The 218573-nt window shown below is 44.0% G+C and overlaps 8 protein-coding genes across 26 annotated transcripts; 3 read left to right on the top strand and 5 right to left on the bottom strand.

The window, feature by feature from the left end:
* Positions 1 to 11765: 11765 nt before the first annotated feature.
* LOC110522942 (hypermethylated in cancer 2 protein) lies at positions 11766 to 24229 on the bottom strand. The gene is made up of 3 exons (XM_036977509.2): positions 24126 to 24229; positions 18557 to 18785; positions 11766 to 18336 (listed from the first exon to the last, which is right to left on the bottom strand). The coding sequence occupies exons 2-3, from the start codon at positions 18773 to 18775 to the stop codon at positions 16894 to 16896; spliced, it is 1662 nt and encodes a 553-aa protein (XP_036833404.2). The 5' UTR covers positions 18776 to 18785; positions 24126 to 24229; the 3' UTR covers positions 11766 to 16893.
* Positions 24230 to 30230: 6001 nt separating this feature from the next.
* LOC110523824 (ubiquitin-conjugating enzyme E2 L3) lies at positions 30231 to 33664 on the top strand. The gene is made up of 4 exons (XM_036977508.2): positions 30231 to 30367; positions 32154 to 32249; positions 32422 to 32608; positions 32926 to 33664. The coding sequence occupies exons 1-4, from the start codon at positions 30341 to 30343 to the stop codon at positions 33078 to 33080; spliced, it is 465 nt and encodes a 154-aa protein (XP_036833403.1). The 5' UTR covers positions 30231 to 30340; the 3' UTR covers positions 33081 to 33664.
* Positions 33665 to 35901: 2237 nt separating this feature from the next.
* Positions 35902 to 42547, bottom strand: LOC110523823 (creatine kinase U-type, mitochondrial). Of its 3 annotated transcripts, none has more exons than XM_021602876.3 (10): positions 42293 to 42547; positions 39820 to 40000; positions 38797 to 38995; positions 38621 to 38716; positions 38276 to 38497; positions 37266 to 37351; positions 37022 to 37145; positions 36782 to 36916; positions 36533 to 36658; positions 35902 to 36409 (listed from the first exon to the last, which is right to left on the bottom strand). In XM_021602876.3, the coding sequence occupies exons 2-10, from the start codon at positions 39966 to 39968 to the stop codon at positions 36293 to 36295; spliced, it is 1254 nt and encodes a 417-aa protein (XP_021458551.1). In that variant the 5' UTR covers positions 39969 to 40000; positions 42293 to 42547; the 3' UTR covers positions 35902 to 36292. The 3 variants fall into 3 exon arrangements, with proteins under 3 accessions (XP_021458551.1, XP_090090963.1, XP_090090962.1); XM_090234837.1 differs by lacking the exon at positions 37266 to 37351 and adding an exon at positions 37657 to 37742 and having other exon boundaries at positions 42293 to 42520; XM_090234836.1 differs by having other exon boundaries at positions 38276 to 38716; positions 42293 to 42484.
* A 207-nt stretch (positions 42548 to 42754) lies between these two features.
* On the bottom strand, positions 42755 to 113548 carry LOC110522941 (ras-specific guanine nucleotide-releasing factor 2). 3 transcript variants are annotated; one of them, XM_090234834.1, is made up of 26 exons: positions 112775 to 113548; positions 64313 to 64419; positions 63359 to 63506; positions 61823 to 62166; positions 61626 to 61705; positions 61338 to 61531; positions 61088 to 61197; positions 60363 to 60481; positions 60006 to 60169; positions 53610 to 53676; positions 53366 to 53502; positions 53103 to 53185; positions 52719 to 52967; positions 52305 to 52397; positions 51517 to 52061; positions 51174 to 51401; positions 50854 to 50960; positions 50305 to 50417; positions 50061 to 50121; positions 46981 to 47007; positions 46245 to 46348; positions 46054 to 46138; positions 45603 to 45880; positions 44933 to 45050; positions 44740 to 44808; positions 42755 to 44643 (listed from the first exon to the last, which is right to left on the bottom strand). In XM_090234834.1, the coding sequence occupies exons 1-26, from the start codon at positions 113051 to 113053 to the stop codon at positions 44548 to 44550; spliced, it is 4005 nt and encodes a 1334-aa protein (XP_090090960.1). In that variant the 5' UTR covers positions 113054 to 113548; the 3' UTR covers positions 42755 to 44547. The 3 variants fall into 3 exon arrangements, with proteins under 3 accessions (XP_090090960.1, XP_036833401.1, XP_036833402.1); XM_036977506.2 differs by lacking the exon at positions 46981 to 47007; XM_036977507.2 differs by lacking the exons at positions 46981 to 47007; positions 52305 to 52397.
* Positions 113549 to 129630: 16082 nt separating this feature from the next.
* Positions 129631 to 164072, top strand: LOC110523821 (exportin-7). 12 transcript variants are annotated; one of them, XM_090234828.1, is made up of 30 exons: positions 129768 to 129836; positions 132134 to 132288; positions 135522 to 135668; positions 135813 to 135906; positions 135993 to 136074; positions 136161 to 136245; positions 136355 to 136420; positions 137339 to 137443; positions 137568 to 137733; positions 137822 to 137895; positions 137975 to 138094; positions 138466 to 138612; positions 138785 to 138957; positions 139031 to 139224; positions 139345 to 139450; positions 141135 to 141270; positions 144895 to 144968; positions 145045 to 145128; positions 145220 to 145280; positions 145381 to 145489; positions 145580 to 145775; positions 145982 to 146089; positions 153323 to 153405; positions 153523 to 153737; positions 153861 to 153999; positions 157360 to 157424; positions 157531 to 157623; positions 159929 to 160033; positions 162425 to 162552; positions 162637 to 164072. In XM_090234828.1, exons 9-30 carry the CDS (start codon positions 137619 to 137621, stop codon positions 162728 to 162730), a joined length of 2619 nt encoding a protein of 872 aa, XP_090090954.1. In that variant the 5' UTR covers positions 129768 to 129836; positions 132134 to 132288; positions 135522 to 135668; positions 135813 to 135906; positions 135993 to 136074; positions 136161 to 136245; positions 136355 to 136420; positions 137339 to 137443; positions 137568 to 137618; the 3' UTR covers positions 162731 to 164072. The 12 variants fall into 12 exon arrangements, with proteins under 12 accessions (XP_090090952.1, XP_090090951.1, XP_090090950.1 ...); XM_090234827.1 differs by having other exon boundaries at positions 129782 to 129836; positions 132170 to 132288; XM_090234831.1 differs by having other exon boundaries at positions 129782 to 129836; positions 132170 to 132288; positions 136352 to 136420.
* Positions 164073 to 164179: 107 nt separating this feature from the next.
* On the bottom strand, positions 164180 to 168730 carry LOC110523822 (protein PBDC1). The gene is made up of 6 exons (XM_021602875.3): positions 168066 to 168730; positions 167698 to 167763; positions 167443 to 167502; positions 166388 to 166528; positions 166181 to 166292; positions 164180 to 166043 (listed from the first exon to the last, which is right to left on the bottom strand). Exons 1-6 carry the CDS (start codon positions 168093 to 168095, stop codon positions 165952 to 165954), a joined length of 501 nt encoding a protein of 166 aa, XP_021458550.2. The 5' UTR covers positions 168096 to 168730; the 3' UTR covers positions 164180 to 165951.
* Positions 168731 to 179936: 11206 nt separating this feature from the next.
* dmtn (dematin actin binding protein) lies at positions 179937 to 189545 on the top strand. Of its 2 annotated transcripts, XM_036977503.2 has the most exons (16): positions 179937 to 180213; positions 183563 to 183608; positions 183689 to 183766; positions 183977 to 184048; positions 184322 to 184402; positions 184500 to 184544; positions 184703 to 184799; positions 184997 to 185041; positions 185142 to 185276; positions 185403 to 185506; positions 185765 to 185885; positions 185961 to 186001; positions 186089 to 186134; positions 186646 to 186713; positions 186843 to 186923; positions 188762 to 189545. In XM_036977503.2, the coding sequence occupies exons 2-16, from the start codon at positions 183600 to 183602 to the stop codon at positions 188873 to 188875; spliced, it is 1137 nt and encodes a 378-aa protein (XP_036833398.1). In that variant the 5' UTR covers positions 179937 to 180213; positions 183563 to 183599; the 3' UTR covers positions 188876 to 189545. The 2 variants fall into 2 exon arrangements, with proteins under 2 accessions (XP_036833398.1, XP_036833399.1); XM_036977504.2 differs by lacking the exon at positions 186089 to 186134 and having other exon boundaries at positions 179951 to 180213; positions 186648 to 186713.
* Positions 189546 to 189612: 67 nt separating this feature from the next.
* ppp3ccb (protein phosphatase 3, catalytic subunit, gamma isozyme, b) lies at positions 189613 to 218329 on the bottom strand. Of its 3 annotated transcripts, none has more exons than XM_021602865.3 (13): positions 217514 to 218329; positions 212366 to 212563; positions 212169 to 212293; positions 210852 to 210963; positions 210579 to 210724; positions 210195 to 210412; positions 209994 to 210088; positions 209739 to 209864; positions 209555 to 209632; positions 197891 to 197975; positions 196499 to 196596; positions 194634 to 194660; positions 189613 to 191187 (listed from the first exon to the last, which is right to left on the bottom strand). In XM_021602865.3, exons 1-13 carry the CDS (start codon positions 217572 to 217574, stop codon positions 191021 to 191023), a joined length of 1536 nt encoding a protein of 511 aa, XP_021458540.1. In that variant the 5' UTR covers positions 217575 to 218329; the 3' UTR covers positions 189613 to 191020. The 3 variants fall into 3 exon arrangements, with proteins under 3 accessions (XP_021458540.1, XP_021458541.1, XP_021458542.1); XM_021602866.3 differs by having other exon boundaries at positions 189613 to 191178; positions 217514 to 218169; XM_021602867.3 differs by lacking the exon at positions 194634 to 194660 and having other exon boundaries at positions 217514 to 218169.
* Between the last annotated feature and the right edge of the window lie 244 nt (positions 218330 to 218573).

Raw genomic sequence — 218573 nt, 5'->3', positions numbered from 1 at the left:
ACTATTGGTTACCAAGGCCTACCGTGCCTTCCTGCCCCATGCGGCTCTAAATCAGACCTTTCTGCCCCACGTGCTGATCTGTGTGGGGGTAAGGTGGGTGAATTAGATTAAACGGCATGTAGTCTCGAAGAATCAGTTGGTTGATCTCAGATCCACCAGATTACTGCCTGCCACAAGCATCTTAGGTGGCCAGTAATAAACTAAAACTAAGAGCATTGTATGTGGTACAAATCATTCCCTAAATTCTAGACCTCAGCTGAATCTGGTAATGAATGGTGTGGCTGTTGAACAAGTTGAGGAGACTAAATTACTTGGTGTTACCTTAGATTGTAAACCGTCATGGTCAAGACCTATAGATTCAATGGTTGTAAAGATGGGGAGAGGTCTGTCTAATAAAGAGATGCTCTGCTTTTTTGACACCACACTCCACAAATCAAGTCCTGCAGGCTGTAGTTCTATCTGATCTTGATTATTGTCCAGTCATAAGGTCAAGTGCTGCAAAGAAAGACCTAGTTAAGCTGCAGCTGGCCCAGAACAGTCTCTCTTGGCTAAGAGTTGAGGAAAGACTGACTGTGTCACTTCTTGGAAATTCCAAATTGTTTGCATAGTCAACTTACACCAGACATGCCACCAGGGGTCTTTTCATAGTCCCCAGGTCCAGAACAAATTCAAGGAAACGTACAGTATTATACAAAGCAGTGAGTGCATGGAACTCCCATCTTTATATAGCACAAGTGAACAGAAAGCCTAGATTAAAAAACAAAGCAAGTCTTTCCCCCATGTGACCTACTTGTGTGTATGTACTGACATGTATGTAACTGATAGATGCACATACACACACACTACACGTTAATCTTTTTATTATAAAGTATTTTGTCCGTAATGTATTTTTCGTTGGACCCCAGTAAGACTAGCTGACGCCATTGGTGTCGACTAATGGGGATCCTAATAAATCAAATCTTCGACCTGAGAGAGGGCAAGGCTAATGACCAATTAACCCGCTTGGTTCTTTATCTCCCGGGATAATAGGCTCTTGTTATGACAGACCTCAACCCAGGACCGGCGTTATGGGCAGGCCTTAGGGGCCATGGCCCGCCCTGACATTTACTCATTCAAATAAAATATCGAAATACAGATACTTTATTTGGAGGAGACTCGTGCCGACCAAAATACACATCAATCTCAGATAAAGCATCTGAACGAGCGAAACAACGCCCATCTGTCTCAGTGTGTGTACATGGGCTACATATAGTAAAACAGAGGGGTGCTGTTTCGCTTGCTCGGATGCTTTCTTTGGGAGATAGTTTAAGCCACTTGCTATACAGAGATGTGGTGCTGCTGTCCTGCGGAGGAATGGTGCAGAATATCACGGAGCTGGTAAAAATATAGATGGCAAATGTAATGAATGATTTAATTGCAACTAAAATTCCATGAAAACGATAGAATGCTAAAGTCATTAAATATGTAAGCTATAGCAGCCTATACATATGTAAATAGTGGTTTCTTCCCTTTCCCTCTCTGGCGGTGGTGGGAATAACTAAAGGCGTGTTCTGAGTACCGTCTGTTGGACGCTTGACCACTTCAAGCAGGACAAATCCGATGAAACAAGAAACGCCAAAGACAGACAATTCTACCAGGAGTTTCTAAAACGGCTGTTCTCCAAACAGTTCGTTATGGACTTGGGGTTGGGACTCGTGACCCGCCCTTCTGTACACCTCTATTACGTATGCAAATAAACTGATCCACCGCATGAACCTTATCGTCACACCAATGAAATGTAGGATCCAAATTCACCGCCTGTCTGCCAAATAACACGGACCCCCTATTGCGCAGTGGAATCCGGAACGATATGTCAAGTTGCTGTCCAGTGCCATAATTCAAAGGGCGCTCAAATCGCTTAAAATAACCCTCACCATTCTGTTTTCTACGCCTAATAGTTCTACTAATCACTTATTATTATTACAAATATAAGAGTATCACTTCTCACAATGGTGTTGGTTTAGTAAAGTTAGATCAAAGCTGAATTATATATATTTTACATAAAATAACTGAATATAATAGCATATGCTGTAGCATGGTAATCCTAAAATATGTTACACCAAAACCACATCCTCGGTCATTTCTTATCTGAAGCTCAATAGCAAAAAAAAAAGACAAAACTCAACAGCGCTCGACACTAGGCAGGATATATGCTTTCACATATCCTGCCTATGTGGTTTTGGTGCCAGAGAGAGAGAAGGGGAAGAAACCACTATTTACCTATGTATAGGCGGCTATAGCTTACATATTTAGTTACTTTATCATTCTATCGTTTTCATGGAATTTTAGTTGCAATTCAATCATTCATTACATTTCCCATCAATATTTAATAGATAGTTTAAGCCACTTGCTATACAGAGATGTAGTGCTGCTGTCCTGCGGAGGAATGGTGCAGAATATCACCGAGCTGGTAAAAAAAAAAAAACGGAGAAAAAAAACGGAGCTGGTAAAAATATTGAAGAAAAGCTAATGGTTTGTTAACACCATTTGCTTTAATTCGGTCACGAAACAGTAATTCAAGCAGATCTAAATGTATATTCCCATTAAACTGATTGAGATCAAATTTCTGGCATGCAGTTTGGACATTGCACCTCTAAAACGTGAGGAATTGTCATTTACAATTGACTGGGATGATGGCCTATTTTGAAATGAGGTATTTAACCTTGGTGTTTGGGGGTATTAAAAATATAACATAGTTTTGAGACATATGTGTGAGCATAGGCAGACAATGGCAATAGGAGGAAATATGTTATGCATAGGCCTATTCTAGAATGATATTCGATAGTCTGTCAGTACAAACGTTGAGAAATGACATAATTTTTCTATACTTTTTTACATTGTGCTCTCTGACCTAAAAAAAAATAACACTACACCACTGGAATCTAGTAAAGTTTGGTGGGTGCACAGTGCACAGTTCGGATGTTGGTATTATTTTGTTTGGAGGAACATGGGAAGGTAACATAATAATTTTTGTTTGACAATCCAATGAGAACATGACTGGCTGGGTTCTTTGTTACAGTTAAATTATGTCTTTACTCACAACATTTTTTTTTTTAAATGGTGCACTTGCACAATTCCGTGAATAAAACGTGCCCCACACCCCCATGGAAATGCCCACCCAACTGATTTGTTCTGACACTGACCCTGCCTCAACCCTTTAAACATGGCAAAGCTTGGCTCAGTGTCCCTATTCCCGAAACATCCCACTGGGCACAGATATCAATTCAATTTCTATTCCACAATGGTTCAACATAATCTCATTGGTGGAAACAGCATTGATTCAACCAGTGTGTGCTCAGTGGGATTGTTCTAGGCATTCTTTAAATCTGAGGTGTTACTGTATAAATGAACATGCACAATGTAATCATGTAGGTCAAAGTGTGTAAAATAGGCAAGTTAAAAGCACTGAATGTGTGTCCCTTATCTTACCGACAGACAAAGCGCTATGAATGGACCAGTGGCTCACAAATCAGGGCCTTGATGAGCTCAGAAACTGGAACAAGGTACGATGTGTAATGAAAAGCGTTTTATGGGGGGAAGAAATGTTCTTTGGGACCATCAGGCAACGCCCTAAAACGTCTTTAGGAGTGTCCCCGGAACAAGCCGGGGACCTAGACAAAAACTTACAGGGGACCATGACATGACCCTGTTTTCAACATCCTAGGAGACATGGAATGTTCTTGCAATGTTCCCATGAAAGGTGTCTAGAACATGAATATCTTATATTCTGAGAACATGGCAACCATGATTACAGCCCCCCCTCACCTCTCTGATTCAGGAGACACATTTTGGTTGAATGCATTCAGTTGTGCAACTGACTAGGTATCCCCTTTCCCTTTCCATAAAACTGGACACTCAAACACCAGGGGAACATTACGGGTAACATCACAAAAATGTTCTCTCTCCCTAGAATTGTTAGCTGGGATGGGTGGTCTAGAGGCTTGGTATGAACAGCCAACAAAGTAGACATACACACACATGTCCTGTAAATCAGGTGTGCTAGTTCTAGACTAAATCCATCACGTGGAATGGCTGGGGGGTACTCAAGTAGAGGTTAAGACTCCCAGTCTTCCGGATAGGGATTAAATTAAACCTCTCAGTATGAGATCAGTGGGTTGGGTCCAGGGCACTGAAGGCAGGGCCTCCTGTTCTACCTCTAAACCTATACTCTCTCTACCAGTCAGCTTATCAGAGAAGATTACTTCCCGCTGGGCACACCACGTAATTTCAACGTGGATAGTTGGATAACGTTTGGTTGAGACGTTGGTCAATAAGATTACCACCTATATTGGTTAAATTTACAATTTGTTATCACGATGCTTTCAAATATCTAAAACAGGGGTTCCCAAACTTTTTCGGCCCGCGAACCCATTTTGATGTAAAAAGAAATGTGCGATCACAAAAAAAAAAAAAAAGTGGTGTACTCAACAGCCAATGTTGACTTTTTTAAATTGGTGCTCTGAGGGTCTATCACAAATCAGTCTGACAGTACTTTGACCCGTATTTCAAGCTGAAGGAAGTATGGTTTGTATTACTTAAATTGACTGAAAGACATTGGGAAGTTCAGAAGATCATCATGCAATAATTTTGTTTGTTTTCCCAGTCTAATGTACATTCAATTGGTGAGAGAGACTCAAATATCACATTCCTTTGTACATATCCACTGTATACATGAATTGCAGCAAAGTTGGTTCCTGTTTCAGTCACGTCTTTGGAAGCCTCTGCCCAAATCCCCAACAACCCGGATGTTCTGGTTTTCAGGGGAAATGGAAAGAGAGCCTGTGACACGACTTCCGCTTTTGGACGTTAACAAAGGCGTCATCTTTTTTATTCAAGTCAAGACTAGTATGTAGAGGATCTAGTTTCAGGTGGTTATTTTACTCTGGCAACATTAGGTTAAGTCTCTGCTCACGTTCAGGTGGGTCAAACAAAAACACACAACTGACAGGCGATGGCTGCAGGGTGAAGTTGGTGACGAGCAACTGACAGGGCCTCCCACAGTGCAGGCGATGGCTGCAGGGTGAAGTTGGTGACGAGCAACTGACAGAGCCTCCCACAGTGCAGGCGATGGCTGCAGGGTGAAGTTGGTGACGAGCAACTGACAGAGCCTCCCACAGTGCAGGCGATGGCTGCAGGGTGAAGTTGGTGACGAGTAACTGCAGAAACTTGCAGTCGACTGTAGTCAAAACGATGTGACCTTTGATCACAATGTAGGCGCTAGTCAGACAATTTTTATCCTCATAATGCAACACACTTTGAAAGGTTGTGACTAACAATGGTCACTGACTTGACAAAAGTGATCCACTCGAACACGCTCAAGATCTCCACAGATCTGCAATGACCCATGCATTCTGTCTTGAACACAGCATGCTTTACATGACTACACAGGAAGACATTTATAGTTTTAGGAACTTCAAAATGTGGCCATGGATGGGTTTCTCATTTTAATGTTGAATGTTACATGAGTTTGTAAGATAGCCTTAACTTTTGTAATATAGTAAACAGCCTAAAGTTATGTTAATTTGTGTTTGGTTGACAACGCAAACAAATATCAACATTTTGTTTCAAATATGTTTATTGTAAAGCAATGGTATTCATGTATACAGTTGGACAGTATGTTTTGAGAGTTTCTTTAAATATTAACATTTAAAGGAGATGTACAGTATCTACTGCTTGGATAGTTAAATCTGAGACACTGGCTTAATCCCATTCTTTAAAGGCCCAGTACAGTCAAAAACTAGATTTTTGCGTGTTTTATATATATATATTCACACTATGAGGTTGGCCCTTTAACTTTTATTTTTGGTTGGGTTGGAGACATGAATCCAACATACTGTATAATTTGTCAACTTGTCGACAAGTTAATAGGCTATTTATTGTATTTCGAAAGTGATATTGAATTGTATTTGGTTGTCAACACAAACCAAATGTCAACATTTGAAGGAGATTTATCTTCTGCTTGGATAGTTCCATCTGTGCCATTGACTTAGTCTGGCTTTAATTCTAGTTTGTCTACCAATTAATAATTGATCTCAACCTCAACCAAAAAAAAATCTAAGTTAAAGAATAGGACTAAATCAAATCAAAACAAATGTTAGATAAAGTTTGATTTGATCCTATACTTTAACTTAGATTTTTGGTTGTGGTGGAGATGTGAATTCAAAATGTCAACTATTAATGTGTAGACAAACTGGAATTAAAGCCAGTGGCACAGTTGGAACTATCAAGGATAGAGCGCGATGAGCAGAGTAAAGCCCCCTCAGCCAAACCCTCCCCTAACCCGGACGACGCCCTATGGGACTCCCAGCCACAGCTGGTAATGACATAGCCTGGGATCGAACCCAAGGCTGTAGTGACGAAGCAACACTACGATGCATTGCCTTAGACTGCTGCGGGAGGCACTCAACTGCGGGAGGCACTCAACATATAATTTTCATATCAGATATATCAACTGAAATAGACTATTCACCAACCGCTCAGTTGCCCAAGGTTAATTCTGGCTAGATCTAAAGTTACAGGTGGAATTAGCAAAATTAGGCCTACCAATTCAAAGTCAGCCTACTTCTCGATACACAACAGAGAGGAAGACATAGCTAAACTGTTGTTTTTCTATTAAACTCAATACTGCTATTGTTTTTAATTTCATAAAGCATCTTGTGTTTCTTAACCAGGCAAAGGGTAGCTAAGGGACAGATCAAAATGTACTGGGGGGAGGTACTGGTTCAACTCAAGGTGCCTTGGGAGTGTGCAAAGCTGCCAAGAGTGTGCAAAACTGTCATCAAGGCAAACTACTTTGAAGTAGTTTGGAAGAATCTCAAATACAAAATATATTTTGATTTGTTTAACACTTCTTTGGTTACTACATGATTCCATATGTGTTATATCAGAGTTTTGATGTCCTCACTATTATTCTACAATGTAGAACATTGTAAAAATAAAGAAAAACCCTGGAATGAGTAGGTATGTCCAAACTTTTGACTGGTACTGTATGTGTTATAGCTTTACACCCCTGCTATATTGTGGATAAAGAGTTACCTGTCTAACAGAACACAGAGGGTGTTCTTTAATGGAAGCCTCTCCAACAAAATCCAGGTAGAATCAGGAATTCCCTAGGGCAGCTGTCTAGGCCTCTTACATTTTTCAATCTTTACTAACAATATTCCACTGGCTTTAAGTAAAGCCAGTGTATCTATGTATGCAGATGACTCAACACTACACACGTCAGTTACCACAGCGACTGAAATGACAGCAACACTTAACAAAGAGCTGCAGTTAGTTTCAGAATGGATGGCAAGGAATAAATTAGTCCTAAATATTAAAAAAACTAAAAGCATGGTATTTGGGACAAATCTTTCAATAAACTCAACTAAATCTTGTAATAAATAATGTGGAAATTGAGCAAGTTGAGGAGACTAAACTGCTTGGAGTAGCCCTGGATTGTAAACTGTCATGGTCAAAACATATTGATACAGCAGTAGTGAGGATGGGGAAAGGTCTTTCTATAATTAAGCGCTGCCCTGCATTCTTAACAGCACAATCAACAAGGCAGGTCCTACAGGCCCAAGTTTTGTCGCACCTGGTCTACTGTTCAGTCGTTTAGTCAGGTGCCACAAAGAGGGACTTAGGAAAATCGCAATTGGCTCAGAACAGAGCAGCACGACTTGCCCTTGGATGTACACGGAGAGCTAACATTAATAATATGCATGTCAATCTCTCCTGGCTCAAAGTGGAGGAGTGATTGACTTCATCACTACCTGTATTTGTGAGAGGTTGACAGGTTCAACATTGACATGTTGAATGCACCAAGCTGTCTGTTTGAACCACTGGCACACAGCTCGGACACCATACATACCCCACAAGACATGCCACTAGAGGTCTCTTCACAGTCCCAAAGTCCAGGACAAACTGTGGGAGGTGCACAATTGTCTTGTCTTGTTTTAGTCAACTGAAATGGAAACTAATTTTCGTTTAGTTATGTATTTTCTGGGTCTATTTACTCACTTATAGTCCAGTCAATTGCCACTGAAAAATGACGAATATTTTAGCCACAATTTTTGTTGACGAAATAAACAGTGGCCCGATTTCGTCTTTGCTTTGGTCACTAAGAGCCCTGTTGGTTTGACAGTTAAGCTTGTTTCTGAGCTACTTAAAGTAAGGCGTTTAAGGATCTTATGTAAAAGTAATGACCGCTCACTCTATAGTCGTGGGCACAAAGACATGTGTGTGTTGTGTTGGGGAGGGGGGTCTCCGAACATCACAGCTGGCCCTGGGGACTTAAAGGACCTCTGCCACACACCCCCCCCCCCCTCAGTACCCAGGCCCACCACTAAAGGACAAAGGGGGTTGGTCGAGTCGGGCATCTGGGGTTAGGGTGGATGGAAGCCTCAGAAGGCAACAAAAGGATGGAGACAGAAACAGAAGGATGGAGAGAGCAGTGGACGAAAACTCATAGCATCTGCTGCTTTCTTGCTCTGTATGCTAATGGTTTGTGGATGATATGTAGACAAAGTCATGCCCATTGTCAACTAGATGTGATTGTTTGATTGCCTACGGGCTTAGCTAGGATCACATCCCATCTCTAGAACACACATAAAAAAATGAACAATGAGCTCTGTTATTTAATCGGCCTTAATCGTGGTGACCTGATGAGATGACTGGCAGAGAGAGATTAGACTTTGTCGACAGGAGTAGACAATCAAAACACGCATTGGGATCTGACTGTGATTAGATTTTCTTGACCAACTTCAGAGTTAGTCAAAGACACATCTTGTAAGGACATCCTTGAAGTGTAAACGAGTCCAGACAACGATGCGTATGAATTTGACCAACGTCATGTTTGTCCAGCCCTCTCAAAAAAAATGACACTGGCCAGTTGAATTAGAAACCAAGTGCCTACTTGCACTGTGGTCAGTTGCCAAAGCCCAATACCGTGTCCAGCTCTTAATAAAATTGGCATTTATAGAAATAAATATATTTATGAAGAAATATCATCCCGAATGAGAGAAAATGGGTTCTCCGGTTCCCACGTCCGATGCCAGCTCAAAATCGAATATTTGGAAACATTGCAGGCTATAGAAAGGCCAAGGACTGCAATAGCAGAATTTAGACTGAACTACAAATGTACTGGGGATGCATGGGATGGACTGCAGTGTATGGCAAATTATAATGTGCTGCAACCTGGTGTCAGAGCATGTCGTATTATTTTGTACGTAAAATCAGAAACAACATTTAGTATAATATGTTTCATATAGTATGTATTAGTTTGTGGATGTCCATCGCCCATTTGGTAGTTAATGTTACGAATTACAATTCATATTATATGTTACATATTTGAAAAACTTACTATATGTTACGAATTAGCAAAATGTACAATATGTTACCAATTTGCTAAACTTATATGTTATGATTTCTTGCTAGGTAGCTAACGTTAGCTAGCTGGCGAATGTCAGGTAAGCTAGGGGTTAGGGTAAGGGTTAGCTAACATGCTAAGTTGTTGCAAAGTAGATACAAAGTTGTAGTAGTAGTTGAAAAGTTGCTAATTAGCTCAAATGCTAAAGTTGTCTTTGATGAGATTTGAACTCATTACCTTTGGGCTGCTAGATGTTCACGTTATATGTCCACCCCTCCAACCCGACCAACCACCCACCCTATTTTCATTTTTTGCCTTAAGTAACCATCTGTCTTATGTAGCCATACCAAACTTAACATATCACATTAAAAGAGTGTCTGGATTTACATTTACTATGTTGCGTCTACTCTATGAGACCAATCTGTAAAACTAGACTACTTGCAGATGTACCATTAACCATTTGTTTAGGCTACACCTTGTTCAGTCATAATAGATATAGCCTATGTAGCTAATGAGGTAACAACCTGGGGAAAAACAAAGAAAAATAAATCAATTATAAAAATTAAAAAAATACAACCTGGGGCGGGTTCAGCAGGACACAACGTTTTGGAACGTTCAGATAGAAATATGCTAGGTAGAACAAACATGCCTCTCTGACATGTTGAATAAGGAACATCTGCTCTATTCATGGTATTTCCATCTGCAACGTTCAGAACATTTTGCAACTGAACATGGCACTGGTAACATTACCAGTAGTCTATATGGCACAGAAAGAAAGAAAAAGGGATAGCAAACAATTTATTGACTAAATTTCTCTTGCCACTACACTATATCTGACTATGTAAATCCTTTTATTTTAAGTTAATGGAAACCCAGTGACTCAGGCTTGAGCACTTTGACCAGGACTCGAGCACTGGGACTCTGGGACATTGGTGACTCTGCCTTGGACTCGAGCACAGTGGACTTGGGACTCGATTCGGACTCAAGGTTTAGTAACTAGACGACATCACTGGACAAAACAGTCATTAGCCCCTGTTCTGCTTTTGGACACAAATGTGACTGTGGAACAGTGATAACAATGGCAAGGACGCGACCTAGTGATGGAGGTGCAACCCATACTACTTACCAATACTTTGCGGCACCATCTAATGATTGTGCTACTCTCGCTCTTTCTGCACTTTTGTGTGTATTGTGCAATATCTATGTATGCTGATAAGGAATTTACATGGCCAGATTACATTTATATATTCTTATATATGTTTGTCATAGTTCTGCTGTTGGGAAGAAATGAGGAGGTTATGCAGAAAAATGTGTTGGTAGGACAAGGTTATGTATGTTTGGAAGTCAGTGATTTATGTTTACTAAAGGTTAATGAAGCAATACAAATGTGATGTGACGAAAATAAGACTAAAATAAAAGGGCATTTAGTGGACTAAAATGGCCCACTGTTTGTGTCATTTTGACAATAACTAAACTAAATCATAATTCAAATAACAAAAATGTGACTAAGACTTCATATTTTAGTCAAAATTACTAAGAATAGACTAAATCAACAACAACAAAAAATGAGTGCCAAAATGAACACTGGCTCGGGCAGGCCTTAACTGCTCATTTCTGGAATCAGCAACACCAGTCCACCTTCAACCTGCCCCTCCAAAATGCAAATCCCTTCAGGTCCACCCTCAGATTGAAACGCATCTAATTATGTATCCCTGCCTGCTGCCATATTTGGGCGCGGTGGCCATGAAAGGAGGACATAGGGAGGGAGGAGGGAGGGGGTTGAATAAAAATGCAGTCTATTGTGTTGGACCTTGACCCCTTTAAGGGTCAACTGGCATGTGACACCAGGAGGGGAGGGGCTTTACATGGGCCTCACATTATCAACCGCTCCGCTCCCCCAGGGGCTAGCGTGTGTGTTTAAGTGTGTTGGGGGAGTAAGTGGGGTGTACAGGTTACCACATACACAGACAAACACAGGCAGGCTATGACCAAAAGGACTGCTGTACTTCCCACTGAAAATGTCTAATGAAGCTTTGGAGTGTACAACTATCTTCAGACCAATTCTCACCGTTGTGATAACTGAACTAGGAAGGGGGGGGGGGGGGGGCAGAGAGAGAGACAGAAGGAGTCAGTCTGTTGAAGGATTGAAGGAAAGCCTATTTGACTTGGGCACAATAGACCGTCCTACAGATGGTAGACGTTGCCCCATGCCCCTCCCCACACACGACTCTTCAACCATGCCCAAGTGGAACAGCCCCCCCCTCCCGAGTCTGAACCCATCCCCTCCCCCTCTCTTTCCTCACCCCCATAATATCCACCAGTGACCAGTGAACCCCCCCGACACACCACACAAAAAAACAAAAGAATCATTCAGTTCTTTCTAATCAAGTTTAATTAAAATATTGTTATTAGATTACATTCCCATATCTGTACATTAAGACTGTAGGTTGACCAGTGGATTCTGAATCATGTGACGGTGCAGTGTGTGAGCCACACGGATAAAGAAACTCCTGAACACAAACTGAGGAATTAAAACAACTTTGGAGTTGTCTGCAAGCATGTTCAATTAAGACAGAAAATATAATTGAGCAAATATTTTGTAGAACAGAGAAACTCGTTCTACAAAAACAGACATAAGTAAATGAATACATAGATGCAGCTTTGACATGGTTTTAGCCCAGTAGTCTTAGGAATTACATTGCTTTTGGGTGGATTCATTCGTGGCTTGGTTTGGATTTGTAGTGGCAATGTGTGACTACTACGTACATCTTAAAGCTGCCATAGACACCTTTGGTTTTCTGATAGAGATTAAACAAGAAGCATCTCTGTACTAGTAACAATACCAGCCTTCAACAGAAGTTGCTTTGGAAAAAAAACAATGCTTTCTGTAGGGTACAATACATAGTGTCTACCACGAGTTGGGGTTCCCATTCCAATGGATAAACTAGCATATAAAACAGATGACATGACAATAAACACAGATCACATTCTCAAAAAACAAAACAAAACAGCACAGGAAACAATGCAGCACAGTAAAAACATGTCATCTTTGTATTCTTCTTCCTTTGGGATAAAAGTGGTATAAAACACGTCAAAACGCCTCAGGAGCAGTACATTAAATCCCCCCCGCCTCCAGTGTCTTGGGCTCGGAGCTTGATGTGGTTTATGGCTATTTTAATGTTTTAAAAAGGGACATTTCACCAAAGATATCATACTATGGCACTCTCACAATGTAGTCATCAAGTTGTTTGGGGTTAACTTAGCCCAAAAACCTGCCAACCTTGAAGAATCTTTACGAGTTACACTTCAGCGAGACAGCGACGCCCCTGGACCCCACGACGGCTCGTGTGCGACACCACGCTCAGATCCGAGACAAATGTACCTTTTTTTTTTTGCCTGATAATGACGTTGGCAGAAGACTGCCTCAGTACGAATGGTAGGCTATAGACTCATCGGTGCTTGGTTTTGGCTAAGAAGTTTAATTTACAAACCAGGGATCTCCCTAGAATTTTCTGACAAGGAGGTGTTAATGTAGGCCTAAAGTCAGGTAAGGGGGAGGTGACCCCATCTGAAAGTTGGAGCGTTTAGCTTTTTTGAAAAACTGCAATTTTCTGAAACTTAGAAAATGTAATTATATCAATACAATGTCGCCAACGCAGTAGTTGATCCTGACTGAATTTTGAGTGGTTCTCAATGACTTTGTAACATTTATAATAGGTTAAATTTAGGGGTAATGATTATTCTATTAGCTGTCATTATATGGATAGTATAGTGAAAATGTAAGTTGGCGTCTTAGGTTTTTTATGGGGGGGTGGGCGACAAATTCTGAATAGGCCTAGTTCAATTAATAGATGCAATATAGTAGACCTAGTCTACTGTAAATTGAATAATCATGGAACACCTGAACAAGGCCTATATATTTTTTAAATGTAACCTTTATTTAACAAGGCAAGTCAGTTAAGAACAAATTCTTATTTACAATGAACAGTGGGTTAACTGTCTTGTTCAGGGGGGTTAAGTGTGGGTTAACTGCCTTGTTCAGGGGCAGAACGACTGATTTTTACCTTGTCAGCTCGGGGATTCGATCCAGCAACCTTTCGGTTACTGGCACAACGCTCGAACCACTAGGCTACCTGCCGCCCCTATACGAGCTTGTTTCAGATCTCCATCCATGACTTAATTAATCAATCTTCCTTCTCAGTTCAGGTCTACCATTCATTCAATATGCCTTGTCGTCATTGGTGAACTGACTAGGAGGCTATTATCACACCATTAGCAGCCGAGGACAGATCAAGAACTGATGAATTAACGTAGTCCTAAATCTTTGAAAGTACCAAAAGAAACTGAAGTATTAGCAGAACAGCTTGCTTTGCCATGTCTGTTTTAATCCACGCTGCGACACACACTGAATGAACTAAACTAGCGCAACACCGCACGTTTCCTTGCTAGTCAATCCGCTCGCGTTCAGCAGCAGAAACGCTGACGGTGCAGCTATTTAACATATTTATTTTCTGGATGAGCAGTAACAAAGTAGCAAAGCCCATGACTATCATCCACTGAGTTATCATAAAGAGGCTTAAAACAGGATCCAACTAATAAATACATTCGTGAATAATCAATAGACATCAACACTAAGTTTCTGCAAACAACTTCCTAAACAGAGGGACAGCAACAGACAAAATAGAACAATCTCATTAGATAAAGGGTTTGTTGACCAAATGCATGCTGATATAACATTCAAGAGCTAAAATAGTAAAATTGATATTTCATCACGCAGTTATTTGAAAGAAGATAATCACCACCCTCTCCCTGTAAAAAAATCTCTTGTGTTTATGCTTTCCCGCACAGACATTTGACGGTGCAGACTGTTTGACAACACAACGAACACTCCCTGAAGATACGAGTCAGAAGTATCCCTGTCACAGCTCAAACATGTTGCTCTCGGCTCTCTTTCATTTGAGTTGTCGACATATTACATTCTAAATGCCTCAACCAAAACAACCAGAGAGAGTGTTGATATGGACTGTATAGATGCCAGACCCTGACAGCAATGGTTCCTGAGTTGAGGAGTAATATACATGTTTCTGGTGTAAAAAATGACTTTCTTTCAACAATTGAGCGATAAACATGGAGGAAAGAGGATTTAAATACTAGTCCAAAACGGAGTCATACAACAGTCTTAGATTTTTGGTCTGAAATGACATGTAAATGTAGTCCTCCTGAGGACAGAGTAAAGATAATGCAAGACCATAAAGTGAGGTTGGTCCAATCAACATTGGTAATTCCAACCACATGGCTGTTTGTGTGGAACTAGGAGTGGACTATACCGCAGACATAATAACATGGGTACAACTTCACTTTGACATTGAAAGACTTTGGTTGTTAAGTTTGTTGGTTTTGTATTAGTTTTCTTTGGATTTCAATATACAATCTCGTAGCAGTTTCAGCTCTGTCATACACTAGTAATACACTGTCCAGAAAGCTATGCTCTCCTCACAGCATTAAAGACATGCTCTGGAACTTTGGCTAAGTGTTTTTTTAAATCTCCAGCTTTGGGCTGGAAGTGTCAATATGTAGTTCATACATGCATAATCTATGAGCAGAAATACTATTTTACCTCAATTTGCCACGAAATCCCTAGTTTGAAAGCGACTGTTTTTCTGGAAACTGTGCTGTGCCATTTTCCCTACATTTTCTCCCCTGTGGGCCAGCCCGCTTGCAATTCGAGTTCTAGCCAATGAGCTTCAGTCCCTCGCCATTTGAGTGACAGCTAGCAAGATGCACACACAGCAGAGCAAGAGAGCAATGACGTGGTGAACATATCTGCACATACAATGACGTAGTAAGCATTTTTCAGGGACCACTTTTGGCTGGTGAGCATGACTTTTAGAACTACTAGCTAAAAAGTATACAAAAGTACCGGAGAATCTCTTTAAGAGATAGGAGGAACTTGTTGAAAACCAAAAGCAAACGTAATACAGGGATACTGGCCACCTGTCTCAGTAGACCAGCCCTTTAAAGAAAAAAACCCGCTACACACAAAACACAACAGTACCACCAGAGTATGATGCCTCACAGAAAATATCCCCACCCCTCCCAGGCCCAAAGTAGAAATACCCAGTTTAAACATTCACAAAAGCGCAGCAATAAGTTCTCAAAACATTTAACCCCCCCAAGTTTGGCTTTTTCAAGACTTCACATACAATACAAACCCTGACCTGTAAACCAACAGTAAAGTAAACATCATTGCGTTAAGAATACCCCTGATCAATTTCTAATAACGGCAAGTTTCAAACAGGCTGTGTATGTGGAGGTGAAAATGTATTATTATATACAGAGGATAGGATGACTAACCTGTTCCATCTAGCTGGAGAGCATACTATTACTACTGACTGTTAGCCAGTCATGCCTGGGGTCCAGTATGTGTCTTATAATGAGGTAGTAGAGGCATTGAGGTCACACATTGACCAGCGAGAGACAGCTACAGCAGCCTGGAGGCACAGAACTGACACCCTGGGAGGACTAGTTTAGTTGGATGCTAAAAGCTATCATCAAAACACGTTTGAGCCACCTGGGATGGGAAGGAGTCTTTGGCAGATGGCGAGGTGTGGTGTGTTGACCCTGAGATGGCCAGTATATCTGGCTGGCTGGCTGGCTATGTGGATTTTATGATGGGTTCTGAGGGTGACGTAATGGTTGGTATTAGTAAGATGGGGTTCTGAGGGTGACGTAATGGTTGGTATTAGTAAGATGAGGTTCTGAGGGTGACGTAATGGTTGGTATTAGTAAGATGGGGTTCTGAGGGTGACGTAATGGTTGGTATTAGTAAGATGGGGTTCTGAGGGTGACGTAATGGTTGGTATTAGTAAGATGAGGTTCTGAGGGTGACGTAATGGTTGGTATTAGTAAGATGGGGTTCTGAGGGTGATGCAATGGTTGGTATTAGTAAAATGGGGTTGAGGCAAGTCAGAGGAACAGTCGTCATGGGTGAGGCTATGGGTGATGGTTGTTCAGTTGTTGAGGTACAGGTGATGGTTGTTATGAGGTATGGGTGATGGTTGTTATGAGGTATGGGTGATGGTTGTTATGAGGTATGGGTGATGGTTGTTATGAAGTATGGGTGATGGTTGTTATGAGGTTGAGGTATGGGTGATGGTTGTTATGAGGTTGAGGTATGGGTGATGGTTGTTATGAGGTTGAGGTATGGGTGAAGGTTGTTATGAGGTTGAGGTATGGGTGAAGGTTGATTTGAGGTATGGGTGATGGTTGTTAAGAGGTTGAGATAAAGTAAAGGAGCAGAGTTACTCAGGAGGAGTGGTTATAAAGGTGGGGTCATTCCTTTCAAGGTGAGTTTCTAAAGTTGAGGTAGAACCCAGGTGTGTTTACAAGGGTGAGGAGGTACAATGGGTAACAGCAACACCAGATAGCATCTGAAGATGAGGCAGACAGCCTAATAGAGCCCAGATAGCTGTGGTCCAGCTGCAGTAACCATGGTGAAGTGTCCTCTATGAGGGCGAGGTGTGCATCTTTAGATGGCTGAGGAGGTTGCGTTGCTGGGTGAACTTTCCGCCACACAGCTGGCACTCGTAGGGCTTCTCCCCCGAGTGGACCCGCATGTGCTCGGCGAGACGGTACTGGCGTGTGAAGCGCATGCCGCACTCCTCGCAGGCGAAGGGCTTGAGGCCCAGGTGGCTCCTCATGTGGCGGGTCATGGTGCCTCGCTGGGTGAACAACTTGCCACAGATGTTACAGGGGAACGGCCGGTTCAGCCAATGGCTCTTCTCGTGTTCCCGTAGCGACACCGCGTCCTTGCAGGTCTTACTGCAGACTGTGCAACGATGCCGAGGTTCGTCAGCGCCAGGCTCCACCCCCCGTGATGCATAGATGTCAGGGTCTTCGTCCTTCAGGTATCCACCACCCTCCTCTTCTTCCTCCTCTTCTTCGAGGTAGATTTCATCCTGGGTGTGTGTGTCGACGTGGGCGTTAAGCTGCTCGGAGCTGGGGAAGCCTTTCCCACAGGGGATGCAGACGTACAGATTGTCCCCCACACCTGGCTCAAACCCTGGCTGGGGCTGACGGTAGATATAGTTGGTGTTCCCATTTCTCTTACCTCCAGCTCCTCCTCCTCCTCCCTCACTCCCACTGTGCCCACTTTCTTCACTCTGGTCCTGGCCATTCTCCTCTCCATCCACCTCCCCATCCTCCAGCTCTGGGGTCACTCTATCCCCTCTGACCAGCTTTTCGTGCCCTGGGGCCCCTGGTTTCTTTACTAGGCCCTTGTGCAGTGCCTTGCCCGTCTCTCCCAGGTTGGTGGCCTCTCTGTGGGGTCGGGGTCTCTTGCAAGGGGCCCTAGGCAAGAGGTCTGTGGAGGTATTTGGAAGCTGCCTCTGGTTCTCCCTAGGCTCTGCCGTGGTGGGAGGAGTGGGAGAAACAGATGAGGAGTGGGGGGAGGAGCTTTGGGGGAGACTGCTGGGGGACACTTCCTCTGTGGCGGTGCTTCCTGATGGACTCCTCTTGGACAGGTCCAGTCCTAGAGCCAGCCCATTAACCCTACTTCCTCCAGAGGGGCTGAGGGAAGCACACCGCGAGCCCGAAATAAACACCTCCTCCTCGGAGAGATCCTCTCTCAGCCTCCCCTCCTGGCCCCATCTCTGGTTCCTCAGGTTGCCCTTCCTGGACCCTGAGTGGTTGTTATGGTGGCTGGGGGTTGCTCTGAGGGGGGTGGAGGAGAGGCGGAGGGGGCCAGGGGTGTGTCCATTGGGGGTTGGGGAGGTGGTCAACTTGTTGGAGCTGGAGGGGGTCTGTCCATTGTTTTTGAGCTTCCTCCGACAGAGAGCAGCTAGTTCTGTCAGCTGGAGGTAGGAGGCGGCGGTCAGGAGGGACGAGACACTGTGGTCACTGACAGAGTCAGAACTGGACAGACGACCTGTATAGATGAAGTCCAATACCTAGAGGAGAGGGGGGGGGGGGGGGGGTAGCGAGTGAAATATTTACATTGTTCCAATGAGCAATTTGTTTCACAGCAAGTTGATATCAGAATACAGATAAAACAGCTGAGCTTTCAACTATTGATGTGGAATCTAAATTGATGAATGACAGAGTCCAACGCAAATATATCTGTGTATATGTGGCTACGGTCAGTGCGATGCTGCCTGTCAGGTGACCCACCTGTCTGAAGACTGAGGGGCTGACCATCTCAGTGTCCAGGTTGATCAGGTTATCGTGGGGGACCAGCGACTTGAAGTAGACGCTGCTGGCCGCCAGGACGTTCTTATGGGCGCGGAACAGCGCATTCTCCACCACGATGATGACATCACACAGGTACCCTTTGGCTCGCTGCTGGTTGAGCTGCAGCAACAGCTGCTTGAAATGGTTTTGCTGCTCCATCTCACACACACTTTGGTTAACAAACATTGGAGGGAGGAGGAAATAGGGAGAGGTCAGTTACTCCGTTCTGAGAACTCAAAGAATCCAACCACTGATATTCCTAGAGAAATTTAAAGTCCTGCAGGCCCAAATGTGTTCCTGAAATTCTTGCAATGCCCAGGATCGCCCACAAATGGCCACATACTTAACACCTCTCTGCTCTCCCTACAACCATCGCGGTGGTTTCTTCACATTAGACCAAACAACATACTAGCAAGCGGAGAAGGATAAGCGCATTGTAGCTCCTCTGGCAGCATTAGATTCTGAGGAATGAGATCTATCAGTCTGTTCATTATCAAAGCATACAGCCATACATGCACATGCCAGCGTACCTACACCATGATGTGGGCCAAAAGTTCCATCCCACCAGAACAGACTGAAATTCACAGTATTTCAGGGGCATTATTTTCACAATTTCAGAGTGCTATTTTGACCTCATAGTGTGGAAATGTATTTTTTTTAAACAGGAAATAACTGCACTGGCCTTTTAATGAATCATAAACCAAATTATCAGTAAAAACACTATAACTAACATAGGTTCAAAGAAGTGAAGGCAGACCTTCCTCCCTCCTCACGCGGGATAAACTATCATAAAGATGTGGGTTTTTGGTAACAGATTGACAAGACACGAGGCAATATTTCTTAAACTTACAGAAGGAAAATAATTTCTGGAAACCTAAACATTAATATTAGTTGGCAGGGGTCTTGACTTCAACATTATTGTGTTTTGATGTACTGGTAATACCTTCTAAGAATTTTTCTGCTAGATGTTTTCTAAGACGCCTTTTCCATGGGTTTGGCCAGAAATCACAGCCTTAATAACACATTTTTAGCATGGACATACATACATACATACACACACACATATATATATATATATATATATATATATATATATAAATAAATAAACACACACATACATACACACTACTGTTCAAAAGTTTGGGGTCACTTAGAAATGTCCTTGTTTTTGAAATAAAAGCACATTTTCTGTCCATTAAAATAACATAACATTGATCAGAAATACAGTGTAGACATTGTTGATGTTGTAAATGACTATTGTAGCTGGAAACGGCTGATTTTTTAAAATGGAATATCTACATAGGCCCATTATCAGCAACCATCACTACTGTGTTCCAATGGCACGTTGTGTTAACTAATCCAAGTTTATCATTTTAAAAGGCTAATTGATCATTAGAAAACCTTTTTGCAATTACGTTAGCACAGCTGAAAACTGTTGTTCTGATTAAAGAAGCAATAAAACTAGCCTTCTTTAGACTAGTTGAGTATCTGGAGCATCAGCATTCGTGGGTTTGATTACAGGCTCAAAATGGCCAGAAACAAAGAACTTCCTTCTGAAACTCGTCAGTCTATTCTTGTTCAGAGAAATGATGGCTATTCCATGCAAGAAATTGCCAAGAAACTGAAGATCTCGTACAACGCTGTGTACTACTCCCTTCACAGAACAGCGCAAACTGTCTCTAACCAGAATAGAAAGAGGAGTGGGAGGCCCCCGTGCACAACTGAGCAAGAGGACAAGTACATTTGAGTGTCTAGTTTGAGAAACAGGCACCTCACAAGTCCTCAAATGGCAGCTTCATTAAATAGTACCCGCAAAATACCAGTCTCAACGTCAACAGTGAAGAGGCGACTACACGATGCTGGCCTTCTAGGCAGAGTTCCTCTGTCCAGTGTCTGTTATTTTGCCCATCTTAATCTTTTCTTTTTATTGGCCAGTCTGAGATACGCCTTTTTCTTTGCAACTCTGCCTAGAAGGCCAGCATCCCGGAGTCGCCTCTTCACTGTTGACGTTGAGACTGGTATTTTGCGGGTACTATTTAATGAAGCTGCCAGTGTGTTATTAGTGTGTTGCAAAGGGAAGTGCAGCCAACACCTTGAAAATGAAGATTAAGAATACATTTAATGAGGAACAACGTCTTTCTCCCACCTTGTGGACAAAAAAACTGCTAATAATCATGTTTATTAAATAGACGTGTACACTTAAAATGTACAACATTTTGGATGCATTATTATAGTCATCCACTTCATCACATATGCGTTATTTGACACTAGCACCAGTAGGAGATTGTTTTTCTAATAAAAAAAAAAAGGATGTTGTGTATGGGACGCGAACCTACACAAAAAGTATCAGAGCATACTGTCTTAGCAGGGGACACTACCTGTACCAACTAAATTGAAGTGATCTGAAGGGATGGATCCATTCTATTTCTATGATTGAAATGCCACCCACCCTCATTTTCAATTGGATTGGACCATTTTACAGTAGTTCTAATGAAGGTACTGAGCTTCGGCAAAACGTAAGACCGAACTACTCTTCAGTTCTGATCCTCCATCTCCACCAATCTGTTGCCCTACATCTGTACAAGTGGCAGCACCACAGGGGTAATTTTTGCTTTTAAACCAGGGAGATACAAAGTTAGAAATAGTACTACTGATAACAACACATCCCATCTGTCTTGCCATACATCGATGCAGTATCACACAACCCACGCCCCCCACCCACTTCCTAAAATACACACTAGGGAAAAAAGAAACGTTTGGGTAATCTGTTTATCTAACGACTGCACAACACACCGATGGTGATAAGATGCTGAGGGTCCTTTTATGGACCTTACAGGCCCCTTCTGCCCCCCTCCTCCCCTGCCTGCTCAAAAACAACCTCATCGCTTCAAAAGAGAGAACCATAGACTTATATAAACAGGCTGTAACCACAGTCTGGAGGAAAGAGAACAGAGAGCAGGCCATATAACCAGGTGGTCTGGTTCGGAGGGCGCCTGACCTACAGCATCAATGAGTTTGCCCTGCTAGCTTCTGATCAGCATGCCTATTTAAGAAGACTACTACATTTCAATGTAGGTTCAGTTAACCTACATTGTTCTGTAACTGTTCTAGTCTTGTGTTCTGGTTTGGCCTGTGTTCGAGCCTAGCCTGTGTCTGTTCTAACCTGTTTTCTGTTATTTCCTGTGTTGTGTTAGCCTGTGTCCTGTTCATTTGTCCAGTGTTTCATCTTGACTTCCTGGCAGAGATCACTGTCTCACACACACACACACATATGGTCATTTAGCTGGGTTTTAGGCATGTTAGAGCAAAAGCAGCGTGGCCCTCTGGTAAAAACCTGTAGAATATTGATAATCTGAGCCGGCCCACTTTATATACTCTCCTTAATGCTCGTTAACTCAAATACACTGTTTTCTACAGGAGATTTGTTTAGACCTGAAGTCACCCACCCTTGTCCCAGAAAACTACCAGGGGTCTAATCCTAATCAGTACCAAACCCAATCGATTCAACCTAACCTGAGGTTAGTCTCATTGAGATAAAAATCTATTTTGCAAAAGAGACCTGGTCTAAGATAGCAGCAGGGTCAACGTTTAATTGCTGGGCTAAAACCCAGCACACACACACACACACACACACACACACACACACACACACACACACTAGAGGTAGAGAGAGGTATTTGAAGTGAGCAAGACAATGTGAGCATACATTGTTGACATTTTCTAAATATGACCAGCCTCTGATCGTCAAACTTCCTCGGTGTTAATGTTGACAGAGTTTATTATAACCAGAAACTGACGTTCTGGTTCATAGTGGTTCGTGTCATGTTAATGTTATGTTCCACTCCACCTTCGGGCCACCTGGTGAGTGAGAAGGGAGGGGGCTTGATTGCATTAATCACCGATACCTGAAATGAGACTGCCACAGTAAGTACAGCACATGGGGGATATGTGAAACTTACTCTGTCCTCAGCCTGTATCCCCACTTGCGCCAGCGAATAACTCGCTTTTTGTCCTTTACATACAAAGTGGCGTTACCAATAACCTTCCTACCAGAGTGCCAATACGGAGTAGAGTTGGCCTGAGCAGATCAGGTCACAGATTAGCGAGAACCCTGTTAGCCACAGAGTTATTAACCTGGCTCAAAACGATGTCCCCAGTGTGACTCTTACTGAGCCAGGTTCACACAGTGTTCCCGGAAAGGCCACCCCAAGGTTAGTCCATCACGCATGATCCCTCCTAACTAGCTAACTTAATTATTACTAAACACATGCGAACTCCTAACATAATTAGGTGTAAGAATCGTTTTATACATAGATTTTCCAGATATTACGGGAAGGGAACTTTGTTTCGTCCATGTTTGTGTTCATTCGGTTAAACCAAAAAAAAGGATAGTAGGTTTTTACAGCCACAATCCTGAGTTTGTGTTTCAGACAAACAGCATCCCTACCTACTTGGTATAAAACTGAGGGATGTGGCTGAGGAAATGTAACCACTAAAACTCAAAGCCCAAGCATAAAATTGATTTAATATCACCGTTTTAAACATATTCCCAGACATTGTTTGTTTACAGACTGAAATGGCAACAAAACAAACATTGGAGTAAAATAACCGTAGGCCTATTTTGTGTTAGGATAGGGTAAGACAGTTGTACTACCTGATGTAAACAACCATGATGCTTTATGATATATTTTTCAGGAATCAAATCATTAGGACGAATTGAAATTGTGGCAGATATCAGAAAATGAATTTGAAAAATCACAATAAACAAATGAATAACAAAATCCCCATAACCATGTTTTTATTTGAGCTATTTACACTATTTTGTGTTAATTCTGATGAATTTTGGTCTAACCTACGCAGTAAAACGTCAAATCATTAGTATTGTTTATAATGTTGCGAAAGCCTGACGTTCCTCACATATTGGAGAAACATTTAAATTCACTGCAGTATCCATCATCACACAAGCGATTGTAAAACCAGTGTTTCTATCCCATGATTTAAAATATCTGATTCAATGACACACAGTTGAGAAAGAAATAAGAGGGGGAAAAAAAACATTAAATGGGCGATACTCGTCTACCACAAAAGAGATAATGGTCTACGCGCTGAAGGGGTAGGGCGAAGGAAGGAATCCAACAATGCCTTTTATTCAATTAACCTACATTGCTGCGCCTGCCCTGCATCAGATTTCAGTTCATATTTTTGTTTATTATAAGTTTATTATATCATAAAGTTATTTATCTTATTCCAAAGATGTGAAAAATAAACCGAAGGCAGCAATCCATGGGTTAAAAGGAGTGCAGGTATTGAGGTGGTTGCCAAGCTGGTAATACTAGCTCTGACTTTGGCTACACACTGGGAGACCCCTCTGGGCATATGCTACGAGCCAAATGTTAGGTGTTTCTGGTATTTCTTCAAACAACGTAATGCAAACTCATTGAACACGACTACACAGACCAAGTTGCACCACAAAACATGCGAGGAACTGAAAAAAATTATATAGATTTACCTTAATTCATCGATGATCGCGTTTTTAATTTACCATCCTCTCTCCTACCTCACTACCCTCGGTTCGCACTCCCCCACTACTATTCTGCTAGCAGTACTGGCGATGACGTCACTTTTCTATGGTAATGAGGAAACCTTCAAAATAAACGCCTGAATTTCAAAATATTGGAAGGTGGATAACTCCACACCAGGGATTGGCAGCTTTGATGGGGGGTGGGGCCCACAAAAAAACGGAACTCATCATGTGGGGCCGCAGTGGCTCGTGGGTCTGCATACCGTGGGTCAGTTCTATAACTAATTTCATGCAATTCTGCACATTTTGCCATAGGGTGGATGGAAATGTTTGCAGTTTTTTATATAATAACTCATGATCAGTAATTGGACAATGCTAACTACAAGTTTAGATAGCTGGCCAATAGACTAATTTACCAATCCCAAAATATTTTGGCTGACATGGGCCAATTGAGTGACCACTAATGGACAACCAAATTTTGAAATTGCACAGTAAATTGAGACCCCTTCTGGTCTGGGGACCAACAAAAGGGGGGCATGGGCCGCCAGTGGCCTACCCCTGCTTAACACTGTTTGTCAATTTCAGTTTATGTGAGAAAATAAGCATTGAATAGTGTAGGGCCCCCATACTCAACTGGCAGACAGGATCTGGACCCATAACGGGGTCAATACGGACAGGCTTCAATCCCTGGTATCATATAAACACACATAAGACATGGAACAATGTGTTGAATTGCAGGAAATTCGCTTAAAACAGAAGAAGAAGAAAAACTGCTGCATGCAAAATGTATAGAATTAGCTTTAAAAATGCACAATTTTCTCTCCGAGAAACAAGAGGCGTGTGAGTGGGGGTTTGTTACTATGTTATCCAGTCGGACCTTTGCCACCTAAAACATTTGTGTGACTAAGACCTTCTCAAATAGCCATTGAATACCCCTGGTATAGGGAATCATTCTACCAATCTAAATCGCTGTGAAATATATTTTCAATAACAACAAATATTATGTTTAGGCTCAGCTGTTTGAAACTGGGTGGACCAAAACTGCTGTTCGAAGCTGGTGGAACAAAACCGAAAGTAACTTTTGTACAAGCTCTATAAACCCTATTTTTTGTTATTGAAAATATATTTTCGATTGTGATTTAGATGATACAATGATCCCCTACATTATTCAGTGCTTGTTTTGTCACATAAACGAAAATTGAGCGAACAGTGTAAATTTTAGCAACCAGGAAATGACAGGGCGATTTCCACTAGATAACCCAGCCACAAAGTCAGAACAGCTTTGCCAGAATGACAACAGATACCGCTCCAGTCGGAGAAATCAAGAGCAATATCACAGCCAATCACAACACTGGCGGGTGAAACACTATCGTTCACTGGTTGGTTATGAATATGATTGGTTTGTTTATGATTCCTGGCAATGTCAATAGTTTGTATGTATGCTTGTTTGCATGTAACTATTCCTCTTTTGTTTGTTGATATTTGTTTGTAAATAAAACAACAATAAAAATACAATGAAAAAAAAGAAGATACGAAAAAAATGTGTCGGTTGCTTAGCAACAAAACCCAACATTCAAAACACCTCAAAACAATAGATGGTATCATGAACAAGCTGAAAGGAGCCAAATAAGATTTCCCACATGGCAGTTTCTTGTCATTCTTGCTAGCAATCTGGCCATCCAGAGTCACAACAACATGCTGACTTCTGCAACATAGAAGCGCGCACATAATTGTCATGGCGTGGTCAGCTACATATACATAGAGAAATAATAATGGCGTCTTTTTGTAGGCACTAACTCCGCCATGGTTCGTCGGACGAAGCCTATGAGGAAAAATAATAGAATTTCTGTAGGGTTTTTGGATAAACACTGAAAATATGGTATGTGGTAAACACAGGCTTAGGAGGTCTTGTACGTTTTGTTCTATGAGTTCATATTCAACAGTTTACGGCACTTTGTGAATTTTGAAGAATTTTTGTAATAATAAAAAACAAATCACACATAAAGGCTTTATGATTAATAAAAGTTATGTTAACTGACTGCTATTATCTCATAGAACAAAACGTATAAGATCTCCTAAGCCTGTGTTAACCTCAGACCTTGTTTTCACGTTTATTCCAAAACCCTATTCTTTCCCCGTTCATTTTTCCCATGGGGATGGCTGAACAAACCAGAGGTAACTTATTTCCGGGTTTTAGGACTAGAAATTGGAGAGCTCTATTAGCGCCAGATATATTATGGCCATTTTCTGAAATTACAATGCAAAAATAAAAAATAATTCCTATGTGTAGCACCTTTAAAAGTGAAACATTGTTTTTGAGGTACTACAGGCAGACTGCAAGGCATGTGTTAACCCTCGCTTTACCAAACTAAATGCTAGGTTGGAAGTAATGTGTGAGTTGAAATAAATACAAGCGGTGATTCGGACAGCAAAATTAAAGTTATTATTTTCAGATGGAACTGTTAGCAGGCATAGGTGACGGCCAATACAGCGCGGCTTGGAACGCTACTTGTCCAATCAATCAATCAATCAATCAATCAAATGTATTTATAAAGCCCTTTTTAAATCAGCTTCACGCTAAAAAGATGTTCTCCAATCAGCATCCAGGAGCCAAACAACCAGTTTTACAATACATTTGAATCCATTTCGATTTTTATTGTGCTTATAAGAATTGCACGAAGGAATTGTAAGACCACTATTGAAAAATACAATGTTCAGGCTAGTATGTTGACAATGTTGGGCTTATAGTGAGAAAAAAAAACGTGCCGATATAAAAGTGGGGTTGGGAGTACTCCGTCGGTTCTGTAGAATCTATATATTGTGTAATTTCATACGGCACTAAATAATATGGAGTGTTGCTGGCCTTTTACCACACCCATTCCATAGGCCACAATCAGAGGTGGGTAGTAACGCCCTACAAGTAAGTCTTTACATGTACTTAAGTAATTTTTGGAGGAACTAGTACTTGTTTAGTTACTTTCTGTGGGCTGTACTCTTACTCAATTAACTTACTTTTTACTTAGTTACATTTTATCAAATCACTTTAGTTGCATACATTTATATTATTATATCGTTGCTGTCAGATAACCTCATCTCTCAAAATGTTTAATGATTTTCATTCACTATTCAAAATAGATTGTCATCAAGTCTTAAGTCCATTGGCTCTCGACGTGAAGCGCTCCTCTTCACTCCTGCGGATATTTTTTTTGTCAGTTCTTAGCCAGACGCGATCAGAGTTAAGTTGCACTATAATTACCTTCTTCTTTTGTAATATTATATATTTCTGGAGTAAGATAAGTATTTTTCTGATATTCTGCTGTTGAAATGGTTTTGATGGCAAGTGGAAATGAAACGACTAAGTAGCTAGATAGTTAACTCCGTATCTGACAGAATGTTTAAAGGGATTCTTTACTCCCCCAGTGTCAGAGGAACTTGTGGATACCAATTTTATATCTGCGTGCAGTTTGAAAAAAGATGCTAACTAGCGTTACCCCTGGACTTCCAGTCATTGCGCTATCTGCTAGCATGCTGTGGGACTAGCAGATACCCATCGACCCCCAGTCATTGCCTTAATGTTGGTTAGCATTGATTGGCTCGCAAAACGACCTCTAACTTCCTTCATACTGGACATAGAGAATTGCCAAAATATATTTATATTTTATTACGTGTATTTCTTTACATATACATGTAGCCTACACACTAGCTTTCAACATACTAGTATTGGTGTAAACTTTCTAAAGAAATGCTGTTATAAATATAAAAGTATGGCAAATTATCCATACATCTTTTTTAAAAGATTGTTGCCATGCTGTAAAAAACAGTTATATTGCACTAGAGTGCAAAAAAATGACATTCACAAAGATTAGCATTTATTTGCAGGGGGACTCTTATTTTGACAAAAATACATCTGTGATTGTGCTGCCAGCATAATTTCCTGCAGACAGGTGAATGGTAATGGGAACCCTAACCCCTTGACCCAAATTTAAATAAAAGCAAACTGAAAGGGGAGGGAAGAGAAAAGCCTCTCCTTAGCCCTGCCAGACCAGCTGCTGATGCACAGAAGTGCCCAAGGGAAAAAGTTTTGTGTGTCAGTTTAACCTGAATAACCAGGATACAAGCTGGATAAATTGACCAGAAACGACAAAGATAACAACTGCCTCTGCCACACTGTATGTATGGGCCCCTGCCCCCTGGCATTGTACGAACTGAAATATCCTTTGCTTGAAACAGGCTCCTTGAGGGTGCTTGACTTGGGCAGGAGCTCACCGGAGCTGAGTCTTGGCACCTCAAATGTTCTACTGCTTGAGCTCCTGTTCCTCTTGATAGAATATTAGCTCAAAAGTATTGTGGAGCTCCTGCACCTAAATGTAAACAGTACCGACACCTATTTCAGTCCAAGTCAAGCACAGCTCCTTGATGAGATAAAGCACTGGTGAATAAAGGGTGTGGTGCAGGCTGATTATAGGTTACATCAGTGTTTCCCAACCAGGGGTACTAGGGGGTACTTGAGAAGACTCATGAGACCATAGGTTTACTGGTCAAATGCGCATGAGGGGGAACTTCAGGGGTACTCTGGGCAGAGCAAAATGTACTTGGTGGTACATTAACTGAAAAAGGTTGGGAACCACTGGGTTACATAATGTCTCTGTCAGAGAATGGACTTCAATTCTTTCATGTCTTACAGCTTGCTGACATGAAGGCTCAGTATTATTTCATCCCTTGACGTGTCTTATTGATTATGACTGTGCCAATAATGATTACGTTGCCAATATTTGATTGTCAATATGACATTTCGTGTGAGATAAAAAGAGCACCCAAATTAGTGGACCTCTTAAATATACATTTTAAAGAAACATTTTGACAAGAAATTGACAGGGTTAATAAATCATGGAAAAGTTGTGGTTTAAAAGCCATTGTTAATAAATGCATTCTGATTATGAGTTCACCTGTAATGCTTATACAAGTGACAAGGAGCAGAAAGATAAATAAATTAGACGACTCATTGTAACTAATGGACACCTCTCTCCATCTATCCGTATGAAGAGTGGGTCACAGGAAGACGAGGTGAAAAGAGGAGACGTGCCACTTAATCTTTAAATACTGTCACGTACTGTGTGTGTGTGTGTGTGTTACTTTCTAAATGTAATCCATAACATGAGAAGGATTTATCAAGAAAAACTTCCCGCGTCTCTGTTAGTTACTTGTTACCTGTCCAAAATCGTAATTAGTAACATAACTTTTGGATTACCCAAACTCAGTAACATAATCTGATTACTTTCATCAGATAGAGCAGATGGAGCCAACATGAACTTGCACCTTTTTCCAATGCTGAATTGAATGTCATTGATAAAACGGAAAGGTGTCATAATGTATTTTCTTCTGCAAAAATACCTTTCTGAATTTAAAAGTAATCCAAGAAGTAATCATCTAGTTTTTCAAAAGTGTCTGTAATCTGATACAATAGTTTTGCTGGTAACATAACTCATTACAGTAAACAAAAATTGCAATCAGATTAGATTTAACTGATTACATGTGTGTGCTCTCTAGAGGCTGCAAGAGATTCTACATGGACTAGTATTCCCTCTAGAGGACACAGTATACACTTTTACAACATCTACTTCAGTTTAAATCTGCCAAGCAACTTTTAGGTATTGAACCTACAGTATACCATATCATGGTAGTAGGCTATTCAATAGCTATAAAGCAAAAGTTAGATTATTTGTACACCTTATGTTGTGCCTGGTGCATAAACAAATTATTTGAAAAATAAACTCCAGCACACTGGTATTCTTGTAGCTTCAGAATGTGTTATTGATTAAGCTCACCAGGGAGCATGGCATTGAAACCATTGTAACGTATTTTGTAACATGATCTTATCTTTTTATTTCAACATCAACCTGCTACCAGTGTGTTTTCAGATGTTATATTGCCTCAGATTAATACATTTTTACTATTTCAATCAAGTGAGAAATAGTGGCCCATGTTTAGGATTATCCCAAAATAGCCTAAATAAATGGACGAATACTCTCATTTGACAAAATGACTTCCGGATAAATATACTAAAATCAAAGTAGCCGTGCACTCCAAGTACAGTGTTGTTTTTCATTTTGAAAGAGTGCGTGCGTACATACTGTACAGATGAGACAGTAAGAGCCAACATTTGGATATCGCTGTGTATTCTGGGTACAGACAGTAATTCCACGATGGCGGCGAGCAGGAGGCTGCACAAGGTATATTTCCTGATCAATCCAATTAGGATTTTCTCTTGTTAGGTTAAAGAAAGTAAAACATTCGGACTCCCAAATCTCAGATAAAATTAAATGTGTCGTTAAATGTGTTTGTTTTTTTAGCCCCACAGTGTCAGAAACCCCATGAAACTCGGTAGGCGGAAAATGACGTTAGTATGCTAAGCTAACCAGCTAGCAGTTGTTTTTTGGTCATGTTAGCACCGGCATATTAATAGGCTAGATTCGAATTAAACGTTTTGTTCATCTAAATTGATTAACAAGGTTAACCATGTGTCATCATAAATTAAGATTCAATTCAGTATTGTGTCATCAGTTGGGTGATAATCGCGCTTCAACATTTTTGATCTTCGGCACAGAAAAACTTTAGCTAGCTACGTATTGTAGCTAGCTTAATACTAATGTAGCAGGGAGTTAATTGTGCTAGCTAGCTACGCACCACAGTTACATAGGTCGTTAGCAGTGTGGTTCTTTGCGCTAGCTAGCGAGTTAGCAATTCGGGTTGGTGTTACCTAGCAAGTTTATTTTCTCAATGTGAAACCGAGGCGAGGAAGCTGACCAGCTAACGTTAACCCGATGTATATACAATCTTGCTAACGTTATGATTTAGCTACCGGTAAACAGCCAAACCCACTTCCTGTGATTTGGTTTCTTAGTTTTGAATTGTTTTGAGTAGTCGAGTGAATCGAAAGTGAAATTGAGCATGCGGCTGCCAAGTAACGTTAAGCTAGCTAGTTAATTTAGTTTAATTTCATTCATTCAATCTCAATATTCGAGGTAACACCGGGTTTAAATCATGTTCTCAACACTGTGTAACAACCCGGCCTTATCATAATTGGCATTTATCTTTTCCCTTGCATTTGTCAGCCACCATTTGACCCAGCCTAGGATAAGTACTCATAGTAAACAGTCCCCATCAAGTCAACAAGAATAAATACAATGTTTTGAACTCCACACATCTTAGTTTGACAGTCGTTTGCATTGTAATCCTGTAGCAGTGGTCTTATCCAGAGCAACATAGAATAAGGCTACATTTGCGCTCTGATTTGATAATACATGAAATCAGGAAGCTGTGCACATGTTTAATTCTAATGTGTATGGGTGTGTTAACTGTAAGGCCCTTGTCACTATAACAATACCCCCAATCTCATGATTTCCAGTGAAAGGTGGGATTTATGAATCAGTCCTCTGGTGTGGCAGAAGGCAGTGTTCTGTAGTGAGATCAGTGTGAGAATGCACTGGATCACTTCCTGGTTGAGAAGGGGTGTGGCTGCTTGGTTCCAGGGATGAGACTAACGGTTGATATGTTAACATGTTAATCCCTAGTACTTTTAGTCATCCAGTCTTTTATTTGTATGACTTTTTATTTTTGTATATTTTTTTTTAAATTTAATTTTCACTGAAATTTAAGGGCAAATTAGGGTTAAGTGCCTTGTCGGCTAGGGTATTCAAACGAGCAACCTTTCGGTTACAGGCCCAATGCCCTAACCGCTAGGCTACCTGCCACCCTGTGTGAGTAGTTCTGTATGTCGCCCCGTTTGTTTATAGTTCTGTATGTCACCCTGTGTGTTTGTCTGTAGTCATTCTGTTGTTTTTGACCTATAGGACACAGGTTGTTTAGTGGTTACTAGGACTCAGCCAACACTGAAACAACATGTTTTATCAGTTCTTTATCTCTTGTTTGATAAAAACCTTTCTGCTTCCTGTAATGGTTATGATTAACTAACTGTACAGGGGAACTTGCTCATGATGTATTCACCCTCTTTTTCAGGAACTTGATGAAATCCGCAAGTCTGGAATGAAAAATTTTCGTAACATTCAAGTGGATGAATCAAATATTTTGACTTGGCAAGGCCTCATTGTTCCAGTAAGTCACTATTTACTACTCTTGTCTCCGGACAGACATGAACATGACCAGAATAACAAGGAGGATCAAGGCACTCTCCGCGATATTGCAATTCCTTTGTTGCTGTGGCATGTTCAGTAGGACATCAGCTCACCTTTTAACCAAACATTATTGTCTCTCTCCCCTCTAAAAGGACAACCCTCCATACGATAAAGGTGCTTTCAGAATTGAGATCATCTTCCCAGCAGAGTACCCCTTCAAGCCCCCCAAGATCACATTCAAGACCAAGATCTACCACCCCAACATCGACGAGAAGGGACAGGTGTGTCTGCCTGTGATCAGCGCAGAGAACTGGAAACCAGCCACTAAAACTGACCAAGGTACGGCGGAAAGACGCACGCACGCACACTCAGACAAAGACAATAGACAGGTGTTTCTTCTCATAACTTTTTAAGTAGTAGTTATTATTGAAGTTCTTTGTAATTTCTCATTGAAATGCCGCCTGAACCCTAACCCTCCAGTCTCCTCTCCCTCGGAGGTTCCTGTCTATTTGGCTGGAGAGGTTTCCATCCTGCAACCTCTACGTGGTTATGGATTTCAATGTCTTTCTCATCTGTTTCATCTGGTCTACATGACGTCATCCTCCATTTTTACATAATTCTTAGTCTCCTCTTTTGTTCTGCTTGTCTCCCTGCAGTGATCCAGTCCCTGATTGCGCTGGTCAACGACCCCCAGCCAGAGCATCCTCTCAGGGCAGACCTAGCAGAGGAATACTCTAAGGACCGTAAAAAATTCTTTAAGAACGCAGAAGAGTTTACAAAGAAACATGGAGAAAAACGACCTGTGGACTGAGAACGCAAACGTGTGACTCCCTCTTCCTATTCCCCCCCCGGCCTCCTATCTACTCCCCCCTCTCCCCCCCCCCCCCCCCCCCCCCTACACCCCTCTCTGCTCTTACCCAATCTCCTGAAAATGCCCCCACACACGTACACACATCCTTCTAGCCCCCCTCCTCCTGGGGCGATATATCTCAGCTCCACTTCTCCCTGGCAACAGGACTGTGTCGTGAATCAGGCAAGTTGGTCACCTCTGGGTGTCAGCTTGTGGCTGTTACTAACTTTCTACTGATTTCTTAAATTATAAAAATGCCGGAATTGGGCCCAAGAGAGCAGCTTGTTAAAGAGGGAACAAAACAAATACAACGGAAAGAAAGATCTAGATGGAAATGTTATGCTCAATTTGTACACAGAAGTGCTGGTGCAGACCTCTGTATAAAGATGATCAAGTGTTTTGAAAGCTATTTGGTAAATGCTCAACTTGTGGTCTGATTGTTAACCCTTTTCATCTCACTCCTTCCCCTCACTAAAATATGTAACAGAAAAAAATCAACCCCAAAAGCAACAAAATGATAAAAAAAAAAACACTTAAAGCATCAAGGTTCAGGTGTGGCGAAATGTTTATTTTATATTTCTTTCTTTTTTTTTGCCTATGTTGCACTTTACTCTGTGGAACTAGATTTTAAGTTTACCATAAAACTTCAGTTTGTCACCAATTCAATGGTCCAGATGTTATAAAAGGGAAAAAAAAATGTTTGACTGAACTTGCTTTTGTTTCTTTGAGAGGTTACGATGAAATGTTTTGTTCATATGTTGTATACTTAGCAGACGGTTTGACCATGTGACAGGAAGTACTGCTCTTCATGCCATTGCTCACTGGCCTCTTCAAGGTTCTGACTAGAGGGAGTACAGCTATGACCGGAAGTTACTCTCTCTTTTGTTCTAGCGGGTTAGGAGATTTAGGTCAAGAAATAACGTTTCTGACACCCCATTCCCATTGAAACTGCTCGGTGCCAATGAAATGCAAACATTAGTGTATTGAGACCAGTGTGTCACTTTTCACCACTAGAGGGCAATACTTCTCTACAATAGAAATTGACTCCATATCCGAAGGTCTCTGGTCTTATGCTGTGGCCTGTGGACAGTCTACCATAGACGGTATATGGTCTCTACCCATATATAAACTGTGAAGTCTACCATTAAATTATAAATAATCAGTGTGTCCAAAGAGATCGGTCTGAGCAAAACACTGTGCACTAATCTTGATCACAGATCACTGATAGTTGAGGTGCAAAATGATTTGTAGATCAGTGATTCTGCACAGGGCCTTGCCCAGACCGATTACCTCAAACATGTATGAACTCTTGTTGTATTGGATTGTCTCTGCAGTACGGACTCCGTTTCCCATGGTCCTCAACACCTCTCGAATAGGCCAATAGGTGTTGGAGCGTCGGTGAGGTAACTGCTCGCTCCTGCTGCTAACAATGACCTGTGACTGAGGACATGGTTATGGGAAATACATTTATTACAGGCAGTACCACACTGTTATACTGATGTAATCTTATATAGCTTGACCATTGGGTGGGTTATGTGAATTGTCCAAATGGAAATTCAAGTCTTAGTAGAGCTTAGTGGCTGTTCTGATAATATTTTCATTGGGTAATCTAGATCCCAGGCTACAATGTCATATAGCTGTACTGAACATAAGCAAAGCATAGTGGGGTCGGCCGGCCTCAAAATGAAGACGTTGCATGTAGCCTAAACTGTTGCTCGTCTGAATCATACCACATCTCCCATGAGACGGACCTACAACCCTCCTCTCTCAAACTTCTAGTGTCTCATTTTTGGCATTACACAGAAGTCTAGTGGTCAGCACGTAGACCACTGCTAAAAATACACAGACCAGATTCAGTTTCCTCTCTAACACATACCCTCTCACACCTACACACACACACTCAAACACAAACCCACTGGCCCCTGCCCTCTCAGTCACGCTATGTCCAGCAGGCCCTCTGGTCTTTTCCCACGTGCAATAAATATGTACACTTAATGCCTTCTGTTTCTTTGGTCCCCTGGCCCTGCTCATACTAACCCTCTTTAGTGTGTAAGTACAGCAGGCAGCGATTAGCTGATTAGCTCCACGTCACTAAGCTGCTCCAAGAAGCCCAATTACCCTCCCTGTACTATACAGACGAACAGAACCAACCCTTTAAGACAGACAGACGTTTTGGCACTGATGATGCTTCCATTCTTGTCTGGGAGTCAGAGCCCTCAGCGCTTACTTCCAAATCCACGACAATGTTGGGGTTTTGTATTTTAGCTAATTGAGAATAACCCGGATGAAGAAAGGTTAAATGAGAGACATCTGTGTGAATTCTGCTGGTAGTTTTCCGTTGATGGAATTGGGCTTCTGCCATGCTTCTTCCTGTCTGTTCCTCTCACTGACCTCTAGAAGTGCTTAACTCAGTGTTCAACACTGTTACTGCAGTAAACCTATTATGGCAGATCAGCTGCTGGGAGACGGATACGCCGGCGCGACTAGAACTGTAAATATTTTACATTTAGTACTTTAGCACTTCTCCAGAGTGACTTCCGCCTCACGCCAGACTTCCATCCGTAACACAGCCATGTACAGTCACCTTCACAGGAAGTGAATCATCTATTACACAGCCATTGCACATGAAAAGTCCAATGACATGTATGGGCACGTTATGGAAAGTCCAAGTCAGTGGTTAATTGCTAAGGTGTTTAAACTCTTAGTGAGGTAGTGAAGTTAGCAGGAGGAGAAAAGGCACACACTGTAATATCGCCTTGGAAAGCGAGCCGAGAACGAGTCGTTTTGTGGATCAGAAATCAGATGTTTTATTAAGGATCAGATTAGGATCAGATTATGATACCCCCAACCCCAGCCTTAACCACAAGGGGAATACACCAACACCTGTACCTGGACTAGTGGAAATGTAACCTTTATTTAACGAGGCAAGTCAGTTAAGAACAAATTCTTATTTACAATGACGGCCTACCGGGGAACAGTGGGTTAACTGCCTTGTTCAGGGGGCAGAACGACAGATGTTTACCTTGTCAGAAAGACATACTACTGCTACTTTACTCCAAACCGCTCAGTTTGGTCACGAGTGGATGGATCGGGCCTCCTCACTGGCGCCTCACTTCCTGCTCTCCCTAACCGCAGAGCAGGTCACTTCCTCTCAGAGGTGGGGCTCAGGTGTTTCACTTCCTGAACTGGACGATGGGGGCGGGGATCTTGATGTCCTGGCCCCTTTCCAGCCTCTTCTCACAGTCGATCAGATAGTTGACTCCATCAACCAGCAACTGGACCAGCTCCACCTATATACACACACACGGATACACAGTTATTAGCAGTCGAGGTGGGGTGATTTTCTTTTATCTCTGGCCCAGATTATGGTTTCATTCGGTCATTCAGTCTCAGAATATCGGTTCTAGTTTTACCTCAGATTTTCCCAGACGGTCGTTGTTGGAGATGTCGAAGGTGTCTCCAGTTGTGGCCGTGTCAACTCCGCCTGTCCCTCTCTTCTGCAGACGCATGTTGTCCAGGATCTTACCGAAGCGGGGGTCCTGCAGGGTAAGTACAGAACTTTAATCAATGCTCTGTCTTGGGAAGGAGGGGGTCAATGCACAGGGACACTTCAAGTAAAAACATTAGGGAAGAGAGAGAGAGAGAGAGAGAGAGAGTGTTACCTTGCTGAGTTTGGGCAGTCTGACGTGCACTCCAGCCCTGAGTCCAGTGCCCAGGTTGGAGGGGCAGGTGAGGATGTAACCCAGGTGCTCGTTCCACATGAACTCCCAGCCTCTCTCCTGGATCAGCTTCTCCACCTAGAGGATGGAAGGACACGTGAGGTATTCTATACTGTATACTGTGGGTTCACATTCACGCCCCAAAAAAATCACTAAACCACTAAGACGTAACATGTAAAGTACCTGTTGGAGTCCTCTGCAGAACCTCTCGAACACTCTCTTCATGTTTCCTCCCTTCTCCATGGAGATGACCCTAGTGTGGTCCTCCTCATTGACCCAGATCAGGAAGGTCTTCTCATTGTTGTGCCTGGAAGAAAGAACACATTCCTAAGAATTTGTTGATTGCACTGATTATGTCAACGTCTATGATCACAGAACACACATGCTGGTTAGAGGCTTCTGCTAGTAAGAGCCTTGTAAACCCTACCAGAGACCCCTGCCGTCGGGCCAATCACGGGCCATGAAGGCACACGTCAACAAGGGGGAGACAGGCTTGTCAAACAGGAAGTGGTCCTACGGGGGAGAGGAGGGAGGAGGTGGAGGAGGAGAAGGTAGTGGTCAAGGAAAGGGAAGTCAGGGTTACAACTACATAGAGGTAATTCTACTTTGGGGAGGAGGAAGAGGAGTTGAGAGGAAGAAACCTTCCCCAAAGACCTCTAATGCTATGGGAACATGGTTTTGCTTTCTACTCCTTTGGTCTCACCAGATTCCCCTATTCACAGATAGTACTATCTCTACAGCTATTATAATACAAGATAGTCTTACGGGCTTTTAAATCTACAGGGACAGGGTCCGGCTCTCTACTGCTCTGGTCTTACCAGATGCCCCTGGCATCAGGCCAGTCACGGGCCATGAAGGCAGAGGTCAGCAGAGGAGAGATGGGCTTGTCGAACAGGAAGTGCTCCTGAGGCAACGTGAGGGTGAGAGGGCAAAGGTCAATGAGACTGAGGGTTGGAGGTGAACACTAGTCTCTCCCAAATCCCAAAAGGATTGCCTCTATTTTCAATCCTTATCATAGCCGTTAGGCTTAAAAAGCAACATGATGCCACCCCAATGTGTCTAGACAGAGTGGATTAACTTGGTAACTAAAAACTCTGCAAAACTTCCCTGAAATAATTGGATGGGCTACCAATGGGGAATGACGATAAATTAGTGCAATCGAGAACCATGTCTTCAGAAGAGTCGGGCCAGATAAAACTGATGTGACAATGCTGTCACTACAGATTAGGTTCCTGTGGCACTGTTTCAGTCTTCACAACAGTCCCTGCCATTAACATGGTAATACAAACAGGCAATATCACGGATAAGAGGAATCCTGTATGCAGTCAGGTTACAGAGAAAACACGTAGTCATGTACTTTTTGGACGCAGACACAGACCAATGGGAAAGGAGAGGGGGGATACAGAGATCGATAGCAGTCCTTTGTGAGTGCCTCACATCAATAAGCTGCTGCTGCTCCTTCTCCGTCATGTCTCCCAGGCTGTAGTAGCGCCCGGACAGGTCACCCTTCAGGCCGGCCAGGGCCTGCACGGTCACACGCTCCACCTCGCGGCGCTCCGAGCGGGAGCAGCACGGGGGCAGGCTCAGACCGCGGATACTACGGCCTGTGCGCACGCGAGACGACAGAACGTACTTCTCATCGAAAACACCGTTAGTGATCTGAGGAGGGAACGGGACAGTTATTGTGCATACATCTGAGGACAATGAACAATACTGTGTGTGTGTGTGTGTGTGTGTGTGTGTGTGTGTGTGTGTGTGTGTGTGAGTGTGTGAGTGAGTTACTTTGGATGCGTCCAGATCAGTGGGGTGTTTCATTGTCTTGGGGTCGTAGCCGTTGTGTCGGTCTTTAATGACGGGGTCAAAGAGGTCGGCGAACACCTGGAGAGGACGGGATGGACTGTTAACAGATCTCCTTCAGATTGATCGAAAGATGCACACAGGCAACCTCCACCACGTACCTTGTAGCTCTCCTCGTCCCCAGCCACCATGCCGACAGTCTTGATGAAGGGGTGGCCCGGGTTGTCCACTCCGGTCTGGATGCACTGGTCCAGGGTCCAGTTGTTAGGCGTCACCTGGTCTCTCAGCTTGCCGTAGATAGCAGGGGTCAGAGCGTGCGCCATGCAGTTGTTGTGCCTCCTCAGGTCAGGGAAGTCAGCGCTGGGGATGATGGGAGAAGTAGTTTTCATTCAAACCATAGAGATGAAAAGATCGAAAGGTGTGCATTATGAAGGACATTTCAAATAGAGTGTTATTATGGACACCGTCCTGGCCAAGAGGACAGCTGTTTTGGATGTGATGTGGATTAAAAACATTTTTTTACAGGTACATATTGATTGATTGATTGACTGGTCGCTTGATTGATTGAGACAAGCAGAGGAAGTTGTTTTAGAGTGTTGGTGATGTGTCTAATCTGTGGCTCAAGGCTTAGTTCCTGATCTTGTGTGTGCGTGCGTGTGTGCGTGCGTGTGTGCGTGTGTGTGTGCGTGCTTGCGTGTGTGTGTGTGTGTATACGTGTGTGTGTGTGTGTATGTGTACGTGTGTGTGTGTGTGTGTGTATATACGTGTGTATGTGTACGTGTGTGTATGTGTACGTGTGTACGTGTGTGTATATACGTGTGTATGTGTATGTGTATACGTGCGTGTGTGTATGTGTACGTGTGTGTGTGTGTGTGTGTGTGTACGTGTACGTGTGTGTGTGTGTATGTGTCTACTATATGTGGATGTAAGAAAGGGCAGAGGATGTATCTACTAAGCGTCTTAGGTTTCATTCCCTGTCCCACCCCTCTACCTTTGACTTACATTTCCGACTGACTGCAAACTGGGTGTCAGATTCAGGTTTCTTCCCATTCAACAGGTGCAGCTATCCCAGGCCCAACTCATGTGCTCCAAATTATTTCTCCAACCTCTGTAGGTCGTCTGTATATGGCCAAGGTTTTTGTAGTCCACAGGCCATTAGAGGCCATGTTGTTTTGTAGTCCTACCTGGGTGGGTAGAGCTTCCTCCTCTCTTCAGCGGAAAGGATGTTGCTGTCAGTCATCAGGTAGCAGGTTGCCATGGTGCCTGCTCCCAGGCTGGCCAACAGCGTGGCCGTGTTACGGCTGGACATCATTCTAGTGAAGGAGAACGCCATCTTGGACGGTTCAAAGGTCAGAATCAGGTCAACTGGGGGTGGGAGAGAGACACAAGGTATAAGTTACACATTTAAAAGGCTGTACTTCCTAAAAATTCTTAAATATGTGTTTATTTATGCATTGGTTTCTTGTTGTGTATGTATAACTGTCGTTGTCTTCTTAAGAGCAGTACACTTCCTTCCTTTAACCTTTCGGCCTGTCTGACGGTCTTTTTCTGTTGTAGCAAGCTTCACGATGCAGAGTCAGACAGCCACCCTCTTCACCCTTTGACCTCTACATTTTGTCCATCGAATACAGACTGTGGATGATGCAGGTCAAGCAGACTCCATGTCCTCAGTTGAGTTACAATGTGCTTCCGGTTTGTTGATTGTACTGCATTCAATCGTATCATATTAAGTACTTTAAAAAAGTTCATAAAGTTTGTGCAGGTCGTCGATAACAAGCTTACAGTATGAGAGGGGAGTCTCAGCAGATGGCTGATTAAGCTCAGTCTGCTGATTTGGCCTCACAGGACGGCCTCTTAACTATCCCAAAATGGCTGACGCAAAACGGCCACCACCATCAAGGGGGAGGAGGTAGGAGGAAGTTGCCTCTGTACACCAATCGTAGGTCACCAAGATAAAACAAACTTTAGTGTAGCCCGTGAGCAAGGTATTCCTTTCCATATGTCCTGTGGCTAAAATCTAAAGGTGAAAGGTCGTTCTCACCCCCTTGTCCTTCACTTCAGCACAGAGGAGAGAAAGAGGGAGAAATAGAGAGACAGAGAGATGGGAGAAAGAGAGAGACACAGAGAGAGACAGAGATACAGAAAGAGGGAAAGCAGCCTTAAAACAGAGAGGTCCATATAGATCTGTAGAGGTCTAGTCACTAAAAGAACAGAAGCAGGGATTGACTTCCTGTTTCATGAATCCTTCTACACACCTATTACATCATTGTCTGCAGTCGTCAGGTGACAACGTTCCATGTGATTGTTCTTCATTAAGAATACAGTAACGACTTGGAGGAAGAATACAATTCGGTTTGATCGCCAGATCGTCAGTTAGCTGCAAAAGCTGACAATGCACCCGCTCTACTCTACGATCCATATCAACGAAGCCCAACGTGCATCTCAGTGTCTGAACGTAAGGTCTCTGGGTCAACTCAACACTATTGACCTCAAAGTCGTGGCTGTGTTTACCCCCCGAGTTAAGTACACCAGACCAGAACAAAGTAGGTGGCTGAGGGGTTTGAGAGGATGAGGCAGCCTGAGAGGAGGAGGCAGTCTGAGAGGATGAGGAAGCCTGAGAGGAGGAGGCAGTCAGCGCTGAAAGACATGTTTATTTATATAGAAATCTAGAGGAGAGAAACCGTGCCAAACGGGTCTAATGCCATGACCGCTCTTTCAGGAATCAAAACACCGCAGGCCACGTGTTCTGTCCTGCTCTGACATTCCGAACCGGTCACAGCCTCTCATTACAGGACACAGGCCAAGACAAGGACACGGGGAGTGAGTGAGTGAGTGTGAGTGTGAGTGTGAGAGTGAGTGTGAGAGTGAGTGTGAGAGTGAGAGTGAGAGAGAGAGAGAAATGGATACAGAGATGGAGGAAGCGTAAGGGGGCCGAAGCTCTGATAGGAAACGCCAGTGAATCAGTGATAAGGTTATGTCATAAATGGCGAGCAGCTGGTATGACAGGCCTGTATGGTGGTTTAAATGCCTTGGAGTCACAGTGGTAATAAAAGCCTTAAAGCCAGGATTACACTAGAACCAGCTCTGAAACCACAGATCTAGGATCAGTTTACCATCAGGGGGAGAAACGTTAAAACTGACCTTAGATCAGTGTCGGGGAGCAATTTCATGCTACTAGCCATACGGAGAGGAGTGTTAAACCCCTGGTGATGGAGTTAACAGACACAATACTACTTCTCTGTAAAGCTCTCGAAAGGATGCATTATCTCAAGTCGTGAAGCAGCTCATGACCGTTATGACAGCTAATAATGTGCTTAAGGAACTGATGCTCTGCTGTCCTTCAGAACGTCAGACGAGACCATGTAGACCAGTCTACGTTCCCTACGCCAAAAGGCTCCTGCTCTGTCCATCAATGTCATGTCAATATAGCAATTATAGTGACAACTATCAGCCAAATCTCATAAAGATACGCATAAGGAAACTTGAACTAATAACCTGTAGGTGGAAGGGAGATGTTAACAACTTCTTGGCTGCATCTAGAACTTTTAAAATGTATACATTTAAAACAGCCTGTTATTATCCCCCCTTGTCTGAATGAGAGATAGAGGAGAGCTACAGAGAGAGGGAACACAGAATGAAAGATAGAGGGTACAGTACCTGTTTCACTGCTGGTTTCCCTCCCTGCTAAAGATTTCTCTTTCAGGAGTCTATTTCTCTTTCTGATCCCACACTCTACCCACTAACACGTGACTAGGACCTGTGCTTTAGGCCAATTAAAATGTCTGAATTTACGCTGTGGGCCAATGGGTATGTAAGAAGCTGTGCTGCTGACCAATCAAATGTATTTCTGGTGCAACACCTTGGATGGTCCTGGCTCGGCTGCCCGTATTGACCTTGATCTGTACTAGACGCAAAGACCCCTCCCCTCTCCAAACATAGATATCGTCTCACTCGCTCTCTCTCTCCCCCCCGCCCTCTCTCCCCTCTCTCTCTCCCCCCCTCTCTCTCTCTACCCCTCCCCTCTCTCTCTCTCTCCCCCCTCCCCTCCCCCTCTTCCCCCCCCCCCCCCCCCCCCCCCAGCTCTTGACTGTTGAGATGAATATCAACTTACTATAGAAGTGGCATTAACAACTTTGATTTTATTTACAAGCCAGGGGTGTAAATCTGTACATTCTCTAAGGAAGTGCATGGAACAATACAGAGGTAAAACAGCAGGTTTTATAACAAAGTACATGGTCAGGTATAAAAGCAGGACCGTAGATACTATCAGGATGTGAGAAAGATTCCTGCCATTCAGGACCGTAGAAAACGGAAGCAGTCTGGAAAAAGCAGTTATCTGAAGAACAACACTGTAAGGAAAGAGAAACGTGCTCTACCGCTTAACCGATCCAAAAGCTCCAAGAAGTTACAAATCTGTTGACATACTTTACAAATCAATAGCGCAAGATTTCCAAAAAATACTGTTTAACAAGTGATCAGATAAAAACCGAACAAATACTAATAAATGAACGCATCCAGAGACAAGCTACAACATTGAGAAATATTCAGACAAAAGTCAACTTTAACGACCGTTTGGGTCAAGTCCCTTTACTGGAATGTCGTCATTCGCAAAACAGACATGTTACACTTGATTGAACAACATTTCTGAAACTGCAATTTGGGTCAGGACTGGTAAAGGTAAAGCCGTACATGTATATTCTCTTATACACTGTCTGGCTCTGGGGAGAATTAGCTACAGTATATTAGATTGTGCAAAATTACACGGTTGAGAAAAGTGGCTCCTCATATGCGTTTACATGTTCTTCAAATGTTTCTTGTAACAAATAACAGTTGAAAACCTTCACACAGAGAACCCACGGGGCACACACTGGTTGAATCAATGTTGTTTCCACCTCATTTCACCTTGAACCAATGTGGAATAGATGTCAGTGTCCAGTGTGAATACAATAATAGACAGAAGTAGAACAATGTTTAAAATGCTTAATACATAAGTAAGTAAATAAACATGCTAAATGACAGGATGTAAAGTCCATGCTTACATCATCAGTGTGTGTCAACAGGAACAAGGAACCAATCAAGTAATTGTTCAACAGACACAGATAGACTCGATTGGACCCAAGTGACAAGTTCATCTTCTGGTTAACAAATAGGTTTTTATATTTTGGCTAGGCCTTCTATAAATCAATAAATTCACCTTATTAGGGTATAATAAATATGCGATAGGCTATGCAGAGCTGTGGTCGGGTCCATTCGGCTCCACTCTAGTCTATCAGCTGTAGTTAAATAGACTGGAGACCCGATGACAATCAGACAGGACACGACCCGGACCCGAGGGAAAATATTGAATTTTGAACCCGGTCGGGTCTCGGGTATTCGGGTTCGGGTGGACCCATGAAGATGTCTTCAAGGAAGTGCAAAAACCTTTGGGGAATGTTATCACTATTTGATGAGGCTGTTCACCAGTAGAGGGCAATATAGTGACCGCCACTGTTCCATCCCCACTCGTCTGCCCACAGCTGCCATTAGTCTGGCAAGCTAGACGTCTCTCCTAATCAGTTACAGCCAAAACCTGACTCTACCTTGGTTCTACTTGAGCCTTTTTCAGAGCAAATGTAAATGGATACATGGAAATGCATGCAAGATCATCAGGAAATCATTATAACATGTTATAAACACACTTTACAGTTTATTACTAAATCTTGATATGTACATATTTACAAGCAAGGCACATCTTCACCAGAGTTCTTAAGCATAATCATTGGCAATGGTGATAAAGTAACAGGAACCCTTAACCGGGTGATTCTCAGGGCTCTCCCGTCCACTGGTTCCATTGTTACCAAGCAGATAACAATAAGAACACTAACTACTAAGTGTCTGATGCAGCTGGACTGAGACCGACTGTTTCTGTGTGTTTAGCCAGGAGGGATGCGGGGTTCAATCTTCAGGGACAGCTCATACAACGTGTCCTCATCCATCACCAGAGTCTTATCCAGCAGGAACTGAGTCACCTGGGAGAGAGCGAGACGGAGAGGAAGCCCGGCGAGTCAGTTAGTTCTAACAGGGTTGTACCTAGAAACATTGATTGACTGTGTGGCGGGTGTTACCTTGGCTTGGTGCTCTATCCTGTAGGGCGCACCCTGGAACTGACGGATCTCTCTGATGATGTGAGAAATCTGGAACAGACAGGAGAACAGGGAGGAGAGACATGAGCCAGGCAGAGAGAGAGAGAGAGAGAGAGAGAGAGAGATACAGGCTGACTGATTGACTGACTGTGTGTGCGTGCGTTTGTGTGTTTACCATCCTCATCTTGGAGAAGTTGACGAGTCCCTCCTCGGTGAAGTTGGGCGTTCCCTCTTCGATGAAGGCCAGGTCAGTCAGGTACATCCCCAGATAGGGCACACAGGGAGGGTTGCAGCTGCACACGGACCAATCCATCAATCAATGTTCACATAGTATTTAAGCTTTTCCTAACTTTTCACAAGTCCTTAAAGAGATTGAAAAAGGATCTACAGCCCTTACAAATTCGTAACATATGATACGAATTGCATGATTTAAAAAATAAATAAAACGCAGGACGGAACATCATACTATGACTATGTACAGTACACGATTGTGCACCATTTCCTGGGACCCATTTTGTCTCGTGAGCGCTACTTTCAAAACTACTGGCTGAAATGATACAAAACATCTATAGCATCACTTTAAATATTTAAAAAAATACGCGCTTAATCATGTGGACAAATATCCTGCCTCTATTGTATTGTGCTTGCTCAAGGGCACATCGGCAGATTTTTCACCTTGTCGGCACGGGTATTCGAACTGGCCCAAACGCTCTAACCGCAAGGCTACCTGACGTCCTATAGCTCCTTGGTGAGATTTCACTGTTCGCACAGGTACACGTCGTGGCGATAATCTGTGACCAAAACCCAGACACACAAATTATCCCTGTATCTCCCCTCTTTCTTACTTTTTCAGGGTTTCTCTCAGGTTCTTGAACCGGCCCTCTGATGACACTGTCTTCTGCAGCCTGTCCATCAACGACTTGGTCTGTTTGCAGACTTTGGCCCATGTCTTCTTCAGCCTGTAGATGGCGCTGCGGTTGAGAGCTGAGGTGATCTCTAGAACTCCGTTATAGTTGTTAAGGCAGCGACAGATATCAGCAACCGCCAACCACTTCTCTATGGAGTTAGCCCTGGAGCCCACGTCTGTATGGGCAATGATCTGAGACGCTACCAGGTTACTCATCTAGAGCAGGAAAACAGAAGAAAAACAGAGAGGGGAAGGGAGAGAAATAAGGGAAGTGGGAAAGAGGCAGAGATACAGAAAAGAGGGACCGGGAAATATGTTGAGATACGAGTATAGATCTGAAGCGCTGGCTGGTATAGAGCTATTGAGTATAGATCTGTTTTAAATCTTACATCGTTAAAGTGCTGACTGGTCTTCATGATGTATGGAGTTCTCTCTGACTTGTCCAGCTTCATCCAGCCCTGGCCCAGAAACTCTCTGGTGGACACGGAACACACCACAACTATGCAACAACAACACAACAACACTATTCTCTGATGTAGAATATACACTCACACTATTCTGATGTAGAATATACACTCACTCGTAAGGGATGCTCCTGAACACAATGTGGTCTAGCAGGGTGATCTGTTCAGCCAGCTCCATCGCAGACAGAGACTCAAAACACTCTGCTTTGGGACACTCCGCCTGGTAAACCAATATTAAACAGTGTTCCATGTCTGCACTACAAACGGGTTGACATCTAATATACACAAATAAGGGGAGCTTATATAAGTGTATTTTTTGCATATCCCCCCTGAAAGTGAGGTCATGGCCAGGGTTCAGCCATTACTCAAGGCGACCCTGGAGGAATTAGGGTCAAGTGCCTCGACAGACTTTTCACCTTGTCGGCTCAGTTGGTCAAACTAGCAACCTCTCGGTTACCGGCCCAACACTCTAACCGCTAGGCTACCTAGCAGGTAGCCGCTAAATAAAAGGACACAGTGGACTAATATGGCTCTACAGGGGACTAAAACCAGGTTCACATACATAGTGCATGTCAAATACTTTACAATACTTGAGCTAAGCTTGATTTATTTCCCCTGTAAAATAGAAGCAATGGCGTTTTCCCAAAAGTGAAATCTCCGATCGAAATCAAGCGCACCTCAAATACTTCTAAATGCATTCTAAAGTATTTTACATCAAGTATTGGTTGGGTCTTCAGGGGGATGCTCCACCACACTACACACTAATATAACTAATACTGTAGGTTCTAATTATTTATGGCGAAGACTTCAAATAAGTCTAAATCGAGACTACGTATCTGGACAACGTCTTACCAGGATGAAGTGGAGCAGTGGACTTCTCTGTTCCAAAGTCAGCATTCCAAATTACATCAACATTCATTTACTGACTAAATAATGACTAAACACACTTTCTACCACTATATTGTTATAAGATGGCGTCGGAGAAGAAGGCATTTTTTACTTTAACGAGTCTGACGAGGCCGATGCGAACGATATACTGCTTTCTCGGGAACAGGCCCAGATCCCCATGATTTGCGTGAGAGGAGGACGGAGAAAATGGGGCTGGAGGGTGGGCTGCCTTCTGAGAATTCGTAGGCGATCGAACAAACCCCCACTTCTTTCCATTCTGCTAGCAAACGTGCAGTCTTTGGACAATAAAATAGATGATCTATGCAGATGATTAAACTACCAACGGGACATTAAAAACTGTAATATCTTATGCTTCACGGAGACGTGGCTGAACGACGACAATATCAACATACAACTGACTGGTTATACGATGTACCGTCAGGACAGAACAGCAGCGTCTGGGAAGACAAGGGGCGGTGGACTATGTATTTTTGTAAATAACAGCTGGTGCACGATATCTAAGGAAGTCTCAAGCTATTGCTCTCCTGAGGTATCGTATCTCATGATAAACTGTAGACCACACTACCTACCTAGAGAGTTTTCATCTGTATTTTTCTTAGCTGTTTACATACCACCACAGTCAGAGGCTGGCACTAAGACAGCATTGAATGAGCTGTATTCCGGCATAAGCAAACAAGAAAACACTAATCCAGAGGCAGCGCTCTTAGTAGCCAAGGACTTTAATGCAGGGACACTTAAATATGTTTTACCAAATTTCTATCAGCATGTTAAATGTGCAACCAAAGGAAAAAAAACTCTGGACCACCTTTACTCCACACACAGAGAAGCATACAAAGCTATCCCTCGCCCTCCTTTTGGCAAATCTGTCCATAATTCTATCCTCCTGATTCCTGCTTACAAACAAAAATTAAAGCAGGAAGCGCCAGTGACTAGATCAATAAAAAAGTGGTCAGATGAAGCAGATGTTCCTCCGATGGCATTGAGGAGTACACCACATCAGTCATTGGCTTCATCAATAAGTGCATTGATGACGTCGTCCCCACAGTGACCATACGTACATGACCCAACCAGAAGCCATGGATTTACAGGCAACATCCACACTGAGCTAAAGGCTAGAACTGCCGCTTTCAAGGAGCGGAAGCTTATAAGAAAGTATAAGAAAGAGCTGCCCAGTGACACGAGCCTACCAGACGAGCTAAACTGCTTCTATGCTCGCCTCAAGCCAAGTAACACTGAAACATGCATGAGAGCACCAGCTGTTCTGGAAGACTGTGTGATCACGCTCTCCTCAGCCGATGTGAGAACGACCTTAAAACATGTTAACATTATTAAGGCCGCAGGGTCAGACGGATTACCCGGAAGTGCACTGCGAGCATGCGCTGACTGACTGGCAAGTGTCTTCACTGACATTTTCAACCTCTCCCTGTCTGAGTCTGTAATACCAACATGTTTTAAGCAGACCACCATAGTGCCTGTGCCCAAGAACCCTAAGGTAACCTGCCTAAACAACAACCGACCCATAGCACTCACTTCTGCAGCCATGAAGTGCTTCAAAAAGTTGGTCATGGCTCACATCAACACCATTATCCCAGAAACCCTAGACCCACTCCAATTTGCATACTGCCCCAAAAGATCCACAGATGATGTAATCTCTATTGCACTCTACACGGGCCTTTCCCACCTGGACAAAAGGAACACCTATGTCAGAATGCTATTCATTGACTACAGCTCAGCGTTCAACACCATAGTGCGCTCAAAGCTCATCAATAAGCTAAGGATCCTGGGACTGAACACCTCCCTCTGCAACTGGATCCTGGACTTCCTGATGGGCTGCCCCAAGGTGGTAAGTGTAGGTAAAAACACATGCGTCACTCTGATCCTCAACACAGGGGCCCTTCAGGGGTGAGTGCTCAGTCCCCTCCTGTACTCCCTGTTCACTCATGACTGCACAGCCAACAACGACAGCAACGAGACAGCCTATAGGGAGGAGGTCAGAGACCTGGCCATTTGGTGCCAGGACAACAACCTCTCCCTCAACGTGATCAAGACAAAGGAGATGATTGTGGACCTCAGGGAAAAGAGGATTGAGCACGCCCCCATTCTCATCGACTGGGCTGCAGTGGAGCAGGTTGAGAGCAAGTTCCTTGGTGTCCACATCACCAACAAACTAACACGGTCCAACCACACCAAGACAGTTGTAAAGAGGGCACGACAAAACCTATTCCCCCTCAGGAGACTGAAAATATTTGGCATGGGTCCTCAGATCCTCAAAAGGTTCTACAGCTGCACCATCGAGAGCATCCTGACTGGTTGCATCACTGCCTGGTATGGCAACTGCTCAGCCTCCGACCATAAGGCACTAGAGAGAGTAGAGCGAACAGCCCAGTACATCGCTGGGGCCAAGCTTCCTGCCATCCAGGACCTCTATACCAGGCGGTGTCAGAGGAAGGCCCTAAAAATTGTCAAAGACTCCATCCACCCTAGTCATAGACTGTTCTCTCTGCTACCGCATGGCAAGTGGTACCGGAGCGCCAAGTCTAGGTCCAAGAGGCTTCTAAACAGCTTCTACCCCAAGCCATAAGACTCCTGAACACCTAATCAAATGGCTACCCAGACTATTTGCATTTCCGCCCTCTTTTTTTTTTTTTACAGTGCTGCTACTCTCTGTTGTTATCATCTATGCATACTCACTTTAATAACTCTACCTACATGTACATATTACCTCAACTAACCCTGCACATTGACTCTGTACTGGTACCCCCCTGTATATAGTCTCACTATTGTTATTTTACTGCTGTTCTTTAATCACTTGTTACTTTTATTTCTTATTCTTATCCATATTTTTTTTAAACTGCATTGTTGGTTAGGGGCTTGTAAGTAAGCATTTCACTGTAAGGCCTATACCTGTTGTATTCGGAGCATGTGACTAATACAATTTGATTTGACATCCTGCAAATGAAATGGCTTAGCATTTCAGGCAACTAGGCAGTAGTTGTGTGTGTGTGTGATTGAACTATACATACCGTCTGTAGGATGTCTTCTATCTTGAGTTGAGCATCATCTTGTTCATCTTGAGAAAGGGCACTGAGAGACAAGCAGAGTCTCATGAATAACAAATGTAATGACACAAACACACATCCACTCTCACACACACTCTCACTGTGACTGTGAGTGTGTGTGTGTCTTTGTGTGTGTGTCTGTGAGTGTGTGTATGTGTCTGCGAGTGTGTGTGTGTGTGGGCTTGTACTTTAGCTTGCGCGTGTGTACCTTAGAATGTTTCCGGTGGCTTTCCTCTCTTGAGGCAGCAGGTCTGCGTCTCGTAGCACCTCCTCCAGAAGGGTCATTACACCCACCTTCAGCTCACTGTTCATCTCAAAGTCCTGGCACACGCACAAACACACACGCAGCTTAGCGATCATTTCCCCCAGCCATTTCTTCAGAGGATGCTGTAAACTCACAGGTACATCGTTCACTCCCTTCCACATCAGAATTATTATAGAGCATAAATTGACCTCTTCTCTCTGCGTCAACATCAGCCTGTTTCAGCATGTATGGTCACCTACACACCAGGACACAGGAGATGAGGGCTGACCATCCCGTAAATGTGCATGTGTGTCCAGGCCCCACAGAGCAGATGGTGGCGACAGTAGTGTCAGAGCTGGGGTTTGTTCAAGAGCAACAGTCCTGTCTGCTACAGAGGGCAGGACACAAGGGGGCCCCAGTGGAGCAGGGTGACATTTCTCTGGACGTCCTGAGAGTTGGACAGAGGACAACAGGGGTAGGCAGGCAGTGTTTGTGTGTGTATGTGGTTCAGACCTGTGAGTGCTTGGAGACCCAGTGACGCAGTACGTTGAGGACTCTGTTGGTAGCAGCTCTACGGATGATAAACTCCTTGTCACAGGTCCTCTCGCTATTATTGAAACCTGAGAGAGAGAGAGAGAGAGAGAGAGAGAGAGAGAGAGAGAGAGAGAGAGAGAGAGAGAGAGAGAGAGAGCGCTTGTGGTGAAATTGTAAATGCTGCTGGTAAGACAGTTGTTATTGTTCATGTTGTCTGTTACCCTGGGAGAGAGAGAACTTGTGGTGAAATGGTAAATGCTGCTGGTAAGACAGTTGTTATTGTTCATGTTGTCTGTTACCCTGGGAACTGCCGTGTCCGGCAGCTGCCGTGGCAATAGCGAAGGCTGAGGCTGGTGACATAGTACCACGATTGTTTTCCCCCGTGGAACCTCCAGACTGTCTGTATCGCATGTGTCTGGGTGTAGAGGGGGAGCGACAGGGGGACTCTGTCAGGGGGACTCGGTCCTCGCTGACTTGAGGGTTAGACTCTGGGAGGAACTTCTCCAGAGAAACCGTCTCCAGAACAGCTGTTAATTAAAATATACAGGCACTCAGTGAGTGTGTGTCTGTGTTTGTGAGTGTGTGTCTGTGTTTGTGTGTGTGTGTGTCTGTGTTTGTGCGTGTATGTGTGTGCCAGCCTACCCCTGCGGATGCTGCGTCTGAGTTTTCCACAGAATGCGTCGATGCGCGGCATGTCTCCTCCCTCTTCCGGCGTTGGGGGGACAGGTTCCTGTGAACAGGTGGGGCGGCTCAGTTCTAGAAGGGCTTTTGTGGTGGTGGAAGGGGAGGTGGAGACCCCCAGGACTGTTGGCAGGCTGGGAGCCCGCGTACAGGTGGGAGGGGGGGACGAGAACCCAGATGGAGCCCGGGTGGCGTTGGGAGGAGGGGAGGAAAACCCTGAAGGGGGCCTGGTGGCATTGGGAGGGGGGGAGGAGATGGAGGGAGGGTGAGAGGAAGTGGGGGAGTTAGCAGCAGAGGAGGAAGGGGTGGAGAGGTCTAGGACCCCTGCCTTGGAGGAGACCGGGGAGGAGAGGGAGAGTTTGCGGGAGTGAACCGGGGAGGAGGTACGGGAGGGGATGGTGAGAGGAGGAGGAGAGGAGAACTTGCGACAGAGACGGGGAGATTTGTTGTTGAGGTGCTCGCCTCCCCACGTCCCCTGGTTGGTGGCAAAGAACAACTCCAGAGACCTGAGGAGGGACAGAGGGATGGGAGAAGAAGAGGAGGATAAAGACAAAAAGGAAGCACTTGATTATTCCTACGTCATATGAGAAACCTATGTAACATCTATGTTAGCCCTCTGAACTAAAACCAAGAAGAAAAGGTATTTTTGTTTGAAAGACTGTATGAGTGAAATGAACCAATGAAAGAGTCAATGGAGAGGCAGTGAAAAGAGGAGAATGTACGAGAAAAAGAAAAAAAAAGAGTGTCACTCTTTTTGGTCCAGAGCAAGCCGTGTGATCTTCAGACTGTAGTCAGGACAGAGAGACGTGATGGACAGACGATCGGAGGAGTGATACTGAACCCTGAGAGGAGAGGAGGAGTGGAGGAGAGAAGGAGAAGAGGAGAGGGCAGGATGGCATGGGAGAGGAGGTGACAAAGGGAAAGATGTGGAAGGAGGGGGTGACGAGGAGTGACAAAACCAGGAGTGGAGGAGGGGAGTGGAGTGGAGTGGAGTGGAGGGGGAGGTAAGAGAAGGAAAGAGACAGAGAGAGTGATGGTCAGCATGCATGTCTATTATACGAGGATAGAGTTGAGGAAGAGACAGAATGGATGAAGGAGTGATGGAGTGATGTGGCATGAGAAGACACAATGTGTGTGTGGGTTCATACTGTATATCTTTCTACCTGACCGGTATAGAGGTAAAAGGTTTCTTGTATATGTCGGCCAGTTTGTCCATGACCACAGCAGCGGTAGTAAAGATCCTGTACGTGTGGAGGAAGGTGTTGAGGAAGTCGATAGAGAGGAAGCGCAGGTCAGTCAGTCTCTCCAGCAGCCGCTCCACGCTGGCGTAGCGGATCTGGGGGACCTTGCAGGAGTTGAGCGTCTTGCTGAAGCAGATGTCCACATCATCTTTGTGCAGCCGTGCGTCCGACCTGGTGGGACAAGTATCAATAAGATCATCAGCTATTGGGTGATCTCCCAGATGGGCAAAGGGGATTGGATAACCTGGGGATTATCAACTCTCACTGACGTGGAAAAGAATATACAGTCTTTATTTGGGCTCTTACTTGATCATGTGAGGCACAGTTACTTTAGAGTTCTCCTCAAATACGCTGGTCATCAGGCCATTACAGCGGATATTATCTATACACTATAGACAGAGAGAAAGAAAAAGGTACAGAATGAAAGAAAGACAGAGACAAGAGGGGAGAGACAGTCATGTTACTGTCCATGGTGCTGAACCTCTTTCAAAATCAGTGTAGAGACTTGCAGAAGCAGTAGGTGTAGGAGTTGATTTGGGACTGGGCATCTCATCCCCAGGTATGTTTACCTGACTGATGTCACTGGTCCAGGCAGCTTTCTCCTGGCGGGAGGGAGCCAATAGGACGACAGAGAAGGCGGGGCCATCAGGGGGTTCCACCACGATTTTAAACTCCAGGTGGTTGAAGCCCTGACCTCCTGCATTGTCTACAGGAGGGCGGTGGGAAGGATCAAGGTCAAAAGTTTGTTGATGTATTGATTGATTGATTAAATTGACTTATTCATTGATTTATTACTTTATGAAAGATACTTACAGTCCTCATCGTTGGCATCTAGCTCCTCTACAAGGGTACATTCTATTAGAGACAACACCCCACCCTGCTGTGAGGGTCAAAGGGCAGAGGTTAGAGGCCATACATCTAACACGCACGTGTAGAGGGAAGGTCAACTGTGTCAAAATCTGCTTGACATACAAATGTTTTCTAGTACCTACACTACCGGTCAAACGTTTTAGAACACCTACTCATTCAAGGGTTTTTCTTTATTTGTACTATTTTCTACATTGTAGAATAATAGTGAAGGCATCAAAACTATGAAATAACACATATGGAATCATGTTGTAACCGAAGAAGTGTCAAACAAATCCAAATATATGTTATATTTGAGATTCTTCTAATAGCCACCCTTTTCCTTGATGGCAGCTCTGCACACTCTTGGCATTCTCTCAACCAGCTTCACCTGAAATGCTTTTGCAACAGTTTCCACATATGCTGTGATTGGTTGAGGTCGGGGGATTGTGGAGGCCAGGTCATCTGATGCAGCACTCCATCACTCTCCTTCTTGGTAAAATAGCCCTTACACAGCCTGGAGGTGTGTTGGGTCATTGTCCTGTTGAAAAAAAAATGATAGTCCCACTAAGCCCAAACCAGATGGGATGGCGTATCGCTGCAGAATGCTGTGGTAGCCTTGTTGGTTAAGTGTGCCTTGAATTCTAAGTAAATCACAGACAGTGTCACCAGCAAAGCAACCCCATACCATAATACCTCCTACTCCATGCTTTACGGTGGGGAATACACATGTGGAGATCATCCGTTCACCCACACCGCGCCTCACAAAGACACGGCGGTTGGAACCAAAAATCTAAAATTTGGACTCCAGACTAAAGGACACATTTCCACCGGTCTAATGTCCTTTACTTGTGTTTCTTGGCCCAAGCAAGTCACTTCTTCTTATTGGTGTCCTTTGGTAGTGGTTTCTTTGCAGAAATTTGACCACGAAGGCCTGATTCACACAATCTTCTCTGAACAGTTGATGTTGAGATGTGTCTCTGTGAAGCATTTATTTGGGCTGCAATTTCTGAGGCTGGTAACTAACGAACTTGGTATTTTACCAAATAGGGCTATCTTCTGTATAACACAACTGTCACAACACAACTGATTGGCTCAAACCCAGGAAGGAAAGAAATTCCACAAATTAACTTTTAAGTAGGCACAAATGCATTCCAGGTGACTACTCATGAAGCTGGTTGAGAGAATGCCAGGAGTGGGCAAAGCTGTCATCAAGGCAAAGGGTGGCTATTTGAAGAATCTCAAGTATAAAATATATTTGGATTTGTTTAACACTTTTTTGGTTACTACATGATTCCATATGTGTTATTTCATAGCTTTGATGTCTTCACTATTATTCTACAATGTAGTAAATATTAAAATAAAGAAAAACCCTGGAATGAGTAGGTGTTCTAAAACTTTTGACAGGTAGTGTATATCAACACATTTCGTATGTATATGTTTGCATGAGTCTGACGATGTGAAAGTACAGATATCGCATCTTAATTTGACCCATTTTGTCGCAGGAGGAAAATAATCCTGCGGCAAGAGGATTTGAAAATCTGAAGAAATATTAAGAATCACCACCAGGGGGCAGCTGAAGCGGTGTTTGTGTACAATGCAGCACCGTACCTACATTGTACCTTAGACTGCAGGTCCACTGGGCGCCTGTTCAAGTAGCGTTTGTGTGACTTCTTATGTAGATTATAATTAACGGGCATATTTGTAGGGGATAGACTTATTTTTCGTTAGGGCATATCCGTTGAAATAAATATATATAAAATGTTTTATTATATGTGCAAGGGAAGCAATAGCAATAATAGATGATTGGTGGCCTCGGTGCCTGTGTGGTCCAGGGGTTACAACCGCTGACCCTGGCACACATATGGTTCGAATCCGGCCCACTGCCCTTTGACTCCTCCTTCCCCTATATTCTCCATCTTTACAACACTGTTCTAGCTCTTCAAGGTAAGCAACAACAACAAAAAATACTTCAATTCATTTAGATAGCCTATAACCTACATTAGGCCCACAAGCTAATTGCATTCATTTCAATGTTTTCAAGAAGTAAAACGAATAGCCTGATAATTTACACATCAAAGAAACGTGTCTCAGCTCAACAAAATAGTCTTTGGATAGGCTCAAACGCATTCACATCCTGACAGCTTTAAGAAAGGACATTTTAAAGCCACACAATACAGGCTTTCAATCCACAACAAGGATGACTTCAAATGCCGGCATCAAACTGGAAGCACAGCAGGCCTTTGCTACTGTAGCCGGCGCATAACAGTTTGGTAATGGAAATGTATAAAACGTGGGCGAGCACTGGAAGAAAGTTTATCGTTCTACGGCAGGCCTTCATCTAGCAATCAACTGATGGCCCAAATCAGCTCATCAACTCAGACAGGGGAACACAAACAGTATGTGATTGGGTAGCTTAGAGAACGTATTGGAATATAATCAAATAACAAGGAACCTATTGCAACCATCGATGGCACTAGATTATCACCAGCTGATGTCTTTTTAAACGATCAATACGTGCTAAATTCACCCGCACAGCTGATCTCAATTGCAACCATTATTGGTCACCTCATTACCGCTCCCTGAAAGATGATATCGGTGTGGCCTTCGTCCTGGTTGCAACCAAAGTCTTTCAAGATATGTTCGCCCTCTGGTTGGTATTATCATCGGAACAATTTAGGGTGATTTATCGATTTGACAATTTACATCGGCTGTGGCAATTTACCCCACACTTTGTATGAAACTAACGTTGGTGTAGCCCACTGCTATTATTTTGTTTGTTAATAGATTTAAAATGACTGTTTCATGTCTTCACTATTTCATACCATTATGTCCTCTTAGTATGAACAGATTGTTTTTATATATCCTTAGAGAGTGAAAGTAGTGTTGGGTTGAAGCTCTTTGTGCATGAGAAGTCCAATTATTTCATGGACTGCAGTAGACTGTAGGAATGTCTACTCTCAGTTACTCATTGCCTCTCCTGACTGAAATACACGGAGGAGCACAAATAAATCCTGGCTGATGGAAAAGTACTGAAGTACATCTTTGTGGAAGGGAGGGGGTGAGAGCTAAGGGTATAAATGAACACTGCGCTGTATTGAATTTACAGTATGTATTCGACTGTTACATCTTCGCAGAGTAAACATTTGAAACATCACTCGGAGTTCGGGCTCTTTTGTATGATACATTTCTTTATTTTATTTTGAGATATTGCTTTTCTTATCAGTTTCCTATTTACGGTATGTTATCCATTAAATACATCTGTCTTTCTAATAAAAGTGTCTGGTAGGGTGATTTTCTTATCAAGTTCGGTGGTAAAATATCCCTGGACTGTCCATACTTGAAATGTGTAACTAGTGCCAGAAGGGTATGGGATGGAATTGAATCCACGCGGACAGGGTAGGCCTAAATGTCAAATGTAATTTTATGTCACGTGGCGAATACAACAGGTGAAATGCTTACTTACCAGCCCTTAACCAACAATTCTTTAAGAAGTTTTAAGAAAAACGTGTTCAGTAAAAAATAGGATAAGTAAAAAAATAAAAAATCTGGAAAAAAAGTAATAAATAATTAAACAGCAGCAGTAAAATAACAATAGTGAGGCTATATACAGGGGGTACCGGTACAGTCAATGTGTGGGGGCACCGGTTAGTCGAGGTAATTGAGGTAATATGTACATGTAGAGTTAAAGTGACAATGTGTAGATAATAAACAGAGGGTAGCAGCTGCGTAAAAGAGGTGTCTGGGTAGCCCTCTGATTAGCTGTTCAGGAGTCTTATGGCTTGGGGCTAGAAGCTGTTAAGAAGCCTTTTGGACCTAGACTTGGCGCTCCGGTATCGCTTGCTGGAGCGCTTCTCGATGGTGCAGCTGTAGAACCTTTGAGGATCTGAAGACCCATGCCAAATATTTTCTGTCTCCTGAGGGAGGAGGAACAGGCTTTGTCATGTGCTCTTCACAACTGTCTTGGTGTGATTGGACCATGATAGTTTGTTGGTGATGTGGACACCAAGGAACTTCAAGATCTCAACCTACTCCACTCCACTGAGATTGGGGGTGTGCTCGGTCCTCCTTTTCCTGTAGTCCACAATCATCTCCTTTGTCTTGATCACGTTGAGGGAGAGGTTGTTGTCCTTGCACCACACGGTCAGGACTCTGACCTTCTCCCTATAGGCTGTCTCATCATTGTTGGTGATAAGGCCTACCACTATTGTCATCGGCAAACTTAATGATGGTGTTGGAGTCTTGCCTGGCCATGCTGTCATGAGTGAACAGGGAGTACAGGAGGGGACCGTGCACGCACCCCTGAGGGGCCCCTGTGTTGAGGATCAGTGTGGCGGATGTGTTGTTACTTACCATTACCACCTGGGGGCGGCACATCAGGAAGTCCACGTTCCAGTTGCAGAGGGAGGTGTTTAGTCCCAGGGTCCGTAGCTTAGTGATGAGGTTTGTGGACACTGTGGTGTTGAACGCTGAGCTGTAGTCAATGAACAGCATTATCACATAGGTGTTCCTTTTGTCCAGGTGGGAAAGGGCAGTGTGGAGTGCAATAGCGATTGCATCATCTGTGGATCTGTTGGAGCGGTTTGCAAATTGGAGTGGGTCTAGGGTCTCTGGGATAATGGTGTTGATATGAGCCATGACCAGCCTTTCAAAGCACTTCATGGCTACAGAGTGCTACAGGTCGGTAGTCATTTAGGCAGGTTACCTTAGTGTTCTTGGGCACAGGGACTGTGGTGGTCTATTTGAAACAGGTTGGTATTACAGACATGTTGGTATTATAAAGCAGCGGTCCTAACAACTAGACTGCTCCAGGCCATGATTGAACTACATTTTGACAGTTGATTCATAACCTTACGTTCGCGATAAACCTTTTTTGATAATACACTGTAGATTTCAAAAATCATGGGCCAAGTTCTTTTTTGCCTGCTTTTACATCTTGTCTTTACATCTGATATTACAGGCCTATGTAGGCTATAGTTTAGGTGTAGCCTATCAGGGTTGGGGAGTAATAGATTACACGTAATCCGTTACATGTAAGGGATTGCAACAAAAAAAACACAGGTAACTGTAATCCATTACATTAACAGCAAAAATACTGTAATCAGATTACAGATACTTTAGAAAAACTAGATGATTACTCAGAGGATGACTTTTAAATTCAGAAAGGATGTTTGCACATTTTTTGGGGATACTTTTCTCAGTGACATTCGAATCAGCATTGAAAAAAGTCGCAAGTTCAAGTTTGTTCCACCTGAACGAGTCTGACCACAAGTCAGAGACCACTATGATGACACACCAAATGTGTTTGATGGATCGCGGGTAAAGAGCAGGAATGGGCTTTTGTGGGCTACAGTCTAAGCTGTCTTCCAATGGGCGACTGCTGTCGGCATCCAAAGATTATCCAACTGAAATAAACGCTTGGAGGTAAGGATGACAGCAGTGGTGTAGTTTACGGTGATACGGATATCACTTACTATTGATATCTACATAGCACATTGATGTGAATCACACTGCTGCTCTCTCATTTAGCTATTTGTGTCTTACGGATTGTGGTTGTTGTGGATGGCTGTTCACAAATCTAAATGTGTATTTGAACCCAATAATGGTTGAATTCAAGACGTTTACGCTGCCTATCAATCATTGCTTTTGAAACCAGTGGACAGCCAGTGAAACAGCCAGTGAAAAATGTGCTCTTGCAACAGCTGCACAGTGCGGATCTAAGCCTATGGAATAACAGCTGCACAGTGCGGATCCCAGCCTATGGAATAAAAGCTGCACAGTGCGGATCTAAGCCTATGGAATAACAGCTGCACAGTGCGGATCTAAGCCTATGGAATAACAGCTGCACAGTGCGGATCTAAGCCTATGGAATAACAGCTGCACAGTGAGGCTCTAAGCCTATGGAATAACAGCTGCACAGTGCGGATCTAAGCCTATGGAATAACAGCTGCACAGTGCGGATCTAAGCCCATGGAATAAAAGTGGGACTTTTATTGCTCAATCTAATTGATGCTGATAAAATAAATACATCCATAGGCCTAATGGACACGTGTATGGATACATTTCAGATGAGTCCATTTGAATGTGGGGGTGATATGACCTATAGTCCTACAGTAGCAGTAGGACATTGTCTAGCTTGAGCCTATGAGCAAAGTCAGAGACGGAATATGATTTTGATAGCTGGCGCTGGTCTGAATGACTCGACTGCCCCCTGAATACGTTTTTGTGAAAGCATCTAAATCATGAGACTCATTTTAAGTCCCTGTTGCGGCGCAGGAAAATTTCACGCGACAAAACAGTGATCAAATTAAGATCGGACATCTGTACATGCATAATATGTCTGTGTGTGTGTTTGACTCTCACCTTGAGCAGGTGCAGCTTTCCCCCGGAGGTGCGTGTGCAGACAAGGAAGTGTTTCGTAAATAGGAAGCACTGTCGTTCTCCTTCCTTCCTGAGAGACAGAGAGCCCAGACGGACCTTACTGAGCATGCCCCGTTCACTGCTGGATGGGAGCTGGATCAGAGAGCCTGATGGGTAGAGAGAGAGAGTGTGTGTGTGTGAGAGTTTGGTGGGAGGGGAAAAAAGAAAAAAAAACATAGGCTACACATACTGTACTACTGATGACAGTTACAAGTAGCCATCTTATAATGCTCGGGATTCTGGCGGTGTGTGTGTGAGTGAGTGCATTTGTACAGTATGTGTGTGTGTGTGTGTACTCACCCTGTCTGACAAAGGTCTGGCTGGTATCCAGTAATATGTCACAGCCTTCTACGATCATTCTCTCGATGGCCAGATTCTTACGAATGTTCTCTGTATCGCTCACCTCATCATGCATCATCCTGACAACACAACCACCATTAGCTACATTATCTACCACACAACCACCATTAGCTACATTTTCCACCACACAACCACTGTTAACTACATTATCCACCACACAACCACCATTAGCTACATTTTCCACCACACAACCACTGTTAACTACATTATCTACTACACAGCCACTGTTAACTACATTATCCACCACACAACCACCATTAGCTACATTATCCACCACACAACCACTGTTGGCTACATGACCTACTACACAGCCACTGCTAACTACATTATCTACCACACAACTACTGTTGGCTACATGATCTACTACACAACCACTGTTGGCTACATTACCTACTACACAGCCACTGTTGGCTACATGATCTACTACACAACCACTGTTGGCTACATGATCTACTACACAACCACTGTTGGCTACATGATCTACTACACAACCACCGTTGGCTACATTATCTACTACACAACCACTGTTAACTACATTATCTACTACACAACCACTGTTGGCTACATGATCTACTACACAACCACTGTTGGCTACATGATCTACTACACAACCACTGTTGGCTACATGATCTACTACACAACCACTACAGCTCCGTTATCCTCACTTTGACAGCTCCTCTAGTTTGGACTTGGCGAACTCCAGGCTCTTGCGCTCCACGTGCTCATGAGGCGTGTGTGCCAGCAGCTCATGGAGAGTGATGATGTAACGAGGGATCTGAAACACATCGGAGAGGTGTCTGTCAGTCAGTCAGTCAGTCAGGTCTGGGCCGTATACTAACATGTGGAGGGGTGAAAGGGAGGAGGTTAATGAGGTCTGGACACACGCGCGTGTGTGTGACGTGTGCGACGTGCTACCTGGAACATGGGGTACGTGAGGAAGGTCTCCAGCATGCGTCCCTCACAGGCAGCGTTCGCCTCATACTGCTTCAGCAGCTTGTCCAAGTCCCGGTTCTGTTTACAGTTGGCCAGCACCTGCAGGCTGTACTGGTGGTTCCTCACAAACTCCTGGTAGATGTTCAGCATGGGCAGCAGGATGTCAAACAGGTCCGCTGGGGAGACAGACACATAAAACATCCCACACAAAGATAATGGTAGAGGTTAGCTAGAGTAGATTTGACCCAACATAGACGCCTCATATCTCACCCAGCACCAGCGTGGGCCAGTTGGCTATCCGAGCCTTCAGGCCCTGATGAAAGATCTCATGGAGGAACATGATGGTCTCACTAAGGGACACAAAGAAGAAAAAGATATTGCTATGACATCTATTCAATCCGTTCGCAAGTGTCTAGGGGGTAGGGGCTGTGGGTGGTTTCTGGAGGGGGGTCAGACGGTGTGTTTACCTGTTGAGGAAGATGCTGCTGACGTCATCGTGGCTGATGGGAGGTTTCTTGGAGCTGGCGGCCATACGTAGCGGCCTGAGGAAGAAGTTGACCAGGACAGAGAGCTGGCAGACGTACTCGGTCTCGGCCTCCACCATGTTGAACACGATGTGGTTCCTCTTCCTCATGTTCTCAGCGTGGGGGGAACAGATGTAGTCCTGAACGATGATCTTCCACTTCCTCCGACACAGCCAGCCTCGCATGAAACTCTGGACCTTTTTGATCTTTTTAATGTCTGGGTCCTCCTCCTCCTGGTTGGTCTGGTAAGGCAGCATCCTCTCCTTGGCCTTGTTCAACAGCACGATCTGGAAGCACACAGACCACAGTCAACACACACCAGTCCACACACAACAGTCCACAGTCAACACACAACACACACCAGTCCACACACAACAGTCCACAGTCCACACACACCAGTCCACACACAACAGACCACAGTCAACACACACCAGTCCACACACAACAGTCCACAGTCAACACACAACACACACCAGTCCACACACAACATACCACAGTCAACACACACCAGTCCACACACAACAGACCAGAGTCAACACACACCAGTCCACACACAACAGACCACAGTCAACACACACCAGTCCACACACAACAGACCACAGTCAACACACACCAGTCCACACACAACAGTCCACAGTCAACACACACCAGTCCACACACAACAGTTCACAGTTAACACACAACACACACCAGTCCACACACAACAGTCCACAGTCCACACACACCAGTCCACACACAACAGACCACAGTCAACACACACCAGTCCACACACAACAGTCCACAGTCAACACACAACACACCAGTCCACACACAACAGACCACAGTCAACACACACCAGTCCACACACAACAGACCACAGTCAACACACACCAGTCCATACACAACAGACCACAGTCAACACACACCAGTCCACACACAACAGACCACACACAACAGTCCACAGTCAACACACACCAGTCCACACACAACAGTTCACAGTTAACACACAACACACACCAGTCCACACACAACAGTCCACAGTCAACACACACCAGTCAACACACAACAGACCACAGTCAACACACAACACACACCATTCCACACACAACAGTCCACAGTTAACACACAACAGTCCACAGTCAACACACAACACACACCAGTACACACACAACAGTCCACAGTCCACACACAACAGTCCACAGTCAACACACATCAGTCCACACACAACAGTCCACAGTCAACACACACCAATCCACACACAACAGTCAACACACAACAGTTCAACACACAACAGTCAACACACAACAGTTCAACACACAACAGTCAACACACAACAGTCAACACACAACAGTCAACACAAATCAAACACTAGCCAGATCCCCTTGCCTAACGGAAACCTTTATTTTTGTGTGTGAGCAATGTGGCCGTGTGTGTGTGTGAGGGAGCACGTGTGTGTGTGTGTACGTGAGTGTGCGAGAGACCATGTAAATGTGTGTGTACCTCTGCTTTCAGCCTCTCTATCTCTGTGTCCTGGTCCTCTAGCTGGGTGCGTAGCTGGTTGGCCGCCACCTTCTCTGTCTCCATGATCTGGACCAGGTGGATGTACTTCTGCATCAGGACCTCGCGCTCAATGATGATGTCAGAGTAACTACAGGTGGAATGGTAAGTGTGGAATGGTGAGTTTAAACCCAGTCGACATGGTGCACTCTGTACAGGGAACGCCACAGAAGCATTATGCTCTAAACATTTAAAAGTAAACACCATAGCATAAATGTATTCATCATCCCTCAGTGTGGAGAGAGAGAGAGAGAGAGAGAGAGAGAGAGAGAGAGAGAGAGAGAGCGAGACAGAGAAGTTACAGTAGTGGGGTGAAGAGAGTGAAAGTGCTGGATAGAGACAGAGAGAGGAGGGGGGGAGAGAGAGAAAGTGCTGGATAGAGACAGAGAGAGGAGGGGGGGGGGAGAGAGAGAAAGTGCTGGATAGAGACAGAGAGAGGAGGGGGGGAGAGAGAGAGAAAGTGCTGGATAGAGACAGAGAGAGGAGCGGGGGAGAGAGAGAGCGAGGCGGAGTGTCGAGGTTAGGGCTGTGATGTAATCACTCTGGTGGTACGGCACCAGAGTGTGACCTAAATGTGAACTGCTCCGAGCAGAGCACACACAAACTCCTACAAATGGAGCAGACATGTGGAGAGCGGGTTGTGTGTGTGTGTTTAGTGTGAGGATCACTACACAGTCACTGTGTGTCTCAGAGCAGAACACAGCATACCGGCTGCCTAGGTGACAGTCAACCAGTGCATTTGCATGTGTGTCATGAATAAAACAAGCAAGCCAGACCGAAATCAGAGCCTATCCTTCCCTTAGCCCCTAGTTGCTACAGTAGCTATGAGTTCTTAGCCCCCAGGCTCTTGTAAAGAGGCGTTGACGTGCTGTCCTTGGATAGACTCCACCCTCTTACCTGGCCTGTTGGATAGACTCCACCCACTTTTTGCAGTCTGACTCCTCCTCCGTCCGCAGCTCCAGAGGCTTCTGACCGTCATGACCAAACACCACCAGGAAGTAGTGCTGGAGAAAACAGGAAACATAAATACTATTACCAGGAAGTAAACAGGAAATAGAATCAACATTTAAGGTGGTACCAGAGAGGAAGAGGCGAAGTGACAGGGCCCACTTCTGTCAAAATCTGTCCATGCGAGAATACAAAAAAATCCCTACTTGGTCTGCTTATATTGGTCTGCTTAACCTTTCACTGCAGTGGGCTAAATCAGGGTCACACAGAATGTCCTGGAAAGCCACACACACGCACGTAGATGTACACACATTCACAAAACCCAGAACTTACATTCCAGTATGAGAAGAATGATGCTGTTTTTGTCAAACTAGTGTTTATCCTTGTCTTGTTCTTTCTCTGAAAGGAATCCGATAAACACACACTTTCCTACATGTTAAGCATTCCCACTACATAAACAAAACTCTCATAATATCAAACGTGACTTCATTGTTTAAAAACAGGAGAGAATATATCTTGGAAATGGCATCCCAAATGAGCCCTTCTGTTTGTCACTCAGTTCCCTGACCAAGAGAACAGGAGAGAGAACAGGAGAGAGGACAGGAGAGAGGACAGGAGAGAGGACAGGAGAGAGGAAAGGAGAGAGGACATTAGAGAGAACAGGAGAGAGGACAGTAGAGAGAACAGGAGAGAGAAAAGGAGAGAGAACGAGAGAGAGAACAGGAGAGAGGACAGGAGAGAGGACAGGAGAGAGGACATGAGAGAGAACGGGAAAGAGGATAGGACAGCAGAGAGAACAGGAGAGAGAACATGAGAGAGAACAGGAGAGAGAATGGGAGAGAGAACAAGAGAGAGAACAGGAGAGAGGACAGGCGAGAGAACAGGAGAGAGGATAGGACAGGAGAGAGAACAGGAGAGAGGACAGGAGAGAGGACAGGAGAGAGGACAGGAGAGAGAACAGGAGAGAGAACAGGAGAGAGGACATGAGAGAGAACGGGAGAGAGGATAGGACAGGAGAGAGGACAGGAGAGAGGACAGGAGAGAGGATAGGAGAGAGGACAGGTGTGAGGACAGGAGAGAGGACAGGAGAGAGGATAGGAGAGAGGACAGGAGAGAGAACAGGAGAGAGGACAGGAGAGAGAACAGGAGAGAGAACAGGAGAGAACGGGAGAGAGAATGGGAGAGAGAACAGGAGAGAGGATAGGAGAGAGGACAGGAGAGAGAACAGGAGAGAGGACATGAGAGAGAACGGAAGAGAGGATAGGACAGGAGAGAGAACAGGAGAGAGGACAGGAGAGAGGATAGGAGAGAGGACAGGAGAGAGGATAGGAGAGAGGACAGGAGTGAGGATAGGAGAGAGGACAGGAGAGAGGACAGGAGAGAGGACAGGAGAGAGAACATGAGAGGACAGGAGAGAGGATAGGACAGGAGAGAGAAAAGGAGAGGACATGAGAGAGGACAGGAGAGAGAACAGGAGAGAGGATAGGACAGGAGAGAGGACAGGAGAGAGGACAGGAGAGAGGACAGGAGAGAGGATAGGACAGGAGAGAGAACAGGAGAGAGGACATGAGAGAGGACAGGAGAGAGAACAGGAGAGAGGATTGGACAGGAGAGAGGATAGGAAAGAGAACAGGAGAGAGGATAGGAGAGAGGACAGGCGAGAGAACAGGAGAGAGAGCAGGAGAGAGAACAGGAGAGAGGATAGGAGAGAGGACAGGAGAGAGAACAGGAGAGAGGACAGGAGAGAGGATAGGAGAGAGGACAGGAGAGAGAACAGGAGAGAGGACATGAGAGAGAACGGGAGAGAGGATAGGACAGGAGAGAGAACAGGAGAGAGGACAGGAGAGAGGATAGGAGAGAGGACAGGAGAGAGGATAGGAGAGAACAGGAGAGAACAGGAGAGAGGACAGGAGAGAGGACAGGAGAGAGAATAGGAGAGGGAATAAGAGAGAGGACAGGAGAGAGGATAGAACAGGAGAGAGGATAGAACAGGAGAGGGGATAGGAGAGAGGACAGGAGAGAGAACAGGAGAGAGGATAGGAGAGAGGACATGAAAGAGAACAGGAGAGAGGACATGAGAGAGAACGGAAGAGAGGATAGGACAGGAGAGAGAACAGGAGAGAGGACAGGAGAGAGGATAGGAGAGAGGACAGGAGAGAGGATAGGAGAGAGGACAGGAGTGAGGATAGGAGAGAGGACAGGAGAGAGGACAGGAGAGAGGACAGGAGAGAGAACATGAGAGGACAGGAGAGAGGATAGGACAGGAGAGAGAAAAGGAGAGGACATGAGAGAGGACAGGAGAGAGAACAGGAGAGAGGATAGGACAGGAGAGAGGACAGGAGAGAGGACAGGAGAGAGGACAGGAGAGAGGATAGGACAGGAGAGAGAACAGGAGAGAGGACATGAGAGAGGACAGGAGAGAGAACAGGAGAGAGGATTGGACAGGAGAGAGGATAGGAAAGAGAACAGGAGAGAGGATAGGAGAGAGGACAGGCGAGAGAACAGGAGAGAGAGCAGGAGAGAGAACAGGAGAGAGGATAGGAGAGAGGACAGGAGAGAGAACAGGAGAGAGGACAGGAGAGAGGATAGGAGAGAGGACAGGAGAGAGAACAGGAGAGAGGACATGAGAGAGAACGGGAGAGAGGATAGGACAGGAGAGAGAACAGGAGAGAGGACAGGAGAGAGGATAGGAGAGAGGACAGGAGAGAGGATAGGAGAGAACAGGAGAGAACAGGAGAGAGGACAGGAGAGAGGACAGGAGAGAGAATAGGAGAGGGAATAAGAGAGAGGACAGGAGAGAGGATAGAACAGGAGAGAGGATAGAACAGGAGAGGGGATAGGAGAGAGGACAGGAGAGAGAACAGGAGAGAGGATAGGAGAGAGGACATGAAAGAGAACAGGAGAGAGAACAGCAGAGAGGATAGGACAGGAGAGAGAACAGGAGAGAGGTCAGGAGAGAGAACAGGAGAGAGGATAGGAGAGAGGATAGGACAGGAGAGAGAACAGGAGAGAGGACAGGAGAGAGGACAGGAAAGAACAGGAGAGAGGATGGGAGAGAGGATAGGACAGGAGAGAGAACAGGAGAGAGGATAGGAGAGAGGATAGGAGAGAGAACAGGAGAGAGGACATGAGAGAGAACGGGAGAGAGGATAGGACAGGAGAGAGAACAGGAGAGAGAACAGGAGAGAGGACAGGAGAGAGAACAGGAGAGAGGATAGGAGAGAGGATAGGAGAGAGAACAGGAGAGAGGACAGGAGAGAGGACAGGAGAGAGGACAGGAGAGAGGACATGAGAAGGGGACATGAGAAGGGGACAGGACAGAGAACAGGAGAGAGGACATGAGAAGGGGACAGGAGAGAGGACAGGAGCGAGGACAGGTGTGAGGGCATGAGAGAGAACAGGAGAGAGGACATGGGAGAGAACAGGAGAGAGAACAGGAGAGAGGATATGAGAGAGAACAGGAGAGAGGACATGAGAGAGGACATGAGAGAGGATAGGACAGGAGAAAGAACAAGAGAGAGAACAGGAGAGGGGACATGAGAAGGGGACAGGAGAGAGGACAGGAGAGAGGACAGGAGAGAGGACATGAGAAGGGGACAGGAGAGAGGACAGGGGAGAGGAAAGGAGAGAGACTAGGAGAAAACAGGAGATTGAACAGTAGAGAGAATAGGAGAGAGAATAGGAGAAAACAGGAGATTGAACAGGAGAGAGAATAGGGGAGTGAACAGGAGAGAGGACATGAAAGAGAACAGGAGATTGAACAGGAGAAAACAGGAGATTGAACAGGAGAAAACAGTAGATTGAACAGGAGAGAGGACAGGAGAAAACAGGAGAGTGAACAGGAGAGAGGACAGGAGAAAACAGGAGATTGAACAGGAGAGAGGACAGGAGGAAACAGGAGAGAGGACAGGAGAAAACAGGAGCGAGGACAGGAGAGAGGACAGGAGAAAACAGGAGATTGAACAGGAGAAAACAGGAGAGAGGACAGGAGAAAGCAGGAGATTGAACAGGAGAGAGGACAGGAGAAAACAGGAGATTGAACAGGAGATTGAACAGGAGAGAGGACGAGAGAGGACAGGAGAAAACAGGAGAGAGGACAGGAGAGAGGACAGGAGAAAACAGGAGAGAGGACAGGAAGACAGGAGAAAACAGGAGAGGGAACAGGAGAGAGGACAGGAGGAAACAGGAGAGAGGACAGGAGAAAACAGGAGCGAGGACAGGAGAGAGGACAGGAGGACAGGAGAAAACAGGAGATTGAACAGGAGAAAACAGGAGAGACGACAGGAGAAAACAGGACAAAACAGGAGAAAACAGAGAAAACAGGAGAAAACAGGAGAGAGGACAGGAGAAAACAGGTGATTGAACAGGAGAGAGGACAGGAGGAAACAGGAGAGAGGACAGGAGAAAACAGGAGCGAGGACAGGAGAGAGGACAGGAGGACAGGAGAAAACAGGAGATTGAACAGGAGAAAACAGGAGAGACGACAGGAGAAAACAGGACAAAACAGGAGAAAACAGAGAAAACAGGAGAAAACAGGAGAGAGGACAGGAGAAAACAGGTGATTGAACAGGAGAGAGGACAGGAGAGGACAGGAGAGAGGACAGGAGAAAACAGGAGATTGAACAGGAGAGAGGACGAGAGAGGACAGGAGAAAACAGGAGAGAGGACAGGAGAGAGAACAGGAGAAAACAGGAGAGGGGACAGGAGAGAGGACAGGAGAAAACAGGAGAGGGGACAGGAGAGAGGACAGGAGAAAACAGGAGAGAGGACAGGAGATAGGACATGAGAAGGGGACACGAGAGAGGATAGGAGAGAGAACAGGAGAGAGGACATGAGAGAGGATAGGACAGGAGAGAGGACAGGAAGACAGAAGAAAACAGGAGAGGGGACAGGAGAGAGGACAGGAGAAAACACAAGAGAGGACAGGAAAAACAGGAGAGGGGACAGGAGAGAGGACAGGAGAGGGGACAGGAGAGAGGACAGGAGAAAACAGGAGAGAGGACAGGAGATAGGACATGAGAAGGGGACATGAGAGAGGATAGGAGAGAGAACAGGAGAGAGGACATGAGAGAGGATAGGACAGGAGAGAGGACAGGAGAAAACATGAGAGAGGACAGGAAGACAGGAGAAAACAGGAGAGGGGACAGGAGAGAGGACAGGAGAGGGGACAGGATAGAGGACAGGAGAAAACAGGAGAGGGGACAGGAGAAAACAGGAGAGAGGACAGGAGATAGGACATGAGAAGGGGACACGAGAGAGGATAGGAGAGACAACATGAGAGAGGATAGGACAGGAGAGAGGACATGAGAAGGGGACAGGAGAGAGGACATGATAGATCAGGAAAGAGGACATGAGAAGGGGACAGGAGAAGGGGACAGGAGAGAGAACAGTAGAGAAGATATGAGAAGGGGACAGGAGAGAGAATAGGAGAAAACAGGAGAAAACAGGAGAGAGGACAGGAGAAAACAGGAGAAAACAGGAGAGAGGACAGGAGAAAACAGGAGAAAACAGGAGAGAGGACAGGAGAAAACAGGAGAAAACAGGAGAAAACAGGAGAGAGGACAGGAGAAAACAGGAGAAAACAGGAGAGAGGACAGGAGAAAACAGGTGATTTAACAGGAGAGAGGACAGGACAAAACAGGTGATTGAACAGGAGAGAGGACAGGAGAAAACAGGAGAGAGGACAGGAGAAAACAGGAGATTGAACAGGAGAGAGAATAGGAGAGTGAACAGGAGAGAGGACATGAGATTGAACAGGAGAGAGGACAGGAGAGAGGACATGAGAAGGGGACAGGAGAGAGGAAAGGAGAGAGACTAGGAGAAAACAGGAGATTGAACAGTAGAGAGAATAGGAGAGAGAATAGGAGAAAACAGGAGATTGAACAGGAGAGAGAATAGGGGAGTGAACAGGAGAGAGGACATGAAAGAGAACAGGAGATTGAACAGGAGAAAACAGGAGATTGAACAGGAGAAAACAGTAGATTGAACAGGAGAGAGGACAGGAGAAAACAGGAGAGTGAACAGGAGAGAGGACAGGAGAAAACAGGAGATTGAACAGGAGAGAGGACAGGAGGAAACAGGAGAGAGGACAGGAGAAAACAGGAGCGAGGACAGGAGAGAGGACAGGAGAAAACAGGAGATTGAACAGGAGAAAACAGGAGAGAGGACAGGAGAAAGCAGGAGATTGAACAGGAGAGAGGACAGGAGAAAACAGGAGATTGAACAGGAGATTGAACAGGAGAGAGGACGAGAGAGGACAGGAGAAAACAGGAGAGAGGACAGGAGAGAGGACAGGAGAAAACAGGAGAGAGGACAGGAAGACAGGAGAAAACAGGAGAGGGAACAGGAGAGAGGACAGGAGAAAACAGGAGATTGAACAGGAGAGAGGACAGGAGGAAACAGGAGAGAGGACAGGAGAAAACAGGAGCGAGGACAGGAGAAAACAGGAGCGAGGACAGGAGAAAACAGGAGATTGAACAGGAGAAAACAGGAGAGACGACAGGAGAAAACAGGACAAAACAGGAGAAAACAGAGAAAACAGGAGAAAACAGGAGAGAGGACAGGAGAAAACAGGTGATTGAACAGGAGAGAGGACAGGAGAGGACAGGAGAGAGGACAGGAGAAAACAGGAGATTGAACAGGAGAGAGGACGAGAGAGGACAGGAGAAAACAGGAGAGAGGACAGGAGAGAGAACAGGAGAAAACAGGAGAGGGGACAGGAGAGAGGACAGGAGAAAACAGGAGAGGGGACAGGAGAGAGGACAGGAGAAAACAGGAGAGAGGACAGGAGATAGGACATGAGAAGGGGACACGAGAGAGGATAGGAGAGAGAACAGGAGAGAGGACATGAGAGAGGATAGGACAGGAGAGAGGACAGGAAGACAGAAGAAAACAGGAGAGGGGACAGGAGAGAGGACAGGAGAAAACACAAGAGAGGACAGGAAAAACAGGAGAGGGGACAGGAGAGAGGACAGGAGAGGGGACAGGAGAGAGGACAGGAGAAAACAGGAGAGAGGACAGGAGATAGGACATGAGAAGGGGACATGAGAGAGGATAGGAGAGAGAACAGGAGAGAGGACATGAGAGAGGATAGGACAGGAGAGAGGACAGGAGAAAACACGAGAGAGGACAGGAAGACAGGAGAAAACAGGAGAGGGGACAGGAGAGAGGACAGGAGAGGGGACAGGATAGAGGACAGGAGAAAACAGGAGAGGGGACAGGAGAAAACAGGAGAGAGGACAGGAGATAGGACATGAGAAGGGGACACGAGAGAGGATAGGAGAGACAACATGAGAGAGGATAGGACAGGAGAGAGGACATGAGAAGGGGACAGGAGAGAGGACATGATAGATCAGGAAAGAGGACATGAGAAGGGGACAGGAGAGAGGACATGAGAAGGGGACAGGAGAGAGAACAGTAGAGAAGATATGAGAAGGGGACAGGAGAGAGAATAGGAGAAAACAGGAGAAAACAGGAGAGAGGACAGGAGAAAACAGGAGAAAACAGGAGAGAGGACAGGAGAAAACAGGAGAAAACAGGAGAGAGGACAGGAGAAAACAGGAGAAAACAGGAGAAAACAGGAGAGAGGACAGGAGAAAACAGGAGAAAACAGGAGAGAGGACAGGAGAAAACAGGTGATTTAACAGGAGAGAGGACAGGACAAAACAGGTGATTGAACAGGAGAGAGGACAGGAGAAAACAGGAGAGAGGACAGGAGAAAACAGGAGATTGAACAGGAGAGAGAATAGGAGAGTGAACAGGAGAGAGGACATGAGATTGAAGAGGAGAGAGGACATGAGAAGGGGACAGGAGAGAGAACAGGAGAGAGGACATGAGAAGGGGACAGGAGAGAGGACAGGAGCGAGGACAGGTGTGAGGGCATGAGAGAGAACAGGAGAGAGGACATGGGAGAGAACAGGAGAGAGAACAGGAGAGAGGATAGGAGAGAGAACAGGAGATTAAACAGGAGAAAACAGGAGATTGAACAGGAGAAAACAGGAGATTGAACAGGAGAAAACAGTAGATTGAACAGGAGAGAGGACAGGAGAAAACAGGAGATTGAACAGGAGAGAGGACAGGAGGAAACAGGAGAGAGGACAGGAGAAAACAGGAGCGAGGACAGGAGAGAGCACAGGAGAAAACAGGAGATTGAACAGGAGAAAACAGGAGAGAGGACAGGAGAAAACAGGAGAAAACAGGAGAGAGGACAGGAGAAAACAGGTGATTGAACAGGAGAGAGGACAGGAGAGGACAGGAGAGAGGACAGGAGAAAACAGGAGATTGAACAGGAGAGAGGACAGGAGATAGGACATGAGAGAGGATAGGACAGGAGAGAGAACAGGAGAAAACAGGAGAGGGGACAGGAGAGAGGACAGGAGAAAACAGGATAGGAGAGAGGACAGGCGAGAGAACAGGAGAGAGAGCAGGAGAGAGAACAGGAGAGAGGATAGGAGAGAGGACAGGAGAGAGGATAGGAGAGAGGACAGGAGAGAGAAAAGGAGAGAGGACATGAGAGAGAACGGGAGAGAGGATAGGACAGGAGAGAGAACAGGAGAGAGGACAGGAGAGAGGTTAGGAGAGAGGACAGGAGAGAGGATAGGAGAGAACAGGAGAGAACAGGAGAGAGGACAGGAGAGAGGACAGGAGAGAGAATAGGAGAGAGAATAAGAGAGAGGACAGGAGAGAGGATAGAACAGGAGAGAGGATAGAACAGGAGAGGGGATAGGAGAGAGGACAGGAGAGAGAACAGGAGAGAGGATAGGAGAGAGGACATGAAAGAGAACAGGAGAGAGAACCGGAGAGAGAACAGCAGAGAGGATAGGACAGGAGAGAGAACAGGAGAGAGGTCAGGAGAGAGAACAGGAGAGAGGATAGGAGAGAGGATAGGACAGGAGAGAGAACAGGAGAGAGGACAGGAGAGAGGACAGGAAAGAACAGGAGAGAGGATGGGAGAGAGGATAGGACAGGAGAGAGAACAGGAGAGAGAACATGAGAGGACAGGAGAGAGGATAGGAGAGAGAACAGGAGAGAGGATAGGAGAGAGGATAGGAGAGAGAACAGGAGAGAGGACATGAGAGAGGACATGAGGGAGGATAGGACAGGAGAGAGAACAGGTGAGAGAACAGGAGAGAGAACATGGCAGAGAACAGGAGAGAGAACAGGAGAGAGGACAGGAGAGAGAATAGGAGAGAGAACAGGAGAGAGGACAGGAGAGAGAACAGGAGAGAGAACAGGAGAGAGGATAGGAGAGAGAACAGGAGAGAGGACATGAGAGAGGACATGAGAGAGGATAGGACAGGAGAGAGAACAGGAGAGAGAACAGGAGAGAGGACATGAGAGAGAACAGGAGAGAGGATAGGAGAGAGAACAGGAGAGAGAACATGAGAGAGGATAGGACAGGAGAAAGAACAGGAGAGAGAACAGGAGAGGGGACATGAGAAGGGGACAGGAGAGAGAACAGGAGAGAGGATAGGACAGGAGAGAGGACAGGAGAGAGGACAGGAGAGAGGACAGGAGAGGGGACATGAGAAGGGGACAGGAGAGAGAACAGGAGAGAGGATAGGACAGGAGAGAGGACAGGAGAGAGAACAGGAGAGAGGACATGAGAGAGAACGGGAGAGAGGATAGGACAGGAGAGAGAACAGGAGAGAGGACAGGAGAGAGGATAGGAGAGAGGACAGGAGAGAGGATAGGAGAGAACAGGAGAGAGGACAGGAGAGAGGACAGGAGAGAGAATAGGAGAGAGAATAAGAGAGAGGACAGGAGAGAGGATAGAACAGGAGAGAGGATAGAACAGGAGAGGGGATAGGAGAGAGGACAGGAGAGAGAACAGGAGAGAGGATAGGAGAGAAGACATGAAAGAGAACAGGAGAGAGAACCGGAGAGAGAACAGCAGAGAGGATAGGACAGGAGAGAGAACAGGAGAGAGGTCAGGAGAGAGAACAGGAGAGAGGATAGGAGAGAGGATAGGACAGGAGAGAGAACAGGAGAGAGGACAGGAGAGAGGACAGGAAAGAACAGGAGAGAGGATGGGAGAGAGGATAGGACAGGAGAGAGAACAGGAGAGAGAACATGAGAGGACAGGAGAGAGGATAGGAGAGAGAACAGGAGAGAGGATAGGAGAGAGGATAGGAGAGAGAACAGGAGAGAGGACATGAGAGAGGACATGAGGGAGGATAGGACAGGAGAGAGAACAGGTGAGAGAACAGGAGAGAGAACATGGCAGAGAACAGGAGAGAGAACAGGAGAGAGGATAGGAGAGAGAACAGGAGAGAGAACAAGAGAGAGGACATGGGAGAGAACAGGAGAGAGAACAGGAGAGAGGACAGGAGAGAGAATAGGAGAGAGAACAGGAGAGAGGACAGGAGAGAGAACAGGAGAGAGAACAGGAGAGAGGATAGGAGAGAGAACAGGAGAGAGGACATGAGAGAGGACATGAGAGAGGATAGGACAGGAGAGAGAACAGGAGAGAGAACAGGAGAGAGGACATGAGAGAGAACAGGAGAGAGGATAGGAGAGAGAACAGGAGAGAGAACATGAGAGAGGATAGGACAGGAGAAAGAACAGGAGAGAGAACAGGAGAGGGGACATGAGAAGGGGACAGGAGAGAGAACAGGAGAGAGGATAGGACAGGAGAGAGGACAGGAGAGAGGACAGGAGAGAGGACAGGAGAGGGGACATGAGAAGGGGACAGGAGAGAGAACAGGAGAGAGGATAGGACAGGAGAGAGGACAGGAGAGAGAACAGGAGAGAGGACATGAGAGAGAACGGGAGAGAGGATAGGACAGGAGAGAGAACAGGAGAGAGGACAGGAGAGAGGATAGGAGAGAGGACAGGAGAGAGGATAGGAGAGAACAGGAGAGAACAGGAGAGAGGACAGGAGAGAGGACAGGAGAGAGAATAGGAGAGAGAATAAGAGAGAGGACAGGAGAGAGGATAGAACAGGAGAGAGGATAGAACAGGAGAGGGGATAGGAGAGAGGACAGGAGAGAGAACAGGAGAGAGGATAGGAGAGAGGACATGAAAGAGAACAGGAGAGAGAACCGGAGAGAGAACAGCAGAGAGGATAGGACAGGAGAGAGAACAGGAGAGAGGTCAGGAGAGAGAACAGGAGAGAGGATAGGAGAGAGGATAGGACAGGAGAGAGAACAGGAGAGAGGACAGGAGAGAGGACAGGAAAGAACAGGAGAGAGGATGGGAGAGAGGATAGGACAGGAGAGAGAACAGGAGAGAGAACATGAGAGAGAACATGAGAGGACAGGAGAGAGGATAGGAGAGAGAACAGGAGAGAGGATAGGAGAGAGGATAGGAGAGAGAACAGGAGAGAGGACAGGAGAGAGGACAGGAGAGAGAACAGGAGAGAGAACAGGAGAGAGGATAGGAGAGAGGATAGGAGAGAGAACAGGAGAGAGGACAGGAGAGAGAACAGGAGAGAGGACATGAGAAGGGGACATGAGAAGGGGACAGGACAGAGAACAGGAGAGAGGACATGAGAAGGTGACAGGAGAGAGGACAGGAGCGAGGACAGGTGTGAGGGCATGAGAGAGAACAGGAGAGAGGACATGGGAGAGAACAGGAGAGAGAACAGGAGAGAGGACATGAGAGAGGATAGGACAGGAGAAAGAACAGGAGAGAGAACAGGAGAGGGGACATGAGAAGGGGACAGGAGAGAGGACAGGAGAGAGGATATGAGAAGGGGACAGGAGAGAGGACAGGGGAGAGGAAAGGAGAGAGACTAGGAGAAAACAGGAGATTGAACAGTAGAGAGAATCGGAGAAAACAGGAGTTTGAACAGGAGAGAGAATAGGAGAGTGAACAGGAGAGAGGACATGAGATTGAACAGGAGAGAGGACATGAGAAGGGGACAGGAGAGAGAACAGGAGAGTGGACATGTGAAGGGGACAGGAGAGAGGACAGGAGAGAGAACAGGTGTGAGGACATGAGAGAGAACAGGAGAGAGGACATGAGAGAGGACATGGGAGAGGACATGAGAGAGGACATGAGAGAGGATAGGACAGGAGAAAGAACAAGAGAGAGAACAGGAGAGGGGACATGAGAAGGGGACAGGAGAGAGGACAGGCGAGAGGACAGGAGAGAGGACATGAGAAGGGGACAGGAGAGAGGACAGGGGAGAGGAAAGGAGAGAGACTAGGAGAAAACAGGAGATTGAACAGTAGAGAGAATAGGAGAGAGAATAGGAGAAAACAGGAGATTGAACAGGAGAGAGAATAGGGGAGTGAACAGGAGAGAGGACATGAAAGAGAACAGGAGATTGAACAGGAGAAAACAGGAGATTGAACAGGAGAAAACAGTAGATTGAACAGGAGAGAGGACAGGAGAAAACAGGAGCGAGGACAGGAGAGAGGACAGGAGAAAACAGGAGATTGAACAGGAGAAAACAGGAGAGAGGACAGGAGAAAGCAGGAGATTGAACAGGAGAGAGGACAGGAGAAAACAGGAGATTGAACAGGAGATTGAACAGGAGAGAGGACGAGAGAGGACAGGAGAAAACAGGAGAGAGGACAGGAGAGAGGACAGGAGTAAACAGGAGAGAGGACAGGAAGACAGGAGAAAACAGGAGAGGGAACAGGAGAGAGGACAGGAGAAAACAGGAGATTGAACAGGAGAGAGGACAGGAGGAAACAGGAGAGAGGACAGGAGAAAACAGGAGCGAGGACAGGAGAGAGGACAGGAGGACAGGAGAAAACAGGAGATTGAACAGGAGAAAACAGGAGAGACGACAGGAGAAAACAGGACAAAACAGGAGAGAGGACAGGAGAAAACAGGTGATTGAACAGGAGAGAGGACAGGAGAGGACAGGAGAGAGGACAGGAGAAAACAGGAGATTGAACAGGAGAGAGGACGAGAGAGGACAGGAGAAAACAGGAGAGAGGACAGGAGAGAGAACAGGAGAAAACAGGAGAGGGGACAGGAGAGAGGACAGGAGAAAACAGGAGAGGGGACAGGAGAGAGGACAGGAGAAAACAGGAGAGAGGACAGGAGATAGGACATGAGAAGGGGACACGAGAGAGGATAGGAGAGAGAACAGGAGAGAGGACATGAGAGAGGATAGGACAGGAGAGAGGACAGGAAGACAGAAGAAAACAGGAGAGGGGACAGGAGAGAGGACAGGAGAAAACACAAGAGAGGACAGGAAAAACAGGAGAGGGGACAGGAGAGAGGACAGGAGAGGGGACAGGAGAGAGGACAGGAGAAAACAGGAGAGGGGACAGGAGAGAGGACAGGAGAAAACAGGAGAGAGGACAGGAGATAGGACATGAGAAGGGGACATGAGAGAGGATAGGAGAGAGAACAGGAGAGAGGACATGAGAGAGGATAGGACAGGAGAGAGGACAGGAGAAAACACGAGAGAGGACAGGAAGACAGGAGAAAACAGGAGAGGGGACAGGAGAGAGGACAGGAGAGGGGACAGGATAGAGGACAGGAGAAAACAGGAGAGGGGACAGGAGAAAACAGGAGAGAGGACAGGAGATAGGACATGAGAAGGGGACACGAGAGAGGATAGGAGAGACAACATGAGAGAGGATAGGACAGGAGAGAGGACATGAGAAGGGGACAGGAGAGAGGACATGAAAGAGAACAGGAGATTGAACAGGAGAAAACAGGAGATTGAACAGGAGAAAACAGTAGATTGAACAGGAGAGAGGACAGGAGAAAACAGGAGAGTGAACAGGAGAGAGGACAGGAGAAAACAGGAGATTGAACAGGAGAGAGGACAGGAGGAAACAGGAGAGAGGACAGGAGAAAACAGGAGATTGAACAGGAGGAAACAGGAGAGAGGACAGGAGAAAGCAGGAGATTGAACAGGAGAGAGGACAGGAGAAAACAGGAGATTGAACAGGAGAGAGGACGAGAGAGGACAGGAGAAAACAGGAGAGAGGAAAGGAGAGAGGACAGGAGTAAACAGGAGAGAGGACAGGAAGACAGGAGAAAACAGGAGAGGGAACAGGAGAGAGGACAGGAGAAAACAGGAGATTGAACAGGAGAGAGGACAGGAGGAAACAGGAGAGAGGACAGGAGAAAACAGGAGCGAGGACAGGAGAGAGGACAGGAGGACAGGAGAAAACAGGAGATTGAACAGGAGAAAACAGGAGAGACGACAGGAGAAAACAGGACAAAACAGGAGAAAACAGAGAAAACAGGAGAAAACAGGAGAGAGGACAGGAGAAAACAGGTGATTGAACAGGAGAGAGGACAGGAGAGGACAGGAGAGAGGACAGGAGAAAACAGGAGATTGAACAGGAGAGAGGACGAGAGAGGACAGGAGAAAACAGGAGAGAGGACAGGAGAGAGAACAGGAGAAAACAGGAGAGGGGACAGGAGAGAGGACAGGAGAAAACAGGAGAGGGGACAGGAGAGAGGACAGGAGAAAACAGGAGAGAGGACAGGAGATAGGACATGAGAAGGGGACACGAGAGAGGATAGGAGAGAGAACAGGAGAGAGGACATGAGAGAGGATAGGACAGGAGAGAGGACAGGAAGACAGAAGAAAACAGGAGAGGGGACAGGAGAGAGGACAGGAGAAAACACAAGAGAGGACAGGAAAAACAGGAGAGGGGACAGGAGAGAGGACAGGAGAGGGGACAGGAGAGAGGACAGGAGAAAACAGGAGAGGGGACAGGAGAGAGGACAGGAGAAAACAGGAGAGAGGACAGGAGATAGGACATGAGAAGGGGACATGAGAGAGGATAGGAGAGAGAACAGGAGAGAGGACATGAGAGAGGATAGGACAGGAGAGAGGACAGGAGAAAACACGAGAGAGGACAGGAAGACAGGAGAAAACAGGAGAGGGGACAGGAGAGAGGACAGGAGAGGGGACAGGATAGAGGACAGGAGAAAACAGGAGAGGGGACAGGAGAAAACAGGAGAGAGGACAGGAGAAGGGGACACGAGAGAGGATAGGAGAGACAACATGAGAGAGGATAGGACAGGAGAGAGGACATGAGAAGGGGACAGGAGAGAGGACATGAGAGATCAGGAAAGAGGACATGAGAAGGGGACAGGAGAGAGGACATGAGAAGGGGACAGGAGAGAGAACAGTAGAGAAGATATGAGAAGGGGACAGGAGAGAGAATAGGAGAAAACAGGAGAAAACAGGAGAGAGGACAGGAGAAAACAGGAGAAAACAGGAGAAAACAGGAGAGAGGACAGGAGAAAACAGGAGAAAACAGGAGAGAGGACAGGAGAAAACAGGTGATTTAACAGGAGAGAGGACAGGACAAAACAGGTGATTGAACAGGAGAGAGGACAGGAGAAAACAGGAGATTGAACAGGAGAGAGAATAGGAGAGTGAACAGGAGAGAGGACATGAGATTGAACAGGAGAGAGGACATGAGAAGGGGACAGGAGAGAGAACAGGAGAGAGGACATGAGAAGGGGACAGGAGAGAGGACAGAAGAGAGGACAGGTGTGAGGGCATGAGAGAGAACAGGAGAGAGGACATGGGAGAGAACAGGAGAGAGAACAGGAGAGAGGATAGGAGAGAGAACAGGAGATTAAACAGGAGAAAACAGGAGATTGAACAGGAGAAAACAGGAGATTGAACAGGAGAAAACAGTAGATTGAACAGGAGAGAGGACAGGAGAAAACAGGAGATTGAACAGGAGAGAGGACAGGAGAAAACAGGAGATTGAACAGGAGAGAGGACAGGAGGAAACAGGAGAGAGGACAGGACAAAACAGGAGCGAGGACAGGAGAGAGCACAGGAGAAAACAGGAGATTGAACAGGAGAAAACAGGAGAGAGGACAGGAGAAAACAGGAGAAAACAGGAGAGAGGACAGGAGAAAACAGGTGATTGAACAGGAGAGAGGACAGGAGAGGACAGGAGAGAGGACAGGAGAAAACAGGAGATTGAACAGGAGAGAGGACAGGAGAGGGGACAGGAGAGAGAACAGGAGAAAACAGGAGAGGGGACAGGAGAGAGGACAGGAGAAAACAGGATAGGGGACAGGAGAGAGGACAGGAGAGAGAACAGGAGAGAGGACATGAGAGAGGATAGGACAGGAGAGAGGACAGGAAGACAGAAGAAACAGGAGAGGGGACAGGAGAGAGGACAGGAGAAAACACGAGAGAGGACAGGAAGACAGGAGAAAACAGGAGAGGGGACAGGAGAGAGGACAGGAGAGGGGACAGGATAGAGGACAGGAGAAAACAGGAGAGGGGACAGGAGAGAGGACAGGAGAAAACAGGAGAGAGGACAGGAGATAGGACATGAGAAGGGGACACGAGAGAGGATATGAGAGAGAACAGGAGAGAGGACATGAGAGAGGATAGGACAGGAGAGAGGACATGAGAAGGGGACAGGAGAGAGGACATGAGAGATCAGGAAAGAGGACATGAGAAGGGGACAGGAGAGAGGACATGAGAAGGGGACAGGAGAGAGGACAGGAGAGAGAACAGTAGATAAGATATGAGAAGGGGACAGGAGAGAGAATAGGAGAAAACGGGAGATTGAACAGTAGAGAGAATAAGAGAGCGAACAGGAGAGAGGACAGGAGAAAACAGGAGAAAACAGGACAAAACAGGAGAGAGGACAGGAGAAAACAGGAGAAAACAGGAAAGAGGACAGGAGAAAACAGGAGAGAGGACAGGAGAAAACAGGAGATTGAACAGGAGAGAGAATAGGAGAGTGAACAGGAGAGAGGACAGGAGAGAGAACAGGAGAGAGGACATGAGAAGGGGACAGGAGAGAGGACAGGAGAGACGACAGGTGTGAGGGCATGAGAGAGAACAGGAGAGAGGACAGGAGAAAACAGGAGAAAACAGGAAAGAGGACAGGAGAAAACAGGTGATTTAACAGGAGAGAGGACAGGACAAAACAGGTGATTGAACAGGAGAGAGGACAGGAGAAAACAGGAGAGAGGACAGGAGAAAACAGGAGATTGAACAGGAGAGAGAATAGGAGAGTGAACAGGAGAGAGGACATGAGATTGAACAGGAGAGAGGACAGGAGAAGGGGACAGGAGAGAGGACAGGAGAGAGGACAGGTGTGAGGGCATGAGAGAGAACAGGAGAGAGGACATGGGAGAGAACAGGAGAGAGAACAGGAGAGAAGATAGGAGAGAGGACATGAGAAGGGGACAGGAGAGAGGACAGGAAAGAGGACAGGTGTGAGGGCATGAGAGAGAACAGGAGAGAGGACATGGGAGAGAACAGGAGAGAGAACAGGAGAGAGGACAGGAGAGAGGATAGGAGAGAGAACAGGAGAGAGGACATGAGAGAGGACATGAGGGAGGATAGGACAGGAGAGAGAACAGGTGAGAGAACAGGAGAGAGAACATGGCAGAGAACAGGAGAGAGAACAGGAGAGAGGATAGGAGAGAGAACAGGAGAGAGAACAAGAGAGAGGACATGGGAGAGAACAGGAGAGAGAACAGGAGAGAGGACAGGAGAGAGAATAGGAGAGAGAACAGGAGAGAGGACAGGAGAGAGAACGGGAGAGAGAACAGGAGAGAGGATAGGAGAGAGAACAGGAGAGAGGACATGAGAGAGGACATGAGAGAGGATAGGACAGGAGAGAGAACAGGAGAGAGAACAGGAGAGAGGACATGAGAGAGAACAGGAGAGAGGATAGGAGAGAGAACATGAGAGAGGATAGGACAGGAGAAAGAACAGGAGAGAGAACAGGAGAGGGGACATGAGAAGGGGACAGGAGAGAGGACAGGAGAGAGGACAGGAGAGAGGACAGGAGAGAGGACAGGAGAGAGAACAGGAGAAGGGGACAGGAGAGAGGACAGGGGAGAGGACAGGAGAGAGACTAGGAGAAAACAGGAGATTGAACAGTTGAGATAATAGGAGAGTGAACAGGAGAGAGGACATGAGAGAGAACAGGAGATTAAACAGGAGAAAACAGGAGATTGAACAGGAGAAAACAGGAGATTGGACAGGAGAGAGGACAGGAGGAAACAGGAGAGAGGACAGGAGAAAATAGGAGAGGGGACAGGAGAAAATAGGAGATTGGACAGGAGAGAGGACCGGAGGAAACAGGAGAGAGGACAGGAGAAAATAGGAGCGAGGACAGGAGAGAGGACAGGAGAAAACAGGAGATTGAACAGGAGAAAACAGGAGAGAGGACAGGAGAAAACAGGAGAGAGGACAGGAGAAAACAGGAGGAAACAGGAGAGAGGACAGGAGAAAATAGGAGAGGGGACAGGAGAAAATAGGAGATTGGACAGGAGAGAGGACAGGAGGAAACAGGAGAGAGGACAGGAGAAAATAGGAGCGAGGACAGGAGAGAGGACAGGAGAAAACAGGAGATTGAACAGGAGAAAACAGGAGAGAGGACAGGAGAAAACAGGAGAGAGGACAGGAGAAAACAGGAGATTGAACAGGAGATTGAACAGGATAGAGGACGAGAGAGGACAGGAGAAAACAGGAGAGAGGACAGGAGAAAACAAGAGAGAGGACAGGACGACAGGAGAGGGGACAGGAGAGAGGACAGGAGAAAACAGGAGAGAGGACAGGAGAGAGGATAGGAGAGAGAACAGGAGAGAGGACATGAGAGAGGATAGGAGAGAGAACAGGAGAGAGGACATGAGAGAGGATAGGAGAGAGAACAGGAGAGAGGACATGAGAGAGGATAGGACAGGAGAGAAGACTTGAGAAGGGGACAGGAGAGAGGATAGGAGAGAGAACAGGAGAGAGGACATGAGAGAGGATAGGAGAGAGAACAGGAGAGAGGACATGAGAGAGGATAGGACAGGAGAGAAGACATGAGAAGGGGACAGGAGAGAGGACATGAGAGATCAGGAAAGAGGACATGAGAAGGGGACAGGAGAGAGGACAGGAGAGAGAACAGTAGAGAAGATATGAGAAGGGGACAGGAGAGAGAATAGGAGAAAACGGGAGATTGAACAGTAGAGAGAATAGGAGAAAACCGGAGAAAACAGGAGAGAGGACAGGAGAAAAGAGGAGAAAACAGGAGAGAGGACAGGAGAAAACTGGTGATTGAACAGGAGAGAGGACAGGAGAGAACAGGTGATTGAACAGGAGAAAACAGGAGAGAGGACAGGAGAAAACAGGAGAGAGGACAGGAGAGAGGACAGGAGAAAACAGGAGATTGAACAGGAGAGAGAATAGGAGAGTGAACAGGAGAGAGGACATGAGATTGAACAGGAGAGAGGACATGAGAAGGGGACAGGAGAGAGAACAGGAGAGAGGACATGAGAAGGGGACAGGAGAGAGGACAGGAGAGAGGACATGAGAAGGGGACAGGGGAGAGGACAGGAGAGAGACTAGGAGAAAACAGGAGATTGAACAGTAGAGAGAATAGGAGAAAACAGGAGATTGAACAGGAGAGAGAATAGGAGAGTGAACAGGAGAGAGGACATGAGAGAGAACAGGAGATTAAACAGGAGAAAACAGGAGATTGGACAGGAGAAAACAGGAGAGAGGACAGGAGAGAAAACAGGAGAGAGGACAGGAGAGAAAACAGGAGAGAGGACAGGAGAGAAAACAGGAGAGAGGAAAGGATAGAGGACAGGAGAGAGGACAGGAGAGAGGACAGGAGAGAGGACAGGAGAAAACAGGAGAGAGGACAGGAGAGGGGACATGAGATTGAACAGGAGAGAGGACATGAGAAGGGGACAGGAGAGAGAACAGGAGAGAGGACATGAGAAGGGGACAGGAGAGAGGACAGGAGAGAGGACAGGAGAGAGGATAGGAGAGAGAACAGGAGAGAGGACATGAGAGAGGACATGAGAGAGTATAGGACAGGAGAGAGAACATGAGAGAGGACATGGGAGAGAACAGGAGAGAGAACGGGAGAGAGGATAAGAGAGAGAACAGGAGAGAGGACATGGGAGAGAACAGGAGAGAGGATAGGAGAGAGAACATGAGAGAGGATAGGACAGGAGAAAGAACAGGAGAGAGAACAGGAGAGAACATGAGAAGGGGACAGGAGAGAGGACAGGAGAGAGGACATGAGAAGGGGACAGGGGGGAGGACAGGAGAGAGACTAGGAGAAAACAGGAGATTGAACAGTAGAGAGAATAGGAGAAAACATGAGATTGAACAGGAGAGAGAATAGGAGAGTGAACAGGAGAGAGGACATGAGAGAGTACAGGAGATTAAACAGGAGAAAACAGGAGATTGGACAGGAGAAAACAGGAGATTGAACAGGAGAGAGGACAGGAGAAAACAGGAGATTGAACAGGAGAGAGGATAGGAGATTGAACAGGAGAGAGGACAGGAGAAAACAGGTGATTGAACAGGAGAGAGGACAGGAGAGGACAGGAGAGAGGACAGGAGAAAACAGGAGATTGAACAGGAGAGAGGACAGGAGATAGGACATGAGAGAGGATAGGACAGGAGAGAGGACAGGAGAGAGAACAGGAGAAAACAGGAGAGGGGACAGGAGACAGGACAGGAGAAAACAGGATAGGGGACAGGAGAGAGGACAGGAGATAGGACATGAGAAGGGGACACGAGAGAGGATAGGAGAGAGAACAGGAGAGAGGACATGAGAGAGGATAGGACAGGAGAGAGGACAGGAAGACAGAAGAAAACAGGAGAGGGGACAGGAGAGAGGACAGGAGAAAACACGAGAGAGGACAGGAAGACAGGAGAAAACAGGAGAGGGGACAGGAGAGAGGACAGGAGAGGGGACAGGATAGAGGACAGGAGAAAACAGGAGAGGGGACAGGAGAGAGGACAGGATAAAACAGGAGAGAGGACAGGAGATAGGACATGAGAAGGGGACACGAGAGAGGATATGAGAGAGAACAGGAGAGAGGACATGAGAGAGGATAGGACAGGAGAGAGGACATGAGAAGGGGACAGGAGAGAGGACATGAGAGATCAGGAAAGAGGACATGAGAAGGGGACAGGAGAGAGGACATGAGAAGGGGACAGGAGAGAGGACAGGAGAGAGAACAGTAGAGAAGATATGAGAAGGGGACAGGAGAGAGAATAGGAGAAAACGGGAGAAAACAGGAGAAAACAGGAGAGAGGACAGGAGAAAACAGGAGAAAACAGGAGAAAACAGGAGAGAGGACAGGAGAAAACAGGAAAGAGGACAGGAGAAAACAGGTGATTTAACAGGAGAGAGGACAGGACAAAACAGGTGATTGAACAGGAGAGAGGACAGGAGAAAACAGGAGAGAGGACAGGAGAAAACAGGAGATTGAACAGGAGAGAGAATAGGAGAGTGAACAGGAGAGAGGACATGAGATTGAACAGGAGAGAGGACATGAGAAAACAGGAGAGAGGACAGGAGAAAACAGGAGAGAGGACAGGAGAGAGGACAGAAGAAAACAGGAGAGAGGACAGGAGAGAAAACAGGAGAGAGGACAGGATAGAGGACAGGAGAGAGGACAGGAGAGAGGACAGGAGAAAACATGAGAGGGGACAGGAGAGGGGACAGGAGAAAACAGGAAAGGGGACAGGAGAAAACAGGAGAGAGGACAGGAGAGAGGACAGGAGAGAGGACAGGAGAGAGGACAGGAGAAAACAGGAGAGAGGACAGGAGAGGGGACATGAGATTGAACAGGAGAGATTACATGAGAAGGGGGCAGGAGAGAGAACAGGAGAGAGGACATGAGAAGGGGACAGGAGAGAGGACAGGAGAGAGGACAGGTGTGAGGACATGAGAGAGAACAGGAGAGAGGACATGGGAGAGAACAGGAGAGAGAACAGGAGAGAGGATAGGAGAGAGAACAGGAGAGAGGACATGAGAGAGGACATGAGAGAGGACAGAAGAGAGAACATGAGAAAGGACATGGGAGAGAACAGGAGAGAGGACAGGAGAGAGGATAGGAGAGAGAACAGGAGAGAGGACATGAGAGAGGACATGAGAGAGTATAGGACAGGAGAGAGAACATGAGAGAGGACATGGGAGAGAACAGGAGAGAGAACAGGAGAGAGGATAAGAGAGAAAACAGGAGAGAGGACATGAGAGAGGACATGAGATAGGATAGGACAGGAGAAAGAACAGGAGAGAGAACAGGAGAGAACATGAGAAGGGGACAGGAGAGAGGACAGGAGAGAGGACATGAGAAGGGGACAGGGGAGAGGACAGGAGAGAGACTAGGAGAAAACAGGAGATTGAACAGTAGAGAGAATAGGAGAAAACAGGAGATTGAACAGGAGAGAGAATAGGAGAGTGAACAGGAGAGAGGACATGAGAGAGAACAGGAGATTAAACAAGAGAAAACAGGAGATTGGACAGGAGAAAACAGGAGATTGAACAGGAGAGAGGACAGGAGAAAACAGGAGATTGAACAGGAGAGAGGATAGGAGAGAGAACAGGAGAGAGGACATGAGAGAGGACATGAGAGAGGACAGAAGAGAGAACATGAGAAAGGACATGGGAGAGAACAGGAGAGAGGACAGGAGAGAGGATAGGAGAGAGAACAGGAGAGAGGACATGAGAGAGGACATGAGAGAGTATAGGACAGGAGAGAGAACATGAGAGAGGACATGGGAGAGAACAGGAGAGAGGATAGGAGAGATAACAGGAGAGAGAACATGAGAGAGGATAGGACAGGAGAAAGAACAGGAGAGAGAACAGGAGAGAACATGAGAAGGGGACAGGAGAGAGGACAGGAGAGAGGACATGAGAAGGGGACAGGGGAGAGGACAGGAGAGAGACTAGGAGAAAACAGGAGATTGAACAGTAGAGAGAATAGGAGAAAACAGGAGATTGAACAGGAGAGAGAATAGGAGAGTGAACAGGAGAGAGGACATGAGAGAGAACAGGAGATTAAACAGGAGAAAACAGGAGATTGGACAGGAGAAAACAGGAGATTGAACAGGAGAGAGGACAGGAGAAAACAGGAGATTGAACAGGAGAGAGGACAGGAGGAAACAGGAGAGAGGACAGGAGAAAATAGGAGCGAGGACAGGAGAGAGGACAGGAGAAAACAGGAGATTGAACAGGAGAGAGGACAGGAGAAAACAGGAGAGAGGACAGGAGAAAACAGGAGAGAAGACAGGAGAGAGGACAGAAGAAAACAGGAGAGAGGACAGGAGAGAAAACGGGAGAGAGGACAGGAGAGAGGACAGGAGAGAGGACAGGAGAAAACAGGAGAGGGGACAGGAGAGAAGACAGGAGAAAACAGGAAAGGGGACAGGAGAAAACAGGGGAGAGGACAGGAGAGAGGACAGGAGAAAACAGGAGAGAGGACAGGAGAGGGGACAGGAGAAAACAGGAGAGGGGACAGGAGAAAACAGGAGAGAGGACAGGAGAAAACAGGTGAGAGGACAGGAGAAAACAGGAGAGGGGACAGGAGAAAACAGGAGAGGGGACAGGAGAAAACAGGAGAGGGGACAGGAGAAAACAGGAGAGAGGACAGGAGAAAACAGGAGAGAGGACAGGAGGAAACAGGAGAGAGGACAGGAGAAAATAGGAGCGAGGACAGGAGAGAGGACAGGAGAAAACAGGAGATTGAACAGGAGAAAACAGTAGATTGAACAGGAGAGAGGACAGGAGAAAACAGGAGAGAGGACAGGAGAAAACAGGAGAGAGGACAGGAGAGAGGACAGAAGAAAACAGGAGAGAGGACAGGAGAGAGGACAGGAGGGAGGACAGGAGAGAGGACAGGAGAGAGGACAGGAGAAAACAGGAGAGGGGACAGGAGAAAACAGGAGAGAGGACAGGAGAAAACAGGAGAGGGGACAGGAGAAAACAGGAGAGGGGACAGGAGAAAACAGGAGAGAGGACAGGAGAAAACAGGAGATTGAACAGGAGAGAGGACAGGAGAAAACAGGAGATTGAACAGGAGAGAGGATAGGAGAGAGAACAGGAGAGAGGACATGAGAGAGGACATGAGAGAGGACAGAAGAGAGAACATGAGAAAGGACATGGGAGAGAACAGGAGAGAGGACAGGAGAGAGGATAGGATAGAGAACAGGAGAGAGGACATGAGAGAGGACATGAGAGAGTATAGGACAGGAGAGAGAACATGAGAGAGGATATGGGAGAGAACAGGAGAGAGGATAGGAGAGATAACAGGAGAGAGAACATGAGAGAGGATAGGACAGGAGAAAGAACAGGAAAGAGAACAGGAGAGAACATGAGAAGGGGACAGGAGAGAGGACAGGAGAGAGGACATGAGAAGGGGACAGGGGAGAGGACAGGAGAGAGACTAGGAGAAAACAGGAGATTGAACAGTAGAGAGAATAGGAGAAAACAGGAGATTGAACAGGAGAGAGAATAGGAGAGTGAACAGGAGAGAGGACATGAGAGAGAACAGGAGATTAAACAGGAGAAAACAGGAGATTGGACAGGAGAAAACAGGAGATTGAACAGGAGAGAGGACAGGAGGAAACAGGAGAGAGGACAGGAGAAAATAGGAGCGAGGACAGGAGAGAGGACAGGAGAAAACAGGAGATTGAACAGGAGAAAACAGGAGATTGAACAGGAGAGAGGACAGGAGAAAACAGGAGAGAGGACAGGAGAAAACAGGAGAGAAGACAGGAGAGAGGACAGAAGAAAACAGGAGAGAGGACAGGAGAGAAAACGGGAGAGAGGACAGGAGAGAGGACAGGAGAGAGGACAGGAGAAAACAGGAGAGGGGACAGGAGAGAGGACAGGAGAAAACAGGAAAGAGGACAGGAGAAAACAGGGGAGAGGACAGGAGAGAGGACAGGAGAAAACAGGAGAGAGGACAGGAGAGGGGACAGGAGAAAACAGGAGAGGGGACAGGAGAGAGGACAGGAGAAAACAGGAGAGAGGACAGGAGAAAACAGGTGAGAGGACAGGAGAAAACAGGAGAGGGGACAGGAGAAAACAGGAGAGGGGACAGGAGAAAACAGGAGAGAGGACAGGAGAAAACAGGAGAGAGGACAGGAGGAAACAGGAGAGAGGACAGGAGAAAATAGGAGCGAGGACAGAAGAGAGGACAGGAGAAAACAGGAGATTGAACAGGAGAAAACAGTAGATTGAACAGGAGAGAGGACAGGAGAAAACAGGAGAGAGGACAGGAGAAAACAGGAGAGAGGACAGGAGAGAGGACAGAAGAAAACAGGAGAGAGGACAGGAGAGAGGACAGGAGGGAGGACAGGAGAGAGGACAGGAGAGAGGACAGGAGAAAACAGGAGAGGGGACAGGAGAAAACAGGAGAGAGGACAGGAGAAAACAGGAGAGGGGACAGAGGAAAACAGGAGAGAGGACAGGAGAAAACAGGAGAGAGGACAGGAGAAAACAGGAGAGAGGACAGGAGAAAACAGGAGAGAGGACAGGAGAGAGGACAGGAGAGAGGACAGGAGAGAGGACAGGAGAAAACAGGAGAGGGGACAGGAGAAAACAGGAGAGAGGACAGGAGAAAACAGGAGAGGGCACAGAAGAAATCAGGAGAGAGGACAGGAGAAAACAGGAGAGAGGACAGGAGAAAACAGGAGAGAGGACAGGAGAGAGGACAGGAGAGAGGACAGGAGAAAACAGGAGAGAGGACAGGAGAAAACAGGAGAGGGGACAGGAGAGAGGACAGGAGAAAACAGGAGAGAGGACAGGAGAAAACAGGAGAAAACAGGAGAGAGGACAGGAGAAAACAGGAGAAAACAGGAGAGAGGACAGGAGAAAACAGGAGATTGAACAGGAGAAAACAGGAGATTGAACAGGAGAGAGGACAGGAGAAAACAGGAGAGAGGACAGGAGAAAACAGGAGAGAAGACAGGAGAGAGGACAGAAGAGAGAACATGAGAAAGGACATGGGAGAGAACAGGAGAGAGGACAGGAGAGAGGATAGGAGAGAGAACAGGAGAGAGGACATGAGAGAGGACATGAGAGAGTATAGGACAGGAGAGAGAACATGAGAGAGGATATGGGAGAGAACAGGAGAGAGGATAGGAGAGATAACAGGAGAGAGAACATGAGAGAGGATAGGACAGGAGAAAGAACAGGAAAGAGAACAGGAGAGAACATGAGAAGGGGACAGGAGAGAGGACAGGAGAGAGGACATGAGAAGGGGACAGGGGAGAGGACAGGAGAGAGACTAGGAGAAAACAGGAGATTGAACAGTAGAGAGAATAGGAGAAAACAGGAGATTGAACAGGAGAGAGAATAGGAGAGTGAACAGGAGAGAGGACATGAGAGAGAACAGGAGATTAAACAGGAGAAAACAGGAGATTGGACAGGAGAAAACAGGAGATTGAACAGGAGAGAGGACAGGAGGAAACAGGAGAGAGGACAGGAGAAAATAGGAGCGAGGACAGGAGAGAGGACAGGAGAAAACAGGAGATTGAACAGGAGAAAACAGGAGATTGAACAGGAGAGAGGACAGGAGAAAACAGGAGAGAGGACAGGAGAAAACAGGAGAGAAGACAGGAGAGAGGACAGAAGAAAACAGGAGAGAGGACAGGAGAGAAAACGGGAGAGAGGACAGGAGAGAGGACAGGAGAGAGGACAGGAGAAAACAGGAGAGGGGACAGGAGAGAGGACAGTAGAAAACAGGAAAGGGGACATTAGAAAACAGGGGAGAGGACAGGAGAGAGGACAGGAGAAAACAGGAGAGAGGACAGGAGAGGGGACAGGAGAAAACAGGAGAGGGGACAGGAGAGAGGACAGGAGAAAACAGGAGAGAGGACAGGAGAAAACAGGTGAGAGGACAGGAGAAAACAGGAGAGGGGACAGGAGAAAACAGGAGAGGGGACAGGAGAAAACAGGAGAGAGGACAGGAGAAAACAGGAGAGAGGACAGGAGGAAACAGGAGAGAGGACAGGAGAAAATAGGAGCGAGGACAGGAGAGAGGACAGGAGAAAACAGGAGATTGAACAGGAGAAAACAGTAGATTGAACAGGAGAGAGGACAGGAGAAAACAGGAGAGATGACAGGAGAAAACAGGAGAGAGGACAGGAGAGAGGACAGAAGAAAACAGGAGAGAGGACAGGAGAGAGGACAGGAGGGAGGACAGGAGAGAGGACAGGAGAGAGGACAGGAGAAAACAGGAGAGGGGACAGGAGAAAACAGGAGAGAGGACAGGAGAAAACAGGAGAGGGGACAGAAGAAAACAGGAGAGAGGACAGGAGAAAACAGGAGAGAGGACAGGAGAAAACAGGAGAGAGGACAGGAGAAAACAGGAGAGAGGACAGGAGAGAGGACAGGAGAGAGGACAGGAGAGAGGACAGGAGAAAACAGGAGAGAGGACAGGAGAGAAAACGGGAGAGAGGACAGGAGAGAGGACAGGAGAGAGGACAGGAGAAAACAGGAGAGGGGACAGGAGAGAGGACAGGAGAAAACAGGAAAGGGGACAGGAGAAAACAGGGGAGAGGACAGGAGAGAGGACAGGAGAAAACAGGAGAGAGGACAGGAGAGGGGACAGGAGAAAACAGGAGAGGGGACAGGAGAGAGGACAGGAGAAAACAGGAGAGAGGACAGGAGAAAACAGGTGAGAGGACAGGAGAAAACAGGAGAGGGGACAGGAGAAAACAGGAGAGGGGACAGGAGAAAACAGGAGAGAGGACAGGAGAAAACAGGAGAGAGGACAGGAGGAAACAGGAGAGAGGACAGGAGAAAATAGGAGCGAGGACAGGAGAGAGGACAGGAGAAAACAGGAGATTGAACAGGAGAAAACAGTAGATTGAACAGGAGAGAGGACAGGAGAAAACAGGAGAGAGGACAGGAGAAAACAGGAGAGAGGACAGGAGGAAACAGGAGAGAGGACAGGAGAAAATAGGAGCGAGGACAGGAGAGAGGACAGAAGAAAACAGGAGAGAGGACAGGAGAGAAAACGGGAGAGAGGACAGGAGAGAGGACAGGAGAGAGGACAGGAGAAAACAGGAGAGGGGACAGGAGAGAGGACAGGAGAAAACAGGAAAGGGGACAGGAGAAAACAGGGGAGAGGACAGGAGAGAGGACAGGAGAAAACAGGAGAGAGGACAGGAGAGGGGACAGGAGAAAACAGGAGAGGGGACAGGAGAGAGGACAGGAGAAAACAGGAGAGAGGACAGGAGAAAACAGGTGAGAGGACAGGAGAAAACAGGAGAGGGGACAGGAGAAAACAGGAGAGGGGACAGGAGAAAACAGGAGAGAGGACAGGAGAAAACAGGAGAGAGGACAGGAGGAAACAGGAGAGAGGACAGGAGAAAATAGGAGCGAGGACAGGAGAGAGGACAGGAGAAAACAGGAGATTGAACAGGAGAAAACAGTAGATTGAACAGGAGAGAGGACAGGAGAAAACAGGAGAGAGGACAGGAGAAAACAGGAGAGAGGACAGGAGAGAGGACAGAAGAAAACAGGAGAGAGGACAGGAGAGAGGACAGGAGGGAGGACAGGAGAGAGGACAGGAGAGAGGACAGGAGAAAACAGGAGAGGGGACAGGAGAAAACAGGAGAGAGGACAGGAGAAAACAGGAGAGGGGACAGAAGAAAACAGGAGAGAGGACAGGAGAAAACAGGAGAGAGGACAGGAGAAAACAGGAGAGAGGACAGGAGAAAACAGGAGAGAGGACAGGAGAGAGGACAGGAGAGAGGACAGGAGAGAGGACAGGAGAAAACAGGAGAGGGGACAGGAGAAAACAGGAGAGAGGACAGGAGAAAACAGGAGAGAGGACAGGAGAAAACAGGAGAGAGGACAGGAGAAAACAGGAGAGAGGACAGGAGAGAGGACAGGAGAGAGGACAGGAGAAAACAGGAGAGAGGACAGGAGAAAACAGGAGAGGGGACAGGAGAGAGGACAGGAGAAAACAGGAGAGAGGACAGGAGAAAACAGGAGAAAACAGGAGAGAGGACAGGAGAAAACAGGAGAAAACAGGAGAGAGGACAGGAGAAAACAGGAGAAAACAGGAGAGTGCTATAGAGCATGTAGTTCAGAACCAGGTTTCCTGAAAAATAAATGTTGTTTTATTTATCTACTGTGTTCTGCCCACTGATTCCTTGGGAAGAAAAGGAAGGTGATATTTTTTATTCTATTCTATTAAACAATATTATTACACATTGAATGTTAATTTTCTTTTTTTAAATTAAAATGTATTTTCATATAATTATGATTTGAATGTCACCACTGGTGTGCTTATTTAGAAAATAAACATGTTATCTGTACCTGATACATAAAATACTGGATTCAATTAGAATTCATTACAATTCATTTTCACACAACTACACTCAAATTCCACCACAAGAATGTGTTGATATCAAATCAAATCTGATGATACAAACGTGTGTGCGGCGTGCACGTGAGTACAGTATATAAGTGGGTGAGAGACACTAGCTAGTGTGTGTGCCTGTTAAGAGACCAGAGAGAGGCTTAAGGGCTTGTCCGTGTTGTGTGTGTGTGTGTGTGTGTGTGCGTGTGCGTGTGCGTGTGTGTTAGCGTGTGTGTGTGTTAGCGTGTGTGTGTGCGTGTGTGTGTGCGTGCGTGTGTGTGCAGGTTACATAACCACCAGTGCTTGTGCAGCTCCTTACTGCGACTAATGCGGCGTCCCGAAGGCCTGTTGTCAGCTGGGGATAACAATGAGAGAGAGAGAGAGAGAGAGAGAGAGAGAGAGAGAGAGAGAGAGAGAGAGAGTGAAAGAAAGAGAGAGAAAGAAAGAGAGAGAGAGGGAGGGAAAGAGAGAGAGAGTTAGGGATAGAGATGGAGGGAAAGAGATAGGGATAGAGATGGAGGGAAAGAGAGAGAGAGAGAGGGAAGGGGGGAGAGAGAGGGGGATAGAGGGAGAGAGAGAGAGAGAGAGAGAGGGAGGGGGAGAGAGAGAGAGGGATAGAGATGGAGGGAAAGAGAGAGAGGGAGGGGGGAGAGAGAGGGATAGAGGGAAAGAGAGAGAGATGGATAGAGATGGAGATAGAGATGGAGGGAAAGAGAGAGAGAGATAGATAGAGATGGAAGGAGAGAGAGAGAGAGAGAGAGAGAGAGAGGGGAAGGGGGAGAGAGAGGGGGTGGGAGAGAGAGGGAGGGGGAGAGAGAGAGAGGGGTAGAGATGGAGGGATAGAGATGGAGGGAAAGAGAGAGAGAGAGAGAGAGAGGGAGAGAGGGGGAGGCAGGCCCACACACAGGACTACTCCACAGCGAGCCATCAGTTCATATCTCTGGTGTCCAATCTGAACAACAACATGATAGAACCCCTAGGCAGCATGTCAACACAGCGAGCCATCAGTTCATATCTCTGGTGTCCAATCTGAACAACAACATGATAGAACCTCTAGGCAGCATGTCAACACAGCGAGCCATCAGTTCATATCTCTGGTGTCCAATCTGAACAACAACATGATAGAACCCCTAGGCAGCATGTCAACACAGCGAGCCATCAGTTCATATCTCTGGTGTCCAATCTGAACAACAACATGATAGAACCCCTAGGCAGCATGTCAACACAGCGAGCCATCAATTCATATCTCTGGTGTCCAATCTGAACAACAACATGATAGAACCCCTAGGCAGCATGTCAACACAGCGAGCCATCAGTTCATATCTCTGGTGTCCAATCTGAACAACAACATGATAGAACCCCTAGGCAGCATGTCAACACAGCGAGCCATCAGTTCATATCTCTGGTGTCTAATCTGAACAACAACATGATAGAACCCCTAGGCAGCATGTCAACACAGCGAGCCATCAGTTCATATCTCTGGTGTCTAATCTGAACAACAACATGATAGAACCCCTAGGCAGCATGTCAACACAGCGAGTCACAACAGGTGCATCAACCATAAAGGCCTGTGGACCAATAGTTGACTTCCATTTATGTGTCAGACTGGAGAGCTTTAAGCCGGCAGACAGATCTGTCTAAAGTATCAAAATACAAATAGGCCTGTGCCTGTCTGTGTGTGTGTGTGTGTGTATTCATGTCTCTGTGTGCGTCTGCATGTGTGTGTTAATGTGTGTTAATGTGAGGACAGAGGAAGGATTTATGCTGGTCAGTTGGGTGCCTGAGCTGCTCACAGCAGCAAAACACAAACGTGCTGATTTCCTCTGAATGATACAACTGAGAAATACACACTCACTCACACGCACAGTCCCAGGCCTCAACATATCCAGGTAAACAGAGAGCTCTGTAAAGTATGTAGACTGTGTGGCTTGAGGCTAAAGAACCAGCAAGCTGCTATTCTTAGTCAGAAGCATCCCAGAGCACTTGTACCCTAATACACACATAAAAACACACACACACACACACACATAGAAACACACACACACATAGAAACACACACACACACACACACACACACACACACACACACACACAAACACACACACAGAAACACACACAGTAACATACACACACATACAAACACATAGAAACACACATAGAAACACAGACATAGAAACACACACACACATACATACAAACACATAGAAACACACACATAGAAACACACACACACCTAGAAACACACACACACATAGAAAAACACACACACATAGAAACACACACATAGAAACACACAGACACACACACAGACCGGGCATCTGATTCTCCAGCAACCTTTATCTCTCAGTATCCTGCTTGCTTTCGGTCTTCCTCTCTCTCTCTCTCTCTGGTGGATTTCTGTGCTAGTATGTTAAATGTTTTAAATGTACAGTTCCATAGCTTTTCGTTGACCTAATGAAGTGTTTTTTAAATTCAAATAGTTTCTCTCTCCCTCTCTCTCCCTCTCTCCAACAGCGTTTCTGTTAGGAAACTGTGGCGCCGGACAACGTGAAGATTTTCATTTACTGGCAATTTGAGAATTTATCTGACCAATGGGTGCTCATAACCCGCGGTGATCAGAATGACAGAAATCCCATGTAGATTATGGTAATGCATTTTAGCAGAACATGCAACTCAGGTAATGAAGCAGCCAATGAAATGTTGTTTGAAACATTTTGCTCAAATGCAATTCGCGGGAAAACACCATTCTAAACAGTGCAGCGGACAGCAGTGTTGGGTAGGTTACTTTCTAAATGTAATCTGTTACAGTTACTAGTTACCTGTCCAGAATTGTAATCGGTTACCTAATCTGATTACATTCAGTTACTTTTAGATGACTTTCCCCTTAAAACCTTTCTGATCTCCCCATCCCGGATCCGGGATCGTGAATACAGACTCAAGCTCATTACCATAACGCAACGTTAACTATTCATGAAAATCGCAAATTAAATGAAATAAATATGCTAGCTCTCAAGCTTAGCCTTTTGTTAACAACACTGTCATCTCAGATTTTCAAAATATGCTTCTCAACCATTGCAAAACAAGCATTTGTGTAACAGTATTGATGGCTAACGTAGCATTTAGCATTAGCATTCAGCTGGCAACATTTACACAAAAAAACAGAAAAGCATTCAAATAAAATCATTTACCTTTGAAGAACTTCAGATGTTTTCAATGAGGAGACTCTCAGATAGCAAATGTTCAGTTTTTCCTGAAAGATTATTTGTTTAGGACAAATCGCTCCGTTTTCTGCGTCACGTTTAGCTATGAAAAAACCCCTGTATCCAGGATTGTGTAAATCTATCAGCAAGCTCATTAGCATAACACAACGTTAACTATTTATGAAAATCGCAAATGAAATAAATATGCCATCTCTCAAGCTTAGCCTTTTGTAAACAACACTGTCATCTCAGATTTTCAAAATATGCTTCTCAACCATAGGAAAACAATCATTTGTGTAAAAGTAGCTAGCTAGCGTTAGCATTTCGCGTTAGCATTTAGCGTTAGCATTAGCGTTAGCATCCAGCACGCAACATTAACAAAAACATAAAAGCCTTCAAATAAAATAATTTACCTTTGAAGAACTTCTGATGTTTTCAATGAGGATACTCTCAGTTAGATAGCAGATGCTCAGTTTTTCCAAAAAGATTCCTTGTGTATTAGAAATAGCTCCGTTTTATACATCACATTTGGCTACCAAAAAAAATCCGAAAATTCAGTCCTCAAAACACGAACTTTTTTCCAAATTAACTCCATAATATCGACTGAAAACATGGCAAACGTTGTTTAGAATCAATCATCAAGGTGTTTTTCACATATCTCTTCATTGATACATCGTTCTTGGACACATGCTTTCTCCCCTGAATCAAATGGTAAAGTAGAAGCAGCTGGCAATTGCGCACCGAATTCGACGCAGGACACCAGGCGGACACTTGGAAAATGTAGTCTCTTATGGTCAATCTTCCAATGATATGCCTACAAATACGTCACAATGCTGCTAAGACCTTGGGCGAACGACAGAAAGTGTAGGCTCATTCGTTGCGCAATCACAGCCATATAAGGAGAGAATGGAAAACAGAGCTTCAGAAATTCTGCTAATTCCTGGGTGATGCATCATCTTGGTTTCGCCTGTAGAATGAGTTCTGGGGCACTTACAGACAAAATCTTTGCAGATTCTGAAACTTCAGAGTGTTTTCTTTCCAAAACTGTCAAGAATATGCATAGTCGAGCATCTTTTCGTGACAAAATATCGCGCTTAAAACGGGAACGTTTTTTATCCAAAAATGAAATAGCGCCCCTAGAGCTCTAACAGGTCATTAAGAGGCATTAGAAGAAGACAAAAATGTATGTTACCATCTATTGCAGGATAAATCAATGTTAAAGTTTACATAGCTGGCCATATATGGATGTTACATGTTACTTTATGGGTTGGATGTGTAGGCTTCTTCTAACCCATCGCTTTCTACTACATATAATAATACGATTAAATTATATATTTTGTCACGCCCTGATCTGTCTCACCTGTCGTTTTGCTTGTCACCACCCCCCTCCAGGTGTCACCCATCTTCCCCATTATTCCCCTGGGTACTTACTGTGGGGCAAAAAAGTACACTGCTCAAAAAAATAAAGGGAACACTAAAATAACACATCCTAGATCTGAATGAATGAAATATTCTTATTAAATACCTTTTTCTTTACATAGTTGAATGTGCTGACAACAAAATCACACAAAAATGATCAATGGAAATCTAATGTATCAACCCATGGAGGTCTGGATTTGGAGTCACACTCAAAATTAAAGAGGAAAACCACACTACAGGCTGATCCAACTTTGATGTAATGTCCTTAAAACAAGTCAAAATGAGGCTCAGTAGTGTGTGTGGCCTCCACGTGCCTGTATGACCTCCCTACAACGCCTGGGCATGCTCCTGATGATGTGGCGGATGGTCTCCTGAGGGATCTCCTCCCAGACCTGGACTAAAGCATCCGCCAACTCCTGGACAGTCTGTGGTGCAACGTGGCGTTGGTGGATGGAGCGAGACATGATGTCCCAGATGTGCTCAATTGGATTCAGGTCTGGGGAACGGGCGGGCCAGTCCATAGCATCAATGCCTTCCTCTTGCAGGAACTGCTGACACACTCCAGCCACATGAGGTCTAGCATTGTCTTGCATTAGGAGGAACCCAGGGCCAACCGCACCAGCATATGGTCTCACAAGGGGTCTGAGGATCTCATCTTGGTACCTAATGGCAGTCAGCCTATCTCTGGCGAGCACATGGAGGGCTGTGTGGCCCCCCAAAGAAATGCCACCCCACACCATGACTGACCCACCGCCAAACCGATCATGCTGGAGGATGTTGCAGGCAGCAGAACATTCTCCACAGCGTCTCCAGACTCTGTCACGTCTGTCACATGTGCTCAGTGTGAACCTGCTTTCATCTGTGAAGAGCACAGTGGCGAATTTGCCAATCTTGGTGTTCTCTGGCAAATGCCAAACGTCCTGCACGGCGTTGGGCTGTAAGTACAACCCCCACCTGTGGACGTCGGGCCCTCATACCACCCTCATGGAGTCTGTTTCTGACCGTTTGAGCAGACACATGCACATTTGTGGCCTGCTGGAGGTCATTTTGCAGGGCTCTGGCAGTGCTCCTCCTGCTCCTCCTTGCACAAAGGCGGAGGTAGCGGTCCTGCTGCTGGGTTGTTGCCCTCCTACGGTCTCCTCCACTGATGTACTGGCCTGTCTCCTGGTAGCGCCTCCATGCTCTGGACACTACGCTGACAGACACAGCAAACCTTCTTGCCACAGCTCGCATTGATGTGCCATCCTGGATGAGCTGCACTACCTGAGCCACTTGTGTGGGTTGTAGACGCCATCTCATGCTACCACTAGAGTGAAAGCACCGGCATCATTCAAAAGTGACCAAAACATCAGCCAGGAAGCATAGGAACTGAGAAGTGGTCTGTGGTCACCACCTGCAGAACCACTCCTTTATTGGGGGTGTCTTGCTAATTGCCTATAATTTCCACCTGTTGTCTATACCATTTGCACAACAGTATGTGAAATGTATTGTCAATCAGTGTTGCTTCCTAAGTGGACAGTTTGATTTCACAGAAGTGTGATTGACTTGGAGTTACATTGTGTTGTTTAAGTGTTCCCTCTATTTTTTTGAGCAGTGTATTTAGTCAGCCACCAATTGTGCAAGTTATCCCATTTAAAAAGATGAGAGAGGCCTGTCATTTTCAACATAGGTTCACTTCAACTATGAGAGACAAAATGAGAGAGAAAAAATCCAGAAAATCACATTGTAGGATTTTTTATGAATTTATTTGCAAATTATGGTGGAAAATAAGTATTTGGTCACCTACAAACAAGCAAGATTTCTGGCTCTCACAGACCTGTACATCATTCTTTAAGAGGCTCCTCTGTCCTCCACTCGTTTCCTGTATTAATGGCACCTGTTTGAACTTGTTATCAGTATAAAAGACACCTGTACACAACCTCAAACAGTCACACTCCAAACTCCACTATGGCTAAAGACCAAAGAGCTGTCAAAGGACACCAGAAACAAAATTGTAGACCTGCACCAGGCTGGGAAGACTGAATCTGCAATAGGTAAGCAGCCTGGTTTGAAGAAATCAACTGTGGGAGCAATTATTAGGAAATGGAAGACATACAAGACCACTGATAATCTCCCTCGATCTGGGGCTCCACGCAAGATCTCACCCCGTGGGGTCAAAATGATCACAAGAACGGTGAGCAATAATCCCAGAACCACATGGGGGACCTAGTGAATGACCTGCAGAGAGCTGGGACCAAAGTAACAAAGCCTACCATCAGTAACACACTACGCCGCCAGGGACTCAAATCCTGCAGTGCCAGACGTGTCCCCCTGCTTAAGCCAGTACATGTCCAGGCCCGTCTGAAGTTTGCTAGAGAGCATTTGGATGATCCAGAAGAAGATTGGGAGAATGTCATATGGTCAGATGAAACCAAAATATAACTTTTTGGTAAAAACTCAACTCGTCGTGTTTGGAGGACAAAGAATGCTGAGTTGCATCCAAAGAACACCATACCTACTGTGAAGCATGGGGGTGGAAACATCATGCTTTGGGGCTGTTTTTCTGCAAAGGAACCAGGACGACTGATCCGTGTAAAGGAAAGAATGAATGGGGCCATGTATCGTGAGATTTTGAGTGAAAACCACCTTCCATCAGCAAAGGCATTGAAGATGAAACATTGCTGGGTCTTTCAGTGTGACAATGATCCCAAACACACTACCCGGGCAACGAAGGAGTGGCTTCGTAGGAAGCATTTCAAGGTCCTGGAGTGGCCTAGCCAGTCTCCAGAACTCAACCCCATTGAAAATCTTTGGAGGGAGTTGAAAGTCCGTGTTGCCCAGCAACAGCCCCAAAACATCATTGCTCTAGAGGAGATCTGCATGGAGGAATGGGCCAAAATACCAGCAACAGTGTGTGAAAACCTTGTGAAGACTTACAGAAAACGTTTGACCTCTGTCATTGCCAACAAAGGGTATATAACAAAGTATTGAGATAAACTTTTGTTATTGACCAAATACTTATTTTCCACCATAATTTGCAAATAAATTCATTAAAAATCATACAATGTGATTTTCTGGATTTTTTTTCTCATTTTGTCTCTCATAGTTGAAGTGTACCTATGATGAAAATTACAGGCCTCTCTCATCTTTTTAAGTGGGATAATTTGCACCATTGGTGGCTGACTAAATACTTTTTTGCCCCACTGTATACCTGTGTTTTCTGTCTGTGCGAGTTTGTTTTCTTCATTCAAACCTACCAGGGGTTTCCCTTCTTTGCTATAGTCCCTGTTTTTGACCTTTCCTGCCTGCCGTTGTCACGTCCTGACCTTAGTTCCTTTTTTATGTCTCTATTTTAGTTTGGTCAGGGTGTGAGTTGGGGTGGGCATTCTATGTTTTGTGTTCTATGTTTTCTATTTCTATGTGTTTGGCCTGGTATGGTTCCCAATCAGAGGCAGCTGGCAATCATTGTCTCTGATTGAGAACCATACTTAGGCAGCCTGTTTTCCCACTATGGGTTGTGGGTAGTTATTTTCTGTTTAGTGTTTTTGTTGCATCTTACAGAACTGTTTGTCTGTCGGTTTGTTGTTTTTGTTCAGTATTCATCTTTATTAAAATCATTATGAATGCGTACCACGCTGCACTTTGGTCCTCTTCTCCTTCTCCCGACGACAACCGTTACTGCCGTCCTGTACCTTTGCCTCACTCTGGATTACCGACCTCTGCCTGACCTGACCCAGCCTGCTGTTACACCCTCTCTGGATTACCGACCTCTGCCTGACCTGACCCAGCCTGCTGTTCCACCCTCTCTGGATTACCGACCTCTGCCTGACCTGACCCAGCCTGCTGTTCCACCCTCTCTAGATTACCGACCTCTGCCTGACCTGACCCAGCCTGCTGTTCCACCCTGTTAAGGGATTTTTTTTTTATTATCAATAATGACTAATTATGTATACATTTCAATCAGGATCGGCTAATCAGAATACTATTATGTTACTGTATATGTATAAATTTTCTTTTAATCCTAGTACTGAATATAATGTGTGTAATTATAATCAAGAATTAGAACAATGACTGTCTGTACCTTGGTAGAAATGAATGAACTTATAGCCAGACTGGCTGGAAGGCTTATCTACACAGGCTGGCCTTGGTTTGGTCATAAATTATCTTAATAGGGGGAGATGATGTGAGAACCATACAGCCATTGTACTGGAGCGGAGATGAGACGGGCTAGTACTAAAACTAATGACGTCATTTTCTGTTTATAACCTGTGGTAAAATGCATAATGGACAGTACTCTCGTGAATAAACGCTGCTGGTTGACTTTAAGACTGGGCTCTGTCCATTTTATACAAATAAGAGTCATACAAATTCTTATGAATTGACAGTGTTTAATTTTAATTAGGTATTAAAACAGAGGAATTTAATTCCTGCAACACACCCTCTCTGGATTATTGACCCCTGCCTGACCTGACCCAGCCTAAAGTTCTGGTGCTTTACACCTCTCTGGATTATTGACCTCTGCCTGACCTGACCCAGCCTGCTGTTCCGGTGCTTTACACCCTCTCTGGATTATTGACCCCTGCCTGACCTGACCCAGCCTGCTGTTCCACCCTTTCTGGATTACCGACCTCTGCCTGACCTGACCCAGCCTGCTGTTCCACACTCTCTGGATTACCGACCTCTGCCTGACCTGACCCAGCCTGCTGTTCCACCCTCTCTGGATTATTGACCCCTGCCGGACCTGACCCAGCCTGCTGTTCCGGTGCTTTACACCTCTCTGGATTATTGACCCCTGCCTGACCTGACCCAGCCTGCTGTTCCGGTGCTTTACACCTCTCTGGATTATTGACCTCTGCCTGCCATTTTATTTTTTTAATATTTACTAGGTAAATCAGGTAAGTCAGTTAAGAACAAATTCTGAGAAAAAAAACTGCCTCGTTCACTGGCAGAACGGCATATTTTTTACCTTGTCAGCTCAGGGATTTGATCTAGCAACCTAATTCCAATAAATCGTACACCCCTTGATCTTCAAGAATAGGACTTTGAATTATGGAAGTATAGGTTAGCCAAATTGTTTTACTTGAGCATAACCCCAAAACAAAAGACTTATTAGCCAGCTCTACTCTGTTTATGACTTTGTCATGGAGGACTGATTGGACTCATTGATTCTAGTTTAAAAAGTTTATGCTACGCTCATGGTATGGCATGCTTTGAGCAAAATAATTAATGCCTTATACTGCATTTGCTATAGGCCTATTGTTAACCTTTTTAGTGGGTGACACTTTGATATCTTGATAATGCAGCTGTTTAAAAGACAAATCCACAGATGAAACAATAACAAAATGGCCGCCCTGCCTCTGTTTTGGTAAAAAGTTGAGGGATGGGCCTGGAGAAACCTAACTGCTCAGCACTATGGATGCAAGGACTGACCAGCTACAATATCAAAATGATTGTTTTAACCATGTTTTGAGGGTATACAGTGTGTTTACATTTACAATGTTTACAAACATTGGAGAAAAACACGCTTACTTGGGGTTTTGGGTGTGACACTTGAACTAAACTCATGAGGCATTTTAAAATTATATTCTTCAATAATCAATGTGTGTGTGTATATACAGTTGAAGTCGGGAGTTTACATACTTAGGTTGGAGTCATTAAAACTTGTTTTTCAACCACTCCACAAATGTCTTGTTAACAAACTATAGTTTTGGCAAGTCGGTTAGGACATCTGCTTGGTGCATGACACAAGAAAATCTTTCCAACACGTGTTTACAGACACATTATTTAATTAATAATTCACGGTATAACAATTCCAGTGGGTCAGAAGTTTACATACACTAAGTTGACTGTGCCTTTAAACAGCGTGGAAAATTCCAGAAAATTATGTATGGCTTTAGAAGCTTCTGATAGGCTAATTTACATCATTTGAGTCAATTGGAAGTGTACCTGTGGATGGATTTCAAGGCCTACCTTCAAACTCGTTGCTTGACATCATGGCAAAATCAAAAGAAATCAGCCAAGACCTCAAAGAAAATGTAGACCTCCACAAGTCTGGTTCATCCTTGGGAGCAATTTCCAAACGCCTGAAGGTACCACGTTCATCTGTACAAACAATAGTACGCAAGTATGAACACCATGGGACCACGCAGCCGTCATACAGCTCAGGAAGGAGATGAGCTCTAAACGTACTTTGGTGCGAAAATTGCAATTCAATCCCAGAACAGCAGCAAAGAACATTGTGAAGATGCTGGAGGAAACAGGTGCAAAAGTATCTATATCCACAGTAAAACAAGTAATTTATCGACATAACCTAAAAGTCCGCTCAGCAAGGAAGAAGCCACTGCTCCAAAACCACCATAAAAAAGCCAGACTACAGTTTGCAAATGCACATGGGGACAAAGATCATACTTTTTGGAGAAATGTCCTCTGGTCTGATGAAACAAAATAGAACTGTTTGGCCATAATGACCATTGTTATGTTTGGAGGAAAAAGGGGAAGGCTAGCAAGCCGAAGCACACCATCCCAACCGTGAAGCACAGGGATGGCAGCATCATGTTGTGTGGGTGATTTGCTGCAGGAGGGACTGGTGCACTTCACAAAATAGATGGCACATGAGGAAGTAAAAATGATGTGGATATATTGACGCAACATCTCAAGACATCAGTCAGGAAGTTAAAAACTTGGTCGCAAATGGGGCTTCCAAATGGACAATGAACCCAAGCATACTTCCAAAGTTGTGGCAAAATGGCTAAGGACAACAAAGTCAAAGTATTGGAGTGGCCATCACAAAGCCCTGATCTCAATCCTATAGAAAATTTGTGGGCAGAACTGAAAAAGCATGTTCGAGCAAGGAGGCCTACAAACCTGACACAGTTACACCAGCTCTGTCAGGAGGGATGAGACCAAATTCACCCAACCTTTTGTGGGAAGCTGGTGGAAGGCTACCTGAATTGTTTGACCCAGTTTAAACAATTTAAAAGCTAATTCTAATTGAGTATATGTAAACTTCTGACCCACTGGGAATGTGATGAAAGAAATAAAAGCTGAAATAAATCATTCTCTCTACAATTATTCTGACATTTCACATATAAAGTGGTGATCCTAACTGACCTAAAACAGGGAATTTTTACTAGGATTAAATGTGAGGAATTGTGAAAAACTGAGTTTAAATGTATTTGGCTAAGGTGTATGTAAACTTCCGACTTCAACTGTATATACTACTGTTCAAAAGTTTGGGGTCACTTAGAAATGTCCTTGTTCTTGAGAGAAAAGCTAAAAAAAATTGTCCATTAAAATAACATCAAATTGATCAGAAATACAGTGTTGACATTGTTGTAAATGACTATTGTAGCTGGAAACGGCAGATTTTTAATTTAATATCTACATAGGCGTTCAGAGGCCCATTATCAGCAAGCATCGCTCCTGTGTTCCAATGGCAAGTTGTTAGCTAATCCAAGTTAATCATTTTAAAAGGCTAATAGATCATTAGAAAACCCTTTTGCAATTATGTTAGCACAGCTGAAAACTGTTGTTCTGATTAAACAAGCAAAACATCTGGCCTTCTTTAAACTAGTTGAGTATCTGGAGCATCAGCATTTGTGGGTTCGATTACAGGCTCAAAATGGCCAGAAACAAAGAACTTTCTTCTGAAACTTGCCAGTCTAACCTTGTTCTGCGAAATGAAGGCTATTCCATGCGAGAAATTGCCTGGAAACTGAAGAACTCTTACAACGCTGTGTACTACTCCCTTCACAGAACAGCGCAAACTGGCTCTAAACCAGAATAGAGAGGAGTGGGAGGCCCTGGTGCACAACTGAGCAAAGGACAAGTACATTAGTGTCTAGTTTGAGAACAGACGCCTCACAAGTCACCAACTGGAAGCTTCATTAAATAGCACCCGCAAAACACTGTCAAAAGTGAGGAGGCAACTCCGGGATGTTGGCCTTCTAGGCAGAGTTCCTCTGTCCAGTGTCTGTGTTATTTTGCCCCTCTTAATCTTTTCTTTTTATTGGCCAGTCTGAGATTTGTCTTTTTCTTTGCAACTCTGCCTAGAAGGCCAACATCCCGGAGTTTCCTCTTCACTGTTGACGTTGAGACCTCTGCCTTTTTCTGTGGCTAAACCAACTAGGCTCGTCATTTATTTTTATTTTTATACCCCCTTTTTCTCCCCAATTTCGTGGTATTCAATTGTTAGTAGTTACTGTCTTGTCTCAGCGCTACCCCTCCGGTACGGGCTCGGGAGAGACGAAGGTCGAGAGCCATGCGTCCTCCGAAACACAACCCAACCAAGCAGCACTGCTTCTTAACACAGCGCGCATCCAACCCGGAAGCCAGCCACACCAATGTGTCGGAGGTAACACCGTACACCTAGCGACCTGGTCAGCGTGCACTGTGCCCGGCCCGTCACAGAAGTCACTAGTGCGCGATGAGACAAGGATATCCCTACCGGCCAAACCTTCCCTAACCCGGACGACGCTTGGCCAATTGTGCGTCGCCCCATGGACCTCCCGGTCGCGGCCGGCTGCGACAGAGCCTGGGCTCGAACCCAGAGTCTTTGGTGGCACAGCTAGCACTGCGATGCAGTGCCTTAGACCACTGGCAGGAGGCCTAGGCTCGTAATTTAACAATTTTATTTGTATTTACAGATGACATACAAGTTTGATAATAAGGCACATGAAAGTTCACATGTGCGAGAAGGCATTTCGGCCAAAAAGCAAGTTCAGGGAGTGAATACATTTAATGAATAAACAAAACATAATACAAAACACGAACAACGCACAGACATGCTTTCTTGAACATGTGAACTTTCATGTGCCTTAACATCAAACTTGTATGTCAACTGTAAATATGAATCAAATTGTTAAACTACGAGCCTAGTTGGTTTAGCCACAGAAAAAGACAGCAGTCTCAACAATTTTATTCGACATACAAGTTTGATATTAAGGCACATAAAAGTTCACATATTCGAGAAGGCATTTCTGCCAAAAAATGCATTTTGATAAATATTTTTTTTACGTTCAAAAGGCTCTCTTGTGAAGTCGTGACTTGCGACATACGCCTAGTTTCTTGAACTGGGTCACATTTGGTGTGTGATCATAGTGGTCTCTGACTTGTGGTCAGACTCACTCAGGTGGAACAAACTTAAATTTGTGTCTTTTTTCAATGCTGATCTAAATGTCATTGAGAAGACATAGAAGTGTCAAAGATTGTTTTTCGCAAACATCCTTTCTGAATTTGAAAGTAATAAAAGAAGTAATCATCTAATTTTTCAAAAGTATCTGCAATCTGATTACAATATTTGTCACGTGTGCTCCCTCTCCGGCCTCTAGGTCACCAGGCTGCTCGTTATGACACACACCTGTCACCATCGTTACGCGCATCAGCGCATAATGACACTCACCTGGACTCCACCACCTCCTTGATTACCTGCCCTTTATATGTCACTCCCTTTGGTTCCTTCCCCAGGCGTCATTGTTTCGGTTTCATGTCTGTGCTAGAGTGCTCCATATGAGCATGTGTCTGGTTACTCTGTCCTGATAATGTTGAGGGAGCGCAAGCACCTGAGCACGCATAGACTTTCCTGGCCGGCTGCACAGAAATGTAGGAAAGTGTTTGTTTTTTAACATCCATTGCAAATGGTAATATATTAAAACTATAGTTCCTCACAGTAAGCTATTTGAAAAATCATTCCAACAAACTCCCCCTCGATGATCACCAATCCTCGGTGTGAAAGAGCAACCAATGGACGTTTTAGGCCTACTGCTGCATTGGTTTATAGGCTATCAGTTCCATGCGCTTATGTCTTTAGCCGCCAATGGATCTCGGTGTATCAATGTGTCATATGGTAGAGGCTGGTGATCTCACATTAGTTGACTTATAACTTTCACTTTTTTTTTTTTTTTGAATTTTCATTCAAATTTTATGATTGACCATGTGGCAATGATTTTGAGAAACTTTATTCCTGAACTGAAACTGTTTCACGAAAATGCACACATGAAAAGCTTCACTGGGACGCAGAACGGTAGAAATGGTAGGATACATTTTAAGCTTCCCCAAACTTTAAACTCACGCTCAGCCGATTAAGTCTTTATTAAATAACTTCCTCGAAGTTCCCATGGTTGGATTTTGCCTGTAGGCTACTTTGAAGCAAGGTAAGACATGCCTCATAATATAAAATAAAACATTTAGGTTTCAAACAAGTATGTTTTCAAAATGCATACGGCCTCCAGCTCACATTGTAAAGTGGTGGGTGAGTGCATTTAGCCTGTTCCCTGCACTTGAATGGTGAATGGGAGCCGAGCTTCAATTACCAGTTGAGAAATAAAAATAGTAGCTATTTTTTTTTATTCTGCACCAAAACTGTTTTAAACACGTGATGGCATTTTGAATTTTTCCACCATGAATGGTCACAAGCCTATTTAATTGCACAAAATTATGCAAATTAACCTATAGACCGATAAGTGTGACTGTCAAATGTTGTTACATGGAATGGTATTTCCATCATTGAATAAAAAGCATTATTTTGCAATGGGATTTGTTTTGTCCTGATCATTTTGGCCGGCAACAGTTTTATTTATTGGTTTATCTTTTTTTTTATCGGCCAAAAGCTGGCAATGGCAGGTTAACGGAAACTCTGTTCTCTAATTGTCACAGTCAGTTTTCAGGGTGTAGTGAACCGTGTGTACTAAGAGTAGACACCATCACAGCAGAGGGCCACACACACAACCTTTACAACCCTCCCCTCATTCCCTCCCTTTTTCTCATCACACATCATACTTAATACTGTCAATCACATCCCAGCTCTCATTTACAAACTCATCATCTCTTCCTCTCTCTCTTTCTCCTCATCTACAATATTTCTTTCTACTCATCTCCAGCCTTTTACCCCATTATCATCTCTCATTCTATCCCTCAGTCTTTCTAATTCTCTTTCTCTGCCAGAACTTGTAGACCACCTTGTATAACATTTCTTGAAGTGCTACTTCTCTCTGTGTGTGTGTGTGTGTGTGTGTGTGCGGTATGTTTTCTCAAACTGTGCCACTTCAACTATCAACCCTGGTAACCATGGTAACCCATCAATCAGCCGGCTGGCTGGCATTGAAGTAGCCTATAGTAGGCCGCGTCATTAGCATACAGAACTTTCCTATGTGAGACCACAGAGAGGTAGATTATCTAAGGACTTACATAAAGAGAGAGATGGGAAAGAGAGATAGACAGAGAGAGAGAGACAGACAGACAGACAGACAGACAGAAAACACTTACACACTTACAGGCAGTCTGCATTCCCTATCCTCCCCCCTTCCTCTCTTCATTCCATCCTTTCCCCCTTCCTCCATATAAAACAATTAAGGCTTCATTTGGCCTCATTTGCGTCTGCAGCTCTCAATGTTGCTTTAGGGTCCTTAGCACGCCCCCTCCCAAAATAATTAGAGGAAACACTGCTTCCCAAACTGCTGCTGTTTGCAAGTTTACAGTCTGTCCTTTTCACCAGAGACTGAGCCTTCACACGGAATTTTCCGTGACTATCCCCCCTCTCTGCACAGAGTCTACACACACGCTATCCTCCACTACCTCACAAGAGCAGGACCACACATACACACACACACGAGACATTAACAAAAGACACAGCCCAAACCCCCTAGACGCTTACAGTTGCTACAGTAGTTGATTTAGTTGAAGTTTTAAAAAACGATGACAACAGCAACTTTAAGGACATGAGGCTGCGGCTCTAAGGCACGATATCATGTTCTGTGAGGATAAAGCTGCTGCTCTATTATTTCAAACTGTAACACTCTCTCTCTCGCTCTCTCTGTTGTGTGTGTGTGTGTGTGCGTGCTATCTGAGAGGACATCAGTAGAACACTTCTCTGCCTCTCAATCAGACATTGCCACTTTGAAGCTCTCTGATGTTTTAGTCTGGTTTAAATGCTTTGACGTCTTTGTGGATTGCGCGTGTGCCTGCGTGTGTGTTTTTGTGAAGGTGTGTGTGTGCGTGCGCGTACATGTTTGCGTTTTCATGGGTGTTTGTGTTAAAAACCCTCTCACTTTCCAGCCTTTGGAGCTGTGTGTTCGGTAGTCCACTAAGTGGCCTTGAACTGACAGAATCAAACACTGCATTGTTTTTCATGGATGTCCCATGAATATGTTAATCTGAAGCACCAGATAGACATCAATTAAGTTCACAATACATAGACATTACGACCTCAGTAACATCATTGTAATATGTGTCTAAATACAGTGTAATTACAGTCGCCCAAACTAATGGTATAATACTGTTGTAAGACTGTTCCACGTGTTTGTTGCACAGCTGTACCAAACCTGTTTGGGGATCATGTTCCCTAGCACATGGTGGAAACGGTGACCTCACACACACACACGGTCAACCACATACACACACACACTTCAACCGCACACACCAGAGCTAAACTGAGTACATGGCACACGGGAGGGTCAGTGACCTCATCTATAACATCACAATCACAGGAGGAACAGAGTCTGGGGGCGGGGAAGAGTTAGATACTGCAGTTACCATTTCTCACTGCAACACAACATTGACACTTGTATGGAATGATTTGGTTTGTTCAATAAAGCCATGTGTCTGTAGCTGCTATTGCTGTTAGGGTCCTGTTGGTTTGCAGGGGTGTCAGACAGACACACACACACACACACACGTCAGACATGGGTGCGGAAGAAATCTAATGTGGTCAAAATGTGATCTAACTTGTCCCCAACACCAACACACAACACCAACCTCTAAGATAACATGACCTGATCTGATGTGACAATGAAAATCCCTCTTCCTGCTGCCTCCAGGCTATGAGCTGATCTCTGTCTCATTAGAGGATGATTGTGGTGGTGTGTTGGTGATTTTTGTTGTCGTCCTATTTCCAACAATGAGCCGCCCTTCTGACACTTCTGTTCTCATTGGGGTTTTAACCCAAAAAAAGCACAAAACTGGAAATTATATTCGAAGGAAAATTATGTTGACACCCCTGATCTAGAGCATGTAAATTGATGTTGATGAAGTGATTGTTTTTCAGTCTAGTACAGTAGGCCTATATATAGTACAGTACATGAATGCAGGTTCATTTCAACGGCAGGGGTTGAATACTGTGCCAAGGTGACAGTAGCAGCACACATTGGAGAGATACAGACACAGGTAAGTACCTAAAGAGAGAAATGCCAAGTGTCAGCTGGAGTGCTGTAAAGCTCGCCACCATTGGACTCTGGAGCAGTGGAAACGTATTCTCTGGAGTGATGAATCACGCTTCACCATCTGGCAGTCCGATGGACGAATCTGGGATTTTGCGGATGCCAGGAGAAAGATACCTGCCAGAATGCATACTGCTAACTGTAAAGTTTGGTGGAGGACGATTCTGTGCTTCCAACTTTGTGGAAACAGTTTGGAGAAGGCCCTTTCTCTTTTTCGGCATGACAATGACCCCGTGCACAAAGCCAGGTCCATACAGAAATGTTTTGTCACAATCATTCTGCAACAACATGACTGGCCTGCACAGAGCCCTGACCTCAACCCCATCAAACACCTTTGGGATTAATTGGAACGCCGACTGTGAGCCAGGCCTCATTGCCCAACATCAGTGCCCAAGTCCCCACAGCAATGTTCCAAAATCTAGTGGAAAGCCTTCCCTGAAGAGTGGAGACTGTTATAGCAGCAAAGGGGGGACCAACTCCATATGAATGCCCATGATTTTGGAATGAGATGTTCAGGAGCAGGTGTCCACATACTTTTGGTCATGTAGTGTACAAACGTAGATGTGGAGACCCACAGACAGATTACAGGTTACTGTGTGAATGCAAAAATATATATACGTTAGAAGAAACATTTGTATAAATGTGCTAACACAAAGCTAGTAGACTACTGTAGTGTACACAGAGCCAGTGAATGTGCTGTCTCCACCCTCCAACTGTGAGGATGTAATAGGTCAACAAGAAAACATCTGTACCCAGTCACTGACTCCATGCAGCTCATCACAACTACAAAGATGTCAGCCAGTAATGGAGCTCTTCATAGGGACTATTAGACTTGTATTTCCATACTTAGCTTCCATTCACTACACTCTTAGAAAAAAAGGGTTCCTAAAGGGTTCTTTAGCGGTCCCCATATGAGAACCCTTTTTGGTTCCAGGTAGAACTCTTTTGGGTTCCATGTAGAACCCTCTGCGTAAAAGGTTCTACAGGGAACTCAAAAGGGTTCTACCTGGAACGAAAAGGGTTCTACCTGAAACCAAAAAGGGTTCTTCAAAGCGTTCTCCTATGAGGACAGCCGAAGAACCCTTTTAGGTTCCAGATAGCACCTTTTTCTTCTAAGAGTGTACATGGGAATATATTAACTACAGCAACTGTCATGAGGATATGGCATACTGGTAGTAAGTAGTATGTGCTGCTTCATTCTAAAAGTGTAAAGCCAAATTTTGAAATATTCTACATGTATTCTAGGTAGGCCTAGCTGTGTAATATCTAACTGCCCATGCTGTCCCTCAACGTCCCAGGCCTCTGGTTCTCTCTGGGACAGACAGAGTATGCTACGGAGGAAATCAATTGTCATCCCTCCATCCCTCCTCTCCTCCCAACTAAAGTGCACTTTCTATGCGTAATCCCCGTCTGTGCTGCAAATCCTTAATCTGTTTTACGTAAGAAACCAGGGTGAGGGTAGGGTGCCAAACCTCAGTGTCAACACAGCGAGCAGAGACCAAAACCAAAGCACAACCATGTCAGGTGGTGCACTACCATGGTCACTAGGGTACCTAACCCACCTGCTGCTTGTCCACCATGTCCTTACTGACCGTGGCGCTTTTGGGCGCGGGAACCCTCTCGCACGTGCACCCCTCCAGCAAGTAAATCCCGGAGGGCCGAGTGCTCTGGTCGTTCTCGAAGTAAAAGAGCACATTCTGGTAGAGAGCAAAGTACTTGTCATTCCACCGACTGTTCTCCGTCGTCTTCTTGCTCAGGATGCCGCGTTTCGTACCCTCTTTGCGCGCGACAAGCGACAGATATAGAGCGTGCCCCTCATTATAGCGCACGCTCTTCTGCATTTTCCGTGAGACCCCTTCTCTTTCAGTCGATTTCAAAAAGTGGTCGTTGTTTTTGATGTCATATCTGTGACATATCTATCATATTTTCGGAGAGAGTTGGACAGGATAGGAGAGAGAAAGTAGATGTGGAGGAGAGAGCGCGCTAATCCAAGTTCACCACAGACGCGCAGGGGGAAATTTGAGTCCGGTCCACTCTGTGCGCCGCGAAGAAGACAGAAATAAATAAATAATCCCAAGTCTCATGCCTCAAACTTTTTAGAAAGGGGATCCAAATCATCCCAAATGACTAGAAAAATATAGCCTATACAAATGGAAAATCGCAAAAGACTTGCAGGCTGTAGCAGCGTAAAACCAAAATAGATTGAGGAGAACAGACGGTGAAAACAGCGCTAATCGGCTTTGACAGTAATTTAAAGAGACAGGTCGCTGTAATGTATTCCACTGGACTAGAGCTACTGTTTGTCTCTGTCTAATCCACTGTAGCATAGCCTGGCTACTGTCTGTCTGTCTGCCTGTCTGCCGGGGCGGGGCGGGCCGACGGACGGTCTTCTGTACAGTCTAGACAAGGGTTTGCGCTTCCCTCGCTCTCATTCACGGTAAAAGGTGAAACTGTAGGTTTTACTATGCTGGACCAGCAGTGTTACTGACCAATGGAATGTAAATTATATGGACAAATATACACTGCTCAAAAAAATAAAGGGAACACTTAAACAACACAATGTAACTCCAAGTCAATCACACTTCTGTGAAATCAGACTGTCCACTTAGGAAGCAACACTGATTGACAATACATTTCACATGCTGTTGTGCAAATGGAATAGACAACAGGTGGAAATTATAGGCAATTAGCAAGACACCCCCAATAAAGGAGTGGTTCTGCAGGTGGTGACCACAGACCACTTCTCAGTTCCTATGCTTCCTGGCGGATGTTTTGGTCACTTTTGAATGCTGGCGGTGCTTTCACTCTAGTGGTAGCATGAGACGTAGTGTACAACCCACACAAGTGGCTCAGGTAGTGCAGCTCATCCAGGATGGCACATGTGGCGAGCTGTGGCAAGAAGGTTTGCTGTGTCTGTCAGCGTAGTGTCCAGAGCATGGAGGTGCTACCAGGAGACAGGCCAGTACATCAGGAGACGTGGAGGAGGCCGTAGGAGGGCAACAACCCAGCAGCAGGACCGCTACCTCCGCCTTTGTGCAAGGAGGAGCAGGAGGAGCACTGCCAGAGCCCTGCAAAATGACCTCCAGCAGGCCACAAATGTGTATGTGTCTGCTCAAACGGTCAGAAACAGACTCCATGAGGGTGGTATGAGGGCCCAATGTCCACAGGTGGGGGTTGTGCTTACAGCCCAACACCGTGCAGGACGTTTGGCATTTGCCAGAGAACACCAAGATTGGCAAATTCGCCACTGGCGCCCTGTGCTCTTCACAGATGAAAGCAGGTTCACACTGAGCACATGTGACAGACGTGATAGTCTGGAGACGCTGTGGAGAACGTTCTGCTGCTTGCAACATCCTTCAGCATGACCGGTTTGGCGGTGGGTCAGTCATGGTGTGGGGTGGCATTTCTTTGGGGGGGTCGCACCACCCTCCATGTGCTCGCCAGAGGTAGCCTGACTGCCATTAGGTACCGAGATGAGATCCTCAGACCCCTTGTGAGACCATATGCTGGTGCGGTTGGCCCTGGGTTCCTCCTAATGCAAGACAATGCTAGACCTCATGTGGCTGGAGTGTGTCAGCAGTTCCTGCAAGAGGAAGGCATTGATGCTATGGACTGGCCCGCCCGTTCCCCAGACCTGAATCCAACTGAGCACATCTGGGACATCATGTCTCGCTCCATCCACCAACGCCTATCTGCACAACAGACTGTCCAGGAGTTGGCGGATGCTTTAGTCCAGGTCTGGGAGGAGATCCCTCAGGAGACCATCCGCCACCTCATCAGGAGCATGCCCAGGCGTTGTAGGGAGGTCATACAGGCACGTGGAGGCCACACACACTACTGAGCCTCATTTTGATTTGTTTTAAGGACATTACATCAAAGTTGGATCAGCCTGTAGTTTGGTTTTCCACTTTAATGTTGAGTGTGACTCCAAATCCAGAACTCCATGGGTTGATACATTTGATTTTGTTTGATCATTTTTGTGTGATTTTGTTGTCAGCACATTCAACTATGTAAAGAAAAAAGTATTTAATAAGAATATTTCATTCATTCAGATCTAGGATGTGTTATTTTAGTGTTCCCTTTATTTTTTTGAGCAGTGTATTTTAACGCCACTATACCAAATCCATGGCGTTGAGTGAAAACGCGTTTTTAGAGTGAACCTGCAACTCCTTCAAGTTGCTTCGAGTCGCTGTGAAGTCGTTACTTATAAAATGTAAATTTTATATCTATGTTTGGCCTTTGTTGTTGCCTGCCTTTCTTTGTTTGCTGAAATCCATACTTTTTAATAAACGTTCATCAAATACAACCCCTGACTGTTTCCTCATTGAGATTCAATTGGTACATGGGCATTTGCACTGAGTTGCCTCTTCGAACAACAGCAACAAGGAAACAGTCAGTGGTTGTATTTGATTAACGTTAAATGAAAAAGTGTGGATTTCTACAAAGAAAACATTTTTTAAAGTATCGACTTCACGCTAAGTCATGATGGAGTTGAGAAATACCTGACTAGAAACGATCAAACTTTAGTGACCACAGTCAGGACACTGCATTGGGGTCTCCTTAGACCAGAGGGAAGAGTGCCCACTACTGGACCTCCAACACCACTTCCAGCAGTATCTGTTCTCCCATCCAGGGACAGACCAGGACCAACCCTAGCTTCAGAGGCAAGGATGGAAGGCTGCTGGCGCAGGGTGATATAGTTTCACCCAGTCCTGATTTCAGATCAGAATTTGACAAAAAAGCATATGCAGATCAACGGTTGATTTCAACAGATATTCCTATGCTTTAGTCTCTGTGTGTGTGTGTGTTTGTGTATGATGTATGCCTCCCTTTGCATTACCAGATGCCAGTATAGTTATGTGATATTGTAAATACCCAGCAGGGGGGTGGAGGGAGGGAGGGAGCTAAAGAGAGGGATGGTTAACTTTTTTGGGGACTCGTTTCCAAACAGACTGCTGAAGCGACCAAAGGTGGGATAGCACACACAGTACAGTACAACAGAGTATAGTAGAATATTTACTTTGAATTTATTTTGCTACGTGTACATGTTTTAAATGTGTTATTACGTAATACTTACTTAATTCATACTATTTTGCTTCTTTAGGATTCATTCAGGCAAAAAAACATTTCATGAGAAAAAAGGAACCACCTAGAATCGAGTGTATAATATGGAAAGACACGATAAAGTGTTCCAGAGATCCCCAGCGTTGCCCACTCACAACGCAACCGTCCTACGCTCAGCAGCTCCTCAGCGAAAACACACACACCAAGTGTTTCTTCAGGTGGCCTCTAGCGCCACTAAGAACAGCTCAAAGCTGCTGACTAATGTTCTTATACAGACTCTAAGTGAAGGAAGGCCATGCATGGAGGAACAAAGACGATAACCCCAGATGAGAATAACGCAAGCACTCTCCTATACAGACTTGTTCCACCTCATCTTACTGTACTGTATTGCCCTGAGCTGACCCGCCATCCACCAGCTAAACAACTTACAACAGCAGCCAGATTTGAAAAAAAGTCTCATAGCGGCTTAAAATCCTATAACAGAGGTTGAGGGGGGACAGAGAGGCAAATCATTACACTGAGGTTAGAGGAGAGGCAAGGACATGCTTCTGTTGCATCACCACAGGGGACTAGCTACAGCCAGCCAGACGGGGGGGGGGGGGCTATAGGGAAATGGTGACAAGGGGAGAGGAAAAGGGGACAAGTGACAGTGGGAGAGAGTGTCAGAGGGAGAGCGGGTTCAGGACCAGCGGGACAAGGCTACGACTGTAGAGTTGAGAGAGATTGGAGACAGGCAGAGGGCTATCTTCTGTATACCAACCCTACCTTGTCACAACACAAATGATTGGCTCAAATGCATTAAGAAGGAAAGAAATTCCACAAATGAACTTTTAAGAAGGCACACCTGGTATTTGAAATGCATTACAGGCGACGACTACCTCATGAAGCTGGTTGAGAGAATGCCAAGAGTGTGCAAAGCTGTCATCAAGGCAAAAGGTGGCTACTTTGAAGAATTTGGTGGAAAAGCACAGTGCATATGGGAAGTACCAAAACACCTTGATAGGGGAGGAGCAAGCAAGCAAATTAGGAAGTGGCTATATGGAAGACATTATATAGTCAAACCTGCAAAAAAAGTTAGACAGCCCTCTCCTAATTTGGACCAGCCCCCCCCCCCCCCCCCCATCCCAGTAGATGTCGAACTATCCCTTAGAAGAGGGGAGAGACATAGATAGTGGTCCTGTAGGGGTATTAAAAACCTCTCTCTCCTCAGTGGACAGAGGGAGCACTGAAGGATTATGGGGGATTACCAATACTGTATGTCCGTCAATCCTAAAATAACCCCCACCCAGGCCATTAGTCCCTAAAATGACCATACCACAATCTGTTTTGTTGATGTTTGGAGTATAAACAAACCCTTAACGGCAACAGCGAGAAAGGGATGGTGAGAAAGAGAGATTATTTCCTCGTCATCTATTTTATATGTACATATACTGTGCCTTCAGAAAGTATTAAGACGCCTTGACTTTTTCAAAATGTTGCTACGTTACAGCCTTGTTCTAAAATCGATTAAATAAATAAAATCCTCAGCAATCTACACACAATACCATATAGTGACAACAGAAAAACTGAAAACACCTTATTTATATAAGTATTAAGACCCTTTGCTATGAAACTCGAAATTGAGCTCAGGTGCATCCTGTTTCCATTGATCATCCTTGCGATGTTTCTACAACTTTATTGGACTCCACCTGTGGTAAATTCAATTGATTGGACATGATTTGGGAAGGCACACACTTGTCTATTGTGATGGACATTTTTACATTTGTACTTTTCTAATAACCAATTTCTGTGTTCTGTTTGTGCTTTTCTATAAACCAATTTCTGTGTTCATGCAAGTGACTGATTGAACGAATCCTCACTATCAGTATCTGCAATTTGGCAGTACGCCCAGAACCTTGTTTTGAGAAAGGGATATCTCAGTTTTCCAGGTCTCAGCTTAGAGAGAAGAAGCGTTGTGAGGTATTGGTCTGTCACGTGCATGACCCAGTATTGGTCGTCACATGAATAAAGCAAACATTAATTTTGAATGATGAATAAGCTAAATTATGCAAATATAACTTGTCAGTATATAAGGGAACTAACGGGACTGCCCTGTTAGGGCTCCTGACAGATGTTCACTATGGTGCATCAAGTCTATTGGAACCTCTCCAGCGCGGTGACAGCGAACAATGATTAATTTAATATTGACTTCGGGGCCTTCCGAGTGGCTCAGTGGTCTATGGCACTGCATCGCAGCGCTAGCTGTGCCACAAGAGACTCTGGGTTTGAGTCCATGCTCTGTCAAGACTGAGAGACCCATGGGGCGGTGCACAAATGGCCCAGCGTCGTCCAGTAGGGATGTCCTTGTCCCACCGCGCACTAGCAACTCCTGTGGCAGGCCAAGCGCAGTGCATGTTGACACGGTCGCCAGGTGTACAGTGTATCCTCCGACACATTGGTGCTGCTGGCTTCCTGGTCAAGTGGGAATTGTGTCAAGAAGCAGTGCGGCTTGGTTGGGTTGTGTTTTGGGGGACGCACTGCTCTCAACCTTTGCCTCTCCCGAGTCCGTATGGGAGTTGCAGCGATGAGACAGGACTGTAACTACCAATTGGATACCACAAATTTGGGGAGAAAAAGATGTAAACACAAAATAAAGATCAAATAAAAAATATAGCAAAAAAATATATAATAATAATAATAATAAAAAATAATATTGACTTTGAGTGTCCCTGTGTAACAATTTCCTCTACGATTTGGCTCCAACGAACAGGATGACTGATTCTGCTTGCGGAGCTTTCCAGTGTGGGTCTGTGAGGAAAACCGCTTTAAGAAGCGTTAGGGAAATTCCCATCTGACCAAAAGATGACCAGACCAGCCCAGACCAGACCCTTACTGTGAGCTGCCCAGGAGGAGACACATCATCCGCAAAACAATTGAGGGACGACAACTGATTTCAGTAAGTCAATTTAAATGAATTTGTATAAAAAAATTTAAATACAAATATGATAGAACCAATAAAACCAAACATAAAGATGTAGAAGGAGGGTACCACTAGTCTTAAGTAATAGCACAAAGTGTTATTCTATATGTAAGGGAAGAGGCAAGACTATAAAGTCTGTAGAGACCATAGCATTTATTCCTATATAAACTATTGATACTATGGATGGTGATGGACTATGGAGGCTGTAGGGACCATAGATACTATGGATGCTATAGGGACTGTGACGCTATAGGGACTATGGATGCCCAGGGACCATGGATACTGTAGAGACTATGGCGACTGTAGAGACTATAGAGGAACCGTTGAAGATACATATGACAGAAGAAGGCTAGAGCTAGTCTTAGAGAGAAGACTAGAGCGAGGGAAAGTAATGATACCATGCCCTGTTGTCAGCTGTCTGTAGGCATTTATAAGAGAAGTGTCTACGTGGTCTGCTGACAATGGTAGAGAATAGCATAATGTGTACTACGTGCTATTCTATATGTATAGTGAAGCTACATATGGTGCATAGGAAGTAAGGACAAATAATGGTTGAAGATACACATGGGGTAATAAGGGAGATTGCTGAGTGTGTTTGGGAATAGTACTAAGTGAATGTGGATGTAAAAGTTGTGTATGGTTGTGTCAGTGTGGAAAGGACGTGTTAAGAGAGCTGTCAGGAGACTACCTCCAGTGTGAATGTGGAGTGAAGTGTGAGCTGAGTTTTCCAGTTCTGTGTGGCTGAGCTAAAAAAAAATCTATAATGTTATCTAGGGGTTCCGTCCACCACTGCCCATCGTAGTCTGAGACTACTAATAATAGCATGTGGTGTTATTGAGCACGGGGTGTTGTTTTATATGAGTGGTGTGGATGTGAATACCTAAGTATAGAAGTTACGTATATTGGGAAAAGTGAATGTTAAGATATGAAAGAATTGAAGTACTATTACCGAATATGCTGTTAAATAGAACACTAGAGCGAAGATTTAAATCAAATCAAATTTATTTGTCACATACACATAGTTAGCAGATGTTAATGCAAGTGTAGCGAAATGCTTGTAAACCCCTGTATGAATAGAACACTGGTGTAGAGGAGGAATTTGTGATGTAACACAAATGTATAATGGGTTACTTGAGATAAAGTAACATAATAGGGAGAATAATCGGTTACTAGAGATCTGATGAAGTAACAATAGAAAAATAATAATAATATACAACTTGCACATGCAGATGTACGTAAGCGGTGTAAAAGTATTCTGAGGAATGTTCCGAGTGGATCATTTGAGAAAAATAAGGTTAACGCATTGTACGGGACTTGACTTACCCCTAACCAATAAAACTATAAACGCTTATGAGATTTCTTCCACCCTGGTAATACATTTTGAAATAAACCCCATTCCCTGTTAAATAGAACCAATGGTTTTCTGTATTCACCTACTCAACTGTTTTACGTGCTTGGTAGAGGCTTATTATGGGCAGAGCATGCCATCTATGGGGGACTGATAGACAGTGCCAGCCCAGTAATACATATTGATCCCTCCAAAGCATTACATGTTACAGCCCAGCAATACTAAAATTGGACATTTAATAAGTGTGAAGCAGAAAATGAGTATCCAACATAAATTTGAAATAAATATATAGAGTAACATTGTCATGACTTGCTCTCCTTGGTGAGGATCAAAGGTGTCAGATCAGCTTGGCAAATGGCTGACAGATAGCCAGACCTCCCCCTCCCCATCTCCCACAGGAGTGGAGAGGGGGGAGTTGGGACGGTTTTATGACTCGTAACAACCGGTCATAAACAGTTTGCAGAAAAGGACTCCTTTTGGTCTCTAGTATTGGAAGACTGAAATCTCCTTTGCTACAGAGAGACTCTTGTTGCCAAAAACGTTTTCTAAAAAAAGGTAAACATTAGAACATTATTCCTGACATCCAAATGTTTGGAATGATTAGTGGGGGTCTAAAGAATAATCATGTCATATTATTATTTTGTGATGTCATTAAGGATGGTATAACGAAATAAGAGTAACTCTGAAAGTGGACATGTTCTATTTATCAAGTTTATGTCTAAATGTTGTATAAAATATATGATTAAGTATGAGAGTACTTTTGTGAAGATAGCAATGTGATTTTATTCTTCTAATGAAATAGTTGTTTTATATAAAACTTTTTCTCAGTCAGTAACCATGCCCAAGTGAGCACAGACATTGTGTCGGCATGATGGACGATCAACAATGTTGCTCTTGCTGCGGGTGATTTCTTGATCCACCTCTACGCAGACGACACCATTCTGTATACATCTGGCCCTTCTTTGGACACTGTGTTAACAAACCTCCAAACAAGCTTCAATGTCATACAACACTCCTTCGTGGCCTCCAACTGTTCTTAAATGCTAGTAAAATGAAATGCACGGTTTTCAACCAATCGCTGCTCACACCCACTAGTCTGAACGGTTCTGACTTAGAATATGTAAACAACTACAAATACCTAGGTGTCTGGCTAATTTGTAAACTCTCCTTCCAGACTCATATTAAGCATCTCCAATCCAAAATTAAATCTAGAATTGGCTTCCTATTTCGCAACAAAGCCTTCTTCACTCACACTGCCAAACATACCCTAGTAAAACTGACTAGCCTACCGATCCTTGACTTCGGCGATGTCATTTACAAAATAACCTCCAACACTCTAGGACGAACTGAAACACTATCTGAAGAAGAACATGTAGAAATGCCAGAAGGATGAGTGCCAGTAGGAAGGGGGTGGTTGAGAGAATACCAAGAGTGTGTAAAGCTGTCATCAAGGCAAAGGGTGGCTACTTTGAAGAATCTCAAATATAAAATATACATATTTTTTTAATGTTGGTTACTACATGATTCCATATGTGTTATTTCACAGTTTTGATGTCTCCACTATTTTCTACAATGTAGAAAATAGTAAAAAATTAAGAAAAACTCTTGAATGAGTAGGTTTGTCCAAACCTTTGACTGGTACTGTACATTTTTCCACCAGCAGTCTTAGATCGACAATGTCAAAAGCCGCACTGAAGTCAAACAAAACAGCCCCCACCATCTTTTTATCATCAATTTCTTTCAGCCAATCATCAGACATTTGTGTAAGTGCTGTGCTTGTTGAATATCCTTCCCTATAAACATGCTGAAAGTCTGTTGTCAATTTGTTTACTGTAAAATAGCATTGAATCTGGTCAAACACATTTTTTCCAAAAGGTAACTAAGGGTTGGTAACAGGCTGATTGGTCGGCTATTTGAGACAGTGAAGCGGGCTTTACTGTTCTTAGGTAGCGGAATGACTTTTACTTCCCTCCAAGCCTGGGGGCACACACTTTCTAGTAGGATTAAATTGAAAATGTGGCAATATCGTCCGCTATTATCTTCAGTAATTTGACCTTGTATTCCTACCACTGTATCATCAAAGGTATTATGTAAGTGAGTTTCAGAGATATTCAGAATATGAATGCCATCTGTTACTAGCAAATTATTGTTTTCAGGGACCTTGTTAACGTGAGCTATTTTGAGCACTTTTCTTCTGGGATGCTTACTTGTTTTCATTGCTTTACTGGGAAGCTTAGCAGAAGTAGATATGCTCATGTTATTTATGTTAGTGCAGGGTGAACTGCACACAGTGGACTTCCTCCTAGGGCACACCGCCTCAGTGCTAACAGCATAAATCTGATTCATAGGCACATGATTACTACATACAATAGCTGTAAGATCAACAGAGGCATTCAGGGCAGTTAGAGTGACATAAATTAGGTTACTTACATTGTGTCTACCAATGCCCCTGGTGTAATGTACATTGGCTGAAGCATTATGACAACTCTGCGTCACAATGGTAGGGATTAGCTGAGCTGGGCTTTGGGTCATTGATAAGTCGTTGTCTTAACGTAGCCTTATAATGCTGTGAAAGGATCCAGGAACCCAAATGATTTGGGTGGATCCCACCCTCCTTAAAAAACGTGTTTTGTTACCAAAAGGTATCCAAATTATTAACAAAAGTTACAATCATTGAGGTGCAATAATCACGAAGCCAGTTGTGAAGAGAAATAATCCTGCTAAAGCGCTCGATTCAGAGAGGGCACAAGGCCAGATATGATGGGTCTTTTGTTAGTGTCTAGCAGAGAGTCAATCAGCTCTTTAAAATCCAGTTTCAACTGTTCAGAGCTGCCTTCATAATGTTATTAAAACCCACACGAACTACAATAGAATCGATTTCCATGTCCTGACGTAGTACAATCGGGAGCAGCTTAGTAATGTAATTTACTCAAGCTCCGGTATAGGACATTTTTGAATATACTGTATGTCAATGTAAATGTATATTCTGCCAGTATCGATGTGTCGGTGTGTGCTAAGTTGAGGGTCTTAAATTAAAGTGATAGAACCAATGTGAAGCACTAAGGACTGTCATTCTACATTTGGGGTGGATAATTTATCAATAGTTATAATTATGATTTGGAAATGCGAGGCTTCTTGAGACAGAGCTATGCCCCTAAAATGTGAGGAGAGACACTAGATTTTAGCTTGGGCTAACCTTGCCCCAATCTCATTCTTATCAATGTTGATGTGGAACTGTTATAACATGTGTTCTCTCTCTTCCCTGTGAAAGTCAATATGCATGTGCCCTAGACCAAATTCGGAAGATATCTAGAGACGTAGAGAAAATTGTCAATGCTAAAAAAAAAAGTCAATTGGCTCTGCAAAACAGAGAGGCTCTTGACTATATTTTGGCAGGTCAAGGGGGCACTTGTGCAATCATTGGCGATGAATGTACTTACGTTCCAGGTTCCTCTTCTGATAGGACTGATTTCGCTGAATACATTGCCACTGTTGCTAAGAATAATTCCCCACAAACAGAGTGGATGCCTGCAACTTGGTTGGAATCCCTGTTTGGAAGTTGGGGATCCTAAGTTGCAAAATGGGCTGCAGCGTGTGTTTTTTTTCTTAGTTTGTCTGAATTGTGATATTTAACATGCTGTGTGTGTGTTTGTGTGTGTGTATTTTTGATCAATTCACTCCCGTTAATAGAACTATAACCTTTATTACAATAATAATATTAGCATACTAATTGGATTGTACAACCAAGAATGAAGGGTTTGAAATGATGAAGTGTTTGGGTTTTTGTGATGATTTCCCTTACTGAAATAGAAATATGATATACAAGCTCAAATCTAAATGCTTACATTGAAATGTTATGATTATTTTCACACAAGTGATAAGAGGATGGAATGCGATGGCCATTTTTATGTTTGTGCTTTTCTGATAACACATTTCTGTGCTCTGTTTGTGCTTTTCTATAAACCAATTTCTGTGTTTGTGCAAGTCACTGATTGAACAAATCTTCCCTGCAATTTAATATTGACATTGAGTGCCCCTGTTTAAGTATTTTCACAACACTATATAAGGCCCACAGTTATCAAAGCAAAAACCAAGCCATGAGGTCAAAGGAATTGTCTGTAGCGCTCCGAGGCAGGATTGTGTCGAGGCACAGATTTGGGGAAGGGTACCAAAGCATTTCTGCAGCATTGAAGTTCCCTAGAACACAGTGGCCTCCATCATTCTTAAATTGAAAAAGTTTGAAACCACCAATACTCTTCCTAGAGCTGTCTGCCCAGGCAAAATGAGCAATCGGGGAGAAGGGCCTTGGTCAGCAAGATGGTCACTGACAGAGCTCTAGAGTTCTACTGTGGAGATGGGAGAACCTTCTAGAAGGACAATCATCTCTGCAGCACTCCACCAAACAAGCCTTTATGGTAGAGTGGCCAGACAGAAGCCACTCCTCAGTAAAAGGCACATGAGAGCCCACTTGGAATTTGCCAAAAGGTACCTAAAGGACTCTAAGACCATGAGAAACAAGAGTCTCTGGTCTGATGAAACCAAAATTGAACTCTTTGGCCTGAATGCCAAGGGTCACATCTCGAGGAAACCTGCCACCATCCCTACGGTGAAGCATGGTGGTAGTAGCATCATGTTGTGGGGATGTTTTATAGAGGCAGGGACTGGTAGACCAGTCAGGATTGAGGCATAGATGAACGGAGCAAAGTACAGAGAGATCCTTAATGAAAACCTGCTCCGCACCGCTCAGGACCTCAGACTTGGGTGAAGGTTCACCTTCCAACAGGAGAATGACCCTAAGCACACAGCCAAGACAATACAGGAGTGGCTTCAGGACAAGTTTCTGAATGTCCTTGAGTGGCCCAGTCAGAGCCCAAACTTGAACACAATCTAATATCTTTCGGGAGACCTTCAAATAGTTGTGCAGCGACGCTCCCCATCCAACCTGACAGAGCTTGAGAGGATCAGCAGAGAAGAATGGGAGAAACTCCCCAAATACAAGTGTGCCAAGAGTGTAGCGTCATACCCAAGAAGACTCAAGGCTGTAATCACTGCCAAGGGTGCTTCAACAAAGTACTGAGTAAAAGGTCTGAATGCTTTTGGAAATATAATATTTCATTTGTTTTTTAAAAATAAGTTAGCAATAACTGTTTTTGCTTTGTCATTATGAGTATTGTGTGTAGATTGATGAAGAAAAAAAACAATCTAATCCATTTTAGAGTAAGGCTGCCACCTAACAAAACGTGGAAAAAGTCAAGGGGTACGAATACTTTCTGTAGAACCTACCAGGTACAACCCCAAATCCGTAAACTCGGGCACCCTCATAGATATCATCCTGACCAACCTGCCCTCTAAATACAACTCGGCTGTCTTCAACCAGGATCTCAGCGATCACTGCCTCATTGCCTGCGTCCGTAATGGGTCCGCGGTCAAACGACCATCCCTCATTACTGTCAAACGCTCCCTAAAACACTTCAGCCAGAAGGCCTTTCTAATCGACCTGGCCTGGGTATCCTGGAAGGATATTGACCTCATCCCATCAGTAGAGGATGTCTGGTTGCTCTTTAAAAGTGCATTCCTCACCATCTTAAATAAGCATGCCCCGTTCAATAAATGTAGAACCAGGAACAGATATAGCCCTTGGTTCACGCCAGACCTGACTGCCCTTGACCAGCACAAAAACACCCTGTGGCATACTGAATAGCCTCCGCGATATGCAATTTTCAGGGAAGTTAGGAACCAATATACACAGGCAGTTGGAAAGCAAAGGGTAGCTATTTCAAACAGAAATGTGCATCCTGTAGCGCAAACTCCAAAATGTTCTGGGACACTGTCAAGTCCATGGAGAATAAGAGCACCTCCTCCCAGCTGCCCACTGCACTGAGGTTAGGAAACACTGTCACCACCGATAAATCAACGATAATCGAGAATTTCCATAAGCATTTCTCTACGGCTGGCCATGCTTTCCACCTGACTACCCCTACCCCGGTCAACAGCTCTGCACCCCCCACAGCAACTTGCACAAGTCTCTCCCATTTCTCCTTCACCCAAATCCAGATAGCTGATGTTCTGAAATAGCTGCAATATCTGGACCCCTACAAATCAGCTGGGCTAGACAATCTGGACCCTCTCTTTCTAAAATTATCCACCACAATTGTTGCAACCCCTATTACTAGCCTGTTCAACCTCTCTTTTGTTTCATCTGAGATCCCCAAAGATTGGAAAGATGCCGCGGTCATCCCCCTCTTCAAAGGGGAAGACACTCTAGACCCAAACTTTTACAGACCTATATCTATCCTACCATGCCTTTCTAAGGCCTTTGAAAGCCAAGTTAACAAACAGATCACCGACCATTTCGAATCCCACTGTACCTTCTCCGCTACGCAATCTGGTTTCCGAGCTGGTCATGGGTGCACCTCAGCCACGCTCAGGGTCCTAATCGACATCATAACCGCCATCGACAAAAGACAATACTGTGCAGCCGTATTCATCGACCTGGCCAAGGCTTTCAACTCTGTCAATCACTGCATTCTTATCGGCAGACTCAACAGCCTTGGTTTCTCAAATGACTGCCTCGTCTGGTTAACCAGCTACTTCTCAGATAGAGTGCAGTGTGTCAAATCGGAGGGCCTGTTGTCCGGACCTCTGGCAATCTCTAAGGGGGTGCCACAGGGTTCAATTCTCGGGTCGACTCTTTTCTCTGTATACATCAATGATACCGCTCATGCGGCTGGTGATTCTCTGATCCACCTCTACGCAGACGACACCATTCTGTATACATCTGGCCCTTCTTTGGACACTGTGTTAACAAACCTCCAGAAGAGCTTCAATGCCATACAACTCTCCTTCCACGGCCTCCAACTGCTCTTAAATGCAAGTAAACTAAATGCATGCTCTTCAACCGATCGCTGCCCTCACCCGCCCGCCTGCCTCGCATCACTACTCTGGACGGTTCTGACTTAGAATATGTGGACAACTACAAATACCTATGTGTCTGGTTAGACTGTAAACTCTCCTTCCAGACTCATATTAAGCATATCCAATCCAAAATGAAATCTAGATTCGGCTTCCTATTTCGCAACAAAGCCTCCTTCACTCATGCTGCCAAACATACCCTCGTAAAACTGACTATCCTACCGATCCTTGACTTTGGTGATGTCATTTACAAAATAGCCTCCAACACTCTACTCAGCAAATTGGATGCAGTCTATCACAGTGCCATCCGTTTCGTCACCAAAGCCCCATATACTACCCACCACTGCGACCTGTATGCTCTTGTTGGCTGCCCATTAATTCATATTCATCGCCAAACCCACTGGCTCCAGGTCATCTATAAGTCTTTGCTAGGTAAAGCCCCACCTTATCTCAGCTCACTGGTCACCATAGCAGCACCCACCCGTAGCACGCACTCCAGCAGTTATATTTCACTGGTCACCCCCAATTCCTCATTTGGCCGTCTTTCCTTCCAGTTCTCTGCTGCCAATGACTGGAACAAATTGCAAAAATCACTGAAGCTGGAGACTCTCCTTCACTATCTTTAAGCATCAGCTATCAGAGCAGCTTACAGATCATTGCACCTGTACATAGCTCATCTTTAAATAGCCCATCCAACTACCTCATTTCCATATTGTTATTTATTTTATTTACATATTTTTTGCTCCTTTGCACCCCAGTATCTCTACTTGCACATTCATCTTCTGCACATCTGTCACTCCAGTGTTTATTTGCTAAATTGTAATTATTTTGCCACTACAGCCTATTTTTTGCCTTACCTCCCTAATCTTACTTAATTTGCACACACTGTATATAGACTTCTCTATTGTGTTATTGACTGTACGTTTGTTTATTCCATGTGTAACTCTGTGTTGTTGTTTGTGTCACACTGCTTTGCTTGATCTTGGCCAGGTCACGGTTGTAAATGAGAACTTGTTCTCAACTGGCCTACCTGGTTAAATAAAGGTGAAATTAAAAAAAATCTCAAATAAAAACAGGCAACATCCACACCGAGCTAAAGGCTGGAACTGGTGCTTTCAAGGAGCAGGACACTAATCTGATGCCTATAATAAATTATTTTATTTTCTACTTTATTTAGTAAATATTTTCTTAACTCTATTTCTTGAACTGCATTATTGTTTAAGGGGTTGTAAAGTAAGCATTTCACAGTAAGGTCTAAACCTATTGTATTCTGTGCATGTGACAAATATGATTTGATCTTTCTCCCTCCCCAGCCAGTCTCCTGCTGCAGACAGGTTAGGTCAGACTGTGACTGGACAACACCAGGGTATACCTTTCATCTCACCAGCAGACCTTCCCATTGAGACATGATGACATTTACAATATATTATCCTGTAGTCATAAAGCAGGCACTTTTTTTTTTTTTTTTCAACCAACCGATTCAACCATAGACTGTTAGAGGGGGGTGTCATCTGGTGGTAAAACATGGAACTGTCCTAGAAATCCATATTCACGAGAATGGCCCTGGCATGACCTCACTGAGAATGGTCTTTTAGCCCTACTGGTCCATCTGTGATCATGTAAAAGTGTAACAGAGGTGATCGACTTGAGTAACGTTAGCTGAGACCTGATGACTTGTGTTGTCTCCCCAATAGTTCACTGAGCGAATGCACAGGTTTTGGTTTAGGGGGTTATGTGCTTTTTTTGGAACCTGGAGACCCAAGTTCAAATCCTGTCAGTCACATTGGGCCTGTAACTCGGCTGGATATCTGCAAGAATAATTAGGTCAAAATGTGGTGTAGTGTAAAAGTAGTTTGAAACCAGCCTTCCATGATGTGTGACCACGAGACCTGAAGACTTCTGTTGGCTCATCTAGACTGTGAAACAAAGCATTATTAAAGGAAGCAAAGGTTTACAACATGTATGTCCCCAATCCCCAAAGCAGACACAAAGGACTGGAAGACTACATATTTAACCGTATTTAACTACTGTTTAGCATGCAGTGCCACACTCATAAACCTTTCTATAGTGTTTGATTAAACTAATTTCAGAACAGAAAATAACGCAATTAAGCAGTTTATCTTTAAGAGCGAGGTAAACAAAGAGCGGGGTTTGCTTTATGTGAGCGGTATTTTATTTTACGGATTTTAAAATTCTGTAAAGTTGCACGGGGCAACTTTCGTAACGATTGCGCGACTCCCGAGCGTAAATGCTTACTGAATGTGAAAATCTGCGCGCATGCACTTTGTTAGGGGGAGTGAGAGAGGAGCATGAATGGAGCAAAATGGCGGATCATGTGCAGGTAACCACAGCTTTATGTTTTTGTAGTATATAAATCCACAATAACTATTTGAATGAGCTGTAATATATATTTCGATACGTTATTTGATATATAGTGAATGCATCCATTAAGCAGTCGCCGTACAGGTTGTGTGGGATATATGTATAGGATGCGGGCTGCAGTGTTGACTTGTGGCCTGTCATCGTGTAACGTTAACTTTCGCCGTTTAGCTAGCTAACTACCTAGAGATGCGGACAGAACACATTTTTGTTTATGAAAGAAGACGGTTTGAACTGGGCGATTGTATCGCTTGTACCGCCTAGTTATTGTGTTTTATCTCTAGCCTATTTAAGGAAGTAACGCCAAACAAACCCTTCAACAGATATGTTCAATGGGTAGGCCTATCTGCTAGCTAGGAGAAGATGGAGGGGGGCTAACTTGCTACAGTAACGCTAGCTAAGTTGTTAGCTAGCACTAATTGGTTAGCAACTCAAGACCGCATTCGCCGCTCTGAACTAAAATGTATCTAATGTGCAAATGTAATTCTTGGATTGTGATTGGCTTGCTTGGTCAGACCTCAATGTTGTGCTATTGGTTAGCGAAGGAGTTGGCTGTTGCTAGCTTACAAGCAGCACAATACATTTCTCCCGCGCTACCCCTTTCGAAATATCATTGCGTTTTTACACGCTGTGAGCAGCAATGTCGCTAGCTCGACAGCTCGTGCATCGTTGTTATTTGGCTACTTAAACCACACCGTGCACATTATGCAACCAGAACAATGTTCCATTGCGAAACTGACACGCATAGTTAGCTAGCATAGCATTAGCAAATCAACTAACGTTAACGTTAGCCAGCTTTCCAGCCAATTCTACATAGCCAGCATTCCAGCTACAAGCTAGCTATGTCGAGCTGTCATGTGGGCACCTTGTACCATTGACATTAGGTAGCACTTACAGCTGTCACCTCAAGCAATGAATACATAAACTACATTGAAAAATGTTTACCTGTAAATGTACAGCATTATACTGGCACCGAAGTTGCCAGCTTAATAGGTAGCCTGGTGGTTAGAGCGTTGGGTCAGTTGCCCGAAAGGTTGCTGGATCGAATCCCCGAGCTGACAAGGTACATATCTGTCGTTCTGCTCCTGAAGAAGGCAGTTAACCCACTGTTCCTAGGCCGTCATTGTAAATAAGAATTTGTTCTTAGCTGATTTGTCTAGTTAAATAAAACACTTTTTTTTTCTCAACCCTGCTGTGCATTTAGAGATGCTGTAATATTTTACAGTAAAAAAAAAAAAGTACTATGAAATGTATTACATCTTTGCTGTAAATGAAAATTACAGTATTAAGCTGGCAAATCTGGTGTCTTAATCTAAATGTAAGACAAACAATACATTTGTACATGCATTTATTCAAATTGGTAACATCAAATTGACGGAATTGGCAAAAGAAGTAACAACAGTTAACACATTTAACCAAATAGGAGCATCATTACCACACTCATTTAAAAATTATATTTGGGGTGTGCTGTGGGGGGAGAGACAGAGTTACAATTGGGATTGGGTACAATCCTAGATCTATCAGAGGCAACTCTATTTGGGGTAAGGGGCAGAGGCAGTGAAACCCACAACGGGACCATTTGGACAGAAGCGAGAAGTCAGCGACGTGTCAGGTGTTCCTCATGGGGCTCCGGAACAATCATCCTCAGTTTGGATTTGTCAGCTCTTCTCACCCCTAGGACAAGCATAGAAAAATAAATCAATTGAATGACAGCACTGTGGGTTAAAAGACCGATGACAAGGGACATGTCAAGTTGTGTGTGTACATGTACCTCTCCAGGGGTCTTCATTCAAACTCTGTGAGCTCTTGGAAGAATGGGGCAAAGTAGTGGTTGAGAACAGGTTGAGTTCCATCTTCAGTGTTCATCTTGGGTTGATTTGAACCTACAGCATATATCCAATATAGTTTATGAAATCAATTGAGGCATTGAACAAATTAAAATAAGACGGCTAGACAAAACATTGCTATAGCCTACACCAAGGCTCTCCAACCTTGTTCCTGGAGAGCTATTCTCCTGTAGTTTTTTTCCTATCCAACCCCAGTTGTAACTAACTTGATGCAGCTGATCAACCAGCTAATTATTCAAATCAGATGCCAGGGTTTCTGTTAGCTGGGAAATGCCTGCTTTTGACCTATTCATTATTTTTTTTATTAAATGAAAAGTTGGTAAATAAAATTTCCTGCCAAATTGTCTGGGAGATGGAAATACAGTTGTGCTCCAAAATTGGCAAAGATTTTGTTGATTATCCCTGTTTCCAGTGTACCTGCTGAGAGGGGATTCTTTCTCCAAAACAGAGTAAACATCAGAGTGACAGAGTCAAGATCACGCCTTCTTGAGGACTTAGTAACAAGGCTGCAAGCTTCCCAACAGCAGCGACTACCTTTGAGCAGGCCAAGGCCCGCCGCAAACGCAAGTAAATTAGAGGCAAATGATTGTGTTGGTCAGGCCTGGTCCTAGCTGTTCTGCATATGCTGCCCCTGTGTCATGTATAGTATAAAGATTTGGAATGGCTTGAGTAGAGTGATGATGTGTATCATGCGCAATTGGTTCATTTTAGTTGCACTTATTCAGTAGCACAACTTGTAAACGAAACATCGTTGCCAACTATTCACATCGGTGAGTTCGTTTTGCAGTCACCAGGCAGCCAACTGCCTTTAGTAGGAAACAGAGTTATCAGTAAGCCATTTATATGACACGAGTCAAGACCCCACGATGGTTTAAATTACAATAAATTTAACATCACCCAGTAGAAGTGTAAAAAGAGGTATCATTTGAGCTTTGGAAACAAGTGCTTTCATAAATACATGGCTCTGTCTTTGTTTCACATGAGCATTGTAAAATAGGCTTTCTTTCAATGAACCAGTCTTAACAAATTATGTTTATTTACATATCGAATTTGTTTGTCCAACATCAGTTTTATAATTTTTTCATTTCGTGACTGTCTGGAGTGGCCTCCTTCCACTGCTGTGGTGCTGAATCGCAGCGGGAGTGGGGCGGGCCGGCCCAGGTATTACTAGAGAGCCATGTTTTTGTTATTTATTAGGCCTAATTAAAATGTTCATGCCTAGGCTAAATCAAATTGGAGATTCCTAGATTGTATTTGAAAATGTGTTTTGTTATTTATTAATTAAAATGTTCATACAAATAGCCTATAGGACAGGTCGTTTGGAAATGATATTTTACAGATATTTTGACATTGTTTTATTACTGTGTAGGCAACTTGTTCTTCAAGGCTAAGTGTTTTAAGTGATATTAGTTTATTATTTATAGCAGGGATGAAGACGCAACGGACAATGTTAGGTTTTTATTGAAAAGCACGTCACGTTGGCATACTTTATAAAAACTTTACAGGCTAATTTCTATTAAGATTAATTGCAATAATCTGAATGTGATTTTGAGCACTGTGTGTGGATGCCCTAAGGCATTACGCACCCAATGCATATGGATGTCTGGTAAGTTTCTCAAATGTCCAGTAAATTTAAATCTTGCCGGTCACTTTGTCCAGCGCCAAATTTTCCTAAGGGAACCCTGTCAGGTGCACTAGATTAGGGTTGTAATGAACCTACTGGACGGTAGCTCTCCAGGAACAGGGTTGGAAGCCCTGGCCTACACAATACCACTGATTTTATTTTTTTACCAGACTCACAACCTTTTTTTTTTCTTCTTTCTGTGCCACCGAATGTTTGCGTACTACTGGTAAAGTGAACAGGTTTAGCTAATACTGTAACATTATGGAACAATGTTTAAATTAAACAAATGGTTAGTAGGGAGAAGCTATACAGACACTCCTGGTCTGCAAACGGTTATGTATCTGACCTCAAGTGTATTCTTTATGGCATTCAGAAGCTGTTGTACAGCGAGGCCTATCATCACAACATTTATTTTTGGCTGATGTTTTCCTAGGTTGTACGTCAATATTTTGCTGAGCAATTTAGTGAAGACCGAAATGGCTTGTGGCAACGTTAGCCAGCTAGCTAGCTAGTTCGGTTAGGTTAGAAAACATGCAGTAATTCAAAGTTGGCTAGCAATAAAGATACTTATAAGCAAGTCAAACCAGCAGCTGCTGAAAATGTTATTCCACTTCACACCCACTTTACTAAAATAGTCTGAGCTTCATGTCTCACCCGACAGCATGAGATTGTTGCCTGGAACAGATCATTTTAATCTACAGTAGGCATAAGCTATTACTGAAAATAAATACATTATGTTAACTAATTGGAAGCCTCTGGTCAAAAATTACTAAGTATTTTTCATAATTTTACCCACAATGGAGTCAGTGTTTAATGCTGTAAAGCACATTTACTGTGCTTTCTACGGTGTTTCTGTTGAAATGACAGTCTTTGTGTATATCTGCCTCATGCTGTCCATAGCTCCTTTTTGTGTTTGTAGTAACCTCAAGCTGTCGGTGACTACTTAACTTAGCCAGCTACACTGCTGATGCAACAGTATCTGGCTAATCATTTTGTTGATAGCTAAGTCGGACATGTAGCTATGTAGCAACACCTATGTGTTGATTAAATTGTCTTCACCCCTCCCATGTTAATTCTGTGCATAGAAATGCACAATTTAGAGATCCGCAGTGTCAGTATTTAGGTAACTTTAGCTTAGCGGGCTTGTGAGAGACCCGGATAGATAGCTTATCAATAATTACTGCAGGTGCATTCGCACTGAGGGATGTGCTTTCTGGTCAGGATGCCTGACCGTGCGATGTAACAGTCTCTTATTGCGAAGTCATCATGCACGACACACACACACTGCACGCTCTAGACACGCACATTCTATCTTGGCCTGCTCAAACCATTAGATCTTGACACTGTTCTCAGGAACCTGGTATGACATGCTCTAGGTAGCCCACATCCTTAGCCAGCTATGGACTACACAGCATCAGGACTGTGTATTCATAGGAGCCATATTAGTGTGTGTGTGTGTCAGCAGTAGTGTTGGGTGTATTGAGCTCTTATCTATGCGTGGCAGTCCTCTTCTCACCAGCCATGTGGCTCCCACCCTATCTATACTAGTACATACTGTACTATATCAGCAGCTAGCGTCACACTATCTTTGGGATTCTGCTGACTAGTCCTTGAAACAATATGGTGTCGGTCAGGCTAGCTGGGAGGTGCGTGATTAGGTAAATTGTTCTTTACAACAATGTTGTTACTGACGGTAGCTGAGGTGAATAGTCGGCAGCAGTGTTACTGGTGGATTTAGTGTCAGTTAGGTGGATGGGTTTAGTTGGTATGTTAGTAAGTGAACTAACCATTACCCCAGTACAACACACTATCTGGTGACTAGTCCCATCCAGCCCCTTTAACCACTACTACACCCGTCTCTCTCTGTCTCGCCCCTGTGTTTCTATCTAACGAGGAGCGCGTTCAATAGGGTGCTGCTGAATGTTTATTTTGGTTAACTTTCTCCTCGTTGTAGAAATGAGAGCGAGGCATGTCTGTTGTGTAAAATGGGCTGTGGTCTAATCTTATTTCTGTCTGAACGGTCTACATCGTTGTGCCGTACTGAACACAGCTCAATACACCTATACACCCGTCTCCTGGCGGTTGACACGGAACGCTTTTAGTGCTCTACTCGCTTCATGTCTCTCTCTCTCTCTCTCTCTCTCTCTCTCTCTCTCTCTCTCTCTCGTGTGTGTAGAGCCTAGCCCAGTTAGAGATCCTATGTAAGCAGCTGTACGAGACAACAGAGACGGGGGTGAGGCTGCAGGCAGAGAAAGCCCTGGTGGAGTTCACTAACAGCCCCGACTGTCTCAGCAAGTGTCAGCTACTACTGGAGAGAGGCAGCGTGAGTAGTATACACACACACACTGACGCTATATCAATAAACTGTTGATATTACATTATTACTTGATCAAAAAAAAGCTCCGCTGATGTTGCGGTGTCTCCTGTCTATGCCTGTATCCCCATATTCCCCTCTTTCTCTCTCCAGTCTTCCTACTCTCAACTCCTTGCAGCTACCTGTCTGTCTAAACTTGTATCGCGTACAAGCAACCCTCTTCCTTTGGAGCATCGCATTGACATCCGTAAGACTCAGTCACACACATCCCACCAGTCTATATTCATGCTCCACAAGTCAGTCCATAAGGCTCATATCTGTGTGTGTGTGCAGGGAACTATGTGCTAAACTATCTGGCGACGCGGCCGAAGTTGGCCGAGTTTGTTACCCAGGCTCTGATCCAGCTGTACTCCAGGTAAACGTCTCTTCGCTGTCCTCTCTCCTCCTCCTCATCCGTCTCTCCTCCATGTGAGTAATTCTCTCCGTGTTTGTCTCCTCCAGGATCACCAAGCTTGGCTGGTTCGACTGTCAGAAAGACGACTATGTCTTCAGAAACGTCATCGCGGACGTCACACGCTTCCTACAGGTACAAACGTGTGTCGCCAATAGAATGTGTTTTAAGCCAATAGAATGTGTTTTCTTGAAACAGGAAGTGAGCTGATCGAATCTGCCTGTATCTGTCTGTCTGTCAGCAGGACAGTGTAGAACACTGCATCATAGGCGTCACCATCCTATCCCAACTGACCAATGAGATCAACCAGGTACACTTACCTCTCCCTCTTTCCTCTCCTCCACACCTCTCTAGCGTAGCACCTCGTGTTATTGGCATATTCAACAGAGTTTAAGAAATCTATTAACACTGTTGAAGGTGTCTTGTGATCAAGCCATTTAATGTTTTGTGATCATTGGTCTAGTAAAAATGTTAGCTAACAGGTTAGCAATTAGCTAAAAAAAAGAATACATCCTGTATTATCGGCATGCAGTCCCCAGTTATTGGCCACCGTACTATTTTGTTAAATTACAAGATCTGTCTGTTTTTAATTTAGTTTAAAAAAAGAGACAACCTCGTATCCAAAGTGTTTACTAGATAGTTGACTTCCAGTAAAAAACAACAATGGCTTGCCTGTCAACTTTCCATTGCGCAGCCCAGCGCGCCCTCCTGTAGACTCTTAATGGTTCTTCACCAACGTCTTCTTCAGTGTTTTACACATTCATCTTATGTTTTGAGAAAGTAGATAACGGTTTAATATTCACATATACATGAGCATGAATAATTTAGTTAAAAGTTTGATATTAAATGTCTGGTCTGTCGCGCAGTCGAATTTTACAATATACAGCGTGTCCCACAAAATGTGACTTTTTTTTTGTTGTTGAAAACGCTCAAAACCTAACTTGCATAAACTGCAATGGAAATCGGTGGTCAGCTAGCTAGAAGGTTGTCTTTAGTCGCAAAACGCACTGTTATTTTCCAGGCCGTTTAAATGTTGAGCTCGAGTTGATTTTAATCCTCCAACCGCTAGAGAGTGTCCGATGTTAGGGGGTGTCCGATGTTGGGGGGTGTCCGATGTTGGGGGAAAATGAGCTTCTCTTATTTTCCCTTCTTTCCTCTCATTTAAAGTGGTGGTGTTGTATTTGTTTTTGAAAGTGTGTGTGAGTTAAATCTGTGTTTGCATGTACAGGCAGACACCAGCCACCCACTGACCAAACACAGGAAGATTGCGTCGTCGTTCAGAGACTCGTCCCTCTTCGACATATTCACCCTGTCCTGCAATCTCCTCAAACAGGTGTGTGTTTAGTGGTGGTGGCAGTAGCAATAGTCGTAGTAGCAGCAGCCTGTGTGTTAGAGATTGTAGTAAGGTATTGACATTTCCAGTCGTTCTTGTGACCTGTGTGTGTGTGTGTGTGTAGGCGTCGGGTAAAAACCTGAACCTGAATGATGAGAGTCAGCATGGTCTGCTGATGCAGCTGCTGAAGCTCAGCCACAACTGTCTGAACTATGACTTCATCGGAACGTCCACAGACGAGTCCTCTGATGACCTCTGCACTGTTCAGATCCCCACCTCCTGGAGATCAGGTGACACCTTTTGCCAATTCTGTAAAATAGCTGTGCTGTGCCACCCATTACTGTGTAGTAACCTAACCGGTCTCTCTTTCTCTCGCAGCGTTTTTGGATTCCTCCACTCTCCAGCTCTTTTTTGATTTGTATCATTCCATCCCTCCATCCCTCTCCCCGTTGGTGAGTAAAGCTGAATGTGTGTCTGGTATATTCACTTCAGAGCATAATGGATGTAGTGTTTAATGGTGTGTGTGTGTAGGTGTTGTCGTGTCTAGTCCAGATAGCGTCGGTGCGGAGGTCTCTGTTCAACAACGCAGAGCGAGCCAAGTTCCTCTCTCACCTGGTGGATGGAGTCAAGAGGATACTAGAGAACCCGCAGGTATTACACACACACACTGTTGCGTGTTACATGTAAAACATTTGTTTTTGTTTTTTTACCTTTATTTAACTAGACAAGTCAGTAAAGAACAAATTCTTATTTTCAACGACGGCCTAGGAACAGTGGGTTTAACTGGCTTGTTCAGGGGCAGAACGACAGATTTTTACCATGTCAGCTCTGGGATTCGGTCTTGCAACCTTTCAGTTACTTGTCCAACGCTCTAACCACTAGGCTACATGCCCCTGTGCTGTGTGAAATGATGTTCTCCCTTCAGATCCATCCTTGCTTTTTGGGTTCTTTTTCTTGCTGACCCATCTCTCTCTGATACCACATCGTGTGCCTCAACCAGCGCCGCTGTGCTTGTGTTCCAGAGCCTGTCAGACCCTAACAACTACCATGAGTTTTGTCGTCTGTTGGCGCGGCTGAAGAGTAACTACCAGCTAGGAGAGCTGGTCAAAGTAGAAAACTACCCAGAAGTCATCAGGCTTATAGCCAACTTCACTGTCACCAGTTTACAGGTACTGTGTGTGTGAGCTCCTATGCCTTAGTCATGTCACTTGTGCATGGGGTGGGATGGTATGTTAGATGCAAGCGTTAATGTTCTGCTGAAACCTTTTTCCTCCTTATTGATATATCAGAAAAAGATTGTCGTTGTTGTATGTTAACCTTTTTATATTGTGTGTGTTTCAGCACTGGGAGTTTGCCCCTAACTCTGTCCACTACCTGTTGAGCCTGTGGCAGCGCCTGGCAGCGTCGGTCCCTTACGTTAAAGCCACCGAGCCTCACCTGCTAGAGACATACACACCTGAAGTCACCAAGGCCTACATCACCTCCCGCCTCGAGTCTGTCTGCATCATCCTCAGGTAACTGTCTCAAACTCACAGGTCAAATTGTGGAACTTTGAAACCATTTTCACGCGTGTGTGTGTCTGTGTAGGGATGGGCTTGAGGACCCTCTAGATGACGCAGGTTTAGTCCAGCAGCAGTTAGACCAGCTCTCCACCATCGGTCGCTGTGAATACGAGAAGACCTGTGCCCTATTGGTCCAGCTCTTTGACCAATCAGCACAGACCTACCAGGAACTACTGCAGTCTACCAACTCTAGTACCATCGACATCACTGTCCAGGAGGGTGAGTCTCTCTCCCTATCAATCAATCAAAGAAATATGTGACAAAATAGCGCTTTAAACAAACATGTTTTTGTTACCAGGCAGGTTGCTGTTGTTGGTGTTTATAATTATATCTCTACAGGAAGGTTAACATGGTTGGTGTATATAATCGGGGCGGTCATTGGAGGAAGAGTGTCCTTCGCCTCCACAGATGAACAAGATGCCATGGACGGAGAACTAGTCTGTCGGTATGTCCGCACACAACAACCTCACCCTAACCAATACCCCCACCTACATGTCCTATTGGAAATATTTGTCCGGATTAGGGCTGACCCCATTTAGTTGACTGGCCCATTGATTGGTCGATAGGCTGTAAAAAATATGATGTCGCAACACTAATAAATCAAATATTATTTTATAACATGCTCTTTCTCCCACGTTGGATACGGTCATTGTCAACGGTTCTGAAACATTGTCTATAGTGCGCTGTAGAATTGGCTCTTTTCCCTATGTTGCTATGTGCATAATATATGGGGATTGAGGACATTGTGGCGGAGGCAGCAGACGAGGAAACAGCCCTTGCCTAATTGTCTAAGAAAATTGGGTCTATAATCAATAGCCTAACTGTTAAATGTGCTTAATAGCTTACTGATTCCGTGTGCACCAAGCCTCATGCAACGACAAAATGTTGGGTAAAGCAATTTCACAGATTCAGCTGTTTTTATTTACGCTTTTCATTGCTTTAATAAAGGCTTCACACTTTATTTTTCATTAGAATAGACTGGTATTACTGATACTTTATTTAGTTTTGTTTACACCATTTCAAACAGGCATAACAATTATATTGTAATCTAACAGCACCTGTTTGTCACATAATACGCACGCAGCTGTCGCTCCTATACCCTCCTTTTTCTTGATCCCCTTCATATTGCTATTATGATCATCGTTATAATAAGTAATGTGATTATCATTAATAGGCTTTGTATCGTAGCCTTGTATAACCACCATCAAACTGGAAGCTGAAGAGCGTGTCCTGTTTAGACTTAATAATGTAATTAACTTAGGCCTATATTTCAATATATAGACTACTGTATCAATCATTCATTTGTTCATGCCATCACACACCGTACGAGACATTCAGTCTTTTGAAATGCAATCAAGCATTTTAGTTTTAAAATTAAATTCCGGGGGGAGCGTTGAATAATTAGCCTAAGCAATAAATAAACCGCAATTCACGAATGCATGCAGCAGTGTTTAGTCTGCTGTAATAAAGGCTTTATAAATATATTTTTTGGTTAGAACGGACACTTTGTTTACACTTCTAAATGGTCAGAAAAAATTATATTGTAATCTAACAGCAGTGTTCTGAGTTTATTACCAGTGTTTATGTGATTATAGGTCAGGCCATATTGGTTGGATACGATGCTTACATGTTTCACGTACGAGAGCAAGGGTTGAGGGAATAGGGAATGTTTTTCCTAAACAATTTAGGGATTTCGGTGACCAAAACTTTTCAGTTAGAAACAAGTAAAACAACTAAATGGCTGTAATGATGGTGCAGCATCAGCACGGACAGCGCAATAAACAGTTGCTGTGGTACCTTTTCGCTGCAGTAGGGAGGAGAGCGAGACAACGTGCGCCAGTCACACAGGCACTCACTGTCATTTTTTTAAAAGTGTGACCATCGGGCTCTTTTGAGTCATCTGTGTCGTAATGATCAAACGGCGTGCTTAAAGCGTCGGACAAGCTCATTGCATATGTAGTTTTTATTCAAACACATAGGGGGTGTGTCTGTCAATAAATGGAAAGAAACATTTCGATCAGTGGAAAGAACAGGACCGCTCTCGGTCGAAGATTTGTTGTTGTCTGGGACAGCCCTGCTATGGATGCTGCAGCAGATGAATTGATCAGTGTGTGTGTGTGTCGTCTCAGGGTGCTCCAGCTGATGAACCTAACAGACTCGCGGCTGGCCCAGGCGGGTAACGAGCGGTTGGAGTTGGCCATGCTCAGCTTCTTCGAACAGTTCAGGAAAATCTACATCGGAGACCAGGTGCAAAAGTCCTCCAAGGTAAGTACTGTTACCACACACACACTGTTATACTTCAGACCTGAAACGTGATCTAATGTTGAGATGATCCACAGCAATGTTGTGTCTAGGACAATTTCCCCCACCAAGGACAATGCTAGGCTTGAGCGGTATACCGTATACCAGGGTGTTTGGAAAAAGCCACAGGATGGTTTTTCTTTGCAGTTTTTCAATACACTTGAATAGTTGTAGCTACTTTTTAAGTGAATACCTTCAGTCAACTTGTGCAATACGTTTGGAGATTAAGCCGATTGCGTTCTTCATTTCGCCTGTCATATTATGAAGCTTACCGTAGTTCCCCGGGAAACAGTTGAGCCAGTCACGTGTTAGTACAGTAAATAGCACAATGGGAGAAAGCGAGCTGATGGCGTTCTGTATCTATTGGCGAGTCTGTATCTGTACAGCGCACATAAGGTGAAGTTAAACGTGTATGAAACTACTAAGTGTTTGCCATCAGATATTTTGTAATGGATTTCTGCCAGAGTTAGAGCTCTGGATGAGTTGTCTGTACAGCTATCATTTTGTTTTCCTTTGCTTCTTACTAGCGATTTTACTTAATTTTTTTAAATAAATGAATATTTTAAAAAAATCCCCTCTGTTCTCCCATCTGCTCCGTGTACACATGCTGCATCCCCTTTGTTCATTTACACAATTTCTCTTGTAAATGGCCACACTCACCAAAAATGATATTTGGTAGCTACTGGCCACTATTGTATAACTTTATAGGCTGGATTTTCCTGTCTTTGCAATTATTTTATGTTCGTTTTCGCTTGTTAGCATTTAGCTAACAGCATCTGTGATTTCGCTATTTGTTTGTGCTAAATTTGTTAGCATTCTGGTAATGGATGCCCAATGGACTTTTCTTGCGTTTTTAGCACCAAGGACAATGCTATTTAGCATAGTGTGCTATGCCAGTAATACCATAAATCCCGGGATGAGAGAAGGACGATATGAAAATCTGGATAGTGCCCAAGCCTAGACAATACAGTTTATCCTATCCTATTAAATGTCTGACTAACTCTGTTAATCTCTCTCCCTTTCCCTCCCTCTTTCTCTCTCTCTCTCTCCCTCCCTCTCTTAGACTGTTACTAGTGAGAGTTATGTGTTATATTTTAACTAGCAGCTCTTTTGTCCCAGACTCCATTGTCTGTGGGTATGTTAGAGCAGACACAGCCTTTCTACAATACAACTTGGGCTGACTTGACTGCGTTTTCTTTGTGCTGGGCAGAGGCTGCAAAATGTGAACAGCCCAGATAAGTGGCGACAGTAGAGAGAGCAGCCCCCCCCCCGCGCTACATGTCTGTTTGGTGTTATAGTAATCCTCTCCTACCCCTTCCTAGTGACATGGTCAGTGTTACTGCTAACATGGCTAGCCAGAGAGAGCCCAATGGAGGTGGGGTGGAGGCAGGGGAGTTCGAGAATAATTTGTATGATGAGGGCTCTGGAATGTCTGATATTTCAAGTTGTGTATGTGTGAGTCTGACCTGTCAGATTAAAGAACAATAAAGACCAGCAGATGATACATACATACCCCTCTATAATACCCTTCACTCTAATCCCCCCTCCCTCCCGCTACTTAGGCAAATCACCCTCAGCTCTGCTCAATTTAACACTCTACCACACACACACTACCTCACATTTTCATTTGACATTTTAAACATTTAGCGACTTATTTAGAGATTTCATCTTAAGATAGCTAGGTTGGAAAACCACATACAGTGCATTCGGAAAGTATTCAGACCCCTTTCCCTTTTCTACATTTTGTTACGTTTCTAAAATTGATTAAATAAAAACATTTTCCTCATCAATCTACACACTACCCCATAATGACAAAACAGAAATACCTTATTTACATAAATCTTAAGAACTTTTACTATGAGACTGGAAATTGAGCTCAGGTGCATCCTGTTTCCATCATTCTTGAGATGTTACTACAACTTGATTGGAGTCCACCTGTGTAAAATCCAATTGATTGGACATGATTTGGAAAGGCACACCTGTCTATATAAGGTCCCACAGTTGACAGTGCATGTCAGAGCAAAAACCAAGCCATGAGGTCAAATTAATAGTCCATAGAGCTCCGAGACAGGATTGTGTCAAGGCACAGATGTGGGGAATGGTACCAAAAAATGTCTGCAGCATTGAAGGTCTTCAAGAACACTGGCCTCCATCATAGTTAAATGGAAGAAGTTTGGAACCACCTCTTCCTAAAGCAGTCTGTCCTGCCAAACTGAGCAATCGAGGGAGAAGGGCCTTGGTCAGGGAGGTGACAAAGAACCCGTCACTCTGACAGAGCTTCAGAGTTCCTCTGTGGAGATGGGAGAACCTTCTAGAAGGACAACCGTCTCTGCAGCACTCCACTAATCAGGCCTTTATGGTAGAGTGGCCAGACGGAATCCACTCCTCAGTAAAAGGCACATGACAGCCCGCTTGGAGTTTTCTAAAAGGAATCTAAAGAACTCTGACTATGAGAATGAATGAAACCAAGATTGAACTCTTTGGCCTGAATGCCAAGCGTCACATCTGGAGGAAACCTGCCACCATCCCTACGGTGAAACGTGGCAGCATTATGCTGCGGGGATGTTGTTCAGGGACTGGAAGACTAGTCAGGATCAAGGGAAAAATGAACGGCGCAAAGTACAGAGACATCCTTGATGAAAACCTGCTTCCGGACAAGTCTCTGAATCTCGAGTGGCCCAGCCAGAGCCCAGACTTGAACCTGATCGAACATCTCTGGAGAGACCTGAAAATAGCTGTGCAGCTACCCTCCCCATCCAACTTGACAGCACTTACGAGGATCTGCAGAGAAGAATTGGAGAAACTCCCCAAATACAGGTGTGCTGAGCTTGTAGCATCAGGTAGCCTAGTGGTTAGAGCGTTGGACAAGTAACCGAAAGGTTGCTGGATCGAATCCCCGAGCTGACAAGGTAAAAATCTGTCGTTCTGCCCCTGAACAAGGCCGTCATTGAAAATAAGAATTTGTTCTTAACTGACTTGCCTAGTTAAATAAAGGTCAAATACATTTTTAAAAAGTACCCAAGAAGACTCGAGGCTGTAATCACTGCCGAAGGTGCTTCAACTAAGGGTCTGAATACTTATGAAAATGTAATATTATTGTTTTATTTGATATACATTAGCAAAAATGTCAACCTGTTTTTTTGCTTTGTCATTATGGGGTATTGTGTGTAGATTGACGGCCTTATTCTAAAATGGATTTAATGTAACAAATTGTGGAGAAGGGGTCTGAATACTTTCCGTATGCACGTTCTCATTAATAGTACACTTTTCTTAAATAAAGTAGTTTACTATCAGCAAATTCAGAGCCAGTAAAGGGGGGGGGGTGAAGTGCGCATGTTTGTTCACAAAGGGCATTTTGCTCACACACACTAATATACCTCCGAGCTGTGGTGGAATGTACGGCCATGCTGGGGAGATGAGAGCAGAGTTGATGGGTGTGTGTTGTCTTCAACCCTGTGGAGATGTATGGCTGGTGTCACGCTGCTAGCAGATGATTATATCCTAGTTCTCTCCTACTTTAGCTGTGTAGCTGCTCTCTCTCTAGGGGGTGTTCCAATGGTTAATGACGTGTGTCTGTGTGTGTCCCAGCTGTACCGGCGGCTGTCAGAGGTTCTGGGGCTAAATGATGAGACCATGGTACTGAGCGTCTTCATCGGAAAAATGTGAGTTTACTGTGGTATTGGTACTAGTACTGGTACTATGAAGTAACGATTGATTGATTACCATTTGTGATTGCAGCATCACCAATCTGAAGTACTGGGGCCAGTGTGAACCGATCACCTCCAAGACGCTTCAGTTACTCAACGACCTTTCCATAGGATATCCTTTACCGTGTGTGTGAAAAGGGGTGGGGTTTCGTTTTCTGTTATATTCCAGCTCCTGTGTTGTCTCCTTGACGGTGTGTGTGTACATACAGCAGTGTGAGGAAGTTGGTGAAACTCAGCGCTGTTCAGTTCATGCTGAACAACCACACAGTAAGAACCCTGACCCCGACCCCTAACCGCCTGAAACTCAATTTATGCCTTTTGATCCAGTTATTTTTCGGCAATGCCTTTTGCTTTTCTCCTATGTCAGAGCGAGCACTTCTCCTTCCTGGGTGTGAACAACCAATCAAACCTCAGCGACATGAGATGCCGCACCACATTCTACACCGCGCTGGGACGTCTGCTGATGGTCGACCTAGGTAGACACACACGCCTATCTACACAATTATCAGTAATATTTCTTATTTGGATAACTTTTCATTCTTTCACCTTTTCGTGTGTGTGTGTAGGTGAGGATGAGGACCAGTTTGAACAGTTCATGCTGCCCCTGACGGCAGCGTTTGAAGCAGTTGCTCAGATGTTCAGCACCAACACGTTCAACGAGCAGGAGGCCAAGAGGACGTTGGTGGGGCTGGTCAGAGACCTGAGAGGTATCGCCTTTGCCTTCAACGCCAAGACCAGCTTCATGATGCTCTTCGACTGGATGTATCCTTCACTGCCCCCAGACCTCTATACACCCTCTGACCTGTAACCCCTGACCTTTACTGACCAGGGTGTAGGAGGTTGCAAGGTTACAGAATGTTAGGAATGCGTTGTCTAGAAGAAATAAGACAGTCTGTCGCAGAATAGGGAATCACTGTAGCAGCGGAGATGTGATTGGTTGACAGTTTTGTCCTTAACCCCTCCACCAGCTACCCAGCCTACATGCCCATTCTGCAGAGAGCAATAGAACTCTGGTACCACGTACCAGCATGCACCACTCCTGTCCTAAAGCTCATGGCTGAGCTCGTCCACAACAGGTACACAAACATGCACACACTTCTAGCCCTGATTTTTTTATTTTTTTTTCCCGAAGGGAAATTGTTTTTGGCAACTGGAACAAATATGTACAATTTTCGATGTCGCACTAATGTGGAAATACAAAATATGCAATGCTACCAGAACCCTGACACTTCTCCCTCGACCTCTAACCCTGTGTTGGGGTTAAAAGCTGGAATTCTTAATGGTGAAACTGCGATGTCCGTTTGTGTAATGACAATGAGGTTTCTGTAGACAACGAACACTGTTTATTCCCCTCTGACATCATTGCATGTGCAATAGAACAGCGGTGTACTGCACTTTCTTTTTCATGCGCGACTCTCCCCAACTCTGCTTCGTCAGCAAAACAATAACGGCCATAAGGGGGGAAGTGGGGCTGTTTTACCTACTGCGGATTCCATCTTCAACGCCGGTTTCAGTGTAGTGCAACGCTGGTTGCACCAAAATATAAACAGCGGCTGCTAACAAAACGCCTAATACATTGTCTGCAAAAGCGCTCAAGGAAATAGACATTCGCAAAAATGTTCCATGTTACACTAACAAAAGCGATGGGTCAGATTTACTGGGAATTGACCGAAAGCTGTCCATGGTGCTGATTTTATGCTATTAGTACTGTTAGGTTCTAAATGAACCTATTAAAACTCACGGGTGATTAGTAAAGCTTAAACCAAGTTTGTTCACCCATTGGGTCAATACAGCTGCAAAAGACAAACATATTCACACAAGCACTCATATGGGGAGGCATGTAGCCTAGTGGTTAGAGCGTTGGACAAGTCACCGAAAGGTTGCAATATCGAATCCTCGAGCTGATAGGTAAAAATCCCCAAGCTGAAAGGTAAACATCTGTTGTTCTGCCCCTGAACAGGCAGTTAACCCACTGTTCCGAGGCCGTCATTGAAAATAAGAATTTGTTCTTAATAACTGACTGGCCTAGTTAAATTAAAGTTACAAAAAAAAAGAAACCTTTATTTTTTTTACCCTTTTTCCTATGCTGAATCTCCTCCTACACATCTGAATAGCCAATGCATCTCTGTTGCTAGATAGAACCTTAATGATATCTGTTCTTCCTCACTTCAGCTGACCTGACCTCTGCCCCAAAGTGCTCACTCATTCCTACTCACGGCTGTCATGTTGACTCTTCCCAGAATGTGTCTCTTCCTACCATATGGTCCCTTCTGGCTAACAATAATGCATACGGACAGAATGTAAACGTTATACATTCCCCTCTCTCCCTCAGGGACATCTTTTTTTTTTTTTCAGAACCCAACACTACTATTTGACGCTGTTTGCTTGTCTGTCACAGTGAACATACAGTTGAAGTCGGAAGTTTACATACACTTAGGTTGGCGTCATTAAAACCCATTTTTCAACCACTCCACAAATTTCTTGTTAACAAACAATAGTTTTGGCAAGTCGGTTAGGACATCTACTTTGTGCATGACACAAGTAATTTTTCCAACAATTGTTTACAGACAGTTTATTTCACTTATAATTCACTTATAATATAAGTGATAATTCACTATTCACTAATTCCAGTGGGTCAGAATTTTTATTTATTTTTTTTTATTTATTTTTTTTCACCTTTATTTAACCAGGTAGGCTAGTTGAGAACAAGTTCTCATTTGCAACTGCGACCTGGCCAAGATAAAGCATAGCAGTATGAGCAGACAACACAGAGTTACACATGGAGTAAACAATTAACAAGTCAATAACACAGTAGAAAACAAAGGGGGAGTCTATATACAATGTGTGCAAAAGGCATGAGGTAGGCGAATAATTACAATTTTGCAGATTAACACTGGAGTGATAAATGATCAGATGGTCATGTACAGGTAGAGATATTGGTGTGCAAAAGAGCAGAAAAATAAATAAATAAAAACAGTATGGGGATGAGGTAGGTGAAAATGGGTGGGCTATTTACCAATAGACTATGTACAGCTGCAGCGATCGGTTAGCTGCTCAGATAGCTGATGTTTGAAGTTGGTGAGGGAGATAAAAGTCTCCAACTTCAGCGATTTTTGCAATTCGTTCCAGTCACAGGCAGCAGAGTACTGGAACGAAAGGCGGCCAAATGAGAGGTGTTGGCTTTAGGGATGATCAGTGAGATACACCTGCTGGAGCGCGTGCTACGGATGGGTGTTGCCATCGTGACCAGTGAGCTGAGATAAGGCGGAGCTTTACCTAGCATGGACTTGTAGATGACCTGGAGCCAGTGGGTCTGGCGACGAATATGTAGCGAGGGCCAGCCGACTAGCGCATACAAGTTGCAGTGGTGGGTGGTATAAGGTGCTTTAGTGACAAAACGGATGGCACTGTGATAGACTGCATCCAGTTTGCTGAGTAGAGTGTTGGAAGCCATTTTGTAGATGACATCGCCGAAGTCGAGGATCGGTAGGATAGTCAGTTTTACTAGGGTAAGCTTGGCGGCGTGAGTGAAGGAGGCTTTGTTGCGGAATAGAAAGCCGACTCTTGATTTGATTTTCGATTGGAGATGTTTGATATGAGTCTGGAAGGAGAGTTTGCAGTCTAGCCAGACACCTAGGTACTTATAGATGTCCACATATTCTAGGTCGGAACCATCCAGGGTGGTGGTTGAAAAGCATGCATTTGGTTTTACTAGCGTTTAAGAGCAGTCGGAGGCCACGGAAGGAGTGTTGTATGGCATTGAAGCTTGTTTGGAGGTTAGATAGCACAGTGTCCAATGACGGGCCGAAAGTATATAGAATGGTGTCGTCTGCGTAGAGGTGGATCAGGGAATCGCCCGCAGCAAGAGCAACATCATTGATGTATACAGAGAAAAGAGTCGGCCCGAGAATTGAACCCTGTGGCACCCCCATAGAGACTGCCAGAGGACCGGACAGCATGCCCTCCGATTTGACACACTGAACTCTGTCTGCAAAGTAATTGGTGAACCAGGCAAGGCAGTCATCCGAAAAACCGAGGCTACTGAGTCTGCCGATAAGAATATGGTGATTGACAGAGTCGAAAGCCTTGGCAAGGTCGATGAAGACGGCTGCACAGTACTGTCTTTTATCGATGGCGGTTATGATATTGTTTAGTACCTTGAGTGTGGCTGAGGTGCACCCGTGACCGGCTCGGAAACCAGATTGCACAGCGGAGAAGGTACAGTGGGATTCGAGATGGTCAGTGACCTGTTTGTTGACTTGGCTTTCGAAGACCTTAGATAGGCAGGGCAAGATGGATATAGGTCTGTAACAGTTTGGGTCCAGGGTGTCTCCCCCTTTGAAGAGGGGGATGACTGCGGCAGCTTTCCAATCCTTGGGGATCTCAGACGATATGAAAGAGAGGTTGAACAGGCTGGTAATAGGGGTTGCGACAATGGTGGCGGATAGTTTCAGAAATAGAGGGTCCAGATTGTCAAGCCCAGCTGATTTGTACGGGTCTAGGTTTTGCAGCTCTTTCAGAACATCTGCTATCTGGATTTGGGTAAAGGAGAACCTGGAGAGGCTTGGGCGAGGAGCAGCGGGGGGGGCGGGGCTGTTGGCCGAGGTTGAAGTAGCCAGGCGGAAGGCATGGCCAGCCGTTGAGAAATGCTCATTGAAGTTTTCGATAATCATGGATTTATCGGTGGTGACCGTGTTACCTAGCCTCAGTGCAGTGGGCAGCTGGGAGTGCTCTTGTTCTCCATTGACTTCACAGTGTCCCAGAACTTTTTGGAGTTGGAGCTACAAGTTTACAAGATGACTGTGCCTTTAAACATTTTGGAAAATTCCATAAAATTATGTCATGGCTTTAAAGCTTCTGATAGGCTAACTGACATCATTTGAGTCAATTGGAGGTGTACCTGTGGATGTATTTTAAGGCCTACCTTCAAACTCAGTGCCTCATTGCTTGACGTCATGGGAAAATCAAAAGGAATCAGCCAAGACCTCCAAGTCTGGTTTTTCCTTGGGAGCAATTTCCAAACGCCTGAAGGTACTACGCTCATCTGTACAAACAATATATAGTATAAAAGTATGGGACCACGCAGCCGTCATACCGCTCCGGAAGGAGACGTGTTCTGTCTCCTAGAGATGTGCGCAAAGTGCAAATCAATCCCAGAACAACAGCAAAGGACCTTGTGAAGATGCTGGAGGAAACGAGCACAAAAGTATCCAAATCCAGAGTAAAACTAATCTTATATCGACATAACCTGAAAGGCCGCTCAGCAAGGAAGAAGCCACTGCTCCAAAACCGGCATAAAAAAGCCGGACTACGGTTTGCAACTGCACATGGGGACAAAGATCGTACTTTTTGGAGAAATGTCCCCTGGTCTGATGAAACAAAAATAGAACTGTGGGGCCATAATGACCATCGTTATGTTTGGGGGAGGAAAAAAGGGGAGGCTTGCAAGCCGAAGAACACCATCCCAACCGTGAAGCACGGGGGTGGCAGCATCATGTTGTGGAGGTGCTTTGCTGCAGGAGGGACTGGTGCACTTCACAAAATAGATTGCATCGTGAGGCAGGAAAATTAGGTGGATATATTGAAGCAACATCTCAAGACATCAGCATTTGCTTGGTCGCAAATGGGTCTTCCAAATGGACAATGACCCATGCATACTTCCAAAGTTGTGGCAAAATGGTCTAAGGACAACACAGTCAAGGTATTGGAGTGGCCATCACAAAGCCCTGACCTCAATCCCATAGAAAATTTGTGGGCAGAACTGAAAAGGTCTGTGCGAGTAAGGAGGCTGACAAACCTGACTCAGTTACACCAGCTCTGTCAGGAGGAATGGTCCAAAATTCACCCATCTTATTGTGGGAAACTTGTGGAAGCTACCTGAAATGTTTGACCCAAGGTAAACATTTTAAAGGCAATGCTACCAAATACTAATTGAGTGTATGTTTGCTTCTTACCATTGGAATTGTGATACAGTTAAATAATTGGTCTGTAAACAATTGTTGGAAAAATTGTCGTGCACAAAGTAGATGTCTTAACCGACTTGCCAAAACTATAGTTAGTTAAGATATTTGTGGAGTGGTTGAAAAACGTCACTGTATGTAAAATTCAGATTTCAACTGTTTGTATGTTGACACCTGCTCGTCGAACTTCTCATTCCAATATCATGGGCATTATTATGGTATTGGTCCCCCCTATGCTGCTTTGATAGCCTCCACTCTTCTGGGAAGGCTTTCCACTAGATGTTGAAACATTTCTGCGGGGACTTGCTTCCATTCAGCCACAAGCATTAGTGAGGTTGGGCACTGATGTAGGCCAATTATGCCTGGCTCGCAGTAAGTGTTCTAATTCATCCCAAAGGTGTTCGATGGGGTTGAGGTCAGGGCTCTGTGCAGGCTAGTCGTGTTCTTCCAGAACGATCGTGATAAACCATTTCTGTATGGACCTTGCTTTGTGCATGGAGGCATTGTCATGTTGAAACAGGAAAGGGCCTTCCTCAAACTGTTGCCACAAATTGGAAGCACAGAATCGTCTAGAATGTCATTGTATGCTGTAGCGTTGAGATTTCCCGTCACTGGAACCAAGGGCCCTAGCCCGGACCATGAAACAGGCCCCGGCTATTTTTCTTCCTCCACCAAACTTAACAGTTGGCACTATGCATTGAGGCAGGTAGCGTTCTCCTGGCATCCGCCAAACCCAGATTTGTCCGTCGGACTGCTAGATGGTGAAGCGTGATTCATCACTCCAGAGAACGCATTTCCACTGCTCCAGAGTCCAATGGCGGCGAGCTTTACACCACACCGGCCGGCGCATGACGTTGCGCATAGTGATGTTCTCAGCCATGGAAACCCATTTCGTGAACCTCCAGACAGTTCTTGTGCTGACGTTTCTTCCTGAGATAGTTTGGAACTCTGAAGTGAGGGTTGCAACCGAGGACAGGCGATTTTCACATGCTACGCTCTTCAGTACTCGCCAGTCCCATTCTGTGAGTTTGTGTGGCCTACCACTTTGCGGCTGAGCTGTTGCTCCTAGACGTTTCCACTTCACAATAACAGCACTTAAAGTTGACCGGGGCAGCTCTAACATGGCAGAGATTTGACGAACTTGTTGGAAAGGTGGCATCCTATGACAGTGCCATGTTGGAAGTCACTGAGCTTTTCAGTAAGGTCATTCTACTGCCAATGTTTGTCTATGGAGATTTCATGGCTATGTGCTCAATTCTATACACCTGTTAGCAACGGGTGTGGCTGAAATACCTGAATTCCCTAATTTTGAAGGGGTGTCCACATACTCTTGTGTATATATGGTGTATCTAATGCTGCGCTAAACAAAGTCACTACATAACTCGCTTATCATAGTACAGTGCCTTGCGAAAGTATTTGGCCCCCTTGAACTTTGCGAACTTTTGCCACATTTCAGGCTTCAAACATAAAGATATAAAACTGTATTTTTTTGTGAAGAATCAACAACAAGTGGGACACAATCATGAAGTGAAACGACATTTATTGGAAATTTCAGCATTTATACGGAGACTTGATTACACACAGGTGGATTGTATTTATCATCATTAGTCATTTAGGTCAACATTGGATCATTCAGAGATCCTCACTGAACTTCTGGAGAGAGTTTGCTGCACTGAAAGTAAAGGGGCTGAATAATTTTGCACGCCCAATTTTTCAGTTTTTGATTTGTTAAAAAAGTTTGAAATATCCAATAAATGTCGTTCCACTTCATGATTGTGTCCCACTTGTTGTTGATTCTTCACAAAAAAATACAGTTTTATATCTTTATGTTTGAAGCCTGAAATGTGGCAAAAGGTCGCAAAGTTCAAGGGGGCCGAATACTTTCGCAAGGCACTGTATATACAGTCAATCTTCCCAATTTCCCTGATAGCCAGGCAGCTGCTCTTAAAGGGGAGAGGAGAGAGCATACAAGCTGGGTGACATCTTTCTGTCGATGGTAAAATTACAGTTTTCACTAGCTGTAATAACCTACAATTATTTGACCATTTGGCCAACAGTGCTTCATAGGCCTACATTAAAACTATAAGCTACAGCAACTAAGTAGTAGGATGACTTTGAAAGAACTTTGAGTTGATTCAATTGCAACACAACAAGAAACCGTTAGATTCCTCTGTGTATTTCTCAATTTACAGTGGTATAATTGTCCATTTTCCCCTTGCTGGTATTATAGGCTTTTAGATACCATTTACGGTTTGAACTAGAATCTCGGGATATCTGGAAAAGTCTTGGGATGGAAAATTTGTTAGATTTTTCTGGAAAATAGGAATCCCGAACTCTGTTTGTTTCCAGGTCACAGAGGTTACAGTTTGACGTGTCGTCGCCTAACGGAATCCTGCTGTTCAGAGAAACCAGCAAGATGATCACCACCTATGGTAAAACATTTAAGTGTCTTATTGCAACAGTTGCTGTTCACTGGAGCATTGTGATTTGGTTGGTCAGCAACACAATTTTATGTTCATTTCCTTGGTTCTCCCTCTCCCCTTCTCCAGGTAATCGTATCCTGACCATCGGGGAGGTGCCTAAGGACCAGGTGTACAGTGTGAAGCTGAAGGGTGTCAGTGTGTGCTTCTCTATGCTGAAGGCTGTGCTTTCTGGGAACTACGTCAATTTCGGGGTGTTCCGTCTCTATGGAGATGACGCACTGGACAACGCACTACAAACCTTCATCAAACTGCTGCTGTCCATACCACACAGCGACCTGCTGGTAGATGCATACATACAGTGATCTATTTCTCTGAACATTGTAAATATACAATCTGACAATGGCAGTTCCAGCAAAACTTGCACCAACTCTCCTTTGCTCTCCTGTCTGCATCCCTCCCTCCAGGACTATCCCAAGTTGAGCCAGTCGTTCTACAGTCTGTTGGAGGTGTTGACTCAGGATCACATGAACTTCATTGCTTCTCTAGAGCCGCATGTCGTCATGTACATACTGTCATCTATCTCCGAGGGACTCACTGCACTGGGTAATATATATACACATACACACACACTGCACCGGGTAGTATACAGTGGGGCAAAAAAATATTTAGTCAGCCACCAACTGTGCAAGTTCTCCCACTTAAAAAAGATGAGAGGCCTGTAATTTATCATAGATACACTTCAACTATGACAGACAAAATGAGGGGAAAGAATCCAGAAAATCACATTGTAGGATTTTTTTAATGAATTTATTTGCAAATTATGGTGGAAAGTAAGTGTTTGGTCAATAACACAAGTTTATCTCAATACTTTGTTATATACCCTTTGTTGGCAATGACAGAGGTGAAGACTTACAGAAAACATTTGACAAGGTTTTCACACACTGTTGCTGGTATTTTGGCCCATTCCTCCATGCAGATCTCCTCTAGAGCAGTGATGTTTTGGGGCTGTTGCTGGGCAACACGGACTTTCAACTCCCTCCAAAGATTTTCTATGGGGTTGAGATCTGGAGACTGGCTAGGCCACTCCAGGACCTTGAAATGCTTCTTACGAAGCCACTCCTTCGTTGCCCAGGCGGTGTGTTTGGGATCATTGTCATGCTGAAAGACCCAGCCACGTTTCATCTTCAATATCCTTGCTGATGGAAGGAGGTTTTCACTCAATCTGACGATACAGGGCCCCATTCATTCTTTCCTTTACACGGATCAGTCGTCCTGGTCCCTTTGCAGAAAAACAGCCCCAAAGCATGATGTTTCCACCCCCATGCTTCACAGTAGGTATGGTGTTCTTTGGATGCAACAGCATTCTTTGTCCTCCAAACACAACAAGTTGAGTTTTTACCAAAAAGTTATATTTTGGTTTCATCTGACCATATGACATTCTCCCAATCTACTTCTGGATCATCCAAATGCTCTCTAGCAAACTTCAGACGGGCCTGGACATGTACTGGCTTAAGCACGGGGACACGTCTGACACTGCAGGATTTGAGTCCCTGGCGGCATAGTGTGTTACTGATGGTAGGCTTTGTTACTTTGGTCCCAGCTCTCTGCAGGTCATTCACTAGGTCCCCCCGTGTGGTTCTGGGATTTTTGCTCACCGTTCTTGTGATCATTTTGACCCCACGGGGTGAGATCTTGCGTGGAGTCCCAGATCGAGGGAGATTATCAGTGGTCTTGTATGTCTTCCATTTCCTAATAATTGCTCCCACAGTTGATTTCTTCAAACCAAGCTGCTTACCTATTGCAGATTCCGTCTTCCCAGCCTGGTGCAGGTCTACAATTTTGTTTCTGGTGTCCTTTGACAGCTCTTTGGTCTTGGCCATAGTGGAATTTGGAGTGTGACTGTTTGAGGTTGTGTACAGGTGTCTTTTTATACTGATAACAAGTTCAAACAGGTGCCATTAATACAGGTAATGAGTGGAGGACAGAGGAGCCTCTTAAAGAAGTTGTTACAGGTCTGTGAGAGCCAGAAATCTTGCTTGTTTGTAGGTGACCAAATACTTATTTTCCACCATAATTTGCAAATAAATTCATTAAAAATCCTACAATCTGATTTTCTGGAGTTTTTTTTTTTTCATTTTGTCTGTCATAGTTAAAGCTTACCTATGATGAAAATTACATGCCTCATCTTTTTAAGTGGGAGGACTTGCACAATTGGTGGCTGACTAAATACTTTTTTACCCCACTGTATACAGTTGATGTCGGAGGTTTACATACACCTTATCCAAATACATTTAAATTCAGTTTTTCACAATTCCTAACATTTAATCCTAGTAAAAATTCCCTGTTTTTAGCTCAGTTAGGATCACCACTTTATTTTAAGAATGTGAAATGTCAGAATAATAGTAGAGAGAATGATTTATTTCAGGTCTGAATTCTTTTATCACATTCCCAGTGGGTCAGAAGTTTACATACACTCAATTAGTATTCTGTAGCATTGCCTTTTAAATTGTTTAACTTGGGTCAAATGTTTCGGGTAGCCTTCCACAAGCTTCCCACAATAGGTCGGGTGAATTTTGGACCATTCCTCTTGACAGAGCTTAGGTCAGTTAGGATCACCACTTTATTTTAAGAATGTGAAATGTCAGAATAATAGTAGAGAGAATGATTTATTTCAGTTGGGTGAATTCCTCCTGACAGAGCTGGTGTAACTGAGTCAGGTTTGTAGGCCTCCTTGCTCGCACATGCTTTTTCAGTTCTGCCCACAAATATTCTATGGGATTGAGGTCAGGACTTTGTGATGGCTACTCCAATACCTTGACTTTGTTGTCCTGAAGCCATTTTGGCACAACTTTGGAAGTATGTTTGGGGTCATTGTCCATTTGGAAGACCCATTTGCGACAACGCTTTAACTTCCTGACTGATGTCTTGAGATGACGCTTCAATATATCCACCTAATTTTCCTGCCTCATGATGCCATCTATTTTGTGAAGTGCACCAGTCCCTCCTGCAGAAAAGCACCCCCACAACATGATGCTGCCACCCCCATGCTTCACGGTTGGGATGGTATTCTTCGGCTTGCAAGCCTCCCCCCTTTTCCTCCAAACATAACGATGGTCATTATGGCCGACGAGTTCTATTTTTGGTTCATCCGACCAGAGGACATTTCTCCAAAAAGTACGATCTTTGTCCTCATGTGCAGTTGCAAACCGTAGTCTGGCTTTTTTATGGCAGTTTTGGAGCAGTGGCTTCTTCCTTGCTGAGCGGCCTTTCAGGTTATGTCGATATAGGACTCGTTTTATTGTGGATATAGATATTTTTGTACCTGTTTCCTCCAGCATATTCACAAGGTCCTTTTGCTGTTGTTCTGGGATTGATTTGCACTTTTCGCACCAAAGTACGTTCATCTCTAGGAGACAACGCGTCTCCTTCCTGAGCGGTATGACGGCTGCGTGGTCCCATGGTGTTTACACTTGCGTACTATTGTTTGTACAGATGAACGTGGTGCCTTCAGGCGTTTGGAAATTGCTCCCAATGATGAACAAGACTTGTGAAGGTCTACAATTTTTTTTTCTGGGGTCTTGGCTGATTTCTTTTGATTTTCCCATGATGTCAAGCAAAGAGGCACTGAGTGTGAAGGTAAGCCTTGAAATACATCCACAGGTACACCTCCAATTGACCCAAATGATGTCAATTAGCCTATCAGAAGCTTATAAAGCCATGGCTACATTTTCTGTAATTTTCCAAGCTGTTTAAAGGCACAATCAACTTAGTGTATGTAAACTTCTGACCCACTGGAATTGTGATACAGTGAAATAATCTGTCTGTAAACAATTGTTGGAAAAATTACATGTAGTGCACAAAGATGTCCTAACCGACTTGCCAAAACTATAGTTTAACAAGAAATTTGTGGAGTGGTTGAAAAACGTGTGTGACTAACATGTGTTTGTGTGTGTTTTGTTATAGATACCATGGTGTGTACTGGGTGTTGTTCCAGTCTGGACCACATCGTCACCTACCTGTTCAAACAGGTAACAACTGCCTCCATGTAGATCTATAATCTATTCATATGACATTATACATTATGTATGTTCTGTGTTGTTATGAATGTAAATAAAATGTCTTATTTCTATTCAGCTGTCTCGCTCCACTAAGAAACGACCTGCAGCTATGGCAACAGATGACCGCTTCCTACACATCATGCAGCAACACCCAGAGATGATCCAACAGGTACAAACACACATGATATTTCAGTTTTTTTTTATTTTGAATACATTTACAGAAAATATCAAAGAACCGTTTTTTGCCTTGTCATTATTTGGTATTGTGTGTAGATTAAAATAGATTCCATTTTAGAGCAACAATATTTGGGAAAAATCCCGGGGTCTGAATACTTTCCGAATGCACTGTAAGTAGGCCAGTTGTAAAATAAATATCATTAGCCTATTGCTGTCATTTTGTTGGGTAGACTATAGTACAGGCACTCACCTTTTGTTGGTAAGCCTAATTGCTGCAATATAGGCTGTTCAAAACTTTTGTGAAGGTTTAAACCAGTTTCTTTAAATATGCAACAAGTATTTTTGTCATTCTGTTGAGCCATTTTCTTTGGCTAAATTAAGTTCTAACTTTAATGTTGTGTTTGCAGCAGTATAATGGAATTACGATTTGTTAATCGCACTCAAACCATGAAAAGAAAAAACCAAGTAGACCGAGATGAAAAAATTAACAATGTAATGCTGCAATTTAATAACCTGTTCATATTTTCCCTATAAACAATGGCTTTACTTACTTTTGTTATTACCCTAATACATTTTGGAAACTTTTGTGAACATTTGGTGTGTTGTGGCTATGATAGGCTTTAGCTACAGCAGGCCTGTGTAAACCGGTGCTCCAACTACCTCGACAGTTGAACTTGATGTGAGGAAGAATGTTTTAGGCCTACCAGAGTAACTTCTTTAATGTAACAATATATAATGCTCATCTGATTTAAATTAACTATTTAGTCTCCTTCTGTACGCCTATCTCTTTGTAGCAGTAGTAGACGATCTGGGTCTGTTTTTCCACAGTCCTTTTTCCGAACTGGTCTGACTGTCCTCGAGTCCATTCGGAACAGGCCCCAGTTTTATTTATTTCTATTTATGCATATTGGGTTAGGTGGGAAAGCCACTGGTCCAACATTTTGGACCTGTGAAGACCTCTAATGGGTGCTATTCTGTTTCTCAACTGTGCTGCAAAAGAAAGGAAGACAAAGTAGGCAAATCGCCTCATTGTACAGTGCATTTTCACAAAGGCATGCACATGGTGTCAGTTTAGGCCAGGGATGGGCAACTTTGGGGGTGGGATCCACAGAGTTAATTTTGTGAAATTCTACACATTTTGCCTTGGGGCATAGAGAGAAAGTAGCTTTTTTTTACAGCATGTTTGCTGCAATTCTACAAATTGTTCCATAGGGTGGAGAGAGATGTTTGCAGGTTTTAATATGATACACTATATATACAAAAGTATGTGGACACTCTTTCAAATTAGTGGATTCTGCTATTTCAGCCACACCTGTTGCTGACAGGTGTATAAAATCGAGCCCACCAGCCGTGCAATCTTCATAGACAAACATTGACAGTAGAATGGCCTTACTGAAGAGCTCAGTGACTTTCAACGTTGCACCGTCATAGAATGCCCCATTTCCAACAAGTGTCTGCCCTGCATGTGCTGCCCTGTTCAACTGTAAGTGCTTTTATTGTGAAGTGGAAACATCTAGGAGCAACAACGGGTGAGCCGTGAAATGGTAGGCCACACAAGCTCACAGAACAGGACCGTCGAGTGCTGAAGACTATTCTGTGCTGCCGACTTTGTGGCAACAGGTTGGGGGAGGTCGTTTCCTTTTTTAGCATGAGAATGCCCCAGTGCACAAAGGGAGGTCCATACAGAAATGGTTTGTCAATCGGTGTGGAGCAACTTGACTGGCCTACACAGAGCCCTGACCTCAACACCATCGAACACCTTTGGGATGAATTAGAACACCGACTGCGAGCCAGGCATAATCGGCCAACATCAGTGCCCGACCTCACTAATGCTCTTGTGACTGAATGGCCAAGTCCCCGCAGTGATGTTCCCAGAACAGTAAAGGCTGTTATAGCAGGAAAGGTGGGACCATCTTAATGCCAATGATTTTGGAATGGGATGTTTGACAAGCATACTTTTCATCATGTAGTGTATCTGAGTGAGACTAACAAAATCAATGATCTGAGGGGTCTGCCAGTTTCCCATCCCTGGTTTAGGCTTTTGTTTACCATTTTCTTTGGTTTCAGCAAACATTAGGCTACTGTTCAATACAAAAATGTTGAAGAGACAAAAAGGGAACTAACTGTATAGTGTAATTTCTATATTTGCGGGTTAGGGTCAGGCCTCAGGATTTCACGATCAAATAGTTGGGCAGATGGGTTATTAGTAATTACGGGTGGGTGCTGGTGAACAAACAGCCTACCCGCGCATCACTAACACAAACACACACTAATCAATCTGTGTGTTTGTCCTACAGATGCTGTCCACGGTGTTGAACATCATCATCTTTGAGGACTGCAGGAACCAGTGGTCCATGTCCAGACCTCTACTGGGCCTCATCCTGCTCAACGAGAAGGTACAGGTACACAACCACACACCCACTATCCCACCACTCCCTGGAACACATGTGCAGGGGTTAAAGGATTTTTCATCATATGGATTCTGGAGAGGCCATTTTTGAGATCTGCAAGAAAAATCTCTGTGGGGCTTGTTTGAAAATGACATGGCCTAAATCAGAATCATGTCTGTTATATGAAATACACTATACTACCGTTCAAAAGTTTGGGGTCACTTAGCAATGTCCTTGTTTTCCATGAAAACATACATGAAATGAGTTCCAAAATGAATAGGAAATATAGTCAAGACATTGACAAGGTTATAAATAATTATTTTTAATTGAAATAATAATTGTGTCCTTCAAACTTTGCTTTCGTCAAAGAATCCTCCATTTGCAGCAATTGCAGCCTTGCAGACCTTTGGCATTCTAGTTGTCAATTTGTGGAGGTAATCTGAAGAGATTTCACCCCATGCTTTCTGAAGCACCTCCCACAAGTTGGATTGGCTTGATGTGTACTTCTTACGTACCATATGGTCAAGATGTACCAACAACAGCTCAATAGGGTTGAGATCCGGTGACTGCTGGCCACTCCATTATAGATAGAATACCAGTTCACTGCTTCTTCCCTAAATAGTTCTTGCATAATTTGGAGCTGTGCTTTGGGTCATTGTCCTGTTGTAGGAGGAAATTGGCTCCAATTAAGTGCAAGTTATGGCATGGAGTGATACTCTTAAATTTCCCACTTTACCACCACCAAAGCAGATTTGTCTGTCCATATCACTTTTTTCTAATCTTCCTCTATCCAGTGTCTGTTCTTTTGCCCATCTTAATATTTTATTTTTATTGGCCAGTCTGAGATATGGCTTTTTCTTTGCAACTCTGCCTAGAAGGCCAGCATCCCGGAGTCGCCTCTTTACTGTTGACATTGAGACTGGTGTTTTGTGGGTACTATTTAATGAAGCTGCCAGTTGAGTACTTGAGGTGTCTGTTTCTCCCACTCCTCTTTCTATTCTGGTTAGCGCCAGTTTGCGCTGTTTTGTGAAGGGAATAGCACACAGCGTTGTACGAGATCTTCATTTTCTTGGCAATTTCTTGCATGGAATAGAACCCACAAATGCTGATGCTACAGATGCTCAACTAGTCTAAAGAAGGCCATTGCTTCTTTAATCGGCGCAAGTCTTCAGCTGTGCTAACATAACCGCCAAAGGGTTTTCTAATGATCAATTAGCCTTTTTAAAATTATAAACTTGAATTAGCTAACACAACGTGCCATTGGAACACAGGAGCGATGGTTGCTGATAATGAGCCTGTGTAGATATTCCATAAAAAATCTGCCGTTTCCAGCTACAATAGTCATTTACAACATTAACAATGTCTACACCGTATATGACCAATTTGATGTCATTTTAACGGACAAAAGAATTGCTTTTCTTTCAAAAACAAGGACATTTTCTAAGTGACCACAAACTTTGACAATAGTGTATATTTTCTCTTGTGTGCACTGAACTGACATACAAAACATTAGGAACACCTGGTTAGTCTCATTCCATGACTGACCGGGTGAAAGCAATGATCCCAGTGTAGATGAAGGGGAGGACACGGGTTAAAGAAGGATTTTTGACCTTTGTTTAAAAAATAAATAATAAACTGTTGATCCCAGTTTTCCATTGCTACCACCATACCACGTTGAATTCTCTTCTACTCCTTCAATTGTGCGTGTGACATTTTACAAATGCAGTTACAAGTGAGATTTAGGTGCAGCTGCGCAACAGAGCTCTTAAAGGGGCAACGGTGTCTTTACAAGTGCAATCACATACTTTGTAATAGAAACCCCCCAAGATAACTTTTTGGGGAGTTAATAATAATTAGGAGGTTGTGTCCAGTGGGGTAAATGCAGAAGAACAAACCCCATGCTTCAGCCTATGTACATCTATTTTTTGCCATTATGCTGCATTAATTGGGCTATAGATGATCATGCTTATTGCTTATAACACCTTTGATAATATAGACCATGTGTAGGCTATGTATGGTCCAGTATGTTATTGGGCTCATTTCTGGAGGTGGAAATTATATTTTAGATGGTGTCATTATTTTTAATTAATTTTGGATTAGATTGTCTTTTTAGCTTCTGTCCTACATAAAAATGATCCCGGGGAAGACCCCAGACCCCCTAAACAAGTTAAATACATGTTCAAAATGAACCCCTTTCCCTAAAAGCATTATGCTAATTAATATCTTACATGAAAGGGGAGGTTAACTTGGGCCCCAGACAATCAATCTGAGATCGATTTACGTTTGTCATGGGATTTTTTTGCTTGTTGCTGAGTGGACGAAAAAAATGACAATCCTGACACAGCCTCCATTCCTGCAGTATTTGTCCGATCAGAGAAGCTGAATTTTTGTCTGGGTGTGTAGTATTTTGCAGACTTGAGAAACAGTATTGTGAACAGCCAGCCTCCAGAGAAGCAGCAGGCCATGCATCTCTGCTTTGAAAACCTGATGGAGGGGATAGAACGCAACCTGCTAACCAAGAACCGAGACAGGTACACACAATCCCAGCGACCCTCTCTCCACAACTGTTATTGGTGTGCAGTCACTGTTAACTCTCTCTGTATTAATCTGTGCAGGTTCACCCAGAATCTGTCGGTGTTCCGGAGGGAGGTGAACGACAGCATGAAGAACTCTTCTTATGGCGTCAACAGCAATGACATGATGAGCTGACCTTCCACGCACTCCTGCTCCACACAGAGCAGCTTCCCCCTCCCAACTCAACCCCTCCTCTCACCCTTCCTCTCCTCCCCCTTTTGGTTCCCCCCTCCTTTTTTATAGAAGCCTATAAATATACAGATCTATTTTAAAGCCAGTTTGTAGAGGTCACCGCAGGTCGCTCTGCTGGGAGGAGAAGGAGGATGGACGGAGGATACCTCTACACATTCTAGCGGGAGAGGAATGGGGGGGATGAAAGAGGAGAGCGGATGAAAAGGGGGAAGCTGGTAAATGTAGTTCTCTGCTTCTGCCTGCCTTGTATAGAAACAACAAAACAAGTGTACATTTTTTTTCATAACATTTTGAACAATGTTTATATTGATTGAATTTAAAACAAAATGAGAAACGTGTGATTGAACTTTTTACAGTGTAGTGAGTCAGTGCACCTGTTTGTCTGTGGGGAGCAAACTTTCTACAGGGGATGAGAGAGCACTAGAGCTGCAAAGGGGCAGAGAAAGAGTGGCTGTGTTGTACATTTCCTCTGGCCTTTTAGTTGGAGTGCTGTAAATACCCACCCCGCTTTACTCCCTAGACACTAACCCTAGCACCGAGACACTTTGCCTAGAAAATGATTACTTGTTCCATTAGGATTTGGGTGTGGGGCAGGGTTAAATGGGTTAAGGTTATGCTCCACTTTACCCTCTGGTAGGCTGGTTGGAGCTGACACTAACCTTAAGGGAGTTAGTTGGGTTAGGGGAGGGGTGAAGTGTCTGAGCAGGCTAGTGTGTAGGGGTCACAGATCTGATGAGTCAACAGATAGGAGCGTCACTGCAGTCTCTGGTGTGTTAGTGTGAGGTGTGTGTGTGTGTGGCCTCCTAGGGTGCTGTGAAGGAGCGGTGAGCTCTAGCCAGAACCTACCAGGAAATTCTAGAACTTTCAGCACTCGTCTCCAAGCTCCCTGAAGGATTGTTTATTTCTAAATGATGAAATGAAGAATGCAACCTTTAGTAGAACAGAGCTGTGTATTACAGGGATATGGATGATAGGAATAAGAATACAGAACTGTGTATTAGAGGAGATGGGGGTTCAGAGTTCATTAGCAACTTGTGCTACTCTACAGATGTTGCTGCTAACTGTTTGTGACGACTAGCTCATCTCTAACCATGTTGATTTGACTTCTGGTTTCTATTGTTTTGGTTCCCTGAAGTTTGTTTGTTTGTGTGTGTGTGTGTTGGATCAGTAGCTTGGTTCTCTGATGTGAGTGTGTGTTGGATCGGTAGCTTGGTTGAGTTGTGTGGATGTCGGCTACATATTATAGTGTCATCATTGACTGCAAATAAACGTCATTTGGTTTGTATACCGCGCTGTCAGTTCTTCCACTGCACAACATGGGGTAATGTCTTTAGTGTGTGGTGCAGTCTAGCAAGATAATATCGTCATAAGGATTAAACATACACAGGCTACATGCTGATTCCAGACATCCATTTATTCAGATTTGTATTTTTACCATTCACGCAACCAGTCAGTGAATGCGGTCGGATACACACACCGGGCAAATCAAAAAAGGACACCCCATTTTCCAATATAGTGCACCACTTTTAGTCAGCACACTGGTCAAAGTGGTTCACTATAAAGAATGTCATTTGAAACAAACTGTACAAGAACATACCCAGAAATTATTGCCACAAATTAGAGAACCTAATTACATATACAACGCCTTAAAGTATTCACACCGTGGGATAAAAAAGTCATTTTGTGTGAACAATCTACACAATACTCGTGGGAAAATGATATCTTTTAGACAAGTATTCAACTCCGAGTCAATTCATGTTAGAATCATCTTTGCACATTCTCTTAAATTCTTCAAGCTCTGTCAAGTTGGTCATTGTTAGACAGCCATTTAAGTCAACTATGCCACTAACATTCAATGTCGTCTTGGTAAGCAACCATATTTAGCCTTGTGTTTTAGGTTATTGTCCTGCTGAAAGGTGAATGTCTCCCAGTGTATGTTGGAAAGCAGACAACCAGGTTTTCGCCTGTGCTTAGCTCTATTGTTTTTGTATCCCAAACTCCCTAGTCATAAAGTGGTACTCAGTGATGTTGGATTTGCCTCAAACAATGCTTTCTATTCTGGACGAAGTTAATTTCTTAGCCAATTGTTTGCAGTTTTACGTTGGTGCCTTATTGCAAACAGTATACATTTTTGGGAGAATGTGTTTTCACTCTGTCATTTCAGTTATTGTGGAGTAACTACAATGTTGATCCATCCTCAATTTTCTATCACAGTCATTAAACTAACGGTTTTAAATGCACTATTGGCCTCATGGTGAAATCCCTGAGTGGTTTCCTTCCTCTCCGGCAACTGAGTTAGGAAGGATGCATTTATCCTTGTGACTGGGTGTATCAATTCACCAGCCAAAGTGTAATAACTTAACCATGTTCAAATGGATGTTCAATGTCTTTTTTTTTTTTTTTACCCATCTACCCTTTGAGACATTGGAAAACCTCCCTGGTCTGGATAAATCTGTGTTTGAAATTCACTGCTCGTCTGAGGGACCTTAATTATCTGTGGGTTACAGAGATGATGTAGTCGTTAAATCACGTTAAACACATTTCTACTCCTGAACCTATTTAGGCTGGCCATATAAGGGGTTGAATACTTGACTCAAGGCTTTAGATTTTCTAAAAACATAATTCCACTGACATTATGGGGTATTGTGTAGGCCAGTGACACAATCACAACTTCCACTTTAAATTCAGGCTGTAACAAGATGTGGAAAATCAAGGGGTGTGAATACTTTCTGAAGACTCTGTAGCTACCATGCTCAGTTTGGACATCAGTACACGCACTCATGCACAGTGGGATGCAGGCTGCAGTGTGGACCTCTGGGCCACCCCCAGTAAGCAAACGTTGCAGATAAGTCATTGTTCTATATATCTATGAACGTTCCACAACATGGTGCCCTGCTGAACGTGCCACTGGCGTAGTATCCAGTCGACAATCACACAGGAAAAGTGTAAGGAGATGGATGTCAAGCAATGGGGATGTTAAGCCTGGTAACCAGGGCTGTTGAAATGTTATGTTTCCTGGGTTAGAGGTTGTAGGTGATGTGGGGTTCAGAGTATCCCATACCTAGGTCAAAAGGTAGGGTGTCAAACCAGGGCTGTTGAAACTCTTCCTTGGTTGGGTTTACAAGGGTGTTGGAGACTAGGCTAAGAAGGTTATAGGGTATGGGTTAAGAAGGCTGTTTTTTGGCCTGAAATACAGGGGCGTTGAATCCTTCTCTGTTCCTAGCGATCTCGATGGCAAAGAACTGGATCCTGGTGGCTGCAGGAACAACATGATCGCAGTTAACACTGGTGTAGTCACTGGGCTACACAGGACCCTTACACTGCTATGCTCCTCATGCCACTTTTTAACAGTGACAACGTTTTGTATGTGTAATAGTGACTCGCTGAACATACCAAATATGGTGTTTTCCTCTGTGTAGTCCTTCTCACAGTCAAGTCGTAGCAAAGTCCCGTAGTTAAAGTCCTCCACCACCCCGTCGAACTGGTTACAGAACGGACGCCACTTCTAGACACCAACACAGAGACTAAGTTAGTTTCTCTCTCACTCTTCCGCCGTCCCTTTTTGTATTTCTGACACCTATAACACACCCAGTCCCCTACCTCTTTGGCATCGGCCGTTTTGAGCATGTCTGGGTCCAAGTTCTTGATGTTGAGGTCTGAGAAGGATTCTCTGAAGGACGTATAAATCTGGTCATCCACCTTGGTCAGCTTCAGATTACTGGGGTCTACCGACGAGATCAGCTACACACAGACAGACACGATTAGCTGGAGGGAAGGACTAGATCAGTGCAATGTGGCTGCTAGTATTGGTATTATGCTCCACCTACCCACATAAAAAAAACATACTATGGTCTAAATACTGTAGTATTATAGTGCGTTTGCAGACTTTACTGTTAACTTGTGTTTACTACAGTATTTATACTAAAGTAATTAATGTAGTGTTTTTGTGGACTGTTGTATACTGTTGTACAGCTATTCTCAACTGGTGGGTCGTGACCCCAGTTCGGGTCCGGGGAGGTTTTGAATATATACATACAGTTTATATTTTAATGAAAAAAACTACAAACCTGGAAGAAAATATGAACTATCAATGTTTCAAAATAGATCTATTAGCAGCACTATTTTGGTTGATTTTGTGGTCTCAAGACAGTGAGTTTAACATTCTTGAAGAATATGGGCAAAATGTATTTATTGAAAATGAGGTGAGAATGTTGTTCCCTTGTCATAATTGACACATTTACTATCAATATAGCATTAAATATAGTTTTCCAGATTGTATATTGGGTCGCGACTGAGGCAACCTGGCTCAATTTGGGTCCCGAGGCAAAACCTGTAGATCCACTGCTGTAGTATTTACTGTAGTGTTTTTGAGGACTAATAATATACTGTAGTATTTACTGTAGTGTTCTCTATAACCTGTATGGCACACAATATGGTTATACTTAGCATGTAGGTTTCTCACTTATGGGTGGCACAAATTGGGATATCGGGGGAGGGAAATAGGCAGGGTATATGCAAATTAAATACTGTAGTGTTTTTGCACACAACTACAGTTTTTTGTGGATAATACTGTACTATTCTATAGTAAACTGTAGTATTTTTTCCATGTGGGTAGTTTACCTGATTTCAGGTGCTTGTGAGAAAGAGATACTCACATTAAAGTAGATCTCTGCATGATTGTAAGCCTTCATCGCCCACATCACCTCCAGTTGAGGCTGAGGCACACACACACACAGGTTAGTTGCAATGTTGGGAAAGAGTTCTCTAGGTAAGAATTTAATTTGACTGTTTTACACCTGTTGTATCCTGTGCACGTGGCGAATAAACTTTGAAACTAACACACTAGAAAACTATTGTGTTGTGAGTTTGTGTCAGAGAGGAAACCTAAATAGCACCGGTGTGTTACTCACATCGTTCCCATAAGCCTCAGCTGGTAGAGACAGAGCCTGGGCGGCTGCTGTAGCTCCCTCCACGCCCTGAATAACATAACCATTACAAAAGAAAAGTATTACAATTGATATCACACCCTATATAAACGACAAAATGCCATTAGCATTAGTAATTCAATATTGCTGCAGTGTAATGGTAAGCACATGTTTAACTCAATCAACGTTGTCCTCGTTTAGCCAGCGGCATTTTAAACAGCAGGCCGGCATCAGTCCAAATAAAACATGCATCATATACTTTAACAGTTCACTTATATATGCAGCTACAATATACCCGTATATTACATGTACATTCAGTTAAAATACTGTTATTTAATCTTGTGGATTCTCACCAGAGAAGCAATTCCATTTCCCGACGCCATAGCTGTAAACTTTGACCCAATGACGTCACGTCGTTCTAGCGCAAGCTGTCTACGCCTCTGCAATTCAATGCTGCTAGGCAAACGCAGCGTTTCATTGGATATTAATGTAATTCTGGTGTACCAAAATGCAATAACGCTTCGAACACCCCGACAGTGAATTTGCGCTAAATAGTACGTAGCATCATCAACATTCACCTTCTGCTACTATTTCTGTCAAGCCGTCTACGCACACAGTTTGGCATACGTTCGATAAATCCAATGTATGCACCACAAACGAACGCACTGCAACTGCAATGCAATGTTGCAAGGAAATGCAGCGTTTCATTGAAAATGAATGTAATTCTGGTGTACCAAAAGGCAATGATACTGTTGGTGTGATCGAAGCGTAACACTTTGAAAAATAGTATGCAGCGTCATCTGGATATGTGCGCAACAAAAGTTCATCATACCATTTTTGTCAAGCCATCTACTCATACACGTTCGGTAAATCCAACATATGTACCACACCGAACGAGCTGTATCTGCAACACAATGCTGCAAGGCAACGCAGCGGTTCATTGGAAATTATGTAATACCAAAATGCATTAAGGCTTCGAACACACCGATGGTGCTTTGCTTTCAATTAAGACATTAATGAGCAAGCGATGATGGGCAAAGTCAATATAACTATTTGTTCAGTACTTTTGAAATGTACAGCGACAGAATTCAGAACATGGGCGGTTCTTACAGTGTACAAGTCAGATCCGTAGGATAAATATAGGGGGCATATAAACAGACAATGAAAGCTCTTATAATATTCAATGATTACATTTCTCTAAAACAGGTTATAGGCTACATGTGCACCACCAAGTTAGAACAGTAGGCGAAATTAAGAGATGAAAATAGACTAAATTGTTAGGGTGATGCACATTGAACGCCGTTTGGGTCTTTGCATGTAAAAAAAAGCATGAAATAAGCTTTTAACTTGACACGTCAAATAACACAATTCTATTATAGAATGTGGTGTATGCTGAATTTGCACGTGCAAGCCAAGCACAACCACTACTATCAGTAGCACTGTCAAATCTGTACAAAAAATATGTAACTCTCTCTTGGACAAGGTGACATTTATCAATGTATTCAGCTGTATTTACTCTCATATTCAAAAATGCTAATTAACATCAAATTAGACATCATACAAGACTACAAATCCCTGCAAGCTCTTGCATGTAATCTCTTGTCAAAGCCTTGCTGTCAGCAAGCTAGCTAGTATCTACCTTGATCCAAAAGGAAATGTAACATTTTCATTAACTGTTCCATATTTTATTTAACAATTATTCGTTGACTTATTTATGCATTTGGTCTTCTCTTGTACATAATACTTTCCTAGTAGTGATCTTCATCTGAGCCTTGACAATGGGGCTGTGTATTATCATGCTGAATCATGAGATGATGGTGGCAGATGAATAACACGACAATGGGCCTCAGGATCTTGTCACGGTATCTCTGTGCATTCGAAATTGCCATTGATAAAATGCAATTGGGTTCATTATCCGTATATTATGCCTTAGCATACCATAACCCCACTGCCACCATGGGGCACTCTGTTCACAAAGTTGAAATCAGCAAACCGCTCGCCCAAACTACGGCTGCCATTTGCCCACTGAAGTCAGTTACCACGCTGAACTGCATTTAGGTCCAGACCCTGGTGAGGACGATGAGCACGCAGATTAGCTTCCCTGAGATGGATTCTGACAGTTTTTGCAGAAATTATTTGATTGTACAAAGCCACAGTTTCATCCACTATCCAGGTGGCTGGTCTCAGACAATCCCGAAGGTCAAGAAGCCGGATGTGGAGTTCCTGGGTTGGCGTGGTTTCACGTGGTCTGCAGTTGTGAGGCAGTTGGACTTCCTGAAAAATTCTCTAAAATGACGTTGGAGGCGGCTTATGGTAGAGAAATGAACATTACATTCTCTGGCAACAGCTCTAGTGGACATTCCTGCAGTCAGCATACCAATTGCATGCTCCCTCAAAACTTGAGACATCTATGGCATTGTGTTGTGTGACAAAACTGCACATTTTAGAGTGGCCTTTTATTGTCCCCAGCACAAGGTGCACCTGAGTAATGATCATGCTGTTAATCAGCTTTATATGCCACACCTGTTAGGTGGATTTATTATCTTGGTATAGGAGAAATGCTGACTAACAGGGATGTAAACAAATTTGTGCACAAGATTGAAGAGAAATAAGATTTCTGTGCATAATGTAAAAATTCTGGGATCTTTTAACACTTTACATGTTGCGTTTATGTTTTTGTTCAATATATATTTTTGCTCAGTATAGTTGACTGCTGTGGCTAGCCAAAAATGACTTGTTTTGAAAGTTGGACCGTCTTATCCATTGAGGCTTTAAGTGTTCTTACACTGTGATTTTGAACATTTAAAGCAACTGGGGAACGTACATGGCAGGCATTGTCACCTTACCCTGCTACATAACTTCTGAGTGATAGCAAGCACTTCTACCAATCAGCCTACACCACTGTGCACACACTGGTTGTTGCTATGACAACTAGTGTAGCCATGTCAGCAAATGATTGCTGTCTGAACACACAAATACGATTTTGTCACTTGTCACTTGTGGACAGTCAGTATTCCAAAACGGATAGGAAAAATAAAACTTATTTGAGCAGTGTGAAAAAGGCTATAGTGCATACTAAAAGTATGTGAAACCTTGGATTTAATAACTGGTTGACCCTCCTCTGGCAGCACCAACCTCAACCAAATGTTTTCTGTAGTTGCAGATCAGACCTGCACAACAGTCAGGAGGAATTTTGGGCCATTCCTCTTTACAAAACACTTTTCAGTTTAGCAATATTCTTGGGATGTCTGGTGTGAACCGCTCTCTTGAGGTCATGCAACAGCATCTCAATCGGGTTGAGGTCAGGACTCTGACTGGGCCACTCCAGAAGGCGTATTTTCTTCTGTTGAAGCCATTCTGTTGTTGATTTACTTCAGCGTTTTGGGTCGTTGTCCTGTTGCATCACCCAACTTCTGTTGAGCTTCAATTAGTGGACAGATAGCCTTACATTCTCCTGCAAAATGTCTTGATAAACTTGGGAATAGATTTTTCTGTTGATGATAGCAAGCTGTCCAGGCCCTGAGGCAACAAAACAGCTCCAAACCATGATGCTCCCTCCACCATACTTTACAGTTGGGATTAGGTTTTGATGTTGGTGTGCTGTGCCTTTTTTTCCTCCACACATAGTGTTGTATGTTCCTTCCAAACAACTCAACTTTAGTTTAATCTGTCCACAGAATATTTTGCCAGTAGTGCTGTGAAACATCCAGATGCTCTTTTGCGAACTTCAGGCGTGCATCAATGTTTTTTTTGGACAGCAGTGACTTCTTCCGTAGTGTCCTCCCATCAACACCATTCTTGTTTAGTGTTTTACCTATCGTAGACTCGTCAGCAGAGATGTTAGCATGTTCCAGAGATTTCTGTAAATCTTTAGCTGACACTCTATGATTCTTCTTAATCTCATTGAACATTCTGTGCTGTGCACTTGCAGTCATCTTTGCAGCACGGCCATCCTAGGGAGAGTAGCAACAGTGCTGAAGTTTCTCCATTTATAGACAATTTGTCTTACCATGGATTGATGAACATAAAGGCTTTTAGAGATACATTTGTAACCCTTTCCAGCTTTTTGCAAGTCAACAATTCTTAATTTTGGGTCTTCTGAGATCTCTTTTGTTTGAGGCATGGTTCACATCAGGCAATGCTTCTTGTGAATAGCAAACTCAAATTTTGTAAATGTTTTTTATAGGGCAGGGCAGCTCTAACCAACATCGCCAATCTCGTCTCAATGATTGTACTCCAGGTTAGCTGACTCCTGACTACAATTAGCTTTTGGAGAAGTCATTAACCTAGGGGTCCACATACTTTTCCTAACCTACACTGTGATTGTTTAAACAATGTATTCAATATAGACAAGAAAAATACAATAATTTGTGTGTTATTAGTTTAAGCAGACTGTGTTTGTCTGTTGTTGTGACTTAGATGAAGATCAGATCTAATTTTATGACCAATTTATGTAGGAATACAGATAATTCCAAAGGATTCACATAGTTTTTCTTGCCACTGTAAGCATTCAGACCCTCTATTTGGGGAGTTTCTCCCATTCTTCTCTGCAGATCCTCTCAAGTTCTGTCAGTTTGGATGTGGAGCGTCGCTGCACAGCTATATTCAGGTCTCTCCAGAAATGTTCGATCGGGTTCAAGTCCGGACTCTGGCTGGGTCACTCAAGGACATTCAGGGACTTGTCCCGAAGCCCCTTCTGTGTTGTCTTGGCTGTGTGCTTCGGGTCATTCTTGTGTTGGAAGGTAGAACCTTCCCCCAAGTCTGAGGTCCTGATCGCTCTGGAGCAGGTTTTCATCAAGGATCTCTCTGTACTTTGCTCCGTTCATCCTTCCCTTGATCCTGAAAAACATCCCCACTACATGATTCTGCCAACAACATGCTTCACCGTAGGGACTGTACCAGGTTTCCTCCAGACATTACGCTTGTCATTCAGGCCAAAGAGTTCAATCTTGGTTTCATCAGACCAGAGAATCTTGTTTCTCATGGTCTGAGAGTCCTTTAGGTGCCTTTTGGCAAACTCCAAGCGGGCTGTCATGTGCCTTTTACTGAGGAGTGGCTTCCGTCTGGCCATTCTACCATAAAGGCCTGATTGGTGGAGTGCTGCAGAGATGGTTGTCCTTCTAGAAGATTCTCCCATCTCCACAGAGGAACTCTGGAGCTCCTTCAGAGTGACCATTGGGTTCTTGGTCACCTCCCTGACCAAGGCCCTTCTCCGATTGCTCAGTTTGGCTGGGTGGCCAGCTCTAGGAAGAGTCTTGGTGGTTCCAAACTTCATCCATTTAAGAATGATGGAGGCCACTGCGTTATTGGGGACCTTCAATGCTGCAGACATTTTTGGTACCCTTCCCCAGATCTGTGCCTCGACACAATCCTGTCTCAGAGCTCTACAGAAAATTCCTTTGATCTCATGGAGTGGTTTTTGCTCTGACATGCACTTTCAACCATGGGACCTTATATAGACAGGTGTGTGCCTTTCCAAATCATGTCCAATCAATTGAATTTACAACAAGTGGATTTCAATCAAGTTGTAGAAACGTCTCAAGGAATACCAATGGAAACAGGATGCACCTGAGCTCAATTTCGAGTCTCATAGCAAAGGGTCTGAGTTCTTATAAAAGGTTTTCAGTTTAAAAAAATATAAATTTGCAAAAAATGAAAAAAAAAACACTTTTTTCTTTGTCATTATGGGGTTGTGTGTGTAGATTGCTGAGTTTTTATTTAAAAAAATATATATTTTAGAATAAGGCTGTAACGTAACAAAATGTGGACAAAGTCAAGTGGTCTTGAAACTTTCCGAAGGCACTGAGTCGTGGAAATTCTTACACGGGGACACTCGAAGTCAATCTTAAATTAATCATTGTTTACTGTCAGCGCATTGGAGAGGTTCCAACCAACTCAATGCACCATAGTACACATGTCAATAAGGAGCTCTCCCTGTAGACCCAGCAGTTGTCTTATATACGGCTATACATAGACAAGTCATATTTGCATGATTTAGCATAATTCATTATTCATTACCATTTTGTTTAATTCCTGTGACCGACCAATACTGTTTCATAACATGTGAGAGACCAACACCTCACGAGGCTTCTTTCTCTGTAAACTGAGACCTTGAAACTGAGATATCTTTCGTTTGTTCTCAAAACAAGGTCTGGGCGTACTGCCAAATTGCAGCTACTGCTGCAAGTGAGGATATGTTCCAGTCAGCCGCTTGCATGAACACAGAAATTGGTTATTGTTTATTGGTTATTAGAACAGCACATGAATAGAAGACAGAAATTAGTTATAAGAAAAGCACAAACATGAACATTTCCCTTACAACTGTACAGTAATAAGGTGGCTAGAGTTGAGGATACAGTTGAAGCCGGAAGTTGACATAAATCTTAGCCAAACACATTTAAACTCAATTTTTCACAATTCCTGACTTTTAATCCTAGTAAAAATTCCCTGTTTTAGGTCAGTTAGGATCACCACTTTATTTTAAGAATGTGAAAAGTAAGAATAATAGTACAGAGAATGATTTATTTCAGCTTTTATTACTTTCATCACATTCCCAGTGGGTCAGAAGTTTACATACACTCAATCAGTATTTGGTAGCATTGCCTTTAAATTGTTTAACTTGGGTCAAATGTTTTGGGTAGCCTTCCACATACTTCCCACAATAAGTTGGGTGAATTTTGGACCATTCCTCCTGACAGAGCTGGTGTAACTGAGTGAGGGTTGTAGGCTTCCTTGCTCACACACGCTTTTTCAGTTCAGCCCACAAATTTTATATGGGATGTGATGGCCACTCCAATACCTTGACTGTGTTGTCCTTAAGTCATTTTGCCACAACTTTGGATGTATGCTTGGGGTCATTGTCCATTTGGAAGACCCATTTGGGACCAAGCTTTAACTTCCTGACTGATGTCTTGAGATGTTGCTTCAATATATCCACATAAAGTTCCTTCTCATCATGCCATCTATTTTGTGAAGTGCACCAGTCCGTCCTGCTGCAAAGCACCCCCACAACATGATGCTGCCACCCCCGTGATTCACGGTTCGGATGGTGTTCTTGGGTTTGCAAGCTTCCCCCTTTTTCCTCCAAACATAACGAGGGTCATTATGGCCAAACAGTTCTATTTTTGGTTCATCAGACCAGAGGACATTTCTCCAAAAAGTACCATCTTTGTCCCCATGTGCAGTTGCAAACCGGAGTCTGGCTTTTTTATGGCAGTTTTGGAGCAGTGGCTTCCTCCTTGGTGAGCGGCCTTTCAGGTTATGTCGATATAGGACTCGTTTTACTGTGGATATAGATACGTTTGTGCCTGTTTCCTCCAGCATCTTCACAAGGTCTTTTGCTGTTGTTCTGGGATTGATTTGCACTTTTCGTACCAAAGTACAGTCATCTCTAATAGACAGAACGCGTCTACTTCCTGAGCGGTATGACGGCTGCGTGGTCCCATGGTGTTTATACTTGCGTACTATTGTTTGTACAGATGAACGTGGTGCGTTTGGAAATTGCTCCCAAGGATGAACCAGACTTGTGAGGTCTTGGCTCATTTATTTTGATTTTCCCATGATGTCAAGCAACGAGGCAGAGTAGCAGCAGCAGCATATAGGATGATTGTATGTGCATATTATGTGTGTGTGAGCAAATGATGGAGTGAGTGTTTGTATGTGTGTTGGAGTATCAGTGTCCGTAGTGTGTAGGGCTCTGTGAGTGTGCATGAAGCTGGGGCAAAAATAGGAATAAAATACAGATAGTCTGTGTAGCCATTTTGTTAGCTATATAGTTACCTATTTAGCAGTATTATGACATGGAGATAGAAGCTGTTCAGGAGCCTGTTGGTGTCAGACTTGATGCACTGGAACCGCTTGCTGTGAGGAAGCAGAGAGAACAGTCTATGGCTTGGGTTGTTGGAGTCTTTAAAGATTTTTCGGGCCTTCTTTCAGAACGGCTGATATAGAGATCCTGCATGGCAGGGAGCTGGGCCCCAGTGATGTACTGGGCAGTCCGCACCACACTCTGTAGCACCAATGCGATCGAGGGTGGTGCTATTGTCATACCAAGCAGTGATGCAGTCAGTCAAGATGCTCTCAATGGTACAGCTGTAGACCTTTTCAACCTCCTGAGGGGGAAGAGGTGCTGCCCTCCCCCTTTTCCTGTAGTCCACGATCAGCTCCTTCGTCTTACTGACGATGAGGGAGAGGTTGTTGATCAGGCCTATCACCGCCGTGTCGTCAGCAAACTTGATGATGGTGTTGGAATCGTGCATGGCCACGCAGTCGTGGGTGAACAGGGAGTACAGGAGGGGACTAAGCACACACCCCTGTGGGGCCCCCGTGTTGAGGGTCAGTGTGGCGGAGATGATGTTGCCTATCCTCACCACCTGGGGTCGGCCCGTCAGGAAGTCCAGGATCTAGTTGCAGAGGGAGGTGTTCAGTCCGGGGTTCCTAAGCTTGGTGACGAGGTTGGAGGAGACAATGGTGTTGAACGCTGAGCTGTAGTCAATGAACAGCATTTTCACATAGGTATTCCTCTTTTCTAGGTGGTTGAGGGCAGTGCAATTGAGATTACGTCGTCTAGTGATCTGTTAGGGTGGTATGTACATTTGAACGGGCCTAGAGTGTCTGGGATAATGGAGTTGATGTGTGCCATAACCAGCCTCTCAAAGCACTTCATGATTACAAATGTGAGTACTATGGGGTGATAGTTATTGTGGCATGAAGTCTTAGATTTCTTGGGAATAGGAATTTTATGTTTGACATTTTAGTAATTTAGTAGACACTCTTATCCAGAGTGACTTACAGTAGTGAGTGCATACATTTGTAATATTTTTTCATACTGGGAAAATTCATAGACAGAGCTATGGATGCAGTAACAATATGTTTTTTTCCCCGCCATGCACACCCCTGAATATTTCACATGATCTTTCACTGGAATATTCTCAATGGATTGGTCATTTGAATTATGCAGGGACAATACTTCACATTTACTGTATTTAAGTTTGAAAATGTATGCACTCATGTAAGTCGCTTTGGATAAAAACGTTTGCTAAATTACTCAAATGTAAATGTACGTTAAGTTCCAGACCAGAAGCTGAAGAGAATGATTTGATAGTGTTAAGTACAATAGATGACAGCTTTACACACTCTTGGCATTCTTCAACCAGCATCATGAGGGATGATAGTCCTACAAATCGCAAACCAGATGGGATGGGTTATGCTACAGAATGCGGTGGTAGCCATGCTGGTTAAGTGTGCCTTGAATTATAAATAAATCACTGATAGTGTGACCAGAAAAGCAACCCACATCATCACACCCCTTCCTCCATGCTTCATGGTGGGAACCACACATGCAGAGATAATCCGTTCACCTACTCTGCGTCTCACAAAGACACGGCGATTGGAACCAAAAATCTCAAATTTGGACTCATCAGACCAAAGGACAGATTTCCACAGGTCTAATGTCCATTGCTCGTGTTTATTTGCCCAAGCAAGTCTCTTCATCTTATTGGTGTCCTTTAGTAGTGGCTTCATGGTTCTCACCCCCTTCCACAGTAATTATGACAACTTCCAGAGGACGTCCTCCAACCTATCAGAGCTCATGCAGCATGAACTGACATGTTGTCCACCCAATCAAAATATCAGAGAATGAACACTGAACGCATAATCTACAGCTAGCTAGCACTGCAGTGCATAAAATGTGGTGAGTCATGACTCAGAGAGAGAAAGACAACAGTTTTGAACAAATTCATTTATTCCGAAATAAAAAAGAAGCGAGAGAGAAAGACAGCTAGCTATATTTAGTTGTATTTTAAAAAAACTTTTACTTTGATTTGGCTAAATAATCTGGCTGTAGACTGTAATGCGTAATTGTAGCTAATGGGTTTACTGACGCGTTAGTTCTAGTAGCTATGTTGACTATGACTTGACAATGATGTAGGCTGTGTGTAGTGGTTATAAAGGTCATGATATGAAGGCTTGGCTTGGAAAGGTTTTTTCGGCGCCTCAAAGTCAAGCGAAGGGAAAAGGTGAGAGGAGGAGATGCATAGATAGTTGTGAGAAGGAATTATATACAGTGCCTTGCGAAAGTATTCGGCCCCCTTGAACTTTGCGACCTTTTGCCACATTTCAGGCTTCAAACATAAAGATATAAAACTGTATTTTTTTGTGAAGAATCAACAACAAGTGGGACGCAATCATGAAGTGGAACGACATTTATTGGATATTTCAAACTTTTTTAACAAATCAAAAACTGAAAAATTGGGCGTGCAAAATTATTCAGCCCCCTTAAGTTAATACTTTGTAGAGCCACCTTTTGCTGCGATTACAGCTGTAAGTCGCTTGGGGTATGTCTCTATCAGTTTTGCACATCGAGAGACTGACATTTTTTCCCATTCCTCCTTGCAAAACAGCTCGAGCTCAGTGAAGTTGGATGGAGAGCATTTGTGAACAGCAGTTTTCAGTTCTTTCCACAGATTCTCGATTGGATTCAGGTCTGGACTTTGACTTGGCCATTCTAACACCTGGATATGTTTATTTTTGAACCATTCCATTGTAGATTTTGCTTTATGTTTTGGATCATTGTCTTGTTGGAAGACAAATCTCCGTCCCAGTCTCAGGTCTTTTGCAGACTCCATCAGGTTTTCTTCCAGAATGGTCCTGTATTTGGCTCCATCCATCTTCCCATCAATTTTAACCATCTTCCCTGTCCCTGCTGAAGAAAAGCAGGCCCAAACCATGATGCTGCCACCACCATGTTTGACAGTGGGGATGGTGTGTTCAGCTGTGTTGCTTTTACGCCAAACATAACATTTTGCATTGTTGCCAAAAAGTTCAATTTTGGTTTCATCTGACCAGAGCACCTTCTTCCACATGTTTGGTGTGTCTCCCAGGTGGCTTGTGGCAAACTTTAAACAACACTTTTTATGGATATCTTTAAGAAATGGCTTTCTTCTTGCCACTCTTCCATAAAGGCCAGATTTGTGCAATATACGACTGATTGTTGTCCTATGGACAGAGTCTCCCACCTCAGCTGTAGATCTCTGCAGTTCATCCAGAGTGATCATGGGCCTCTTGGCTGCATCTCTGATCAGTCTTCTCCTTGTATGAGCTGAAAGTTTAGAGGGACGGCCAGGTCTTGGTAGATTTGCAGTGGTCTGATACTCCTTCCATTTCAATATTATCGCTTGCACAGTGCTCCTTGGGATGTTTAAAGCTTGGGAAATCTTTTTGTATCCAAATCCGGCTTTAAACTTCTTCACAACAGTATCTCGGACCTGCCTGGTGTGTTCCTTGTTCGTCATGATGCTCTCTGCGCTTTTAACGGACCTCTGAGACTATCACAGTGCAGGTGCATTTATACGGAGACTTGATTACACACAGGTGGATTGTATTTATCATCATTAGTCATTTAGGTCAACATTGGATCATTCAGAGATCCTCACTGAACTTCTGGAGAGAGTTTGCTGCACTGAAAGTAAAGGGGCTGAACAATTTTGCACGCCCAATTTTTCAGTTTTTGATTTGTTAAAAAAGTTTGAAATATCCAATAAATGTCGTTCCACTTCATGATTGTGTCCCACTTGTTGTTGCTTCTTCACAAAAACATACAGTTTTATATCTTTGTGTTTGAAGCCTGAAATGTGGCAAAAGGTCACAAAGTTCAAGGGGGCCGAATACTTTCGCAAGGCACTGTATACAACGAGCAACGTGATGACACTGTTTTTATGTGGCTGCTGTGAACGTGAACTGTGTTTGTGTGTGATAAGGGGTGTATTCATTCCGCCGATTCTGTTGAAAACAAATGCTTCAACGGAAGCAAACGAAACGAAACTGAGATAAAAAATACCTGAATTTGTCCAATAGAAATGTACATTTGCAACTGTTGAACTAATGATTACTGTCAGGATCAGCTAGATGCAGGCAAGAGTCTGCAAGGTGGTATTGAATGTGTCACTCACTGTCTGTCACCTTAGGTACTCAAAATCCTCTATGTTGTAAACTTACATTCATAGGCTAGGTTGTAGAAACCTCATGATGGGCACAGGGGAAATTCGAGTATCATGTAGTAGACTAAACCTGTTGATGTTGCATTGAGCTGTGTGAATGAAATATGAATGACATTCATCCAATATGCTGTAATAGAAATAAGGCCATGCTCATAAAAAAACTGAATCATCCTCCCTCATCTGAAATGGCACCAACCGCCACTGGTTGGGTGGGGATGATGGAAGACTAGAGAATAGAAGAAGAGAAGAGAGGAGGAAGCTACTAGATTGAGATGCAGCCCAGGGGCAGTCGCTTTGCAGCCAAAGCCCCGTTTTAATACACGCACTCACGCACGCGTACATCCTCCCTTCCTCCACTGTCCTCTGTGTCTAGGAGCGCCGTTAAACTGAAAGCCTCTCGCCCATGGCACGCGACTGATGGGATTCTGGCATGCTTGATCTGTTCCCATCATTATAGTTCGTGTTATTTTGTTGATGACGGCGGATCGATCGGTTTGATTGACAGGTAAAATCGGATTATTTGATTTCATTTTATTATTAGGCACGTTTATAAAAACATTGCATTTGAAAATCAACTAGGGCTATTGGCCCGAGGGCGTCCGGGAAGGATAAATAATGACCTATATCCTATTATCACCAGGGCTGATAAGCACATTTCATGTAAATAATTCAAGCATATTGTTTTGCTACGGGCAGCTCTTTGTCTCATTCCCCCTCGTGCGCATTTATCGACGGAAAGCCGTATGACGTGATTATTATAGTCTTATTGGATAGAGAGCCTATAATATGATAGGCTTACATGATATATTACTAATAGGCTGCTATAACCTAAATGAGCCTATGTTCATCTGGTGCGTTGGACATGCTTATCTATTTTGAGGCTATATTGTTATACATCTTTATCATAGAAAATATGACTCCTTGAAAGCGACTCCAAACTGTATCTTTAATCAGACAAGGGCACCAGCCAGCCCACTCGGTGATGTTGCATGCTGCGCATGTTTACGCGGCCACTCTATTGCGAGCCCTACGCGTTCAAACCAGGCCAGCCATCTGACTGTGCTTAATTAGACCTTGTGTGTGTGTGTGTGTGAGAGAGAGAGTTTACTGTTAATTTCTGATTGCTTATTTCACTTTTGTTTATGATCTATTTCACCTGCTTTGGCAATGTAAATATATTGTTCCCATGCCAATAAAGCCCATGGAATTGAGACAGAGAGAGAAAGAAAGAGAGAGAGGAGAAAGTGTGTGTGTTTTTTGGGGCAGTGGCCATGCAGGATGTGGTTCTAAAGGAAATTCCTCTGTGAGCAGGGTTGGGAACTTGAGTCTGTCCTCAAGGGCACTGTCCACAAACAAACAACCCTTAACCCCTCCAACCCGTAAGCACTTATGTAGATCTGAACAGATTGGATAGGTATAAGCAATGCCTATAAGAGGGCAAGGTGGAGCTATTAGCTCTTCTATTACCCTATAGACTAGACCCCATCTATATTTTACTGTGGCGTCTGCGGCCTGCCTGCTCCCTATAGATCTCCTAAGCCGGATCCACTCTCAGAGCAACAGATCCCAGGCCAGATCCCAATAGATCAATATTAATCTGCTAACACAGTTGGCAGAGAGCTCAGAGCTGCCACTCACTGCTGTCTACACACTGTACCAATGTGTGTGTGTGTGTGTGTCTGTGTGTTTGTGTGAGAAAGGCGGAAGGAGGGACTGGGAGAGAAAGAGGGGAAGACAGAAAGGGAGAGGGACATAGAAAGCCAGAGGGAGAGAGAAAGCAAAAGAGAGGAGGCCTCTCCAAAGTGATGATCCCCAGTGTGGGGAGTGTAACCGTGGTGATGGCTGGCTGGGCGTCGGCCTGACTGGCAGGACTGATAAACAGTTCAGTTAGAGAGAGAGCGGGAGGAGGCAGGAGAGGGGGAGGGGGAAGGATGGAGGTGGGTGCCTGAATCTTTAAGGAATGGTTTTAACAAATCTGACAAACAAGTGCACTTCAGAGAGAAGGTGAGGCAAACCAGAACCTAGCCAGGGAGAGGGGAAATGGAGAGAAAGGGGAGTAAAGAGATCGATGGGAAAGGAGGGTAAGAGGATGAATAGATCCTTCAGCAGAGGAATTAATCCCTCTACCCCCACTCTCCTCCTTCATTCGCTCTCCCTCTCTCTCTCTCAACATTTCTCTCTTTCTTTAACCCCTAGAGCCAATGTCCGATCCACAGTGCAGATCTAATTAGCAAAATACAAAAATCCCCATCAAAATCCGTTGGTTTAAATTAGAGATATCTATTTTGTTGCATTAGATGCATCAATCCACCGCATCCGCCGATGTCGCCCTTCCGTATCTGCGGTTAAAGGTGGCAGAGCTACAGCGGTGTTTTTCAGACCACGAGACATCCTGAAAATTGGTCTTCTCACGAAAACGTCTGTAGCGACTGAACGGTTTGGCCTACAAAATATTATGACCCCGTCTAATGGAGTCTCTCACGAAGACGTACATGTTGGTTGTTTTGCTCTAGGACAAACACAAGCCTCACAAGCCTCATCTGAAGATACCCCGGTACAAGTTGAAAAAATGAATGGAATATATATGGAAGTAGTTTATTGCTTAGAATAAAGGGTTAAAAAGGTGTAAAAAAAAACCATGTTGTTTCCTGATCTTTCTTTTTTCTCTCAGATATAGGACAGACACTTCACAACACACTTCCTTTACATTTTTTTCTAGACTATCTGTTGTTCCATGTAGTGAATCTGTTATTCAATAGGTTTCGATGGGCTAATAGCATTAAGGCCAAATTCAATGTTTCATCAAATATTTTTTGTATATATTTTTTTTATACATTAAGGGGTCTTAAAATAAAAAATCACATAGCTAAATGATCCTTGGTATGACCATCTTAAAATAATTCCATATGTTAACTTAGCATGCCAAGGGAGTCATCATGCACAAACAAAAATTGACAGAGCAAAATATTTGTATAAAAAACATAAAATAATTTTGTGTTTCATGATTTTACTTCAATTCGCAGGATGCTGAATGTATCTCATCGTAGAAAGCATCTGAGCGAGCGAAACATCGCTGTCTCTGTATGTGTAGGCGATTCTATCTGAGTATGACATTGTTGCTGTCAGTAGCATTGAATGCAAGGGAAGTCAGCGAGCATTTGGCCTCCCTTAGTAAAAAAAAGTATAAAATAACAGCCAATCAGCGTTGAGCTAAACTGAATGAGCTCAACTGTGAATGGTCATGGCGCACCAAAAACAAAGTGTCAAGGGAAGCCATTTTGGATTTGGCGTCACTCCAATCACGTTACATCAAGAGCAATACGTCATTGACAGAAACAACTTGAATTGTTGCATCTCATTGTGCTTTGTGGACAAGTTGTTCTCCTGTTTTGTGATGAAACAAAGGTGTGGTTGAATTTATTTCACGGTGTCTTCTTATTGTCTCGGCCTTAGGCCTATGTATCACGGTCGATAGGCATATGAACTAACAGGTTATAGAGCAAACAACGCAATTATCACAACACATAGGTTGTAATGTGGCTTTTTGTTTTCTGGATAGACTTCCCCAGTGATTTTACCCACGCAACGCCACTGAAGAGAATCTTTGTTTTCATCACATACAGCCAGAGGGTGCGTGTGTCACACTATGTCGAGTGACTATTGAGGGCAGTGGTTTTGGGCTGTGTGTGTGTGAGACTGTGTGAGTGGGATGTTGTTGTGAGGAGCTTGTGGATGCAGTTCACAGTGGCAACAATATCCTCCATCAGAAAGAAGGGCTTTATGAATCTTGATTCTTATCTACATCACTGAGTTGTTCCGCTCCTCCTAACCTCCCTCTATTTTCTCTCTCAAAGCCATCTGGTTTAAACCACAGGAGAGATTTTCACCATCATGCAGAAGGTAACACACACACACACATATGTCTTCCTCTGTGTAGGTGAAGGGAGGGGTTAGGTATGATTTATAATGTCTGTGTGTAGGTGGAGGGACGGCCAGCCCCGGGGAGCATATCCTCCTCCTTGCGGGGTCCAAGTGCTCCTGGCTCACCCAGCATCATGGTGAGAGACACAGAGACACACACACACACACACACACACACACACACACACACACACACACACACACACACACACACACACACACACACACACACACACACACACACACACACACACACACACACACACACACACACACACACACACACACACATAGCACCAACACACACACACATAGCACCAACACACACTTTCTTGCTCTTCCTCCAGGCCCGTGTGAATGACGAAGTGGTGGAGTACAGGGATCTTGCTGCTCTGCCCAGAGATAAAAGTATTCTACAGGTAGGGTCTGTGTGTATGTGCATGGTGTCTGTGGGGGGGTATGTGTGTGTGTGCATGGTTTCTGTGGGGGGTATGTGTGTGTGTGCATGGTTTCTGTGGGGGGTCTGTGTGTGTGTGCATGGTTTCTGTGGGGGGTATGTGTGTGTGTGCATGGTTTCTGTGGGGAGGTCTGTGTGTGTGTGCATGGTTTTTGTGGGGGGTATGTGTGTGTGGTTTATTGGTGCATGTGTACGTGCGTGTTTGTGATTCAACGCTGTCTGTGCTATTCTGTAGGTGGAGAGACCAGATTTGATGACCTACCAACCCCACCTCACCTTCTCACCGCTAGACGCGCCGCGTACGCCCCGTAGAGAGGTACACACACACTTCGTGTTAGAGTAAGTAACTCATAACGGCTGTATAAAAAGGGGGGAGAGTGGGATGTGACTGTGTTCTCCTCTTCCTTCTCCAGAGATCCCTCTCTCCTTCCTCCATCTCTCCTCCTCCCTCTCCTGAGGTAAGACACTTCTGTGACCCTCTCTCCCTCTCCTTCTCTCCCCTTCTTCTCTCCCCCTTTCTTCCTCCCTTTATTTCTCTGTGTTGGGTGGGTCTTTCTTTTAATCCAGTTACCCAGCAGTAGTAACTCTCTTTCTCTCTCTCTCTTCTCTCTCTCAGCTGAAGGAGTATAGAGAGGGGGGAGGGTCTCCAGGAGGCTCCACATTGCAGCTCCGAAAGACAGCCACCCCTGTACAGCAACACTTCCACACGCCAGGTACACACACACACACACACACACACACACACACACACACACACACACACACACACATACACACACACACACACACACACACACACACACACACACACACACACACACACACACAAACAAACAAACAAACAAACAAACAAACAAACAAACAAACACAAACAAACACACATCTACTTTTCTTCTGTGTTTTATTTTAGATAATGGTGCCAACATCTACAAGAAGCTGCCAAATTTTAAACAGGGTACAGTATATTTGTTTGAGATTGTGTGTGTCTGATAATTCTAAGAGTGTGTGTGTGTGTGTATCTTTGCGTGTCTAATTCTTTCTCTGCCTGTCTATAGAGGTCAGCAAGCAGCACGTGATGGCCAGCATCATCCAGTCGTCTATGTTCCCAGCAGCTCAGAAACCAGACCCCAACCTGCCCTCAAAGATAGAGACAGAGTACTGGCCTTGTCCTCCTTCACTGGCTACTATGGGTAACGCGTGCGCACACACACACGCACGCACGCACGCACAGACACACACAGACACGCACACACGCACGCGTGTGATTGGAGAGGTACTGGTAGTGTGTGGTCTAATCTCTCCTGTTGTTGCCACAGAGATCGAGTGGAGGAGGAAGAAGGAGGAAGAGGAAGAGGGGAAGGATGAATTTGAAGACCTGACTGATGACGCCAAGACACTGCAGGAGCAGGAGCTCCACAAGGTAACCCATCCCACGGAGACCGTCTTATAAGTGCTTTCATAACGCCTTTTCAGCTATGTATAATGCATTATAATGCAAAACCCGTCTTCACTAGTCAATATGTATTGATTGATGGTGTGTATGTCTGCATGCACGTGTGTGTGTGTGTGTGTGTGTGTGTGTGTGTGTGTGTGTGTGTGTGTGTGTGTGTGTGTGTGTGTGTGTGTGTGTGTGTGTGTGTGTGTGTGTGTGTGTGTGCGTGCGACGTGGGTGTGCCAGATCAAGTCTAACCTGGGCAGGCTGATCCTGAAGGAGGAGAAGGAGGAGAAGGAGAAGGCTCTACTTGGCATTGGACGCAGGAAGACTCAGTCACTGCCAGACAGAACGCACATGCACACCAGTAAGTTACAGTCCAGTGTGTGTGTGTGTGCGTGTGTAAGAACCTGATTCTGATTGGTTGCTCTGATTACTACAGGTTCCTCCTTGAAGTCCTCCTCCCGCTCAGGTCTGACCAGGGTGAGTATGTGTGTGTGTGCGTGCGTTGCAGTAGGTGTATGTGTGTGTGTTTGTGGTTGATAACTTACGCGTGTTACCTCTATGCAGATGCAGTCAGCAGAGTTCGCTATAGAGGGGGATCAGGGTAGAGCAGGTAGGCTATTAGCATGTGTTACAAAAGCACTTGTGGTAGTGAAGTTGGGCCCACACAAGCAAGTTCGCCAATATATATATATATATTTAAGTCTATATTTATGTATGAATATAACTATTTCACTCTCCTTTCTTTTGTCTCTCCCTGTCGTGTTGTGCAACTGAAGAGGTAAGAGGTTAGGCCGAGATTCATTTTGATATGCGCTAGATCTGTGTAATAGCATGCTTGACCTTTAAAGGCAATTTCTAATTGAACCGATGTCTTCATTGTCTACAAGCACGATCCGATTGAATCCCGGACGTGTTTTCAAAGCGACTCTTCCCTCTGCTCAAGTCATATCTATCTACCTATATTTCACTAACGGTGTGTGTGTGTGTGTGTGTGTGTGTGTGTGTGTGTGTGTGTGTGTGTGTGTGTGTGTGTGTGTGTGTGTGTGTGTGTGTGTGTGTGTGTGTGTGTGTGTGTGTGTGTGTGTGTGTGTGTGTGTATGTGCGTGCGTGCGTGTGTGTGTAGAATGGAGAGGCACCGCGGGAAAGGATGGACAGAGGAAACTCACTGCCAAGTATGCTGGAACAGACGGTGAGCACTAACACGCACTATGCACACAGACAAAACCCCACTAAAATCACAGTGAAATTTCTTTAAAATACTAAATTATTTTCCATTAAAAAAAAAAAAGACCCAGCCAACACTGTGTTTTCTCCTCAGATCTACCCATATGAAATGCTCATAGTCACCCATAGAGGGCGCCGCAAGCTTCCGCCGGGCGTGGACCGTACCAGGCTGGAGGTTTGTGTGTGCATGTACAGTTGAAGTCGGAAGTTTACATACAATTAGGTTGGAGTCATTAAAACGCGTTTTTCAACCACTCCACAAATTCCTTGTTAACAAACTATAGTTTTGGCAAGTCGGTTAGGATATCTACTTTGTGCATGACACAAGTAATTTTTCCAACAATTGTTTACAGACAGATTATTTCACTTATAATTCACTGTATCACAATTCCAGTGGGTCAGACGTTTACATACAAGGCTTTAGAAGTTTCTGATAGGCTAATTGACATCATTTGAGTGGATGTATTTTTATTTTTTTATTTTTTTTGTTTTATTTTTTATTTTACCTCTTTTTCTCCCCAATTTCGTGGTATCCAATTGTTGTAGTAGCTACTATCTTGTCTCATTGCTACAACTCCCGTACGGGCTCGGGAGAGACGAAGGCTGAATGTCATGCGTCCTCCGATACACAACCCAACCAGCCGTACTGCTTCTTAACATAGCCAGCCGCACCAATGTGTCGGAGGCTACACCGTGCACCTGGCAACCTTGGCTAGCGACCGGCCCGGCCCAGTAGTCGCTGGTGCGCGATGAGACAAGGAGATCCCTACCGACCAATCCCTCCCTAACCCGGACGACGCTAGGCCAATTGTGCGTCGCCGGTTACGACAGAGCCAGGGACTCTGATGGCACAGCTGGCGCTGCAGTACAGCGCCCTTAACCACTGCGCCACCCGGGAGGCCCAACTGTGGATGTATTTTAAGGCCTACCTTCAAACTCAGTGCCTCGTTGCTTGACATCATGGGAAAATCAAAAGAAATCAGCCAAGACCTCAGCAAAAAAATGTAGACCTCCACAAGTCTGGTTCATCCTTGGGGGGCAATTTCCAAACGCCTGAAGGTACCACATTCATCTGTACAAACAATAGTATGCAAGTATAAACACCATGGGACCACACAGCTGTCATACCACTCAGGAAGTAGACACGTTCTGTCTCCTAGAGATGAACGTACTTTGGTGCGAAAAGTGCAAATCAATCCCAGAACAACAGCAAAGGACCTTGTGAAGATGCTGGAGGAAAAGAAAAAAAAAAAAAAAAGATCGTACTTTTTGGAGAAATGTCCTCTGATCTGATGAAACAAAATAGAACTGTTTGGCCATAATGACCATCGTTATGTTTGGAGGAAAAAGGGGGAGGCTTGCAAGCCGAAGAATACCATCCCAACTGTGAAGAGCGGGGGTGGCAGCATCATGTTGTGGGGGTGCTTTGCAGCAGGACAGACTGCTGCACTTCCAAAATAGATGGCATCATGAGGGAGGAAAATTATGTGGATATATTGAAGCAACATCTCAAGACATCAGTCAGGAAGTTAAAGCTTGGTCACAAATGGGTCTTCCAAATTGGCAATGACCCCAAGCATACTTCCAAAGTTGTGGCAAAATGGCAACAAAGTCAAGGTATTGGAGTGGCCATCACAAAGCCCTGACCTCAAACCTATAAAAGATTTGTGGGCAGAACTGAAAAAGCGTGTGTGAACAAGGAGGCCTACAAACCTGACTCAGTTACACCAGCTCTGTCAGGAGGAATTCACCCAACTGAAATAAATCATTCTCTCTACTATTATTCTGACATTTCACATTCTTAAAATAAAGTGGTGATCCTAACTGACCTAAGACAGGGAATTCTTACTAGGATTTAATGTCAGGAATTGTCAAAAACTGAGTTTAAATGTATTTGGCTAAGGTGTATGTAAACTTCCGACTTCAACTGTACGTATGTCATTTGTGTGTTACTACTGAAATGTGTTAGTTTGTGTGTGTGTGTTACTAAGTGTTTGTGTGTTCTCTCCTCAGAGACACCTTTCTCCTGAGGACTTTGAGCGTCTGTTCGGAATGCCCATTGCTGAGTTCGACCGCCTGTCGCTATGGAAACGAAATAATCTGAAGAAAAACGTTCAACTTTTCTAGCAGGAAGTGACCTTATCCGTCAGACAGGAAACAGGAACCGCTGCACTGCCTAATGAAGAATACCACACAACACCAAACTATCACTCCCTAACTATCCATATCACATACTAACTTATCCTATATCATATCGTACACATATTCTTCTATCTGTATGTTCCTTCGTATCCTTTAGTCGCCGCTAGCTTTACTATAGAGCATCAGTATAGAGACAAGCCTGACCCTAACCAACCCTATCATTTGCAATGAGAATCTCCTAGTATCTACTGCCTCCCTACCCCCATACACAGACGCAACCGCCTACACACACAATACATATTATGGCTTTTAATACACTCAGAAACTGGAAATATTATTTTCATGATAAATCCATGTACATTATCAGAGATCTTGTAAATGTGGTTAATGATTGATCGATTGGGATCTTTGTCTTCTGTAACGTATAAGTTCTTAATTCATGTTAATGTGTTACCCAAGATTGAGGTTGACCAAGAGAGATTATATCTTTTAGTCTCGCAAAACAGTAGAGCAATCTTTTTTCCCTGTGGAACATCAGAAATGACTAACATTCCAATCCCACATCGAACCAAGGACCAGACCCATAACCCCTACCTGACAACCCTACAGTGTATATGCCGAGTTTAGAAAATTAATAAAATATGAATAAAATAAAGCTGTGTTTATTTTTTTTGTAGAATGCTAAATGTATAAAAGAAAAACTTGTTTTCAACAAATTCTACAAGTTAACAAAATTGTTCCTTTTCAGTTTTTATTGAATGGAGTGATACATCTACAGAAATCAGAGGCCTCGCAGTACAAGTACTTGACAAAAAAAAAACATATATTTTTTTTATTCAGCTATTAAGAAAAACCTTGATTAAACAATCTCTGTACATTCTGTGAGATATGTTGAGGAGCTGGAACAGAAGTCAGAAACAAAATGAGGCCCCGGCCCCCCTCTCCCACCCCCTTACATACAGTACACCTCCACAACACCATTCTCTATTAACGCCCCCCTCCCCCACAACCAAAAACCCACACTCCAAACAGCCACTCGTCTCGCCGACTCACCTCCACTTAGTCATCATCCACCTACTCCCATCCTCTCCACACACAAACTTTTCACTCATACATCTTGCTCTCTCTCTCACACACACAATCTTCAACTCCTCCACTGGTAACCAACTGACATCTTCGCAAAGAGACAACTCTCATCTTTACTTCACCCCCCCCCCCCCCCCCGGCTGATCTAGGTATAACGCCTAATTCTACTTTTCGTAAAAATAAAAAAAATAATAAAAACAAAGTCAAAATCACATTGAGAGAAGGGAACATTTATAATGTACATATATAATATAAATGTCAATACTCTGTCACACTATCATTGGCATAAGAAAGGATGGATTTAATGCAATGGAGGTTCCAATCGATTATTATTTTTTACTCAAGTGCTCTTGCTTGCTCTTTTTGGGTGGGACACAAACAGACACGGCAAATGTACTTTAAACTTTATCTTAGGCACCATAGCGTAGGTACTTCATATTTTAGGTACCATAGCCGAGATACTTTATATCTTAGATGAGTAAAGACCTTTATATGAGTTACAGCACAGGTCTTCCTTTGCCAAGCACACAAAGTAGTAACAGATAAAAATGTGTTCTGAATATTATCCCAAATATCAACTCAAAATTACAAAATGGATTTGCCTTTTATTTAATACGGCAGTGAAGCCCCAGCCTAGGGCCAGTCTACATAGAAATGTACATTGTATATTGAATCGTTATGTATCATTTATAGAAATGTACACTGTAGATTTAATCATCATGTGTCATTTGTTCAGATTCACTTTTAAACTGATGACATTAGATTCATTCTAGATGAAATAAATAAACATGATGTTGGACTGATTCTCTGGAGGCCAAGTAAGAAAGACCCATCCTACTGCCCCTCACAGAGAGAAGAGAGGGAGAGAAGGAGAGGAAGAGAGGGAGAAAAGAGAGGAGAGAAAGAAGAGGAGACGAAGAGGAGAAGAAGAGGGAAGGGGTGACAGTGAAAAAAGAGAGGACAGAAGAGAGGGAGAAAGGCACAAGAGAAAAAGGGAGAAGAGGGAAAAACAGAGGGAGAGAGTGAGGGAGGTGGGCCAGGTGTCTAGGCCTGTGTGTTGGTCCCGTTCTTGTCGGGTGGGGCGCTGGCTGTAAGGTTGTTGGAAGGGGGAGGAGCATCTTGGCGGGGGGGCATCCTCTCATTGACCCTGTCCAGACCTCGGGCCTCCTCAAAGGACTGGATCTTATGCTGCGGGTTGAACCCTTGGATGGCTGGAGGAGAGATGTAGAGTTTAGCATCAGTGCAGGAACCCAACACACACCACAGTTGCAGGGTATAAAGAGGGTAAGGGGGATACAACTCTAGGTTGGGATGATGCTGGGTAAGGGAGGTATATGGGTAAAGAGAAAGGATAAGGTACTAGGTAGTGGTCATAAGTATAGTCTAATATGGTAATGTTAGGTTGCTAATACATGATAAACTAGTATAGTTTAATATGGTAATTTAGTCACTAATACATGGTAAACTAGTATAGTCTAATATGGTAATTTAGTCACTAATACATGGTAAACTAGTATAGTCTAATATGGTAATGTTTACCATGTATTAGCAACTAAAGTAGTATAGTCTAATATGGTAATATTTAGTCGCTAATACATGGTAAAGTAGTAGAGTCTAACATAGTAATGTTTAGTCACTAATACATGGTAAACTAGTCTAATATGGCCATGTTTAGTTGCTAATACATGGTAAAGTAGTATAGTCTAATATGGTAATGTTAGGTTGCTAATACATGATAAACTAGTATAGTGTAATATGGTAATTTAGTCACTAATACATGGTAAACTAGTCTAATATGGTCATGTTTAGTTGCTAATACATGGTAAAGTAGTATAGTCTAATATGGTAATGTTTAGTCGCCAAAACATGGCAAACTAGTCTAACGTGATAATGTTTAGTCGCTAATACATGGTAAACTAGTATAGTCTAATAGGGTAATGTTTAGTCACTAATACACGTTAAACTAGTATAGTCTAATATGGTAATGTTTAGTCGCTAATACATGTTAAACTAGTATAGTCTAATATGGTAATGTTTAGTCGCTAATACATGGTAAAGTAGTATAGTCTAATATGGTAATGTTAGGTTGCTAATACATGATAAACTAGTATAGTGTAATATGGTAATTTAGTCACTAATACATGGTAAACTAGTCTAATATGGTCATGTTTAGTTGCTAATACATGGTAAAGTAGTATAGTCTAATATGGTAATGTTTAGTCGCCAAAACATGGCAAACTAGTCTAACGTGATAATGTTTAGTCGCTAATACATGGTAAACTAGTATAGTCTAATAGGGTAATGTTTAGTCACTAATACACGTTAAACTAGTATAGTCTAATATGGTAATGTTTAGTCGCTAATACATGTTAAACTAGTATAGTCTAATATGGTAATGTTTAGTCGCTAATACATGTTAAACTAGTATAGTCTAATATGGTAATGTTTAGTCGCTAATACATGTTAAACTAGTATAGTCTAATAGGGTAATGTTTAGTCGCTAATACATGTTAAACTAGTATAGTCTAATATGGTAATGTTTAGTCGCTAATACATGGTAAACTAGTTTAATATGGTAATGTTTAGTCACTAATATATGGTAAAGTAGTTTAATATGGTAATGTTTAGTCGCTAATACATGGTAAAGTAGTCTGATATTTTATTCAAATGGCACTCGCCAATCTGAGCTCTTTGTTGCAGGTGCATGGTAACATGAGAAAAAAGAAGAAACCTGCACACTGCTCTTGCTAGTATCACTGTGATACTAGAAAGAGCAGTGTGTGGGTTTCTTCTTTTTTTCTCAGACGAGAGAGGTTTTGTTGTTAGACTTGGTGGTTAGAGGTAAGACACTTACTTCAAGAACATCAAGGCAGCATGGGCAAACAAACGAGAGAGATTGAGACCAGGTGGAAGAGAAAAAGAGGGAGTGCAGGGGAGAGAACGAGGGAGTGGAGGGTAGAGAAGGAAGGAGTGGAGGGGAGCAAACTGGCATAAACAGTCTGATACTTTAAGGTCAATAGCCTGATATTTTGTGTTGCTAGTTAAGCTAACAAAAAAAAAATAGAAACACTGTTTACATGGTGGTTATGTAGATCAATACTGACTAATGGGCAACATTTTGTCCACAAAACTGCACTTAACCCTGTTAAAAAAATACCTTAAACCCCCTAAGGTTGATGTCCCCGCCCCCGGGGAAATCAAATTAGCATAATAAATAAGCTAGAGACGTTAAATGTTTTTTTTTTTTTTTAATCGATGCAACTCAATCCACCGCATCTACCCATGTCGCACTTCCGCATCTGAGGTGAAAGTGTTTGTCAGACCATGAGACATCCCGAAAATTGGTCTTCTCAAAAAATCCTCTGTAGCGTCCGAATGGGCCTACAAACTATTATGGAAAGATGAGACTCTCACAATGGCGTTCTCCATTTTGCTCTACAACCTCCACAAGTGTCAGACTCGGCTGAAGTTGGTACAGCTGATCTGCCAACTTCTGTCTGTAAGATCCGAACCGTTTGGTCGACAAACTAATACGACCCCTCTGTGCAAAGATGACTCTCACAAACATGTACATGTAGGTTGTTTTGCCCGGGGATACCCACTGGCCTCACAAGATTCGTCTGTAGGTCCCCGGTACCAGTTGACAAAAATGAATGGAAGTACAGTATATATAGAGACTATTTAATGCCAAAAATATGGGGTTAAATTCATGTAAACATAAAAAAACAAAAAAAAAAACACTTCCTGATCTTTCTAATATCGCTCCGATATAGGAGAGACACTTCAAAACAAACTTGATCTTTTTTTTGGAACTATCTGTTATTCAATGTTTTTGTATAGGCCAATAGCAGTAAGGCCCAAAATAATAATTAATAAAAAAACGTTTTACATATTTTTGGGGGTTACTTCAAGGGGTCTTGTTGGGGAATAATCAGAATTAGTTGATAACATAGGTAAGATGTTTTATATTCATCATATGTTTGTAAGTTACTTCTCATCAGAATGTTATTTTTATATAATACTGTGGCGGGGTTGCAGTATCTGTTCTATGTCAAGACTAAGTTACTTGGGCCGGACAGAGGGGAGAGGTCAAGCGTGTATCTCTCGGCTCCACAATGTCTGTGTGCCAGTCAGTGTGTCTCTGTGATCTTGTCAAGATAGGATTGATTTGATACATGGCTGTTGATATGGAGGATTTGTTTATGGTTCTGAGTTTGAGAAAATAACATAGTTTAGGAGACAAAGCTGAATGATAAATTATGCCTATGCTGTCTCACTATGTGTGTCTTTGCTATAAAGGATCTCAGTTGAAATGAGTAATGGACTCAGAGAATTCATTGATAGACACTGAATTGATCTGAGAGTCACAGGGTTGTGATAGAGCTCATATAATTAAAGAAAGATGGACTTTGTGATAACCAACTCTGACTTGTGTGTGGTTTGCTCTCATGATTTGGTAAATAGAGGACATTTCCACAACAGTCTTAAAATTTCAAATCACATAACCAATTCCATATATCTTAGTAGAACCCCCCCTTAGTCTCTGATGGGTTGAAGGTAGAGTTGGTAATATGTACATAAACAACAATAAGCTCAAACTTTGAGGAGGGGAGAGAGAGAAAGAGAGAGAGAAAGAGATGACAAATGACTTGCGTACCTCGTGCCTCTTCTGCCTCTACGGTAGCTGTGTAAGCGTGAGTAGTAGAGCCATGCCCAAAACATACAGAGAGAGAGTGTTAACATTACCAACAGAACCAGATCAGTGAGTAATCAATGCCTTCAGAGTGTTAAACATCATATATAGTCAGTGAATTATGTTTTCAATGCATTCAGTGTTAAACATAATCTATAGTGAGTTACACTACATGGTCAAAAGTATGTGGACACACCTCCAAATGAGTAGATTCGGCTATTTCAGCCACACCCCTTGCTGACAGGTGTATAAATTCGAGCACACAGCTATGCAATCCCCATAGACAAACATTGGCAGGAGAATGGCCCGTACTGAAGAGCTTAGTGACTTTCAACATGGCACCGTCATAGGATGCCACCTTTCCAACAAGTCAGTTTGTCAAATTTGTGCCCTGGTCAACTGTAAGTGCTGTTATTGTGAAGTGGAAACGTCTAGGAGCAACAACGGCTCAGACACAAAGTGGTAGGTGACACAAACACACAGAACGGGACCACCGAGTGCTGAAGCGTGTAAAAATGGTCTTGTCCTCGGTTGAAACACACTACCAAGTTCCAAACGGCCTCTGGAAGCAACATCAGCACAACAACTGTTCGCCGGAAGCTTCATGAAATGGGTTCCTTGGCCGAGCAGCTGCACACAAGCCTAAGATCACCATGCACAATGCCAAGTATCGGCTGGAGTGGTGTAAACCTTGCCGCCATTGGACTCTTGAGCAGTGAAACACATTTTCTGGAGTGATGAATCACGCTTCACCATCTGGAAGTCCGATGGACGAATCTGGATTTAGCGGATGCCAGGAGAACGCTACCTGCCCCAATACATAGTGCCAACTGTAAAGGTTGGTGGAGGAGGAATAAGCTAGGCCCCTTCCAGTGACAGGAAATCTCAACGCTACAGCATATGACATTCTATACGATTCAGTGCTTCCAACTTTGTGGAAGGCCCTTTCCTGTTAAGCGTGACAATGCCCCCGGGCACAAAGCGAGGTCCATACAGAAATGGTTTGTCGAGATCGGTGTGGAAGAACTTGACTGGGCTGCACAGAGCCCCGACCTCAACCCCATCAAACACATTTTTTGATGATTTGGAACACCAACAGCGAGCCAACCCTAATCGCCCAATCAGTGTCCGACCTCACTAACGCTTGTGGCTGAATGGAAGAAAGTCCCCACAACAATGTTCCAACATCTAGTGGAAAGCCTTTCAGAAGAGTGGAGGCTGTTATAACAGCAAAAGGGGAACAACTCCATATTAATGCCCATGATTATGGAATGAGATGTTCGATGAGCAGGTGTCCACATACTGGCCATGCAGTGTATGTTATCAATGCATTTAGAGAGTGTTAAACATCTATAGTCAGTGACTTGTTATCAATCCAGTCAGTCAGTCAATGATCATTCAACCACATCCCCAACCTCCCCCTGCCCTCTCCCCTCTCAACCCCGACACAGGAGTACTAGGATTTACAGTGACAGTCACACATACACCCAGTCACAGTGGTTAGTGCAGAAGGAGTGCAGGAATGTTTTTGGTTTAAGAGCTTGATCGAGGTTTAAATATATTTTTGTCGGTTAAAGGAGAATGTGGATTAGGGATTGCTGTGTGTGAGTGAGAGGTAGTGTGCGTTCTGGGAGAGAGAGGGAGAGAGTGATTTAGTAGTGTGGGTGTATGAGTGTGTGAGTCAGAGAGAACGAGAGAGGGGGGGGGGTGATGAAGATTTTGTCTGTTGGTGGGTTTGAGTGCAGGCAAAAGAGAAAGCATGATGCCATAGTAATTCAGGTTAGAGTGTAGGTGTATGTTTGTGTGTAGGTTTAGGTGTGTATACGTACCGCTCTCCAGGGTCTGCCGTCCTCCAGACAGAACTCCTACAGGCAAGGCCCCAGTCGGGGTCAGCCCCTTCAGCTGTAACACACTCTCATTCTCCTCTCTGTCAACACACACAAATTCCATTTTCAAATTCAAAAGCATGGTTGTTACAAGGGAGGCACCGTAGAAAGATTGGATTGAAAGCTGAACCTAACCAAGGCCAGATATAATCTGTATGCAGGTCTTTCATCAATACTGTCTGTAATGGTGTGCCCCAGGGCTCTGTACTTGGTTCTCTCGTATTCACTATTTATATAAATAATTAAGGCAAAAATGTGCAACTTCACTTTTATGCTGATGATACTGTTATTTATTGTTGTGCCTCGTCTCTCACAAAAGCTTTCCAGAACTTGCAAACTGCTTTTTATACGGTTCAACATATCTTGTGTCAATTGAAGCTCATCCTCAATACTGACAAAACTAAACTAAACTAATGGTGTTTTCTAAAGCAAGAAATAAATCTCAGAACCTTTCACCCATTACTACATGTCAGGGCAAGGAGATTGAGACTGTAACCTCATATAAATATCTTGGAATTTTAATTGATGACGGCCTCTTTTAAAATTGAAGCTGTGATTTTAGGAATAAGGCCTGTTTTTCTTTTGAAGCCAGGGGGCTAGTATCAGCTACATTCATGTCTTTACTAGACTATGGGGATATTTTATATATGAATGCTACCGCTCAGTGTTTGAGATCAATTGACACCCTTTACCATGGCACTTTGAGATTTATTTTAAACTGAAAACCCCTTATGCACCACTGCACCAGGGTTGGCTGGCCTTCTCTAGTCACTCGTAGGCTGTCACTGGTATACTTTTATTTACAAAGCCATTTTGGGTTTACTACCATTTTATTTGGCTATTTTTATTGTTCAGAAATGTGGTGGGTACTCTCTTTGTTCGCAGGACTTTATCCTGCTAACTGTTCCAAATGTCCGAACTGAATTTAGTAAAATGGCTTTTATGTACTCTGCGCCATCGTCTTGGAACGCCTTAGAAAATACTTTTAAACTGGAAGAACTTGTCCCGATTGGTATTTTTAAATCACTGATGAATGATCTTGAGACTGATTCCCTGACCTGTCACCGTTTTTTTAATTTGCTGTTTTATGATTTTGTTATACTCTTGTGAATTCTATGGTTTTTACTAGATTACTTGTAGTGTTTCGTGTTGTCTGTCTGTAATTGTGTAATGACTTGGTGCTGCCTATCTTGGCCCGGAAGCTCTTGAAAAAGAGATTTCAAATCTCAATGAGCCCTTCCTGGTTAAATAAAAGGTAAAAATAAAATTTTAAAAACCTTTATAGAGGTTGATTACGTCATCAATAAAACCATACAGAGACAAACACACACTTACCGGAGTACAGAAAAGACGCGGGCCATCTTCCCGATCGCTCGGATCTTATTCCTGATCACCTCCTTCCTCACAGCAGAAGTTCCAGCTGAGAGAGAGACAGAGAGCGGAATGGGGAGAGAGAGAGGGGGGGGGGAGGTAAGGGACTGGTGAAACTAAAACTACCCATCATAGTCACGCACATCACGACACACACTGGCAGTGTTCAAGAGCATCAAAACTCATGGGTAAATTGTGATCTATAAATATTATTGAGTAGTTATTTATGATGCTAGATCAGCAGATCAGTCCGTCTCGACTCTCCTTTAAAGTCGAACATGCGTGCACCCGCACAAACACAGCTCAGCTGATACTCAGCTGGCATGTGGCATCAATAGAAGCTTTGATAAGGTATTGTGCAACAACAGATATTTAAGACTGAATAGTGTGATTTGGCCACGCTTTTTATTTATTTATTTATTTTACCTTCATTTAACTAGGCAAGTCAGTTAAGAACAAATTTTTATTTTCAATGATGGCCTAGGAACAGTGGGTTAACTGCCTGTTCAGGGGCAGAACGACACCTGTCAGCTTGGGGATTTGAACTTGCAACCTTCCAGTTACTAGTCCAACGCTCTAACCACTAGGCTACCCTGCCGCCCCAGGTTGTGGTTTTGACTTGGATTCCATTTTTATGTTTTGTCACTGGCCTACACACAATACCCCATAATGTCAAGGTAGAATTGTTTTTCAAAATTGCTAAAATGTCTTGAGTCAATAAGTATTCAACCCCTTTGTTGTGGCAAGCCTAAATAAGTTCAGGAATCACAAAATGTGATTAACAAGATATGTAATATGTTACATGGACTCACTCTGTGTGCAATAATAGTGTTGAACATGATTTTTGAATTACTACCTCATCTCTGTACCCCACACATAGAATTATCTGTAAGGTTCCTCAATCGAGCAGTGAATTTCAAACACAGATTCAACCGCAAAGACCAGGGAGGTTTGCCAATGCCTTGCAAAGAAGGGCACCTATTCGTAGATGGGTAAAAATAAGAAAAAGTAGACAGTGAATATCACTTTGAGCATGGTGAAGTTATTACACTTTGGATCAATACACCTACAGTTGAAGTTGGAAGTTTACATACACTTAGGTTGGAGTCATTAAAACTCGTTTTTCAACCACTCCACAAATTTCTTGTTAACAAACTATAGTTTTCGCAAGTCGGTTAGGACATTTACTTTGTGCATGACAATAATTTTTCCAACAATTGTTTCCAGACAGATTATTTCACTTATAATTCACTGTATCACAATTCCAGTGGGTCAGAAGTTTACATACATCAAGTTGACTGTGACTTTAAACAGCTTGGAAAAATCAAGAAAACTATGTCATGGCTTTAGAAGCATCTGATAGGCTAATTGGAAATCATTTGAGTCAATTGGCGGTGTACCTGTGGCTGTACCTTCAAACTCAGTGCCTCTTTGCTTGACATCATGGGAAAATCAGAAGAAATCAGCCAAGAATCAGCCAAAATTTAGACCTCCACAAGTCTGGTTCATCCTTGGGAGCAATTTACAAATGCCTGAAGGTACCACGTTCATCTGTACAAACAATAGTACGCAAGTATAAACACCATGGACCACGCAGCCGTCATATTGCTCAGGAAGGAGACAGGTTCTGTTTCCTAGAGATTAATGTACTTTGGTGTGAAAAGTGCAAATCAATCCCAGAACAACAGCAAAAGGACCTTGTGAAGATGCTGGAGGAAACAGGTACAAAAGTAACTATATCCACAGTAAAACGAGTCCTATATCGACATAACCTGAAAGGCCGCTCAGCAAGGAAGAAGCCACTGCTCCAAAACTGCCATCAAAAAGCCAGACTACGGTTTGCAACTGCATATGGGCACAAAGATCGTACTTCTTGGAGAAATGTCCTCTGGTCTGATGAAACAAATATAGAACTACTTGGCCATAATGACCATCGTTTGTTTGGAGAAAAAAGGGGGAGGCTTGCAAGCCGAAGAACACCATCCCAACCGTGAAGCACAGGGGTGGCAGCATCATGTTGTGGGGGTCCCCAGGAGGGACTGGTTCACTTCACAAAATAGATGGCTTCATCAGGAAGGAAAATTATGTGGATATATTGAAGCAACATCTCAAGACATCAGTCAGGAAGTTAAAGCTTGGTCGCAAAAGGGTCTTCCAAATGGACAATGACACCAAGCATACATCCAAATTTGTTGCAAAATGGCTTAAGGACAACACAGTCAAGGTATTGGAGTGGCCATCACAAAGCCCTGGCCTCAATCCTATAGAAAATTTGTGGGCAGAACTGAAAAAGCGTGTGCGAGCAAGGAGGCCTAAAAACCTGACTCAGTTACACCAGCTCTGTCAGTAGGAATGGGCCAACATTTACCCAACTTATAGAGGGAAGCTTGTGGAAGTCTACCCAAAACGTTTGACCCAAGTTAAGCAATTTAAAAAGGCAATGGTACCAAATACTAATTCAATGCGTTAACTTCTGACCCACTGGGAATGTGATGAAAGAAATAAAAGCTGAAATAAATAATTCTCAACTATTATTCTGACATTTCACATTCTTAAAATAGCGTGGTGATCCAAACTGACCTAAGACAGGGAATTTTTACAAGGAGTAAATGTCAGGAATGGTCAAAAACGGAGCTTAAATGTATTTAGCTAAGGTGTATGTAAACTTCCGACTTCAACTGTAGTTACTACAAAGATACAGGCGTCCTTCCTAACTCTGTTGCCGGAGAGGAATTCAAATCCCGGAGGGATTTCACCATGAGGCCAATAGTGAATTAAAACAGTTTACTGGCTGTGATAGGAGAAAACAGAGGATGTAGTTACTCCACAACACTAACCTAATTGACAGTCAAAAAAAGGAAAGGAAAGCTTGCAACATCGTTTACAACAAGGCACTAAAGTAATACTGCAAAAAATGTGTCAAAGCATTAGACTTTTTTGTCCTGAATACAAAGTGTAATTTTTGCAGCAAATCCAAAACACATTACGGAGTACCACGCTCCATATATTCAAGCATAGTGGTGGCTGCATCATGTTGGGTATGCTTGTAATCGTTAAGGACTGGGGAGTTTTTGAGGATAAAAAAATAATAATAATAACACAATGTAGCTAAGCACAGATTCAGCTGGCATTACACACTTGGCTAAAATAACACTATAGTTCTGTTGTCATAACTTTCATAGATGGTGTCCAGGGCACAGCTGGGGGCTGAGGGGGGTCTATAACAAGTGGCAACAGTGAGAGACTTATTTCTGGAAAGGTAGATACAAAAGACTTATTTCTGGAAAGGTAGACACAAAAGTAGAAGCTCGAACTGTTTGGGCACAGACCTGGATAGCATGACAGAACTCTGCAGGCTCTCTCTGCAGTAGATTGCAACTCCACCCCCTTTGGCAGTTCTATCTTGGCGTAAAATGTTGTGGTTGGAGATGGACATTTCTGAATTTTTGGTGGCCTTCCTAAGCCAGGGCTCAGACATGGCTACGACATCAGGGTTGGCGGAGTGTGTTAAAGCAGTGAATAATAGAAACTTAGGGAGGAGGCTTCTGATGTTAACATGCATGAAACCAAGGCTTTTACGGTTACAGAAGTCAACAAATGATAGCGCCTGGGGAATAGGAGTGGAACTGGGGGCTACATGCCTGGGTTAACCTCTACATCACCAGAGGAACAGAGGAGGAGTAAGATAAGGGTACAGCTAAAGGCTATAAGAACTGGTCGTCTAGTGCGTTGGGACAGAATAAAAGGAGCAGATTTCTGGGCGTGGCAGCATAGATTCAGGGCATAATGTACAGACAATGGTATGGAAGGATGTGAGTACAGTGGAGGTAAACCTAGGCGTTGAGTGACGATGAGAGAGGTTTTATCTCTGGAGGCACCAGTTAAGCCAGATGAGGTCATTGTTGATGACAACAATGCTGTTTTCACTTTGCAACTTAGTATAAATCCAGTAGCGTTCCATAATTCACTAGTAGTTTGTGTCTGTTACATCTGCAAACAGCTAGTTTGTCTTTTCTTAGCAAGTTGGGCCTAAATCGTTTTAGCTGGCTGGCGGGCTGGCTAGCTAATAAATGTACTGAGTCAGAGCAAACATAATTAGCTATACAGACTGATAATACCAGTGATATAGACCTAAATCAGCATGTTGTTTGTGCAACAGTACCTTCTAAATCAAAGAGGAATATGCAAAGAATTAATATGTTAGCTACATGAACTAGCTAAGAGAAAACATTAAATGTAGCCAAAGATTATAGCATCCCCGAGGAAACACTTCTCAACACTTTGGATCCTACCCTGCCACAATAACTCCTCCCTTGCATTTTAATTCGTTATCATGTCGAACACTGTATAAAAGTGCACACGATTATATTCTACCTATATAATTAGATGAATCATTCTATTTCCATGATTACAACAGGTCACCCAAGTGTTTTCCTCTAAATCACAAGTCAAATTGCAATTGCAACATTTGCTGAAAAATATGGCCTTGATTGTTTGCCCATATCGTGCATCCCTTCGTGGCAGTATGGAAATGTAATTTACCAATGGTCCCTAGGCTATTTAAAAACATAAAATACAGGCAAATCGTAATGTCTTTGTTGTTGAAATGCCTCAATATGATATTTTGGCCATATCGCCCAGCCCTAACCCTGTCCATGCATTTAAAGGCTGCTTCGAGAAAATGATTTATCAGTGACCCAAGCCCAGCTCAGATAATCCCTACCCTTGAGTCGCCGAGTTGTCGTAATGCTGCTGCAAATGTACATTGTCCCAGGGGCGTTGGCAGTCATAATGTAAGTAACCTCATTTCTGTCCCTCTAACTCCCCTGAATGCCCCTCCCAATCCTACATCTTTTGTATGCAGTAATCATGGGCCTATGAACCTGAGTTACACTGCTAGCACTGAGCCGGTTTGCCTTAGAAGGAAGTCCACTGTGTGCAGCTCTCCCTGCATCATCAGCTCAAACATAAATATCACTGTCATGTCTACCTCTAATAAGCTTGTCAAGTAAAGCAATAAAAAAGAAACACCAAAAAGTGCTAAAAAGAACTTGCGAGTAACCGATAACATTCATATACTGACTATCTCTGAAAGTCACTTAGATAATGTCTTTTGATGATACAGCGGTAGCAATACATGGCTTCAACATCTTCGGAAGAGACAGGAATGCCAAATGGTGGAGGTGTTGCCGTGTATGTTCACAGTCATATTCCTGTAAAGCTTAGAGAGGAAATGCTGTTGATGTAATATGGCTACAGATGATTCATTTGCCTCCCCTAAAGCCCATTCTCGTGGGAAGCTGCTATAGACCACCAAGTGCACACAGTCAGTATCTGGATAATGCGTGAAATGTTTGATAATGTATGTGATATCAACAGCGGTATATTTTCTGGGTGACCTACATATTGACTGGCTTTCATCAAGCTGCCCACTCAAGAAAAAGCTTCAAACTGTAACCAATGCCTGCAACATGGTTCAGTCAACCTACCAGGGTAGTTACAAACAGCACAGGAATGAAATCCTAAACATGTATTGATCATATCTTTACCAATGCTGCAGAAATCTGCTCTAAAGCAGTATCCAAATCCAACAGGATGTAGTGATCATATTATAGCAGCCATACCCAGGAAAACCAAAGTTCCAAAGGCTGGGCCTAATATAGTGTGTATAAGATACAAGACGTTTTACAAGATGTTTTCTAGTGATTCCTATGTTGAAAATGTGGTGTGTCATTTTATTTAACGTTTATTTAACTAGGCAAGTCAGTCTTATTTACAATGACGGCCTACACTGGCCAAGCCAGGATGACGCTGGGCCAATTGTGCGCAGCCCTATGGGACTCCCAATCACGGCCGATTGTGATGCAGCCTGGATAATGAGGAGCAACCAGACGCTGCACTTCACACAATTATGAAATTGCTTATTCCAGTTACTAAATAAGCATGCACCTATTAAGAGAATTAATGTAAAAACATTTGAATCAGTGTGGATTGATGTGGAATTTAAAAATTGTAGGGTTGAGATGGATGAGGCAAAGGGAATGACAAATAGATCTGGCTGCACAGCCGATTGGCAAACACACTGTACATTGAGAAATCATGTGACAAAACCGAACAGAAAGAAGAAGAAACTGTACTATGAAACAAAGATAAATTATATAAAGAATGATAGTAAAAAAAAAAGCTGTGGAGCACCTTCAATTAAATTTTGGCCAAAAAGGCAAACTCTGCTCCATCATTCATTGAATCATTCATCACAAAACCCACTAATATTGCAAACTACTTTCATTATTTTTTCATTGGCAAGGTTAGGAAACTTAGGCATGACATGCCAATAACATATTCTGAACCTACACATCCATGCATAACTGACCAAAGTATGAAAGATAAGCATTGTAATTTTTAATTCCGTAAAGTAAGTGTGGAAGAGGTGAAAAAAATAACAAGCAAGGTCTGACAACTCAGATAGAAAATGACTGAGGATGATAGCGGACGATATTGCCACCCCTATTTAGCATTTCACTTTAAGGTCACCTGTTGCATTCAGAGCATATGACAAAAAATTTGATACAATTTTAGTTGCAATCTCTTCAATCTAAGCCTACTGGAATGTGTGTGCCTACAGGCCTGGAGGGAAGCAGGTAAGGGCATTCAACACTTATATAAGTGACTGATGATTGGCTGAGAGAAATTGATAATAAAAAGACTGTGGGAGCTGTTTTGTTAGACTTTAGTGCAGCTTTTGACATTATCGATCATAATCTGCTGCTGGAAAAACTTGTGTTTTTGGCTTTACATCCCCTGCTTTATTGTGAATTGTCTAACAGACCACAGAGGGTGTTCTTTAATGGAAGCCTCTCCAACATAATCCAGGTAGAGTCAGGCATTCCCCTGGGCAGCTGTCTATGCCTCTTACTTTTTTCAATCTTTACTAATGACCTGCCACTGGCTCTGAGTAAAGCATGTGTGTCTATGTATCCTAATGACTCAACACTAGACACATTAGCTACCACAGCAAGTGAAACCCCTGCAACACTTATAGATGCAGTCAGTTTCAGAATGGGTGGTAAAAAATAAGTCCTAAATATTTCAAAACAAGAAGCATTGTATTTGGGACAAATCATTCGGGACAAATCATTCACTTGCAATGAATAATGTGGAAATTGAGCAAGCTGAGGAGACTAAACTGCTTGGAATAACCCTGGAATGTAAACTCATGATCAAAATACATTGATGCAACAGTAGTTAAGATGGGGAGAGGTCTTCCCACAATAAAGCACTGCTCTGCCTTCCTAACAACGCTATCTACAAGGCAGGTCTTACAGGCCCTAGTTTTGTCGCACCTGGATTAATGTCCAGTTGTGTGGTCAGGTGCCACAAAGAGGGATTTAGGAAAATTACAACTGGCCAAGGGGAGCAGGGCTGGCCCTTAAATGTACACAGAGAGCTAACATTAATGATATGCACGTCAATCTCTCTTGGCTCAAAGTAGAGGAGAGATTGACTTCATCATTACTTGTATTTGAGAGAGGTATTGACATGTTGAATTCACCAAGCTGTCTATTTAAACTACTAGCATGGCCACCCATGCATACACCACAAGACATGCTACCAGAGGCGCACAGTACTACATAGAGCCATGACTAAATGGAACTCTATTCCACATCAAATAACTCATGCAAGCAGTAAAATTTGATAAATAAAAAAAAACAGATAAAAATACACCTTACGGAACAGCAGGGACTGTGAAGACACACGCACACGTGGATTTTGTGTTGTAGATATGAGGTAGTAGAGGAGTGGCCTGAGGGCTTACACTTAATGTGTTGTGAAATATGTTGCGTCATGTATTGTAATGTTTTAAAAATTGTATATGACTGCCTTAATATTGCTGTACCCCAGGACTAGTAGCTGCTGCCTTGGCTAATGCAAATCCATAATAAATACAAATACTGAAACCCTGTTTCAGTCTGCTTTCCACCAGACACTGGGAGATAAATGAACCTTTCAGCAGGACTACAACCTAAAACACAAGGCCAAATCTACACTGGAGTTGCTTACCAAGAAGAAAGTGAATGGAGAAAGTGAGTGGCCAAGTTACAGTTTTGACTTATATCTACTTGGAAAAACAGTTGAAGTCAGAAGTTTACATACACCTCAGCGAAATACATTTCAACTCAGTTTTTCACAATTCCTGACATTTAATCCTAGTAAAAATTCCATGTCTTAGGTCAGTTAGGATCGCCACTTTATTTTAAGAATGTGAAATGTCAGAATAATAGTAGAGAGAATGATTTATTTCAGGTTTGAATTCTTTCATCACATTCCCAGTGGGTCAGAAGTTTACATACACTCAATTAGTATTTGGTAGCATTGCCTTTAAATTGTTTAACGTTTTGGGTAGCATTCCACAAGCTTCCCTCAATAAGTTGGGTGAATTTTGGCCCATTCCTACTGACAGAGCTGGTGTAACTGAGTCAGGTTTGTAGGCCTCCTTGCTTGCACACGCTTTTTCAGTTCTGCCCAAAACTTTTCTGTAGGGTTGAGGTCAGGGCTTTGTGATGGCCACTCCAATACCTTGACTTTGTTGTCCTTAAGCCATTTTGCCACAACTTTGGAAGTATGCTTGGGGTCATTATCCATTTGGAAGACCCATTTGCGACCAAGCTTTAACTTCCTGACTGATGTCTTGAGATGTTCCTTCAATATAACCACGTAATTGTCCTCCCTCATGACACCATCTATTTTGTGAAGTGCACCAGTCCCTCCTGCAGCAAAGCACCCCCACAACATGATGCTGCCACCCCCGTGCTTCACGGTTGGGATGGTATTCTTCGGCTTGCAAGCCTCCACCTTTTTCCTACAAACATAACAATGGTCATTATGGCCAAAAGTTATATTTTTGGTTCATCAGACCAGAGGACATTTCTCCAAAAGGTACGATCTTTGTCCGCATGTGCAGTTACAAACCGTAGTCTGGCTTTTTTATGGTGGTTTTGGAGCAATGGCTTCTTCCTCGCTGAGCGGCCATTCAGGTTGTGTCGATATAGGACTCGTTTTACTGTGGATATACGTAGATACTTTTGTACCGGTTTCCTCCAGCATCGTCACAAGGTCCTTTGCTGTTGTTCTGGGATTGATTTGCACAGTATGGGCGTCTCCTTCCTGAGCGGTATGACGGCTGCGTGGTCCCATGGTGTTTATACTTGCATACTATTGTTTGTACAGATGAACGTGGTACCTTCAGGCGTTTGGAAATTGCTCCCAAGGATGAACCAGACTCGTGGAGGTCTACAATTTAGTTTCTGAGGTCTTGGCTGATTTCTTTTGATTTTCTCATGATGTCAAGCAAAGAGGCACTGAGTTTGAAGGTATGCCTTGAAATACATCCACAGGTACACCTCCAATTGACTCAAATGATGTCAATTAGCCTATCAGAAGCTTCTAAAGTCATGACATAATTTTCTGGAATTTTCCAAGCTGTTTAAAGGCACAGTCAACTTAGTGTATTGTATACTTCTGACCTACTCGAATTGTGATACAATGAATTATAAGTGAAATAATCTAAATAATTACTTGTGTCATGCACAAAGTAAATGTCCTAACCGACTTGCCAAAACTATAGTTTGTTAACAAGAAATTTGTGGAGTGGTTGAAAAACGACTTTCAAATGACTCCAACCTAAGTGTACGTAAATTTCCGACTTCAACTGTATGTGACGATTGTGTAAAATGGGTGAGATTTTTTTTTTTTTTTATGAAAAAAAAAAAAATTGAATTCAGACTATCAAACAACAAAATGTGAAATAAGTCAAGGGGTATGAATACTTTCTGAAGGCACTATATCTCCGGGGCTAGTTTGTGTTTGTCAAAAGATTACACAATGTAAATGAGTCCATATTTTCATGCTGGCACACCTTTTAGTTATCATTAAATGTTTTCAAAATGTGTACATGATTTTCAAAAAAATAGTGGTTTGAGGTTTATAAATCATAATTTACCGATGGTCCCTAGGCTAAATTTACCACAGGCATTACGATACGGTGGCGTGCAGCTGCACTCCGGATTGATAATTACTTGTGTGCAGCCAGCTGGGGGCATATGGTTTGATTTTAAACAAACCCCACTTTCATTCACGTTGTGATACTGTCTCGTCCACAAATCACACAACACTCTGTTTTGGATGAGACGGACTTTAAGACCAAAATGTTCTTATTTACACTTAATAGTACATTTTGAGAGTAGAATAAATATTTCTGACTCATTCTGACTAATATTAACGCCACATAGGCAATTTTCTAAATGAGAAGTTGGTTTTTAGGGGCAGTTGCTCTTTAAAAGCAGGCCTTCAGTCTCAAACTTATAATTGATGCTTTTAACCAGAGGAAGAGGCGACGCAAGAGGTTTCACTTTTGCCAAAATCTGTCCATAAATACCCCAAAGCGTGTGTATGGGCTTATCTTGCACCTAAGCTTGTCGCCTGCCTTCCTGCCTTTGAGACAAGGACTCAAGGGCGGCAGATGAGCATCGCGTCAATTTTAGGGATGTGTACGGTTCTTTGAATATTTTAACGGATGCTATTATTCGAATACTTGTGAGAGTATACATTTTATCGAGAAAACAATGATAGGCCTATTTTATAACTGAAAAGGCTTTTTCTAATTTTAAAAAAATTTAATATTCATGTGACATAGTTGCATACAAGAATATACCATGATTTTCAAATGATTCATTTCATAAAACAACCAACTTTTCAATTTAGTTTTTACAATGTGCACGGTGCGCCCCATACAAATACTGACAGATGACCGGTAGCCTTCATGTGTGTAACTTGCTGTTTTTGTTGGCCAATCAAGGGGGCAAAGAGGCTCAGCGTGTAGCAAGTGGAGTGAGAGTTTACTAAAGCAATGCAAAATGGATGAAATTACAGAATTAAAAGTTACAGAAATGAGAAGGAGTAGGGCAACCAACAGGTAGGCAACCAACAGGTAGGCGGTTGTTTTATCTGAATGGGGGTTTGGGAGAAAGTGCAGCATGTGGCCTCAACTAGCTGACTAGTGGAGCTAGCTTCTCTAGCTAGGCTACTCCAGTCAAGACAGGCACTGTTATATGGGATCATAAATAACATTGTGGCTGCTACAAGTGAGATAGTCTAGGCTGTAGTAGAGTTGCTCTCTCTTCCCCTGTCTGCTCGTTCCCATCTCATAAATTACAAACCGGCCCATCTGCAGCTGCAGCAATAGCGCGGCAGCCTTTATCCCTCACGCAGCAGTGCTCAGGTTAGAAGAGTCACATGTATTTCGAATATCCGGCAAAAAAAATGCATGACACTATTCCAATAGTGAAATTATTTCAAACCCCCATCCCTAGTCATTATATACAGATCTTTGTTCTAACAACCCTTTAGGTCTGTCTATTTACCTTCACATCTACCGTTGCTCTGTGATGAGCAATAACGCACTTCAGTCAAAAACAACTTCACTTCCTTAAGTTTCAGTTCCTCCTTGAAGAAACAAAATGCTGCTATTTCAGCCTCTTCTCATCATTTGCTTACATTGAAAGTCAATATATATAAAAACATATTTTAAAAAATAAAAAGAGTTCTTAACAGGGCGTGTTTTTTTTTTACCCTCGCAGGTGTCGTCTCCTTCAGACATGAGCTCGTCGTCAGAGCAGATGTTGAGCACGTTAACCAGCATCTCTGTCACTGTAGGAACACACACACACAGGGTTACCACACGAACACACAACGTTATCTCACAGGTCAGTTTTGCAAAGGTAACATGGAGCCCAAAGTTATCACACACACTCACCTTTCTCGCCTACAAAGGGCAGAGACCAGGTGAAGACATCCATGAAGTTGGGCAGCCAGTAGGGGTGGGGGGAGCAGTTGAACTGCCTGATGTTCATCACGTTGTTCTCATACTTCAGCACCGCCGCTACAAGGACACACACACATATATACATAATCTATCTACCCTGTGTTGCCATGGTTTCTATCCTGTCGTCATGGTTTCTTCCCTGTTGTCATGGTTTGAAATGGAGTGTGGCCTTGGTCATTTCTTTACCTTTGTTGTTGTACACGTCCAGGTAATTCGGAGCAGAGAAGATCGTGATCAGAGAAGGAAAACCTGTCGTCTGGCTTTTCCTGTACATTCTATACCTGAAATACACATTAAACAGGAAATACACTGTTAATATCGCGAAACAGTATTATACTACTACTAATATTATTATTATTAATGCGTCATATTATGGATAATACTCACCCAGCGTCTTGGGCTTCATGTGCTCTTATTACTGACAGCAGATTATTGTTCATCAGAAAGTCACATACTGCTGGGTAACTGTAGAAGTAGGAGCAGCCTCTAACAGAGTTATGAGCAAAGTGTTCCTGGGTCTTCTCAGAGCCGTAGTCTTCTCCAGGGTCTGACCACAGCAGGTCACACATGGGTCCGAATGCAGGGGGCTCCTTAAACCGATCCAGCTGGTCAACACAAGAGTTAAACAAAGTTGATCTACAGGGTTTCCCAATTAAAACACAGTTAAATAACTCATTAGACCAGTCAAAACACTTAACATAGCCAGCTAAACCAATTCAAATGATTAAGTTAACCCAGAGCAGGTCAGGGGATAGAGGTCAGGGGTCATACCTTGCGTATGTCATCCAGGCAGGTGATTTCAGGGCTCAGGCCTCCGTGGACACATAGGAACTGCTGGTTGAGGAGCGCAGCCAAGGGAAGGCAGTCAAACGCCTCCATACACGCATCATACACACGCTCAGAGTACTTTATCTTACCTAGAACACAACAAAGAGGACATTATTACTATTACACCCATGCACCCACCCACACACAGGCACACCCACAGGCGCACACACTAAATACACAAGGGCCACTCACACTAAATACACAAGGACCACTCACACTCTTGTTTAAAGGTGAAGTACTCTGTGAGATGTCGGCACTCATGGTTTCCTCTGAGTAGGAACAGAGTGGTGGGATGGTTGATCTTCAGAGTCCACAGGAACAACACGCACTGAAGATAGAAAGAGTGTGTGTGAGATCCCTCTCATGATGCTAACGTTAGTATCATAATAAGAATCATAGCTAAGACGCTAACGATAGCTAGCTACAATTCCTACCAAGACGCTAACGTTGGCTACGATTCCTACCATGACGCTAACGTTGGCTACGATTCCTACCATGACGCTAACGTTGGCTACGATTCCTACCATGACGCTAACGTTGGCTACAATTCCTACCATGACGCTAACGTTGGCTACGATTCCTACCATGACGCTAACGTTGGCTACGATTCCTACCATGACGCTAACGTTGGCTACGATTCCTACCATGAAGCTAACATTGGCTACGATTCCTACCATGACGCTAACGTTGGCTACGATTCCTACCATGACGCTAACGTTGGCTACGATTCCTATCATGGCGCGAACGTTGGCAACGATTCCTATCATGAAGCTAGCGTTGGCTACAATTCCTATCATGACGCTAGCGTTGGCTACGATTCCTATCATGACGCTAGCGTTGGCTACGTTTCCTATCATGATGCTAGCGTTAGCTACGATTCCTATCATGATGCTAGCGTTAGCTACAATTCCTATCATGATGCTAGCAATAGCTACGATTCCTATCATGATGCTAGCGTTAGCTACGATTCCTATCATGATGCTACCGTTAGCTATGATCACCACAGCTAGGATAAAGGCCAACTTCTCTCACAGTTCCTCCCATGCGCCAGCCACCTAGCAAATCAAGTTCAAGACAATGAGATTCAGTTCCTTGCCATTTGATTAAGGGCTAGCAAGACACACACACAGCAGAAAGAAAGAAAGCAATGACGTGGGGCACATATCTTCACATACACTATGTGACGTAGTACGGAAATTTCAGGGACCACTTGTCTCTAAAGCGCTACTTTCACAACTACTGGCTCTACAGCGCTACTTTCACAACTACAAAAGTACCGGAGAATCTCTTTAATTCATTGGAATACATGCTATTCACAGCCTTCCCACAATATTTTTAAACCCAACAGTGTGTGTTGGGTTAGGGAGGGTAGTGTGCGTTTCTGTTTGTCTGTGTGGGGGAGGGCGGTGGTACTGGGTAGTGTGCTTCCTATCTATTTAAAGATGTGCTCCTAAGCCCTGCGACTCAAGGCTGTGTAACAGGCCATGACTCCAAATGTCAGATGAAACAGCAGATGCTGAAACACACACTGACCTCGATGCTGAAGTACCCTCGATCGACATAGTCCCCCAGGAACAGATAGCGGGTGCTGTTGGGCGAGCCGCCCACCTCAAACAGCTTCATCAGGTCAAAGAACTGGCCATGGACATCCCCACACACTGCAACACACACACACGTTAGAGGTCCGTCTGTCGGAATATGTTAGGGGTTAATTAGAGGTCAGAGGTTACCTGTAATAGGTGCTTCCACCTCCAGCATGCATTTCTCTTGTCGCAGGATGTTGGCTCCATCAGTGATGATGCGTAGAGCTGCTTCCTCCTCAAGGCGGCCCTCCTTAACCAGATGGCTCTTCAGTACCTCAACACTGGGCTTCCCATCTACATACAGGTCCTTTACAGTCAGCCTGGAACCAGGGGGGTAGGGCACCGCTACAACACAATAAAAACAACATTTGTCATTTTTTTATTTTATTTAACTAGGCAAGTCAGTTAAGAACAAATTCTTATTTACAATGACGGCCTACCCCGGCCAATGCTGGGCTAATTGTGCGCTGCCCTATGGGAGTCCCAATCACGGCCGGATGTGATGCAGCCTGGATTAACGGAATACACACTACTAACTAGAGGTTAATCGGCATGGCCGATTAATTAGGGCCGATTTTAAGTTTTCATAACAACTTGGTAAATCAGACTTTTTGGGTGCCGATTATGGCCGATTACATTGCAATCCACAAGGAAACTGCATGGCAGACCACCTGTAACGCGAGTGCAGAGTCAAAGGGACCTTGTGGCTGCAAGGAGCCAAGGTAAGTTGCTAGCATTAAATTTCTTACAAAAAACAATCAATCTTCACATATTCACTAGTTAACTATACATGGTTGATGATATTACTAGGTTAACTAGCTTGTCCTGCATTGCATATACAGTTGAAGTTGGCAGTTTACATACACCTTATCCAAATATATTTAAACTCAGTTTTTCACAAATCCTGACATTTAATCATAGTAAAAATTCCCGGTCTTAGGTCAGTTTGGATCACCACTTTATTTTAAGAATGTGAAATGTCAGAATAATAGTAGAGAGAATGATTTATTTCAGACTTTCAGACTATTTCAGATCACATTCCCAGTGGGTCAGTAGTTTACATACACTCAATTAGTATTCAGTAGCATTGCCTTTAAATTGTTCCACTTGGGTCAAACGTTTTGGGTAGCCTTCCACAAGCTTCCCACAATAAGTTGGGTGAAATTTGGCCCATTCCTACTGACAGAGCTGGTGTAACTGAGTCAGGTTTGTAGGCCTCCTTGCTTGCACACGCTTTTTCAGTTCTGCCCACAAATTTTCTATAGGATGAGGTCAAGGCTTTGATGGCCACTCCAATACCTTGACTGTGATGTCCTTAAGCCATTTTGCCACAACTTTGGAAGTATGTTTGGGGTCATTGTCCATTTGGAAGACCCATTTGCGACTGAGCTTTAACTTCCTGACTGATGTCTTGAGATGTTGCTTCAAAATATCTACAGAATTTTCCTGTCTCATGATGCCATCTATTTTGTGAAGTGCACCAGTCCCTCCTGCAGCAAAGCACCCCCACAACATGATGCTGCCACCCCTGTGCTTCACGGTTGGGATGGTGTTCTTCGGCTTGCAAGCCCCCCCCCCCCCCCCCTTTTTTTCTCCAAACATATCAATCAATGGTCATTATGGCCCCACAGTTCTATTTTTGTTTCATCAGACCAGAGGACATTTCTCAAAAAAGTATGATCTTTGTCCCCATCTGCAGATGCAAACTGTAGTCTGGCTTTTTTATCGTGGTTTTGGAGCAGTGGCTTCTTCCTCGCTGAGCGGACTTTCAGGTTATGTCGATATAGGACTCATTTTACTGTGGATATAGATACTTGTGTACCTGTTTCCTCCAGCATTTTCACAAGGTCGTTTGCTGTTGTTCTGGGATTGATTTGCACTTTTCGCACCAAAGTACATTCATCTCTAGGAGACAGAACGCGTCTCCATCCTGAGTGGTATGACGACTGCGTGGTTCCATGGTGTTTATACTTGCATACTATTGTTTGTACAGATGAACGTGGTACCTTCAGGCGTTTGGAAATTGCTCCCAAGGATGAACCAGACTTGTGGAGGCCTACAATTTTGTTTATGAGGTCTTGACTGATTTCTTTTGATTTTCCCATGATGTCAAGCAAAGAGGCACTGAATTTGAAGGTAGGCCTTGAAATACATCCACAGGTACATGTCCAATTGACTCAAATGATGTCAATTAGCCTATCAGAAGCTTCTAAAGCCATGACATTTTCTGGAATTTTCCAAGCTGTTTAAAGGCACAGTCAACTAAGTCTATGTAAACTTCAGACCCACTGGAATTGTGATACCGTGAATTATAAGTGAAATAAACTGTCTGTAAACAATTGTTGGAAAAATTAGATGTCCTAACCGACTTGCCAAAACTATAGTTTGTTAAAAAGAAATTTGTGGAGTGGTTGAAAAACAAGTTTTAATGACCCCAACCTAAGTGTATGTAAACTTCCGACTTTAACTGTAATCAATGCGGTGCCTGTTAATTTATCATTGAATCACAGCCTACTTCAACTTCGCCAAACAGGTGATGATTTAACAAAAGCGCATTGCCGATAAAAGCACAATCTTTGCACAAATGTACCTAACCATAAACATCAATGCCTTTCTTAAAATCAATAGACAGTAGCATGTATTTTTAAATCTGTATATTTAGTTAAAATAAATTCATGTTAGCAGGCAATATTAACTAGGGAAATTGTGTCACTTCTCTTGCGATCAGTGCAAGCAGAGTCAGGGTATATGCAACCGCTTGGGCCGTCTGGCTCGAGTAATCGGTATCGGCTTTTTTTGGTCCTCCAATAATCATTATCGGCATTGAAAAATCATAATCGGTCGACCTCTACTACCAACACTAACCGCTGTAAATAATTGGTGCATTAAACACCCTCTAGCATCTATTGGTCAATTGAAACCCAGGACCCACCCCCTAATGTATCTATTGGTCAATTGAACCCCAGGACCCACCCCCTAATGTATCTATTGGTCAATTGAACCCCAGGACACACCCTCTGGAGACCTCAGGGTGCCCATCCTTTCACAAAGAGGTGTTGGCTCTAGAGAAAGACAGAGAGCGTTTATGGGTGTACTGCATGGCTGAGTGAGTGGGTAAGAATAGAGCGTCACATTTGCATTAGGACTAGTTACTTCTATCAGGAAGAGCAGGTTTGACTGGCAAATAACCATCTCTATCTGTGTCTCTCTCTCTTCTGTCTGTCTCCAGGCTATATTAAATGTTAAGTCCTAGCCACATTATTAATCTACCATTCATTCATTAGAACCCGGTCTTTTATGTTATCGTCGGCGTGGCGCCAGGTATTGCATCCATAATTTCCGCTATGAAAATAGCTATATCTCGATTGGCTTTCTCGGCCGAGTGATCTAGTTAGTGTAAAACTTCAAAACAGAAGCAGGTCACACAGACAGACTGAGCCAATCATGTCACACTAAACTAGTTCATCATATCTAACCCATTCACTGAATACTGGTTCATCTTATCCAGAGTGACTCCACACTAAACACATTCTAGTCCCGGGCCCATATCCATAGAGTTCTTCCCTGGGACCTGCATCAGGGCCCATATCCATACATGCATGTGTGACATAGTCGTTACACAGGCAGAGTGATGCAGCTGGCTGGCCTGATCAGGTTACCATCGGTAAATAAGCCAAAAGGTCAAAACGTCAACCCTCACAGAGCATTGACAACCCACTCACACAGGCGCCCACACACACACACACCTGACCAAAAACGGATTATTGATCGCAGGCAATTCTTTTAAAAAACATGCTCGCGTCGCACTAGAAACATTTAAAGGCATAGGCCGCATTTTTTTTGACAAAAAAAACGGTCCGCCACTAATCAAAATATTAGCATGAGAGATGTGTTCTGCCAACTTTCTATTTGATTTTAAATGCTATAAAAAATACATTTAAAACTACAGGTAACATCAGATTAAGCAGATTTGGATTTACACAAGTTACATCGTGTGTGTATATAATTTAAAGAATATTTTTGAAATGTAATTGAATGTGTACTATGCCAGCTACAAGCTGAATTAGAGTACACTAACACATACAAGAAAAACATTTCAATTAATAAGATGAAATACAACAAAATCAAAAGATAATGGAGCAAGAAGCAAGAATGGAGGTAGAACAGTCTGAGCGGTGGAGGGAGGGGGGAGCATCTTGGTCAGTCACAGCCAGGGAGGTCAGTGGTCATGTCAGAGTCATGCTATAGACCTATGTATGAGTGTGTGAGGGCAAGCAATGTGATCGTATATAGCCTAGTGCTTTCTGTAGGATGATAGTTAGCCTGGCAGCGTCAGAGAGATGCAGGTATAATGACATCATCTTCATGCTCCTAAGCACCACTTACCCACTGAGCCTATCACTCACTCACACTCTCTCTTTTTGGGGCCACAACGAAGTACATTGTCATAAAGCCAGAGGTCACTACTTACTCCTCGTCAATCCCTGTGGCCAAACCCAAAGTCCATGAGTCCTGTTGTTATTTTCATAATATAGATCAGGGTTAGATCAGGCTACACAGTTGAGACAGAGCAGTAGCTATGCACTGTTAGGCCTGCCATCTGCATGCTGTACCATTCAAGTCCATTACAAATAGAAGCAGATTCTTCAAAAGCAAATGTTGCAATTTGGTAGCAAAGCAAATCCCCCCCTCCTAATAGGCCACCCAGGCTGTAAATCAAAAAGACCCGCTCTATGGCACTCAATCCACTGACAGTCATTCAGCATATGCCGCAGGAACCGTGTGTGTGTGTGTGTGTGTGTGTGTGTGTAGACCCTCACACACACACCCTCTCTTTTTCTCTCTCTCTCTCACACACACACACACACACACACACACACAGGTCTTCTGAACCAGACATACATCAAACAGACACACACACATTTATTTCAGTTCAGTCAGATTCAACAAAAATAGAATCAAGCTAGGACTAGGAGGCTCAAAAACAGTTGACTACCTAGTTTGTTAGTCCAAGATTGACGGTGTCAAATATTTACTAGCTAGCTACTTGACATTCTATCATGACATGTCATGTCCTCCTACTAGTACTGCAGGCTAACAAGCTAGCAAGGGATGCTAGGAAATAAAGAGATGCCATATTATCCCACTTGCGCCAAACGGTGAACAACAATGACCTAACTAGCTAGTTAGCTTGATTGCTAGTTAACTAACTAGCTGTAATAATCGTGTAACTAGCTAGCTAACGTTAAATTCTCTGCAACCACTTGCTGAATTAATAGAGATACGACTGTATACCTTTAATGGGCCGCTCGGTGGTGGACAGTTTGGTTGGCGTTTGGTCTTTCGTCACCGACATCTCGGCGTGTCTTCCCCAGCAGGAAACAGCTAGCTAATGGTGTGAATTCCTCGGTGTAGCTAGCAGGCTAGCTGGTAAAATGAGCTAGCCGTGCTGCTAGCTAGCTAGCTGGAACAGCACCTCTGGATCCGCAGCCTTCCTCTACGGCAGCGGGCTTGTAGACTAGGGCAGTGCAGATCAACTAGGCAGGAGCGTAAATTAGTTAGCTAGCTATAGATGTGAGGGGGAGGGAAAGGGGAAGATCACTTTAACCACTAAATGAAAGCTTTTTTCCTGCCTTGTCTCTCTGCCCTGCGCTGCGGAGGTAACGTTAGCTAGCCAGCTGCTGTCAATTTCTGTCAGATGAATCGACCGCTCCAGTCCAGGAAACGATTTCCAGCCAATCTCACTGTCACTTTGCTCAGGTTTACACACCGCGCATCAGTTCATGTCTTAATTTCATCTGTTTGTTCTTGGCTGTACCTCATTTGGTCCAGGCCTCTCGGTTTGGGTTTTGGTCGTGATCAAATGTATCGTCCAGACTCTGCTGTCGGATTACTGTAATCCACCACAAACGGATTTCCTACAACATGGCTGTGTCTGTCTAACGCATGGTGTTGTGGGTAGTGTAGTATTATTGTTATGCCGGCACACACTTATGGGACACACACTATGGGACATACACTTATGGGACACAGGACACAGCTGTTTGCTTGTAGGCCGCACACACACACTGGTTTTCTTTCAATACCAACATATTATTGGTCAAGTGTCTTGAAAATGTACCTTCGTGCACGCTGTTAAGGCTGTTTGGACATTTTGCATGTGTAAACTCGTTTTTATGCATAGGGGGGGGACATGCTATTAGACATACCGCACCTACATACCTAACCTGCTGTGTCACCGTCCCTTCGCTGATTTTCTTCACTTCTGGTTCAACAAGACAATTCATCTCTCAGAACAGTTGTTTTAGTCAATATACTCATCGAACACTAGATGTCGCTAGCCACTAGTGATGTA

Source organism: Oncorhynchus mykiss, chromosome 5, assembly GCF_057628025.1.
Source record: "Oncorhynchus mykiss isolate SJ-2025 chromosome 5, ASM5762802v1, whole genome shotgun sequence".
Taxonomy (NCBI): domain Eukaryota; kingdom Metazoa; phylum Chordata; class Actinopteri; order Salmoniformes; family Salmonidae; genus Oncorhynchus; species Oncorhynchus mykiss.
The sequence above is the reverse complement of the archived record's forward strand: the minus strand, read 5'-3'. Positions and strand labels throughout refer to the sequence as shown.

Bases quoted from the DNA above. Each gene is read 5' to 3' on its own strand.
- LOC110523822 (XM_021602875.3), bottom strand. From the start codon at position 168,095: ATGGCGTCGGGAAATGGAATTGCTTCTCTG. The intron at 167,764-168,065 runs GTGAGAATCCAC...TATGTTATTCAG, and splicing joins GAAATGGAATTGCTTCTCTG to GGCGTGGAGGGAGCTACAGC. The intron at 166,529-167,442 runs GTGAGTATCTCT...GTCTGTGTGTAG, and splicing joins ATGCAGAGATCTACTTTAAT to CTGATCTCGTCGGTAGACCC.
- LOC110522941 (XM_090234834.1), bottom strand. From the start codon at position 113,053: ATGCAGAAGAGCGTGCGCTATAATGAGGGGCACGCTCTATATCTGTCG. The intron at 50,418-50,853 runs GTCTGAACCACA...TGCGTGTGCCAG, and splicing joins GGGTCTCCAAGCACTCACAG to GACTTTGAGATGAACAGTGA. The intron at 46,139-46,244 runs GTGAGTGTATAT...CGTGTCCACCAG, and splicing joins TTCAGGAGCATCCCTTACGA to AGAGTTTCTGGGCCAGGGCT.
- dmtn (XM_036977503.2), top strand. The intron at 184,800-184,996 runs GTACACACACAC...GTTTTATTTTAG, and splicing joins GCAACACTTCCACACGCCAG to ATAATGGTGCCAACATCTAC. The intron at 186,714-186,842 runs GTGAGCACTAAC...TTTTCTCCTCAG, and splicing joins CAAGTATGCTGGAACAGACG to ATCTACCCATATGAAATGCT.
- LOC110523824 (XM_036977508.2), top strand. From the start codon at position 30,341: ATGGCGGCGAGCAGGAGGCTGCACAAG. The intron at 30,368-32,153 runs GTATATTTCCTG...CCTCTTTTTCAG, and splicing joins CGAGCAGGAGGCTGCACAAG to GAACTTGATGAAATCCGCAA. The intron at 32,250-32,421 runs GTAAGTCACTAT...CCCCTCTAAAAG, and splicing joins GGCAAGGCCTCATTGTTCCA to GACAACCCTCCATACGATAA.
- LOC110523823 (XM_090234836.1), bottom strand. From the start codon at position 39,968: ATGGCGTTCTCCTTCACTAGAATGATGTCCAGCCGTAACACGGCCACG. The intron at 37,146-37,265 runs GTAGGGTTTACA...TCTTTCTTCCAG, and splicing joins CCCGACGGCAGGGGTCTCTG to GCACAACAATGAGAAGACCT. The intron at 36,659-36,781 runs GTAACACTCTCT...CTTACCCTGCAG, and splicing joins GACTGCCCAAACTCAGCAAG to GACCCCCGCTTCGGTAAGAT.
- ppp3ccb (XM_021602865.3), bottom strand. From the start codon at position 217,574: ATGTCGGTGACGAAAGACCAAACGCCAACCAAACTGTCCACCACCGAG. The intron at 209,865-209,993 runs GTAAAGAAATGA...GTGTCCTTGTAG, and splicing joins GGACGTGTACAACAACAAAG to CGGCGGTGCTGAAGTATGAG. The intron at 191,188-194,633 runs GTACGCAAGTCA...TCTCTCCTCCAG, and splicing joins AGAGGCAGAAGAGGCACGAG to CCATCCAAGGGTTCAACCCG.
- LOC110523821 (XM_090234825.1), top strand. From the start codon at position 129,744: ATGCTTACTGAATGTGAAAATCTGCGCGCATGCACTTTGTTAGGGGGA. The intron at 138,958-139,030 runs GTAACTGTCTCA...GTGTCTGTGTAG, and splicing joins TCTGTCTGCATCATCCTCAG to GGATGGGCTTGAGGACCCTC. The intron at 153,406-153,522 runs GTAAAACATTTA...CCCCTTCTCCAG, and splicing joins CAAGATGATCACCACCTATG to GTAATCGTATCCTGACCATC.
- LOC110522942 (XM_036977509.2), bottom strand. From the start codon at position 18,775: ATGGAGCAGCAAAACCATTTCAAGCAGCTGTTGCTGCAGCTCAACCAG. The intron at 18,337-18,556 runs GTGGGTCACCTG...CCTCTCCTCTAG, and splicing joins GCCCCTCAGTCTTCAGACAG to GTATTGGACTTCATCTATAC.